The sequence below is a fragment of the Nelusetta ayraudi genome, unplaced genomic scaffold (genome assembly GCF_046127955.1).
Source record: "Nelusetta ayraudi isolate G7.1 ecotype Tasmania unplaced genomic scaffold, CSIRO-AGI_Nayr_v1 ptg000027l, whole genome shotgun sequence".
Taxonomy (NCBI): domain Eukaryota; kingdom Metazoa; phylum Chordata; class Actinopteri; order Tetraodontiformes; family Monacanthidae; genus Nelusetta; species Nelusetta ayraudi.
Genome location: NW_027466077.1, coordinates 3,285,029 through 3,537,500, shown reverse-complemented (window position 1 = coordinate 3,537,500; position 252,472 = coordinate 3,285,029). Strand labels below are relative to the sequence as shown.

Here is a 252,472-nt window from a genome sequence, read left to right as displayed (position 1 = left end):
GATGGATGGATGGATGGATGGCTCAGTCGTGTGTGAGCTCACTCTCGCTGGCTGTCTCTCTGTGTTGTGGCTCTGTAGGAGCCTCCACAGCAGGCTGAGGCTCAGCGGCAGCTCGTCCTCCAGTCTGAACGACCTCTCGCAGGCCAAGAGCCCCCCGGGAGCGGAGAAAGGCGGCCTGGAGGAGTGCGGCCGGGACAAAGGCACCCAGCAGAGAAGGGCGGGGGCCAACGCCACCTGGAACAGGTGAGACGCTCCCAACGGATCGTGCGATCTGGTTGCGTGCAGGCTGCCGACCGGTCACGAGCCTGTGAGTTCCCCCTTTACAAACGCACTGAATGCGAATCTTCCTTCGCTGGCATATGCAAGCGGACGTTGCCCCCGGGGCTCCATCACTGCCTTTTCATCCGCTCGCCTGCCCTCTCATCCCCCTCCTCCTCTCACTGATCCTTCTTCTTCCCGACTCTTTTATCTGGTTTATTTTTACGGTGACGGCTGTGAGGGGAGAGCAGGCGCTTTTGTCCGGCGGGCTCGTCAGGCGGCGGCTCTGCGTGAACGACAACTGAACTGAAGTGGATTTTCAAAAGGGAGCGCAGTTCACGCTCCTCTCCACCCACTGTGGTCCAGAGACACGGTGTAGGAGCATTAACATCCAGGTTTGACTGCAGCAGACCATCAAGACGTTCCTCCGACGTTTGTCCCTCTTGCCAAACTCCCACAGAAAGCGTTTTTTGCACTTGATCTCAAAGAGAACCAATGGGAAGAGCCCCTTTGCTGCCCGGTGCAAACTAGCGGCAGCGATTCCTTCTTGCCCAACAGGCCAAGTTAACGACATCAATCCATGGATTTTTTTGGTCTTTGCCTTGTCTCCAGCAGGGGAAAATGATTTATCATCGCTTTTAAATCACGTCTATTTTTTTCCGATTGGTGCTGCGCTCTGGAAAAATTCATTTGGATCAGAAAAACATGCGGAAAGCAGCGATTTTAACCCCTTCTATTCTTTTTTGCAGCTCTACGTAAAAAAAAAAGTTAAAAAAAACGTAAAAAAAACAACAAAACAACTGAGCAAGCAAAAGAAGTGAAGACAAGGTTTCTGTTTGTCAAAGTGGATTTTTTTGGAAAGACCTGAAGACCTTTTGCAACCACACACACATCTAGGTCACTCTTTCAGGGGTTATTGGGAAACAATTAAAGTGTAAAATAACTCAAACATGTTTTATATTGAAATTCTTCAAAATAGCCACCTTTCATAAACTGCGTATTTAGAGTTATTTAACATGTTTTTTCTCTGCGGCATGATTACATGTATCTTGCTCATATATTTGATGTCTTCAGCATCTATCTGCAGTGTAGAATGTTGGAAAGATTAAAAATAAATTGCATGAGAAGAAGGTGTGTCCAAACTTTTGACTGGTGGTGTACATCCTTGTCCATGTCATTGTCCCCCCCCACCCACCCCCCCAGCATCCACAACGCAGTGATCTCAGTGTTCCAGCGGAAGGTTCTTGGCGAAAATGAGCTCTTCATTCTGAACGAAGGCGTCAGGTCAGGCTCCTCCATGTCATCTCTCTGCGTTCTATTTCTTTGTGTTACCCCTGTATTCGCCCCCCCTCCCCTCCCCCCCTCCCCTCCCACGTCCCCGACACACACACGCCCTCCGGGTCTACATCTCGGGACGCTAATGTCCCACAATCCCCCACTGCTGCTTTCAGAGAGACAGCCCCTCGGTGCCACATAAACATTAATGGCAACCTCGCTAAATTTAGCGGCATCTGGAACACACACGCGCCTCAACGGTTGTGTTTGTGTCACTCGCACAACACATCCAGCACTGTTTCCTCCGTCCTCTCACGACTGAATCAGAAATATAATGGAGGTTTTCAAAAGGGGCGAAACCACAAACGCTACAGCGGGTGCAAAACAGAATCAACTCAGATCTTTCTGCGGAAACGCAGCAGTGGTGATGTTTCGTAGCTTGGGCAGTTCTTGTAACTGGTGACTTGTTAATGATTAATGATGTTGCGTCATAAATGCTCTGATTCATGCAATCATGAAGTCAGGCATGTACGTACATGTGAATTCATTGCCCTTGTGCTCTTCTTTTTTCATTTCCTGGTGACGCTGCTCTTTAAACACAGCAGCACAGCTAATAGGTTTTTTTCTTCTCCTTCAACTTGATTGTGTCACTCAAGGTGTGTGTATGTGTCGTACAGGCAGCTGCTGAAGACGGAGCTGGGCTCTTTCTTCACCGAATACCTGCAGAACCAGCTGCTGACCAAAGGCATGGTCATACTGAGGGACAAGATCCGCTTCTATGAAGGTGCTCCAAAGTCACAACGCACAAATACACCGCCTCCCTCCCAAGGAGTGTCTCATATTGTTGGTAGAACAGCGTTGCGAGTGGGAGTTTGAAAAATAAATGAATGTTTGACTTGATGCGTGAGCCAAACTGGCCCAGGGAAATAATTATTGACTGAAAGTCCAGATGCAAAATGAACCCTTGAACAATTAGAAGCTGCTCTTATCGCTGCACAATCACCTGCTGGCAGGAAGGACGTACGTTTGGTCCCACATAACTGCACACACACACGCACACACGCACACACACAGTCAAAGCAGTCAAAGTGAGAGCCGGCTGTTGATAATCACTGAGACTTTTTTTTTCTCATTGTTTTAGCCTTCTGATGTGGTGCATTTTGTGACGTCTGCCTGAAACCGCTCAGTTTCGGCGTTTTAACACAGCAGAGCTACACAGAAAGACTCTCACATCAGTCAGGCAGGAAGTGGTGCGTCAAAAGACATTTGCGGTCACGAAAGAAATTTCAACAAGAGAGAAAATACAGGACCTGTTTTGAGTTTGGATTGTGTGGACTCTTTATTTCCTGAACCCTGAACTCGGCTTTCGAGTGCCACTGTTGCTTTGAAACGTCTCTGTCGTGAGCGGCCAACTCCACTGTTGCTTTCTTCTCTCGCATCTGATGTGAACCAGGTCAGAAGCTGCTGGACTCGTTGGCCGACACGTGGGACTTCTTCTTCTGCGACGTTCTCTCCATGCTGCAGGCCATCTTCTACCCTGTGCAGGTGCACACACACACACAAACCCGTGCGCGTCCGCACACCCACACTTTTATCTAATCTTTCTACAACGCTGTATTACTTGTGTGCGTGTCCTCAGGGAAAGGAGCCTTCCGTGCGTCAGCTAGCTCTGCTCCACTTCCGCAACATCATCACCCTCAACCTGAAGCTGGACGAGGCTCTGTCCCGCCCCCGAGCCAGGGTCCCTCCGTCCATCATACAGATGCTTCTCATACTACAGGTACGCACGCGCACACACACACACACACACACACACACACACACACACACACACACACACAGATACTCACAGCTGTGAGACTGGGTGAAGGGGCCACAACGGGGGAGGAGAAAAGAGATGGCACAAGGCATGGTTGAGATCTTCTCTGGCTCAGAGGTCTCACAGGAAGTAATCTCAGCGTGAACACCGAGTGCAGTCATCTTCCCACGACCCCGTGCGTTTGCACGGCGTGTGTGCGTTTTTGTGTGTGTGTGTGTGTGTGTGTGTGTGTGTATGTGTGCGCCTGCTGACTGATTGCGCGCACTTGTGCCTCGAAAGTGGTTGTGCTCATCGCCGTCGATTGCGTTGTCGTTGCAAGGAATGTCCTTTAAATCCATCGGGGAGGATACAGGGACCTTCTTTTTTTATTTGGGACACCGGTTGGAAGGGTGTATCGCTGTCGAAGGAAGCACCCGATGAATGTGGCGAGGCTGATTACCTCGTCTTCCTGTGGGAGCAGGAAGCCACTTGTTTGCTCATAATTTGTACATGAGCCGAGAGTATCCCACATTTCTTCACCTGCTCCATGTTTTATTGTAATTATCACATGGAAAACGTCATGTTTTGGCTTTGTATGCGTTGGAAATGGTTCTGGTCCCGAGAGTTCCGCAGTCAGTTTGTCATATATTTTTGTGAAATGACCGCAATTGAGCATCAAACATCATTGTGGCACTTTTGAGGAAATGCTGCTTGTGGCTGAGCATGTAAAAAAAAAAAAAAACACTGTGTTTTATTTTTATGTTTTTTTATTGGCTAAAGCTGTAGACATGTGGACCATGTGACCAACCTTTGTCCCCTGAAGAAGCAGCGAGGCAGTTGAGCAATCAGTGACTCGGCCAACCTGCCCTCTGAAGTCACCAGTTTGCCATAAACCTTTATTGTGTTGATCGGTCAGAGGCAGGAATGTGGGTCACGGTGCAGCTGAAGACCCGGAGGTTGGACTTTAACACCGGCGAGTTTCTGAGGACGTCGGCATAGTGACTGGAGAGAGAGGAACAGAGGCAGGAGGACGCGTGGAGGAGTCAGTTTAAAAAGAATAAGACTTGAGAACAAGAGAACAAGAGGTTTGTGTTTGGCTACCATGATTTTGAAATCAGAGATAACGGAGGGAAAGCCCAAATGTAAAGAGCAGTTAACACAAAGAGATCTGTTTTTTTTTTCATCGTATGCATCTCATCACAGTTTCATCTGTTTGTCATTTCCTTTTTTTGTGTGTGCCGGGACTTTGGTTGTTTGACGGCTGGACGGTTTATGTGGTTTGGGGTTTGATGAGAAGCCTGAAGCCATATGTATAAATAACATCTGAGATTGTGAGATTGTGACCAGTTTTGGATGTTTACACTTTTTGTAACAATATTTCTAAATATAATATATAATAGTCATAATAATTGTAAGTAAGTAATCAAATAGCTGTATTTCGTAATGTTTTTCAGTAATTTAAGAGTCATTTCAATAAAGGTCTAAATACCGCGGGGCTTCAAAGGAAGACATCTTTTTTTGTTCATTTTCAACTGACATTAAAGCAACAGGTTTTCTACACTACCCGTGATGTTTTCCTCCTATGAGGTGGGCCACCAAAACACTCCATACATCTGTTGCTGCTCCGGCCCCCTCTGTCATATTTTAGAACCCACTGTGGACCATCAGTCAAAAGATTTGCCCACCCCTGTTCTGGATCAACAGCTGTGCTGCTCTCTCTCTCTCTCTCTCTCTCTCTCTCTCTCTCTCTCTCTCTCTCTCTCTCTCTCTCTCTACATATATATATATATATATATATATATATATATATATATATATATATATATATATATATATATATATATATATATATATACATATATGTGTGTGTGTGTGTGTGTGTGTGTGTGTGTGTGTGTGTGTGTGTGTGTGTGTTTTTCAATTTCTTTTTCAACTGCAGCACAACCAAATTGTCATCAGTAATAGCGCTGCGGTTGCGTCTGTGTGTGCGTGTCGCAGGGCGTCCACGAGTCCAACGGCGTGACTGGCGACTACCTGCGTCTGGAGGCCCTCATCCAGAAGGTGGTGTCCCCCTACCTCGGCACCCACGGCTTGTTCTCCCGGGACGGCTCTTCCGCCTCGCACTGCTCGTCATGCCTGCTCGGTGCGTTCAAGTCACACAGCGCTTGCGTCGCGTCACGCACCGCACAAAACAACGCTCACGCCCCCGACCCTCCGTCTTCTCACCTGGCAGAGACGCGTTTGCAGCGCTCCTGCTCCCCCGGCGCCAAGAACCCGGTGGTCCGCTCCAAGAGCTACAACGTCCCTCTGCTGACCCCGGTGGTGGAAAATGCAACGGACGGCGGCGGCGGCGGCGGCTGCGGTGTGTGCATCAGGCGGCACTCGGTGTGCGAGATGACGTCGTGTGTGGAGGAGAGCGCGGCGCTGGTCGAGGCCACGACAGGAAGCGGCAGCAGCAACCAGTCTTCAGCCTCCACCGGCTCGGCTCCTCATTCAGGTGGGCACTCACAGGGCTGCTATTCTGTCCGTAGGAACTGAGGAATTGACGTTTACTGTAGATGTGAGGATGTTCAATTTAAAGTGTTGAAGTTTTGTTTTAGTTTCTTTTTTTTTTTTGTCTCCGACAGATTTTTAAGCATTTTTGTTTCCGCCTGTGTCTTTATCGCAGGACAAATGTTACAGCAGATAGAGACCTGATTATGACCTGGGTTTAGGACACAAAGAGGGAAGGCTGTTTTGGAAAAACTTTTACATTTAAAAAATACTTGCTCAAGTTTTGTGCTGCGAGTCCTGCCAATTAAATTACGAGGGAGGCCTTTGAAAAAAATGTCGCCTGACTGCATTTTGTTATATTTTTTGTTTGTTGAGAGACATTTGATAACATTGCACAGTTTCCCAATTTGGGATCAATAAAATCTATCTATCTATCTATCTATCTATCTAACATGCTGAGTGTCTGGTTCTGCAGACTCCGCGTCAGGGTCCAGTCCGGAGCCTCGGCTCGGCAGCATGGGCAGCCCGGCTCGCCCCCGCCCCCTCCAGCCTCAGCGTCATCACTCCCCCAGCATCCTTCCAGAACCGTACCCGGGTGAGGACCCCCAAGGCTCGCTGGCGTCCCACTCCTCCACCTCCTCCAGAGCTCTGGCGGCAGACACCAGCTCCGGCCCCAGCCCCTCGTCCAGCCTGGACCTGGTCGTGACGGACCACATCCTGGAGTCCCTGGACTCTGAGCCGGAGCACGACGGCATCTTCCTGGAGTTTTCGCACCGTTGCTCAGGCGGGTCAGCGCACAGCATAGACAGCGGTAGGCAGAGCGTGGCGTGACGGGTCGCGACATTCCTCGCAGCCTCTGACTCTTCAAAGGACTTGTTATGGCTCTTCAAAGGACTTGTTCTGACTCTTTAAAGGACTTGTTATGGCTCTTTGAAGGACTTGTTATAACAGAAATGTTTTTCTAGGGCTGAAAAGAGGAAAGTGTTTCCACACGTTGATGCAGGTCTTTTTTTCAGGTGTTTAACACGGCTATGCCGTCGCAGGTTCGTTGTGTGTGTACCAACAGTGCCCTCTTGTGTCGGACGCGTAGAAAGAAAAGAAACAAGTTTGCCTCCTACCTCTGTGGTCTTACTCAAGGAAAAAAAAAAATGAACATTTGATTCAGCTTTGAGAACTGAACAACTGAACAAAAATGCAGTAATGTGTTGGATTCAATCTACTTTTGAGTATTTTCTTAAATGACTATGAATTTTTAAATTCAGCAGAGTGGTATGAGTGACAACCAAACTGAAAATCTCAGGAATGATGTAGTTCTCTGAGAACTGAGTTTTATATACAAGGAGTGAAATGGAATGGTCCTGTAAGTGCAACGGATGATTCTCTAAATGTTCTATGTTGCTGCTTCTGTTGACGATGAGTTGTTTATTTGTTTTGTTTGTTTTTTAATTAAAAAAAAATGCATAAGTTGGTAACTTTGATGTTGGAGACCAAGGTTCAGTTCAAGGGGCTGTGGTGACTCAATCAAGTTTCATTCGGGCTCCTGCAAGAGGTTTGTGACAATGAGGGGGAAACTGAGAAACACTTCTCTCTCTCCCTTCCTGCTTTTGCTTGTTTCTGATTCTGATGACCAGAGCTGAACTGGACACACCTGGTACCCAGAGCTGCCAACCTTTACAAAAATCTTGGAGTGAGATTTAGTGGTGGTTTATAGTGTCCCCTGCAGCAGGGGCCCTGCTGTGCGAGCCTGCGAGGCAGTCCCCTTACTGTACAGAAGCTCACCACCAGATGGCAGTATACCTATGTTCACCGCTTTCGACGGTACCATATGGCCAACGCAGCCCTTCGGCGCGAGAAATCGGAGGTGTGGCGTGAGAGCGTGAGGAACAAGTCGAACGCGTGAGTTGGCAGCTCTGTGTTGCCCAATAAAAAAAAATGTATTGTAAGATAAATAAATATCAATTTAAGAAAAAGAAAAAAATGCTCGTGTTGGTTGAACTCTAACAATTTCACGAATGTTACCGCGTCTGTATGTTTGCGTCTGTTTTTGATGTGGAACTGTTTTAGCACACCAACCAACAAAAACTAAGTGGGGGCTGTGCATGTGACCGTCATCAGCTTAATTAGATGCACCTGTTTCCTCAGTCATGTTGTCATTCAAAAACAACAGTGGCTTCGACCTTTATGTTTCATGAATGAGCAGAGTTGCTCGAGGGGACGGAGCGAAACAGCCGAGCGCCGAACTTCAACTTGGCGAGCACCTAGCAGCCGAGCTAGCTGGCTAACGAGTCGGGATGCAGAGATAAGACAATAAACTCTGGCATGCTTTTGCTTTATTATTTGATTGTGCCTCGGTGAAGGTTGCTGGTTGGAGTGATGTTAATGTTAGCCCAGTCTGAACCCTTCAGAAAGTTCGATGAAGGAGGGGTGCCGTAAGATTGAACAGTTGATGTGAAGTTTGACAGAAACTGTGCCGCTTGGCTAATGTAGATTCTGACTGGATGCTCAAGCGAGAGCTTCCGGATTATGTGTCTTTTGTCTCTGCCTGTTTTTCCTCAGCCTATTGTGACGGTGTCAGTGAGACTGGCTGCATACAAACTGGTCCCGGGTTCACAGGTGTTGGTGACGATGCGAATCAAGGGAACCTGGCGCTCCATCCGCAACTGAAGCTGAAACGCTGATGGCCGGACCTGTTAATGTGAGTCTTAATAAATATGGCGGCATTAATAATAAATAAATACCACAATATGCCCCCCACGTTGTTGTTTTTTTTCTAAATAAACTTACCAAAGTTCATTGCCACTTTTAAATAAGGTTTTTGAAACCCGTACTCCTTGCTGGTATTTTGCTGCCTTGAGTGTCAAGCAGGCCCCGTGGTCGAAATGAACAAAAAACAAATCCAGCACAACACTTGGTTGAAATATATGGGGCAACCAAACTGATGAGATGCCCCCCTTTCTAAGTCCACGATGATAGTGTTTACTGTGGACCGTGTGTGATCTTGTGTGCATTGTGGCGTGGTTACAGATACTCATGTGTTGGCGCTGAGAGAAGAATACGCTTTTTAGAAGAAAAATGTAGGTGTAATTACACAACATGGCCACCAGACGGCAGTCGTCTTAAATTTAAATTCTTAAGTCTTCCGACCGATTTCGCCCCGTCAGGTGTTGGCGCACCCAATGGACTGGAGAAGTGCTAGCAATACGCGCACGTAATGCGGCTGTGTCAGAAACCTGGGGTATATTTGTATTTAACGTACTGATAAAATGCAATGGATTTGATTGTGAAGCAATGGAAAGAACCTTTAACCACCTTAAACAAAAGGCTTTAGACAATTCAGGTGAACAGGTATCAAGGAAGATCACCTGAAGCGCCAACAGCATTTCCACTTTCAAACATAAATAAAATAGAAATGTTTTAACTGCCCAAATCAATGTTTATTTAAACATTTACATCAAGGATTAAGTCAATAGACAAAATGGTATATTCAGCCATTTGTGGGCACAAATTCACTGAACATTTAACCTTTTTGCACAAACTGGAACCATGCTTTAAATTGCAGTTGACAAAAAGTAACAAGGTACATTAATGGTTTCATTGAGCAGACAGGAACCAGGTGCAGTTCTATGCTACTAAATGCAATTATTCAGCCTACAGCATTTATGTCCAATGTTAAATAAAACCAATTAAACAGTTTGGCAGTCAAATCAGTCTGCAGACGCATCTGAAGATTTTTTTTAAATTTTATTTTATTAAAAGCAGACGATCAAAATTCAGAGGAAAGAGTGAGAAACATCCTTGTGCTTCACTGTATTTGCAGTACTTTTCTTCTGAGATCAACATCCTTACAGTTTCTATTCATATACATAAAAAACCAAGTTTCTACAATCTCTGTGGTATGCAATTCATTTGGCCAGAATACATTCATGCTTAAAACTCTCTAAGTCACTTTTGTAGTACAGCTGACAGGAAATCAACTAATTCCAACATTGAGCCACTGTTAAGAGTCAAACACAATCATGAGTCTTGGCTCCAGCAGGTGGAATTAACCACCATCAATAAAAGATGTAAACACTTTGTGACCATTCAAAGTAGTTTTTTTTTCTTCTTTTTTTTCTTTTCACAGCCGAGTCCACCTGTATGCGATGAGTGAATCATGTGACTTGTTTGGAGAAAGGATTCTGCGGAGGAAGGGAGTCACTCAAAGACGTCCTCCTGTGATGCCAGGAGGCGGGACTCGCCATGACTCAGGGTGAAGAAGGACTCGGGCTTCAGTCCTTTCAGCTGCAGGGCCTCTCTGAGACGGACCGGTGGTTCCAGGTAGTACTGCACCAAGAGGAGCCGAGCCAAAGATCCAGGGGGAAAAAAATGAAAGGTGAAGGCTTCAGACTTCACAGTTTATTAGTTGATTGATAGACTGAATTTCAGCCAGTAAACATCTAACTGGGTCAAATTGAATGTGAAGATTTTGAGAATTTTAAGTAAAAAAAAAAAAAAAAGTATATATATCACACACAAGTTTTAAATTTTACCTAAAATGGTTGAAAAAAAATGTGTGAAATATTCAGAGTTGCTCCAACCTCATAGGCGAGAGCGAAGGTTCCCCAGTGAATAGCCACAGACTCTTTGGCCTGAAGGTCCAGGTGGATCTGAACCGCCTCCTCTGGATCAACGTGTTGTCCCTGCATCATGTCTCTGAAACGCAAAAGGACATCGACTCAACAACTCCAGCATTTCAATACGTTATGACGAAGGATCTTTCTTTTGCTTGGAGATGTGCAACGTGCAAAGTCAAAACAAATACGTGTATTAGAGTGAGTGCAAGAGTCACAGAAGAAAAAAGTAATTTTTTTGCTTAAAAACAAACAACAAAACTAAAAAATAAAAGACATGAATGACAAGAGAGAGAGAGAGGGGGAACCTGGGATGGTACGCTCCAATGGGGATCGCCGCCAGATCGAACGGTCCGAAGCGCCGTCCGATCTCCTGGAAGGTGGGGCAGTAGCCCGTGTCACCGGCGAAGAAGAACCGGTGGTCCGGACCCAAAATGGACCAGCTGCCCCACAAAGACTGAGGAACGCAAGAACAATTTGAAGTCATCTTTGCAACTGAATACTTCCGAGCAGGCATTTGACGAGTCAATGGAGTGCGGGGAGCTTTCTTCAAGGAGCGACGTGCGGCTGTCACCTTGTTGTCGTCCAGCGCCGTGCGTTTGCTCCAGTGTTGCGACGGCGTGCAGACAAACGTGACGTCGTCGTGGCCCGGCACACAGTTCTCCTCCCACCAGTCCAGCTCGATCACGTTCTCACAGCCCATCTTAACCAGCCAGTCCATCAAGCCCAGAGGGACGAACCTGGACAAGGCACGAGGGAGAAGAAGAACCTCGGTCGATCTTCATCGGAAAAAGACAAGCAGGCTCTTGGCTGATCAAAGCTCCGGCAGACCCACCAGCGCAGTGACCCTCCGAAGCGCGCGTTGAGGCTGGCGACAGACCCGACGTCCAGGTGGTCGTAATGGGAGTGACTGATGACCACGGCGTCGACCCTCGGCAGCTGTTGGCAGTACCACATTAAAAGGGTTGGGGGGGTAATGAAACCCCCGGAGTTTCTGCCTCCTTAGAAGAAAGTTCCTCTACCTGTTCCACAGTGCAGGGGGGCCCACGGTACCTTCTGGGCCCCATGAACTGCACCGGCGAGGCCCTCTGGCTGAAAATGGGGTCGGTCAGAACGTTCAGCCCGTCTATTTCTACCAGCACGGTGGCGTGACCCAGCCAGGTGACCCTGAGACCAGGGCCCGACTCGGAGAGGTCTGGGTTCTGGATGAAGTACGGCTCCATCACCGGCAGCTCAGCATCCAGAACCTGTGGCGTGAAGAGGGCGACGCATGGATCCAGTTAGGCACAAGAGGTCTACCAGCAGGTGTGAAGGAATCTCGGACACCTCGGGCTGCTCGCCTCTTTACTCGTTGGCACGTTGCTGTGGTTTTTGTCCAGCAGCAGGAACCTGAGCAGGGTGGTGTAGGAGGGGAACCGCCACGTGGGCCAGGGGTTGGTCCAGCGGCCGTGCCTGTCCCGGCAGGACTTGGTCACTTCCTCCTTGAAAAAAAAAAAAGATACTAGGGCGGCAAGGATTCCTCGAGTAATTCAAATAACTTGATTACAAAAAATAACCGAGGAATTTCATCTGCCGTTGAGGCGTCGTTTCATTAAATTTAAAGCCCCCTTTTCGCACCGACTCTTTTTAGTGTGACACAACGTGCTTCCGTCACAGGCCATGCATGTGCCCAATGCAAATTGGGAGAAGAGGGAAGCAGTCTTTTGGCAACGGTACCGGCACACTTCTGAAACGCTTCTGAAACGCGCCACGTCTGGTGTGAACTTGCACACTGACGTAAATAGGCCGCGTTCTGCTGCAGAGCGGGCTTTAATTAAAGGTACGTTTCATCCGATTATTCAATGGAATATTCATTGTAATAATCCATTACCAAAATATTCAATAGCTGCTGCCATTAAAGACAACAATTGCCCAATTTTTTCTCTCTCTAAATATATATATATATATTTTATTTTTTGGGCAAGACAGTTGAGGGAAACCAAGGTGTGCGAGTCAATGGATGCTTTTTCATTCTGAGTCGCACCTCCAGTCGGTAGTCCAAGCGGAAGCTCTTGCGCGAGGAGCTGCTCTTCCTCGCCGGTCGCTCGCCGCCCTCGGCTCCTCTCAACACTGCGGCGTCCTGCAAAGGCAACGGCGGCATTGAAATGTACATTCCCGGGGGATTTAGTGCCGCACTTGCACACACGGATTAAAGAGCTGCAATTCCTGCAGCGACCAGAGCTGAAATATTGAACAAGATATTTAAAATGTTACTTGCGTCAACCCCCCCGGTTCCAAAGGCCTCCTACCTCAACCAGGCTCCTCCCCTCCTCCAGCGCCGCTCTGCCCGAGGACGACGGCTTCTCCATGGCTGCTCCGCTACACCTGGTAAAACACCACACAGTCACCATTACCATCGCACCCTCCACTCTCCCCTGAATCGTCCCGCTCAAGGCGTCAGCGCGGAGGAGCCACAGCTTCATTTTATCAGCTTGTGGCCGCTGTTGTGCTGAGTGACAGCGGAACAGCAGCAGTTTGCATACGAGGAAGGACGAACATTATCACCAGCCAGGGAAGACTGAGAGCAAAGCCAAAAAAAGGGCTCAGCAATACTTGTTAGTCTCTTTTTTGGATTTACTGGGAGACGTCGCACAGCATTCCTCTGCTTTCCTCTTCAGTGGGAATGTTTGAGCTGGAGTGTTTTTTTTTTCCTTTAAACTTTTTGTCATAAAACCTTGTTTTCAGAAATGAAAACAACAAACAAAGACCTGTGTTTGTATTTTTTATATAATCCTTGATGTCATGTAGTCTGATGATTCGTACTGGCTAAATCCTGGATAGAAAGTCACATGTTTTGTTTCTTTTCCCCCAAAAAAACAGAAAGGGGGGGGGGGGGGGACCACACACAAAAAGTGATTAGAGAGCCGCAACAGGTCTAGACAGCAACCACTCTGGCCCCCTGGCGAGCATCGACCTCACACATGGTTGTGCACTGACAAACTTGAGTGCTTGGGGTTGACTATGAGGACACTAAAAGACAGGAGGAAAGCAACAACAACAATAACATTGATAGTACAATAGAAGTCCTGAGCTCAAGCAATGTCAGAGAACCAGTCCTGTCATTGTCTGTCAGATAAAGACACGCTCTGCCGCCTTCGTGTTGGCGGCACAAAGCGACACACCTAAATCACAGGCCTTCCTCATACTGCCCATTATCTGCAGCAAATGCAAAAACCCAGCGCGGCCTCTCTCGCCCGACTCATAGGTGGTCGTTTTCCGCACTTAATGGCAATTACGCACGCCATGCCAAAGGATGGGACTCCCATGTCCCCCACGGAGACTGAAGAGTCGGAACAATGTGGCTTTGATGTTGTGGCGAAGAAACCGGAACGATCCACAATATGCTTTGATTTCTTTTTTTAAAGAATTAAAAAAAGAAAAAAAAAGAAAAACCCATGCACTGGAAGCCCCGGGGGAGTGCGTGCGTGCATTTAACGCCACAGCGTGCTGATGATGCACTTGGGCCTCATGAATGGACTGCGGCTGCACACTACACACAATCGCCAGCGCAACAATGGAGCTTTGTGGACAAGGCAACACAGATCAGTTGGAGTAAACATGTAAACATGCGCGCACCTAACACACACACACACACACACACACACACACACACACACACACACACACACACACACACACACACCTTATTTTCTCATTACATTAAATCATTCTATCTTCTTCACACGTTCTAAAGTTGTTGTTTTTTTAAACACACTGTTTTAAATGGCAGCACAAAAGTAAGAGAGCAAAAGCACGTGGATGAAGTTGATGAAAGGTATGCAACAAAAACATAGCTGCTGCTTCATCACAAAGATGTATGACATATTTCCAGTAAAGTTCCGCATCCCGCGTGAAGAAAAAAGTAGCGCCCTCACACAGCAGATTAGGCCACTGGAAGGAAGGAAGGCAGTTCACCAACACCGATTACCACCAGCGTCGCTGCAGCCACAGGCAAGCCCGAGGCTGAGCGTGAAGAAAAACAACGTCTTACCTGAGAACTAGAAGATGCCGTTAAGAGAAGACGCATCTCTGCCGCATGAAACCTCGTAGGGTCACCAGCCTCGCAGGTCGCCAGGCAAAGTTGACGTTTTAAACGTCGCAGAAAATCGATCCGCGACGCATGACGACTAGCGCTCTGCTAACAGCGTGACGTGTTTGTCTCGAAATGACAGCGCGTGCAAACGACTTGTTGCCGACAAAACGCTCCGAGGTCGCCTCGGCCCGTGTGGAGTTATGCAGCCGCAGCAGGAGGACGGCGCGGGTCATCAGTCTGCACCGGCAGTGGCAGAAAAGCTAAGCGTTTGTGACGTCAGCGATAAAACCCTCTGGTCACGTGACTCCCAGAGGGGAAGCGGGAGGGAATAATCTCAAATTTTCATCGTCATTCTTGGACGCCACCAAAAGTACGCAAATGACATATAAGAGAACGACTTCGAAACTGATTTAGAATTACTTTTAAAATATCTATATTTATCTATTAAAGTAACATTTCGTTCAAGCGTTAGTTTTATGTAATTATTTCTCAAACGACACTCACCGTGCGTGACATATCAAAGATTCATGCCCATTATATTTAAGATCGATTGATGAGTTGCGACCAAAATCACATTTAAAAGAAAACTGATGTCACTACTGCTTTTATTCTCTCTTAATAACCAGTGTCATGAATGCTCACTGTGGAAAAAATATTAAACTATTGATGCACATTTGTGCATTACTGGCAAAGTCGTTTAAAAAACATTAAAAAAAAAAATAATAATTAAAAAAAATACTACGTATAGACATACAATTATTTGCATTATTAATTAAATTATTTTTATTTATTTATTTATTTTAAAAGACGAAAGCTCTACCATGTGGAATTGCTTACCTCGAGTTTCTCCTGGTAAACAGCGACACCTGGAGGAGTTGGAGCGCCACTACACTACCTGGATTCAGTCGCCTCGTGTGCCGGCCAAACTTTTTTCCAAAGTCCGGAAACAAACACACCGTTTTGCACAGCGACGTATCCATTCGCACACTTTCTTTTCGACCATGTTTGCTTAACTGTTGCGTTCGAATAAAATCGGTGCGCTCGACGCCAAGGACACGGACTGAGCTGCTGACAAGTTGGTCGGCGCGCAAACGGCACGCACGACACCAAAAGTCGACTGAACTTCCCGTCGACTCGGGCGCATTCAGGTGCCGTTGGAAATCCTCAAACCGTGAAAAACAACATATTTACCTTTTCAATAGCAAAATATACAGCATATGGCACCGCGTCCATACAGATGTATGATTTTTTTTTTTTTTAACGAGCTTGGTGTTTTAAGAAGTACACTGAGTTACCACTACTGGTCATTCTCTGGAAAATCGCGTGTCCAAATACTGCAAAACGTATCACAACACAACCTGCTCATTTCAGAGTTTCCAAGAGAGTCAGGAGATCGTCTTAAGTTTGATATAAGCTTTGCTTGGGAGGAACACAGAACGTGTATTTGCTTTGTATACACTTAAATTAGTACAAAAGAGATATTTTTTATTTATTTAAAAAGAAACACAAAAAACTAAACATCTCGTTCAGTTGGACTAAAAAAAACAAACAGTTGATGCAGGAACACAGACAATATATGAAGAATTCATCCTCATAATCTAGTTTTTTGTTTTTTTGGTGGGGAAAAAAATACAAGTTTCAAAAAAATGTAATGGCATCATGTGTGTTGTCCACTTTTCAGTGATCCTTGTGGTCGCCATCCTCCTCAAGCTTTCTGATCTCTGCCTTCAGGTGGTTGATGTTCTCTCTGCTGGCTTTTAATTTGTCTTTCAGCTCTGTGATCTCCAGACTGGTTCTCTTCTTTGCTGCCTCCATTTTCTCCTTGGTCTTCTGCTCCAGCTCACCGACTGAACACACAAGAAGTGTAATGGCTCAAACAATTTTAAATGCAACAGAAAAACTACTTCTTCACTCATCAATCATGCTACGGTGGGTTTCTGTCTTTAATGTGTGTACATACACTCTGTCTCGTGTTTGTATGCTCCCAGTGTGAGTTGTCTGGATGTGGTCAGTAGCTGCTGCATCATGGCTGTGGGATCCTGGAAGATCTAGATTATGCAAAGAAAATAAAAATCAGGTGCATCCCTCTATCTCACACAACTTCCTTTGGCCACTACTGTTACAAAGACATACCATTTCATCATAGAATTCTGAGACAACAGTTTTCTTAGGCATCGCGCTGGAGTCGGACTGGAACAGCTTCAACAAATGGTACAGAGTCACCTGGGACACACACCCCAGGAAGGTTAAAAACGTACACATACAGAATAAAAAGGATTAAAGGTGATCAGACTCTTACAGGCCTCTCGTTGGGATCGATGAAGAAGATCTTGATGATTATCTCAAACTCTCCCCAGCCCGTCTCTGTGATCTCATAGGGAGGTTTTGTAACAACTAAAAAGGGGGAACAAAATAAATAAACGGTGAGCAGGACCAACTTTGGACAGATAGAAAACTTAATCCAGATAACAACAAGTGGGATATGTAAAACTCCTCTTACCTCTCAGGGGATTACCGTAGCTTTCATGTAACTTAAACTGGATTTTCTTCACATAAGCGGACATATCCTATAATTACATTATTTGAAGCATTAGAAAGACTGAACTACAGATAATTCCTTTAACGATTTAAAAATAAATGTATTCCAGTTATAGTCGTGCTATACATATCTCACCTCATTTCTGTAAGGCTTCACATAGACTGACCACTGGTGTGTGTGCCCATCTTCCTCTCTCTTTTTGCCAAAGTAGCGGGCAACGTTTCCAAACACAATGGGCTTCACAATAGTTACTCCCTGCAGTTTGCACAAAAAACAAACATAACGACACAGAGGTAAACATTATAATAAGTATTATTTTACAGGTGCTAAGTGGTTTTCCTTATATATCCTATGTGCCGAAGTCTTGTGTTACCTTCACTCGTCCCCCGGAATCTGGACCAAATTCAGTCATCTTTTTGAACATAGTACGGTAGAAAAGCAGTAAAGTTGGTCCCGTAGTGCACTCTAAAATCCTCTCCTTGTTCCACAGCGAGTGAAAAAACAAGACAACCCTGCCATCGAGTTATGTTTTCTATTCTACATTGTTTCCAAAAACCGCCGGAAGTAGTTGCGTCGGTCAAAGTTGGTCGACGTAGAGCAACTGACAAGATCATGGTTCCGTCAAAGCCGAGAAAGCTTGATTATCAATTAAATTTTGTGAAATTTCCCCCCGAATAGTTGACATGCCGTTAAAAACATTATCCTAGTTAAAGACGTTCTAATGTTGAAATATGCTAAACACCAGGATTGGCTACACAAAGTACCCACTTCATTTTCTTTGACGTTCAATGCAAGGTGCGCTAAATGTGTAACGCCCCTCTCCGTGGGTCAATTTCCCATGACATCTGAAAACTACTTTTATGTAGAAAAAAAAAATAGCCTTACAACCAAAATGACTTTATCCCCTTTATTTTCCAAAAAAAGACAAGACAATCAATGGCGTCTCCGTACCTGCAAAGAATAGCATTAAAAATCGCCTTTAGGCGAGGCAAGATGTACTCAGCATGTTTTTGTTCTATTACGTTTTTCTCTTTCCGCTTCACTGTTATGTAATACATTAGCCCCTGTTGGAACATGCCTTAAACCTCAATCCCACAGAGGTTACATACACTGCCGTTCTGACATGGAATGATCTGAGCTCGGCATTTTATCAGTAACATTTACAAAAGGCCGTTAGACACACTTGCACCAACTGTGGAGACCGGCGCCACAGAGAAGGTCAGCTGAGCACAATACTACTACTACTACTACTACTACTACTAATTAAAGATTATCATGATAATAATCAAATACAGCTATAATGTACAATTGAAAAGAGCAAACAAATCTAAAAAGCCAGATCCATGTTGGTTTTTAATGGTCAAAATAAACTAGTACTTTTGATAAAATTAAAATACTTTCAAACCACTTCAGCCATTACCATCCATCCCGAAGCAGCTGGTCAGGAATGTTTCCTCTGCATATGTTGACCTGTCAACACTTACCTGCAACCCTGTGGAGAAAAGTCACACAAGGGAGAAGAGAGAGAGAAAAAAAAAAAAAAATAGCTGCCTGCATTTCGACTGACAATCAGTCCAATAGTAAAGTTAGAAAAATATTGTCTCATTCAATATGCGAATTGTTAATAATCAATATGTTTTACATTCTTTCCAGGTCAGGCATACTGTAAAATGCATCAGCTTAATTTGACCTTTCGTTAACAATAAAATCCAGACAGATGAACAGATACATTTTTATCTTAAGTGTGCAATTATACTTACAAAAAAAATAAAATAAATAACAAAAAAAATTCATAGCTGCACATTGCTGCTGCTTAATCTAATAGTAGTCATAGTATGAAAATATATGTAATTATTTAAGTTAGGGTCCAGAATTTTTATCAATCATTTAATACCTTTGAGTAGGCAGTGTTTACTGGAACTGCCAGGGATTTCCAGCTTAATGACAGACTAAAAACAAGACAACCACATTGACATGTAAATCCACATTGAGAAAAACAAAATGAACACAAAAAAAAATGTGATTTTTTTTTTTGTTGAACAAATAAACAACGGAGGTCGGTAGTGTGTCCTAAATAAACAAGTCATCCTAAAACGTCACTTGTGCCTTTGACTCAGGTCATACAAGTCATCCTTTTTTGCTTTGTTTTTTTTTTTTTCAAAGTACAAAACAGTAGTAAGAGCCCTGAATACAAACTGTCCTTTCATGCTCCATTTTCAATCACATACATTAAATGTTAAAGCAAGACATTTACTTCGGGAGTTGGTTCAGAAAAAGAGCAGGACCCTACTTATCCTTACCTCTAAAGGTTTTTCCCACCTGAGGCCTTTAAGAAAGGCAGTAATGGAGAATAATATGTCATTACCAAATCTAAACCAATCTATAGACAGATTCAATATAAAAAAAACAGTGCAGTCCAAAATATACATTTAATATAAATGAGTGGAACAGTTAGAAACTGACCAAATGCATCAAGTAACATTTTTTATTACAACACCATCTAGATTTAATCAAAAGCAGACATTTACAAACATACTAGCCATGAAAAGAATACGGGAGAAGAGGGAGGGGTTTGGGAACGAAGGGAGGGGAGAGAGGGAAGAACGTGTATCCTATAAAAACAGCTCTCTAAACAGAATGTACATTGGAGGAGTGAACTGAAGGTAAAAAAAAAAAAAAAAAAAAAAAGAAAAAGAAAAGAATTAGCATGAATTCATTGTGATTCTGTGAAAACGTTTGACAATTTTATTCAGATTTTTTTTTTAAACTGCCAAATAAAGCATCACGCCTAGTCGTCAAATAAAAGGTCATAAAAATAAAAGAGCTGCGGGGATAGTTTTTCTTTCATCTTTTTTGTTACCGTGAGTATAGATGTTTAAGATTACATATTCTTACACAGGTTGTGGGCCATCTGCTGCTCGCTCAGGCAGACAGGATGAACGGACAGACGGGAGGAGACGGAGAGGACAGATGGAGGACGCGGCGGCGGTGGTTGTGATCCGAGTCAATCATGCAGGGTGGAGAGGTGGTGTCGCACTGAGTGTCCTCCTCCTTTTCCTTCCATGCCACCCTTGAGCCTCCTGAGCTGAAAAGGTGTCAAAACGAAGGGTGGAGTTTGGTTTCGGAGCAGCCCAACAGTGACCACGTTACCCTCCCCCTCCCTCAACACTAAGCTTCTAGACTAGACATACTGTACATACATCACGCCAGGGCTGGGTTCAAGTCACGTTCACTCTGAGGCGCAGGGTTGGTGAACGCTGTATTTTTTATCAAAAAAAAAAAAAAAAAAATTAAAAAAAAAAAAGGGGGAAAGAAAAAATAAATTCTTTGTGCTCGGTTGCCTGTGATTTGCCCTCAGCCCTGGTCAGGACACACAGAAACAGGTCATGCAAACTTGGACAGGAAATATATCTCTGTTGGGTATTCAAAAAAAAACAAAAATGTTTTAGCACTCTAGAATATTCAGCAATATAATCACGGTAATGCTGCACAGAATATGCATTTCATCACTGTTGGGTCACTGTCACGTCATTTTGGAATACGTCACATCTAACCCCATTGACAGACACAAATGAACATCAGATTAGAGACCATTATTTCCTCCTACATATATTTGGGGGAGGGCATTCTGCAAATTGTGGTAATCAAAACCCAACATTCCACATTCCCCTTAATGGCACTTGTAATTTAAAGATCAAACCCTGACACCTTGTACATGCCGTCCCTTAGCGCCAATGAAAAAGGGATGCAAATTTTGAATGCACTTCCCCTTTAAAGGTTAGGGTGCAAGAGTGAAAACACGTTGGACAAGTTCTATCAGGACGTATCCAACTAGTGTCCAGGAAAGAAACCGCTACAAGGGTCAATCACACAGACTGTGGATTAAAACAGAGCTTGGTGTATTCATGTGATTGTCTTAGAGAATTGGCCCCAAAAACAAGAGAAAGACCCGCTACCCAACTACTTTGTAATTCATTTAATAATTGATACTAACAGGACATCAGGTTCAGCAGGCATGCAGTAATACAACTGACAATGGAAGAGCACCTCATAGCAAAGATGCATTTATCAGGTTAAATTACATCATTGCTGACTGAGAAGGTCCTGATCAAATTTTGGCATCACTATGAATTGAATATCAAATGAATGAAGGATTAGTAAAGTTTCCAGAATTCCAGGGAGATCACAAAGTTACAGATGTTTTTTACATGGATGTCAGATTTGGAATGCCCTTAAAAAATGTAGAATTTCAAAATTGGCCGTAAGATTAAAAAACAAACAAACACTGAAGATGACAATTATGTACAAATGAGTCTACCTTCATTTTGGCGTCTGACACAATTAAAAAAAAGGGCATGGCTAAGACTAACTCTCCTCTGATGGTCAGATGACACAAAAACAAACAAATGGAAGAAAAAAATTCAGACCAACAAATAATTTATTTCTTGTAGACATGTTAGTCAAACCAGAGTCAAGCAGTCTAGAAAACGCCCCCAAATAACCCCTTTCCATTTGAACAGCAGAACTTATATTGCTAATATATAAATTAGCTTGAACTCTTTATCATGTTTATTTTTTTAAAGCATCTATGTTTTAGCAACACAACAGCCAAGTTCAAGTTGGATGTTAAGCATTATTATTGTATGACATGACAAGACTATAAATTGGTAGCTCTACCTACAGAAAATGGCAAGAATTATAGTAATGTCATAATACTTGAGATGGTACAAAAGGCCAACTTATGATGCAAAAGCCACTTTGCTGTCTAAAGGAAACTAGAAAGTACAAATCATCATCTGTAGATGTCATGGGGCAAAATGATAGAGAATGTTATTTATGTGTTCTGAACCTTTGCTACAGTCCATCTTCGGACCTTTGGGTTGTAATTGTGAACTCTGTTTGACCTTGGTTTAACAACAGGAAAAAAATTGCTTCAATGGAACACGAGGCTCGACTGAGGGGGCAGTTAGTTCTGATTCCAGACTTGACAGTGTTGAAAAAATAATTTTGACACAACAGACACTACCGTTAGGACTCGAGTACCTCTCCCTCCCCCATGATTGTCATCATGATGCCAAAATGACGATGGACAAAAGCTTTATTTTTGTAGTCAGCATTTTGGTAAATTCAACTTTTGTCTGACACCGAAGCAAAGACTATTAGGCCTTGTGTCAACTGAGAATCTCTTGTCTGACAGAGATCGTCTGTTCCACAGCTGTAATACTGCACTGTACTGCAAGTGCACAGTGCATGTGCATTTTGCATGAGAAAAAACAAAAAACAAAAAAATTGAATTAAACAGAGAATTTATTTTTAACTTTAGTCGGGAAATGTTTAAAGCATGCTGTAATGGTAAAAATAAAAAAATAAAATAAAAAAATGATAACTATCACCCAAGATGTAAAAGATGGTGTTATTTTTGTATTAATTTTTTACAAAGAGGTTCCCAGCAGACACAAAATCAGTCTAAAAAGTGTGTGAAGGTTGTGAAAGATGATATAGAGCAGCAACCTGACAGCAGAGGCCAAACTATGCTACAATCATATGATAAGACTTGACATTTTTTCTTTTTTCCATTATTATTCTTTGCCTGCTCAGCATCCCAGCACATCCCAGATCACCCCAGTTAGTATTTCTCACTCTGACTCAAACACATAGGAATTCCCTCAAGGGATTGTCCTGCTTATAGGGCAAAGGTTGCGGTGATCCTTTGACGGCAAACACCATTATAACACAAGCTGTGAACGGTAACAACTAAAGCTAGTCAGTAAAAGCTTTCAAATGAAGAGAAACATTAATAGAGGTGATGTGAAATGTCCAGGGATGCTGAGGATTCACCCTGTGATTCTTGTAGATTTACTCTGTTACACACGGGACCACAGACATCATAGTGCTTTGACAGAGAAAAACAATACACTAGATATTGCAGATATAATCCCAATCCTTTCTAAAAGGTCACGTTCCCTGCATCAAGACAAGTTGCCATGGACACCATTTACTTTTCATCATGATAGACAACACAATCCAATCACAATGTGGAAAAGGCGCTGCCAAGTAGTTTGAGACAAAATCGTCTTCGGCTCAAAGACAACAAGACGTAACAACTGAACAGCCAGGCCACTACAAATCACCAACGTGCACACTCAGAAATATTTTACAATAGTTTACTATGACTTACATTGGTCCGAGTTAAAATTGCTTTAAGGAAGTCACCCTGGTCATTTATCGATTTCTGATATTTTCACATATAATCACAGAGAAGAAAAGCTAAGCCAGAGTTAAGGAGGAGCAGAGTATAAAAACATACTCCAACAAATTTATGGGATGTGCAAAGAATAACTTCTGGATTTCATCCTGGTGTTTTGTTTCTGTTTTTTTTTTTGCAGGTATTAAAAAATATAATTTCCATTTGATCTCAGTATTTTTAACATGTAGGCTTCAAAACATTTCAGTTAGGAAACATTAAAATATTCAGTGGCCTGACATGAAAATACTTTACATCACACTGTCACATGTTTCCGACCAAATATTAGATATGCCCTTGCAGTTTCAAATATTTCCCTTCTCATAATCATTTTGACAAAAATGTATTGATTTAGCATTACTAAAAAATGTCAAATGAACATTTACACACATTCCTCAACTCTTAAATAGATTAACATTATTTCTTCCCCTGAATGTGCGTGTTGCCTCCAGATAGAAATCATACAACATGCTCAATCTTTAGCGACAAAAAAATGTTCAGCTGATGCTTTCTAATTGACAAAACTGCATTCAGTTTGGATGTCAATCCATCTGTGACCTCGGACGACAGGCACACGCACTGATAAACCACCTCAGCAATCTCAGTACACAGTCAGCGTAATACTCACACATACAGAATTGTATAATGAAAAAGTAAACAGTGATAAAAACGTGAGAGGGTCAACTCTTTTTGGTCCACTGGCCTTAGCTGCTGGTAAAGACAAAAGGTTTCACCGCAAGGTTAAAGTGAACCAAACTGTGTAGAATGGCAGGAGGGAAGCCAAACTGAGCCCATGTCTACTGCTTTCAGTAGTTGAATCTTCTCGGACAAAGAAGCTGGCCCTACTTTTGCAGATTTACCAGCCTCTGAGGCAAGTTGACCAAAGAGTAACAGTGCATCCACAAACCCATTTACAGATACTATGGGTGTTTTGTTTTTTTTCCGAATTCAGAGGGACCCATAACTCTCTGAAAAGTTTTAGCAAAGCAACAGGACCAACACATGGGACAAATACATTTGTTCCAAAACAAGACCAGAGACCAAGAACACAGTGCATTACTTTTACATTATTAAGAAAGCAAACTTACCTTAAACTTACCTGACAAGGAATCCGTTACAAAGACACATTTTTGCTCACTTCATCTCCCCTCATCCCTTGAATTTACCGCCACTTTAATTTTTTTTTTTAAAGAATTGCAGAGTTTGGAGTTGTAGATAAGGTGAGCAAAAAAAAAAAAAAAAAATTAAAAAATTAAAAAATTGACTTCATATCATTCTCTTCCTCCGACGTGTTGATTGGCTTATTGGTCGCTGGCTTTGCTGTGTACAGTGCTGAAACATGTGCATGTTTTGACCAATAAAATTGCTGTACTCACCTCCAGTGTCACCTAGCGGTGCCGGTACTCCCTCTCCCTCTCTCTTTCGCGGTCACGGTCGCGGTCCCTCTCACGATGGCGGTCCCGCTCCCGGCTGCGCTCCCGGTAGTAGTCCTCGTGCCGGTCCCGGCTGCGGGACTTGTGGCGCCGGCTCTTCTCTCTGGAGCGGCTGTGGTCGCGTTCTCTGGACCGCTCTCGCCTAAAAGGGAGGGAACACAGACGTGTTTTTCATGTTGCTGTCTCAGTGTTTCATTTTTTTTTTAATGCGGCTTATTTTTGAGGTCAACAGCGTCGTGATGAAAAGGAATCCAAACGGTACCTGGAAGCCGAGCCGTAGCTCTTGGACTCGATGCCGTGGAGGCAGTCCTGCAGGGAACTGATGAGCACCTTGCAGCGATCGTCTGCCGACACTTTGGACTGCTTTATCAAACTGATGGCCGTCACCAGGGTCTCAATGGCGCTGCCATAGTCGGCTGGGGGAGACATAACATCAGGGTAAATACTGGCACTGGCGACAAAAACGGCACAACTATAAGGTACTTGCACACGTAGATGTGAACGTTACCGGCACTGGCGTCAGACACGGCTCTGGATATGGCGCTGGAGGAGATGGCTCTGTTCCTGTTCATAATCTCCTCAAACTCCGCCTCGCTCAGCGGTGTCCGCGACGCCTCCATGTCCCTAATTTGCACACAAGGACGACAGGGACACGGCAGGTTTAGAGGAGACATCAGCGATTGATCAACCCGCTGTTTAGACGTAGAAAAGCGATTCTTACCGGCCTCCAGGACCATATTCCCCTCTCTCATATGGTGGCGGGCGTCCGTATGGGTCGTTTGGTCCAGGAGGCCCTCGGCTTTCGTTGGGTGGCATGTTGTTGTTGCCAGGAGGGGGGAAGAATGCAGGGTTGACATGGGGAGCAGGCGGCGGTCCACCTGGCGGAGGACCGGGCATGTGTGGGGGTGGAGCCAAAGCCAGAGGGGGCCCGATTGGGCCCGGGGGACGAGGAGGGAAGGGTCCCGGCGGCGGCGGGCCCTGCTGTGGGGGGGGTGGACCAGGGGGTGGGCCGTACCCAGGGGGAGGGGGGCCTGGCGGCAGGGGGCCCAGTGGAGGCTGGCCAAACTGACCAGGGAAGAGGACAGGAGGAGGAGGCCTGTCGCCACGGTTTGGAGGACCGCCGAGTGGAGGCGGGAGCCCCTGGCCGGGTGGGGGAGGACCTGGGGGGCCGGGTGGACCAGGAGGAGGGCGAGGGGGGGCCTGCATCCCACCTAAAAGGGAACACAAGGACACAATATTTTGAGGCTCAATCTCATTGGTATACATTATGTTGTTAAAAGATTAAATGCAGACAGAAAAGCCTTGTTGCCAGGCTACAAAACTAAACTCCAGTTAAGAGCATGTTATTCTTTCTTCAAACACACTCTCTGATGATAATTTAAACAGAGACAATGGCATTCACACAACAGAGCAAGTCCAAGCGGCAGCAAATGAAAGTCAAAGTACCCAAACAAGGCTGTAAATGAAAAAGGAACACAACAGACAGAGAGGGAGTGCCTCGTGCAGGTTTGAAATCGGAGGCACTGCGAAGACAGGGAGGGATGTGGCCTATTTCAGCTGCTTTGTCATGGCAGGATGTAGCTTTACATGTGGCAAATAGATTCATCAAGCATTCAGTTCCATTCGGTGAAATCACGTTGTGTCCTTGCAAATTTTTATGCACGCAAACTTAAAAACAGAAAAATAAAAAAAGATTCTGGTGGTTGCGACAGATCTTAGTACCACTAGGCATCGCTGCTTCACAGCATCAGCTGAAGCGCAGCTAGAATTCAGCCATTATTTCCCCTAAGAACTAATGGAACACTTTGAATTTTGTGCAAAGCTGGATTGACACACTACCACAGCAGCTACAACTATATTGTTTTTTAGGATGAGATTTTCATGAGTTAAAATGCTGATTTTTTTTTGTTGTATTATTTTACTAAACTAAGCATTTTAAATGGAATTAACACCAACATTAAAAACTAAAAGAACCAATTCGATTAGACCTGTCCATGAATGTCATTAAAAACAAAAAAAAAAACAAAAAAAAAACAAGATGGCTTTAATGACACAAATCATATCAATCAGGGGATTGGGACAAATGGGGGGAGTCTATTCAGTTGGATCAAACGAGGTATTTCACCTCTGTCATGCCAGCTCCCGTTCCTGCCCCCCGGCGGGAAGGGATTGAAACTCAAATCCATCATAGGGCCTTCATGGTGCCTAATCACATCTGGTCTCATCCCAGAGCCTAATGGAGGAAGAAAGCAAACCAATCACAACTCTCAACCCGTTGAAACTTCCCTTGGCTATCTGAAGGCCTATCACGGCCCAGCATGACGGGCCAACCAGCCATCAAGCAGTAGAGCAGAGATGTGAAGAAAGTGGAACAGAGAAAGTGCGACACAAAAATGTTAAAAGTGAAAGACCATAGGACTCAGTTGGCCAATCCAAGCTTTGCAAGAAGTTGAAGTTAAGAGTTGGTTGCTTGCCACATTATGCTTTGACTAACCTGCCCCTCAGGAAGGCATTTAGTGAGCAGAAGAACAGCAGCCACAAAGAGTACTTGTTAAACCAGACTGGGCAACAGACGAGGGAAGAGGGAAAAAAACAAAACAAAACACGAGGGAGTGTGGCATGCAAAACAAACTCTTGATACAACGGCCAGGATTGTTTTCCCCAAGCAGATGAAAAAAACCAGGCCCCACTCTTATCAGAATGGTATTAACGCAAAAACTAACCAGGGAAGTGTGGTGGTGGGCCCCCAGGCCCAACTGCACCAGGGAATCGGTCCGACCCAGGACCTGGTGGTCCGGGGAACCTGCTCCTGCCTCGACCCATCGGAAAACCTCCACGAAGGCCAGCGCCAGGCGGACCAGCCTTTCCCTCTCCAGACATCTGGCCCGACTGAGTGCCTATGAACAGTGAGAATGTGTGACTATGTTAAAAACTGGATCAGAATAAACTCCAAATATGCTTATTTGTCTTCGGTTTTGTGCAATTACGCTATTCCAGCGGACTGTCCTACATCTGTCAGTGATTGCACTCCTCTTACTTACTTTTGCGTGACTGCAACTCAAACTGGCTGAGCGACTGTTTGTTGCATGGTGTGACGATAGGATTCTGGCCATGCAGCTCCCTCTTTGACAGCAGCTCCATCAGTTTCCTGGATGATGCCTCTGAGCCGACACAAACCAGCGCAAACCTGTATAGATTAAAAATAAATAAAATAAAATGCAAAAAAATACAGACACTATGGAGGATTTACTTTCGCCTGTCACTTAAGACTGCGTTTAAACTTTAAGTCCAAAAGCTTTCAGAAGCTGACCACCAGGACAAACATACTTACATTTAGTCTATTCATTTGATGCAAAGACAAAAGAAAACCTTACCCCTTAGACTGTCCGTTGGCTCTGTTTTCAAAGAACTTAATCTCCAGCACATCTGTGATCCCAATTGATCGTATGGCCTCTGTCAGGTCCTCATCTGTTGTCCACTGTGTAGAGACAAAGCAACATTATTTTAAATTGTAAGCATGTTTTGAAAACAACACTTTTTTTTTGCATGGCATGAAATCCCACTGGTGTGCCTGTTACTTACCCATGTGAGGTTTCCTATGTATAGGGCAATCCTTTTGCCCGTGTAGGTGTACACCACATTAGATGGGGCACTCTTCCCTCCTTCTGTGCCACCTGGTGCAGGCAATGTGTCCAGGTAGTCACGGTCCTCCGGAGCGTCACCATTGTTGGCTGATGGGGATATTACATCATCATACAGGTCGATCTGCTCATGGACTGGATAGTCAGCCTCCTGTAAAATAAACAAATAAAAAAAAAAAAAAAAACGTTTTTTAACGTTTGAAAATATTACAAAAAACAACAACAATGCTATACATGCAACTAAGCACTATTTGGCACATTTTTGCTTTTAGTTTGCATTTTTAGTTATTTCAGTCTGCAATCAGTACGGCCAAAGCACAACATAACCTTATCGCAAAACACATTTTGAGCGTACAGGTTCGACCGCACATGAACCAGCGTTGCCACCATTCAATAAAGCATAATTGTCGTTAAGTCCAAGGTAAAAATATATATATTTTGGAAAAGCAACAACGGCTAAATATGGCAACCGTGAAACACGGACCTATCATTAATACAAAAAGCTAACAGGAAATAACACAAAGCTCCTTACACGGACCAAACGGGGAGCAGCAGCATTAATATTATAATGGTGGCCACCAACTATTGCTTGCACCATTTAGCAGTCGACTACCGAACATCAGGTACAAACTTTGACCAAGCCATTTCGGAAACACGCAAGAGCTAGTTAGCTCAAGCGGCTAATGGTTGTTGGTACGTTGAGCCCGCGCGCCATTGGCGCCTCGGTCGGGGCTTAGGAGATGGAAGCAAAATGCACTCGTTTTCGAATGGCAAGTGTTTGCAGCAATTCGAATGTTTAGCACACACCGAGCTAACGGTCGAACATATTCACCGTAAGTATCTCGAGCTTTAACTGGAAGCTACGGCTAAAGATGTCGGCTGGCAGCATGGTGAACGGGCTGGTAAGGCACGCAAAGGCCGTTGTCAATAGGTGCCATTTGGACGAGCTGAAATCTCAACAATTCTCTCCTAATGCAAAACAAACTAATGTACAAAACTGCAACGAACATACATTTTCATTGGTGGAAAGGAAAAGGTTCTACCTGACTAAATTCCTCCTCAACGTCGGCGTAGATATCGATGTGATCCACACCGTCCGCCATTTTCCTCCGGCTAGCTCTGGTGAGCCGCAAACAATGAGCCAGACAGGCAGAAGAATGACTGCCCCTACTGGTGCGCGTGAGTAATTACACCGCAGCTAAATTATTCACGTTTGACGTGAACGTCCCAGTTTACTACTGACCTGATTGGGAATTTAAGAAACGTTTGCAGACATTTGCCAAAGACTCAGCGTTATTATTATTATTATTATTATTATTATTATTATTATTATTATTATTATTATTATTAATAATAATAATAATAATAATTATATAAGATATAACAACACTTTTCCACACGGTTTGTTCTACTTACTTTACATTAGGCACAAATGCTGAGACAAATGAATTTACCACTCAACAACTTTGTGAGAAACAATAAGAGCTGAATGGGATTGAATGCCATTCTTTCCCAGGATATACACTGACACACAAAAGCATATGACAACAAATGTAGTGCAAAAATTGGGCATTTTATTTGAGATGATACAAATCAACTTCAGTCAAAGAAGACATTTGTTTTAGAACTACTGTGTTAAAAAAGCAGAATGATAAAAGGGGAGACAAATGAAAAATACATTCAAATCTTTAACAAACAAGATCAATGTCATGGTGCACAGCCAGACAGGATGAATGAAATGAACAGGCAAAAGCATCATCAGAAATCAACTTGTGTAAGGTGAAGGAAATGCCATACAAACAAGGAAAAGGGCACTCAACGCTCAACGAGATTATGCAGTTTGAAACATAGAATTTTAAAAAGTACCAGAATATTTTTTTTTACATTGTTTATTTACAGTGCACTTGTAAATTAGTTTTCAATAAAAAAAATGAAATGGAAAAAAAATTCAGACAAAATGACACAGCAGGAACAGAAAGGGAGATAACTTCACACATTTTTAAAATTCATGCCAAGCAACAAGTATCACTTGCATAATACTCAGCCAAAGTGTCTCTCAACAATGCACCATTTATTAAAAATAAATATCTGTTTTAGACCCAGAAAAAGAAATCTGCGGTATTTATCACATGCCATCTTAATGCATGTCTGAAATGTAAAAAGAAATGCAGAAACACCTCATGAATTTCCTCATAGTTTTGGGTCCACCTTGGTTGCAGATGCAGATCCTCCAGTTTAAGATGAAACAGACAGGTGTTATGCGAAGACACTGACACAGACATACAAAAAAGACACAACCGATAAAGACAGAAAGGCAAACTTTAAAATCAAATCAAAATATACATATATAATACCACTAGGCCGTATATGCAACCACTCCTTACAACGTCCCGATTGAGTTACACTTTCAGATTTGTCTGAAATCAATATCACTCTGTGTAACTGGCTGTGTTGGCACTGATCCTTTGAGAGTTTTCAGAAGATTCAAAGAAACTTGTGCTGCAAAGAATCACCTTTTGACATAATGCAACAATGTTCATTACATACAGCCTAACCATTGTAGTCCCGTTGCTCTGGGGGGTCGACTCTAAATAAAGCATTCAGGAGAAAAGTGCTTTTGAGGTGTGCACGCTTGCAGCTGCATGTAAAGTGCACGTCTGGACGTATGCAGTATTCACCAGAGTTTTGCAGGGGAGACACATTTTGCTATGGCAAAGTATAAGAATGAAAGACATGACTACCCTCCAGTGGCAGGAAAGAACAAAACAAAACAGCAAATAGCCTGTAGGATTTGCAGGGGCTAAGATGCGTCGTCGAGGTTTACTGTGAGCGAAATGCGCAGTGTCATGTTCATTTTTTATTTATTTAAATAAATCCACTTCAGGTGTCCGGTATCCAAACAAATCTGCTAATCCACTGCCTTTTCCGTCATTATGTGAGAATGGCTGGAGCAGCAGAGTTGTCCATCATCAGGAGACGAGTGTTGAAAAAGAGAGACAGGTGAGGAAGAGAGAGGCAGACAGAGAAACAACCGATGCTCCTCCACAGTCGTTGGCGTTCTCCTGTGGGGAGGGAATAAAATCCAGAAAGCCATTGGCAACTGATAATTTTGACAACAGAATAACTCATTGTAATCAAGTGGCAGCGAGGGCTGACCTGAGGGTGGTAGGCATGACAGGACTCGGGCCGTCTGCGAATCTTCTGCGACCTCATCCTGTCACACTTCACCGAGGCGTTATGTGCAACAGGGTCAAGGTGACTTTTCGACCAGTCTTTGCAAAACCTAAGACTAATGAACATAATTGTAAAGCATACTGGTGAGAAGCTGATGAATGGTCCTCACTCCTCAGAACAGCAGAGTCGAAGCTGCAGCTTTGAAGTGGCAGCAACATCAAAATCGATGGATATGCTATGAAAAAAGGTGTGCAGCTCGTACAAGTTTCGATTTCTTTTAAAGCACGACATCCTTCTCATCCAGACTGACAATTCTATCAAAGGATATATTTGACCTCCTTGGGCTCCATGGTGATGGGCGGGAACTGTTTGGAGCAGTCACAGTCTGCCTGCACCACCAGCATCAACAGGTTGCTCTCTGGAATCTGCTGCACCACAAACATCCTGAAACACAAAATGCACACAAAATTACCCACCGAGAAATGTGAAACCACTTGCTTTAGTAATATAGTTTACACAGAAAAAAAAACATTCCATGATGATGATTTTGGGACAAACTATAGTAGCATCTTGAGATCGATGAAGGATATTCCGCGCAGTTCTCCATGCAGGCCTCATGGGGGCGACCCTTCTCAATCCATCTTTATTTCTCTCACACACTCGCACACGCATCTCCCTGCCTTCTATGTTTTTTTTCCGCCTCAGTTTCCATCACTCAATCTCCCCCATTTCTGCTTTTTTCATTTACGTCGCTTAATAACTTCCACTCATCCAGTCACTCACTCTCTCTCCCTCTCTGTTTTCAAATGCTCCTCGGCCTTTGCGTAACCTTTGTCCGCGCCGTGATTAAATTCTGTTCCCTTCCCGCCGCTCTATATGCAGAGTGGGGCAAAGCTGTGGAAAATGGATTTTGGAAGGACAATTTAAGGGCTCAGGGAGGACTGCAATGCAGACTCGCGGCTTGACGGCCGTGCACTCACTTTTGGCAGCGTCCACACTTGATGATGCTGTTGGTCTCTTTGACTGATGGCTCATAGACGAAGCTCGGGTACTCGGTGTCGCACGGCTGCAGGATGTCCCCTTTCTTCTTGTGGGCGGAGGCTGACAGAGGAAAGAAATGACAGAGGAGGGGAAAGTGAAAATCCACATGGGACAATATGTTTGGTGACTGACAGGCCTAGAGTGTGCAGGCACCATTTCCATGCTGTGCACTCCAGGTATTTCTGACTCTTTCTAGTGGGGCCAAAGGTGCTCTAGCTGGCCGCGCATTCAGGGCAAAAATTGAATTTGCTGTCTGCGCACGGAGCGAATGATGAGGTTTTCCGAGGCGGAGGAGCTGTAATGGCAAGTCAGAACTTCACATCTGGACGCGAGCGACGCTTCCCGCCTTCTTGAAAATTACATTAGCCAGAGTGTAGCGCCGAAGAACATGCCAGTCATCCCTGAGAGCCTCTTACGTAATGAGACGCACAGCGTTCCGTCGGGTTACAAGTAGGCTGACGGGGGGGAGATGGAAACAAACATAAAACACACAAAAAAGATACTCACAGGTGGCGTAGGATGGCTTTGCTGAACAGATGAGAGGTGATGATGGTGTGGAGTCGGAGGAGGAGGGGATGATTGGCGGATGGCGTAATGAGGAGGGTGAAGGTGTGATTGATGTCGACGTGGCAGCAAATGAGGAGCGAGAGCATCACAGACAGAACACGGTGTGATTACTTTTGTGACGGCCTTCGCGAGGAGTCAACGGTGGACACAACTCACACGGGGAACAGGTGCCCCCACAGTGATTGCAAACCCAATGATGAAGATGATTAGTGTATTAATGTTGCATGAATGTCAGTAACAAACTCCACTGCGCCGCTTGAATGTGATGAAAGGAAAACTTTGTCCAATCAACTCCTAAAGTCTCGAGGACCTCTGCAGCCCTTCGTACTCACCTTCAGCAAAATAGTCCGCGTGCCAAAAGCTGCAGAAATTGAACTCCAGCAGAAACCTTGTGACAAGACCAGAGAACAGAGACAGAGAGAGAGGGAGAGAGAGAGAGAGAGGGGATGTGAAGATCGAAGCAGAGCAAAGTAGATTGCGAGCAGATTGACGCCGGTTTCACACGCCAGGCACGGGCCCAAAATTGTGTCATGGGAATTTTGAAATTGGGTCGTCAAGTTATTCGGCAGCGATCAGTGTCTTTAGTGAAAGCACAACTTAGATTAACTGATTCAATTAACTAAAAGGGCGTTTTTAATACTTGAGTTAAAAGTTGAAAACAGCAGCTTGATAGTTTAGTTTGAAATATGAAGCGGAGCAGCTCTTGAAGCTCGAGAAAATACTCCATCTGTTCAGTGCGAGTTGTTTTGTTGACTCTCTAATGAACCTGTCAAAATGTTGTAAGTGTAAAGTTGTGCATTTCATTCAGGTTTCACAACATGGTGGGATGATTATCAGGCACTCATGTCCTTTGCACAGTGGACGTCTTTGCCCTGCAGGCATGTTTTCATTGCGGGCTTGGCAAAGAGAGACATTTTCACGCACATCGCTTCGGGTCAGACAGTGAAAAGTCACTGCTGGAAGCTGTTGGGGAGGCTGATCCGCACGCTTTGCCAGCTTCAGGCTGATCCAGGGAGGCGGTTTCCTCAAACCGAATCAGTTTATGCAAAACAAATCGACAGCTGGCAGTTGCCTAATTACTGTAATTACGAATGATTTTTTTTTTTTGCCTCTTATTTAACGCTGGGGAAGGGAAAAAACATCAAAATATAGATCTTCAAATATTGAATCCGAGCGGTAAATCCAACAATTCCACATGTTTTTTTGTTAACACTCAACACCGTCGTTGCCTATGGCGAGACTTACAAAATGAAGTTGGACAGGAACCACTTCAGGGCTGAAGCCAAATTGTAGAAGGGCTGCAAAGAGTGAGAGACACATGGATTTCACATCCGTGCAGGGGAATGTGTGAAGAACATTGTGTGGTCAGAGAGCGAGGGCGGCGTACGTACGCTGAGGAGCGGCCGGGCGCTGCTGACAGAGTGCAAGTTCATCTTACACATGGCCTGGTAGTCGAACAAGGACACCCTGAGGAAAGGCACACACACACAGACGCGCACAGTTGGAGTAGCTCGCTGGCTCACATCGATTCTCGGCCCCATTACGCCGACAGCGGCGAGCAGCTCAGCTTAACCTTTGAATCTCGGCTCCCCGGCCGAACTCGGGGAAAAAGACGGCGTTTTTTTTGTCATCTCGTTAACGAGCACGAGTTCCAGGCCGGCATGTCATCTTGTTTTGTTATTTTCCCTTTCTCCTAAATACGGCTACAGGAGGAGCGCTCGCTAGAAATCTGCACGCGCAGAGAGCGCACATACGCATGGCGGGGCGACATGCATGCTTGAAAAGCAGTTACGTAATATCCTGTGTCAAATGAAGCGTGGCGAAATGTTTCAGCCGCATATAAATAGCACATCACTCATGAGACTTCAAACATAAAAGATGGGGTTGGGGGGGTGGAAGGGGGAGGGGACTGTAGTACAGTCAAAGGGAGTCCGGGGGGAGGAGGAAAAGTCTTGTAAACAAACACAAAGACGGATAAATAAGCGTCCGTGTGCAGAGCAAAAAATCTGCCTGTTATTTCGCTAAGGAATAATTCCCTAATCACAAGTCCCTACTTTACTTTTAAGGGACGGCAAGGACAATGGCAGCAAGTGGAGCACAGTGAAATGTGCGAGCGCCACGGGGCTGCACAGAGTGGCATTTAACCAGGCCATGAGGGGACACTGCAGCTCCAAGCCTTGGGGATTTTGAAAAGTTTACATGATTCTTATCTTGCATCAGCTCCTGCAGGCCCTGTCAGGTTAGCAGCAGCAGCAGCAGCAGCAGCAGCAGCAGCAGCAGCAGCACAGACTCACAACTGTGCTTTAAAACCAGGCCGGAGAACCGCAGCCGAGACGCTTTACCTTTTGAACATGCCCATTCGGATTAACGTGGTCATCACCGATCCATCAATTTCACCCAGGAATCTTCCCGCCTATCGGAAAAGAGAATGAAAAGAGCCGTTGACCTTTTTTTCCTCCCCAGAGAGTCTCGGGAGCTTTGAAGGCATCTGTTCAGCGTGCATATGTTTGTGATGGCTCACATCATTCTGCTGTTTGGAAATGAGGATGAAGCCGTTGTTGTCGATCACGTAGCAGTTGAAGTTCTGAGATGAGATGCAGATGCAAGGAATCAGAAATATACATGTCAATGAATAATGATGATATCGAACATCATAACCTCCAAGACTTTTATCGAAATATGTTTTTTTTTAAGCCTACCCCTCCTCCATCTTACGGCTCCCATTAATTCACTTCCAATTTAACACTTTTTATTTGTCATTTTTATGAAATTATCTTGTTTTGCACGCTCTCAATTCAAGTTAGCCATTTTCTTTTTAAGTTTTATGCAAAATCTCACGCCAATGCACCGAAGATATACTCACATAGCTGTCGCATCGAAGAGGACAAACCCCTTCTACATTGGAGCACTGGAGGATAAACAAGAAAAAGATGCTTCAGATGTGTGTGTGTGTGTGTGTGTGTGTGTGTGTGTGTGTGTGTGTGAAACTTTAACAAGCAAAAAGGTGGGAGGGTGACAAAGCCAGTATATTATCTGTGGGGCAAATGTGTTTGGATGGGGAGAGCTTTCACACGCGGAGGTGTCTGAAAAAGACAAGTGCATGTGTACCTGTGAGTGAGATGCAAAAAAAAAGAAGTTCAAAGTGTTGATTGAAAGGTGGTAATTATGGGCGATACGCCACCAAAGTGGCTTTAATTGCAAGTTTGGGCAGGTTTTGTGTCTGCTCCATCCCCACCCCCACTGAGTGAGATCTGGGGTGCGAAGCCAACTTGGCGGGGCGCTCAGCAGGTGCCGAGGTTGTTAAATGTGGCTCCATGCAGGAGATTAAGAAGAAGAGGAAGGGAGCGGGGAGTTGATTAGGCACACTTACGTCTGTGTCGTTTGGCTGAGAGGAGGCCAGAAAGAGGAGATCGTAAAAAGGAGAGAGGAGAAAAAGAGAGAAACATTATTCAGTTGTTGTTGTCGGTGCAGGAGCTGGGCCGCCATCTTGCCGGTGCAAGTATTTTCAGGTTTTTAACAGGATTCCACGAGGGGCTCAAGACAGGTAATAACTCAATGGGCGTTTCAATTGGAGAGGGTGAGACATGCATTTAAAAGCCAGGACTCCCCTTCATAAAGAGGATTCATTTTCGCTCTCTAATGAATAAACCCTTCTCCGTGGCTGAAGAGGTGATGGGTCCAGAAGTCAATAGTCATCCCTGCTCCTTTATGGTCTCATCTCATGTCGACAGTGTGTGTTGAATCGGTCTCTGTGGACGATGTGTCTTTGGGATCACGGTCGGGCTTTATAGAGCGTGTCCAAGTGTGAATGAGACCATCTATCACGCTTTTCCATCCTATTACGAGCGAGTGTCAGCCTCTCTCTTCCTCTGTTTCCCACCACTGCCTCCTGCAATAAACTACAATTTGGAGGAGTGACAGAGGAGATGATCCTTCCCTCCATAACAACGTGCTGATGTGTATGTGAAAAAAACAAATATCTTTTGCTGATAACAGTCTGACAAACTGAATCTCCTCCAGAGCCTGCGAGGACAAACTCAAACACTTCTTCCTCAAAAAAATACACGTCAGAATATTTACCAGGTTAACGCTCAGGGTGCTTCCTATTGGATGGCAGCTGGCGATTTATTCCTGTCCCTCCCATTATTAATTCATCTACTAATAACATGTTATTCTGAAGTCACGGAGGGTTTCCCCTCATGTATGCAACCCTGCCCCCTGAGAAACCAAGGACTGCTGCGTGATCGGCACACGAAGGCACAGTCCACTGAATTATAACGACTGGAAAAAAAATATATGAAAAAAGTCTGCAACTAGTTTCATCTAAATGATCGTGTAGTGCAGTGAAAATCAGCGCTGTGTGTGTGTGCATGTGTGTGTTGGGACAAACACTAACACACAGCAAACACATTTGTGCGCAGATGGTCGTGCATATGGTCTCTGCCAACGTGAGCTGCGCTACCACTGAAAGACACTCATGCGTCAACACCTATCTCCACACCTGGCACGTGCGCGGACCCAGTCTCCGGGAACAATCTCCGGTGTCCCGGTCGTTTGTCATTTTACGGGACAGCGGGCAGCCGAGACGCTGCAACAGCCACCTATTGTCGAGAGCCTGCTTTGTGTTTTCCCCTGTGTGTGCGCGTGTGTCTATGTGTGGCCCAGTAGGTATGGCAGTGGGCGGGGTTGACTGTGATTGGGGAGCACCTGGCCAGCCTCTCTCTCTGCAGCATCTCACGGACCTGCTCCTCCACATGCTTTAGTTAACATATTTCGTTTTGGCTTAGGCCTACTTATTTCCAGCTCACACTCTTCAACACTAACACATGCACAATAACATTTGCAGCCAACAGCAGACATACTGACAAAAAAATGTTTCACATCCCATTGTGTTGTTGTTCATTTCAATAAATCATTATCACTTGTTAAGCCAATGCGGATAGGTTGTGTTCCCTCCTGTCAAGGCTTTTTGAGAGCCGAGTCGTGACAACGCTCTTTCAACAGCCATCGTTTACATTCAAGGGAGCGGCGAGGCTGTCCGACACCTGGCAGGGGGAAGGTGTTCCAGGAACAAAATGACTGGAGGACATGAAAGACCTTCTATTAAAAGGCCCGCTGAGGATATTTCTCCGGTAGCAGAGTACATTTAATGGCGCAGGCATCAGGCCGCTTTAGTGAGATATTCCTGAGTGCAGGACGGTGCCATTGGTCTGAAAAACGTGGAGTGAGAAGCTGAACAGCTCCAGGAGGGGCCGGATGTTAAGTTGCAGCCAAACAAATGCAGATGTTGTGGTTACAACATCATCTTGTAATCGCTGCTGGCATCAGGCAAATGATACAGAACCCCACTGGCCCGGAAAAACATCTTCAAAAAATTATTCATCCCCTTTGCAATAGCTGTTCTGAACAGCATAAAATAGTCTGCACTCTTTTATCTGTGTGAATGTGCTTTAATGTATTTTTAATTTTTAAAGCTGTGTCAAAGACAAATTTCAGTTTGTTTTTTACTGACAAACAAAGTTTATATCTATCTATCATCTATCTATCTATCTATCTTCTATCTATCTATCTATCTATCTATCTATCTATCTATCTATCATCCATCCATCCATCCATCCATCCATCCATCCATCCATCCATCTATCTATCTATCTATCTATCTATCTATCTATCTATCTATCTATCCCTGGAGGTAATCATTCAATTTGATATTGATGCTAACATGTTAACAGTTGACCTACCTGCGCAGTGATGGCCCAGAATCGGGACTCCATTGCCTTGAGAGTCATCTGGACCCCAATGGCTGCAGAGAAAGGGAGAGGACTGAGTTGGTCTACAAAATAAAACACGGAAGCAACCATAAAAAAAAGAAACAGATAACAGGAGGTAATTGGATGCTGTTAAAGGCTAATTTATCAGACATTGTTGACAAATTGCTGGGAAACACATGTGGCAGCCAAATGACTGGGCTTCACTGGTACAGTTTTGAGCATTTCATTCATTTGTTTCCATTATCTGAGCTATTTTATCAAGAAAAAAACCAAACAAATTTACACTGAATATTATAGAGACACTGTTAAAGGGCTTTTTGCTATAAAACAACAAATAAGAAATCCAAAGAGAATCACTCAGGTTTTTTTTTTTTTAATTTATCAACATTCAAGAACTTTTTGCAATGTCTTCATTTTAGTTTCAGACTGAAAATTTTTATCCAAACCTTTGCTTTCCCTTTTTCTTCAACAATAACCAAAGATGGTGAAAGCATATCAAGACTGAAAAGTGGCACCCAGTAGGCAGCTAATGCTGGCAGATAGTAGTAACACTTGGCAGGACTAATGGTAACAATTAAAAAAATTAAAAAAAAAGGAAAAGAATTAATAACAGAACAGTTAGCAGAGCGGCGGCAGTGAGGACAGGCTCCGCTAAAGCAGTGAGTCCTGGGTCGTAGCCGCAGTCACGGGCAGGGTGAGGAGGAGGGAAACTTTAATTCCAGCCATTTAGATTAAGGAACATTAGCGAGGAGATTAATGTCCCTGGGTGCATGGGAGACCTTATCTCTCTGTTGGCTCTGAGGCCGGAGGAGCAGCCGGAGAGGACTCGCAGTACAGATCAGCTTCACAACTCAACTCATGAAAATCCTTTTTACGTTAAGTGGCCTTGTGAGCCTCTCAACCGGACTCTATTCTTGGGGCGCGTGCGTCCGTGCAATGGCTGCCCCCCTGCCTCTGTGTGTAACACTTGCAGTCACATAACATTAAGACAAGATTTAGAACGCCGCTGCACGTTTGTCCACGCAAAACAGGGGCGGCAGGATTGCTTGTGTCAGCTTAGTGCCGTTCGTCCATCAGCATTTTCAGTCCAGCGCGCTAACGCAAAGAAGGGTGGACAGTAATTGCACAAGTTCCCAGAACACGCATCCTGCATATGCCCACACACATAAACACACGCGCGCACGCTCTCACGCCACGAGGGCAGATATGACATTTCATTTTAGCATCAAAGACTCAGCAATTTTTTTTTTCCCTCCCCTGCCGGCGCGCTCGGCTTTGCGGCCGTGCAGGGAAAGCCTCGGCTCTGCTCACAATGCACAAAGCACAAATAAACACACCCACCTCCCCGCTCTCACATCTTCACATTCAGACTGGGGCTTGCACACGCATGCATGCATGCATGCACGCCATTATGACAGTCAGCATAATAATTATTTGCAGGGCAGTCCCAGAGGCAAGAAAAGCTTCATTAAACCGCTGATGGGTTTATTTATTGGTGATTCAGGTTGGACCTGACATGTTTCATCCAGTAGCGATGGATGCATTTCAACGCTTTTGCTTCACAATCTGGTGTTTTTGCATGGCAGCTATAAGCAAAGGGCTAAATCTGCTGTTTTGTGCGGAACCATGTCCAGCCCTTTTGCAGTGTGCGGCCATTAAAAGTAAAATCAGTGGAAACATTAAAACCAAATGTGCTCATGAGTTAGCGCTCTAATGGGGGGTACTGGGTCCCCATGGCTGCCCGAAGCAGAAAAACACAATTGAAATATATCAAAGTGCACAGCAGGCATTCTGAGGCAACAAAAGTGTAAAGCGCATTTAAATTTTAGCGAAGGGGTGAAAGAAAGCCAACGTGTGGCGCTATAGCGGAAAAGTTATACTTCATCCCCCGGCCACCAGACAGCTGCAGGCCGGAACACTCCGACACACACCTGCAACAAAGCTTGTAAAATGCTCTTTAGGGATGAATTATGGATCGTGGAGTGAGAATGAACCGGGAGGAAATGTGCTCACAGGCAGCGGCGGCAGCCTGTTTCCAGTCACGTCGACAGAAATGTTTGTTCAGCTGAACGCAGGAGGTGTTATTTCTGCTCGATAGGTCTCGCACATGTCCAGGAAAGAGACGCTCAGAATCTCTGCAAACAGAGACCAACTTACACGCGCAGTTGTCTTTTCTCTCATTTCCTTTTTTTCCCTGACACTATCACAATCTTCATGTGGAACTTTTTAAACCTGGTGATGATCCTTTTTTAAATACGCTTTTATTTGGTTTTGGTTTGGCAATACTTATCCCTAATCCTGATTTCTAGAAACTTCTGTGCTTCTCTCTGTGTACATGCCAACACGTTAGGACAGACGTGGGCAAACTACGGCCCAGGGGCCACATGCGACCCGCCGAATTTGAAAAAAATATATTAACAGTAAGTCATAAAAGAGATGTATTTGATCACTTGTTTCAGTCGTCATTTCAATAAAGAGCTAAACACTGTGCGGCTTCAAAGACACTGATTTTGTTGGAACTTTGCTATGGTTCATTTTCAATAGACATTAAAACAACATGTTTTCTTCATATCCCATAGATTTTTTCCCTCCCATGAGGTGGATCACATCTGCTGCTGCTCCAGCCCCCTCTGTCAAATTTTTGAACCCACTGTGGCCCAGCAGTTGAAAGATTAGCCCACCCCTGTGTTAGGATGAACATGACATAAACAAGGAAGGAGATTCGCACTCATGCAAACGCAGTCTGGCCACTCCAATTAGAAGCGGCAGATAAAAATGATTCAGCTTCTCCTTCTCCTGCATCAGATCAGTGAATTCTTTTGATCCGGCACTCGAGCGGCCTCTCCCACGCAGGCATTCTTGAGGAGAGGTCCTCCACGGTTGCCAGCGCTGACCTTGAATTCATTTCTCCCCACCGTAATCTCAGATAAAGTGTCGTGGAAGGCCGCCGCGGAAGGCAGCAGTAATCTGGCTCGGCTCGTTGTCGGAGACGAGGAGGCCAGAATCTAATTAAAACCATCACACAGAATCACAGGACGTGTGTGCGAGCATAACAATAGGGTTTTTTGTTTCCTTGAGATTTTGCATGAGCGGCGAGCGCTGCAACTCGTGCAAAGCCGTGTGAAGAGGCCGTATCGCACACTCTCACAGTGCTGGGACGCAATTAGTGTGAGCTGCCAATCACAGCGGAGAGCACTTTCAACAGGAAATGAACTAACAAGGAAATAAATAAAGAAATCCAAGGAAGCCGAGCGACGAATTTAATTGGTTGTTACGCTAACCAGATAGAAGGAGGGGAGACGCGGGGGGGACGAGGACCGGAAAGGAAAAATTAAACTGTGGGAAAGAAAAAAAAAAAGAAGAAAGGAATGAATAAACTGAGCAAAAAGATGATGGAAACAGATACAGAAGAGTTCAAAACACAGGGGAAATAAATAATCAATCTGAATAAAACTGAATAAAAACTGGTTTTGGTGACAAGGAACATTTATAATTAGGAAAAAACATGAGAAAGCAAGTTAATTTAACACATTAGTGTGCTAAATAGAGGTCATCAATGGAATGTTTTGATTGGATCAATGAGGTGAGGTGGCCAGAGAGGTAGGACAGGGCTGGCAGAGGGCCTTTCAAGCGTCACCCTTTAAAATTAGGCTCCGAATCCCAGAGATGCCCGATGCCTCTTTCGCATAATGACTTGATGTGAAACAAACACCCTGCACTAAACTCTCTCCTCGCTCATTTCTCCGAACGCACTCTTCAACATCGTCAAATCAAGAAGCGTGTCAGGCCACCTCGAGCAGAATCCACTGGCGCCCGAAGAGATGCCGAGCAAAACCGTCAATTATTCGCATAAAAGGGTAAACACATCCCGTCGGAGTCCTGCGTCAGAAACAGCGCCGTTTGAAAACAAGTCGAACGCGTCTGTCAGACTGAAGGGGACGGTTATTTGTTTGTTTTTTGTTTTTTTGCTGCTGTGGCTCTTCCTCCTTTCATTGACAATGACGCGCAGACGCGGCCCCAGTCACACGGAGAGATCACGGATGGCTCGACGCTCCGGCAGCCTTCCCTTTGTCTCCGCACAGATAATTAAAGACACCATTGCAGTTTAAAATAGAGAAACGTCAAGCACGCACCAGACAAGATGAGAAACTGTTTGCAGAACATTTTTCTGACAGATGATTCATTATTTATTAAGAGTTATTATTAAGTGTAACTAACTAAAAACACAATGAAAGCATCATATTCACAAAATGAACGGTGCATGAATATTCTGCCACGTGCAACTGCATTTTAAAACTGCAAATTGTGTTATTGCAGTCACCCAACAACATTTGGGATTACGCGGCGGTAATATCCTTGCACAATGCCTAAACTAGTTTCACTTTAATCCAAGAGGAGGAAAAAACATGCAGAATACTGCTTTGCACGGGCGAGAACAAAGCTTTTGCTGCAAAAACCCCAGGATTGCAAAACACCTGTTATGATCCACTTATGCTCAGCATAGAGCGGTGCAGAAAAACAATCGGCCCAGTGTGCTACATGATCTCACATCTTTTTAGGTAGATGGATAGAGAAGATACTTTATTCATGCCCAGGGCTGGGGGGATTCAAATAGTCCTCTTACAACAGCTGTGGTGTCAGGAAATCAAATAAATAAATTCCAGAACTCCAAGCACATCCTCGTTCAGTGGAGATGTCCCTTCTTTTGAAGCACAATGAGTGAAAAAGAAGGGAATACTTTTCTTTAAAGTCACTGCCACTTGTGTTGAACAAAGCCAACGAGATCCCGTGACTTTTTTTTTTTAGAAGAGTGTTTTAAATAAGCTGATGTTGCCAGGCAACAAACAATGATCTAGAAAAGAACAAAAAAATGAGAGAGAGGGAGGGAGGGAGAGAAATACAGCAATTCATTTTGGACAGCAGTCAATCATGATAACGGACTGAATAGAAATCCTTGACATCAGCAACTGAGCTGAAGCTGGCGTCCTTGTGTCGGTAAAGAGGCAACGCGGAACGGCGAGTGGCTCCGTGGACTCGAGGGGCTGCAGCAGAAACTTGAGGCCGAGCTGATGCTGGGGGTCACTCTGGCACTTTTGCACCCCTGAATCTCACAGAGTCTCCGGTTGAGACGTTCCACGTGACAACAACAACGACGCAACGGACACACGCCCGTGCAGTGCCGCGGGCTCGGCTCGGCTCACCTCGGAGGAGGCGGTGGCGGCGGCGGCGGCGGCCAGAGGCTCTGCTGACATCACGTTACCAAAGCAACAGGCAGAGGGCTGCGATTGGAGAAGGACGATGACTCAACTCTCCTCCCCCACCCTCCTCCTCCGCCTCCTCCACCTCCTCCTCAGCCTCTTCCTCTCCTCCGCTCGCTACGTCTCTCACTTCCCGGCGCACAACTTTTGAAACGTGCAGGATGCAGACAGGGGCGCTCGCGGGCAAAGCCGAGCGCGCACTCAAACGCTACCAGGTCTGTTTAATTTTTAAAACGCTGGGACCAAAAAACTAAGAAAAAAAATGCCCACCTTCCGCCATTTAGCAGCTGGATGGTAGCCAAAGAAAATGACGGACAGTTAAAGGGGCAAAATGCTGTATGGATGAGTGTGTGTGTGTGTCTGTGTGTGTTGTGTGTGTGGACTTCAGTCAGCAGAGCCTACCTTAAGTTAACCCAGTTTCCCAGCCTCTCGTTGCAGGCCCGTCGGAGGCAAGCTCACTAAATCATTCATGGAGGAGAGGCAGGCAGGAACGAGGTCCGGTGTTTGTGTTGTGTGTGTGTTGAGAGCGCGGCGCAGAATCAAGCGAACCGCTATTAAAAAAATAAAAAAAAAAAAAAACCCTGCTGCGGCCCTTCTTCCTGTGCCCAGTGTTAACACAGCAGTTTTTGCTCATGATAAAGCAACGGGATGAAGAGTGGCAACATCGCTAAGGTAGCGCGAACCGCAGAGCGCTTGCCGGGTAAGAAAATCTATGATCCACTCAACCGTCTTAATGACGGGCGATTGATTGTTCCAAGCATGTGTTTGTGTGCACACGTCACTCTTTCATAATCTCACTTTTATTGCGAGAGAATTTCTTTATTTATTTCTTCATCTAATTGTCCTTTTTAGCACCAACGCAGGCTGTGAGATAACTTGTTCTGGCAGCCAGGGATGGCACCATATGCAAAATTTACTCCCACTAAAATCCAAATCCCTTTCTGTTTTTTCATCACCTCGGGGCCTGTAGGGAAACAGTGCAGCAATCGTTACAGCGACGCAGCATTTCATCATAAAGTTCAAGAGGTAAACGCTGGTAGCTCTTTTTTCCCGTCCTCTGAACAAACCCCAAAGTAAAAATACTAAGAGGCTCTTTCTCAATGTCAAACAATATGTTCGCTAATCAATCAATTTGATTATTAATCAAGTACTGCAGAGGTGCTGTCTTCATTTGGTGTCTTTTTCTCAAATTACAGACAGTGCTGGCCAGCCCTCAGGCCAAACTCAGTGTCCTTGTTTCTCTGCACCTTCTGTGTCCTCCTTCTTTTATCTCTGTCCTCCCCTTCCTGCCGTCCACTCCCAGATGTTTTCCTTCCTCGTTCTCGCACCCCCCCCCCCCCCCCCCCCCGCTGCCCGGCCACGTCACTCTCCTCCCGTCTAGGAAATCCCTCTCCACCATCTGTCTGGCTGGCTGCGATGAATTCGGGGGCCTTGCAAAACAAATCAACTCGGTCAAATTAATGACTCTCTCTGTGGGGATAAACTTTGTGCGAGTGTGCCCGCCTGAAATGCTTCATAATCCGCAGCGCCACTTAATTTATCCCGTGGCTGAAGGACGGTGTGTCGGGAGGGGGCGGAGGGTGGGGGGGGGGACTCACTACAGACGAAGCCGGCCGCACACATTAACTTCCCTTAAAGCACAGCAGGTCAGAACCCCAGACGGATGTCGGCTCCTGTTTTATGTGCACTCTTCCAGCCATCTGTCTAAAAACGAGGTGGAAACCACCTCCAAACAAAGTGACCCACAGGATGCTTCAAATGCATCTTGCAAGTTGTCAAGAGAAAAGGAAAAAAAAAAACAGAAAATGCAGAAACCTGCAAACACAGAGCTGTGCGAAATAAAAAACCTTTGCGGACAAAAAGAGCATCGAGGAAATGGATTTCCACTGATTCTGAGTACCGCAAACCTCATTGGCCAAACTGTCTAAAGGGCCATAAAGGGGCCCGAGTCAATAAGAAGCTGATTCGTGGCCAACAGAAAACACTGATGTATGGGAACATGGACGCAGATAACTCTTCAATGGCGCCATAGACAATTACAATCTGGGTGCCCCTGCGGACGTGCGCCTGTGAAATGGATGGAGCCTTGGGTTTACCTGCTCCGTGAAGGAATTATGTTGCAGCAAACGTGCCGCGCCAGACTCAACGTTAATACAAAGAGCAGCGCAGATTCATCTCCGCTGACAGCCACCCAACGGCACAGTAAATTACGGAGCCAGGTCAGGGGGCCGAAGAGAGATAGAGATGAAGGACGAGGCGGAATTGGTTTAGAAGGAGAAGGGGAAGAAAGTGGGAAGCCGGAGCAATTTCGCGTGCGGCAACTTATGATGAATGCAGGGAGACCGCGTTTGAACTCATGTATCATCAATATCACGGGCAACAAATTGGAATTTCATCTTGCCTCCCAGATAACAAATAAAGCCATATTCTTAACTTGCAAGAGGATGACTTTATTAGAAAGGAGAGCCCAGGGTGAAACTGTAGAGAGAGAAAAAAATACTGACAGCCGTCATTTGTTCTCGAGGTGCCTTCCTGTAAAATTTAGAGATCCAAATCGACCATAAAAGTCACTTTGGCAAAAAGGCGCTGGCACGGGCGACACGCCCTAGAGCCAAAAGGCCTCTTTGTCCGAGACGTTGGCCACGAAGAGAAGCGGACGCGTCCCACAGAGGGCTAAAAATAATCGCCCTCACCTCTCTGTGCTCTCTGCCGTTGGAACCCTGAGCTCTTAAAGTTGCATGCTGGGCAAAAGCGAACGGCTCAGCGTGATGTCAACTATCGTTCATCTTGTCGACCTTCGACAGGCAGCATTACCATCAGGTCCTCGAATTTTATGTGGATATCCACCATCCACCACCAGTCAGCCTAATTTATTGATAGAGAGGCGGGGGGAGGAGGGTGACAAAGAAGAAGCTGCAATCAGAAGAACAGGTGTTTGGACAAGCAGCCTCTGATCTTTTCCCTGCAGACGGAGAAGTAAACAGTCAAAGGCGATGCAGTGGAATTGCCCGCCAGTCGGAAATCGTGGGCATCAGTCACTGCAGAAACATTCAGCAACAGGGACTGAAAACAATTAATCAGCAAAGTGCGAACTCCGCGGAGCAGCATTAGTAGAGTTTCTCTGGACAGTTTCGATGCAGACGTGCTTCACCTCGTTACGCCTGGGGGAATCTGCGGGTAATTTCTCAGTCACTGAAACATTTCCTCACTGCGGTGCTCCTGCTACCCTGACCTCCAGACACTGGGAAGGACTAATCAGAGGACTAATTGCCCCCTGGGGAAAACACAAAGGCACATACACACACATGCCAGGACTTTATGTATTACCGTTCTAAAAAACATAGCTCTCTAATGCAGAGCATCGCACCGCAGCATCGCAAAACCAGCAAATAAAGCTTTAATGGCGTGATGTGTTTTTTTTTTTTTAACTGCCACTCCTCCTGTCATTCAAGCCAATCATCATTTCATAACCAGTGATGAGCAGCGTGTCCTATATAGCCAGTACTGGCAGCTGCTACTGGCAGCCCAGACGCATTTCTGTTCCACAGGAAGCGCATTCAGGGCCGGCGAAGCCAGCAAAGCACCCACGTTTGAACGAGAAACCAGGAGGAGTCGTGTTCACGTTGTGCATCCGCATGTCCGTGTGTGTGTGTGTGTGTGTGTGTGTGTGAGTGTGTGTGGTTGGGCTTCTGACCAGTCTTTTATTATTTGGCCTGCGCTCCACTGTGGACCTGGCGACAGACAGTGATGTGTGCAAACGCAGAAAAGGTGCGCATGTAGGTTCTGCTGGCTAGTAAACAGCGAGCCAGATAGTCTGAAACACATCTCCACCGTCCAATGTTTTTTTGTTGTTTTTTTTAATATATTTTTGTCCTAGTATGACCAGCTTGAAAATGTAAGGTGTGGGCGGATGATTATTGTTGTCATCTGATTTGCACATCCCCTCAAAACTAAACATCGTCTTAGTGGGTTCAAATGCTCCTGTTGTTTGTTTTAGTTTTCAACACCGAGTGAATTCCTCTGTCTGTGTGTGTGTGTGTGGGGGAGGGAAGTGATTCACATGATGCCGCGCGTGAAACTAAAACACAAAACATCACTACTCCAAACAGGAGTTTCCTCCATCACAAATAATCCTTAGCTGGGAGCAGATTGCGGAGAAAAGAACTTGGAGCAGATAGCAGAAGAATTTGATTCTGGCCAGAAATTGAATTGAATTAATGTTACTCGCAGTGTGTTTGTTCGAGATGGATTGCTTAAGCCAAGCAGCAGATAGGCTGGGTGGTGGGAGGGGTGTGGGGGGCTGGGCTCGGAGGCTGTTATTGCTTTTATTAGTCTAATGTAATGAATTGTCTTCGACTCAAGTTAAATTGCCTTCACACGACTGCAAGTGCAGCACACCGTGTACTAGCGATGCAGTCCGGTATTATTCCATTAAGAGGCTATTAAAATCCTGCTGCACAAGCGTTTGTAAAATTAATACGGATACATATACATATCATAATCTGTAATTAAAGTGAAAAAAAAAAATGCATCATCTCTTTAGCGGCAGTAAAGCAGCAGCCATCGCTCACAAGCCCTGGTAGCTTCTACCTGGTCTCCTGTCATAAGCCTGAAGCTGATTGGACCAGGAAAACACCAACAACAGAAGGTGAAGAAAACCAAATCAAATAGGAACCTGTCGAGGGCTCCCATTGGCCGGATTTATACATTGAGTCCTATAGAACTGGAAGCAGCAGCTCCAAGATCGGCGCCGCTTACATGTCTTATGTAACTCAGGCAGGCAGATTCCTCCCAGCCACACGCCGTCATACGTGGGGCGGGGGGGCGTCGCGCCACGCAGCCAAATCACTCACATGCTCGTTAGCTGTACAATGCGTGTGTGTGACAGCGAGGATTCAAATCCATGTAATTACATGCCGAGTGCAAACAAACACATGGCGGAAACCACCAGTTCACGGCCAGACTGGTTCTGGAAAATATATCATATGATTGAAAAAACAAAACCAAAACAAAAAACAAAAAAAATCTAATTTACATTTTATTTTGCTATTGATTTGATGAAAAAAGTTAATCAAAAATGAAATTCTTGAATTCCTGAATCCAAAAAATTGTGACAGATGACAGTGAGACGCTCTCACACACCTTCTGACATGTGAGCGCCTCCATCCACGCGCTCCACACACACACACACACACACACACACACACACACACACACACGTGCGCGCGCGGACGCAGACAAAGCCAGCCGTTACAACGGGCCGCCACAGGGGGGAAGGAGGATGGCAATGAAAGCCGCCGAGCGGGGCGAGCAAGAAGCGAGAGCAGAGCGAGAGAGAGAGAGAGAGAGAGAGAGAGAGAGAGAGAGAGAGAGAGAGAGAGAGAGAGAGAGAGAGCAAGTGGGTGGGGTAAAAAGAGAGGGAGGAGAAAAGCCCATGTGGCGGAGGGAGATTCTCATCTTCGCTCGAATCAGCTGATCTCCCTCCTCCTCCTCCCCTCCCCCCCACCCCGCTGCCGCTATCGCTTCCTATCTCCCATCTCCCCCGCCGTCTGCCTCCACGCCAACCTGTCCTCTCTCTCCTTCTATGTCCTCCTCTTCCTCCTCCTCATCCTCCTACCTTTATCTTTCTTTCAACAAACATCCCTCCTCTCACCGTCCTCCCCCTCTTTTTTTTCCCTTCCTTCTCTTTCTCTCTCGCTTGGCTTCCACTCTGCCATATTAACACTCTCTCTGTATTCCACCTCCCTCATCCTCTCCCTGTCACAGTGGGAGAGCTGCAGGCAGACAGAGGCAGCACACACACACACACACACACACACACACACACACACTAATGTTACTATATTTGACAAGACACATACACACACACACACAGATATTCTCCTGCCACATGCACGACTGCACAAACATACGGAAAGAGGGAGGAACAGGAGGTGGGGGCACAAACACGCACGCACGCGTACACACACACACACACACACACACACACACAAACTCACTCGCATGGAGAGACACAGCATAGAGAGAAAGAGAGGGAGCCCTCAAGTGAACATGTGAATAGACGGCACACACACACACACACACACACACACACACACACACACACGCACTCCGACGCGTGCTGAGTGCAGGAATCACAAACATAGCGACACACAGGAGGGCGAGCACACGACGGCAGCAACCCAATGCCTCTCGCTCTTCTCTCTCTCTCCCTCTCTCCCTCCCGCACACACACACACACACACACACACACACACACACGCATTCTCTCCTTCGCTCTCAATTTCACACACACTCGCGCCTCTCGACACACACACACACAAACGCAGGGCAGCGCGCAAGCCAGCGGACAGGACATATCATTCATTTCGGGGATAGATCCGAAGGAAAGGATTAACCATCTCCATCCCTCCGTCGTCCACCGTACGGATCTGATCCTCTCATCCCCTCCTCACCCCCACCCCGGGCTTCTAAGCCTCTCTTCACCTCCTTTTTTTTTATATCTACAATCTCTCGTTCTTTCCCCTACACACAATCCCTCCTTTCTCTCAATTCATTGGCAGCTTGGAGGAGAAGAAGAGGCTGAGCGCCGCCGCGGAGAGAAGGATTATTCTTACATTGTTCGTCTGGATCTTCCAACCTATGGATTCCCTGCGTTTGTATTTCTCTTTTGTTTTGTTGTTCTTTTAAAGCATTTCTTTTAAAATTTTGGGGGATATATATATTTTATTTTTTTTTTTTTTTTTACTGAGGGTGGCTCTGGCCAGAGAGCTGTGAAGCTGTTGCTGCCTCAACACTTGGGTAAAAAAAATAAATAAAGGTAAGCCCTCTCTCTTCGTGCCGTCTTCACACGTACGTAACCCGTCTGAAAACTAACGACACCTCATTTTATTGTCCAACGTAATTTAAAGCGATAACCTTCCACTCAGAATAGACTCCTGAACCAGACGTTTGTATTTTTTTTGTTGCTTTTTTTCATACCACAAACCACTGGGCATTTTTCATGGTGCCAGAGGTGCACGCTCCGAGGTGCTGTTTGCTCAAACTGTCAGCACCCAAATTGTTTAATGGATGGGCACAAGTTGCACAGTGCACATTTACTGAATGTTTTTTTTTTTTTTTTCCTGTGGGGAGGAGGCTCTGCTTTTCTGGAGACAGAGCCTGCAGAGGTGGACAGAGGGCGCATCACCAGTGTATATTTACACACAAGTATGTATTGGAGTATTTTAGGGATAGAAGTGCGCATACAAGAGACGATGTATTCAAGCAACGCAAGCAAGATCAAGCCATAGACAATATAATGTACGACACATTCTAAACTCTGCAACTTAACATCAAGAGTTGCATTGCGCTTTCTTGTGTTTACCAAAACTAGTTCAAACTCAGCCTAACTGGTTAGCATGGCTAACACAGACGTCTCCGTTGTGCCATCACTAAATGTATTATAACTGCAGCGCCTGGTGACTTTAGACAAAGTTTCAGACTCTGCTTCCTGTTTCCAAATCAATGTAGTATTTTTTTTGTACAAAAAACAAATCAAATAGCTTTCATCAAAATGGAGGAATATTGGGGATCACTTGATTTGAACAGCCATAGAACAGGAGAACAATCATGTAACCTGTTTTTTCCCCCTCACAGTATAAATTATGGCAGCAGAATCAAGATAAGAACAGAGCTAGCCATGGCAATGTTTATGACACCAAAATAGTATTAAAGCAGAAGCTCGTGTGCCATCACATTATATTGTATATAATATTTTAATTAATCTTGACAGACAGGTCCAGTTACGTATTTACCCAGGTGCCGACATTGTTGTACTAAGTGTTGGGAGTTTGTTTTTTTTCTTCGCCACCTGCTGCAAAACAATACATGCGAGTTTGGAAAAGGGGCCAAATTAAAATGATTGACTTGCCAGAGCTGCACTGTGATTATACGACAATGTAATGGGTGTGAGGCATTCATTCCACTCTAATGTACGCAGCCTGGGCTCTTGTGCCTCTCTACATTCGACACCAATTAATTGGAAATTGTCTGAATGTCCTTGAAGTAACGCAAGAGCTGTCTCATGCACTTCAAACTGTCACTAGCTTCCTGCGTCGTTGGCTGCTGCTTGACAGCTGAAGACACTCAGCAAATTCCACCATTTTAAATACAGAAAAACCTTTCAATTTTGGGGATTTTTCGTCTTCACAACAGCGCAGTAAAACTTGCCGTGAAAAATAAAATGGCTGATTTGTGACACTAATGTTAAATTCTACTTTTTACAAATCAAGAAAAGGCCAATAGCTAAATTCTCATGTTGTTTTTTAATTTTATTCTGGCTATCCTCTCAAGTATTCAGTCTGTCCAGACCTCACATGTCTGTTTCAGGATCTGTGCACAGGCCGACAACGTGTGAGTGTGTGTGTTTATGTGCAGCATGCGTCTGCATGCCAGCACGGACGTGTAACTATAGATCAGGACATATTTTTGCACCATGCGCCTGTCAGCACATATGTGGCTCCACTTGTCAAGCTATTGGCATCCACTTTGGTGTTTGTGTTAAAGTCTCTCCTCTCCTCTGTGGCGAGGCCTTTAAAAATTCATTTCAGGGAAGCGAGGCTGCCTCCTTCTTCTGTCTGCACGCTGCGCAGACATCGTCCTTGATGCGGGAAAGCCGATCGCGACTGTACTTGTTATTCAAAATTGTACATTTTTTTTCACCCAGCTTTCAACTTAAGTTCAAATAACACAAACAGAGCAAGTGCGCACGAAGGTAGAGCTGGAGGCAGAGGACTGTACAGTGTGCTCATGGCTGCGCTGTCACTCTGCGCTCAGCAACCCCACGTGCACATGCAAATACACGTTCCTTCACACACGGCGAGCCATTCTCTCTTTGCGTGGAGGGAGATCAATTTGGCGGCAAATTGGACAAATTTTTCCATTGATTGGAAGCTCAGCCAATCAAGGATGTAAGGGGGATGATGAATTAAAAAGGTCACGAGTGGCCCAGTTGTGGGAAAAACACTTACAGACAGACAGATGTGCACAAGACAGATATATTTAAGCCGTTCCTTCAGAATCCAGCATAGGCAGGTAGGAAAACTTGTTTACTATCAACAGTATTAGACCATCTGAACCTCTCTTTGCTTGTCAATCATTACTGCCATCATTCTGACCATTCTGGGAGAAAACATGAGCAGCCTGAGCTGACCAACCACAGCTGGTGGTCTTTGCTTGTTATCCGAGTCCCCTAGGGCGAGTTGTTAAATTTGTGAGCCTGCGGAGTATAAATCCGGCTTAAGTGCGGACAGGAAGCAGTTAGCGGGATAAACAGGATGAAAAGAGAGGAGAGGAAGAGGAAGAGGAGATGGGTGAAGAGGAGAAGAGGAAGAAAGAAGAGGAGGTGTTACTTGATTCCGGAGCATGCAGTCTGCTTTGGTATTTACACGTGTGTTTGTGGATTTTGGCTTGCTCCAGTGTCCGGGTCAAACTGGTAAAAAAAGGCTTTCTGGAAATAGCTCGGCACCTATTTAGCATGCTGAGAACTGAGGGCTGAACGGGGAGCTGCGAACTGCAGGGGGAACATTTCCGACACCTGCACCGCTCCGTCTGAAGGCAGTCCCAGCAGCCGTGCACGCTGGGCAGGCAACACTTTTGGCATAGCAATGTGAAGTAACACCAGCCAAAGTTGCCTCGCCCGCGTTTCTGTATCGGCAGAGCAGAACAATAACAGCGGAGTGAGAGCTACAGCACATCCAGACACTGGAACTCAGGGGAAAGGACTTATTTAGACTTATTTTTAGGCCCAGTGTGGAAGATATAGCAGCATCTAGTGGTAAGAAAACAACGTGTTTTCTGATGTCTCATGTGGTGCAATTAAAAAAAAAAAAAAAAAGATTAATTAATGAAAAAAGTGAGTGACTTTTGCTAATTAAAAGCACTTATTATCTATTTTCCCTTGGAAACATTCCAAGTCAGGCCGTTAGGCCATCTTGGAAAGTTAAGCTAAAACATTTAATGGAATAAAATACCAAGAAAGGGTTTCAAATTCAAAGACGGCCTTCTTGCTCCGCTCATCTTCTAGATTTTTCTCCCCCTCCTAATGAAGCTGGCACGCTAACTTAAAAAGAACAACCGGAATTTCCCAGCAGAGCTCGACTAATGTGACTTTAATCACAAGCAGGGAAATCCATCTGCCTAATATCGCCGAAACGTGGCCGTGCTCCTCCATCAAGGAGTGAACGGCGAAGGCGACGGTGGCAGAGGGCAGAGAAGGGGGGGGAGGGGGAGTGGGGGAGAGGGGGACTGGGGGTGGGGGGCAGGCTGTGAGACGAGCTATAGATTTTGTGCAGCATCTGGCACGGCACTAATAGCAATCACGACAGCACAAACACACGAGGCAGCGCGCTCACGCAGCCGCCCGTGCACACAGACCCGCAGTCACGAGCTGCTGAGGGGCATTTAAATGTTCTCCACTTGTTTCTTACTCGGCTCCATATCAGTTTGTGCATGCAAAAGCCTTCATGAAAACCTGTGAAGAAAACGATTTTACGCTGAGAAGAAGAAAATGTTGTCGTACTGACAAAAAGGGAAATGTAGGTGCAACGGAAATGGGAAGTGAGGAAAAACAACATTTCAAATAATGTAAAAATTACTTTTGAATTAAATTTTTGAAAATAATCACCTTCACGTCGCTCAGTCTTCTTCTGCTAAAGCAGTGCACGCCACCTACTGCTCATATCCACCTGTGTGAACACCGAGCAGAATTTCTTTCCGCCTCCTTTTTACCAACTTTAAAACAATCTAAAAAATTCCTGTTAAAAGTTGCATCGTATTTTTAACTGTAAGCCGCTTACCGCTTGTTTTTCCATCTGCGCTCCTCCTGTTTCCCCGCCCCGCCCTCCCGTTCCCACTCACTCACATATAAGCGGTTGTAAATGACGTGCTGACACTCTGCAGATTAATGAGCGGCACTTTTGGAAGCGACTGCACTTCGGGCCCGCGTGAAAACGCGCACTCAAGGGTTGTCTGTCTTCATCTGTATCCATTTGTCACACATCCCTCTTTTCCAGGTTCCCTCCCTGCACACACGCAATCGTCAACCTGAGCCACAGGTGCTCATTTGCATAATCGCCACGCGTGGGTACGAAAAAGTGCTGTGCAATTTGCACGTCGGCAAAGATTGAACTTAACGGGCGAAATGAGCCATGCAGGGGAACAAGTTTTCTTCCTCCAAACAGCAAAACTATAAACAACAGTCTAATGTGATTAGTGGGACGTTTCACACATCGCTGATCAGGCTTTTAATGATGCTTCAGAAGCAGAAAAAATAATAAAAAGTTGGATATTGCGGAAGCCACGCAGCGATTCTTAAAAGTGCAGAGACGTCCCCAGGAGGTGCGAGTCAGTGGTGTGCATCAGTCAGGTGACAAAGCTTTCTGCTGCTGTAATTTGTGCTGAAAAACAACACTGTAACGACTCAGCAGCGACAAGAGGGCTCATCTTTTCATAGCATGGGAGCGATGCTTCATTTAGCCGCTGCACTTGGAGCAGGGCCGTTCCTTCAATACATCTTACAGAATTTACTCGGCGACACTTTCAGTGCGGGAAAGGAAACGATCAAAATCGCAAGCGTGAATAAATCAAGGTGACAAGCTGATCACGGCGGGTTTTCCTCAGGCCTGCCGATTATAGATGCTGCGTTTGAAGCGTTTATCGATTTCTTTTCTTTTCCATTTCTTTGTGAATTACTAGATCATTATTCCTCAAAAAAAAACAACCCTGTTTAACAGTAAATGATCTGCTCGCAACATGTCTGGGACGACTGCAGCGAGCAACATCCAGCGCCAAAAAGCTGACTCAATCTTTTTTTGGGCTTTCCTTCCTAAGCGCGTGCGCTTGTGATTCTCGCCCCCCTTGCTGTTTGTTTTCCCCGTCTACGCCGCTCCTCTTAACTCGTCGCTCTCCTCCTGTGCCATTTCTTTTTGTTTTTGCTTTGCGTCGCTCTCGGCTGTCAGTCTGCGGTGCCAGACAGTCGCAGCCGGTGGTCCGTCTGTGGGAAAAGGCAAACCGATTGTGTGAACTGCCAAAGACACGCATCCATTATTCATGCCTGCGAAATACCAGCCTGTGACGCACGTGCACGTACGCACAGGGGGAAGGGGTGGACGGTGATAACCGTTCTGATGAATGCACGAAGCCTTTTCTCACTTCCACAGCATCCAGCCGGTGTGTCGGCGACACCAAAACAGCCTGAAAATTCTCGTAAGCTACGGTCGGATTCCCTGTCAGTCTCGTCTCATCTGTTTTTTCTGTCTCCGTCTGCTTTTCTCTCCCATTAAGGTGCTCCGGCGCGGACCCTCGCAAACAGGCGCGGGCGGGCCCGATGCCAGCCTCGTAAGCCCCGCCCCCACTCCCTCTGACAGAGGCAGGCGAGGCTGTGTCATGCTCCCGCACGCCCACCCCCCCGGGGCCGCGGCCCTGCTCTCGGCCGGCTCTGCCACCCGCCGCCTGGCCAGACTGGGTGAGTTGGCAACAGGGCAAAAAAGAAGAAGAAGAAACGAAAGAAAAAAGAAAGAGCACAACAAATGGTAAAAAAAAAAAAGAAGGTGTCACTGAAAAGAAGGACGGCTCTGGCCTGCTCCCAGTCAACTCTGCTTCATCTGGCCATCGATCATGGCCGTCCCAACCAGACATGAAGGGATGAACACTGTCTGTTTTGACAGCTGCTAATGTCCTCTGCAAAGACACACACATACACACACGCTCACACACACACACACACACACACACACACACACACACACACACACACACAGTGGAGTGTGAATGCAGGCACTAAGCATGTCGTGGCCACGTGCCAAGTGCTCCCGCCCCAGTCAGATGCCACAGCGTGAGTACAGCCCGCAGTCTGTAGGAACAACAACAGTGGTGGGGGAAGGATGGAGTGAGAGCTGCAGGTTATTTGTGTGCTTTGCCTCCCTCCCCTTTCTTCTTCTTCTGCACATCCTTTTGTGTTCTTTCTCGCCGCAGTCATTCTCCTCTGGGTCTCTTGTTTGCGACTTATTTGTTCTGCTACTTCCTGTACCCCCCCCCCCCCCCCCCCCGCCCTTCCTCCTATTCCCCACCGCTGTCTCGGGGTCGAGAATGAAAAACCCAGCAGAATTCGGGCAGGCGGGGCAAAGTGACGCGTGTCTGTTTCTATGGGAGCGGCCAGATTCAGTTTTTTTTCCAGGAGAGAGATTCCAGACACCTCTTCAGTAAATGGGCGAAACGTGGAGGCTATTTTTCTTCACCCGCCCGACGGGACGCAGGCTTGCTGCGGCATAACGGCAGGAAATAAAACTTTGCAGGGAGTGAGCGAGCAGGGATGTTTGTGTTTCCTGCAGGAGAAGGCTTGGGTTTTTTTTGTTTTTTTTTCCAGAGGTGTCTGGCAACAACACCTCCACAACCCGCAGCAGAAACACGGGGGACACTAAATAACAGGCCAGCACTGTCAGAGCCGCGGCACGTCCTCCAAGTCGATGCGCCTTCCTCCCCGAAACTCTCGGCTCCTTTCGTCTCCCTTACATTCGCACCTTCTCTTTTGTCTTCCCGCCCCGCCCTCGGCCTTTTTCTTCACCCTCCTGTTTAACTGTGCAATAACTTCAGATCAATATAACTGCGTTATCGCGCCAGTCCCCCAACCCCCACATCCCTCCCTCGCTGCGCTTTTCATTTTGCCTTATCGCCATAAATATTACATTAGGGTTATTGCGAGGAACATGAATCAAAAGCATTCTCCCTCAGTCATCAAAATATTCCCTATCAGTCTCAGTGTCTCTCCAGCGCAATTATCTTTCTGGCAAAGGATGTAAGAAAATACTGCCAAAGTGCCCGCTGCCTGTTTTAAATATTCTTTTTTGACACGTAATTCAAATTGCTAAAAATTACTGGGCATTGTCACAACAGATGTTTCCTCAGTGTCTGTTTTTTTTTCTCTCTCTCACTCACAATCTGCGCTGTTATACTTCGAGCACGACGTGCATCGCATCATTTGAAAATGAACTCCGGAAGATCCAGCAAGTGTGGCACATCTTTTAAACTGCAAACTAACGACGGCACGACTGCGACGCTGCAGTCCAAATGAGACAAGAGAGCTATTTGAACTATTTCGTAAATTAGAGCTCTCGAAGCCAGCTTTGAGCCATCACCCATTAAAGTTTGTGCAGACTGCGCACCATGGATGTGCTCAATTGCAGTTCATTGGGAACATGGACTATTATCAATTTAGGTATTATGAGTTTAGCTATTATGCTGTCAAGATAGTGGAATAGATGTTGAACAAAATGGTTTGACAGTAGCTTAAACATACAGAGTATTAATAACCACTAATCAAGCCTTCAAAGCCTTAGAAGCACAAGTGAGGCTTCAAAAAACTGGACCACAAAATAAGATGCATGAAAGTGAAAAGCGGATAAAGTTCGTGCAAGACAAAAGGAAGAGGGTGTGCAAGCGAGAGGGGGTCGTCACGATGGGTAGACACAGTGGAGGGGGTGCTGGATCAAAGAGGATGCGGTGGAGCAGAAGAGCCGGCGAGGAAAAGAGAGATGAGAGATGAGGGGGGGAGAACGGAGTCGTCTACGAGACCATATGGCAGCTCCAGGGTTTCAAAGTCTCTGCAGACTGACTCATCCCACGCTGCGGCTTAGCTGCGTGTGCCGTGTGTGCGCACGCACGAGTGTTTACGCACCTTGCGGCGGTCCCCAAACAAAGCCGGCAGATTAACTGGCCACATCGCTTCTAATGAAAAGAGTGGTGGAGAAAATGACGGAGGGAGGAGAGGGCGAAAGGATTTGGCTTTGAAGGGGGCGCTAAGACGGCGGCCGAGGTTAAAACATTCGGCCTCGGTAACCGCCGCAACGCCGCGATTCTGGTTACGGCTGTAATGTACCGCGAGAGGCGGAGGGGAGGAGGAAGAGGAGGTCAGAACAGAGCTGCCGCCGTGAGCTGGAACCCACTGTTCCAGGCTGAACTTTGCAGTGCTGGAGAGACAAAAGCGTCTCACGAGTAGACATACGAGTGTTTGGAGTGTTTTTTCCTCAGGCAGCAGTGAGGCAAGGTGGTGAAGGGAAGAGGTGACTGCAGTTACTCCCATGACCATTTGGACACCCAGTATCCCTGGCACTGCACTCACTTAGAAAAATCCAGTAGCAGAGCCAAACACACCATACTTTTTTTTTTTTTTTTTTTTTTAATATTGCCACATCCATAATTATGTGCACTGCTTTTGTAGGGCTTTAAAAAAAAAAGAGCTAATATAAAATGCATTAACTGTAAGCGCAGCTCCGATTCAAGTGCATCTATGTATATCTACACTTCGCTAATGCGTGTGTGTGCCGTGCTTGGTTTGGAGTGGCGCCTGATCCCGTCACACGCTGCTACGTTAAAAATAGGAGTCAAATTAATACCCGAATGACAGCTTGTTGACAGCCCCACCAAAGCACTTTGGCAAAGTCAGGCATGTGACAAGTACTTGTTTTAATTATCGTAATAGTTGGAGAGGCGGGCCTCACATGTGCAAATTTAATTCACAAAGGACTTTCAAACGGCAAGGAATTAAAGTCTTATCCCTTTTTGACAGGCGGTGTGTGCCGCATTGATTTTTCCAGGAAACAGAGGCTGTCAGGGGGTGCTGACCCCTGACCTCTGGAGTGGCCTGTGATTGAGGAATTAAAAGTGTTGTTTGCTGCTGTCACTGTGCGGCGGAGGTGACCTCGAGTGCAAAGAGCCGACGGACACAATGCGAATAAACACGCGGTTGTAAACGCTGGCAAAGACGGTTAAAAACTGAAAAACTGTTTGGTATAAAACAGCATCCTGGATCAATACCAACTGCCTGTCTGTCCTTCCACCAGCACCCCGGCATGACTCTCTCCTATTCCGGTCATACGTATGTGGACCCGGCCTTGGAGGCCAAGCGTCTGACACTTTTCTCTGACAAATACTGGACACGCGCAGCCTTGGGAGATGCAATGAAGTGGCCAGGAGAAAACGATTGTAAATTCATCATTATGTGGAAGAATGATGCACGACCGTAAAAAGATGTGAAGGACGGCGTCTCAGTCGGTTAGCCGTGACTGCTCTCCGTCCCCCTCAATCGCCTCCTGGCCTCGCATTACCTGCCAGCCACGCTAATTAATAGATGATATCGGCATAACAATGTCATCAAGTGCGATGCGACGGCCGCAGGTGACGCGAGGCATTTAAGCGAAGGGGGTGAAACTAGGAGCCTCGTCACCGCCCATTTGCCGCTACCCATTTTTCCCCGTTTTTTTTTTTTTCTTTACCTTATCGCGACAGCATCCGCCGTGCGAGGTTTGGACAAGGGAGACAGAGGGAGAGAGCGGAGATAGGGAAGAAGTGGATGAGGGCACCGGAGTAAACAGAGGAGGGGGTAAGCGCAAAATAGAAAAAAATATTGGAAGTAATCCCTCAGGGCCTGAGGAAGTACTAAAAAAACACACTCTGCAGCCCTCCCCGACTCCACTGTCAGCAGGAGCGCAGGCTAAACCCTCCGTTTCCTCTCTTTCTTATCCTCACCTGCTCGCATCTCGGTGCATTTAAGCGCGCACGCGTGCTGTTGGCGTGCGTGTGTGTGAGTCAGCACGTTGTGTACATCTCTAAAAAAGGCAAACAGGGAGGCTGAGAGACAATGTGGGTTAAAGAGGATAATGCTCACTGGAAACCACAAAAACTTTCCTCCCAACGTGCCCGTCACAACCTTGTTTTTAATTTAAATGTCGTCGACGGAACCTGGTTGCTACGGTAACAAAGCATTACCTTGCCCTTGTTGTAATAACGCGGCGCCACTGCCGGGGCCTTGATATTACTTTGCGTAATCGTTTTTTTTTTTTGTTGCCTCTCATATGGAGTCTTAGAGAGAAAAAAAGACTGCATATAGAAAGATGTTGCAGCTCATTCAAATGCGCACACACACAAACACACACAAGCAGGCAGACTGGCTGGCTGTTTTCCATCTGCTGACTAAATGAGGTCTCGGGTAACAGCGGAGATCAAGCATTGTAATGACCCTCCTCCTCCTCCTGCTCCCCCTCAGACAAATTATGCACACACGGCAGCGCCGAACAGGTTTAGCAGCAAGCAGAGGTGGGAAAACACTTGACAGCCACGATGTTATGCATTTAAAAGCAGCTCTTTGTTTTTCACAAAAAGGTTAAGTGTCCCAAAGGAACCTGCTGATTTAGCCCTCTGTTTACAGCCTCCTACAGAAACACTCGGCTGGTATTTTCGTGCTAAAACAGATGTTTTTCTTGTATCTTGCACAAGTTTAAGATGGGAGAAAAAAACAAGAAGGCCGCTAGGAGGTCTTATATCCAAAAAGTGCTTTTTTGCACACATTTTCAGAAAAGTGGAGCAAAAACTTGAAGGGAATAGGAAGTGAAGGACCGGCTTCACTCTAATTACGGCATCATATGGGACTTTTAACTTTACCACAGCTAACACAGGGGTCCTTATGTTCAATGAGGTCTAATCACACGCTACACCAGTTAATGGACCCGATGTCAGAGGAGTCAAATCTTAAGTTCGGCTTCTCTGCAGCGGCAGGACTGATGTGGGTCAGACCCCCGCACGGAGGATCTCACTAAGCATTAAAGAGTTATTAAACAGAGGCGAGCGAGCGCACCACACAGAGGACAGCTGGTCCTTCTGGTAATAGGATCGCGGTGATTGTGTAGATCGCATGGAAAAAAAGCTTGCCACCCGCTGGTAACATGCAGCAGTGCTCAGTTAGCTCACGGGAACGCCGGCCATGACATCATTGCCGGGTTCTGGTGTCACCCAGAGGCCCCTGGATATAAGCTTACAGACAGCTGAAGCCACAGGGTTGTTGGGACGCCGTCGTCTAGGAGACGCTGTCAAACATCACCCACCGTGGTCACAGGTGCCAAATAAGTCAGATGTCACCGGAGAAGATATTGCTTGGAAAGAATTTTAAAAAACTGAAAAGTGTGAGAATCACGCAGGTGCAGTGGCAAAAACTGAAAGACAACCACATGTACCTGTTGTGTGTGTGACGATAGCTGATGATTATGTTCCATTTGAAAGTAGAAAGACCACAAGAGAATCGATTGATTCAACATTTTCTATCACAATCCTGCTTGTTCGCCAGCTGCTTTGACCATAAATCTTTTACAAACTGTCATATCTGACGAGTGGATGAGGGCGGGCGGTGCCTTATGGGCACTGCAGTGGTTCGACTTACTTCTGTAGTCTTGCCTCAATCAAGCAGGAACATGGTGTTGCATTTTAATGCCTGTCTCAGTTTGTTTCCCATCTCTGAGACCATTTGCCAGCATACATTTGCCAAAAATGTCAGCACTTTTTTTTTAACAGCAAGTGTTTGAGGGGAATTCTTATAAAAGATTTAGTCTGTTGGAGTCTGTTTGGACTGAATTAAACTGCAAAGAGCCACTCCAGCACATTTTGCGACTGGGCTTCCCTTTCTTCCCAGCACTGTGGCTGAATTACTTTTCCTTCTGGCTTTTTTTTTTTTTTTGCCAGGCAGGAAACTGCAGGGCTACTGTGGACCGGGTAGCGGCTAAAATAAGACGAAAAACACAGCGAGCACCTCCTCCGTAAGAGAGGCTAAAAAAGCCGCTCATAAATGTTGGACGATGGGCCTCAGCGCTGAGGGGATGGATGAGTGGGACTCGCACGTAGTTGTACAGTAAGAGAAAAGGACAGGAGAGGAGAGGACAAGGGGAGTGTGGGAATACCGCTGTTATGGTCTCCCACAGCACAAAATGTGAGACATGAATGGTGCACTGGGATGACTGCACTCTCCAACATGAAATCATTTGAGTGAGAGGAGCAGGGGGAAAAGAAAAAAAACCTGGGCTTGGCTCTCCTGCACGCTGCTGCAGTTGTGTAACCGTGCTTCCACCTCCGGGCCATTGTCCTCACAAATCTCCTTTTGTGAAGCAAAAGCACCTTTTTTTTTTTTTTTAACCGCTAATAAGAAATTTGCAGCCACGGCGCAGAGCGAGCATCCTTCCAGAATCCAAAAAATAAGCCGCTTCACTCAAAGATTGGCCCTCTCACTACAAAGTGAGGCTCAGCTCAGGACGCTTCAGGATACTCCAAAATCTCTTCTCCTCCTCCTGCTATTTTTGAAGTGCACTTCATTTTCCGAGAGATTAGGATTATGTGACGGGATGTGAACAGGGGAGACGTGGCACAGCATTGATCTTTTCTCCCGGCCGTGGGCTGCGCTCCACTTCGACATTTTTTACTTTCAGAATGCAAAATGAGGCGGTGGCGTGTTCTGAGGGAGGTCGTGTCCTGTCTGCCAGGTAAAAAGTTTCTATTTTTTGACTGCCATTTGTGCGTGTGCACCTAGAAGGGCACAACACACTTAATAGGGTTTTTACAAAAGTGCTGCATGGTGCAATTATTTCACGGTGTTGGCTTGGCAAGACATGTGAAAGATGACTGACTTATAAGTGCCTCATCTTCATTTCTTCAGGGGTTTTTTTCTTTCTTAACACAGACTCAGGTGGAGCAGACTTACACTAATGAACACACCAGAAACTCCAGAAAACATTAGGTTTTAAAGCCCAATGAAAAAATGCTGGTTTTTAGTTTACTGCTGAAACTCTATGGCACAAATACCTATTTCTTGTTATTGACAACCTAGAGACACATTATACTGATATCAAACATTGGCAAAGTGGATTTATTTATATATTTTTTGCAAAATCTCATTACAAGTTCTTATGTGAATTTAAAACAAAATGCCTGTTCTTTAATCTGGAACTATAACATATCCTCTGGATTATCCTTCAGCGGGCAGCGTTTCAAATCTCATATCAGCGATGAGGCACGGTGGCCTGCAGCGAAGGCCAGTTATTGTAGAAGGATGATATGACTCTCATTATGCAATCGCTCAAATGTGAAAGATATTCACAGCGTTTCTTTTTATCAATTTCTCTCGAATATCGCCCTGAGTTCTGGGCAGTAAAGGGTTGTTTCCCAGAGTTTCATCACGCTTTTGCACCAGACGGCCAATGTGCGCGGTGTAAAGGGAATTAATGCGATTGGGCAGGAAGGAGAGAGAAAACGAGAGCGAAAACACATCCGCAGCCAAACAGATGGACTTGCACAAAGAGCGAAGGCACAACAACCAGGGAGTGGGTGAGACGTGGCGTGACAAAAGGCAATCGCATGCTGAGAAATGGATGCTAATTATATGCAGATGATGCAAGAGATAAAATCTGCTGGTGAGGCAGGCAGCCTTGTCAGGGAGGTGAAAAGTGCTGCGTCTGTGTCTGGAGTAGAGACAGAGTAGTTTTCTTAATATCACGCTTTGGTGGTGCTTTACACACACACACACACACACACACACACACACACACACGCACAAAAAGTGCGTTCCCATAAACACACACATATGCACACAGAGATAAAGCGCAAGTCGCCTTGATAAGCCATTGGACGGAAACAAAGTCAGCCACTGTAACAAGACACTGAGGGAATACAGAGCAGCACTAAGAAAGGGAATGGGAAAGATAAAGAGCCTCAAGTGGGGGACAGAAAATTATAGAGTCAAGAGAATCACACGCAGACAAGAGCGGACGGAAAAACACATGCAGGAAAATATGAGGAGCGGCCACAGGAATGGACTTCAGAGAGCAGATTAGTTGGCACGAGATTTCGAAGCAAATAAAGTCTGAAAATATAATACCAAGAATAACGACAAAATAGGCAAATAAAAGATTAATATTGGAAAGTTGGAAGGCAGCTGCGGCCACAGGTTTGTTCGAAAAACAACAGTAGAGAAATCCCAAAAAGGGGTAAATGAGTGAAAATGATCAAATAACTGCAGTCAGCCAGAACAAAATGTGCTGATAGTAAAAGTAAAATGTGGGGATTTCCGTGTCACACACACAAACACACGCACATGCACACACACACACACACACACACACACACACACACACACACAGACACACACAGACACACACATAATTGTAAACACAAAACACTGAGATCCATTTTCTTCTATTTAAAAGAAGATTTGGTTTTTGTGACTCTGCAGAATCAGACCGCCGATGTGTTTCAGGCTCTGGAGGGATTTCTTTGCAGAGAATGTGACTAATCTTTTCCAAAATGCTTGAGCCAAGCAAAGATGATCACTTGTGATTGCACAGCCAATCGCTGCGTCTGACCTCCGTGTGGTTACTGGGAATGGGGCCCCAAATGGAAATATACAGTTTTTCCAGCTTTGAGACGTGGCCATAGGAAGGTCATTCTTCCAATCTAAGCTGCTAAGACTGTTGAAGCCAGTGAGGTCTTGTTCTGCTGCTTAAGAAATTAAATTAATTGATAAAATTACCCATTAGTCAATAAAAAAAATTCTGTCATCTTGATTATTCTGATTCCTCCCTCTCTTTCGCCCTGCAGCGTTTCTCTGCGTCCTCTGCCTCACGCCGGCGCTGCTGCCGGCTGCCCTCTCCTGCCCGCCCCCCTGCCTCTGTTACTTGGACGGCCTGGTGGACTGCGGGGGCCGGGGTCTCTCCTCCCTGCCTCCCCTTCACCTCCTGCCTCCGGGGAGCCACTCCCTGGTGATGGCCAACAACAAGCTGGCCTCGCTGGGAGCCTCGGCCTTCTCCAACTTCTCCACCTTGGAGGTACGTCTGCAGACGCAAAACTCTTTAGAGTTTTCACTGTCTTGTACTCGTCGCAGTGTTGTTGTTGTTTGTACAGCTGTGCCTCGCTGACCTTCCACACTGCATGTCAGCTCTGCAACTGTGAGAGGCGATACTTTGTGGTAAACCTCATATTGAGTAAACCAGCTACCTCTGTTCTAAGTCTGGAAAGTTTGGAAAGGTTCATGTTTTCTTTTTCAAGCTTGAGGGCGAAAAACACATGAATGCTGGCAGCTAAAATGACCCAATAGGTTTATTATATAAACTTCCATCACTTACAGCCAGTGGCTGCTATTTCATGACAGTCAGCGTTTAAATCACAGTTCCTGCACACCAGGGAAAATGGATCAGGTCAATTTACTGTGTAGCTGATGTGAGCTGATCATTTTCTCTGTCACTGTACACGTTTCAAGGCCTAATTTATCTCAACTTCCCTGATTGGCTACTTTCTGGAACACTGCAGAGCGTCTATTTCACATCCAACCTGTAACACACTCAACAATGAGTTACTCGACTAGAGTAAGAAAAAGGGAGTAAAATCGGCCCTGATTCATCCACTCTCCTTTATAAAATCTTTTGTTTCTACATTTGTTTTATTTAATTCACTTATAAGTTTCTGTCGAACTGAAATCCCCATTAAAGAGGGCTGGATTAGTAGTTACAGTGTAAATAATTGCACAAGAACATGAGGGGGTATATGTCATTTTTGCGTGTGTGTGTGTGTGTGTGTGTTCAAGGCTCTGGACCTCTCGAACAACTATCTGGATAATTTACCAGCGGGATTATTCAGAGACTTGTCCAACCTGACCAGACTGACTCTGCACAACAATTCACTGACAGTCATGGACAGAGAACTCTTCCAGGTAGGGCCACACGGCAGCAAAACAGACTACACGGCACAGTCGCTTTCAATGCTCAATATATTTCAATATAGCCGTCTCTGCCGTGCCTCTTGACTTATCAGCACGGCAGGAAGTTAAATCCTCAGGAGTAGCTTGTCTCGTGGCGCCCAATAAAGCCGCATCAGTCCGACGAGTTTGCTTTGACATTTCCACAGGGTTTAGGGGGCCTTCAGAGTCTAGATCTGTCCCTCAACGGTCTGTCCTCAGTTCCTCTGGGCCTCCTGGATGAGCTACAAAATCTCAGGTACATGTCGAGGAATACTCATGTTTTTCTTTCTCAAGAAAAACAGTCGGTGAATGGTTTTAATAACAGAGAGCAAGAATCTTGAAAACCTATTTCAGTGTTTACCACAGAGCTGACAAAAGGGTTTGCAGGGACTTCATTCCTTAGAAATAACATTCTGCAAAATTAATAAACATTGCAACAGTACCCTATACAACAACATAAAATTCCATTCCATTATTTCGTAATGGAATTTTACAATACGAGATTGAGCATATCACATCAACACAATTAGAAAGAATTTGACTGGCCATAACATTGGCCTCTTTGCCCAATCCATCATAATCACGGCCCCTCAAGGGTAAGGCCACGTCCCCTCCCCGTGATAAATGACTTCCATTCCGCCCGCTTCATAGGTGGCTGTCTCTAGCGGGGAACAGGCTGCACGGCTTGGAAAGGGCAGCGTTCGAGCCGCTTGCCAACCTACAGCACCTGGAACTGGGACACAACCCCTGGGAGTGCGACTGCAACCTCCGCGATTTCAAGCACTGGATGGAGTGGCTGCTGTACCGAGGTGAGCGTCCGCTTTGGGCAGACGTCGGCGTCTCGGCGACGCGTCGGGACAAGAGGGCGGGAGGATGTGGGGACAGCTGGGGGGCATTCCCCCTTGGAGAGAGCTCATTTGTGTCTGTTTTTCGATGCGCATTACCATGTCTGACATGCTTGTTAGATCAGCGGCTACGGTTGCTAAATTATCAGATAAGCACAGCTGTTCCCCGCTATCCCTTCAAGTGTAAAATTCTACATTCACCTCGGCGCCCCGGGGCCCCGAATGCTCCACAAATGGAACGTCTCTCCGTTTTTTTTTTCTGCTTTGCAACTAACTCCCTTCTTTGCCACATCCTGTTACAGCCTGCTGAGCTCCACTTTGTGAACGTAACGCCAAGGCCAACAACAACATCACAAATCAATACCTTGGTCCAAGCACAGTACCTTGTGTGTGGCGCATACTAACACCTTAGCAGTGTTGTCCCAAATTGGGCATGAACATTTTTAAAATGTTAGAGTAATGTTTTTACCGTCATGTCTTCATTCAGTGTTTAACAGCCAATAGAAAATCGGAGGTGACAACAATAAAGATGGCAAAGATAATATTTTATCAGACACAAAGTCAAGATACAACGTGATTCTGGTGGTACCATAAGCGACAAGTACATTGGTGAGCTTCAAATATCCCAATAAAATTCCACTACATCTCAACTCTGGTGTTTGTTGGAGGTGTGAAGACTCTACCATAGTCTTCACACCATCAAAACTGCAGAGACTTTTTTTTTTCTAGTTTAACAGCAAAGGGTCAGTGCAGCACAAAGTGGAGATGATGTGCAATGCAGAGTTGTTGTTGGGTTCCGTCTCCTGCAAACCACTTCAAACGCGCACAGCTGAGACGTTCACTCGTTCGGGCGCGTGAGCTCAGTTTGAGGTGGAGTCTTTTGTCACATGTAAAGGGCTTAATTCCATGGGTTATTTTTTTTCTCCCATCTGATAGGACTTCTCAATTCTTCTCCTCCATTATCTTATTGATTCCGTTGGCAAAGGCGCAGATCAATGGCTTTGTAAGACACAATATTGAGAGGGAATGACAGCAGCAAAGGGACGCTAACAAAGTACAGAGCCCGAACCTCCGCCTACCCCCACTCTTCCACCGTCGCGCCGCCTGTGGGAATTAGTGACTCAGATATTACCCTCTCTTCCACACACACGCACGCACGCACACACACACACACACACACACACTCTCTCTCTGCTCAAGCTTGGCATGTCATCTAATGAATTATAGAAAGGCTTAGTTGAGGCTATCTCCAACTTAGCGTTGAGGGCACGACAAACTCTGTGTGAGCGTTAAGTGATGTATGACTCATCCGAGTGTTGGTTCAACCGCCTCCCCCTCTCCCACTTCTCTGTCTTCTTCCCTCTCACATTTTACAGGCAATTTTTTTTTTGTTCCACAAATGGCCTCCTCGCGTCCTCCTGTCAATTTACATCTTCTCCCCCTCTCTCGCCGCCAGGGGGTAAGGTCGACGCCGTGGAGTGCACGCTACCCAAGGACCTGCGTGGGCGGGACATCCGCGGCGTGCCAGTGGAAATGTTCAACTACTGCCTCCAACTAGAGGACGAGAACGGGGGAGGCGAGGCCTCGCGATCCGGACAGGGGGGCGGGGCTCCCTGCAGCAGGAACGCTCTCGGCCCCGGCGGGGCCACGCCGGCGTCCGACAAGAGCGGCGGCGGGGACGACACGGGAGTAGCAGGAGGAGGAGGGGGCGGGGATGCTCCGACTGATTGCGTCCGTGCCCGCTATCGACCGGTGAGCGTGCGCCGAGCCATCGGCACGGTGGTGATTGCCGGCGTGGTGTGCGGCATCGTGTGCATCATGATGGTGGCGGCGGCGGCTTACGGCTGCATCTACGCCTCGCTGATGGCCAAGTACCAGAGGGAGCTGAAGAAGAGGCAGCCGCTGATGGGAGACGGGGAGGCCGATGGAGAGGACAGGGAGGACAAACAGATCTCCTCTGTGGCCTAGAAGAGCGTCGGTACAGGGCAGGGCAGGGCAGGGCAGGGTCGCCACGTCGACGGGCGAAGGTCTGCGGAACGTTTAAAGGGCTCAAGGAGGAGAGCGGAGGAGCTCGTCTTATGCACGCCGTCGCCGTCATACATCTCCCTCTGCCTCTTAAAGTGACACCTTCTTCTCCCACTTTTTGTCTTCCTTTTCTAGGTCCGACATCTATTTTTAGCCGTCTTTCTCTCTCTGTCCCACTCTCCAACACACAAAATACACACATATCGTACTTTATCTGTTCCCTGGCTTCTCTCTCCCCTCCATCCTGAGGCGCTCTGCACTGCAGCATTCCTCCAACGCGCCTACCGGCCACCTACTGTTGCTCTTGGCTGCGGATGGATTTAGCCATTAGAACGGCAAAGAGGGAAGCGCCGCAGTGCTCTCTAATGTGAAACATATCACCGGAGCTTTTACAGGACTCTCTTGGAAAAGGCTCTGACAGTGTTCCTGGACTGCATCTTCATGGCTTCACAGTATATATGTTGACAACGGTGACAAAATGTTGGGTGTAAGACTTTGGTTTGTTCGCGTCTGTCTCCATCTATCCAAAGACAATAGCTCCTCTCAACAGGACCCTAGCCCAGATCCCTGCACCCTCCTCTGACCAAAAGCTCCACTGAGACATGGACACCTCGGAACTAAAAGCCTCCCAAGCACTTTCTAAAAAGAATAATAACAACAGTAATAAAATACGTATTTGTGATGCATAACATTCAGAGTTAAAGGAACAAAATGCACACAGTCTGACCTATGCTGGTACTAAAAAGGGGACGCTTACGACAGAAAAGGAACCCGTTTTTCTCTCGCTCTCTGGACTGGGTCTTTGTTTCCCTGGACTTTCACGGGAACAACAACATGCTTGTCGCAGCAGATGAAATCTTATCAATTTTAATAGGAATCAACCTATTACAACTGGAATTATTGTATCTGTCACTTTTTCAAGAGTCCCAGACATCATATTAGTCTGATGCTTGTTTAAAGGTGATGTCTGGAATGAAAGGTCAAGCTATTTATTTATTTTTTTAATAATGTGTTGGAATATTTGCCTGCACGGCTGGTTCAGAATTGTATTCCTGAGGGTTTTAATGAACATGGACTCACTTCAAAGAAAACACTCTTCATTCAAAGCCTATTTTCAGACTGATATCACCTCTCAGAGGTGACTGTTTGCTACTATGGCATGGAAAAGTATTATCTCAGAGAACCCTGTCTCCTCGCAAGGACTGCCAAATCTCATCCAAGGACTAAAACTTTAGACTCCTGCACTTTATCTCCTTAATCAGATCGGATCCCCTCTGGCTTTCCTTTCTCTTGTGCCCCCTCCTTTTTCTTTCTAAAATGGACGGTTTGCCCCGAAGGGATTATAACGAACAAGGGATTAAACAAAAAAGACGCTGCTATTTTTCGCCCCTCCTCCCCGTTGTCACTTAATCTCTGCATCCGTCTCTCCAGCCAGTGCTATTTAGGGAAAGTTTTTCACGCTCGCTCCCATCGCCCTTGAAGGTCAGCAATATGCAATGGAATATGCACCAGCAGGGCATAATCATTTTAACACTACCCTTTGTTTCCCGAAACTTAATAACTCCATCATTGTTTGAGCAGGTTTGGTTTTGATTGGCACTCTTGGTGCAATCATGACAAAGTCACAACTTGGTTTCCGTGGCAGTTACCCCAACCTAACTGACATTTGAGTTAGCTGTCACATTTCACAACGATTGCAAAAACATGGCATTCATTGCATATTGCTTCCCTCCACTTTTGCTCCCCTTCAGTGTTTCAAATGGCCTGAATAAAACATATTAAATGTATATCTTATATCTGGTTATGGTGCAGATGAGTATAAGTCTCAAATACGGTGTGATGGCCCAGCGATCATGTACGTTTGTTTAGTTTTTTTAGTTTTTTTTTTCATGTATGCAGTTATAGTTTTCTGTATCTGGTCAATAATGTCCGTCTCGTTGTGTTAATGAGTCAGTGTTTTGTCTCGTTTTAGGTTTTAAATTCCTCTGCGGTGTTTGTTTTATTCGTCGTGTTCATTGACTTGTGTTCTGTAGTTAAGTGGAGTTCCGACAAGAAGCAAAGACAGAGTTTGGCCATTAAGTGTAAAAAGGGCTGTGTTTTCATGTTTGTCCCCTTTCGAAAAAGGGAAATATTGCCACAGTTAGTTCCTCTAAAAAGTTCTCATTGTGAAGTTTATCGAAAAGTAAAAAAGGGCATTAACATTTATAGAGTGCCTAACAGGAGAGAAGATCACATAGAGGTTGTCTAATTATTTGGTGTCAAATAATCCAAAGTATCAGTGTCATAAAATGAACCAATCAGAAACATTAACTCAAGTGGAAACATTAGACAGAGAAATGTATGCTTTTCTAACCTTAATTTCTCAGATTTTGGTGCATACCCACAGTTTATTTTTGACCTCTCACATCTGAACATAGGCATATGCATATTTTTTTAAAGTTTCAAGAATTTAAAGCCATGAAACTAAAACATGGAAATTAAAGTAGTTGCAAAGGCGAAAATGGCTAAACTCTGTCTGTAAGTGTAGAAATGTTGTCCTTTCACTTCCTGGTCTGCAGCTCTTGTGTTGGTGGTAGCTAAGTATCTTAGCTTGCTGAAACCTGTTCCTATAGCCTGTGCGTGTGTGTGTGTGTGTGTGTGTGTGTGTGTGTGTGTGTGTGTGTGTAAAAAACAATAAATTCTAGTTTGCTATGTAAATCTACAGGAGCCGTGATGACTGAGGCACTCAAAAGAGAACAACACCACCCAGAATCCAGCGGTGTGTGGTAGCATTTCTATGGGGTTGAGGCTACATGACAACATGATAAACGAAGGATGTTCTCATCCAATACGCATTGTTATGAATAATTAAAAAAAACAACCAACAACCAAAAATATCCCATTTGAACCATTGGCAGGCTTTGAAAGACTATACAAAACCATGATGAATTTAAAAAAAAAAATGCAGGAAACTGGGTGGAAAATACCTGCCTAGACATTCAAACAAAACAAAGCCTGACATAATTTATGCATACAAGTTGAGTAGAAATTCCATTTTTGGAGACACATACACGCAAAAATATGCAAGAGATGCACTAAAGGCAGACAAGTGGAGTGGGGCTGAAGCGGAGGATCAAATGAAATGAAAACAACGGTGTCTCTACATTCCATGTATTTTCCTTTTTTCCCTCTTCTATGACATCCGTCTCCTTTAACCTTTCTCTGTTTCTCATCTCCTTTCCCCTTCATCTCATATTGTCTCCTTTTATCTTCCCCTTTTCCCGTGTCTCTATCGCCGCCTCCCCTCCTATCATATTTTTAATCTTTCCACCTTCCTCTGTCTCCTTTTTGTTCCGTCACTCCTGTGCCTTCTCACCTCCTGCTCTGCTCTCGTGTTTTGGTCTCTATTCCCTGCTGCCTCGCCTCTTCTTTTATGCCTGACATCCTCTCCCTATGCTTTATTCCTCAGCCACACTGACTCAGTGTTTTATTTATTTACCTTTTTATCTCCCCCTCTTCCACTCTGCCTCTCTGTTAGCAGACGTATTAGGTTTATTTACATACAGCCTGTCACTTCTGCCATGGAGATATACTAATCCGCCGCTGAGCCTTGTAACAGTATAAACACAGTCACTGCTGACTGACTGTGGATCTGCCCCTTAAAAACCAAATCCGTGGGTCTCGTCACCGGAGAAGAAAATGCATCTGCCACCACATCAGCATTCAAGCTGAGCACAAATGCAAAAAGGCCACTGAGGAGAAAACTGACTAGCTTTTCATCAGGGCAAATACTGACACTCAGTGGTCAAAAACACAATTACAACCTTCTGACGTTCATTTTTTGCATTTAACAAAAAGACATACAAAGCAAGTGCAAGGCTTTCGTTGCATTATTTTTGCAATTTTCCAGACACCGTGAGGATTTTATTCATTGATTTGCAAAGTGGGCCCTTGAAAAGAGGAAGAGGGTCCCTGGGATAAGAAGAGTACTATGGGACTGACAAAATTTCTTGTTGTTGAAGAATTATTTCAAAAAAACAAAACATCCCTGATGCTTTGACATTCATTTTTGGAATGCATGAAAATGTTTAAATAATTTCCTTGTTATTTTTCAATTCAACGACATTCAGACCCTAAAATGCAGAGAATTTATGGTCATTTTCCTGTTTCCGACTTATTTCCCACCTACCTTCCTACTTATTTTACCAAATAAAAGTTGATCCTCACACAGACATAAAACGTAAGAGTGTGTAACAAAAGGTAATATGTGAGTGTGCGTGTTTCACAAAATGGAAAAGAGCCACGGGGGGAAAAGGCAACGGGGAGGAAAGTCAGGTCTGACAGCTCCGGGGGAGAGGAGGGAGGAAAAGAGCTGCGATGGCGAAGGTTTAACAGGGTAAGGAAGGGTGTCAAAGGGTAAAACACGATGAGTAGTGTGCAGCAGGGTGTGTGCATGTGGTTGTGCCAGAGTGTGCTAGAGCAAGACGGAGAGAGCAAGTCTATGAAACATTGATTGTGCTTTCTCCCATAGATTTTGGTTGCAGTGAATCAGCCGGTGCGGAAGCTGTTTCGCCGTGATGAATAACAACTTCAATCCCAGTTGTCAAGTCACCTCTATCAGCATTGTTGGAAATGTTGTTTCCTTTCATTACCCCAATTTCACTTCCATGCATTTAATACTGTTTGCAGATGCAAAGCCATTTTTAGGTCAAAGGGAATTTAGAGCTTCGATTTAAACCTGCTGTGACACTGATGTTTTTAAGCAAGCAGGGAGGGAGGAGATTAAGTTAAAAAAAAAAAGAGGGGGGAAAAGGAAAGGAAATTTAAGAGGTAGTGAGATTAAAGGAGACCCAAAAAACACTTTCTCACTTCTCCCTGCTTTCCATTTCCAAATATAACGTGATTTTCACACCTTAGAGCAGCTTGGCCAAATCTGCGTAGTGCAGATGGGCCTGTTTGTTTGTGCGTGCTAAGTCTGCTTCCCCCCTAGTTTTAGCATAATGAAGATGCCAAACACACAAAGGTCAGTCGCACACAAGCGCTCTGAATCCAAATGGCCTCAGCTTGCCCATGTAATTCTGAATGATGAGCGCGTCCGTCACAGATGGGCTTACCATCCCTGAGCACGCACATTTGAAAGAAACCTTTAAAATACCACACAATCATCAAAAGCAGTGGCTTGTCAGGGTGCATCAAAAGAAAAAAAAAAAATTGTCCCTTACCTCCAGCGATGGCAGTTTTCTTGCCCACAGTGACGGTGACAGCAGTGGTGGAAATCACGATCCTCCCTGCTGGTAGAGCAACAGGGACTTAGACAACAAATCGCAGCGCTCTGTGAGTTCAAGCATGCATGAGGGGCAAGCCAGCATTTCCTGACAAAGAAACACATGCACGGGCATCTGCATGCACGGTAAAGAAGCCGACAGACATCAGGTAAGAGTCTGTTAACACGGGCAGTAATAGTGACAGCTACGTGTTGGAAAATATGTGGGTGACAGATGTCTTGGAGTCAGAAGGTAATATTTATCACAGTTATGCATTTTATGTGTGTGTGTGTGTGCGTGTCCGTGTTTGTGTGTGCGAGAGTGCGTGTGTTGTCGATTCGCAGTTTGCATGCCAACTGATGCCAACCGTCGCCAAGCCACAGACTGATTCACAGTTTGAGGCACTTACGTAACACAGAGTGGATGAGCTCATCATTTACTGCTCCCATAACATTTACACATTTGTACTCCTACTGTTGATTTCTTGAATACACAATGAAAGTAAGGCGTCAGAGGAATTTTGGCATTTCGATAATATCATATTTTATGCTGTAGCATAGAATGACAGACTACAGATCTAATCAAATTTCCATATAAGGGCAGAGGTAACAGTCTGAATTGAAGAACAATAAAAACGAACAGACACCTAACCATCCACCTAAGAGAGGCGGGGAGCTTTGCATGCTTTAATGGCATGCCTGTGCAGTTTAAGGACAGAAGAAAGAGGAAATAAATGAGGGATAAGACAGAAAATGTCGGAACCGAGCTTAGGGCACATAGAGGAGCAGCAGAATGAGGATAGGTAAAGGGAGAAGCCATGCCAAGAACCAGTAAAAGTGTTCCTCTACCCTCCTCCTCCTCCTCCTCATCTGCCTCCTCCTCCTCAGCCTCCCTCCACCTCCTTCCACCCTCCTGCGCCTGGAGCTCCGCCTCCTCCGTGCTCAAGGTGGCGCTATAGTCAGCCTCATAGTCCCTGAATATGTCTGAACACAATACACTAAATCTGGCATCAGCCTAAAACACTTTCCCACATCAGCTTCAGTGTTTTTCTTGTTTTGTTTTTTTATTGCTGCAGTGCAAAAGTGTTAAATACAAGTCAACGTGGTGAAATATTGCATTTAACACCACACAAACCCAGTACTGGGATTCTTAATAACACATACTTACGGTGAGTAAGTGAAGAAATCTAGTACACATCTAGCAGTTTGACATGTAGAAAGGCAACACTGTTTTTCTCATGTTTTCTGAACAAAATTTTGTTTTGTTTTGTTTTTTGATTACCTATTTGACTGTTTAAATGTGTATTCAAAGGTTTAATTAAGTCAGTCAGTCTGTCAATCTGGATTCTATCATTCAAATAGCATGTGATTTTAAGTTGAAGGTTAGGAGTTAGTGTGATGTGATGAAAAAGAGAATGATTGTTAACTTTGTTACTCTGCTGATCCTCATTGCAGCCAACTACGTGGAACATGACCACAGTAAAGTATAAGCTAAAATAAGCTATTATTATTATTATTATTATTATTATTATTATTATTATTATTATTATTATTATTATTATTATCATCAATAATAATAATAATAATAATAATGAATTTAATTTATACTGCACTTTACATCAAACAAATGATCTCAAAGTGCTATTAAGATTGGATTGTTGCAAATAAGCTTGTTTCTATTTTTTGCTCAGTAAATGTACGTTCTTTACCTCTAGTGTCCTGTCTGGGCAGGTAGTAGAGAAACTGGCCAGGCGGATTCTCAGCAGCTCTGCGGTACCACACAGGGAAATGATCTAATGTGAACATGTTCTCCTTGTCTGTGGAGGTCAGGAAAGACCTGGGAAGGAACAAAAATAAGCATCAACCTCTGTCTAACAAATGCTCCAGAACTCCAGAAAAAGTCTGAGTGAACCAGAGAAGGATTCAGTTGAGCATAAAAAACTAAAAAACAATGTCGGAAAAAAAATGAATAGTAAATGTTTAATGGCCAAGGGGTTACTTCGAGAAAACATGTCCCTTAGTGACCACTAGAGAGCGCCATTCCATCTTATTTTCTATTAAAAATCCTTCTGCTATTCAGGCATCATTGACTAATAGATTACAGCTCTGAAATTAAACAATGCTGAAGTTTTCTTTCTTTCTTTCTTTACTAGAAAAATAGTTCCTTTTTTAATTGTCTACCTACTTGGCAATCCGTTTCTCAATTCCAGTGTATCTCTGGAATCTCAGCAGACCTGAACGAGTGCCAAGGAATGCCGTTTCAACTTCCTCATCCATACTACAGAGGGAAAAGAGGCAATTTGTCAAAGTAACAAAGAGCATTTATGTAAAAAAACAAAACAAAAAACAACTCAATAGTCTCGTTGAAAATCTGTTAAATCGAGCCAGTGTGTTAATATTCACCCAGATGTGTTGAGCATGAGGGCAGTCCAGTAAGCTTCCATAGGAGCTGTGACCACAGCATCAAACAGCGTTTGTTGCAACAACAGCACATCACCTGTCAAGACACCACCAGAGAGAAAAAAAAGTGTTTTGCGCTTCTCCTTGGACACTGCAGCCAAGTGTGTTTTAGTAAAAATGAAGGATGATGACATTTATGTGCCCACTTACACTCCAGATCTGGTTCTTTGCCAGTGAGGTATCGCACCACAGCCTGCAGCTGAGTCAGCTTGCGATGGGCTGGGTCAATGTCTGTCTCACAGTAGGTCCTGCAAACACAAATGAAGATTTTTTTTCCTAGAGCTATCTTATCAAGACTGAAGCCCATATGTGCCTCTATTTGCTGTTTTCTTAATGAGCTCAGTACCCACCATTCACTTGCTATTGTCAGATCTGGGGCCAGTAAGTCATGCAGACCTGGGGGGCGAGGATAGCAAAGATTAAAGTGGAAAGATGTAATAAAGACAAATTAAGACAGAAAGACTCACCCTCTTCCACAGAGACATTTCCGATGAAAATATACTGCCCATATCCCCTAGTCAACACAATACCAAGGCTGTCGACAGAGAGAAAAAAAACTTATTGATGACTATCACCAGTTGAGGACAGATTCAGTCATACTCGTTCTGTAATGTTCTCATTTTAACAAAACTTGTCTAAAAGACACATTTCTTCAAGAGTTGTGTGTGTTATTGCTATGATAGGAAAAGTGCTGCTTTCATTACTATGGTCGCTCTGACACTTAAAGGTAAAGCAGATACCTGAATGGCGTCTCGTTGATGACAGTGTAGAAATAATCATTCCTTAGGAACATTACTCTCCTCTGAGGAGACAGGCAGAATACAGAGAGACATACAGATTATGCATTCTCATATAAAACACAGATTAGAGAGTTAAAAAGAAAAATAAGTCGCACCAAAGAAAAAAACAGAAAAAAAAAAATATATATATATTTAATTTATTTTTTATTTTTTATTTTTTACAAAGGAGCGATGTCTCCTTGTTGTATTGACAGCTAAAACAAGTACACACCCCTTTATCCACTGAAGTTCTCCCATCCAGAGACATCCTCCCTGTTTCTCCTTTCACCATGGCTGTCCGCAGCTAAAACACAAAATACCACATACCCAACACAACATGATTTCCCCCCTAGTTCATGGAAAATATTGTCAACAATACAATCTAAAGATGCCAGACAGTTTATTTCTGTCCCAGTGCATGGCACTCACTTTCTCCTCTGTGTCCTCCCACTCCACCTCTGACAAATCAACGCTGTTATAGTTGGGTTTTGGTTTGAGTTTCTTCCCCTCTTTATACTGTAAACACACACATACAGCATATTTAAAACACATCTCAAGAAGTTAATCCTATTTGTTATTCTTAATTCACAGTGTTATAAAATATTTGTGAGTACCAGAGGTCGCAAGTCAGGATGAGACAGAATGTAGCCGTTGTTTGTGACAAGGTAGGCGTATCCATGGACACCCAGCTGAGAGGAAAAGCAAAATTACTTTATTAACTGAACACAATGAATAAATCCATATTGTTGCTTTGATACACATTAAATATCATGGATGCTTACCTTGTATCTTGGAGCTAATCTCATTAGTTCCCTCAAAGCCACATCGGTTCCCACCACTCCCAGCAGAATCCCGTGGGACAACTGTACACCAAGTTTAAGACGTTTTCACGGTGAAGTAATGCTATTTGTAGAGGGCAACGGTAATACTTACAGTCTCTTTCTTCTTACTGAATACAGGCATGGCTACAGAGGTCATCAGGAGCAGGCTCTGGGCCTGAGTGTTGAAAAGCTACAATACAGGGGCATAAAATACACAAAATTTTTAACAAGCAGTATCAGTGTTGGTAAGAACAAACATTGCAAATCTAAATGACCACAGATTGACCGTTGTCAAGTATGGGAGTAGGAGTGTTACGTCACCATTACTTGCAATTTAACTACGGCAGCCTACATGTAGCGATGAATAAAGAGATTTGGATAAATATTTGGCTAGAAAGAGTAATTTTTCAAAATATTTGGAAGACAGAATAAAACCAACAAAATATTTGACCGGCTGCAGGAACCACGGAACGTTGGTTAAGCTAGGCTAACGTCCCAAAGTGAAAAAGAATAACAAAACTAAAGAAACAAAGAAATAAATGCTATATGTGCATTCACATATTAAATATGCTTATGAGTTAAGGAACATGCAAGTTTATGAAATTTGTGACTAAAATGTAAATGTGAATATTCAATGCTATGCGAGCGAAAATGCCGGGAGAAGAAACAACTCACTGGGGAAGCTAACGGGAAGCTAATGCTAAGCTAAGCATAGCATTTAACTGATTAAGAAACAATTAAAAGTAAAGGAACTGCTCAAGAGCATGTATAAACGAAGATATTTTATACTACTAATATTCATTTAAATTAGTTGGCACGCTGCTGTTCGTTGACATTACCTGTTGTGTGTTAGGAAACTGATGACGGGTGAGAAGGGGAGGACAGACAGTGAGCATGAAACGGCAGGTGAAATACATGACACACGTGAGTGAGAGAGAGATGGAAACCGATAACGAAATGAAGGAGAGATAAAACAGTGAAGAAAACAGGTGGTGAAAAGATGACGGGTACAAATGAGAATGGAAAGATCACAGGACGTAGGTGAGTTGCCTGATCTTAAACTCCTATGTAGTCTAGGAACACACACCGCAGTTCCATTATGAATTTACTGGAGAGCGTTGTTATAATTTAACCAGATGGCATTGTCCAGCTTGTTGCAGCGGCTGGTTGCTGACTTATATGGTAAGAAAAAAAGAAAAATCAAAACAAGTCTATTGTGCTGGTGCTGTTGTCTGGACCAAATGGACGAGACGGTGTAAAACGTTTCAGAACCATGGAGAGAGGCAAACGTCAACGGATAAATTTATTTGCAGAGAGTTAATTGTATGTTGCCCTCCATCGAAAAGACAACAGCAGATATAAGATGTACCATCAGTTACATTTCCAGCCTCACTAATCTGTCTGACATTTTCATTATCATGCACTAATGACAAATGACAAGTAGCAGTGAGGATGTGTTGCCAGGCAAGCATCTAGATAACAAACGAGGCACACTGACCACGCTATCCATGTAGGCCTCAGTCCAGATGATATCATGATCATGGTTTATGACCATTGGTCGGCTCAGGACGTGGAGGTACTCCATAACGTTTTCCTGGACGTCTGCCAGCGTGGAGACATGGGTGTAGTAACCTGCAGCACAAGCAAATGCCCATATTTTGCGCATTACATATTTACAGATAGCATTTACAGCATCCTGGCTCCTAGCTGCAAAGTATTTAATGGGACCTAGAAAAAGCTGCATTTCCAAAAACAGCTAATCTGTTTTTAATGAAATAAAACAGCTCCAATGTGCCATCTTTGAAGCTTGGCTTTGTTGAAGGTCCATGGCATTGCTACAAATGGGGTATGGTGACGTCAATGGAATACCTGTGGTGAAGCCACTTTGTTACAACAAACTACGGTTGCACTGCCAGTTTAAAAAAATATGTGAACATGTACCACTGATGCCTGTTATGCAAATATGCCTATTTAGGTAATACTAAAACTGTGAGGCTTTTATGTATTGCTGTTGTTGGGTTCTTTTTTTTATTGTTTTTTCCAAAATTGAGCATTGGTCCACTCATGGCAGATAGGTTTTTTTTTTTTTCTTTGTTGGCTTAAGAAACCTCCAGTGAATTCAACAGAAGGGACTGCACCTGTTACCCTTAACAGACACACACGCACGCGTGCGCGCATGAATCATTTTTGGCCATGGCTGTGTTTACAGTGTATCCGTTCTGATAATCAGGTATTTAGTCAGAGGGTTTTTTTTATGCGCTTAGAGCATTACAAAGTGATTATTTTCCGGTCTGAGCTGCTGCATGACCCTGTGTAATTCACAAGAGGGCACCACCTGACACCCAGTTTCAAAAAGCATCAAACAGGAAAACATCAGAGAGCTGGCATACACAGTGTGCCTCACTTTTATTTCCCATTTAAGTTTCCAAAAGTCAAAGCAGTTTTCATGTCGGCCACGCGAATTGCATTTTGAGTGCATGAATGATTCCCACCTTTGTTGTTGCAGGCAATCCATTTAACGTTCTCTGCAAACGTCATCTCTCTTCCAATCAGATAAGTGAACACCCGGACCTGGAGAGACAATGATAGTTGCGGAGTGGCGAAAACGCTGCCGTTTGATTTGTGCTTGCTAATGGTACATCTGTGAGTGCGTTTGTGCGCCGTACCCGTCGTTCTGGCCAATTAAACTCTTCAAAAACGTCCTGGAAGTCCTCCATGGCTCCGTCTGTTATCAGCATGATGGCCTGGTTGCACAGGCTGCCTTGGCCCAGCGCTGCAGCCTGAGAAGCAAAAAGCAATTTCATTTTTAAAGCAGGATATCCTGTTAAGACCCAGCAGGTGTCGCGGCTGTTTTTAAGAGGGACGAACCTCATTCAGGATCTTGAACGATTCCTTCATTGCATTCTTTACTTTGCCTTCTCCTTTTACATGAAGCTCGTCAACCAAGAGCTTAAAGTGCTGCAAAGAGATGCACAACAGACAAAAACTTAGGCATTAGATGATCAGCACAATCATCCTTCAGCCAAGTGAACAGACAAAAAAATACTCGAAAGACAGGAAGGCAGAAAGTGAATGTGAGAGAATAAAGGAGTGAGAAGGGGGCGGGGGGAATTATCCCTGGCTCCCTGGCACACTGACAAATGACAGCAATGTCACTACAACATTGAAAGGTAATCAGGATTAATCGAAATGCGCACGCAGACACCCACACACACACACTGCGACATGTGGCAGTATTGTTGCTTGGACCTACAATAATGTCAGCTTCATGAGACTCTTAGGAGTATTGAATGTCCACAACAAATGAAGGGAAACAACAAATTATAAGGTGATATGAAGCATAAATAACAAATAACAAATGTTTTCAAAAAATCTACCCAGCAAAAGAATGGTTGATTAAAAGACCATTCTATGCCACAGGCATTTTACAATTTAATTTGACTTGTTGTCAAGAAAGACTCCAGAATTTCCTCCAGCCAGTGCGTCTCCTTCCCATCGTGACTTTGTGCCAGGCAACATCTGCATGCTCGCTGTGTTTTCAGCGGTACCCTTTTGAAATCCAGCCAATCATATTCCCTAGTGACATGGTCATGTGGTCCAGTCCAAATTGTCAGTGGCCAGAGACCTCACCTGATGTGTGCTGATGTGAAAGGGAGTGAAAGTAGGACACGCATTCGACACGCAAACACACACAGAGGCACGCACACAAACCGAGCAGATTGAGTGTGTGTGTGTGTGAGAGAGAGAGTGAGTGAGAGAGAGAGAGAGAGAGAGAGAGAGAGAGAGAGAGAGAGAGAGTGAAAGAGTGTGGGAAAAGAAAACAGCAGGGCAGATGAAATCCGCGCTAGAACAATGAGATTAGCAGAGTTGTACTTGTCATACTTACAAATAAAAAAGGGCAAAAGGGGGAAATATGCATTGTGAGTTTTGGATGAGATATGAATCAGTAGATAAAGCCTTAGTTTTGAGGAATCAGTGAGACATAATTTTATCATCAATTAGTTGGAAGATATTGAATTACCTCTCAGCTCTGTGTGCATGCTTGTGTGCATATGATGTGTATATGCGTGGAAGTAAGTGTGAGTGTGTGAGCATTACCTCTCTGTTATCCAGATCAGCTTGAACTAGCATGCCCTTAAAGCAGGGTTCAATGTAGCGGACATAGTCGCTGTACTGTAAAGAAACAAAATATTTTGAATTTACAACTTCAGTGCTAAAAATGATTGCAACTGTTTCTTTTCTCCACGGTCACTGCATGAAGGAAGGGTAGCTTTAACTCTTGTGCAAAAAAGGGGGGCTTAAGGACAGAGGATTTGTAGCTGGACTATGATTACACGCATAGTAATTCCCAGATAAACCATGCTTATTATACAGGCATGCACACGGCCCAAAACCAAGCTGAAAACGAAACCAAATCTGCAAATGACTTGAACGTCTTCAGTGTACAAGACTGTGGTTGAACCAGTGCGTGCGTGGGGGCTTATCAGTTTGATTGCATTATACAGTGTCCATGATTATGTTCTCACAGCAATGATGTTAACAAAGTCATTTTCTCCCAGCGTGTCCAGGATGGTGTTGATGGTGTGCTTGGCTATGGTCAGCCTGAGCCCCTTCATGCTCCCACTGACATCCACCACGATCACCACGTCTTTAGGAGACGTGGCCGCCTGGATGTACCTAAAAACAAGAACTGAATTCAGGGCAGGAAATGACATTACTGCAGCCCTACGAGACATTAGTTACCAGCAGTCTAGCAGACCAGACCAGACCAGACCAGACCAGAGTTCAATCCTTTTATTTGTTCCTCTGTTCTTCCTTCCATGCCTCTGCTCATCTACTTATTATCATCCTGTGACTTTTCAAGCTCATTAGCATCAATGAGATTTCCTGTGCGGCAGCTGCGAGCGGCACAGGCCGTCTTTCTCCTCGACTGACTCCTTCCAGGAAATGCCATTACATGTGTGCTTTTAATCTGATACTTCTCTTTAAATGTATTTTGAATTAAACTAGAATATGATTAAATTGATTTACATTAAAAAAAAAAAAGGTAAGGGCTATATTTAAAAATGGCCCAGTTGCTGATCTAGGAATCCAAGGGCATCAATTATGCTAATAAAATAATAATAATCACGTTGGTAAAAATGAATGTGGGTCCTACCAGTTTCTGTTTCTGCAATCAAACGTGACCACTCCATTATCGTCTGGAATCCACTGGATTCCTGCATTGTGGGTGCAAAACAACAACGTTTAGCCAACGCTGGCAAATGCACGGTTCCTCGCTGATGGACGGGCGGACAAATTGGTGCGAGGATGGAGGGTGACAGCTTGTCAAATGAGGGAGGGATGGATGAGGTTGCAGATGAGTAAAATAAGCTGTCTCACAAATCCCCCGCTAATTACTTCTCTCTCTCACACACACACACACACACACACACACACACACACACACAGCTGAGACTGACTTGTCTAGCCGGACAGACACTTTCATGCACCGTCAGTTGCTGTGTAAGTATATTGATTGGCTGGTGTGGCGGAACGTTCGGCCGCTTCTCCCGATCACGTCGTTCCAACACTGCTGACGCTGCAAGGAGGAATCTAAAACAGGAGGCGGAGCTGCACATACCCGGGTAGAGCCTGAAGAAGCCCGTAGAGCTGCCAAAATACTGCCAAGTGAGCGTTGGGTCTTTCTGGAAGTTATCAATAAAGACTTCGTTCAGGGCCTCAGACATGTAGGCTCCGTTCAGAATATCTGGATCTACAGAAAAAGACAATAATGTTTTTAAAACGTATTAGATTCCTCTCATGAGCCACGTCTCACAGTAGATATAAAAGGAAGGTCCCAAATTATTGTCATGTATGGAATTCTGCTTTTCAATCCAAATTCCACAGAAATAAAAACAGAATTGTGTGTTCGCACACATATGAGGGTTCAGTTCTTTTCGTTTCTGATCGCGTACCTCTGTTGTAGACATTGGTTGGCACCTGTATGTTGCTCATTTGCGTGCTGACTGGCAGCTTATTGAAGTGTTCGTTTTCTTCCAGGGGGAACTCTCCCCCCAGCGGCAATGGATTCCCGGCTGAGTCCACCTTGTTGATCAGCATGGAATTAAAGTAATCGAACTGAGAAGTGACAAGAGAGGATGGTTAAGGGAAAGGATCATAATAAGCTTGCAGACACTAAGGAGTGATGGCAAATTTTAGTAGTCACATACCTCCAGCGTCTCATTGTAGTCATGATAAAGGTCAGCGTCTTCCGCTGCCTCTGCCAGCCTCTGCAGTCAAACACAGTCATTTAAAAAAAACTTGGCTTATGTCAAACAGATTTAATAAAAAATACATGGGAATGTGTCTAATTTAGCTTTGGGAAGGACAAATGAGCCACCTTCACGGACTTCATCTTCCTCCCGAGCATCTCCTCCATCTCCTCGGCGAACCTTTTCACCAGCTCCTCCCCGTTCACCTCCTCTATCTTCACCACGCCCTCGATATCCTTGTATTTCTTTTTTTTTTTTTTTTTAAAAGTCACACACAGAGCATGTTAGCTGTTATATATTTGTCCCTGCGCCTGGATCACTAGCTGTATTGTGTGAAAGGATACAGTAAAAGTTCCCAATTCTAACAAATACAGCATTTGCTGTTTAAAGTAAACTGTGCCCTGTTTTCACTTTCACAGACTCTCCTTTTCCTCTCTGAAGGTGTTTGAATTTGGCAGATGAATAAGGCCGCGTGAAAGGAGAAAAGGGATGATAAAAATCTCATTACAGCCTTTTACACATAGCCATAAAAGCCCCATCTAGCTCCAGCAATATTTTTTATTATTACTGTGAGACGCTCAATATCTGTCTCCATGTACTCAGGCAGGAAGAAGCAGTCAGTGAACAGTTCCACTGAAAACGAGGAAGCCATTGATCAGCGTGACCCTGGCAGATTAGTGGCTTTTCGCTGAAAAGATTAAAGGCTTGTACTCGGTACTGTGCGCACAACCTTTGGCTATGTTAAAAAGCAGAAAAAGCAGGTACATGCATGTAACTTGAAGACATGTGCGTGCGCTTTAGTGCGGGTGACTGACATTTCTAGAATCCCCTCAGTTCTACAGCAACGTTCAGAATGTGCTTTGTGTCAGACGGCTATGTGAGGTTAATCTGAAAAACAGCAAAACTGCATAGTGTCTGTCTCTGCTTTGAATTTGGTGGGAAGAAATCCCGCACTTTGGTTAATGCTTTAGATGGGGAGATTCACTAGGCGCATGACTTGGTGAGGATAGCACTGAATAGAGCACGGTGTGTGTGTGTGCTTATGTGTGCGCGTGTGTACGTGTGTGGCAGATGGTGAATGGGCCTGCTAGGGATTTTACAGGGTGGCATGCAGAGAAGGAACACACTTCCTAATAATTAGAAGAAAACACACACACACACACACACACACACACAGACGCATGCATGCGTTCTCTCTTGCTTAGGCACACCTGATATTTAAAATTGATGAAAGTTAATCAATCAAGTTCCCAAAAGAAAAATACATTTTGGTATGCTTATGAACGCACATGCATATATACACATATGTGTGTGCGCGCCTTGTGCGTTTCCAATAAGTGTGCCACAGTGTTGGTCTCTGGGCCATGTGCAGATGTTGTACAGCAAAGCGTATGCCGGCGAGTCCTGCTCCTATTGGTTGACGCCGCAGATGGGAGGGGAGGGGCGACCCCCAGCCTGTCCGCGTCACATGCAATGATGTCATGTATCCCATTTGACAGCCACCTCCATCTACTGTCAAGGAAATGCGCACAGGATCATCGGTATTTGTACAAGCTATTTGTACAAGCTTCTTTTTCCACTGAGGATTTCCCAAAACCGAGTCACAGAGATCAGGAAACCCATCCGAGGTCATCGTTTGCCTTTTCTCCCCCATGTACGGCCTTCATGTTCAGTGTGCTAGCATTACTGCACGCATTTGTTAGGGATCATGTAGAAGAAGGGGATTACATTCCAGCCACCACAACCATCACCATCACCTCCCCCATCAAGCTCATCTTCAACGTCCGTCTGATAGTCAAACAAAACACAATCAGCAATAAAATGATGTGTGAATGCTGTGTCTGCAGCTGTTTGTAGGCAAAGTTGCATCTATAATGTTTCTAAGTGCGCACACGTGTCCATGTTTGTTAGTGCTTTGCCTTTTGCATCCATGCGTGATCTCTTACCTTCTGCAGCAGTTTAGCTCCAGAGTATGTGGCCGACAGGGCAGCCATCTCCTTTCCAAAGGAAACGGCCCACTGCTGCACCCTGAATACACAAGAAAGCTATTTTAAAGCCTCAAAGAATATTTTTACTTTTTAACCCTGTGTCCACATTAGTAGTCGTTGCAGGTCATCCACCTCTGAGCTTTCAAAGTGCTGTGTTTTTACCTCGGTAGCTTTCAGCTTCACCTTGATCTTGCACAAAGCAGCCTTACGGGACTGTTCATTCGAAGGAATTTAAAGATCTCCAGAAACCTGTATATTCAGTCATCTGTTTACAGCCTCCTGCATAAACAATCTCAGCTCTCTTTTTTTTTTTTTGATTGTTACTTGTCTTGATAAACTGGCCTTTTTAGGAAGCATTTAGTGAGTCAGCAGTCTCACAGTTCAAGTTCACTTCCAGAAATAGCAAGAATTAGAGCCAGAACTTTAAAAGCAAACCAGATTTTTCTTTCTTTAAAGAAAAAGATTAAGGGTCTGAATCGTCCTTTCTACAGATGATTTTCAAATAAATCTTGCCTGAGATTGTCTTGAGCAAAGGTGACCATGAGGGGAGGGCGGCCAATCATATTAAGAGGTTATCCTGCATTCACCAATGACAGATTAAGAGAGATTATGGCTGAGGTGATGGTAAAAGCTGACAGTCAGGCAGGTCAAGGGGTCATTTTGGTCTCGATAACATGCGGTAATTCGACAAATCCTCCGCGTGCGCAGCCAAGGTGAGGCAACTGAGGTTGGAGAGTAGACAGCTTGTGACAGATGGCTCGTCCCCCGGCTCGGTGCCTGTTCGCAGGCAGGGCTGTCATGGGATGGCATGCCTGCCTCGGCACTGCGGACCAGCAGATTATCGGGTGACTTGTTGATGCAGTTGTCCAAAAGATTAAGGTGGACCTCATCTAAAACGTGGGCATCATCTGAAGGCTGGTAGAGCCTCTTCTGAGGGGCAGAATGACATCCCTTCTGTGAAAAGACCCTGCATTCCATAACCAATCAGTTATTTTACTGATAAAGAGGCAGGAGTTAAGAGAGGAACAGTCACCAGGGCTACAAAGTTATTACAAGTTGGAATGATTGAGCGCAGTTAGCTAGGAATGCTACTGTAGCATTTTATCAGAACTGCAGGTCATTTTTCCCTCAAAGATGAATATAAAAGACAGAAAAAGACAAAAAGCCTCTGGAACAAGTGTGAAAAAATAAAATGCCATCGCTGCTGCTGTCCCGCCGCCGACTAGTTATCTGTTGTGGCAGTAAAGCAAACGTTCCATGTGACACTGGAGGTTTGACCCTGCTGGCCTAAGTTGTTCAGGTCACGTCACACTTGCTTCAGAGTCACCGGGCGCCCCGCTGCTAATTCCTCCCTGCAGACGGACGGAGCGAAGCACTGACGGCCTCATGGCCCGTGTTGGCCTGCTGAACTCTCCTCCCTGGCAGAGGTTTAATCTCCCTCAGTCACACCAGTGTGCCCCGTAGACAGCAGACAACTCCCGCAGCAAAAGTCACCCGCACACAGACACACACACCGACACATGCAGACACATACAGACACACGCACTGCCAGAGTGAGGCTCGCTTTTATGGTTTTAACAGACACATAAAATAGATTAAACCCAGCAATTAGAGCGCATACAGCCGCTGACACATGACGTTAACAACGTCCAGTCAGTCTGAGGGCTTTCCACTTCAGCTCGCACACAAACTGGGGCTATTGAGGAACGACGGCACAGTATCGATTTGCCAGCGTTTCCAAGTCAGCAGGAGGTTTAAAAGCTATTTGTGGAAAAAGCTTCACTGGGCTTCTGGACAGCAAACAAACAAACGCACCTCTTTACTCCTGGTGGGAGTTTAGAGTTAGAAAACATTAGGCAGCTGAAGCAATTGTCAGTCCCCTGTGTGAAAGCCTTATTTCTTTTAGCTTTTAATTGCTCACTGACTGAATGCACTTGAGTGCATTACCACTTATTGCATAAAAGTTAGAATATTGCATGATCGCATGTGTTATCAAATCGCTTTGGCTTTGGCATAAAGCCATTAAAGTCCACCAGTGTAAACACTCTCTGGAGGTCCTGAATGGGATTTAAACCTTTAGGAGAAAAGCCGCATTAAATGTCCAATTTATATGTGAAATTGAACAACGCATTGAAAGTTTTTCACATTATTTCCCTCCTGCATTGAAACATAAATAAATTGCCAAAATTTTTGATTGGATAGAAAATTGTGCGTGCACTGTTGCATTAGAGAGGAGGCTGTGGGACAGGTTGGCAGGAGGCTTGTGTCTCCACAGGTTCCCGTACGGCCTTATGTCTCTACGAGAGGGATGCGGCCAAAATAGAAAGAACGCTGTTGGCTCAGCCCGACGTGTCTTCAGGAAGGACACCGCTGCTCGTGGACCAGCCAGGCCGTCCCAGGTGCACAAATGTTGATGTAATGTCTTAATAAAGTGCTAAGTTCGCCAATTCAACCTGTAATCCCAGTGTGTTGAGCATTAGTGTGCTCATTCCTTTAGGATGCCTGTGTAATAGGGTCGAACAAAGGCATCGGTTTTGCAGGAGGCAGCAAACAGATTAAACTTCTCCATCAGATGATACATCAAGACTTGAAAATAGGTAAAATATTGGATCCACACCTCATTCGATGTGAGACCATTTAAAGGGATGTTGAGCAAATTTATTAAATTTGGTAAATTAATTGACATTCATTGCACTTTTTCCACATACTTTCACATTATATTATAAGAGTTGATTTGTCTCTCCTTGGGCCTGCGTCTAAAACACATTTGTTTTTATTGCCATCTTCATCTTTGTGTTCATGTTTCTTTTTTTTTCTTTGCTGACTTTTAAAAAGATTCAAAGAAAATTGTTCAGTTTATTTAGCGACAACGTATTAGAGGTCAAAGTTTAGTTTTTTGGTTGTTATTTTTGCTGCTGCCGCTGTTGGTTTTGTGGGACTCACGTTTCTGGTGCGATCTTCATCTGGCCATCCACCATCAGGCTCAGCGAGCTGGAGAGGATTATCCACAGCAGCATCATCTGCCTCCCTCCTTGCAGCCCACTTCTGTCCCATTTACTGGCATTCCCTGCGCTTCCGCAGCCCCGGCACTTCATCCCCGCAGCCGCTGCCGTCTGCATCGGTCCAACTGTTGCACACTGGCTCCAAGAGAGGGAGATGGAAAAAGAAAGAAAAAATGTAAAGATGAAAATTTGGACAGTGGGCGAGAGAGAGTGCAGCTGAACCAGTGCAATCACTGAAAGAGGAAGGTGGTAAAGGTGCATTACAAATATTAGATAATCAAATAAGTTATTGAACATGACTCCCAACTGTACAAACATCATGTGGCTTCAGTTCAAAGGTCCAATTTTTGTAACAAATAAAACAGTAAAATGTGTCACCAGCCAGCGAAAGAAACATAGAACTTTGGAATATGTGAACTAAAATGGCCATCTCGCAAATTTAGCCCTTTGTGATGTCACAAAAGGCACTGATTCCTCATCGATCCCTCTCTCAGGTCATTGACAGCCCCGCCTGCCCCTTCAAGACCACCTCACACCAACTTTCTCTGACAGTCAAACCAAACTATCACTTTCATGGAAAAGTATTCTTGCGGAACGCTGTAAACAGAGGGCTAAATAATGTTGGTGTGTGGACTTATTTTGTTTAATCATGTGGAGCTTCTCTGAGTCTGGAAATGTTATGGCACCTTTAAAACAACACGAGCGAGTTTCAGTTGGACTGACATTCGTTCAGTCTGGCCGGAGACGGATCAGTGTGCAAGATTCACTTACAGTGTCATGTGGGCAGCGCTTTAAAAGAATTCCATCGATGCTCTCGAAAAAAGAACGTAAAAAGAAATAACGCAATGGATGACAAATCCGTCCGTCAGCCCAGCTGGTTGCCCCGGTACACGACAGAGACTAGAAAGCCGGCGGCTCCGGTGTCAAAGGTCAATGCTGCACACCGGGAGTGCTGCCATTGTCCTGCGCCTCCTGATCCAAGCTCCTCACCGCCCATCGTCCGCCTCTCTCATCCTTTGCCTCCTTTCTTTGAATGTGTGGGAGGAAAAAAGTGGTCAAAGTCTCCGTTTGGAAAAACTTCAGCCAGCGCCCCACTGTCAGCTGCAGCGTGCCCGGGCAGGACACAGACTTCACTTCTTTCTTGCCATTGCTTCACTTCAAGAAAAAAGAAAATCCTCAGCGATTTTGCTCCGCTGACATCCAAGACAAAACCATGTGGCTCCTGGTCACAGATGCACCTCCGGATGGAGGCAGAGTTGGAAGGATGACGGGACTTCCTCCCTCTCTTCCTGCTCCCCGGCACCAGTTTGTCCCGTAATCCAGGCAGGATTAAACCCCTCCTCCCTCCCTCCATCCATCCTTTCCTCTCTCCATCCCTCCCACTCTCTCTCTCTCTCTCTCTTGCTCACACACACACACACACTGGTGCACACACACACTCTCTCTCTCTTGCCCTCATCTTTCCGCTACTGCTCTCTGACCTACTGTCTTTCCAGCCTGATTCTCTCTCTAGTTGTCTCTCTCCCTCTGTTGTCGCCTTAATCTTTCTGCCTTGGTCGCTCTTACCTGCTGTTCCATGACTCCTTTCCCTCGTTTGCCCCCCCTCAATCCTCTGCTTCTGTCTCACATGCCTTCCTCTCTTTAACAAGTGGGAGATGATATGCCTTAAGTTACACGAAAAGCAATGCAAAAGAGTGCCGAAAGTGTAAAAGAGGGGGGGAAAAAGGCTTCAAAATTGTACAAATGAAATGATGAGTTGCAAAAATGGAGAAGATGGACAGGATGGTTGTGGTGAAGGGGGTAATGTATGAGTGTTGCTGATGACTTACGACGTTCGACTGATTCAAGCTTTTAATATGCACACATACAGAGACATCTAGTGGACAAATAGAGTGTGACAGGGACTTGGAATAAAACAAAAAACAAAATCAGCTTTCATAGTTAATTTTTGTAACTATGTATATGTAAAGCCTTCTTGGAAATAAGACTGAGTTTTCCAACTTTTTAAATGGCCAAAGTTAGTTTTTACTACACGTGTTGTCGCACTTTCATACACTTTAAACAAGTATTTTGGAATTATTTCATTCGGATTATGCAATTATTTTAAGACAAGTTGGACAATAATAAAGAAAATTCTTCCTGTCTGTTTATCAACCAACATGAAGACAATTCATTATTCAAAGAATTTGAATAGTAAAGCTGAAAAGTGGCCAATCATTGCAAGGGCATCTGAACCTCAAATAGTCGCACTGCTGCAGGGACCACAATACAACTTAATGTCAGACCGCAAACACACACTATTCTGCGTTAATGCACACGCGCGCGTGCACACACACAAACACACACCAAACATCTGTTCATCCTGTAATGGATATTAACGCACGGTAAAACAATTCTCTGCCCACGTGCACTGTGACGACGCACGGGGTCCTCGTTAAAAAGAGAGAGAGAGAGAGAGAGAAAGAAAAAAAAGAGAGGGAGGGAGAGAGAGAGAGAGACGCTGGGATTTAGAAGCAGCCGCACACGGGCGCACACACTAACCAGCGGCGTGTAACAGCTGGCTCCTCCTCCCCCACTGACCCAGATCACTGATGATGATGATGATGATGGTGGTGGTGGTGATGGTGGTGGCGATGGTGATGAGCTCTCAGCCCCGCCTTACATAGGAAGAAAACTGCATTTTTTTTATTTTTTTTTTTTAAATGCACAATTGACTGTATAGATTCTAATGAAGCATTAAAAAAGGGCCGTCTGGGTAAAATACTAGGTTTGTTTCAAGTTACGCGTTCTTCAAAGCCTCAGAGAATGAAGTTGGTATTTTTTTTTATTTTTATTATTTTATTACCAGAATCACAATCTGCATCAAGAATTGGCGACAATTGTAATTTAGTTGATGCAGGAAGGATGCAGCACACAACTATTTTTTTTTTTTTTGTTGTTGCACAAATCAAACCACACAATGAACACACAAAATATGAAAAGCCACAAAAAATACATACTGTGGTGAATGAATAAGTAAATAAGGCAGAAATGCAACATATGAAACCAATACTGCACCAAGTAAAAACGTTAATAGACCAAGTACACAAGTCAACATTACTGCATTTATACATACATTTGTACTACATATACTACAACTATGCGCCACATAGCAACAAAAGGTTTCTAATGCACAGTGCTGGAAGTGACATTTTTTGCAATAATGCAAAGTGCGTGCAATTAAAAACAATATAAGCCACATTCACTTAATTTGGTCTTTGATCTCTCATACATAAACATCTGATCACAGTAAGTATATAATGATAGTACTTACCTGTGGCTCGATTTAATTTGATTGACTGGCAAAGTGAGGAAAATAAGTTTTTGTTTCGAACAACAGAGTCTTGTGCACAAGACACATTTGAAAATTAAAAAATAAAAAAATAAATCCAAAAACCAAAAACATTCATTTAAAGTTTCATAGTAGGTTCAGATCAGAAAAATTGCCTGTGATGTTCCTCTCTTCGGTGTGGAAACAGAAAATAAATGTTCTCGAGTAGCAGACAAAAAACCCTGCCTCCCAGGGTGCTGAACACACACAGAAATCATTGATTAGCAGGCTAATGCCAGAGCTAATAGTCAGCCCCTTATATTTAGCTCCATCAGCTAAACTAATGTTCTGTATCCTCCCACAGTCTCAGAGGGAAGATTTGTGTGTGTGTGTGTGTGTGTGTGTGTGTGTGTGTGTGTGTGCGTGTGCGCGTGTGGCACAGGCAAACAACTGTACATTCTAAACAACCTGACGTTTTTCAGAGATTTGCAGGAAGGAAGTGCAGGAAAAGGAAGAAGGCAAATTCCAACAGATAACATGCAAAGGATGACAAATTAGACCAACCAAGTTTCCGAGCTTTGTTTGGCTCCCGACTGTAAAGCAACACCAATTAGTGCAACAGACTGACTGATGGATGACTTTGACAGGTATGAGAGGCCAAAGACAAGGAACTCTGAAATGACAAATAGCAATTGCACAGGAATCACTGCAACCTCAGCAAGTTAAAAAAAAAAAAGGAGGAAACCCAGTATGAATACATTCCAGTTTTTTTTTTATTGTATTTTTTGACAGATGAAAACACACGCAGGTGCAAACAGATGGAAGAGTCTGACAGTGTTTAAAATGACAACATACATTCTTAGGGAAAACACAAAGTCTGACATGTTACTGCAGAAATGCTTGCGGTGAAAATACTGCTTTTCGTCATCTCAAATACAAAAATAGGTGAGAGAAAAATATTTTTCTTTATATTTTGCTGCTGGGCACTGGCTGGTAGCTGCTGCAGTGCACGGCCATCTCAGTTTTAGCGTGGAGGCGGATAATTGTCAAACCCTGACCTCAATCAAATTCAACGTTTCTTTCTAATTAAATGACCTCTAACTTTAACTGACCTGGGAAAGTTAGTTTGGCCACCTGATACAATAATAATAAAAAAAACACCCATTTTCCATTTAAAAGAACTGTAAACTTCAATGATGATCGTATACCTTTAAAAAACAAAAACAGAAAAACCCCAAAACAAATCCTATGATAAAAGCTTTAAAACTATTATTCTGCTCATTTTACAGTTTATTTTTTGTGACAGAAAGAATTTGAAAAATAAACCGGAAACTAGAATTCTAGATGCAATATCGAAATGACAAAGCCGTGACTGGGTAAAAACACAGGAAAACTCCTGCGTAAGAGCTCTGGTTGAGGTAGTGCAGACTGACGGTCCCCTGGACTTCCCTTCTACTTCAAGTAACATGGATGCCATGTCAGCTTTTCCTAAACCATATCTGGGAAAAATTTATTTAAAATCTTAGCTCCTGTCGTTTAGCATCTCTTCCCGCAAGTAAAGACTAAAACACATCGATCACAAAAAGTCAACAACCACGGTGACGACACGTCGACAGAACTTCAAATGAAACGCGAGGAGTACGGATATGTTTCTTTTCAAGGAGGCAAACTCAGTCCAAATATGCTAGAACTTCGTTTAAAAGAATTACAAAAAGCAATAAAACAACACTGCTAAATATTCAAACACATTCTTCCAGATGGGGTAAAAGCCATCAGCAAAAGTCAGCTTCAGTGGGGTTTGCAAATGATGTGACAGCTCCGAGAGCGGGAAGACTTGTGTGCCGAAGGGCCGGGAGGCCTGCTGGTGTTGCACAGCTGAGACCGGCAGGAGATAAATATGTCTGCTACGACTGGGCAAATAAAACCCTGTCTTCACCCAGAAAGATGGAGCACGAGATGCAAGCTGCGTGGGACCAAACTACTGGTGGCACCAAAACTCTGTCTTTGCGATTGTGAAGGGTTAGTTACCGGAATATAAACGTTTAAAATTTTAATTGGACGCGCCAGGCGTGGAAGGTCAGGCCGTGAGGATTGAAGTCAGGGTCCGGAGGAAGCACTGAAGCCCTGCAGCTGGAGCCGTCAGTACTTGCTGCTGGCGTTGTCGGCAAAGCGGCCGGCGTAGGCTTTGTAAATGGCGTCCAGGAAGTGGCTGTCGGTCTGCGCAAACAAAAAAAATAAATAAATAAATAAACACATTGTCATGAAGTCGGAAGTGCCGACTGTCGACTGGAAGTACAGAAAGAGGAGGGGAGGAGCTCCACCTGGATCAGGTTCAGCAGCGTGGCTTGGAGCTGGCTTTTGGAAAGAACTGGGATCCCGTCCTGCTGCTGCTGCTGCGGTGGTGGTTGTGGTCGGGTTAGGGTCAAGTGGGCAGGGCTACCCTCCTGCGGGAATCCCAGCAAGGCGGAGCTGGACTTGGCCTGAGTGAACATGTTGGGCGACAGGAGCAGCTCAGGGGCCACGGTGGCCGGGATTCGCTGGGGGGAGATGACCTGGATGGTAACAGGGAAACTTGTTACTTCTGAGAGATGGTGAGAGATTACAGAAGCAATATTGCAATCAATTGGGAAAAAAAAGCTCTGTTTGTCGGGATAATTTATTTTATGGTTGGTTTTTCAGAGTATTTTTTTTCTGATTTTCCGAGTGTTTGTTTCCAATGTTTTTTTCAGAATAATTTTCTTTTCTGTTTTTCTGACTATTCCTTTTCCCCTGAGTTTAGAGAGCATCTGAAACAATCGCATCCATTCCTTTATTGAGAACTGGATTTAATGGAAGCAAACATGGCCAGCCTGTTTAGTTTAATCAAGTTTTACTTTGACCTGGGTTTAAGACACTGGGAGATAGTCCTGTCTTTAAGTCACATAGACGGTATTACCATTAGTTTGTCGACTTTACGCAGGCACCTGAGGACTTTGCTCCAGAAGGAAAGCTCAGTCAGATCTCCTCGACATAGTGATGCTTCTCCAGGATCATATGGACATATATGGCATTAGCAGTAGCATGAATCAACATTGATCCACTGGAGTGGAACTTGCAGGTTGACAGTTTTCTCGCAGGATTTTGAAGTACCACGATAATTCAGGAAAAAAAACAAAAAAACAAGAAAAACAGGGAAAAATCTGTCATAAAAACAGAAAAAAGAAATCACTCCAAAAAACGGGAAAAAAATAATTACCCCGGAAAACGGCGCTTTCCCCCCCCCAAGTGAATGCAACACGCTTCCGTGAGAGATGATTCATGTGAACACACTTTTACTCTTCCTATTGTCACCTGAAACTGCAGCGCAGCTTTTTGACCCGTCGTCGCTGCCGCGCTCATGTTTGGAGATGAGCCCGGGGCCTGAGCTTGAGAAGGGCCCAGGAACCGAGGGGCGAGTCCCGGACTGGGCCGAGGGGGATTGTGGGTAGCCAGGCTCTGCTCCTGCTGGACCAGCTGCAGCTTCTGCAGGAGCTCGTGAGGGGAGACCACACCTGGCATGTGAGGGGACTCTCCAACTGGCAAAAAAAAAAAAAAAAAATCATTAGAACAGAAGTCTTTCATCAGTTCACTTCTATACTTGCACACCTGCATGTCGCTATTATCTAATTGTAGGTCTGTAACCTGAAGTGGTACTACCTGCTGGCTGGCTGCCTTGCTGAGCCTCTGGCTGAGCTTTGGCCAGGCTGTAGCACAGATGCTGGCTTTGTTGCGCTTGAAGGTGAGGACACGGCGCTGGATCCACCATCACGTGCCCCATGGGGACCCGGGGGTCCTGCTGGAGGGGTGGGATGGGGCAACATGGGGTCACGGCAGCGGCAGAGGAGGAGGACGGAGGAAGAGGCTGAATTTGGAACAGTCTCTTGATTGGATCCGTCTGGAGCTCATGTTGTTGTTGTTGTTGATGATGATGATGATGATGCTGCTGCTGCTGAGGGTGGTGATGATGATGATGGTGGTGATGATGGAAGGGGAGATGTTGCGGCTGCTGCTGATGCTGCTGCTGATGCTGCTGCTGATTATGATGGAAGAGATGGTGGTGGTGGTGATGCTCCAGCGGCACCCCGTTGTCACACAGCCTGTTCTCGGGGGACTCGGACACGGTCTGCAGCACTCCCACCCCGCTCCTCTGTCCCTGCATCAGCTTCTGGATGGCCGGGCAGTGCTGCGGCTGGGCCGCTGCCGCTACACTGCCGCCATCTTTCCCCTTCTCGCCCTCTCTATGCGAGCACCCAAGCGCTGCGGCGGTGACGTCGCCAGAGCTGACAGCGCCCTCGTACGTCAGCGTGCGGGCGACGGGCGGACGGCCGGCTCTGCCCGCCGCCTCCTCCAGCGGCACAGCCAGAGGGGACGCGGGGTCAGGTTTTAATGGCGAGCGCTGGTGTTGTGTCTGGGAGGCGAACAGGGTGGCCAGGGAGAGAGGCTTGCGCTGAGCACCGTCAACGTCCTGGGAGAAATAACATGGTGAAGCAGAGAAGAAGCAGCAGAGTGATTAGGAGAGCATGTCCAGAATATAGGGCCTTTAATGGTTTAGAGTAAAGGTCCTTACACACCGGGAGCAAACTTTTTTTTTTTTTAACCCACTTGAAGTCAATGCGACCTTCCACTCCAGCAGCGGATTTCCACAGAGTGTAAAAAGCACCTGTTATTTTTTCGCTCTTGTGTCGAATTTCGCGGAGGCGAAAAAGGCGAACGGCTGGACCTCTGACCAATCGAAATGATGCTGGCATGTCGATGACGTGCTGACCTGACCTCAGACATGTAGCTAGCCGCCGTTCCGGATCAATTGGCTCTCGGTAATTTGTTCTCTCTCTGCAAACGTGGAGCCAGTTTGACAGAGCGTTCCTACAAATTGTCCAATGGACATTCTAAAGTACTGGCGAAATTTCACTGGTTAAAATACCAGCCCCTGGATCATTGTGTTGAACTCACCCATTTCCTCTCTCAAGAACAATATTGGGAGTCCCCAAAGACTAAAATTGTGCATTTTTGCGTTGCTTAATTGTGTCACTTCTCCTATTGCCCGGTGTGTAAGGACCTCTAGAGTATTGACTGAGGATATGTGTGTGTGTGTGTGCGTGCTTGTTATACCTGAGCATTGGGTTTTACAGGTATTGGTTTGATCAGGTTGGGGTTTCCACTTAGAATGCTGCCTCCGATCTGCTTGGGCTCTGAGGTTGACTGGCCACGAGGGGAACAGATGGAGAAATTATATAAAGAAGGGGAAAAAAACTGAGTCCAGTTTGTCTTTGACAGCGACGCCTAGTGGTCGGCAACTTCCATATCGATCGATACCTTGTCGTACTCCGTGCGCGCTTTGGTCAACATCTGAATGATGTCCACTGCCTTGGCTTCACCCCTTCCTCCACCTCCTCCTCCTCCTCGTCCTCCTCCTTCTCCTCCTCCTCCTCCTCCGCTGCCTCCTCGTCCTCCTCTTCCTCCTTCTCCTCCTCCGCTGCCTCTTCCTGCTCCTCCTCCTCTGCCTCTTCCTCCTCCTCTTCCTCCACCACCACTTCCTCCACCTCCTGGGGACAACCACCCTCCCTGAGACTGGGCCACGGTCTGCTCCTGCTGGGTCAGACTGCACACACACGCATGGAAAGGAGAGTCCATGTGTGAATAGGCAGAGCCACAAGAAACAGGAATTAAACTGCACAAACGACAAGTAAAGATGAGGACTACATTTACCTTGCATGCTTAATCAGATTTAAGCAAAAATAAATATTGACTTTTTTTTTTTTTTCAAATTGCTCTTTCATTCATTAGTAATTTGCTGGCTTTAGGCCACTGATCCATTACTACAATCCATCACAAATTACTTTTGTCTTGTTTTTTATAAAGATCTTAAAACAATTTCTCAGCAAGAGCAGCTCACAACTTTACAAACCAGATTAGGAAAAAAAAAAAAAAAAAAAATCTCATTTTGGTTTGTTTTGCTTAAACGACTTTGACACAGACTCTGTGGCTGCGAGAGCACTTACGTCTTCATTCTCTGGGCAATGCGTTGACAGTCGCCCTTATCGTAGAACCAGATCCCATGGATAACCACTAAAGAATGGAGAAAGACCAGGGAGGTGAACTTTGGAAAATGTTTTGAGGAACATTAATGGAGTAAAAGGTCTTACGCCAGACAAATGCTGAACTAATCAAATTAGTGGCTGAAATGTAGAAATTGCCTGTTGATATTTCAAATGCAGCGGCCACTAAGGTCAGCAGACAGAACGACGAGCGCTCAGACCTGCCGCGACCGCAAAATCAAATAAATTCAGATGCGCCACCATCCACCTCTGCTGCTGTGACGTCAAGGCAGGCCCTGACGGGAAGGTTCTATTATTAGCCCCGACTGGTTCTTAATCCTGAGGTTTACACTGACTCATTTCCCCGCGGGGACCCAAGCCAACGGTGCCATTATGGGCCCCAGGAGGCTTTGGAACTACATAAACACTGTGTTCAAGGGGGAGGGAAGAAAGAAAAAAAAAAGAGAGAGAGAGAGAGAGACAACACCGATAGACATTTGTCACATGATCACGCTGTAGGAATTACGCTGTGATATCTTGCGATAGCTTGTTAAATTTAGACTTTGTTCCTCCTCACTGGTTGGCAGTGGCCCGAAATTTGTTACCGGGAAAAATATAAATGGAAAAAAATTAAAAATAAAGGAATAGTTGGACCTCTATTATCCCCTCAAGTAATCCAAAAAATGTGAGTAACATTTTTTGGATTAAATCCACTGACATTGATGGATGGATGGATGGATGGATGGATGGATGGATGGATGGATGGACAAGTACTTTATTCATCCCCTTCCGGGGATTTCCTGAATCGCGAAGGTTTGGTACTAAAACAACACTCACTTTGGGAAGGGGATGAAAAACCTTTTTTATCCAAACTCCTCAGTTCAAAGGATGACTCACTGGATTAACACTGGATTAAATGTTTTCCTGAATAAAAACACTCTCAAACTCTCTCAAAAAATGACAAGTTAGGGATGAAAACAGGCAAAATATTAAGTTAGTTTGAAAACTTTAACAGAAACAAATGCCGGTCAGAGTGGGCTCTGCCACCGCTCTTATCTAATACGTACACATTCCCACACAGACAGACGCGCACATAAATACACACACTTGGCTACGAGGCTGGACGAGCCACTCTGGGGTCAGTGTGGACGGGGAGGAGGGGGACGGACGGACACGCAGAGTCCCTCTGAGCCTGGGAAAGTCTGCCGCGTACTAAATAAGTCACTGCGGTGGGAGCCTGTCTGGTGGAGCCGCTCAGTCACAAAGGCGGCGGGGAGTCAGGCTGCTTGACAGGGACGAAGAGGCGGCAGAGTCGGGGAGGTGGAAAACAGGCTGAAAAATACGAGTGAGACGGATGAAAAACTCGAGAGGAGTGCGAGAAGTGCGCTCGAGTCGAGAGGGGGGGGGGGGATTACTGACTGAGTCGGTCCGTCATGAGCTCGGCTCTGTCAGGAAACGCACGGAGCTTTGTCACTGGCTGAGATTGATGGCGAGCACAAAATAGCAAGGCGAGAAACTGATTTTACAACAAAATCCCCGTCATCCAGGGACAGAAGAGAAAGGAAGGGGAAAAACGAAGACACCGTGCCAGAGGAAAGACTAAAGACGAGCTGCTCCGGCCATCAGCGGGAGAGAGACCAAGTGAGCAAGAGAGAGGAACCACCAGCCACTGGCACCGACAAGAGGTGGCCACTAGGTTGAAGTTTTAAGGGTGACGCACGGACCGACGTCGCCAAGGGAGAAACATCTCGGCCGGCTTCCGAGGAGCAAAGGAGCCTGTTGAATGCGCACACGAGCGGACAGAATGACCAAATAGACCACAAAGTGGGACCAAAGAGAAGATTTTTCTCTGAAAAGGATCTGAAATCTTTTGCAAACTGGAGTTGGACTTCTGGCTGAACATGTTTCAATCCAAGTCCTGCACTTTTTCTTGGAGCTTTCCATTTTTTAATCTGTCGTCACAGAACTTTCATAGTTGTTTCATGGACCTATTTATAGAGCCGTTCATGATTAAGTATATTTTCACAGCAGTTGCGGGAAGGTGTTGCTATTCCTGAAGTCTGTATTTAGATTCCAGACAGCCTGCCAGAGGCGCTGTTACAGTAACTCGCAATCATCATCGTCTGACAAAGACCCTCCTCGGTTCCTTTGTATGTATGAGTGAGGAGTAATTATATAAATATAAAAATTCTTTACAGTTACTGAGGACACCGAAGAATGTGGTGACTTACTTATGATGCACATGTCACCAAATACTTTTTGTGCTTATGCTGGACCCATCCAGGGGCCCAATGACAGCCAGAACGTCTGCACATCTTTGTTGCTTCTGAAGAGGAAAAAACATTTTCACGGAGGAAAAAGTCACAGGGCCTAAAGCATCACTTCCTTTTAATCCCTTTGAATTTCTAGAGGTGAGAGCCGAACATCGATTGAGAAACTCGGAATCGACGCAAAGACTAAACGAGGAGCTCCAGTACAAAGGAACCATGCTGAGGCGCTTGTTTCAGAGAAAGCCCAAGCATGAGAGACTGGAGGAGGAACCTGAGGTCAGATTTAAAGGCTTGCTGGTGTCGGAAAAAGACCTTGGATACACATACATCCGGCCTGGAGGTAAGACTTAACGTGGAAGCAGGGAATAAATCATCCATGGTAACACCAAATTCTAAGGAAATTTAACAAGGCCAAAAAAACAACAACTTTGAATCGCAAGTAATGATTTAATTTTATGATTACCAGTCTGCTGCTAATTAATGGATGAATCAGAGCTATTATAAGGTTCTATTACACAGTAATGGACTTTTCTCATGACTCACAAGACTTAAAAGCAGCAAATCATTAGAGACACAGAGACACACCTCACAGGAATTAAGAAGGTTTCAATAACAATAATTTCTCTTTGGGAGTTTCACCAATGCAATCTTCAATGTCAAGGACACAACTACTTCATATACGTTTCCCCCCCCCCCCTGTAAAATATGTTACATAACACTTATAGCGATCCAAACCGGCAAACACATTGAATAAAGGTGCTCACTGGGCCGAGCTTGCAGATGTTTCAGCGAGTGGTAAACAAAACGTTGTGTGTCTGAAGCAGAAAAGGAACTACGCTCTCAGAGTGAAATTCTCTTCTCTGCGTCTGGCCCCCGTTCTGCCACGTATCTCTGCAGTATATTTTTGGCCCCGGGTGCCACTTTGTGCCAACTGCCATTCCAGGAAGTAACGGCAGCACTGAGAGCTAAATGTTTGTCTAATGATAAGATTCCACGGCTCTTGCACACAAGGGTCATGACACGGTGGGACTGGCAGCAGTACCGACAGCCTGGGGGCCGGGCAAGTTTTACAGATCAGATATTTGGCAGTGAGAGGAACAAGAAGGAAGAGGGGAAAAAAACTTCCTCAACTCGTTCCCATTTGTAAGACGGGTTCTCAGGAAGAGATTCATGTGGGCCACACATGCTGCCATCTGGTAAATGTTGCTCATTGTTGACTCTCTCATTCCATCTTTGGACAGCTCAACATTCTGGTGTTTCTTAGATGGAATCATAATTTGGCCAAAACTGATATAAAATCATTAACCTGAGAATGCCATTTGATACGTTGTTTGGTAAAACAGTTTTCCTGAGGGGTGTCATTAGAGAACTCATCACATCACAGAAGGGATGATTTCCAGAGCACAATACGGGTGATTCAATGTCCTGGGTGTGGTTGAATTTGCAATCACTGCTGTTAATATTACAAGTCTTATGTCACTGAGCCCTCGAGATGTTTCGTTTTGTTTTCAAAGTGTCGGTAAGACGGCTAAGGCGCTGCAGTAAGAGGACCGGAGAAGGCACAAGAACGCCACACTATCTAAATACAGACATTCCACCTGAGCCTGTTCAAGAGCATAGGACAGGAAGTAGGATGAGGGAGGCAGGGAGGGGGAGGCGTGTGGGACAGTGTGTGTCATTGATTCCTGAGTGAGTGTGTGTACGGTATCAGTGGCTGCTGGGCTGTATCTAATCTCAGCTCCCTGAGTTTGTTGAGCTGTCAGGCCCTTCTCCCACAGGCACATTCTTTGTCGTGCAAGGCAGATGTTGGTCTCCCGAAGGAGACGCGCTGACAGAAGCCCAGCCGCCACAATACCTCTGCTCCTTATAAGGACCAAACGTTTCCCGCTCAAGCAAACTTGAGCAGCGGTGCACAGCAAACGTTCCTGACCCTATCACATTGCTCATCTTTAATCTCGCGTTCTTCCTGTGCCTATAAATGCACCTGTCTTTTTTTTTTCTTGTCTTTTTTTTAATGTGCTTACGCTGCTGGCAGGACTTCCAGGCGCTGAAAGTGAAAACTAGCCAGCACACTTCACCGGAAGGTTTACAGAAACGTTAACTGATGTGCAGAGCGTCTGCAACTCCCAAATAAACACTGCACTGAAGCCAAGATACTTGAATTAATCCGGCAGTTGTTTAATTGCTGTGGTTGATGAGTTTAAAGATATACTGAAAAATGTTTGCATGCCGTAATTGACAACTGGTAAAAACAAAATGTATGAAAACTATAAAAGCAATATGAGCACCAGTAACTAATGGTAATGCAAAACAGGAGTATCAATTTCTTACATTTGGCATTGAGGTAAAGCAGGAACGGATGCTGCAGCTGGAAATCCAGGTCTTTGGTAATTGGCTCTGTCAAGTTCTCCATATTGAGCCTGTTCATGATGGTGAAACCATGTCTTGGAGATGCCAGTCTAGAGAGAAGGGAGCAGAACACGGAAAAAAATTAAATAAAAAAAAAAAAACCCACAAAGGGTGATTAATACAGAGTCAATCCCATGTACTATGTAACATGTATGTATGGTTTGGCCATACAAGTAAACTCTGAAATACCAGCTCCATTTATATTTACCTGGTATAGATAAAAAGGGTCCCCTCCACCTCAGTCTTCTCCTAGAGAGATGAAACAGGACACGAGTGTGATATTACATAAAAAGTACAGTTAATGTTCAAACCGACTTCATCACGTTTACATGCCTGTATGTATTGAGTTGCTGCCATGTGATTGGCTGATTGGCAACTAGTGTAAACAAGCAATTGCACGTATTTACCTAATCAAGCAGCCGGTGTGAAACACACGTGACTTCCTGAAAACTACATTAGACGTTTAAAAAGTTATGGACCGATGCGACGGCTTTATAGAAAAAAAAAAAAAAAAAAAAAAAAAGTTTTCCTCGAGGAGATCTTTCGATCGAAGCGCGCCTCCGGTGAGCTGTGACGAAGCTAAGCTAAATTAGCATAAGATTACCTTTCGGTTCAGGCTTACCCATTCATTTGTCCTGTTGTTATAAGTGTACAGCGCGACTTGACTGGCCACGTCAACGATGTTATTAATGTAAGGGTCCTGTCGTTGCAGAGCAGCTAGACTTATGTCGAGTCCCTTAGCGGGCGGGCAGTTACTGCTGCCCGCAGAAGTAGCTGTCATTGTTCCTTATGGACAAGTTAGCGGATTAGCCCGCCGCCGCGACACAGGATCAGGAAGGCGAAGATGGGATGAAAAGCAAACACGCAGAAAGGAAAATATAAAAACCACAGCGGTCTTCAAATAGCAACAGAGTTCTGTACTGCTTGGAAACTATGTGCTTTCAAAATACCGGGGGTTGCCCACTTCTAACTGCCATGAGAGAGTTCATTAGCAGCCATGTTTAGCTAGGAGAGTGTAAACAACCAGACATGAGTAGTGGCAGCCGACCTCCTGATGACAGCCCTGTCAGTCAACCTTGCAAAATCGTTCGAAAATGATATACTGTACGTATCACTGAGCCAGGCTCTCAGTTTAATTATGATACTTAAATAATTAATACTTGGGAGGGGAATATGACGTATCTCGTCTTTATATGTGTCACATGTGGGAATAGTATGGTCTTTACTTGCACTACCTGCGGCTTGCATTGCGTGCTTACTAGTACCGTAGGACGAACAAATTAAAATGATGGAGTAATTTGATAGTCTCTTCTCCATTTGACTGAAAAGGAAAAGGAAAAAACCCGCATATTTGTTCTTACATCAAACATTCAATCACGCTGATTTGAGTCTGGCTTGACTTTTTTTTTTTTTTTTGCAAAGCTGTATTTCCAATGTTTACCACAAGAGGACAATGTAGGGGCGTTTTACAAAGGAGTCTGGTTGTCTGTCAGACGTCTGCTTCAGGCATAACTCTCTGTGATTTAACAGTCCAATGAAGTTCGATTCTAAAAAGTGAAAACTTTTTGAGCCACTTCATAAATATCGTATGTGTAATATCTTTATAGAAAGTTATACTTAATCAAGCAAGGGTGTGTGTAAAAGAGAGATTTTTTGTTTTTTTTAGTTTGATATCTGTTGGGTGAAAGGCTGAAATCTGTTGTTTCCCCATCTGTTGTGATTGTTTCTCCCTAATTGCAAGAAGTCACATTAACTTTTTAAATCAAGGCAACTTCGTAAGTTTTGTTATTATTATGTCATAATAATTCCTTCAGATGTATTTTGTGTCAGACAACTTTTTTTTTCATTTTCATCTTTAATGCAACAATAGCTGCAAGAATATAATATATAATTAATATATGTAATCAGTTTATTACCTGCTGTGGAGAATATCCTCTGGATATTGATTTCTGCTATTGAGTGCGGGTTACATGTGTCAAATGACTTTGTAACAATGTCCAATCTCTGGCGCTCTTGTATCCCCCAATGCACCATATTTTACATTATGTATGGCATAATCACCCCCCCCCCCCCGCCCCCCTCCCCGCAGTATAATAGCTGCTCCAGTCATCAGATATATGCCACTGTAGAGATACAACAGCTGGTGTGCACCCATCAACAGTCGTTGGACCCGAGTGTCCTTGAGTGAAGCGGTGACCACTCAGCTGCTCACTGAGTGTGAAAAACATCTGCTTTAAACATTTGTAACAACTTCTCCTCTGAAACGTGAGTGATGCTCCTTCAGGAATTCACAGCACTAACGTGGAAGTAGCTGCTTTGTTATTCAGCCACGGGCCCCTCGTGGAAGCGTGTCTATTACTTTGTCTGAGTGGTGGCTGCTGTATGTGTAACAATGTGTTTTAATGCATCTGTATCTATTTGTTTGGCCGGTTTGTATCTGTTTGCCAATGGGCAGGCTAATGAGTTGTCCATCAGCGGGTCAATACTGTCAATAACCGTTCAGTGGGGATTGAGTAGTTCACTCTGATTGGTGGGGACAAGGGCGAGAGATGTTTGTGATTGGCTAGCAGATGGGATGGCTAACGGCACGGGGCCAGTGGACAGCTTGGTGAAACTGTTACCAATTTCGGGTCAATATGAAAATAAATGTCAGCCTGCAAGCACCTGAAAGAAAATTAACAACCGTGTGCTCGTAAATGGTAGAAGATGAAATAAATTAAATTGTTTAATTGTTAATTGTTATTCTAAAATTGATTTTACACCTATTTGACACGTACTAAAATAGTTAAAACAAGATATTTCAAGATGAATTATTACATTTAAAAAAGTGTTGCGTAAAAAAATTGGGCAGGGCTGTTTAAATTATTCAAACCAGCTGTTTAAATTAGGTGTATGACTTTAGTTGGTCTTTTAAACTCAAGTGGACCAATTGATTTTTGCCTTCTGGTACGGTAGACGCCTAAAGGGCGATAGATGACCTGTCTGGGTTGTTCAGTTGAGATCCATTCATTTCTCCAGGTGGATACACCATGTTCTGCAAGCCTGTTATTTTATGTCGAATTCTGTGGGGGAATTTTTCAGTGAATTATTCTTGAAATACTAGTACTCAGTAATTACATAAAAATTTTCATAAAATGAGAAACTGTTGCTGGCCTTCCAGTTCAGATGAGAAAGCCTTTTTGCTGTACTGAATGTGTGAATGTAGTTATTTATATGTCGATGTAAAGCCTCCGCAGTGCTGACTGAAGTTAGTTCCACTGTTAGGATGGGGATTTCCCCCTTTGACCGACACGCAGATTGCCTGTTTCCCACGTGGTATGGAGTCAGGACGTGTTTGTCTGGACAGACATTCCCAGAGACCCACCGAGCTTTGGAGTCATGGACACGTACAAAGGGGTCGGGAACTACAAATATAGAGCGCTCATAAATAGAAGAGAGGGTCCGTGCGCAGCCTGGATTACGGAGGACATTTGTGAATCTGTGCGTTGTTGCGTTGCATCCCCTGGGCACGAGTGTCTGTTCCCATGACCTGCTTGGCATCCTTACTGCCTGCTGCGCTTCACCAGGTTTAACCCAACAAAAGTGGTTCTGTTAAGCCTCAGTAGAAGGCTGCAGCTTCAGCAGTTGCGTGCTGCCCTACTGACTTTTTAATTTTTTTTTCACGTCATTCATTTTTTTTAACACCACCGTTTACCAGCTACGTATTGGATAGTTGATGGTAAATGTTCTCAATTTCTGATATTTCATAAATCAGTGGACAGCCTTATGCCTCCAACAGCTTTGACAGTAGACCTATGTATGTGGCAGTATTATTCATGTAAAATACTACTTAATGTCTTTGTTCCCATAAGCTTTTTCCAACAGATCATGTTTTTATTCCAATCGATGATGGAATGCTTTTGTCTGAGAATAAAAAAAAAATCTGCCTGCTTACTAAGAAACCAAAATTTCTTTCTGTTTTAAACAATACTTCTATTCCCTCCAAGCATACATTTTACCCACAAAGCATCGGCGTCACATATTGTCCTGAAAGAGACAATTTACCGTCAGATGTCAGCGACAGACTCAGTTTTCTGTCCGTCTCCCCGTCTTTACTATGTCTGCAGTGACACCCGCAGACAAAAAGGCTTTATTCTATTACAGTGTGGTGGGTGGTGACACGGGGCTACGGCACTGAGCTACTGTATTAAACGCAGGCGGGGCTGAGTCATCAAATTCACCCCCTGATTACAGCCTGCGGTCAGATTGACATGAGGCCTGCTCGTTGTGAAGTTCATTTTCAGAGTCAAATATGATAATACTGGATGGTCAGTGCCATAATTAGAACACAAATATGCTTCCCGCTGCCTCGAATAGCATAGTTCTGCGCTTCAAGGCAGAAACAGACACATATTTATTTTAAGGTCTCATTAAAGGCTTTTTTTTTGTTTAGATCTTTATTTTTTATCTCAGCCTTGCACAATTATTTTCTCAGAAATAACGTTAGAGCTCCAGAATACAGCGTACTTGGCTGTCTGTCCTCTGCAGTCTTCTGCTCACCTGATCACCTTTGTTTTCACTTCCGGCTACAGTATGACGAAAACAAACAACCAGCTCTTTGCATTATGAGGAGTTATTGTCCTTTGTCCTTTGTGATATCACAAAGGGGCAAAAATCCTCAAAACTTGTAAAACCTATAAATGAACTGCTCATCAGTCACACACATATCGCTTACTGCTAATGACAATGGTAAAGGACATTATGTCTATTATGGGACTTTAAGAAAATGTACATAAAAAAATGTTTGCATATCCAAAAAAAGAGAGGAGCTGATTTTCAAAATAAGGTCACGCAGCTTCGGAGGAAAGAGTGGATGATGGGTAGGGAAGTGATCTGATGACTCCAATTTTTTTTTTTGGTTTGTGTGACGCAAGTCTTTTTAGGGAGAATGAACAGAGTAAGAATTTCATTGCATAGTACAAGTACCTGTTACACTGTGCATATGTCAGTAAACTTTTTGAACTTTGAACTTTAGGGAAATGATCTGATGACTCCTGTCATCTGATCATTGTCGGCCTTCCTTGCCTTTCCCTTTCAGAGCCTTTCAGAAAAGAACGTGACATGTTATTTTGCCACAGCAGCTCCGTCCAAGAACTAATTGAAGCCGGAGAGCCAAGCGGTCTAGAGCTGTTTAGTTAAGAGCCGAAGTCAACTTTGTTTGGCTTTTCGCTCCCCGAACGAGCTTCATTTTGTTGTTGCGTTGCCTCAGAAAAAAGAAAAAAAGACACCATGTCTCCCGAAAATTACTTTCTTTGCTGTATAGGAGTCAGGAGAAATTCAGCGCTGCGTTGCAACACACTTCAGTCTCCTGAGGCCGAAAAAAAAGTGGGTAACGTAATTGAATTCTGTAAAGGCCTTTTGTTTGTTGTCGCTAGATAGAATAAGGGGTCAAACTCTGTCGGCGAGCATCAACCTTCATCCCGTCTGAAGTTCAGGGCCTCTGCTGATGCGGTACTTTCACACATTTTTAATAACACATTTATTTTTTTCCCCTGCGAAAACGTTTGATGCGCACCTCTAACTGTCCAGTCAGGAGGTGACGATGCAAGTGTAATTGAATGTTGACCAATCAGAAGCCCGAAGAACCAGTCGTGCAGCATGGGAAGGGGTCACATCAGCAGCCGCACTCTCAAGTGGAGCTACTTCGGGATGTTACGTCTTCAACATAGCCGCAGAGTAGATGTACATCAACAAAAAGTCCCGCTAGAAAGGTTAAAACTAGCTATTTTGGTCCTGCCTGCCACTTATCAGCAGTTGCCAAGGAGATAAAACTGCGCAAACAATAGTTGGAACCAAAAGAAGAAAGTAGGCAAGCCAAAAAAAAGAGAAAAAAAAGTCCTGGTATTCCACACACAAACAGTAAAGCTGAGTTTATAGAAGATCTTTACCCTGGAAGTCGTTTCTGAAAATTCTCCTGCGTTGAGTGACCTGAAAATCTGTTGTTTTTTTTCTATGCATGTAGATGAAAGGCCCAAACCGCACAGAGACGGCTACGTTTGTCAGCGCAAATAAATAAATAGTAACACAACATGTGCGCGCAAGGCCTTCAGAGTTTTTTTGCGGGCGAAGATCAGAGACGGAGTCGCGGAGGCATCGATAAACCAGATCTCAGGCGCGTGTAAACACAGACTTGGCCAAAGAAAAGAGTGGCGCTGAGGGAGTCCAGATGTGGAGGCACTCAGACGTGGGCACAACATCTCCGATCTCCTGCTGTCGCTCGCTTTCTTCCCTTGACTGACTGACTGACTGACTGACTGACTGACCGACGGCCTCGTTATTCTCTTCCTCGCTTGCGCACACACTCTTTCTGTTTCAGCCACCTTTTGATTTTTCTGATTTTTAAAGCCCCTCGCATGTCCAACTGACCCTGCTGTGCTCCTTCCAAGATATTGTCACCCCTCGCTCTCCCCTCCCGCACACACATTTACCCATCATCATCATCATCATCATCATCATCACTGTCATCTGGTTACCAGTTGCCGATTCTCCACCATTGCGCCTTTACAGTTTTTCTTCACACACACACACACACACACACACACACACACACATCTGGAAACAGTCAAAGCGTCTACATGTACAGGAAGGGAGAGGAGGGAGATGGGGGGGCTCCCTCCTCCTCCTTTGCTCTCTCTCTCTCTCTCTCTCTGTATCACTGCAGAGCTGAGCTGCAGGGGCAGCAGAGGCAGAGAGAAGCGAAGAGCTCCAACTCTACCCGACCAGTGAGACACAGGCAGGCAGGCAGACGGACAGACAGACAGACAGACAGGCTCACACACTGACTGACTGACAGACACCGTCGGACTATAATGGACTGAATCGGGACACAGCAAGCCGTCTCCGGATGAGACAGGACGGTCTGGCTTATTCGGGGAGGCTCTATTTTCTCCTTTTCCTCTCGGCGCCGTGGAAAGCGGGGACTCTGCTGCAGGAATAACCGACAACCCGTTGGGAGATTTAACGCCGCGCAACCCGCTATGGAATATTTACACCCCGCTCCGCTCCGTTTCCTAAAATTTCTCCTCTCCCCTTCCTCCTTCTCCTCCTCCTCCTCTACCTCCACCTCTGCTACCTCCTCTTCATCCTCCCGCGTTTTGACACGCTGCTGAAGATGCGCACGAATGCGTCTTTTGCGCACATCCATTGCGACCGACACTGACAGCGCCCGTGCTTTCTAACACATTTTTTGTAAAAAAAAAAAAAAAAAAAAAAAAAAAAAAAAAGATAATCTCCTTTCGTTTTTTAAAGAACCTACCTGGAAGAAGGGGAGACGGGAGGAGGGAGAGAGCGAGAGAGAGACGGGGAGAGAGAGCGAGTGAGCGAGGTGTGAATTGAATTGAACGCGGCGCTGGTCTCATGTTTCTCGCCTAGGGCCCGGATGTACCGAGAGATGCACCGGTGCGTTTTCCCAACCGGTTCCGCCGAAAGCTCACTCTTTTTCCCGGCCTTCACCTCCATCATGGGGATTAGGTAATATTCACTCCATCAGGAAGAGACCCTCTCCACACAATTAAGAAGAACGGAATACTCCCCCACCAAAAAAACTGTCCGTGTCAGACAGTTCTTCATCTCCCCCTCCCTCCCTCCACCACATTTTTTTTTTCTTATTTGGAGGGTGCTTTTCCCCCTGTTCCTCCAGCTTCCTCCCCCTCTCATTCATCCGTTGGGATAACGCAGGACTACATATATGGTAAATGAAAGCAAAAACATGTACATCCCGGAGGACACCCTTGAGAACCATCAAGGTATGTTGCCTCTCGCTATTTTTCTTCTTTATTTGTTTAGCGGCAAACATCTTGTAACTGTGCATGGGAGAGTAGGGCAGGGGAGGGGTGCGGAGGGAGGGGGAGATGATCTGGAAATGGGGATGGGATGGGGAAAGGAGAGGTGGCGGGAGTAGGAGGAGGAGGAGGGGAGAGAGGGAGAGGAAAGGAAGGGGGTGTTAGCTCGTGCTCCTCAACAGATGGACAAATGTCTCTGTTTCGCTCTCCGGCACTTTCTTCTCCTTCTGCGTGCAGTTTTTGTTTATTTGATACCCCCACCTCCCTCTGCTCTGCACCCCAGTCAACTTGTGCTGTAAATCGGCGCAACAATTCTCACAGGTACCCAGAATCTGGTCGAGGCCTTGCTTGCTTGCTTGCTTGCTTGCTTCCTTCCCTTTCATACCGTCCCCCCGGTTCACGCTTGTGGTGGACAGGCCGCTCAAGTGCTCAAGTGAGGCGCAACGGGTTCGGGTGGGCAGCGGTCATGTTTAACCAACAGGCGGTTGTGGGCGGTGGGCGGTAGAGGTGGGGGGGCAGGATCGTGGGAGACGCATTCCCAACTGGAAATAGCAGAAAAGGCGCGCAACATTATTGTTTTTGTTTTGCCAGCGCGGGTGGCTTTTGGGAATGGAACATAGAAAAGAAAAACACATCATGTTTAGTCACACGAGAAGCACAAACCCAAAAGAAAAAAAACACACCCCGTCCTCACATTTGCAACGTTTTCACCCAAGTTCTCACGCCCGCAAGACGCTCCTTCCTTGTGGAAACGCGTCGAGATGACAGGTGTCTGTGGGAGGGCCTGCAGGAGCCGCTCGCCTGCCGAGGGACGGGGTTGACGGCGAGCTATTTCGGAGGGGTGGCGTGTCGCGCAAGACACGAGCCCCAAGTTGATCGTGACGACTTTTATTTTATATTTTCCTCCTCTTTCAAAGCGTTCTATTGGAGGCAGAAGAAGGCGTCTCTCTCGGCGCGCGTGCGTGTTGGTGTGTGCGTGCGTGTGTGGGCTGCGGTTTGTTTTACGGTGAGGAAAGGGTCTGTTTGCATTGCGCAGTATTACGCGTCGCTCCTTTTTCCACCCACGTTGCAGAGAGCGGAGCCCCAGTTGCGATGCGATTTCTGACTTGACGGCAGGCCCGCATCCTGGAAGCGTTTCGTATCCCGTCGCCGTCCGCTTCCTCGTGGACACGATCGCCCTCTCCCTCTCCCTCCTCCTCCTCCTCCTCCTCCTCATCGTCACCATGATCGTGGCCGTCGCCCTCGTCCATCACTTCCATCACAAGCACCACATACCTCTCTGCCTTGGCGACAGGTTCCATAGCAACAGGGTATGAGACGAGGGAAGGCTGTTTGCGTGTGTGTTTGTGTGTGTGTGTTTGTGTGTGTGTGCGCGCGCGCCTGTGTCGCAGCGAGATACATTCACCGACAGTTTGTTCCGAGAAGCAACTAATCACCATCGGGCAGCAGCAGCAACAAGACAGACCATTACGTCCATGCGGCTATCACCGCTCCTCCGCTAGCAACTTTGCAACACAGTGGCATCACCCTCGAGTGTAGGCTGGAGTGTGTGCGTTTACACACCAAACATGATGTCACGTGACACGAAAAAAATAGCTTTTCATTGATCTTGTCCAAATAAAGTATTGATGATCATCGTCAATCGTTGCAGAGAGCGGACAAGGGGCTGCAGAAAGAGGGCAGACCTTTGAAATCCTTTTTTTTTTTTTTTTTTTTTTTTAATTTATAATACCCTCTGGGCACTTTGAAAATATTGGCGTGGTTAGGTTAAGGCGTTAAGGTCAAACAAATAAAATAACACCTGTCCTTAGAATTTATTTTGGCTTCGGCCTTAATTAAGAGCTCGTATTAAACACATTTTAGAACTTTATTTTCCATTTGAAAGGCTAGAGCTGTGCACATTATTTACCCCCCCTCAACGAATCCCCATGAAACCACACGTTTAGCCTTCCGTTTACCGTACAGCCCCCAAAATACACATCAGTTCCCTGATTAAACAAAGATCGGGCAGAGGTGGAATGAACAGGTGGAGCCGTGGTTGTGGTCGGATGAAGGACTTCTCTCCCAAACAGTGTTTCTTAGGGATACACTTTCTAAAAGATGCAGCGAGCTAAAGAGGTATAAGAATAGGCTTTCATATTCCCAGTGCTTTGGTGACAGGCGAGAGACAGTATTGTTTGGAAAACATTAGCACAGTGAATTTTTGCACATTGTGGTGCCTTTGAAGAATCATCTGTGACGGACGGAGACGGTGCATGTAGTTTCTGTGAAACCTGACGTGGTTAAAAATGCCAAATGCCCATCGGTGTCTCCAAACATCAGTAAAAGCGTGTGTTACATAATGTGAGACTTGTGAGTCAGCTGCTCCAGGTGGTGGAACTCTCCCCTGCAGGTGAGCGAACCTGAGTTGGACGGATTAGAAAAAAAAAAAAAAAATTCTCAAGTCAGACAAGCGTCCCTCAGTGCGGCTGTACAGACGTTTGTGTCAAAGACCTCGTTTGATCAGGTCACTCGGGTGGGGGTTTCAGTACCATGGACAGCTCATTTTTCATTGGCGCATTGACACCTACGTGACAGCTATTGAGGGGTACTAAACACTGTTTAACTGCTGTCGTCATTCCAGCTCTATTAGTTCTCATAAGCCCCGAGATGTGTAAACACTCATCAGGGCTTCAAAGCTGTAGACATTTGCAACTGTATAAGTATTAATACGACTAAATGAGCCCCATTTATTTTTCTTGTGGACATCGTTTTATCTTTCGAAGACGACGGCGTTCTTGTGTAAACACAAAGAGACGCCAGTTCACCAAAAACTTCAGCACAACTTGATCCCTGACCCGGCTGCTTTTGCCGAGGCATCGAAGGTTCCGGAACTCTTTAGATCCAGTCTTGCAGCTGACCCTGACCATGCCTCTCGGGAGGGTTTCTCCATGTGGGACTGAAATGGGAAAAAAATAAAGAAAGTAAATAAGTTCTTCTCGCACGTACAAAAAAGGACAGACGATACTCACTTCCCAAATATTGGGCAGTGGCTCAGCAATGCACATTAAGCCGCTATGTAATGTAGAGCGGTTTTATGTCCCACGTGATTGCGCCAAATGCTAATGTCCATTGATTGACTCCGCAAAGTCATTTTCTTAAATAACAGACACTTTTATAAAAGGAATAGTTGTGTCTCTCAAATCTGCCAACAGGAACAAAGACAGATGACCGAAAGTTACAAATTTGTTATCATATTGTACAGTGACACACACACTCACACATGCACACATGCATGCATGCATGCACAGACACACACACACACACACACACACACACACACAAACACACACGCTCATTACGGCTACAGTTTTCAGCAGTGTAATCAGTGCACTGATTTCCCCCTGTGGCCATTGTACCAGAGGCATGATTCCTCTGTTAAGGATATTAATTGGTTTCTGATGGTTACACTGGGGCACCTCAGCGTCGGGCCACCTGCCAAATCGCCTCGCCGTAATGACTTGGTGCGCTCATTGATTCCATTGATGTCACCTCAGAAGACACGATGCGGCAACCACGCTCGCCTCTCCATGCAAATGCCACAACACAAGGGTCTTTTCTTTCTTCACCAAACGGCTTTGGTTTGATAAGCAGCTTTTCAAGGAAAAACCTGTTGTTGTATATAATTAGGTGGATCAGGTACTCTAGAGTGACTTTGTTTTGTTCCACACAGTTGCTGACGATATAGAACAGGTTTTTGTGGCAACAGGTGGAAAACCACAGCCTGCAATTTGTTGTCGTCACCCGTAGTCACATTGCACCCTCTAACATATCCTTACTTTTCATCCTGGACTGGATTAGTCTCAACTCTGAGTGTGAGAATGGTCATTCTACCTGTAATGGCACTGGAGCTCACTGTTCAGTATTCCACTGCAATGGCCTGATTGTGCAAATATTGATCTAAAGGTCCCACATTTCACCAATTTTCTCTATCTTTCATGCCAGACCCCAGTTAAGCAGCTTTGTATGACTAATCACCCAAAGAAATGTCTTTGGATCTTCAGAAGTTTAGCCCTCTGTTTATGACCTCCAATAGAAAAAACTGTGTCTCAGTTTCATGTTGTGCTCTTGTTGTTTGACACCACAAAAGGCGATCTCCAGTTTGGTTAGACACTTTATAAAAAGTGGAGCCAGAATTATTTTTCTTTTCTGGCAAGTTCACTGGCAGAGACACATATCACTGTTGTAAAAAGAAAATCAAGTGAATTTTGCATCATATGGGCCTGTTAATTCCAAATGTTTCATGAAATATTACCTAAACCGCAGCAGCAGTGAAATGTCAGGTAGACCAAGATCATCCATCAAAGTGCCACACCATAAATCCGGGCAGTCAAGCACCAGTCTTAAAAAAAATAGAGAAAGAGGAAAAAAAAATCAGATTTGTTACTCAATCGATACTCGGTGTCAGATTGGATCTTAATCCTAAAATAAGAGGAGCTTTTTCCAGGCTGTGTAGCTCAATATGGCTTCTCCTTGAAAAAAAAGTGTGTTACATTTACAAAACCATGAATGACAATTATGATACATAAATATTTAGATGATATCATGTTGTGCTTGTTTTTAGATTGCGTGGTATAAAGGGATTTTTTTACTTCCTTTTTTTTTTTTTGCTGTGTTACGCAACGATGAGGATGACGAGCACTTGACTCTGAAAAGGGCCGTGTCAGACGCGACCCTGCCGTGTTTACACATGCGTTTCATCTGTTGCGGCCACAGTTTGTGATTCCAGAGCGTCGTTAGTCACAGAGAGCTGCTGCAGTGCAGGTAGAAAGTGCTGACAAGTTTAGGCGACTTCAGCTCGAGGTTATGACTCAACGACGGGCCGCTCTCTAACGTAAAAATAAAAAAAACCCATCTGGGTGGGGGGTGGACAAGGAGGAAAATTTGGGAGGATGGAGCATAGGGAGGAGTTAGTTTTTAAGAGGGGTGAGACAAGGGGGAGGAAGGAGGACGGAGAGGCGCAAATGGAGGCAGCGGGAGACGGGAACCTGCGTGAGAGGAAGAAAGGGATGAATTAGTGAGAGAGCAGTGGCAGAGGAAGGGCCGGTGGGACTGGGAAAGGAGAGCGGGGGGCAGGGGGGTTGTGGAGGAGAGAGAGGGGGAGGAGAAAGGGGGAGGATTAACGGTGCCTCCGTCTTGCTTAAGCTGCTGGATGTGCATTGAAAATCTATCCAGAGGCCGTCCCGAGCTCTCGGTGCCGCCGGGGGCCGCGCTCTTCATTTGTGGCGGGACAATACGGCAACACCGGCAGCAATGTGTGTGTGTGTGTGTGTGTGTGTGTGTGTGTGTGTGTGTGTGTGTGTGTGTGTGTGTGTGTGTGTGTGTGTGTGTGTGCAGTAGCAACTGGCCATCTGCCATATGCATTGTACCTGCTTGGCCGCCTCCGCCGCCTTTGAGCGCGCCCCCAATCTCCCCTCAGCTCAGACACGTGCTTATGTGTCCCACCTCTCTTTCTGTCTTGCTCTCTCCCTCTCTCTCTCTCTCGCTCTCTCTCCCTCACACACACACGGCTCTATCGATCCGTCTGAAGCCACCAGTGGTAATGATGACTCCACACCTGTAGCATCCACTCTTACGGTCCCTCTCCTCCTCCTCTTCCTACTTTGTCCTTGTCTTTCTCTCTCTGCGCCCCTCCTCACCTATTAAGTTCTTAATTTCAACATGCTTTGTTACTCTATGCTGCTTCCTAAGCTATTGCGAAAGAACAGACAGAATTAAAAAAAAACAACATTCTAGTCGTCTCCCAAATAATCACGCAAATGTTTTTTTAATAGACGTAAACTGCCAGGCCTTTGCTGTAAACATATTTACTGCAGCTATTTGTTGGATTACTTGTGCACATTATTTAAAATTGTAAGCAGTACTGCTTTTAGAAACCTATATTTATCACTACCCACTAGCTCAAAAACCAAAAAGTCAGTCAATCAGTCATAATTTATTTTCACATATTTTTTTTTATTTTCGTTGGTGCTACTTTATGGGATTTTTTAAAATTTTTTTTTTAAGTTTCAATCACGAACATTGTCTGTATCCAAAAGACATGTTCAATGTCCCTGTTCTTCTGACATCAGAATTATCCACGTCGGCCGTGGCTGTCCTAAAAAAAACCCCCCAAAAAACGCTGCTTTATTCCTCATTTGTAAAATATTCTAAATATATTGGTCTCATGCACCTTTTGAATCTACCTTTCTGGACCCAAAGTGGGGCCTCAGCGTGGACTTGTAAACACTCTTTAAATATTGTAATGGGTCCATGCAGACCCCCTGCTGGGCTGCCATTGCTACATGTATGGCCTGGGAGTGGCCAGGGGGTTGCCGTGCCTCCGTCTCAGCTCTGCTCGGCGTGTTTATACCTTCCCCCAAGTTGCGAGACGAGGGGGAACGCAGGCAGACACGAGCAGGAAGCCGTCTCTATTATTCATGCCCGGCCATGCGTCCCTCCCTGGTCTCCACTGCCGCCGCCGTCTCTGCTGCGCTTCCCCTTCTGCCTTTTGTCGTCTCGAACCAACAGTCGGTCCTCGTCTCGCCCCCATCGCTTGCCGAGCCGCAAAGTGCCGGTCAATTCGAGCGGTTATCGATCGGTGAGATTGCGTTTCCTCCTCTCTATGAATTAAGCACTCCGCCCGCCTGCGCTCGAAAAGTCTGCGGCGTTCGGAGTGGATTTGCCTGCAAAAGAGGAGACAAGGGGAGGGATGACACGGAACAGCGAGTGAGAATTGGCAATGCGGGCCTCCGTACATGGAAGGATCGCACGCCGCAAATTGTGTCCGTGCTGCGCAGAGAGTTCGGCCTGGAAGGCCTCCGTCACACCGGTTACGTAAGAGCGAGTCTTCTGGCTCGAGCCTGAATAAGCACACCGGGAGGATAGAGGAGGTCGCAGGGTGATGGAGGTGCACCGCCGCTGGGGTAACACAAAGTCCACCGTCTGCCTGAGACCTCAGGCTTCAACAGGTTCCGCTTGCGCTAATCGGTGCTATGTGTCTCCAGTCTTGATGCTTGTTTGAACTCATTGCATTAAAAGTTGTTCAGAAGAATCTTTTCCTCCTCTGAAGCTCTGCCCTCTTTAAACCAGTGTGGCCTGTTTCAGAAAGGGAAAAAAATGTGTGACACAGGGTCGCTCCCACTCGGAAGGCCGACTGCCCGTGAGGGCCTCGGATTTCTAAACTCGGCCCTTTGGTTTCGCAGCCGGGTCGAAGCGCACTAAACGGCAAAGCCGCTCTCCTCGTTCCTTCACGAGCAGATAGAGCAGATGTGAGACGCACACATGCACACGCGTGCGTGCGCATGTGCGTTGTCATCGTCTTCATTTTTTTATCAAACTAATTTCAGAGAGGGAGGCAGAGAGACAGAGGGATGAAAGAGAAAAACGTTTGTCACCCCGAGGACAGACGCATGGGCAGACGCACTCAGAAATTTTGAATCACAAGAAATGTGTGTGTGTGTGTGTGTGTGTGTGTGTGTGTGTGTGTGTGTGTGTGTGTGTGTGTGTGTGTGTGTGTGTGTGTGTGTGTGTGTGTGTGTGTGTGTGTGTGTGCGTGCTCGACTGTAGTCAACACCAACCCGTCTGTTTAAGAGGAAAACGGCGGCAGCGTCGCCGTGCACAGTCGTGTCCAGTCGACTAGAGCTCTGATCCTGAGAGTCCTGAGAGACAGAGAGTGAGAGAGTCTTCTCTCCAAATGAAGCACCATGAATTATTTTATGAGCGCCGCCGCATTGTACAGTACCATGAGTGTGGATATTTTTAGCCCAGTTGGCCGAGCAGGCGCCGTGAGATTTTCTTTTTAAACTGAAGGAAAAGGTTCCTGCTTTCAGGTTTCTGCTCCCCAACCCGCTGCCATCGACTCCTTGCAACGTTTTACAGGGTTTTTACAACTCTGCAGCTTGTTGTTGTTGCGGTTGTTTTCTTTTTTTATTAGTCTTTATAGAAATGTTCCTTTTTTTCCTCGGAGAACATGCAGCTGTACGCGAGAGCTTCCTGCCCCCCGCCTCCTTATCCCGTTACGCCGTCTTACGGCAGCCGTTCTCGTCTTTGTCCCATTGAGATCTCAGGTCTGGCCGTCTTGCGGGGCCTCTGCTGGGCCTCTGGTGGGCCTGTCACGGATGGATGCCTGCACTACAGAGGAGTCCGACTGTCACCGCACACTCTCCCTCCACAGTGAGCGTCAACCCGCTGGGTGACAGCACCCAGAAAAGATAGATTAAACTGCCGCGCATGGGAATGTGTGTGTGTGTTTTCCCCCAATGCCTCCGGGGTGTGTATGTGTGCGTGTGGATGTGCATTTATTTGGGCACTTCCCTCTGTGAGCGCGTCTCAGGCCGAGAGCTGTCAAGTCATTCCTGGCAGCTGAGAATCATGGGTACCAAAAGCCTGTTGTGTAGCCCGAGGCGCCGGGCTCCTTCTGTGAGTTTTGCCCGCACCAGCGTTCAGGCAGACAGGAGGGAGGTAAATGCCTGAGCAGAAGCTCTGGAGGGGCCGGGCGAGCCAAAAATACAACTTTCTTGTCTCTTTTTTTCTAAACCGCATCACAACAAGGGAATCTGCAATAAAGCTCTGATTTCATTCTGAGGAATGTTGCTTTGATTTGTGTCGAATTTTGATGACACAGTTTAGCTTGTTCGTCTTGTTAACAGCCATTTCCTGGGTTACGTATTATTTCCTTTCAGGGATGCAAAGGTTGAACGCATCACCGAAGTTGCAGTAAAGTCAAGAATCAACTAAAGTGTCGTGAAAAGCTCCATTTTAAATGGCCTCGTCAATGGTTTTCAATCATGGCGCTCTTTGGCAGATGGATAAAGTCAGAAGATTTAGAAAATGTGCCATCTGCTGCGCTGGGTTAGTCTCAGTTAAGGGAACCACTGTGAACCTTCAAGGATATAATTTCTCATCCAGAGCCACTAAGTCTCACCATCCGATTTATAAAGGTGACAACAAACGCGGATATCGACTGGAAAATTGATGGAGCAGCTTCGGCCGAGATGGGAATAATTCCCAGGGATGCAGGACCGCCCCCCCTGCCGCGATCCGCTCCGTTCATATCAGAAATAGACAGTTTTTTTTTCATGTACAGCAAGGCTCTGCCTCCATATAAGACATTGAAGAGGAAGTAATGATTCCCAGGGGGACTCCGTAATGCGTTTGTTTGATGTTGAATCGTTGTGTTAATCTTGCAGCTCCACATATCTTGAGCTGCTGAATGTGCAGCAGCACCACACGCCAGGTTGCAAACCGGGGGGGAAAACATCCTGAGATTTAGTCCTCGGCTCTTTTCAAGTCGAGCAGCAGCAGCAGCAGCAGCAGCAACAGCAGCAGCAGCAGCAGCAGCAACAGCAAAGCAAGCAAGCACACCCTTGGCTGTGTGCCGCCATGTGTAGGGCTTTATACAATCTATTTTATTTTTAGCTGAATTCTGTTGCTTTGCTTGTATGAAATTATTGCAGTTCTGTCCCCCTCCCCCTGCCCCTTGCTAATTTGAGATTGTGTGCAGCACTGTGTTTCCTTTTTTTTAATTTTTTTTTTTACATGGGCTGCAAACAGCGGACAATGTTTACACACATCCACATGTTTCCGGTCCAAATTATATTGACTATTTGAAAAAAAAAAAAAGAGGACAAAAGCATAACACCTGTCCAGAAACGGGTCCAACTCTCCTTCTCATTCAGTCAGGAGCAGCATTTTAGTCAAACAATGGCTGTAATGTGATTAACAATGAGTTCTGTTTTTATTGGCCAAGTTGCAATTGGGTCCATTGCTTCCAGGCTCCCTGGTAAACCTGATAATTACCTGGACATGCAGAAAACTGACCTTAAAAGTATCTGCAACAGCTGTTTTCTTTTTTCTTTTTTTTTTTTTTAATCATTCGGGGTTGTTGTGGTTGCTTCAGTCAGCTTCTATTCCTTCATTCTTCTGACTGGCAGTTATTGGAGTGTCTCGGGCTTGCATCAAGAATATTAAAATCAGATATCATTCTGGAATTAAGTCTTGTACCTCCATTTCATTCCCCTCTGTTGTCCCTCCTTGAGTTTTACTTCCGCATTTTATTCATATTTGCCGTCTCTTCCGGTTTCCTACTCTCGTTCCTTGAAATTCAAATGGTTTCTGTTTATGTGTGTGTGTCTGTACCCTCGCTTCCCTTTCTTCTCCTCTTCATCCCTCCTTCCTCTCTGTCTTAAGACAAGGGGAAGGTGTTCCAGGAGGGAGTGGATCAACTATATAGGCCATGTGGATGTCCTTGACTGTCTGTGTGTAGAAGAGGAGGAACTACCGTGTGTGCGTGCGTGTGTGTGTCCTACCATCCCGTCTATCTATCTAGGCCAGTCTTGATGCGTGTGCTCCATGGACCACTTCCCAGCAGGCTACAGTGTGTGTGTGTGTGTGTGTGTGTGTGTGTGTGTGTGTGTGTGTGTGTGTGTGTGTGTGTGTGTGTGTGTGTGTGTGTGTGTGTGTGTGTGTGTGTGTGTGTGTCATAGAGGGAGTAAGTGTATGGCTGTATGGAGCAGTCCACCTCCCAGAAGACCAGACTCACTTTCACAATCTGGAATCAAAATGGCTAAAACAGGCCTGTTACGGAACTCCTTCCACACTGTGTGTGTGTGTGTGTGTGCGTGTGCGTGTGTGCGGATGTGTGTGTGTCACTGTACTGAGCAAACTCTATAGACCTCCAGAAACCAGCCTGTTTAGCACTCTGGATACAGCTTCCAGCAAAAAAAAACAACAACACAATTTTAGCTTCCTGCTAAAAGTGTGGTTGGACCAATCACATGTTTAGAAAGTAACAAAAACTGTGTGCATCCCAACAGGGATGAGGGACACCTGGCTTGGCTTGGTCTTCACGTGAGCGTCACAAATCTGCTCGCGGTACCGCAGACAGAAGTTTTCATACATCCGAGGTCATCGTCACTCACCGCTCGCACCGTGAAGTGAGAGTTTTCTCAGCCTCTCTGGCTGCATTCACACACACACACACACACACACACACGCAGACACACAGACACACACACACACACACACACACACGCAGACACACAGACACACACAGTGTCTTCCTGTCAGCTCGCCCCTCCTTGCACAAAATCGATTCTGCACGTCCCTCTGTGGTTTATACCAAAGTCACCCAGTATGGAAATGAGAGTGAAGAAGCTCTCCATGCCAGCCGAGTGGAGGGAGAAAGTGGGCGGGGCCATAGTAACCAGCTCTTCTCCTTCCTCTCTGTGTCTTTTCCTCCTCTGCGCTATGTTCTCATCTTATTTTCCCCTGTCTCCACCCATTTGGCCGGGCTGGTCTTTTCTTTGAAATCTCTTAGTTTGTATTCCAGATCAATAGGGGGGGGGGAGGGAGGGAGGGAGAGAGGGAGAGAAAGAGAGAGACTGGGTTGTACAGAGGGAGAGGATATGATCGTTTTGTTTTTTTCTTTTTCTTTTTGGAAGTGGGCCTGGCGCCTGTAGTGATGTCATCAGAGCAGGAGGCGCGACATTGTCTGTTGTCATGTCAACCGGGAGCGAGTCAACGTGCTCGCCAGGGAAAGAGATGCGACGATTAAAGTGAGGGATGGAGAGAGAAAGAGAGAGAGAGCGAGCGGTGGAAGTCGGCCGTTTGGCACGTGAGGGAGCGAGGGCCCGCTTTAGTGTCGCCGTACGGCTAATTCTCTTTAAATTGCCTCACGGATTATATTACACCCTATAACAAGTGCATAAAACGGACGTACGCAGGAGGAAGTCGATGCATAAAGTGCGGCGGTGCAGTGAGGCCGTCGTCCGCACAGGGAGTGCTGTGACTCTGTCAAGAGGCATCATAGTATCTACGCTATCACTCTGCTCAAAGATCATTCTCTGGTGATGTTACCATTAATATGTAAATTGCCCTGAATGCAACAAGTCAGAAGCTGCGTTTCCATTGAAAAAAAGGTAATGGAAACACCTAAACTTCAATAAACCTCTCAAATATGGCTAAAAAGTTTTGACGCCCTCATGAGGAGGTTTTTCCAGACGTATCGATATTGAGGTATATCGTAAAAGTGTCATGGAAACACTTTTTTTTCCGCATTTACGTGTCAGCGGACGTGACGTACGAGGTCACGTGACCAGCTCCCTTCGAGTGAAACTGGCGTGTCATGTTTGGACGGAGGAGGAGACGGAATATTTTTTTTTTACAGCTATTCAAAGAGAAAAATATCACAAACCATTATTGACAGAAAACAAACGTAAACAAAAGCATACATAATTCTCGTAAAATCCTGCGGGACGAGATTTCACGAGAGTTACGGCTTATGCGCTTCACACCATTCATGGAGACACCTGCAAATCGCAATTGTAATGTAATGAAATTCAATGGAAGGAAATTTGAGAAATATCGTTTTTAGTTTGCAAAAAACTGTAAGGGAAACGCAGCCAGAGACAGAGAGAGAGAAATGAATGAACAATTCCTGATTATTTTTTTAAAAATGTTTATCTTCATGTATTTTTGGCTTATAGTAGTAATAAATATTGTGTTTTTTGTCAGTGCTCCGGCTGCTTCTGGCAGCTGCCAATTAATATCACCTGTGATAAAAAATAAAATAAAACAGATGTTGCTTGATTCTGTTCTGAACACTCTGGGTGTTTAAAGTAGACACAGCGACCTGTTGAAAACCACAGAGTCGTCCCTCTTCTCTCCCCGTTGTCTTCCCAGCTTGCGGACTTGTCTGCTGCCACGTTGATTTCTTTTTTCTTCCCCCCGCCCTCCATCCGTGCCTCCCTCCTTGCATGCGTGCATCTAAAGGTTGTGGCGTGATAAAGTTGATGATTAACGACAACGCGTGGACGTGGCAGCGGGGTAACCATGACGACGCCGGCCTTTAGCAAACAGCTGCGAGAGTAGGTGGGGAGGGGTGAGAGGAGGAGGGGGGGCGGCGAAAATTCTTTTTTTTCATTTTTTTTTTGTTCACCCGTGGTGTGAAAGCCGGGGGTCCCGGCCTCAGTCTGGGCCTCTAAAAGGTTCAACCTCACTCAATAAACTTAATTGCGAGCAGGTTGGGTAGAAGTGATTGGGTCCTGCAATTTGCAGGGTCACCTACAAATTGGTTCGGTATCCTTTTCTAGGTTTTGTGAAAGGAGCCTTCGGCCCGCACGCCTTTTCTGCCTTTTCTGGCTTTTCCTAAAACCACCTGGCTGCCATTCCCGCTTTGTGCCCCCCCTCGCTCCGGCCTCTCACCTCACCATACATCCTTGGTCAGCCGCCTGCTCCCCCGCCCCTCCCATTCACCACCCCTCGCCTTCTCTGAATGCTGTGAACAGTCCTGCTTCCCCGCCCCTTCTCTCCCCCCCCCCCACCGATGGCCTCTGCTAATGAAGCTAAGATCTGCTCGGGGCCATTTCTCTCTCTATCAATATTCTATGCCAATTACCAGGGTTAGGTTATTAACACTGACGCAGGGAACCATGTCGCACCGCTTGGCCCCTTGCGTTATTGCGCTCACGCACGCACGCACGCACGCATGCACACACATACACACACAAATGTGCAGCCATCGCAGGCGCGCAGCTTGTTTAATTTACACACTGTGACTTGTGTTGGAGCTGCAGATGATTCATCAGCAAAAACACATGTTTTAAACTTCTTCTTGATGGGCTATTTAGCCAGAAACGCTTAGGCTAACGGCAGTTACACTTTGTGCTGAATAAACACCTGCTCATAAAAGTGAAGTGACTGTTTTGGTTTTTAAAAGAGCGCCCGAGAATGGTGTTTGCTTTGTTGTCTCTATCTTTTACCTGCCACACCCAGAGAGATCAACCGCACAGAACCTGTGCTGAAGCTAATTAGCGCGAGTGCTAATGACCCATTTTGATGGCTGCAGGGGTGTTGATTAGGAAGGCAGTCGTGTTGCCGACTCCGTGCACGGCCTCGTCTTCCTTTGAGCAGCGTCTTCTGAGTCAATTGAAATTGGGATCCGACGCTCGACCAATCATCAAGCTCGACGTTGAGCACCCGGTCTGGTAGACCCAAAATTCACGTGCACAGCATCCCACCATGTCATTTTTGCATAATGTTGGTCGCTAATCTACTTAAAACACATACACTTTAGAATCATTATTATTATTATTGTTCTGTGTTTCCTCCTGCTAGCACACGTGTTCCCGGAGAGTGAACGACATCTGAGGAATCCGGCCAATTGCAGCTTTGATCTGAGGCTACATCAAAGCCATCCGGGGGCACGTGACGCTCCGTTTGCGTTGTTTGTTTGTCAGAAAACGAGGGACACTTTGTACCTCTTTGAACCCGTGCGGTACACACGGCACCATTCACGTACAGGAAACACGGCGGCAATGGTGTGCACGCCGGCCGGGCGGCTGCTTCTCCTCCGCTGTCTCCTTGATGTGTCATTCCCTCTTCCGGCCCTCTTTTGCTTCCGCTCAGCCGCTGCCGTCACTCACCTTGTCTCTGCTCTGCTCAGCTCTGCGCTGCTCTGCTGTCTGTTTCATTCGCTGTGTGTGTGTGTGTGTGTGTGTGTGTGTGTGTGTGTGTGTGTGTGTGTGTGTGTGTGTGTGTGTGTGTGTGTGTGTGTGTGTGTGACTGTACCTCAAAGTCAGACATCTGGTGGCGATCAGAGTTAATCACCCAGGCTTCCTACGACTGCCCGTGACACACAAGCTCACGCAAGAGCCCCACCCACCCACACACACACACACACACACACACACACACACACTTACGTAGCAAAGTGTCAGGAGGGAGAAATGGAGGGCAGCGAGAGGCCAGCAGGGAAAAGGGAAGACTGACAGATGAGAGGAGGTGGAGGGAGATTAAGGTGAGCGGGAGGCTGCGGAAGGTGGCAAGAGACGTGAAGCGGCTGTCAGGCAGGTCTGGGCGTCCAAGGACTCGATAATGACGATGCCACCGTCGTCGGTCTTCCGCTTAAATACATGTGAATAGGAGGCGCGAAATGGAGCGGAGAGCGAAAAGTGGCGTTCGTTTTGGTGTGAGTGGTGGGGGCGAGGGGGGGCAGAGTGAGTCACAACAGAAACAAATAAAAACAAGCGCATGCCGGCCCGGTCGACCGCAGCAGAGTCAACATTCTGGCGGATTAATTCACACAACCCCGGCACGCCAAAGAGATGTGTTTTCCACGAAAGAGCCCCAGAGAAAGAGGTGGAGCTTGAGGGGAAACTGTCTGCCACTTTTAAGCGGACCAATCAGATGTCGTTATGTGTTGTTGTTGTATTATGGTAAGACAATCTGCTAGCGTTACTGAGCAGGGCGTCCTCACTAGCCTCAGCTTCTTCTTCTGTGGTTTTCTGCTGCGCACAGCAAAAGTTGATTCTTCACTCTCTCCGCCGCCGCCTCTTTTTTCAGTTACTGTTTGTACATGCAAATAAAACCGACGGAACTTTCTATTGAGGGTTGGCAACATCAAATGCACCAACATCTCAGAATTGAAATCTGAGTCATCCTGCTGTCTTGCAGGGTTGAAGTGAATGACTGATGAGGGTTTTCTTCCTGTCTTTCTTTTGTATTAGAGCAGGTTTAGCGTCTCCTCACAGGGTCTGTGATTGGTGGGAAGGCTTCTCATGGTCAGGGCTGGCAGTAATTTGTTGGCTGAGTCGAGTCACAGACGTCCTGTCGGGGAGGAGGACAGGTCAGGGCCTGGAAATAATAAATCCATTTATGAAAGTGAGACAGGGGGAGAGGGAGACGGGGAGCGCTGCTCTGTTCTTTTCCACTGTCCCTCGGCAGGACGATCGCAACGTGGCGATCGTTACGGGGATGGTGCAGCTCTGTCCGGCAGCAAAGGTCAAAACATTTCAACATGCAACTCATCGAATTTATTTTTCTATTTTTTTAGGGGGGAAACATACTGTAGAATTTTTAATGAATGAATGAAAAGATGAAAGCATCTGTCTTGGAGGTAAAGTAAAATTGAAAGCTGCACACTGATGGAACAGCTCTTTCAATGCTGTTTCTATGTCCTTTTAACGTTGTGGTGTATCTTTTTTTACGAGCAGTTCGCGAGAGGCTGAAGAGTGAGTGAGTGAGAGACAGAAGCAAAGGTCACGCAGGGGGCAGAGAAACGCTGTGTTGCACCGTTCTGATGCAGCTTGGTCATTTTTGAAGAGGGATTACCGTCTGTTATCGTGATCCATTTTTTGGATCAACAGCCGGCTTCACATTTCATTGTGAAACCGGGATACAAGTCGCTTCTTTATCACCCACCCTTTCTTTTTCTGTTTGACGATCAGCATGAAAGAGAAAAAAAATCTTAAGTGTGAGTGTTTACCTGTGGAACTCCAACATTGTGTGACCTCACAGAGCAAAAGCTTTAGACCAGTGACTCGTATGCACTCGAACTGAAAGGAGCATAGTAAAAAATCAAGCGGCTTTCCCTTTTTTTTTCCCTCCCCAAATCAATATTCAGCGCTCAAAACAGTGTGATTGTATCGAGCCGGTTTTGATTCTAAAGCGGCAGAAGATGTTGTGTTGAAGATGGAGAGGAAGGCTCCGACATCAACACAGTGGCACTGAGGGAGGAATAACCTGTATTCTATTTCTGCACACACACACACACACACGCACGCACGCACACACACACGCGCGCTTGGTTCCCCTGACCATGTTGCACTCTCCTGGGACCGGTGAGAGCAGCTGCACTAGCAGTGTTGTTATGGTAAACCTGCCTTTTCTCCTAATTGACCTGCCTGCTTAAACAAATGGAAAGAAAATGGAAAAAAAATAAATAAATAAAAAAAAGGCAAAGCCATTTTTGCAAAGCAAAGTATATCGAAAGTGTATTGATAAAGGCCCGATATTATGAGGAAATGCAATTCTTTGCGGATTGATTTATACATTTCGCGTGGATTCATTCCAATTCACTTGAGTAGACTCACTTTAATTGAGTTTTCGCCCGTGTGTGATTTATAAACGCGGCTCACGTGTGGTGATTTGTTATAAAAGTGCAATCCAATTTCGGGAATCTGTTCACAGTGCACGGTTAACAGCGTTTCCTTTTTCCGCTCGCCATCAAGTTAATGTTTGGCTTTTTCCCAACTGTTTTTGCCGTTGTTGTTGTTGTCGTTGTAGTTTTTTTTTTTTTTTTTTTTAAGAACTGCCACTTCCTGCAGCCTCTCGCCCTTCGTATCAAAGGCTGCGGTTGAAGTTGTTACATGATTGTCCTCTCAGAGCGTAGCTTCCCCCGCTTCGCCTTTGATTGGGCGGAGAGAGGGAACGCCATGGCAACAAGCAGCTGATGGATTAAAGCCGTAATTGGAAAGAGAAAGACGCCGTGATTACACTCCCTCACACACGCACACACACACACGCACGCACTCGCACGCATGCACCCGTATATGCGCACACACATTTAATTAAAAGGGAACACAAGCCAGAGGACAACTTACTTTCCTCCCCGACACCGTCGCCGGCCGGGCAGCCCCTTTGCACGAGCTCCCACTCGGCTTCCACTGGGGGTCTCAAACACGGACGTCACCGCCCCCCCGACGCTCCTCCATCATTGACGTTAATCAGCGCCGTGCGGAGCCGCTCCGCGCTCATTACGTCTTGATTAATCCATTAATTATGGAGAAAAAAACGCGCTTCGATTGTGGCGGAACAATGTGCATGCAAGTGCGTCGCAGTTATTTATTTTTTTTTTATGTGTATGTGAAGCTGCTCGGGGGTTTGAGTGTCCGGACAATAAAAACTTATTAAAGGCACATAAGTGGATATAGTGGGAGCTTAGCACTTTATGCTCTCGCTCAAGTGTGTGTGTGTGTGTGTGTGTGTGTGTGTGTGTGTGTGTGTGTGTGTGTGTGTGTGTGTGTGTGTGTGTGTGTGTGTGCGTGCGCGCGCGCTGAATACATTATTAGTGGGGAGTGAATGCAATTTGGAGTGGCCTAATAGAAAGTGGTCATGCAGGCAGACAGAGCTGCGCATTACAAATCACGACAGCTGTCTCCTCCCTCAAGGTGACATTCAGGTCTACCTGGCAAGGTGTGTGCAAGTGTGTGTGAAGTTTACGCAGAGATCATTCCTGTTTTGCAACAAGGTTTTACAAGTTCACCACACTGCACCTGTTTTCACGTTAGTTTTTTTTTTTTAATTTATCATAAACTCCGGTGAAGCAGCTCAGCAAACCCGGGTTATTTGCTTCGTTGTACCATCCACATATAAAAATTGGGAAAAGTGGGAAGTTCACCAACAGGCCAGAGGTCAATAATATTGTTAGGAAACATTACTTTTGCATAAATATGGGACCTTTTACCACTTCCTCCAATCGCAGATGTCTTATTTTTAAATGCTGCGCTGCGCTTCCTGTCCCTCTATCTCGGGCTGCGCCTCCCTCCCTCCGCTAGTGGCATCCAGTATCCGAACCCCCTCTCCACACAGACACATACACACGCACACACCACACCACACACACACACACACACCGGCAGATCTTCCTCTCCCTTTCTTAATCTTCTTGGTGTCACAAGGTCCTCGCCCCGGGGTGGCTCAGACACCACGAGAGAAAAAAGGGGAAAAAAAGAAACTCATTCCAGCCGCTTGTGTCACAAATCAAAAGTGTCGAGCGCGGGGGGGTCTGCCGCACAAACGTCACGTGGCGCTGATCTCCTCGACTTCTGGCAGCGGCAGCGGCGGGCTGTAATCTGTGAAAGCTGACCACCTTTCGAGCAGAGCGCTGTTGCCTCGGAAAATGAAGACTTTGTCCCTGTCAGTATTGAATACTCCACTACTTCCTGTGTGTGCGTTTGTCAGCAAGTGGAAACGGGAATGCTGCTGAAGGACCGCCTCTGTCACTGCAGCATCATTCTAACCGCGTCCACACACTTGCTCTGTATTCGCCCTTTAATCCCCCCCCCCCCCCCCCCTCCGCCATCCTTCGTTTTTGCGTCGATTTCTTTTTAACACCCTTCCTCCCTCCCTTCCTCCCTTCTGTCCTCCCTTCCTTCCTCCCTTCCTTCCTCCCATCCCTGTCCTTCACTCTCTCTCTCTCTCTCTCTTGCGGTGGATTATTTTTGGTCTGCTTGGTTAATTTCAGTCGGAAGTCAAGCTGAGTGCCAGCGAAAGTGGAGCGCGTGTAAAAAAGAGGGTGGGCGGGGGGGACCCAGAAGACAAGAGAGACATCAAATTTTTTTCCCCCTTTTAAAAAAAAAAAAAAAAGGAAGCATCCTCCAAAATCTGTGGTGAAATAGATTACACACATGTTTATGAAACCGGAGGTTTTTCTGTCTTTTTTTTTTTTTTTTTTTTCAAATTACCATTTGATCAACTTCACGTCTCAGAACAGAAACAAGCGTCTCTGATTATTTGAGCGTGAAGTCCATCAGCTGCTAAAACCCAACGCGTTGCAGTGTCTTTGGAGAAAGATTCCGCCGCTTTAATCGCTTCCAGTTGGACAGCAGCGTGGGCCAACTGCTCAGAATGAACTCCAACACTGTTTGACCGCTCGCCAGAATTGATTTTTTTTTCTTTTTTAAAATCTCCCCCGCCAGCGCCCCCCCCGTTGTCACTCACCGCCACCGAAATTCGGGATGCGCTGTTTTTTTTGTTTTTTTTAATAACTCAGGGGGCGACGCCGCGGCCCGATGCTAATGAGTGCCGCGCGATCCAGTCAACAGTTGGAGTGGAGACGGCAGATTACGGCGTATTACACGGCGAGAGGATCACGGCAGCTATTAATTTAATAGCGGCTAATGGAAAGAAGATGGCGAGCGGCGCTTTGTGGCGGCAGCGCGTCTGTTTGTCATGCGTGGCACGACCTTTTCCGCACGCCGGTGTGCATTCTAGGCATGTGCTCGTGTGTGTGTGTGTGTGTGTGTGTGAGTGTGTGTGTGTGTCTGTGTGTGTGTGTGTGTATTCCCTGCTGGTTAAGACCAGCCCTGCTTAAGGCTGCGGCACAGCGTGAGTAAGATTTAGTGCTGCGCTGACCCAGCTTATTAGCCTGTCTGCGAGCGTGTGAGACTGACAGCCACAGGTTACACTTTGGATGGTCTCCATATGTAGGCAGCACATGATCAGCTTAGGGGACAATACGCTGCAGGATGGAGACACACACACACACACACACACACACACACACACACACATGCGCACACACACCCATGCTCACTCACAGGTGTTAATATCTTCTCAGGCAGGTCTGAGTCTCTCGCTCTCTCTCTCTCTCTCTCCCTCTCCCTCTCTCTCTCTCTCCGTTGCTTTAACTGGTGACTCACAGAGAGGCCGATTGCCCTCAGGTGTCAGGGCGTAAGATGAATAATTCACCCCAAGGACCCCTCAACCCCCCTCCCCGCTTCCCGCCTCCTCCCCCTTTCCCTCCCTGCCCTTCCTCTCAACCTCTCTCCCTGTCTCGTTGTGTTTCCCCTCTTTTCCTTTCTTTTCCCTCGACCCAATTAGTCCTTCTGGTGTGTGTGTGTGTGCGCGAAGGGAAGGAAGGAAGTGGCTTCTGGTGTTGCGTCGATTGGGATGGCGGGAGGAGGAAAAGAGAGCTTGAAAGGGAAGTAGAAAAAAAGGAGAAGGCGACGATTTGGAGAAATAATAAGAGTGAGTGGCGAGGTGGGATTCGGGTGACGCGACGTGTCGAGGTTTGAAGGTTTCGCCTTTGAACAAGGTGAACCTGGCCGACGGGAGGGAGAAAGACAGAATTGGATAAAGCTCAGTCTGTGCCGCTGAAGAGCCCGTGTGCCACATTCCCAGGGACACTGGTGCAAAGCGAAAAACAGCGGAACATGTCGATGAAGACGAAACCATGAAATCCACCGAAGCGCTGTGGCGCTCTTGGTGTGTAGCGGTGGGCAGTGGTTGGTGGGCGTGGCTCACGTTGACCGTCATTAGCAATAGCTGCCCTCCGGGTCCAAGGTCAGACTTCTTTCCGATTGTAGTTGCTGCCCCTTTCTGAATGATCCCGGATTCATCGATCCATCAGCTGCGTCGGGTCACCAAATAAAAATGATCCAGAATCTGCTTTATTTCTTTACTGCTGCCGTCCGTCCTTTATCGACGGCCGAAGATTCTGCTTGTCGATGGGATTTGAATGTGTGCTGACGCACAGCCGGGTTTGACGGCAGCAGCACGGAGAGCAAACAGAAGGAACAACAGGCTCCGTGACCTCATTGCAAAGAGGTCACCCGCCACGTGACAAGCAGGTTGTTTGGACGCCCCGGCGTGACGCCGTCGTGTCACACGTCGTGGTCAGAAGTGACACGTATGAGAGATGAGAGGGTTTTTTTTTTTTCTGACGCACCTTTTGTGTTGCCGACCGAATAACGTTGTCCCAATTTGCTACCGCTTTGCGATAGGTAAAGCGGCCTAAATCGGCCGATCTCCTTCGCTGCCGCCCCAATTTCCTTTATCCTTAATGCGTCAATAATATGTCAAATATGAAAGAACACGCGAGACAAAAATATCTCTCGGGATGACATGGAGGAGCTATTTTAGTCGGGCCTCGCGTTGCACGTTCTGCTTTCAAGTCAAGCGACATGACCGATTTTTTTTCTTTCTTTCTTTGTGATGTTGGATGGGTTTTTTTTGTTGTTTTTTTTTAATACCAAACGATCTCAAATCTCAACCTGTATTTTTCAGATGCTTTTGCCGCAAGCCGTAACTAAGAAACTGGTTGATCTCAGTCTCTTCTTAGGAAGGAAGTTCTTGAAAGCACCTCCTGCTCCATGAGGTCGAATCCTCCTTGCTGTGATAAGACTCGGTGAACTATCATCCTCCCCATCGCACACACACACACACACATACACACACACACACACACACACACACTCTTTTCTCTCGGTTCACCCTTTTTTTTTACCCCACTCCACCAGTGTCCAAAAATACCTTTAAAACCAATTAGTGGAATTAATTTCACTTATAGCAAGTTAATTATTTTGTGATGGATTGAAGAAAGGAGGAGGTGAGGAAGAAATGGAGAGCAGGAGGACGACGAGAAGAGCAGAGGAACCTGAATGGAGTCCTAAGGGGAGAGCTAAACTTAGGCTCCCTTTTCAGTCTTTCTGTCTCTCCAGCGCCTTCTTGCTTGCTCCACCTCCTCCTCGGGCCCGTCTCCGCCTGTCTGTATCCACCTGCTTGTCTCTGTCTTTTGTCCCTCCGTCTGTCTGTCTGTCTGTCTGCTGTCGGTCCGTTTTGGCGCTAAAACGTGTGCGAATTAAAGTAACTTTGCAGCTACAAATTCAGTAGTTTGTCTCAAAGGCAATTATTTTCAATCTTTTTTTTTGTTTTAACAAGATTTCTAGCCAGTTTGGTCATGACAGAAAAGGGTCGTATCAAAGTCCTGACTATAAACAATTTTACACTTGAGTGTGCACAGCGTCCCCGGTAAAACATAGGAAAAAGGTCATGAAAGCTCAGATTCGGCCTCATGAGCTTCCAGTTTTGTCCCTGTCTGAACCAAAAATCCCCAGTGTGAGTTTTCTGCTAACTTTCTGCTAATCAGCCCACAAGAGCCGACGTGATCTCCCACATTTCCCCTCTCCTCCACCCGTACGGAGAACCCCCTCTCAGCCCTCCTCCAAGTCCCAGCTGGAACCGGGTTTCCCAGTATTCCACACTTGTCCAACTGGAAATGTTGAATTCCTTTTTTTTTTCTCGCCAGGGCCGACTTTATTCATACAGACGCCGCTCCAGCCAGGCAATGCCTGGGGGACAAATGCCTCAGCCCGAGCGTGTGTTTTATCAATCTTCCCCAATTACATAAACAGGACAAACAGACGACAGCCAGAGAGAGAGGGGGAAAAAAAAGGAGAAACAAAAGAGCAGAGAGTCCTGAACTTTAAACAGACCCGCAGGCCTCCATACCAAGTGTGGACGGCGTCCGTGTGTGTGTCTGTGTGATGGCTGAGCTGATGGCACTTCATTCTAAATGTTTACAATGGGACTCTTTGGCTATGAAAGGAGGAATGCAGGACGGAGAAAAAGGTCTGTTCGTGGCCAGCGGTCTAATAGCTTAATGACTCAGAAGTACTGGCACTGATGAGGCACAATTGCTGTGTGTGTGTGTGTGTGTGTGTGTGTGTGTGTGTGTGTGTGTGTGTGTGTGTGTGTGTGTGTGTGTGTGTGCGCGCGCACTACAATCAAGACTTGCACAAGAGCAGTAAATGAGAAGCTACATGCAAACTGAGTAAGCTCACCTCCTAAAGGGGCCAATCACAGCGGGCGGCTGTGTGCATGTCTTCCTGGAATAAAGCTGTGCTTGCTTTTGGTGGCTTTTGAGTTTGGCAATTTAACTTTTTTTGGGGGGTGGGTGGCTGAGGAGTCGGGGAAGGGGTGTCCAAATTCTGAGGTTGGAACCTCATCCCCCAAAAGAAAACAAAAAACAAAAAAACGATCAAACATTGAATTCCACGTGCAGCTGCATGGCTTCTGGCAAGAAAAGTAGACGCGTCTCAACCAATGAGAGGTCGGAAAATGTTGGTAGATATTCACTTCATGGTAACCGGCCTGACTTTTGAGTTCTGCTTCAGTTTCTCTGAGCCTCGCCCGTGTACGTCTCACACCTCTGAGGCTGGCAGCGTTTCACTCTCCCGGCTCCTCCGGCTCGCTGTGTTTTGAAAACACTCCAACAAGTTCATGTTCATACCAGGATGATCAGCTCACCCCCGTCGCTAGACTGGAAGATTGCTCAATTCCCCTTCACGCGGAGACCCCTCTGGTCTAAGCATGTGTGTGTGTGTGTGTGTGTGTGTGTGTGTGTGTGTGTGTGTGTGTGTGTGTGTGTGTGTGTGTTTCTGAGACTGTCTTATATGGTCCAAAAAAGTGACTAACCACTTCTCGCTTGTGGCATTTTTTTTTATCTCATTCTTTTCGGTATTTGTTTGGCCTTTCACAGCCCGACACGGCGTCACTTGCAGGACCAGACGGCCTCATGTGGAAGAGCAAAAAAAACTGCAGCACTGCAACCGGCCCGTTTAACCGTCAGGCCCCGCAGCTGCCAACCGGTCCGGCGTGTTTCTGCCGTTGCACCCCGGTGTTAAATCCCATTTTACAGTGACCGACTACACAGTTTTTCTGTCTGGCAATCAGCCGTTCTGCTGAGAGGATCCCTCGTGGTCTGCTTTCGACGCCCCTGATCCCCCACGGTGCCGCACACATGGTCAATTTGGCTTCTTGAAAGTAAAGATATAGACAGGAAACTCACTTTTGTGCGTGTGCGTGTGCGTGTGCGTGTGCGTGTGCGTGCGCGTGTGCGTGCGCGTGCGCTGGTGTGGTTCTCAAAGTACAGCTTGTAGCTCCGGGCAAGGTTAGTACCCATGTAAAATGCAAATTAAAGCGAACTCAGACACATGCGCGCGCGTGCACATAATCTCAGCCGAAGCCTTTGATGACGCAGTAGGAGCGGGCCGGTTTGGTCGCAGCGCTCTTACACAAAAAACTACATAAACATAAATACAGCACGAGGACAACAACGGCTTTAAACATGAGAGGGCTGCAAGAGGCAAAGTTAAACACGCGACGCAGGGAAGACAGCGATGCCACGGGAGAACCTGAGGATGACTCATCGATAAGCTAGTGAGGCGACGCCGACGTGTCCACAGAAGAGAAAAAAAAAAACCTGTGAATTCACACGCACAAATATTTAGTCATACGCCCGAGCACATACGCAAACACACATTTGTACACACACACACACATGCTAGTACACCAGTCTGATTCTGATTCACGGAGACACGCGTGTTGGTTCAGCAGCTTGTTCCTAACGAGCCAAAATGGCCGCCGCCCGCCGCCGCAGTTTCCAGGCCAGAGCAGCGAGCGGCCCCTGGGGCACAGAAACTGGGCGAGAGGAAGGATCAGAGGGGGCTGGATTTAAATGGAGCTCATTAGCTCACGGTAGCCATGAGAGGTCCCTGCACACTGAGGAGAAACGCACACGCACACACACGCACACAGACTCAGGCAATGCATGCAAATACAGACGGGCCGCCGTGTGTACAGTACTGGTGCATGTGAATGCTATTTTTATTTATTCTAACCGGAGATAAGAAGTGAAAGAGGCGGGGAGAGTGAGTTTGCCTGGGTTGAATGCAAAAAAAAAAATATATATATATATATATTTATATATATATATATAAAATCATGCAGAATATTAGAAAATGGGGAAATATGATGGTGGGATACGGTTGGACTGGGCGGCTGACGCTGCAGATGGCGGAGCGACATGTACGTGCATCTTTGTTAGATTGTGACTGTGTGTATGTGTGTGTGTATGTGTGTTGGTGTGATTTTTGCCAGTCGTACCCCCTACCCTGCCTGCCCTGCTCGTCCACCCACTCAACATATGTCCTCCCCTCCCTCACCCTCCTCCCCTCTCTTCTCTCTCTTCTCTTCCCTTCTCCTCCCGCCTCATCTCCTCTCCACTAATCTCCTTAGTCATCATACATTGTGTTGTGTCATTTCTATCAGCTCTCTGAGTGGGCGGTGTTCATGTTTGTGCCCTTTGTGCTCCATTTCTGATGTATTTATATCCGTAAACGTACACGTGCAAGGACACACACACACACACACACACACACACACACACACACACACACACACACACACACGTAGGCCTTTTTTTTTTTTTTTTTTTCGCTCGGCAGCCAAACTCTCATCAAAGCCGTGTTTGATTTCCTCTTCTTCTGTTGCCCAGGCCCCACATGCCTCAGCGGGGTGGGGGTATGAAGCGTGGGGGAGGGGCCAAGTTGATACCTGGTGCCCACTGAGCCTCAGAACTGTAAATCTGCCGGGGGAGGTGGGGGGGGGGAAAGAAAAATCTATTAGCTGTTTCGTGTTTGTCAAGCAAATTGTTCATCTTTGTTGAGAAATTGCGTGTCTGTGAGGATTTGTGCAAACAGGCGTCGACCCGCTTTTGGAATAAGACAAAACAAACAAAAGGAAAAACTGCCAAAAGAACAAACTGCCAAAAAAGAAAAGAAAAAACGTAAGTTTGCTTGAGGTGGGTTTTCGGCCGGCGTGATGAAGAGCGAACGTGCACGTTGCGAAACGACTAACAATTCATGTTGTGTTACTTGCACTGATGTTGTGATGTTCTGTGCACTGTTGTTCATTTTGGTCTACAACAACATGGAGATGAGTGCAGCCAGATGAAGCCGATGGCGAGTTCTCCAAACTCTCCAACGTTATTCGTTCTGTGTATAAAGGTTTGTCGCTTCTCTTGATGAGTTCACGGTGGGCCAGAATGACGACGTTAATATTTGGTTTATTTTTCACCATGATGTGTTGAAGTTCTGCAAAATGTCACATCAACATGGCAGAAAGTGATTATTTTTTCGAAATTAGACATGAACAACGGAATGTTATGCTCTGTTGTCGGTCTGCCGGTTCTCTAGCGTTAGCACTTGTCGTACATTTCTCACATCTTGACTGTCTGTCTGTGTGATTTTTGATTTTCTTTTTTCCGGGGGGTCTCAGGACAGTGGGCAGCCCCCCCCCCCCCCTCCCCTCCCCTGGTCGTCAAGCTGACGGTCCCTGCGAGACTGCCGTGATGCCACGCTGTCGAGCGAAACCAGGAGAGCACATTCATTAGCCTTTTATTGCTCTGTAGTCTCGTCACTTAATCACTGGCGCACACACGCGCGCGCACACTCTTTTCAACGGCTTGAAGGCACAAAAGGAGAGAAACAAAAAGACGTGTATTTGTTCCAGAGGTGCAAAGAAGTGCATGCACGCGATTTGCTTGACAGCTCCCCTGTGTGTTGTAACGCCAGGTTACAACTCCTCTCTGGGTTACACACACACACACACACACACACACACACACACACACACACACACACACGAATATAATGTCTCTGTGTCTCCTGCGAAGACGCTTATTGACTGGACAGTAAAACAGCGCCGCCTCTCCCCCGTCGATGACTCTTCTAGTGAAGGAATCTTAATCGTGGTTATTGTGGTTTTAAATAAAGTTGTTGTTTTTTTTTTTGGGGGGGGGGGATCTGCTGTTAATGATTCTTTCTTGGGGAGCTTTATGGCTGCTGCTCTATGTGATGTCAGCAGGATTTTTTTTTTCAGAGCTTACAGGCCAATTATTGTTGTTATTGGCATTTGCCAAAACACAAATCCCTCTTGAAATCTTGATATGTGATCCTGGTCCTGGCGCTACCCGCTCATATCTGTGGTCTGATCAGATGAGTGTCTCACCAACGTTGACTCTTGTTACGGGGTGGAGGGGTTCTGTAAGCGCACACTGTCACCCTGTTGTTTGAAGGAGTCATGTGGATGAATTAGGTCTTGGGTCAATAAAGCAGCTTTTGAATTTGAATGTTGGCTTTTTGGGTATAAGGGGAGAGGGTGCAAACTACATTGTTTGAAAGGCCCAGTGTGTAAGACCTAGCTATCTTAGGTCGCATATATAATAATTGAAAAGCAAAGCGGTATTTTAATCCGACTGGATGCAGTTGGTGGCTGCCCAGTCCTCCATAAGCTGTGGGGCCTGCTTGGATGAGTGTGGCCCTTTCAGAAAGAAATGGAGCCATGGACACAATTGTCCGTTTGTCTTGAAGACAGCATTGGCTACGGCTGATATTAAAACTGCTCTGTTGAGAATTGTTTATGAACGGCGGCGTCTGTCTGAAGTCAAGACTCTCAACAAAGACACTCTGGTATTCGACGACCTTTTGCATCGGTGCTCTTCATCTCTGCAATGTTTGCCTGTAAAGTATTTATGTAATAAGTCAGGAAGAAAAACTAAAAATAGCTTTGTCTGTGTGTGTGTGTGTGTGTGTGTGTGTGTGTGTGTGTGTGTGTGTGTGTGTGTGTGTGTGTGTGTGTGTGTGTGTGTGTGTGTGTGTGTGTGTGTGTGAAGGGTAATTTGCTGCTCCTTAGATAAACAGAGAATATTGATTCAACCGGCCCTGGTAACAAAAAGCTTTTCCCATAGGGAGCTATTAAAAATGGATTTGTTTATCAATGTGATAGGATCTTTGAATCAAGTCTTATGTTTGAGGTAACTCTATAAATATTATCTGGTAGCAGTTAAAGGGCTAGTTCAACTCTTTTGCTACTCACCACAATGTCGGCCGAAGCTCTGCTGACATTTTCTCAGCCACGCAGCTGTTCTGGAGTTTGACAGAAAGAAAAAGAGCCTTCCTCGCACTGCTTTCATTGCCATTAAATTGACAGACTATGGCCAGAAGGAGCACAGCGGCTGAAATACATTTTTCAAGCCTCAAGTTTGTCTCAAGTGACATTTCAGTGACATCAACATGTTTGTCGCTATAATTTCCATCCACTGCTGCCTCCTATATGAGCCACCACCATGTTGGTCTCGCTGCTCTTTCCAGCGAGTTTCAGGAGCGAGTCATGAAACTCATCACACTGGAAGTCACACCGGCACTGACATGAAATTCCTGACGTTGCCGGAAAATGTCAAACGGGTCAATTCGCTAAACTGTGGGGGGAAAAACTATTCCTTTAAGTCGGCAACAACTGAAGCTCACTTGTTTTTTTTGCATTTGCGTCAGAGGGGGACGAGCTTCCCAGTTGTTGTGTCACGACCACCTTCGCCGGGGGCAGCGTGCGACGCGCACACACAGCCTCTTTTCATCATCACCGGCGTGCGGCCCCCAGCTGATAGTTCAGCGCGGATCAGAACGCGGGCGTGGCGGGGGATCCTTCCGTAAACACGGCACCGTCACGAAAAACCGACAAAAGCAGCCGCCGCCACCTCTGTCCGTGTCCCCCTTTCTTTTTTTCCTTTTGCTGACCTGCTGCATTCACGTTTTCACCACCGCTCTGCTTCGCATTAGCGAGGCTCCGCCTACTCCTCTCTGGCAGGTTCCCAGGTTGCAACCACAGTCTCCTAACGGCTGGCTGGCTGCTGGACGGTCCCAGCGGAGCAGAAATGGGGGCTGCATTCCTCACTGCAGGGCCGGGAGGTAGGAGAGGAGAGGAGTGGAGAGGAGAGGAGAGGAGAGGAGAGGAGAGGAAAGGAAAAGAAAAGAAAGAGAGTGTCGGCCGATACCTTCTGTCCACCGTGCAGATCTTTCCTTCACAATTGTTGTTTTTTACCTCCCCTTTTTTTCCCAGCAGGCGTTGCGCTGCACTTTAACCTCCCGTCGACCTGGCAGCAGATGTAGCGCTCGGCCGAAAAACATGCTCTGCTCATTTTTGCCCGGTGTTTCTCTCCCAGAGGGCGAGGTCGAGGAGTCCTGCTGGCACACTTGGCTGCAGACGGAGCTGTAGAGCATTAAAAAAAAAAAAAAAAAAAAAAAAAAAAAGGCATTATACAGCCATTTCTGTCGTTGTCCGCCAAATCAAGCCGTTTTGCATTGCAGCGCTTCTGTATGAAAGCTATGCAGTGGCACGCCATCTGGGATAATTACTTTGTTTTGCTGAAAAACTTTTCATCACGGTCAAAAGTCGCACTTTCCTATGAAAAATGGCCTTACGGCACTCTCGCGTCTGCTTTACATTTAACGGAAAACATCTCGGCGGAGGGTTGATTTCTTCCGCAGCGGCGCTTGGTTTTTCTCCCGTCGACTGGGGCGGAGCGGAGCTCGGCCATTAGTTCAAAGTCAGTCAAAATAGGCCAGGATGTTCAGCCAAGTGCCTTCGCCATGGTAACCCATCCACTGCGAAGGTTTACTCAGAGTGTTTCTGGAGCGCCTTCACTTTTCGGCACGCAATGCCAGGGTCGCCCCTCGCAAGTCTCAGACATTTTTGTTTTCCATTTCATTTCACTGGGGTAGCGTGTGTTTTCAACAAGACGCCATGGGAAAGCGAGAGCGACGGAACGCCGGAGTGACGGTTTTGGTTTTGCTGCCAAAGTGGCTGAGCAGCCAGAGCTGCAAACCGCCCTTGTTTGGATTCTGGCTGGTGATAGTTTGAAAGCCTGCAACCTAAAAATGTAAAACAATGAAAACTGGCAATATTGTTTTCTCTTTGCGGCTTGAAGGTGGTGCGTTCTCACAGAACAGGCAACCGAGGCAAAAACTCTTTCCTACGAATTTATTTATTTATTTCTGTGCACTGACTGGTGTTTACTGGCTTTGCACGGCAGCTGGATCGAAATCGGCTCGTCATCCTCGGCTTGCCCTGGAATCTGTTCAGGTGTGACACAACCAGGAGTAACTGCTGCTCGTTGCCTCATGAAAGGCCCCAGAGGAAAAACAGGAAGTGGCTGAAGGCCTAGCTAGCTTGCGGCTCAGGTTTGTGGTGTCGCTGTAGCAGCTGTCTTATTAAAATTAAATGGATATTAATATTATTATTTATACATTAAAAAAAACCCAACATTTTAATACATTTAAATAGAAAAAAAGCAAAAACATAAGTGGCACAGAAGGTTTTTTTCTTGGTGAGCAGCAGATTTCCCAACAGCCGCGAGCCCAGCTTAGTAAAACGCTGCACAGTAAGCAGGAAACTTCAAGCTCTACTTCCTGTCCAAACTAGCCAGAACAAATCTGACTGGCTGGTTGACAAACATGTCCTGTAGGCTTTTATAGCTCAGGTGAGTGCAGTTATTTGGCATTTCAGGTTAAGATATACTGAATATGTTAGCGCGGACTGTTACAATCTTGTCAATTTTGCACATTGTCCCTTCATACGAACACACTTGCACTGTACGCCGAAACGCTCCTCATAAGTATTCAGCACGCCACGGCCGGAACTTGCGGGCGTGTCATGTGACACCCGGGCCGCCTCTGCGCCGTGATGACCTTCTCCAAGGCCCATTCAGCGGGACGGCGTGGCGCCTATGCAAGTCATTCACCGGAAGCCACTTGAGATGAAAGCACCGTCTGGCGGCATTATCCAAGGAGCGTGGAGCGGAATAGAGAGAAAGGGAGCGGGTGAGCGACGCAAAGAGACGAGACGGGCCGGTCCGCGGCGCCGCGGGAAGGAAAGTGGCTGACGGCTGACGGACGGCGGTCATGACGTTCGTCGCCGAGTTAAAAAATGAATCCCATGTTAAGATTCACACTTGTCAAGTCGGCTCGATTTAGCCGCCCGGTTCTCAAAAAGATGAAGGAAAAACAACAAACAAACCCCTTGATCGCTGGAATGAAATGTGACGGAGCGGTGCGCAGAGAGAGAGAGAGAGAGAGAGAGAGAGAGAGAGAGAGAGAGAGAGAGAGAGAGAGAGAGAGAGAGAGAGAGAGAGAGAGAGAGAGAGAGAGAGAGAGAGAGAGAGAGAGAGAGAGACTTGGTATTTGGGTTACACCGGCCTCACATCTCTCCACTGCAGATGAATATTAATAGGGGAGTTATTAATATCTGCTGCCTGCGCTCTGCCTGAACGCGAGTGTGTGCATGCAAGGGTCGGCGCAGAGGCGCACCGTGTGAACAAGCCTGCCTCCTCCTCCTCCTCCTCCTCTTCCTCTTCTTCCTCCTCCACCTCTTCCTCTTCTTCCTCCCCCTACTTCTCTTCCTCCTTCCTCCTCTTCTTCCTCCTCCACCTCTTCCTCCTCTTTCTCCCCCTACTTCTCTTCCTCCTCCTCTTCCTCCTTCCTCCTCTGCCTCCTCCTGCCTTCCAACTCCCTATCCTCCTCTCCTTCTTCCGCACAGCAACCAACTATCTCTTCCCTCCTCTCCGCCACCTCCCCTGTCGTTTTTCCTTCCCAGAACTTCTTTTTTGTCTTTGTCATTCAAAGGGTCGGCGGTGAAGGTGGCGCAGTTTTCCTTTTTTAATTTAAAGCGGCGTGACAGATTGTCTTGGCAGCCGCTTTGCCCGTCAGACGCTCGTCATGCGGGAAAAAACAAAGCACGCTCTTGTGTCGGTGTTACACAACACCGACCTGTAGTGACCTTGTGGAAGTCTCACTTATCAGCGACAGCGGCTGATTGAAGGTCTCGCACAGTGCCTGTTTTTCCTGATCGGTGTGTTTTTTTTTTATTTGTCCTGGTTGTCAGGATTAGCAGTTCTAAGGAAGCAAAAATATTAAAGGATAGACTTTTCTCATTTCCACATCATTCGTGTTGTGTGTGTGTTGACCTTTGCCCTTTAAATTAGGATCCTCAAACTGATGTGGAATGGTGATCTGTGACCGGCCGACCATGCCGAGTCTTTTCATTCAGAAGGCTGTAAAACACATATCTTTATTTTATTTGGTTTAAATGATTCACATCTTGTCTGCTTGCACCATATCACAGCCTGTGATGTCCAGACGCTTTTTGAGCTGCGTTTCAAATTGAATTGAAGGAGAAGCGACGAAAGGATGTGCCAAAATCTTTTGGAGGAATTTCCTGCTCCTGATCAAGAAAATTGTGCAGCTCATGTCGTCCAGGCCAGCCCCATTTCCTGTTATAAAAACAGACACGGTATCAATCTTCCCATCCAGCCAATGAGGGGAGGAGAACGGCCTGTTCTGGAAAATGTCAGCCTGGCGCTGTAACATAACTGCAGGAGTTTCGGATGGTGCTTGATGAAGCGTGCTTTTATTTTTCACAACATTCGAGTGAAAGTCTTTTTTTAATTCTAATTGAGCGGCGTAAGGAAACGTAGGGCTCGATTAGAAGTACAGAGGCTGAAGGTTTGAGGACACGAGGGCAGGAAACTATGAAACCCGTGGCACCGCTGTAAATTTCCACTGCTGCGGATGGAGGATTTCAAAATCAGTTGACATCAGTGGCTCAAGTCATCAAGTGCAGCATGCTTTTAATTCTTTTTTATCGTACATATAATCAGGCCTCGAAATCACATTCAGATGTTGCGCTTTCGGGTTCTGGGCTGCACAGGAATGAAGACTAATCTGAGGGAACATGTCTGAGGAAAGGAGAGCCGCACTGGATTTGGCTCCGACCAGTCGAGTCGCCTGCCAAAGGGGTGTTTTGACTTTACTTCCAAAGTATCAAACAGCGCAAAGCCGCGCACCCTTATCTCCGGGCTCAAGTTAATTTGCTCAGCATTAGGACTGGCTGAAGACAGAAGCTGCAGACAGCAGCCTCTCTCCATACTTTTGTTGCTGCACATCCTCAAAACAAAGTCTTTCACTTAATCTTTTTTTTTTTTTAATTTTATTTCAACATCATCCACTTTGAGGGAAATAAGTCTTTTTTTTATCATTTTTTTTTTTTTTGCCTTGACCTCCCAGGAGTAGCAAAACAACAACCAATCAGCTCGTCGGCTCCCATGATTCATAGCTCAAACGCTGCGCCGGGCTTTAATAAACTAGAAAGTCCAGATGACAGTGAGCAATGTGCTGCTGAATACAGAGTGTGAATGTGAATAATTTATATGCACGAATTCCCTCGGCGCGCACACTGTCATATCCACCTCATGTGCGAATGGCGTGCACATGCTTTCTCATATGGGCCCGCTCCGCTTCCCCACTTTTGCGTCGCGTGTTACAGTTTAATGAATAAATCCATACACAATGGGGGTTTTATGGACAGCGTTCAATCCATTGAATGGTTTAATAGCTCAGAGGGTCGAGGTGCGACATAGCCTCGAGTGTCTAGCTACACAAATAATCCGCCGAAATTTGTCCCCCCCCCAAAAAAAAACAAAATCAACAATGTGTAAATGCTTTTCAATGTCTTTTTTTTTGGCGCTTCCGTGAAAGTCCATTCAGCTCACATCATGCCTGTATTGTCACAGCAAGAGGTTCCGGCCTCCCGTTGATGTGTAATAGGAGGAAGTGGCAGCCCAGTCATTGACACAGGACCTTGGAACTAGTTCTCCCAAGTGGGTGCCGGGCAGACGGCCAAAGTGTTGCTTGATTAACCAAAAGGCCCATTGCCATCCTGTACCTGCGCAGGTCGGTGAAAGGTAAAAGTGGGCAGAAGCGAAGCAGATTTTGGCTTTTCAGAGAACTCCTTGTCCCTCTTTGTTTGACGTCATCTTTTGTCCGCGTAACTTTATTATCCAGTCGGACGAGAGACAATTGTGATTAATAATGAATAAGCTCGTTGTTTTTTTACATAATCTTTTTTTTTTATACCCCCATATGTGTAGAGCCATATTATGCAAAAGCACAAGTGTAGCCTATAAAACACACACTCCTACCAACAAGTAAAATCTCCCCCAGATTCGTGGCATCAGGGGAGGAACCAACGCCTGGTGTCTGTGTCGTTTTGTCTCCTTCCAAACGTGTGGAAGGTCTGACAAAGCATAATGATGTTTTCCTTGGAGATTTTTGGGGGGGTAATTAATCATGTGAAGCTCAAGGCTAAAATTGGCTCGAAAAACTCGAAGACCTTTTACACACCACACACATGACCTGCTCGCGGATGTGCAAGTGTTTTGTGTGCACCAGCATCGACACAAATCCGTGTCAGCTCTGTACTGTAAACATCTGTCGGCAGGGTCGTAGATCAAGGAGAAGTTGTGTGTGTGTGTGTGTGTGTGTGTGTGTGTGTGTGTGTGTGTGTGTGTGTGTGTTTGTGTGTGTGTGTGTGTGTTAGCGCTTCTGAGTTTGCCCAAGTGTGTCTGGTCTTGTGGGGGGTGGGGTGGAAGCAGGTGTCTGTAAGTGTACACGTGTGTACGTGCCTGCCCCTGTGTGTGTGTGTGTGTGTGTGTGTGTGTGTGCACATGCAGGCAGCGTGCAGGGTGAGCAGGTGTGTCTGTACGTTGTGTTCACTCAGCCAGATAATGGGCACATATGAGAAAAAAAAAAGCAAGGAGACACACACGCACATGCATATACACATGCACATGCACATGCACAAACACATACGCTGTTTTCAGGTTTATACAGGCGCCTGCTTTGCCATGTTTGTATTGGAATACATAGCTGATGGTGCAAAAACGGGTAAGAAATAATATAACCCAAGCGCTTATTTTGTGATCACACAGTCAACACACAGGGGGAAAAAAAAGACCAGGAAGCATCGGCAAGTCGATGTTTCATACTTTTACAGCTCTCATACGTCTTCTCTGCCTTTATCATGGTCGGTAAACACCATCCCGAGCCGGGACGGACGGCTCATCGATCGACCTTTTCGCTTGCCTTCCCGCTGAAGTAGCATTTGACACGCGAGGATCTGTGAGGTAAGGTGTCCGTGGAGTCACCAGTGCAGGTTGATGTTTTCTGGAAATTGCATGCAGACGTGAGGTCTTATGTTCTGAAAAAACAACAGAATCCAAAGTTCAGGGGATTACACTGTCAGGAAGAAGGGGTCGAAACTGTCCTCACGTCTGCGCTCTCCCATGTTTTATAAGCTGACTAAGACCTGATGATCATCTAGTGCCTCCACGGATGGAGGGAGTCTGCGTCAGCGTTTTGCAGGCGACGGGGGGAGCGGGAGGGGGGGTGATGGAAGGAGGTGGGGGTGGGTGTGGGGGCAGTGGAGCAGGAGATATGGAGAGAAATGAAGGGAGGCGGCAGTGGATTGATGGGGGGAAGGAGGAAGGGCCGTGCTGCCGAAAATGAACTTGTCCATCGCCGGAGAGCCAATGGAGGGAGTGACAGCTGTATAGATTAGAGGGAGGGGGGGGCGGGGGGGGAGCGGTGGTGTTGAAGGTGGATGAGCGCTAATAGGTGAAAGGGAGCAGCAGCAGAAGGAGGAGGAAATGGACAGGAAGATGATCTATCTGTGTGTGTGTGTGTGTGTGTGTGTGTGTGTTTGTGTTAATGTAAGAGCCCCTCCCACTTTAATTTGTGTGTCATCATCACTCTGTTGTTGCATCATCGCTGTGCAACCACACAAATAGATCCATGCTGTACGGGGAAAATGGAAAAAAACAAAAACGAATCCAGGAATAAACAACATGCAACATTACTACACAAGTTCGGAAAAGTCCATTAAAGCCTGAAAAGTGCTCCAGGCTGCTGACATCTGGATGGAAGCTGGTGTTTTGTATTATTTTTTGTTTTGTTTTTGATGTCAAACAGAAGTATTTTGCGACGGCGGCGGCGATGCGACGCGGCAGAGTGCGCAGAACGGCAGCGATAGATAGCATCGCCCTCCGCTCTTTATCATTTAGGGGGAGATAACGGCTCCGCCAACTTGAGGTCCGTATCGCGCCTCATTACGCGTCGCACTTCACTTCGCACTTTGGGGTTCGGCGCAGTCGAGTTCACTTCCAGTTCACTCCCAGCAGCTCAGTCACTCCTCAGCTGCCTGTCACACTTTCAATCCTGCGTGGAACAGCATGTAAAAATAAATAAAAGAAAGATAAATCCATACATAAATAAAAACAAAAAAGGAAAAATGCAAAGCTGGAAAAAGAACGAGGGGCATGCAGTGAGCAGCAGCGACGTTGAGAGTAAAACCCAATAAATTGAGTTTACTGCTACAATTTTATTTCGCTGCATTGAACGTAAACACGGATTAAAGTGGTGCTCGAAGGCCCAAGTGCTGCAGTGCATGCTGGGAAACGTATTTCCTGGTTTGTCTACACCAGAATCCGTACGGTGCAAACCGCACACAACGGTATGAAATATTTTCATTCTGTGAAGTCAAATGATGGATGATGGATGAATTGCAACATCAAATCTGTCACTCATCATCAAGTGGACCCACCTTCTGTCTGTTTTCCTTCCCTTTTTTCCTTCTTTCAGATTTTAATCTGTTCCTCTTGCCCCTCAAACTCTCACCCCCTTTAGTTCCTTCCTTTAGAATTGAAGTTTCTTCTCTCACGATCCCGTCTTCTTCCTCGTCCCTCATCCTTCATCCTTCATCCCTTTATCCTCTCATGTCAGGATCAAGTTCCCACAACGCTCCGTTTGATTTCTCTCTTGACACTGCCGCTAATGGAATTACGGTCACTAATATCAGCTCACAGCTCATCATGTAATACACACGCACGCACACATGCGCACATGCACACAGAGGCGAACATGAGAGTCCATATGCAGCGATGCAGGAACACAGACAGACATGCGATCCAGACAGATTAATGAGTTTTTCCTCTTGCCTTAATCCTCACACCCCGCGCTCGTGCAGCCCTGCATTTTCACATTCTCCCATCCAAAAACACACACACACACACACACACACACAGGCACGCGCAAAAACACAGTCAGTGAGAGCGGCATGCACAGAGAGTTAAACCGATCACGCCACAATCGACGACAATATGGTGAGAGGTTTAAAGCGCGCAGCGTTCGTTAGTGTGCGAGAGACCCCATAATCCCTTGCCGTGCTGCACTGTTGTGTTACAAAGTGCGAGAGGTGTCCCAGGGCACGGGGGGCCCTGTCTGCACAAACTGCCTTGCCTTTAAAAAAAAACAACAACAAAAAATTGCAGGAACCCTTTTAAACTTGAGAGAGAGAAAAAAGAAATAGGAAAATTTCATCTCCATCCAAATGGCGTCATGCTCCAGTTCTGAAGCCGCAAAGTTCTTTTTTTTCTCCCCATAAGGCACAGCTGCTTCTCATAGGTGACTTCACTGCTGTTGAATGTAAAGAAAAGCTCCTTGGCCACCGTGCGGCGCACAACTCTAGAGACACATCTATTCATTTGTTCTGAGGCTAAAGTCAGGATTATAATGACTTTCTATCCTAGTTAAAAACCAAAGCATTTTTTTGTCTTTTTGTGGGAGTCATAGGTGCAGAATCAGATTTCGTACGTCACTGGTGCTGAAATCCTGATGCCACTCCTGTATGGAACTTATTTTGGCAGTTACATCTTAGGGTTTAACTCCAGCAATAAGGGAAATGTGAAGGTTTCACCTCTGTTGATTATTGTGGCATCGCTTAGCTGAACAGGGCTTGATCTGGCCTGCTGTACTTTAATAACCCAGGTGTGTGACTGTGTGTGTGTGTGTGTGTGTGTGTGTGTGTGTGTGTGTGTGTGTGTGTCTGATGCTGCTTCAACTTCCAGCGATCTGATTTAATTTTCCTCCCGGGCCGTCTTCCCCTGCCACTCCAGACGTGGAGATGCGACACTCCGGAGGGAGGGGGGAGGGATGGGATTTAGGCGGATATTGTAACCAGTCTGTAATCGTACTAAGCACACAGGATAAGTCTATCTCCCTCCGCCTCCTCTCCCTCTAACCCCAGCACACTCCCATTTTTCCCTTTTCTCTCCCTTTCAGCCGCCTTATCTCGGTTGTAACGCAGGCGCAGGTTGGATTAACTTAAGTGGGTTTTTAAAGGTTTTATTCCCACCTTCCCCTGCCCCCTGAAAGTAACTTCACGTTTGGAGGATTTTTGAAACTGACATACTAATAGTGCTTGGTTTAATGTGATAAAGGACCAGAATATTTTGAGGATCATTTCAGATGCAGATATGACAGGTCTGACTTTCAGTGAGCTGCAAAACTGCATCCTAATGCTTTTCATAGCAACGGGCACAACTTACTTTTTACTTCAAGGTTCTATATTGAGCACAATCCACTTTGTCAGTGTTGTAATAAGATAAGTATATGCATAATACACTGCATGCGTTGTTTTTTTGCCCGTCTCAAAATGAGTCTAAAAGTCATTAAGAAATGCCATTTGTGACATCGGAAGGGATTTTGGTACCATTGGCTCCTTTCTCTCCCCTTCCAAACAAGTACAAGGTCCAACAAACAAGGCATCGGGATTAACAGGAAGTTAAAGTTTAATGTTCTTTTTTGCAGGAGGCTGTAAACAAAGGGCTAAATATGCAATTTTCTGGGGTTTTATGAACTTAATTGGAGAATGAATACATGTTGCTTTCAAAACACACCTGCAGTAGTTTTGAAGCATTCCTACTCTGCTCATTTCTATCCAGCTATTTAGTTCCAGAAACACACTGTCCATTAAGAGAGACGCATGGAGCAGAGAAGAAAAGAGGAGAGGAAGGAGGGCGATTATGAAATCTGAGTTGAGACGTGAGCGGGACATGGGAGGTTGTGGCTGCTGGACCTTCCTCTAATCACGCTAAGAAGGCAGCGTGTGTTACACTCTCTGTTACACCACTTTTAGTCATTTAGTCTCCATCCTGCAATTTGTCTGGCTGACACAGATGTTGTAATCTTTTCCTGAGATTATTATAATTCGCTTGCTATTCTTTTTCTCCTTTTTTATGGATTTCTGTGGAAATACAGCTCAGGAAAATGTACCGCGTCAAAACCTCAACCTCCACTATTGAATTGAAAGCATATCTGGCCACATTTTGAATGAAGCGATCCTTTGAGAGATGTTTTATTGCTGAATAATACATTTTTCTTTGCTTGTACGTTTATGGCTTGTGTTCAGTAGTTTGTCCCATTACGGGCCTTGTTTGTGTTGACACAAACTAAGCGGACTGCACGGCGCGCTCAATATGCTGAGACACTAAACGACGCACACACGGCTCCATTGCACTTGACTGACAGATGGGTCGGCGTTAGTCATCGCCGTGGTCCCACCGGGGAGATTCGTCAGCGTCTGAAAACGTGCAGCGCTCGCCCGCCGATACGTCGACAGCGTAAAACCGCCCGGAAGCCTCTGAAGTGATCTTTCTGTGTGAAAGCCACAGAGCAGAGAGGCATCGTGTCCTCTTAAGTCGGCCGATGATTCACTCGCCGGCGTCGGGAGGTGATTTGAGAGCTTGTTGACGGTCAATTTATTTTTCTTTTAGAGCTGATTTCCTTCTCTCTCTCTCTCTCCAGGCTCCGACTACTCCCCCCCTCCGCCCCTCCCTAGGCCTCCTCCTCCTCCCCCCGGCCTGACCAATGAGCACGGCGGCGGTGGCGGCAGTGGCGATGGAGGAGGGGGCGGGGTCAACCACGGGGTGGTGGGCGTGGTGGGCCTGGCTCCGGAGCACATCCCCACAGCCGGGGCGGCCCTGAGCTGGCAGGCGGCCATCGACGCGGCGCGGCAGGCCAAGATTATGGGCAACGCCGGGGCGAGCGCAGGGGCGGGGCACGGCTCAGGAGGGGGCGGGCCCATCTCCACGGCCAGCTCCACGCAGCGGAAGAGGCAGCACTACACGTCCAAGCCCAAGAAGCAGACGACGACGACGGCCACGCGGCCGCCGCGGGCGCTGCTGTGCCTCACGCTGAAGAACCCCATTCGCCGGGCCTGCATCAGCATCGTGGAGTGGAAGTATCCTTCGTCCTGGTTTTTCTGCACGCTCATATGTCCCACCCTTAAAGGGCCAGTGCGTAAAATTTGACTTCATTTTTATATAAAATTAATTTTTATATGGGTAAAAGCCCAACAAACTGGCCAAAAATACATAAATTAAAGTGTGTACTCGCAGTACAATGAAAGTTTGGTTTTCCTACCCTTACAATGGTTCTCATGTATATGAGAATATACAGAGCAAGGATCTTGCTCCTAGTTAGCTGCCATCTTGCACCGCCATTTTTGAAGTCAGCCTGCCTGACAGTGCCCTTAATACGAAATGCGCTGTCAGGCGGGCACACCCAGACAGACACTACGCCAGGATCTGCTCTCATCACGCACTCAGATTCCAACTCTGAGATCTTCTTCCTTCCTTCCCTCCTCCTCCTCCTCTTCCATCCTTCCAGCCGTCTCAGTCATCTTAAAACTGTATCAGATTTCAGGAACTAATCCTCTTTCCATTAGTTGCGACAAGAGCAGGAGAGAGCTGCTGCCTCCTCGCCCCTAGCTGGAACGCAGGGGGGAAAGAAAGATGATGGAGATAAACGGGAAGCCTCCGAGGTGTTTTTATCAAAAAAAAAAGATGTAATTTGGCGTTCAAATGGGGAGGAAGGACGGCAGTTAAAGTTCAACAGGTTTTCCGCTTGAATGTGATCGACCAAACGTTTTTATTTAACCACATACAAATCTTAGCTCCTCTTTTCATTGTCTCTGGGCTGGATGGATGTACAGTGTCTGGCATCTTATAGAATAAAAGGCAGAGACCCTAATATACAGTCGTCTCACGGCCAAAATGGCTGTTATTGAAACGTTAGAAACTACAATGTGCCATCAAAAACTCTCAGAGAACTCTGAGATGCATTAATACTGAGCGGGCGAAAACACAACAACAATGTGCAGATTTTTTTTCTGGGCGTCCCGTGCAGGACGGCTGTTCTGTTGCTCTCCATGCTTCCACTGCAACTGCCATGACACTGATGCAAGTAGCAAACAAATGGAATTACGGCAGCGAGGAGAGAGAGGAGGGGCGTAAACAGCTTAGGAGCACATCGCACTTCCTCCCTCCGTTCACGCTCCTCGCTTTGTCCTTCTCCTCTGCCGTTCTTTCATCAGCCTTCCCTTTTCTCGCAGGGGGGAGAGACGAAACAAATTGTGTAATTTTCATCCCTCCTTCACACCTCTCTCTCTCCGGCCGCGGCGCTCATCCTCGCTCCCGCGGGTCCATGGGGCCTCGGATCCTCCTCCTCCTCCTCCTTCTCCTCCTCCTTCCCTCGACCATTTGTCATTTGCCTCGCCCTCTCTCTGTCCATCCAAATCCCTTTATTCCTGGTCTGACACCCCCTCGTTCTTTTCTCCTTTACCACCCCCCCTCTCTCACTCTCTCTTTTGGAAGAGACAGGGAGCCTAACGTAATGACTTTGCTTTTCCCTCAGGGTGAGGTTGACAGGACAGGAGTTATCAGAGTCACGGTGGGGGAAAAGAAATCCATAATAGGGGAATCGTGCACAGGGGTGTGAGCTGGGCAAGAGCATCATCACACATGGTCCTGAGTGGGAGGAGGTGGGGGCGGGGAGGTGGGGTGAGGAGGAGGCGTGAATGTCAGCAGGGGGGGATGATGGAGCTGAGGAGAGGGTGAGGATGGAGGGGCGGGATTGAGCAGCAAGTAAACAAGAAAAATGATGGAGCAGCCGCAAAGGGGAGGACAAGTAATGAACATGGGTAGGGAGGGGGAGGAGGCAGGGGAAGGGGTCAGCAGCGAGCAGTGAGGAGGAGGAGGGGCAGGAGGGGAGGGGGAGGAGAGGGAGTGCAACGGCGTGTGTATTTAAAATAGAATTACATGAAGGGGAAAATTCACTAAGAATTTAATTCGCAATAAATATTCCCTCTTTGGAGGCAACAGGATAAAAGACAAATTCCCCCTCAGTGTCACAACAGCAAAATGTAATATTTCACAAGAGAACTACCGAGTTATTCCAGTTTGTTGCCGTCCCGTCCGTATTTGTCATGTTCCAGCAAAAACACGAAAAAAAAGAAGTTGTGCGAGACACACCGCAAAACCGCTGTTTGCTTTTATTTCTCTCTACAAATGACCAACCGCAATGTTATTGTTAATATTTAGCCAAAGCTGGACTTTTTTTTCATGTTATTAAAACTATTTTTCAGGTGGCTTTTCAGCTGTGACTTTGGCACATGGTGTAATTTTTCCACTGTGCCGAACATCCGAGGGTTGCAAACAAATCTCCTCGCCGCTGTGTTAAAAGCAATTACCACAGATCAAATTGTCCGCCGCAGACCCCGGGACCCCCCCCTCCCCCACCCTCCGGGCACCTCCCTTTACTCCTCTTGCTTGCTATTAGAAAACCTAAGAGAAAAACTAATGGAAGAAGAGGGCCAGCAGAATCCCTCGAGGTCTCCGGGACGGCCTGGTCCAATGACGGATCAGCGCTCAGATCGTTACCCACAATTCCTGGCATCTTTCAGAAGCCATGGAGCAAGGGTGGCGAGAGAGAGGAGGGCGAGAGGGGGGGGGGGGGGGGCTCGGACAGATAGAAGGAAAGACTTCACAGAGGGGGAGATTTTGGACGGCAGGGAACTCGGAGAGGGAGGAGGAAGTTGATGAAGGGATGAAGACAGAAAAAGTGAAGCGCTGCAGTTTTTTTTCCTCCCCCAAAAAAAGACCCTCTCAGTGGCTCCGTCCTTCATTTCTGCAGTGACTTCCTGTTCCAGTGGGTGACTTTGCACCTCAGATGAGATGCTCCGATTACGAAAAATCTCCCTCTATTTTGCCCTCCCCTCCTCTGTTGCCATGGCAACAGCTGTTGCCGCCGCTCGCCTGCTCGCTCGCGACTCAACAGGTCAGCGGGACCCATCTGCACGCTAACACACGCTCTCGAAACGCCGCGTAATTACAGCGCTCAGGCATTACCTGGGCACCACGAGGTCGGAGACGGGGGGAGACGAGGGAAGAGTGGCGGTGGGCCCCCCCCCCCCCCTCATATATGCCTAACTGCTGGGCTCGCCACGTGAAATCACGCTAAGTGGCACATTTGAAAAGGTGTCGCTCAGTTCTCGTACCCGGGAAAAAAAAAACCCTGTTTAAATGCTGAAAGCTTATATATTACATTGGGTCCCCGGGGAGGTTTTGCAAATTTGCATGTTTTCTCACCTCCTACTCTCCCAGATAACAACGGCAGGGATGATGCACGTCCCTGTTTTCTTGCTGCGACATTAACATTTAGTGTGAGGCAGTTTGCGTCAGTCCCTGGAGAATAGTGGCGTCCCGGTGCACAGTCAGCAATGCGTTCAATGAGCTGTATAGACGTGAGTCTGTGGGTTTGAATCTTTGCCCAACAACAACAAAAAGCACTTCAGATCACCTTTTTTCTGGCAAAGATTTTCATGCCTTCGCTGTTCAAAATGGAATCATTTGCTCTTGTTACGGCCGATTACTGTACAGCAGGAGCACTAATTTAATTGGCTGTTTGAATTTAACCCAGGCAAATATCATCCCAGCGTTGTTTTTTCTCTCTGCAGCTCAGCGAGCAGTGGCTTTATAATCATGTTGACGTTGGCAGACCTTTGGGGTTATATACATATATATATATATATATATATATATTTAAATATATATATAAATAAATATATATATTTTTAATAAATTATAGACGAGGGACCTGAAATGAGCCACAGGCTCCCTTGTTTTTTCTTTTCTTTTTTTTCTGCGGGTCGTCGCACGTCTGGAGAGTGTTTTAATGAGTCCCCTGTACAGGGGTGAGTGATTAGCTTTGATGCATTACGGTCCCAGGATGACGGAGCTAAAGGGTCTTGCGGTTATCGATGTGGAAGGGTCAGCCCTTAATACAAACACAAACAAATCACAAATCTGACCATAAAACGACTTATCCCCCCCCCCCCTTTCCGCCTTTTGCACTCCGCCAAGGGCTTTTTGTTTTTCTTTTCTCTTTTTTTCCCTCTGGACCATTCCGGCTCCGCAGTGGATTGCAGACCCGCAGCGCGATTGCCACAGTGGCTGCAGGCTCTAAACGGCTACGGAAGTTGGGGTTTTTGCATCTCATTCAAATTGCGGCTTGATCACTCATTTGTCGAGACAATTTTAACGGCGTCCCCACACGCAAACCTTCCATTTCTCCCCCGCAAAGCTCGGAGTGCACTTTATTTTGGCACAGTTAACACTTTAAAAGCACCAGACTGTACTGTACTGTACTGAACTTCAGGCTGTGAAAATGGAGAAATACTTAAAAAAAAAACAAAAAAACATTGGATCCAACAAGAGGCATTGCTCCTGTCTGAAAGTTGAGCAGCCTGGAATGATGAAGAGTTCAAAAAATGAAAGAAATAAGGTTATCCTCTGTTAACATCATAAACCTGATGCTTTGTTTGAACTTCTACTTCTCTGGAAGGAGAACAAAACAATTTCATTGTATCTTCTGCTACACTGACAATAAAGGCTATTCTATTCTGATTCTGAGAAAACAACATGTTTCAACCGTGCCAACCAACAAATCGTGGGTCAGATGAGGTTCAGATGCCTTTTGTGACATCACAAAGGGTTGATATCGAGGAGCTGCGTGCACTTGCGCCCTCTGAAAAGGGAAAAGAGATCAAACTCGCCCCGCCCGACTCGAACTTTTGCGTTTTGTTCACTCTGGCCGAATCTCCGCTGCTGTCTGCGCTGAGGTGGGACCTGCTGTTTGACAACAGGGCGAGGAGAGAGGGAAGAGCGGAGGAGTGGCGGAGAGACGAGGACGGAGCCAAACGGGGGGTGGAGGGAGGTGACAGCGGCGGCACTTAGCAATTGTGTTGATAAAAAGCAGACCTCCTTTATCTCTCCTTCGCATTCTCCCCTCCCTCTCTCTCCTCCAGTTCTCCATCTGTGTCTCTCTCTCCCTCCCTCCATCTCTCTCTCACTCTCTCTCTCTCTCTCTCTCTCTCTCTCTCTGTCACCGAGGCCAAAAATAATGAGGTCACTCCCCTCTCAAGGACCGTTCCATACAAAAAAAACTCTCCCGTCCTCCCCTCCCAAACGCTGGCTCCTTCTCCGCCCGCGTCCTGTCCTCCACGCGACGGGCCCGCTCATTGCCACCACTCACACCCATATTTGGACATGTGCTGTGTCTCTCGAAAGCAGGCCCCGCCCCCTACCCCCCCGACCGGCATGCTCAAAGAGGTTCCCGAGTGACCCACGAGATCTCATTGTCCAACGAAAAGGCAAAGTGGGGCTCTTTCATCTCTGCTGCCGCACGGTTTAAGCACCTCTGCCCATGTGACGGCGTGTTCACTGACCCTTTTTTTTCCGTTCAAAGGACCTGCAAAACAGGCAGACGTTCTGTAGTCATCTGAGTCCACAAGTTAGCTTGCGCGGCCTAGTTGGCGTCTTTCTGTTGTGTCATCATAGAAGGCTGCGAAGAAAAAACCCCAAAGAACAAAAACACCGTCTGCTAACACTTGATCATTCTGCACAAGAATGCGGAAGCGCCACCTGAACATTAGCGCGCTAGTAAAGAGAGGGCTAAGCGGGACGCCCAAAAGGGGATCGAGCCTCGAGCTGAAACTCATGTTTTGCCCTCTCATCAAAACGGGCCCCGAATCGTCAGAAAAAGGTGCAAATCAATAATACCCCGACTCGTCCTGCCCTGTCAGCCCGAGTCCAAGTCCTGCTCTGCCGTGTCTGTTTCAAGTTTGTTCCTCAACGCTCCTGTCAGACCGTTCGAGATCATCATCCTGATGACCATCTTCGCCAACTGCGTGGCCTTAGCCGTCTACATCCCCTTCCCCGAGGACGACTCCAACGCCACCAACTCCAACCTGGTGAGTAGATCGGCGGATGCAGGTTGTTCAAGCGGGTGATGGTTCCAACGCCTTGGCTCATGGGCTGTCTGCCGTGTTTTGTTCCCCCTCCAGTGCCCCCTGCCGGTGTTGTACAACCGTGTTTGGTGTTTGTTAAGAAAGGGAAATGAGGCTAGCTGAAGCTCTAAGAGGTTTCTAGTTTTGCTGCAGTGAGTTTCTCATGCTGCACTGAGTCAAAAAAAGTCTTCAGTTAGTTTGACCAAAGAGTTTGAATCAAAATAAAAGCACTTGGTTTTATATATTAAGGTTATATATGTGCGGGACGAGGACAAAAACAGTTTTTCCTCAAGACGATTGCATCACTCGAGGAAGTCAAAGCCTCTTTGCTTGCTGGTCAACTTGAATCCTAAACTAGGTAGAAACTAATTATCCAAATGGTGCAACATTTTGCCAGATTCCAAATATCTGGCCATTCGTCCCGAGGGCTTGCGGCCAGCCTGGTGGGGATGCGTCAAAGTTGCCGTACTGTGTTAACACAAATCCCCCGTCCGTGTGTCCTCACTACGGCCTCATCTCATGGCGCTGGAGTAGGGAGGAGGAGGAGGAGGAGGAGGAGGATGAGGAGGAGGTGGCGGCCAATCCCGGCGGACATTTGGTGCGAGAGGGTCAATCGCAGGGCCGTAAATCAACGTGATTGCATTCAGTACGGATGTGTGCCAGTGAATTAGTGTGAGGGGGTCGCTAATCCCTCCGCGAGGCGGCTGCGACATCTGTCACTCTGTCATCCCTCCGTCCCGTCTCTCGAGGAAACGGCCCTCATCAGCGGGGAGCTTTCACTGCACGACGGCCTTCAGATATGTGTGTGTGTGTGTGTGTGACGTTCTCAGTCCGTGTTTCTTTTCCGCTGCCTGACTACCGCACACACACTCACACACGCACGCGCAGTGATTTCCCAGCGATGATAGTGTCGGCGCAGGTACATGAGTCAGAGGGAGAGTAAACAGGGCTGCAGGGAGACAGCTGTTTTCATCTTAATCTGTCCGTCACCCACTCACTCACTTTCGCTGCCGCCGCCGTGCCGAGCGGAGTTCTGTCGGGAGGCTGCGATCCCGTTTCCAGGGAGCGACGCCACTCAGGCTCCACACGGGAGGCCTTTCATGATAAAGGACGCAGGCACCGGATGAAAAAGGGGGTAAACATAATCTCCAGGAATCTTCCAGCTATGCGAAGAAGATTTATGATTTTTTTTTTTTTTTTTAATTGAACCAAAATATCGAACACTTGTTTGATGGTGATTTGCTGGTATTCACCTTTGAGGACTTGTGTCAATTTAGTCTGCAGGTCCTGGAAGGGAAAGTCAGACGACAGATTTCCACTGCTGCTCTGTTGTTGTTGTGTGAGATACAATTTTTTACGTACTCTCATGTTGAACTAATCCCTCGCATTGTATTTATTCCCACACTGCCTGACAGTGTACATACTGCACTCCGGCTGTGGCCCTTGGTATCAGTAGTCTCTTTCCATCTGCACACTCAGTCCTGACTGACCCTTGGCGCTTTCAAGGCCCAAACGCTTTGGTTCAATGCGAAAATTCAAAAATATCTGGACCCAAAGTCGCCCCGGGGAACCGGTTTCTGCTGACATCTGATAAGCGGGGGAATGAGAGCCCGTGCAGAAGTCCTTAAACGCATCCTTAGATCACTGTCATTCATCGTCTGTCAGCACTGGGGGCCAAATATCGCTGCTATTCGCTGTTGATGTGAAACAGCACACCGCACGTCGTCTTGGCACACACACGCCGATAGACGCCGCTGCAGCTGTGGCGACTTAGTTTTACGGCGCTGTGACAGGCAGAATGCAGGGAGGCAAAAATACACACAGATTCAGCATGTGCGTTATTTGTCACGGTGCTTGTGATGTGCTGAAAACTGTGGAAGATAAAACAAACCGACCAATGAGGAAGGAGAAGGAAACCGCCTGCAGACCCTCGCGCTGTCTCCGATGTACACGTGGCCGGTCACAGTAAAGAATAACGTTCAATAATCTTCAGGGAAGAAAAATAAGATACAATGAATGTATAATACAGGACTTTTATAGGACATTATTACATTTTTTCCCATTTTACTGCGTCTTAATAGAGTGACAGGTAAATATATTTTTTTCCCTTTTCGGGGAAGAATTCTACTATGTTCCCGACGTCGTGTTGTCTTGCCGTAAGAAACATTTACTTTGACGCTATTAAAAGTAATGCGTTCCGGTGTCACCTTTCCGTTCTGGCGCTACAATCCCCTCATTAAGTATAATGTGAGCCGGAGCCACAGGAGGGTTTTAAATAGCTGCTCTAATGTGGCCCATCCTAAACCCCCTGAGCTAAGTCTCAAATATGTGTCACCTTGCTGCCTTTACGGCTGCTGCGGCTATTTGTTATTCTGTTCCTTCACTATGTGCAGTCGCTTTTGATTTTAGACAGATTTGTATTTATATCTACCTTTCTTTTTTTTTTTTTTTTTTTAATCTTCCCCTTTTGCAGAGATTTATCATTTACAGGAAAAAAAACAAAAGTTTGCACAAAGTTTTTTTTTTTCTTGCACGGTCTCTGCGGATCGCTGCACTGTCGTTTACCTTACCTTTACCTTTACCTCCGACCTCTGACCCGAGTTTCGCAATCGACACGGTAGGGAGCCCCTCCCCCATCCCTCCAAAAAACACCCTCCCGCTGGATTTTGCAGGAGTCTTTTCTTATGTAATAGCAGATGATGCGTCGTATCGCTTTCGGTACACGGCTGCTATTTCGGTCCCGCATCCCATAATGCGCCGCTCCGTCTCCTTGACGACAAGCCCAATAATAGCAGCGGGGAGAGGGTTGTCATGGTTATGGTAACCGTAGCGATGCTCCTCATCCGTCCTTGGTTCCAGGAGAAAGGAGGAGGCGCAGGAACCAAAAGTGCGACCAAGTCAAAGGAGGAGAAATTTGTTGCGCCGCTGTAGCAAAACTTTATTGGAGCTTTTTAAGAGACGCTTGTTTTTTTTTTTTCTCCTAAATTCAACTTCTGTGCTCTCCTCCTCATTCCCCGTTTTTTAATCTCCCTGATTCAGCTCTTCCCTCCGACCGCCATCCGATCTGATCAATACGGACGCTCTGGCATTGACAGAGTAATGATGTCATAATCAAGCGATTACTTGATCAATGCGCCTGATTAGTCACTGACTGATGGAGAGGCGAGAGCGCCGCGCACTTCCGCCCGCCCTCCCGCCGCCGACCACGACCGAGGCCGCCCGGGCCTGTTGGCCGTGACTGCCATTTTTCCCGCCCCCCTGCCGCCACCGCGCACCCATTATCACAGGCAGCTGACGGGGTTGGTGAGTGTCAAATGAAGTGGCGCAGATGAAGTAAGCATGTTAGAGCAGCAGCTGCGGTCGATAAATCACCTTTCAGAGGTTAATGGAGCCAATCACAAGCCGCAAGCCCACTCTGGCTCCTTCCTGTGTTACCGTCAGGAAGGAGGTTTTTTCTTTCTTTATTTTTGTCTTGTACTCGTCTTTGTGTTTTTGAGTACGACAAAGTGGATCGATGCGGGACGGGTTTGGGATGCGATGCGCTGAAAGAGGCGTGTGGGCGCCGGCAATGTTCAGAGTCAGGTGTTAGATTTCAAACTATCGTTTCCTGTAACGTGTCCTCATATTAAGAGCTCTCGCGCTCTCCAGCCGAGGGTTTTAATCAGATGTTGGTGGAGTGCTTTAAAGGGTCGCTGTGTCACCGGGATGCTTCCTCGCCTCGGTTCCCCTCAGACACTGATCAACTCCACTTAATAGACTGCAGTCAATTTAAAATTACTACGATCCTTTGTATTGCTCATTTTCAGATCTTCTTTTTCAACATAGTTCTTATCCAATAAAAACAAACAAAAATGCAAAACCCTTCAAATGAAGGATACTTAGCCCTCTGTTTACAGCCTCCTGCAGAAACGCCAGGTTTTTAGCTTGCTGATGAAGCTGAAGGATGGTTGAAGGCCCGGCTCGTTACTGAGCTGGAAAGGACGTTACCAGGCATCAGCGCCCCCTGTGACATCGCAAAGGGCCGCAACCTTCTGAAAAGCGAAGCAACCAAAGGAACTAACGGACGGACTTTTTTAGTGGGCTGTTCACCAGCTGGCTTGAAAACATTTATGAAGTTCATTTTACACAGTACGGCACCTTTAATATGTAATGCGCTGAATTTTAGAGCCGTCATAAAGGTTCACGTCTCAAGCGTCCCTGTGTTGTTGACCTTTCTCTTTTCCCCCCCAGACACTGAGGAACGCACGCCAGCCATCAATTAATTCCCCTTTGAACAAACACGCTTGATTTCCTGTGAACATATTTAACCTTCCCTCCTGAATACATAATCCTCCTGGTGCCAAAATCCTCCTCCAGCCAGTCTTTCGGATCTTTATTTGTCGCCAAGCGTGACCACCGGTGGCACCTTATTAATGCCTAATTAATAGCGCGTGCCTCTAAATCTTCTTGGATATCTGTTCCTTAGTCTTTGACGCGCCTCCGGACCTTTTTTTTTTTTTTTCTCCCCCGCCAGCACTAGCAACGTCTCTGCTGTGGAGAATCAAGTTAACACGCTGTTCCTTTGGGTGCTACTCCGCCGGTTGCTAGGAGTGTCTATTTATAGGCGGACGGCAGCGATCAGCATCCATCTACGTTTACTTATCTAAACAATGTCGCTCCGTGTTTTCTTGCGCGCCGTGTGACGCTTTTGAGCGCGCCGTGTGACGCTTTTGCGCGCGCGCGTGCTCCGGATTGTGCGCGGTGGAACGCAGCGGCTGCGCATCTGGATAAGGTTGCACATCTGCACGTCTGTGCTTTGCTGTTTTTTTTTTTTGTTTGTTTTTTTTAAGTGCAAATATCAACTGAGTAATGTGACTGAGCTATTTATACTTGCAGTCAACAGCAGCTTGAACGAGTGTGTTGCACATTTGAACGGAGGAGTTGTTTGATCTACTCGAAGCCTAAAATCTCTTGCAAGGGTTCTGCAGCAGCAGCAGCAGCAGCAGCAGCGGCAGTGGCTCCAAGCCGGCTCGAGTCTGGGGAGTCATTATGTCGAAAATTATAATTGCTGTTCCCCTTTTTAATCTCCCAGAGGAAAGCAAGGAAACCCCCCAGAGACCATTTTTTGTCGGAGACATGGGTGCTTTCCAAATCCAAAGTTCCAACTTCACAAGGCTGTTTGTGTGCGTGTGTGTTTGCTCCATTGGTTCCATATTTTGGAGCCAACTCCTGCTCAGCCCCGCAGCGCTTTGGTGCTTCAGTCTAGCACAAATCCCCCCCCACCCAACTAAAAAAAAAAAAAAATAGTCAACTAAACAAACAGGACTTACACCGAGGGCTGTTTTGGCCAGAGAGAATTCTGTTGGTGCTCTGCTCCTCTTGTTCTTCTTCTCTTTCCAGTCCTGCACATTTTCTTATATCAATAATAAATTTGCGGATTCAATCAATTTGCCTTGGATTGATTTGTGGCGCTGTTGTTTTTCTGCTCTGATGTTTTCTATCATCTCAAAGCCGCGGCAGATAATGGACTGTGGCTTTTACAGGAAGCATAAAGCTTCTTTCTGAGTCACTGGACAATAAAAAAAAAACGAATTAGTGCATTGTGGCTTTTGATTGTTACTTCAAAAATATGCCACACTCACTATTTTCATTGCTGCCACGGCTATTAAAATAGGGGAGAAACGACTGCTTTGGTGCCTAATTGATTCGGACTTGGCAGGAAAAAGAAGATAACAAGCGGCGAGCGCGGCTCCTGGCCTGCGTCAGTCCCCTTCCCCTCTGTCCTCCACTCTCTTGCTCTTGTCCACCGTCTAATAAAAGTGAAAGACTCGAAATGAGAGCAGCTGTGGCACCACATTCATTACAACGCCATTTCCTCTGGCCTCTCTCCGCCCCTCTTTCTTTCTAATGGTCCCGTATTGGCGATGAAGACAGGAAGATTTCCAAAGAAACCCTGTGACCTTTTTTTAATTGCACTTTTTTTTCAAAGCACCCTCTTCACGTATCAGAAAGAGAATTTGTATGAGGAAGTGTATTTTGTTCAAGAATCCCAAAATCCCAATCCCAAAAGCAAATCCCTGGAGATTGTCGCTTTCTTTTTTCACAGTCTCCTCTCTGTGCCAAACCTATACATCAAACCACTTATTTTTGAGACTATACTTGCATATTGACTCATGGAAGTACTTATGTAAGATCTTGGCATTGGGCCCTTAAAGGCATAGTTCACCCAGAATTAAAATCTCACCCGTTATTCACTCGTCGATGGAGGCTCTGCTGACTATTTATGCCGTCCTGGAGTTTCAGAGGGGAAGAATTACAGCCTACATGTTTGAATTTTTAGCCTCCTTCAAAAAAAGCTTAAGACCAGGTCCTGTTGCTATTGGACCATTTTGTTCACCCCTCTGAAAGTCCAGAACAAGTTATGATTTGATTGTTTGGGTGAAATTACAATTTTACAATTTATATAGTTTAGTGATACATGGCATGTCAAATCACATCAACTCAAGGCTTATACAACAACAGTGAAGTTTCTCTCATTGCGTCCCTGGAATCGATCACATTTTCCACCTAAAAGAGTCCCAAAACGTTCTTTAGCTGTTTTTCTCTTGATCGCTTCAATGACAAGGTGTTCCGCGGTAAAGGTAAGTGAGACACAGGCAGCGATTGAGTGAGAGTTGAAGAAAGGGATATTTTTACCCAGCTAAAAGCGTCCAGATCGGCCTCACATCGACCCACATTACAGCTCCCACGGAGCGTGCAGCCAGTGAGAGAGACGGAAAAATCCATCCGTCCATCCATCCGTCCATCCTGGACACATATAGTCCACCTAAGCATCCAAGTGTTCGAGTGTCACTCGTTAAACTCACTCAGCCTCATTCTGCATTTATTCTATTTTCTATCTTGTTATGGATTTAAAGTACACATAAGTCAAACTATTTTATTCGAGAGCACCTCATTTTGAGTATTTCTCAGTTCACTCCAAAACACCTGTGACCGTATTCTTTTGGCATAGTTTGGAAATGCAGACCTACTATGATTTATTCCTGTTATTAATAGTTGTTCTTTATTTGGTGGCAGCATCATCACGGAGTTTGGCTGCTCGCAGTCTGTGTTGAAGTGATCAGCGGGAGTGAGTGGCATCTCTGCCATGTGCTCTTCAAATTAGCAACAACAGATCCTCAACACATGTACACTGACAGTGTGAAGAAAAATCTGTTGTTTTTTTTTGTGTTGTCGGTTCGTTGTGAATTATGATGCAAAACTAAGCCTGCTTGTGAAATATTTCCTACATTTTAGTTTATTCAGCGTGTGTGTGTGTGTGTGTGTGTGTGTGTGTGTGTGTGTGTGTGTGTGCGTGCGTGCGCGCACGCACCTGTGTGTGTTTGTGTCATTGTTCAGTGCAGCTACAGTAATCTTGCTGACACCACCAATAACAGTGCAACTTCATCTCCCTTTTGCTTTTGTCGTTTGTGTTGTCATATCATGATGAGCCCTCCGACCATTAACGTTAAAATGGCAAACCAGAACCGACATGCAGCCATGTGTCGTAACGTTTGCTGTTCTCAGAGCTGTTTGCACGAGCGTGCACACCCACACATGCACACACACACATGCAGATGTATGCTTGCGAGCGCGTGAGCGTACGCATATCGCAGGCAAACATCAAATCCATGGCAACAAAGCCAAACGAAAGTGCGTGGAAGACGTCCGGGGGCAAATTAGGTTTGACAAACAGGGTGTAATGTGTACCCGCCGTGTGTTCCGACCAATATTTAAACATCCATAAAAGCCTGCTGTGACGTCACCAGGAAGTAAAGCAAAGCGCACTCACCGGCTAAAAGGCCTCACGTCATCGAGGTCGGAGACCCTGCTTCCCTCAGAGGGTTTTAAACAGGACGCAGAGGCTCCAGGTGGACGTCTGAGGACTCTTACTTTCATGCAAGTGCTTTTATTTTGAAATCAATCCACCAAATATTGGCAGATTGTTTGAAATCGGATTGCTTGGTTGAAATTTGGCAGCTCATCAAAGCTTCCGACGCACCTCTGCACGTCGGAGTCGATGGCCCCTCGTTCCTGCCCCTCCCCCCCGCGACCGCAGGATCAGGACCGCTTCCCAGCCAGCGGCTCCGGCCTGAATTGGTTGATGCCGCTGTTGCCGTGTGTGTGTGTGTGCGTGTGTGTGTTGCGGTTGTGTTTTGGGAGAGCGAGCAGTCGTGTCAGTGTGGTATTCACTGACATTTAGCCATCTGGTGCGGGATCTGGGAGTCTCTCTCACTTTCTCCCTCTTTCGCACACACGCGCGCGGGCGCGCAAACACACATACATGCACACACGCAGACACGCACAAAGGGAGCTGGTTGGCGCAGACAAACACATTCTTTGAAACTCTAGCTGTTGACAAGCCACTATGATGCAGAGCATTGTAGAGCACTGCAGTGTGTGTGTGTGTGTGTGTGTGTGTGTATGTGTGTGTGTGTGCTTGTGTGTGCGTGTGTGTGCACAGATTACACGCTGGCATCACATCAAAAGGTCCTGGTCCCCACAGAAACAGACGTTTACATTTTCTCCCCTTGTTGCATGTGAATGCTCGCGTGTGGTGTGCGTTTTGCTGTTCTAGCTTTTATTTGTTTCCAGATTTCTTAAAATGCCCCCAAACTTTTATAACCCCTGCGCTCAAAACAAGCCACAGTGAGAGCCACTGTCTTTTTTTCTCCTCTTAAATGTATCATTTGCCCACGCATGACTTATCCCGAACCTGATTCGATGATCTCCAGAGCGCATCGAGGCAATTTTCTCCTAATTTGGCCGAAATTGTTCACATTGGCCCCTGAAGACGAGTCCGTCAGATTGCAGGGGTCAGAGGTCAAAGTCACAGCGACATCATAGAATCATCTCTTAACCTCAACCTGCGCCAAGGAGCTGGTTCCTATGCAGCGTCCGAGGGAGGAACCATTGCTCTGCTGTGCTGGGAGGGGTGGTACAATTGCCCTTTGTGATGTCACACAGGGCTGTGTTCCAGAATTGTGTTATTTAGCTCGTTTCTGAAAGGTGAAGCAAGCAAATAGGAAAAGGTTTATTTTTTATTTTTTAAGCGACACGTTATTGTTATTCTAAATCATTCTAACTAGACTTTTAAAGTGCCAGTTAATCACTTCAAATGCACTCAGTTCTCAAACCACTCTCTGCGGTGATGACCATAGTACCCAGTCAATCTCCACAAAAAGTTCCTAAATGGATGTGAACTCTAACCGGCGACTGCCCGCCGGTGACTCTGGCGTCACTTTGCCACAATTGAAATGTGGCTTTTTGAAAATGGAGCTGCGGATCAATAAGGGAAAGCAGCTCGCTGTGCCCCTTGCGTTTGTCACTTGCGGCCGCCTGGCACACAGTTTGCCGCGCCGCGGTTTGCTCGCGCCCTGCCGATGAGTTTGTTCCTATTGAAGTTACGTCAGAAAGCGATTTGCTGTTGCTTGTGGGTTTCATTTATTGCAAGCAGAGGGGCGGGTGGGAGGAAGACTGGTGCTGATCGCTGGAGTGGCCTTGTTAATGCTCTGTCTTGCGGTTTTCACCTTTTATTCCTGTTCGCTCAATTCTGTTCATTGCAATTAAAGAAAAGACCATTATACTGTTTGTCACCAGAGTCTGAGTTGAGGAGCTCACAGATGAAAAATAAAAAGATCCAAATGTGTGTGCTTTACTCTCCAAAGTCTGAGCAATAGAAGTAGGTTTCAACATTTTTTAATTTTAATGTGATGAAATTTTTACTTCTCGGTAACAAATTCTTTATTCGGTTGCTTATTTTATATATTTATTTTCATCAAATTTGAAAACACCCAGATAATCATCTTCTTCTCAGTTACTCTTATCTGCTGCTTAAATCTGATTGGCAAAAACCCTGTCTTCATTTATTCCCCCAATGATTTTAAGATGAATTTCAAGGCAAAAATTCAACGTCATCAAGTTTCCGCAGACTTCCGAACTGCCGAGCTCCTGGATCGCAATTAGCGTGAGTGGGATCTGGAGGAGGGGGCACCGAGGGAAGGGGGTAAAATGTCTACGATGTGATGCATCATGTACACAAAAAATGAATTATGCATGCACGATAAGTGTAGGATGGGAAAACTACACAGCGTAGCAGGGCCGACGGTCTCGTTTACTCGTGTTTTGAAGTTGTCCAGCTGCGGTGACTCGATGCTTCGTGACTAACGTGGCAGCTGGATGTACAGAGCGACTTGTACTCGATCCAGGAGCGGGGTGGGTGGGTGGGTGGGCGGTTGTCGGTGCTGTATGGCACATATGTTTTTTTCATGCCGCTAACTATCAGTGACCAGCCTTATTATGTCTCCGGCTGTTACCTCTTATTCTCTCATCTCCCCATTGTCTTACTTTGCAGGACGGTTATCAAGTGTATGTGTGTATACATAAATGCATGTGTGTGTGTGTGTGTGCGTATGTGACAGCGGCCTCCCTCTCCGCTGCCCCCCCGCATTCCCCCTCCCCTCCTGCTCCTGCTCCTGGGAGGTGACCCAGTTTCCCGTGATCCAACGCGGCTGCCTCCGCCGCCTTGCTGCCGTAGCCGTGCTGCACGCGCCTCTAATTCCGACTGTGACTGCGCCATGAATAATGGATCGAGAGAGAGTGACAGTAGTAGACAGAGGGATGGAGAGAGAGAGAGAGCGAGGACGGAATGAGGAGGCAAAACATTCCGGGAGCCTTTTTTCTTGTAACATTTTGGGTGTGGGTTGATTCTTCCCTACCTTTCAGTGAAGGTTCCACGTGATGGTTCCGGCTTCTTATTGTTTTCTAACGTCAGAATGTGCTTCTTAACCCCGTCAGCGGACTCTCGCGTGGTTATTCAGCAGGCTAAATAGGCTATTTTCTGGAGGTCCAGATATTTTTTCTATTTTTCAGTCCAGGGTGAAAGATGAAGATGAGGAAACGGGGCAGAATACAGGGCCTCTTAAAGAGGAAACTCCTCTTTCTTTGATGAATGAGCATCTTCATTTGTCTTTCCTGTGAGCGTGTTGCAATGAATGTGGCTCAACTCACTTGAAAGCAAAGGGGGTCGGACTTAAAGGTGAAAGGTCTCAGCATAACAGCGGGCAAGGCTACAAACACGCAGGGAGTCAGTCGTGGTTGATTGTGTGTGTGTGTGGAGTCAATGTGTGTGTGTGTGTGTGTGTGTGTGTGTGTGTGTGTGTGTGTGTGTGTGTGTGTGTGTGTGTGTGTGTTCGTGCGTGCGTGTGTGTGTGAGACTGTGCTTTTGAAGCCATTTCTGCAGGTTGTGTTTAATCTCTGCCAGTGCTGACTGCAGCACACACCTGTTGCGTGGCACTTTAACTGTCACACAATGCGCACTCAAACTCACACACACACACTCACTCACACACACACACACACACACACACACACACACACACACACACACACACAAGTGGCGATTCTCCTGAGCAGCAACTCTCACACAGGGCACCCAGAAGTGGCCACCCACTTCCTCTCTGCCCAGGCTGTCACTCTGTCCCTGCACTGAGTTGTGCAGACACACCAAACACAAACACACGCACACCACACTCTGCAGGAAAGCTATGCACACGGCTCCCTGTGAATAACATATCAACTTCATTCCCCGGTTGCTTCAAAGAGCCGGCGCGGCGTTGTGGCTTCAGAGCAGGAAGTAAACCAAGCCGTGCATGTGTTTGCTCAATAAAGGAAGCGAGAGAAGGAGCTACAGCGTGTAAAGCAACGAGCCGTGCTTGCTCGACGGATGTTGCGGGTGCCGGAACGCTTGTCCTAGCCCCTCCGTTTTCCTGTAGTAAACGTTCCACTTAGTTAATTGCCCATGCCAGATCCTAAAGAGCCAGCTGTTGGGTTTGTAATGACTCTCAAACTGCTGGGCCCGGGCCGGCCAGGAGCGGCGCTGTTAGACAGGATTGATCACAGGAGCAGCCGCATATTTGTGTTTTTTTTTTTTTTTTTCACTTTTTGCAAGTCTTTGCTTTGTTGCTTTGTCCGCCCTGTTTGAAAGCGATGTAAAAAATTTAATCTGAAAAGAAACTAAATTTGTCTGTCTGGCCTGACAAAACAGCTGCTAAGCTGCACTGATTTTTGTGCATTGATCTAATGTTCCTCCTTTTGAAGAAAAACAAAACTAAACAGAACAAAAAAAAGGAGGTAGCTGGGCTGGGCTGGGCTGGGCTCGGCTGGGCTGGGCTGGGGCGGGGATGGGGGTGCACATGTGTCGCCGTCATCGTTGCTTTTCAACTGCTAAATGAGCAAAACGCCACATATTCAACCTCCCACACCAGCGTTTTAGAATTTTTAAATGTTTGCTTTGATGAATCCTTAAAACCCACAGAATTGGCAACATCTTCTTCCTTCCTGTGAACTTGTCTGTAAAAAAAAAACCTGCATTGCATGTGTGTAGCCCTCCCCTCCCCCCAAACACACACAGACAGACGCAGCCCATCTGATTCCAAACGTTCGGCAGCGTACGGCTCCACGTGTTAGCCATTAGCTTTTTACTGTTTCTTCGTCTCACCGAGTCGGCTTTGATGTTTGTGGGGGATAAAGAGGAGAAACGGGGCTCAAGTCGAGCGAGTTTTGTAGCCAAATGGTGGGAAGTCGGGACTTCTGAGGGGAGGATGTGGTGCAGACGGGGCCAATGAGAGGAGGAGATAATGAGCAGGGGGTGGGACTAGTATGAAACTAGATTTGGAGAAGATATGGTTCCCCGGATCCTATAAAGGTCCAGTGTCTGAGATTTACTGACATCTAATGGTAAGGAATCATATTGCAACCAGTGTTTAATGATTGCGCTGGAATATCTTGTTTGTGATTTGTGATTTGAGGTTACAATCATAGAACCAAAAGCAGACTTGCTCATTCTGGGCCACCATGGATAAATGTTTGGGCCCCACCTCATTACAAGTGCACTTGCTCTTCACGGAAATATAGAAATACTTATTATTATTAATGAGAAAAAACACTAGAGATGTATCAGTTTAGTGACTGAGTTATGCATCAAAAAAACATGGTTATGCATTTTGTACTCTTGCATTTTACACACTGGGCCTTTAAATTAAATTAAAAAGCAATTCAAGGCTCTTTTTTGCACGCAGCCTGGCTAACAGCCAGTAAATGTCGGACTTCCACGTCCAACAGAAAGTCGAACTGTGCAAACATTTGCCCTGTCTGTGGTCCGGCCCTAATGAGCCGCCGCCTCCCCGTCCTTTGAGGCCGGCGAGCCGCTGCGTGGCCGCTCGTCTCTTCTCCTCTCGCAGTCGTCGCCGCGGTTATAAAAGCGGGGATACAGATTGTTCCGCAGCAATAATGACCTGGGGCTGGGGAGATCTGTAGCCAAACTTTGAGGTTGCCAAGGCAACTCGGACGACGCCGGCGAAAGCCACGGAGGGACAACTCTGGAGTTCTCTTTACACTCTTCATGTAACCGGCATTTATTGTTGTTGTAGTTTTTTTTTTTCTCATTTTATCCATGGCTTCACCTTTTGGGCTTCGAGGAGGGTGTCGATGCAGCGGGTGAATAGAATAGAATAGGCTTTAAAGGGCGGCGTTGTGCAATGAGACGGGGTCGCGGTGTGAGAGACAGCAGAATGTTCAGCTCATTGCACGCCTCATGCCGCTGACTATTTGGACAGAGTTGAGTTGGGCAGTGCTGCCCGGCAACCCTCCACTCTGCCTTCCTGTCGCCAGATAAAGACACTATAGAAACAGAACAGCTGCAACGGCTTTATTCATTCCATTTATCAGCTCTGACCTTTTCATGGTCTCTACAGTGAATTGGCCATTTTTGCCTTGAAATGCCCTCGTCGCCCAGTCGGCTAAAATGAACTTTTTTTTATGTTTACTTATCCCATTTGAAGTTGCGCACACGGGGTTAACTGAGACATCGCAAGTCGCTCACTTCATTGGTTTAACTCAAAGGGAAGCGTGCAGCCGCCGCCTGCTCCGCCGGCTGCTCCCACAGCCAGTAAGATGCAGCCGCCCCGTTCGGCTTTCAAGACATCAGCGCGAGTGATTATCACCGGCGTGGATGAGAGAAGAGATGTTTTTCCTGCTAATTATACGGCCAAGGGGTACCAGGGTGAGATGCACATGAAAGCATCCCCCCAGCCTCCTCGCTCGCTCGTTCCCCCCCCCCAGCGCTTCTTATCTCGTCACTTCTCCTCTTCCATCCTCCTTCCTCGCCGTGTCTGCTCCCTCATCTAATTAAAATGCCATCTTCAGTTCGCTGGCGAGGCCTCCCTCCTCCTCCTACTCCTCTTCCTCCTCCTCCTCCCATCTTCTGGTGCTTCTCCTTTATGTCCTGTGCGACAGTCTAAACATACTGTGTGACATCAAAAAAAAAGTCTGATTCCGCTGTGTCATGATTCTGATCCGCCATGTCTGACAGTGCGATCGAGTTCACTCCTTATGAGGCCACTTCCGGACCACTTTTCGTGTTCTTCCAAGCAAGGAAGGTCCAACATTTTTGCAGTGCGCTGTAAACAAAGGGGTAAACATCACGTTTTCTGAACGTCTTTTTTTTTTTTTTAACCAGTCTGCCCTCATGGGGTCTGAGATAAAAATGAGAAGCTAAACAATCAGTGGCATGGCAGCTTAAAATCATTTTACCCGTAACACAATAAGAATAGAATAGAATAGAATAGAATAGAATAGAATAGAATATGCTGTATTGTCATTGTACTCCAGGTTACATTGAAATTGGATAGGATGCCCTTACCACAAGTGCAAAAGGTAGCAATAGATAAAAGCCATGTAAAATAAATATATAATCACTAATAATAGCCAAAAAATGTGATGGCATCTGGTCTAACTGACTTCAGTGACACTTATGGGATTTCTACAGGCTTTGTTAAGCTTCACCCACCACCCGAGAGAGCAGATCTGAAGGAAACGCTCACAGTCAAGCTCAAGTAGGTGGTGCCAGATTAACAGACCCACCAGACCCTCCCCTCTGATGAGCCGCCGCCCCCTCAGCCCGTAATGAAGGCCGACAGACTGACGGCGCGCGCCGATGTTCCGGCCGGTCCGGACCTGTGATGTAACCTCGTCCATGTGTCAAACGCATTGTTGAACGAACGTTCAACTCTAATCTAATACTAATCCTCGGCGACCTCCGAGTCGCTTTCAATTACCAGCTCACGCGCGGAGATGCGGACAGATTGAAATGTGCGCCTGCCCACGCACAGCGAAGCAACACGCAGTGTGAAAACCAGCTGCTTTTTAAGGAGACCTGGTCGGATTCTGGCTGGAAGTTCCCCCTTCAGGCGTTTTACAACTGAATCTTTCCTCTAACTGCAACTCAAACAACAGCCATGCCTCATCTATCCATTTTCCAATTTGTTGTTCTTGTAATTAAGAGTTAGAATTCGAGTTTGATCTAAATTTATCTGTCTCCAACGGCGAGGCACCCTCCGAGTGGGATTTTGGCCAAATAAAGACAAATAAACAACCGTTCAACTCTAAAATCTCTTTCTTGTCGGCCTTCAACAGAAAACATTTTGTCTGTTTTAACTCTAAAATTGCCCATCAGCTCACTAAACTAGCTGTAATCAATTTGATTGGCCAATAAGGTTCTTATAGACAGAATGTTGATCCAATCACCTTCCTGCCTCCATTACAAATTATTTCTGTGCTCTTTCAGCTGAGTGGATGCATAAGGCAGAATATCAGTCATCTGTACAATACATGCAACTTTTATTTTTATTTTTATTATTTAAATCAGTTTCAGATAAAAGGGCACAAAGACATTGACATGGAACTTTGTAATATCCTTTCTGTCTACGCTCCTATTAATAAACGACTGCTGCATCACATTGAAACCTGCTGCCTGGAAGTCTGATCTGAGTTTCAGAGATCTGGCAACCTTTGTTTGCAAAGGGGGTTTGTGAAATTCACTCTCATCAGTCCTGCTGATTAGCGGGGCTCGGCAGGTGAGCTTGCTGCTCTGCAGGAAACACCGATACGCACAGTCGGGCCTGTATGGAAGAAATCATTCTCATAGCCTCGCAGTCCTGGCAGGAATTTAACCAAATTACCCTGATATCAGTTCAGGAATTAACAGCCATAAATCAGGCCCTTAATCTTTGACATATACTTCGATAGCCAATCAGCACCAGCTGATTGAGTCCTCCGCTGAACAAGCTGATTTCGGTAAACAAGGCTAAGGCTAAGGGAGCGCGATGCCTTTTGTAAATCATTCGGTATTTATTTAATAATCACGCAGGCAGGAGGAGAATAATAACTGGCACTCTGCAATGACGGCGGCTTTAAATAAAAACGCTCACACCGTCTCACACCTCCTGCCGGATCCTATTTTTTCCCCCTCTCCCTCATCCTTCCTCGCATCCTTCGCTCCTTCCTGCCTTCTCTCCCTTCTTTCTCTCTCGCCATGTTGCTACCTGGCAACAAGCTGGTTTCCTTGGTGATAGTAGCCTTTCATTTGCACAGACAGGGGTGCGTGTGTGTGTGACAACGAGTCCACACAGGGAGCATGCGCTAATCGAACACACACACACACACACACACACACACACACACACACACACACACATACACACTGGTACTTGATCCTGTGCACAGATGCAGAGGACATGCACACACCCACATCCACTGCAAAAAATGAAAAGAAAGAAAGAAGGTTGGGTTGAAAGAAGCATGTACTTCACACGCAGTGTCTCCACCCTGTCAATGGACTTCTGGACAGAAATGAGAAAAGTCGCTCCCTCTCTTCTTTCACTGGCTCCAACTTTCAGAAAGTGTGTGCTAATGAAAGAGCTCTGGAAATCATCCCTTTGTGATGTCACACAGCGGACTGATTCCTCTCCCAGGCAGAACCAACACCCATATCGGTAGGGTGTTGGTTCTGCTCACATTGTTTTGCTTCCTTTCAGACCTGTGGAAGGTCCAACAAAGATAAGCATTGTTTTTGTTGTTTTTGCAGTAGACCATAAACAGAGGGTTAAATATACTGTTGGATGGACAGTTAAGGCTGTTTTAAGGGTTGTTTGAGACAGAACAGAGAGTACAGAGGAGAATGGGTATGAAGATGATGATCAGCTGAGCTTATTGTTGCGTAAGGTGTCTATTTTGACTGTAAATAAAGTGATGCAGTAAACATTTTAGATTAGAAGACGCCCTTGTCGCAAATAAAGCGATTGCAAAAAATAAAACGTCAGAATACCATATTTAGAATAAATATGTGCAGTACAAGACGCATTGAAGACTTGGTGCTGCTCTTTGACGTCACTTTGGGTAAATCTCTGTAAAGAGTAGCTAAAAGCACAGTGTGCTTCCAACTTCCTAGCAACAATCTCCCCTCGCGCATTCTAATCATTTCCCCCCATCCGCATAGCTTTCCGAGTTTGGTGTGAAATTAGCACAATGGCCTTCACCGAGCTGTGACCTCATCCTGAGCCAACACATCGGTAGCCAGTCTCACGGCTGCACTGCCGTGGCTGGATGTCAACACACTTTATTCGCATACTTGTAGTCTGGCTCCATGTTATTTTTTTTTATTTTTTTTTTCACCTGTGACACAAATGCAAACCATGACTATACTACACGACTTTGGAATTTTACTGGCTGCTCTGCTTTATACCAACTCTGACTTGCAGGCTCATACAGTCCCTAAACTGGGCTCCACCGGCGATAAACAACCAACTCACTTTGGAATCCTCTGAGGACACGTTCTATTTTGGGCCTTTATTGTGAAACCGAACCTGAAGTGTGCTTCCTTTTGGCCCCCGACATTCTTCCCGACAGATCAGGATTTGGGATCTTAGTTTATTTACGAGGATGTTTTCTGCAAATTTGAGAAACTAGTGATGGAATGCAGCTGGAACATTTGTGTTACTGTGGTGCCCAAAGACAGGACGTGACGGCTTAAACTACATTTACCGTCAACCCATGCCTACCCATCATCCTTTGCGCTGCTGCTTGCTTATACAGATAGAGCAGAAGGACATTTGAGTGGCAATATTTGTGCGCTCACAAGATGCTCCTGTGAGTTTTCAGTCTGATTCACAGGGGGTATCTTTGTTTCTGGAAGGAGAAAAAAAGTTATGGTTCTGAAGAAATTTAGCGCTATTATAAATTCTTAGCAAGTATAAGGGCCACAAGGAGCGATTCTCCGCTCTTGCGAGTTTCACACTTGAGTTTTGGGCTACCGTCACGGGGAGGGAGGGGGCGGCGGGGAGGGGGAGACAGATGGGCTGTGAAGTCGGGCCTGGATGCGCCGGCGTCCAAGAGCGAGGGAGATGTTTATCAGCCACTCAGCGGCCACATAAACCAGCCGTGGCAGCGCAGCCTCGCTCTGTTTACCATGTTTGGTGAAAGAAGGTGACCTGGGTGACACTGAGGCTCCGGGAGGAGGCGAGGAAAAAGGGAGCGCCCCTCGGTGTTAAAACCGCATTTTATGGAGTCAAAAAAGGGCAAGTCTGTTTCCTCCGCGGAACCTGCAAGTGTTTTGATGCGGAACTGAACTGCATTTAGTCGGGTTTCTGCAGTTAATCATTTATTTTCTTAACCCCCCCCCCCAAAACAAACGTGACGGGGGAAAGTCGTCCGCTCGGGATGAGGCGACGCCGCGGCTCCTGAGTGGCCCAGTCATTCGCCGCCCTGCTCCTCGACTGGCCCTCGTATCACCGAGAGGCTAATTGGAGAGGAATTACCCTCAACAAGTCCTAATGACGTGCTCCCTCTCCTCCTCGACTCCCTCTCTGCCAGATGGGGGTGGTGGAGGGGTGGGGTGGGGGGGGTGGGGAGGTGCTATTCATTGGCTGGAGAGGAGAAACAGCGGGGGGTGAGGGTGGTGGGGGGGTGCAGCTGCTGTTCCACTTGGGAAGTCACGGAAATGATCAAAAAACTGAGCGAGGCGCTTTAATGTTCAGGTTTTGCTGGTAGCAGCCTTGTGATGTGCAGTTTAAAGGTCCCGCATTCGGCCCCGATTCCCCTGCTTCATTTTTTTTGTTTTCACACCAGGGCCGCCGCCGCACCATCAATCCCAAAAACTCACAAAGCAGCATGTTTAGCCTTCTGTTTGCAGCACCCTGCAAAAAAAAAAAAAACATTCGATAACTCTCCTTTGTTGAAAAGACTTTTGTGTGGTTCCAAGGGACAGAGACAAGACAGACAGACAGACAGACAGCAGGACGCACGTCTGAGAGAATAACTGCATTGGCAAATTTCATTCGGTGTCATCTAAGCGTTTCAAGCGCGAGATCAGACGGACGGATGCACCGTGACGCCCAGCGTGTAGCCTCGGTCGGGCCTCTCAGGGTGGGGGGGGGGGGGGGGGGGGGGGGGAAGGCGGGCGACCTTGGCGGGGCGGCTGCTCCTTGTGTGTGTGTTTGTGTGTGTGTGTGTTCAGCCCGTCGCTCCCTCAGGCCGTGTTGTTGCCCCCGCCTGGTGTTACGGTCCATCTGTCCAGGCCGTCGGCCAAAGCCACTCTCTCTCTCTCTCTCTCTTCCTCTCTCTCTCCTCTCTCTCTCACTCTCCTGTGATTCCACCCTGACGGCTGGTTGTTGTGGTTGGAGGTGACGCGGCCCCCTCGGGTGGAAACCCACACCAGCCACCGGCCCCCCTAATTGAAACGCACGCACCCCTATTGTGTGTGCGTGTGTTTGCTTTTTTTTTTTCGGACCAGAGGAACGAGGGGTTTTCTCTCTCGGGTGTGTTTTGCGACCTCCCGCTCGTGCGAAAAACGAAGGTTCGCCGGGGCGGAGCGCGTCAATTTCACGCTTGGCTCTCGTCCCCGCGGCCGCTGACGCTCCGACAGTCGGCTGTTAAGTGCCTTGCTCAAGGGCCTCTCGACGGCGGCGGGCAGCCGCTGCTGCTGCGGGAGCGGAGGGCTTTCGCTCGTTCGCTTCGACTTCACGTTAGCAACTAACCAGACCCTGGCGAGATGGATGACGGGGCAGAAACACTTTCTCGGATGAAGAACGTGAAACTTTGTTTGCCCGCTGATCGGATGGCGTCTAACCTCTCGGTCGGCTGGCGAGGAGCAGTGATCTGATGCATTATTCATCTCAGCGTTTTCGCCGTAGTGTCCGTGTCAGTGGTGCGTCTCTCAAGTCGACACAGGAACACACGCGCGCACGTGTAAAGGCTCGACGACACGTTTCCCGCCTTTAGCTTGCCAAAATGAACGAGAACCACTTCATGGAAAAATGTTTCCGTGCCATTTAATTTTTTACCCCCCATTTTCCCTTTGGTGAAAACTGTGCTTTTACCGGATTTAAAGTGTGTTGTGTGTAAAAAATAAAGAGCTCTATGGTCTGAGAGCTGGAAAACATGTCGCTGTTACTTTTTGCAATCTAAATTTTTGTTGATCTTTCCAGTAGACTTTGTGCAAGTCTCCACTGGCAGAATGTTTCACCTCGGTGAAACTCCCAAAAATTTTCCGTCGGTCACAAAAATGTCGCCATTGACAGGGAACCAAGTCGGAAACAAAGTGAATTTTCAGTTTTGGACGAACTGTTCCTTTTCAAACAACCCCTCAACTGTCTTTGTCAACCGCAAGACACACTAAAACCGTGACCTGGAGACAGCTGCCGACCGGCGTGCACGTGAACCCGCTGTACGTGCGCTGACCCAAGCACGTGCACGGCTGGGTCGTTCCATCCGCTTCCATTTTGCTGTCACTCCATGTTACTTCCTGTTGCTTTGCCCTCGGGGGCCATAAAAAAACAAAAACTAGTCGGTCGGAGAAGACGTCGCCTCCTATTTCACGTCCCATCGAATAAATGTTTCCTCGCACCTCCTTTCTGTCAACGAGTCCTTCCGTCGACATCGTCCGCAAAAAAAAATGCAGCCAGGCTCCTCGGTGAGTCATTTTCACCACCAGTAATTACATATTTGCGACGAGAGGCCTTAAGATCGCGTCTTGTCTCGTCCTGGCGACGAGCGACCTCAGGCTTGGAAAAAAAACAAAAACAAAACACGGCGCTCAGAGCCAAACTGTGACAAACACGGGACGGCTGTTGACTCAACGGGCCGCTGAAACCCACGGTGCCATTTCATTCGTCGTCCCGTAACGATTTGCTTTTTCTTCATTTTCATAGCGTAGGTGGGAATTTGTCATCTTGTTTTGCAGTGAAAAAAAAAAATAGCGAAAAAAAAAAACCCAACCTCACGGTGCTGCAGCCGTGGACAGATTGTGCTGGCGATCAACAGGGCCCAATACTTTTCAAATGTTTCCAGCAAACTCCTCAGGTGTCTGCAGCCGAGCCCTTTAATGTGATTTGCAGCCACGCGAGTGTTTACGCGAAGTTGTTCTGCTTCTCCTGAAAAATGTATCCTCAGCCACTCCCCCCACCCCCACCCCCCCTTGGCTGCAGGATAAATGGAAGCTCTCTCTTCTCGCCGGTCGCTTGCTCGCTCGCTCGTTCAGCGCTCTCAGCCACCCGTCTGTCCTTCTCCCGCTCCAGAAAAACAAATGAAATAAAATAGCGGCCCGAGAAGAGGGAGAGGAGGCGAAGGAGAAGCGGTTTGAGGGGATGGAGGTGGGGAAAGAGGGAGGAAGTGCGACGCTGAGGTGTGCGGGCGCGTGCGCGAGGCTGACCCAGATAGAGGCAGAGGATTGGACACACTCTGTCTCGGGGGGGCGTGGCCGTCGCAGCTGCGGCGCGGGACGTGCAGGCAGGCCACACGTCCTGCACGTCGACGCCCCGGCTCAGCCAATGTGTAGCTGCTACCTCCCGATCCCCACCCCCACCCTCACTCCTCACCATCCCTCCCTCACCACCCTCCCTCCATCCTTTACCTCCCCATGATATGAAAATCCTTTGAAACTGGTGAATGTTTGTCTGTGTGTCTGTGTGTGTATGTTTGTTGTACATGTGTGCGTGTGCCTGTGCGTGTTTGGGGAGGAAGGGAGTGAGACGGAGGGATGAAGTGACTGAGTCAAAGAGAGAGAGAGAGAGAGAGAGAGAGAGAGAGAGCTGAAGGAAGGAGAATAGTGAAGATCTCCATGTGATGATTCGGTTGAATTCTCAATCACACAAACTTCTTTCTGCATCTTAATTAATGCAGTATATATACATATGTATGTATACATACATATGTATATATATATATATATATATATACATACATATATGTATGTATACATATATATGTGTGTGTGTGTGTATGCATGTATGTATGCATTTATGTATGTACGTATGTATGTATATACATATATATTTACACACACACACACAAACCAGGGTTATATACATATATATATATATATATACATACATATACATATATACATCCAAAAGTATTTGTCTCGCAGCAGGCATTGGAAATCTATACTCCACCAAAGCAATGTAGCACCATCACGGGATTAGATGGAGGACCATCGCGGCGTCCAATCAGAGGCCCGAGAGCCGTATTGGCTCAGGGACTTGCATCTTTTAGTGGACAGGAGCGTGCATGTGTGGTTTGCGCTAGTGCGTAGCAGCAAATGGTGCGAGTCAGTGGTTTTCTTCAAAAACAAAAAAACCTAATTGCAGTCGCAAACAAAACAACTTTTTTTTTTTTTCCTTTCAAAATAAAGTCACGCAGTGTTTCGTTTTCCCGAGCAAAAGAAAATAAATGTTTTCAGGCCAGCTGGGCTCCCACTGCCCCATTATTCTGAGCCGCTGCCTGGTTGTCACCGGGGTTAGAAAGGCGTGATGAGACGCAGAATTAGTGCCTCGGTTGGTCGGGGGGGTGGGGGCGATTACCGCTGCGGCTGTCCGCAGCGCGCGCTCAACAACTTACACGTGTTTCCTGTCTGGCCTTTATCTGTCAGCCGTGCCGGGCGACAGGTCTCCCTCTCCTCCAGCCGCACGTTCCCCAGCCGACCGGAACCTCTGAATGTTTTATGTGCCGAGTTCAAGGTTTGAGGGGGAGGCGGGCGGGAGTGGGTGGGAGCGAGGGAGCATCGGTGGCCGCGACAACACTTCTTCTTCAGCCCTGCGACTGTTTCCTCACCTCGCCCCCTTGACGACGCCTGTCTTCACCTTCGCCTTGAAGACGAGCTGCCCTTTTAATTTCTGTCGCCTTATAGCGCCTCTGAAAATAGCAGCTCATTTTCGGATTCATGAAATAATAAATCGGGCCTCGCCTCACTCGGCGGTAATTTGCCGGCGGGCTAAAATACAGATTATTTTTGGTCTCCGCGTCCTTCGGGATGAACCGGCGGAGCGAAAAAGGAAATAAAACAAATTTGTTGTGAACGCAGTTATCGTCAAACTGCAAAGTAAGCTTGCAGTCCCCCACCTTCCATGCCCCTAAATAATTAAGTGGGCGTGAGTCAGGAGAGTGCGGCGACAGGCAGGAAGTTCAGTCTGGTCAAACATGGTTGCAGGCTGCCGGGTTACCCCCCCCTCTCCCTTCCCTCCCCCAGCAGAGGCTTCTGGGTAGGAAAGGCCACAGACTGTCGTCTCTCACTGCCCACCGTCGCGTGACGCTACTGTATCTGCATCCGCAGGGCCAGGGCGACACACGGCGCCGCTCAGACCTGAATATTTCAGCAGGAAGCGTTAGTTCCTCTTTCATCATTTTTTCACCCCCTTTGGTTTCATCCCCCGCCCCCACTTCCCCTCCTCCCACCGCTCACCCCCACCCTCCCACTCCTCCAGCAGCTCTGGTTCCTGGGTCTTTAGTTCCTCTCCGTTGGTAGACGGTGTTGTGCTGTTTGTTTGTCGTTCAGAGGCGCACGCACACACACACACACACACACACACATACACACACAACACATGCATCTCCGCTGCTGTAATCCCCTCATAATCAGCGCGCGCACGTGCACACACACGCGCATGTCCTTGCGTTAGCTGTTGCGCACCCTGCCTGCTGTCAAGTGTTTGAATTCTGCATGCAACAATTGTACGTGTGTGTGTGTGTGTGTGTGTGTGTGTGTGTGTGTGTGTGTGCGTTGTCAGCATGGATAAACTGCAGAGACCAAAAGTATTTCAGCCCCGGTTCTCCAACGTGCCCTCTTGTCTTTTCATATGTTTTGAATATTGTACTTTGAGGGGGGTGGAAGAGAGAGGGAGAGAGCGAGAGAGAGAGAGAGCGAGAGAGAGAAAATCTTCACACACACACACACACACACACACACACACACACCACACACTCACACAGAAACGTTGCACAATGCCGCTAAATTTACAAACTTGTTGCCTTGGAAACGACGAGGCAAGGCTCCCCGCCAGCTAGTTAACACAATGGCAATCGCAGACACGTGTGTGCGCGTGTATGTGCGTCGGACGTGAGGCCTCGACGCAGAACGCAGGATCTCATCTCTCCACGTGCTGCTGCCGCCACCTTCGCTACTGCCTCTCGGCCGGTTGTCCCGCTGCCAAGACGCTGATCGCTTCAAGATGTACAAGAGAGACGAACAGAGAGGGAGAGGGTCTGGAGTGTGTGTGTGTGTGTGTGTGTGTGTGTGTGTGTGTGTGTGTGTCAGGGGCGAGGTGGGGTTGACACAATAGTGAACCAAATGTGGTGGTCTCGCTACTACTTGCCTGTTGGTGCCCCTGCAACGGGAAATCGCAGGAGACTCGCAAATCACCAGGGTTGGTTTTTAGAAAGGCGAAGTCAAAGCCCCTGTGAGGAGGCAGAATGAGCTCAGTGCCGCTACACCACTTTATTACACGGGCAACATTTTCTTGAAATAAATGAATTATTTTCTCTTTGCATTTTCTTTTTGAACTTGATCAGACAGGAGGGAATTAAAGGTCCTGCACTGCCAGTGTTGGAGATCGGTGATACATTGTTATCATTATTATTATTATCATTATTATTATTATTAGTCTATATTCTATATATTCTTCTATATATTGGTTTTGTTCTTTGGTCCGGCCCCTTTTCATCCAAACAAGAAGCAGATTATGAGGTCACTGGAAAACAGAGCCGGTGGGTGAGGTGTGTGAGCCAGTTTCTGGGCTCGTCTCTCTTGTTTGACATCATCTCTTCTCGCTGCTCAAACAAATATTCACCTCCCAGATCAGGAGCAAATCAACGCCAGATGCATCCAAAATAGCCACACGTCCACATTGGGAAACAAAAAAGAAGGCAGAAATCTGTTTTGTTGTTGAGACATTTTTCTGTCATGCACCAATTCCACTTTTCTTCATGCTTCTGATTATCTCACCAACCTCTTGGTTTACTTACACAGGGGGTTTGGAGTTGTGTGAGTGTGTGCACACAGGGAGTTTTGCCATTTAAAGTCTGGAAGAAAGAGAAAATGGACATTTTGCTTCAGACATTTGCTCCTGCGGAAGTCAAACGACAGCGAGTGTCAGCGCGCCGTGTCACGTGACGCACGCACCCCCTACTGCTGTGCGATGGAAATCTTGTTTGTATTCCAGCACTTTTCTTTTTTCCAAAGGCTCATCTCCCACTTCGCCCAGCCAAAACCCACAGACAAAAAAATGGAAATAAATAATTTCCCCCCTCCCACCCTCCACCCTCCTTTTTTTAAACAAATAAAAAGTGGCAAGATCATGCAGCTAATCCTGCTAAGCTTTGAACAACAGCCCAGAATGTGTCCCTGCCCACAGGGGGAAAAGGGGAAAGAGACACGAGCGAGGAGGAGAGGGAGCGAGGGAGCGAGGGAGGCCGAGTGTGTTTTTGTGAGCGTCCCACAAGTCTCGCTTCCCATTGTTAATCCAGGCCGCTAGTCTGAAACTGATCCCAGCCCCGTTCCTCACTTGTAATTGTGTCCATGAGGTTGTTTGTGCCCGTGTTTGTGCATGTGTGTGTGTGCGCGTATGTGTGTGTGTATCGCTGCGTGACTCATCAATGCAGAAGCTTCACTTCTTTGCCTTTTTATTTTTTTTGCAGGAAAGCGGCACACAATCGAGGAACAGTGATTGGTTTAATTTTAGCAACGGTCCCATCAGGAATCGCCTGCCGAGCAAATTTGGGGGAAAATAATGATATAGCAGCGTTTGGATCGGCCTTTGTCTGTGGAGGTTTTCCTCTAATCTTGGTTCAGGCGGTTTTAATAGAGCGTCACACACACGCGCTCACAGTGGGCGCGTGTACTCGCGCAAGAAAGCTAAATAGGACACAGTCGAAGGAAGAAATGTCAAAATATGGCTGAGCCGAGGACGCAGAGAGGAGCGGGAGCGGAGGGGTTTTTTCGCTTCTTCCTGGCTCCGCACAAGTGTGGCTAAGTGGCCCTTGAGCAAGGCACTTAACCTCGGCGGGTCCAGTCCAACCTGCAGGCTACTACTTTTTGTCGGGGGGTGAGTGCGGTTAACAAGGAGGTATGTTTGAGTTGGGTTTTTTTCCCCCTTAATGTTTAGCCAATGCTTCAATTGTTTGTCAGTTGCTTGGTTCATGGCCTGGGTGGGTCAACTGGGAAAAGGGTCCAGTATTAACTTTTGCCGGTGACTCCTGGATTCTTTCAAACCTGGACATGAACGATAGAGTCAACAATGAGCCTGGAGCCAGTTGAGTCACTGCACTTCAACTGTTTGCCCTCATTAGTTGGTGTTTTTTTTTTTTTTAATTGTTTTACTGTACCAAGTAAAACAGAAAAACAAATGACATTTCCAACAGGCCTGTTGGAGTGATCGCTTTTTCTGGCTACTAATGGATGAATTAAAAAGAAGAAAAAGAAGCTTGTGCCTGAAGGATGGAGACAGAGAGGCTGGAAGGAAAAGAAAAACACCAGACGCTGCTCCTGTCTTTGCCCATAACGAAGGGTGGGATTACATGCAGCCTCTTAAATCTGTTTCTGCTGAACGCTTATTAACCCCCTTTGACCTTTTTTTCCCCTAACTGTGCTTTTAGTTGCATCCGCTCAATACCGTGAAATCTCCTGCTGCTACCTCCGTGGACGCTTCTCTCTCTCCGAGAGGAAGAAGAGGAGCGATGGCCACGCGATAACCCAGTGCTGCTGGAAGGGGGTGTATTAGTTGTCAGGGTGTATTAGTGTGCGCGTGCACACTAACACACGCACACACACACTGTCTTTTTACCCCCCACCTCTCCCGGTTGACTGCAGGCCTGCGTCCTGAAGGGACAGCGCCCCCTGCATGAGTTTCCTGCCAGCAGTGGGCAGGTTGATGAGTTGGAGGGTCTCCGAGGGGGCCGGCGTTGGCGTGGGGAGGGGAAGGGAGGGAACAGGCTCCATCAAACACCAAGCAAGCAGAACTAATGGGAGTACTCAGGAGGCAAAGAGGGGAAGGACAGAGCGCCCGTTTACCTGGGTGAACGTGTGAGGAGGACGGACTGAGCACACAGAGAAGAAAAGAAAAAAAATAGAAAAGAAAATCAGGAGCGGAATGAAAATGTTTAAAAGAGCATCGGCTTGAATGTGAGAGGACAACAGGATGAAGTTTAGGTGCAAACTGGGGGCGTCTGGATATAGAAAATACCAGAGGAGAGAGATTGCAATTGGATTTAAAGGGATATTTCAGCCAAAAATGATATTTTACCCATTGGGGATTGAGAGACTCCTCTCTCCTACTGGATGAGTAGAGGATACATGATGTGCTCGTGTCAGTCACATGTTGATCCCAGAAATGAATGCGACTATTGAAGGAGTTGAAATTTGTTTTACTATTTTTTGTCAAGATACAATCATTGTTTATAATGAGACCTTGTTTTTCCCCTTATTTAATCTTCCTCTTATTTCTGCCCTGCACGCTGGTGTTCTCTGTTGCTCCCGTTCACTGTTGTGTGTCTTTGACATTGTCCCGCCCTCGCTCTGAGACGCAGCCAGCGGCACGAATCGGTCCTGCCATAGCAGCTCCGTCTATCTGTAGGACAGCGCGTCCTCTCCTGGGACCCGTTTCACTGTGTTTCATCAACCCCAGTGACACCAAGTCCTTTGACTCTGTCTCCTATAGAAAGATAAAGGTCGCTGTGTCTGCGGTGACCTCAAGGTGTTTTTTTTTTTTTTGGAGGCGTTTTGGCATTCAGTGAGCTCATCAGAGTGACAAGTGAGAGTGTTGAAACTAAATGCATGAAAAAATCTGGTCTGATTCATCCAGTTTGAGAATAATGAACATTTTACTGTGCAAAAATAAAGGCATAACTTTGGCCTATTCTAAGTTTCAACCAGTTGTTTTTTTTTTTTTCTATGACTGATCAAATGCCCTCATTAGCAATAACCTCAGCTAGTCCGGGGTGAGGAACTGAATTATTTTGAAAGGATTTTTGCAAAAAAAAAAAAAAATGCTAATAAATGGTAGAATCTGCAAGAAATCAGACTCCAAATCACCACGACTGATCTCCCTTCTGAAGGAAATCCTCTTTGCAGAGTTCACTTCCCAGAGTACAGCTACCGCAGCACAACCGCAGGAAAATTCAATGCCAGTGGCTCAGTTTGGGGCGAAGAGGAAACAAATGTGGGAGGCAATATAATCAGAGGAAACGTGCAGCTGGTGGAGGGCGGCGGGGAAAAGTGGAGCGGAGGAGAGGAGGCCGGATAATGACGAAGAGCCGGTGGACACGGCGGGCTCAGCAGGGAGTTCACATCACAACGCTGGTCAGCGGCGAGCTAATGAGTGTAGGCCGACACAGACAGACACATGCACGCTCGCCCACACGCACGCACACACAGTGATGTTTTGCGCACTCACGAGGGGTCCGGAGTTTAGTCAGTCTAAAGGATTCCATCAAAAACGTGGTCTCGGTGTACAGACGGGAGGGAAAAAATGTCTTTGAACGGAGCCTGAAACAATGGTAAAAGCTTAAGACACGTGGGCACACACACACACAAAGTTTGCAATAAAGACAGACGCTTTAAAATACAAGTAAAGTTTTTACGTGTGGGCGTGTCCAGAAAGATGAACAGGCTGTGAAAAGGAGATGGTGGGCGAAGGAGGTGTCGGTTTGTTTTTTACTTGATTTACAGTTTGCGAATTTGTCTTTATTTTTTTTCAGGATTTTGTTCCTTCACGTGTACGTGGATGAATTCAAAGGGTCCCATTTAAGCTCTAATTGCTTCAGGGGCCGTTTGCCTACACAAGGTCATTTTCCTCTCCGGGTTCCGTCTGTGTTTCCCTTGGCGATCCTCTCGCTCATCGCACCTGAAAGTGAGGTTATTCAAGAGGTGAAGACGTTGGCGGAGCAACAAAGCTGTTTTTCCTTCAGCGGCTCTCGTCGTCGTCGTCGTCGTTGTTTTGTAAAAGGAAAGATTCTGGGCAGAGTTCCGTTGCTCCGGACTTCTGAGTGAAGCGGAAAGCTCTGATTGGGACTCGAAGACGCGAGAAATCCAGGTTTTTGCCACACGATGAGGAAGTGTTCAAACTCACACACTCACTCGTTCAAACACACTCACACACACACACGCACACACGGCCACTGTCAGGCGACTCTGCTGAAAGCTGATTCGTTCTTCTTTCGAAAGACGTGGGTCAGCGGTAAAGTCTGCCTGTGACCACCGCGACGTCCAAAAAAATCCCATCAAAGCTTCGTGGATCAGGTCACCTGCAGGACGACGGCCCACTTTTTTTCATACTTGCAGCATATGCAGCCCTCTGTTTGCAGCAGAGATATGAATCCCCCTAAAATGCCAGATGTGTTGTTGCATTTATCCCTGTTTTTTTTTCCCCCGTTGCGTTGACGCTTTGCGCGCACTTTTAGTTAGAATGTTACAGGTCGAGGGCAGAAATTGTGAAAAGTTGAATCTTATTTCATACCTGACCTTTAAATCCTGACGCATGCAACTTTCCCTGCATTCCAGCCATCAACGGCTCCCGCAACGCCATTTGTTTCGCAATTAACTTTTTTTTTTCTTGGCCAACATTCCGAGGTCGCGGGGTCAGCGGGCGCCGCCGTCGCCGACACGGCCCCGCCCCCTGCCCCCGGCGTGCCTGAACCTGTGCCGGCTGTGAAACACACATCGGGGCGACGACGCATAATGAGCCTGTAATGTGGAGCGTGTTGTGTTTACTGCCCGGAATTGTTATCGATTCCAGCCGCCGTCGGGAATAATTGATATATCTGCTGTGGTGGCGGCGCCGCTGCTCCTGATGCCGCGGATCCTCGCCTTCCCATTATTTTCTGCGCCTTCTAACAAATCGTCTCAAACACACACACACACACACACACACACACACACACACACACACACACACGCAAGTGTTTGCCCCGTGTATCTCTCTGTTTCTCCCTTTTCATTGGGCTGTTCTCTGGTCTCGCTCCGCTGGACATTAACCAGGAAGGAATGATGGAGCAATTCGGTACACGCCTGCAAACACACACACACACACACACACACACACACACACACACACACACACACACACACACACACACACACGCTCATTCACAGCCGGGGCTTTTCCATCCCTCGGCTGTGAGATAGAGCGGTGTGTTTGGGTCTGATAGGAGCCATGCAACATGGACACACGCACGCACACACACACACACACACACACACATTGAGACTTGGAGAGCTTTAAGAAGTGGGAGCAACAGGATATTACACTGCTTCTTCTGTTTTTGCATTAGAATCAACCGATTAAAGCATCCGCCAGTGCAAGTCGGCACAGCTGGAGTGTGAACGGCCGGGTTTAATGCACCGTTTTTTTCCCGTCGACCATCGTTGCAGCCACAGTCGTCAGCCTGCCAGCAAGCCTGTCCCGATGGCGGCAGCGGCGGCCCTCTCGCTCACCGTATTGGCTCCGCTCGTCCTGCTCTCGCTGCATCTACCCGTCGCGGAAGGCAGGATAATTGATTGGGTACACGGAGAGCAGGAATGGGAGACGGCCCGCGAGACACGGCCAGGGCCGGGGAGTCGCAGAGGAAAACACAACGTGGACAAAAAAGGAGACGCAGAGGAAGGAAGAGCAAGGACAGGAAAGGAGGAGGGAGGAGCAGGAAGAGGAGGAGGAGGGAGGAGAAGAATGTGCCTGTGACGGTGAGGAGGCTGGAGCTGATGGAGGCGGTTGATTTACTGTATCATTACAGTTTTTCTAGTCATTGAGTCGAATATGGATGAGAAGCTCGGAAGGAAGCGACTGGAAGTGTTTGCCGTCCAGGACGAGTGATTTCATTGGCTGATGTTTAAATTGTCCAGGAAAGCAGCTCTCTTTCTTCACATTAGCAGCTCCACAGAAAACAATGAAACTGGATGGAAAAGGATGAACTGCGGGAATCGCATCTTTGTGATGTCACAAGGGGCGCTGATACCGCAGCCGCGTCCCGCTGCTTCAGCCTCAAAAAGACGCACTGAAAAGTTTTTTGCAGGAGCCATTGAACAGTTTCAACAGTTTCTCTTCGTCCTTCTTACTATGTTGTCGCCCTGCTCCTGAAAGGCTCAACTGCTCTGACACACACACACACACGCACACACACTCCATACCATGAGTCACCCCTTGAGTTATAGCCATTTATCCTTGGCCATTGCTTTAGCAGCTTCTCTGTGTGTGACTCACTTCTCTTTGTCTTCATTTGGCTCATTTTCGCCCGTCTGACTGCAAATCAGTGTGTGTGTGTGTTTTGTGTTGTGGTGTGTTGTGTGTGTGTGTGTCCGTGAGTGTTTGGGGTCTTGTCTCGCTGTCTGTGCTACACAAACCTCATCATAAAACTTTAAGGCTTGAGTCGAGGTTCAGTCGGGAAGAAAGACCAACACGTGTGTGTTTGTGTGTGCGTGTGTGTGTGTGTGTGTGTGTGTGCGTGTGCGTGTGTGGTGGCCTCATCTGTCTTGCTGCGCGGTGAAGCAGGAGGCAGCAGAAGTCGTGATAAGTCAGCACACACGCACACACACACACACACACACACACACACACACACACACACACACACACACACACAGCAGTGGCGGCACTTTATACTGGAGCTGGTGAAAGAGACAAAGAGGGAGGGAGCGTGATTATCAGGGATGGCAGGATGATATGAAAACAGAGGAAGAGGAAGAGAGATACTTTCTCCACCCAGTCACCTTGGCTGTTCCTCCCTATCTCAGACTCCCTCCCTCCATCCTCTCCTCCTCCTCCTCCTCCTCCTCCTCCTCCCCCTCTTTTTCTCTCAAGGATGCGCTGCCAACCCCTCTCAAACCAGCACGCACGCGCGCGCACACACACACACACACACACACACACACATGCCTCTGTGTTTTTAACATTTTTGAACAAATGACTGTGTTCTGTAGCCCCGCCCCTTCTCTCCTCTCCTTACGTCTCTCTCTCTCTCTCTCTCCCTCTGTGTTGTCCTGCACGTCTGAATTCTGCACATATCTTAGAAACGAGGGAGCGCTGACGCTCAAACAGTGATGCGACAAAGTTAAAAAACGGAACTTTACATTTCTCCGCCTTGGTCTCCGTTGCAGGTGGAGTGCGTTCTGGTTTATGTGTGTAATTCTACAACTACACAAAAAGGGCTTTTAAGGGCTTGTGTCATCGAGTAAGTGAGCATTAATCCCTAATCCACTGTTTAAAGTAATCCATCTTTTTTCTTTTTCTCTTTCTCTGTTTCTCCTCGAATCTCGCTGCAGCCGCCCTGAGGTGCTGGGTTTTTTTTTTTTCTTTTGCGCACAACGAGAAGACGGTTAGCGCTTTAATACGGCTCGGAGACGGCAGCAACGCTAATGAGATGATTGTTTCACACGATTGGTTTACTCCCCTGACCTTCCCTCCAGCAGTTCGCCTTCCTTGGCCCAGGTTTTCCTCTCGCTCGCCCGCTTTTGCCTCCATCTCCCCGAAAACAGGATGCCAGAAACGTCAATGTGGCAGCACCTGGTCGGCAGGAAAACAGAGAACGTGACCTTTGTCACTTAATCTCGGCCCCGAGGCTTTCACGTTAGACCTGCAGGTGGGCCGAGGGAAAACATGAAAACGCGCTAAAAGCCGGAATCCTTTGAATGGTTCCCACTCGGTGAGGTCCTTGAGAGCACAGCGTCGCAGTGTTCAGCGCTGCCTCGGCCTGCTGTGTCGTTCACGAATCAGATTCTCTGTTTGCAGTGCATTTGATGTTTTGTGTTTGGCCCTTGTCGGCCGCCGCACCATCAAAATGGTCCTTTAAGAACGGGTGGAAATGTGACATTCAAGACCGAACATTAAAATTAGAACATTAAAAAAGAAATTTGCTCTTATTCTTTTGTAAATTACAGACACACTGCATATTTTACAACAGAACTAGATGAAAATATCAAACTGCATCATTAATCCTCGGCTGCTCTTTTTGTGATTCACCTCCATGTGGCAGCGATTACAAACAACAGGTGGAGGAGGAAGACTCAGTGACCCAAAACTTAACCCCAGAGTCGGAGGCGCCGCTGTGAACGCAATTAAGGCTCCATAATCGTCTCAGAATTACCATTATTGGCTAACTAAGATGAGTTGTTTGCCCCCCTCCAGCTTTTTTTTTTTTTTTTTACATCTTCATCAGATATCTGCTTTAAACCCAAGATGCTCAAAATTGAGGAAAGTTATCATGTATAAAAAAAAAAGAAGAGATAACACACACACACACACACACACACACAAATATCAATCAACATGCTTGTATGCTCACGCAGACCCACAATAGGAGGCCGGGATGCTGACAGGAGGGCAGTAATTAGGACTTGTGCTGTGGATATTCTTGGTACAATACTGATCAGTGTCATCCATTAGTGTGTCTGTGTGTGTGTGTGTGTGTGTGTGTGTGTGTGTGTGTGTGTGTGCGTGTGTATCTGCCACCGCCGCCACTGCTGCAGCCCACAGTTTCCATGGTAACGCCGGTCTCTATGGTAACGTCTTGGTTGGCACCCACGGAGAAGGAGGGAGATTGGAGGGGAGGAGAGAGAGGGAGGGAGGAGGTGAAGGATGGGCGAGCGAGGGGAGAGGGAGAAAGGGGGGAGTCGCGGGGAGGTTGGAGGTCAGAGTCGAGAGTTTAAGGACAGCCAGTCGCGACCGTGACGTCGCAGCGTCACTCGAACAGGTGGAATCTGGATGAGAAGCTCGGAAGAGAGCGGCCGGAAGTCTTTGACAACCAGGACGAGTGATTTTATTGGCCGATGTTTAAATTGTCCAGGAAAGCAACTCTCATGCTTTTTCGTCACATTAGCAAGCCTCTGTAGCAGCAGCAGCAGCAGCAGCAGTGAGGTCACTTCCTGTCTTTCCCCGGTGCTTCAGACAGCAGCTCCCAGCAGCCACTGCTGAGATGAAGCTGATTGGAAAAAGCAAATTCTAAGATCTGTTTAAAAAATGAGTTCTTTTGGAAGTTTAATTTTCCATGATCAACAATCTCTTCATAAGCCGAGTACATTTTTTTTTTTAGTTTTGATCTTACTTTCTTTGACAGTTTCATGCTTAGCGTGCTAAAAAAAAAACAAAAAAAAAAACTTTTGCCTCGTCGCCACTTCCAATGTGCACACACACCTCCCAGACCTGTGAACTCTGCCTCAGCGCTGCTGCCACATCTGACAAAATCACCGTCGACAGAGTCTGTGGCGGCGCCGCTCGGCAGTGCAGCGCCGCGCAGGCATCGTCTCCGCATCAGCGGCAGCAGCAGCAGCAGCAGCGGCAGCAGCAGCGGCAGCAGCGGCAGCGGCAGCGGCAGCGGCTCGTCTGACTGTTGCCTTCCTTTTGATCGTTTTATTTATTTTTTTTGTTAGTGATGCATCAGGTTCGCATGTTTCCAAGTGCAAAAAAACGTAAAGGAGCAGGAATTTGTTGCAATACCACTGAGGACTGGGGAAGAAACGGAATGCACACACGCACACACGCACGCTCACGTGCACATGTGCGACGTGCTGGTGGGTTTGTTTCAAAAACAGCTTGATGGCTAATCCCATTTTGCAGGACATGGATGACGCGCACGCATACACACACACACACACACACACACACACACACACACACACACACACACACACACACACACACACACACAGAGAAGGTCATGGTGAATGGAAACACTGTCCGCCACCATATGGTAGAATGTCGATACGGTAATCTCATTGGCCGATCTGATGGATCGGCGGTTTGGTTGACCTATCACAGCTAACTGAATTATTGCTCCCACATACTCACCTCTCCGTCATTCTGCCTGCCTTGCGTCTCTCTCTGACTCGCTCTCTTTAGTCTTTGCTCCATCACACACACAGACACACGTGCACGCACACGCACACGCACACGCACACACATGCACATGCTCTCAATTTCTTTCCAGTCTCTAACCAGATCAGTCGTGCCCCTTATGGATTTTGCCCTTTATGGGTCTGTATGAACGGAAGTAACAGAGGTAGATGAGTGCGCCTGTTTCTCTGTGTGTGTGTGTGTGTGTGTGTGTGTGTGTGTGTGTGTGTGTGTGTGTGTGTGTGTGTGTGTGTGTGTGTGTGTACGTCAGGCAGAGCTGTTCGAACCAGATGTTTCCCTCTGTTTTATTCCACCGAGCGCCTCGCTGTCTGCTTGTCATCGGCAGACGCAGTCTGAGAGATGGAGAGACGGGTCGCTGAGGAGCTTTTGTGTATCTTTAAAAGGAAGGAGGTGTGTGTGTGTGTGTGTGCATTTTTGTGTGTGTGTGTGCGTTCGTGACGTCAAGGCCCGGCGAAAACGGAGCTAGAAATGTGCAAATGTTTTCAAAATCATTTGGCATTGGTGTAGTGGGCTGTTTTTTTGTTGTTGCAAAATGTCTGCTGTAGCATCATGGACATAAATTCAAGTGAGTGCCAGCAAAATGAGTGACATCACAAAGGGCTGGTTTCCAGACCAGACAAATCTGGAAGCATGCAAGCATTGGTAAAGGGTTGTTTGCATCATCTGGGGCCTTTTTTAATCGTGATGCTTGCCATGATTGTGTTTTTGCTAAGACTTTACATCATAGTGTCATTTCTAAGAACCATTTAAAGGCTGCAGGCGCCGAGTCTCACTGTGGTCCTGCAGAAAGGCCAAAAAAAGCCAGAAGCAGGCCTGCTGGTTTTATAACTCTTGATGTACTTTTTAATGTATCTGCAGGGACGCCAGCACCATCAGAAGGGCATCTTTCGCTGCTGTTTTCTTTCTTTTTTTTTGTGCGCATCGTAAAAGCTGCGATTCCCTGCGGCCGCAGGTTGAGCTGCTTCTTCGGGGACGGGATTTGAAGCCCGCGGGGACATTCTGTCCTGAACCTCGGGGCCCTTTGTGTGCGAGCGGCCATGGGAAAAGCAGCAGGGAAACACGAGGAGGAGAAGAAGGAGGAGGAGGAGGAGGAGGAGGAGGAGGATGAGATGGACAGACTGATTGGAGGAGTTAAATTAATATTTTGAAGCCAAAGAAAAAATAAATACGTATCTATAAATACGAGGGGGCAGGAAAAAGTTGATGCGGCGCAAACTCGATCTAATTTCAGATATCTATTTGATAAATAAAAAAAATATATATTTATATCAGAAAAGCAGCCATGAATGATGATGAGGAGGGAGATGGATTGTTTGGTCAGAGATGTTCTGTCCTCGCCCTCTCCGGGCCACTTCAGGACATTTCCCAGGACCTCCCTTGGGGCCGTGGGGGTCACGGAGGAGCTCAGTAGCCCGAGGAGGAGTGACACGCAACAGTTTATGTTGGAGCGCTTCCTCTTTTCAGAGCACAGGAAGAGAGTCTCTCTGATTAGATAATCACAGCAGGGTTTTTGGTTTGTTTGTTTGTTTGTGTTTAAGCTGTGAAGATGCACAATGTTCTGCCGCGGCTGTTGCAGCCTTTCTAACAGGAAATGTTGTGTCTAACGTGTGCAGATCTTCCCTCTCTGTTGTGATTTATTTTCATCATTCTTCTCTGGCCCTGGTCCCCTAATAGACACAGTCACTTATTGTCGTCCTTCCCTCCCCGTGTGTCTCCAGGAGCGTGTGGAGTATCTCTTCCTCATCATCTTCACGGTGGAGGCGTTCCTCAAGGTGATAGCCTACGGCCTGCTCTTCCACCCCAACGCCTACCTGAGGAACGGCTGGAATCTGCTGGACTTCATCATCGTGGTCGTGGGGTGAGTGCGCCGCTATACTTCACGCGTCTCAACAACAACCAGCACCTCAGCATCGATTGCGGCACCTTTGTGCGATTGCTGCAAGCGAATTAAAGCTAAGGCCAAGACGGCGGCGAATGCCAAAGACTCATCACGAAATAAAGACCACCGCATCCACAGTCTCCCTTCCAAAATGAGTGATGGTTGTGCCTTGTATTTTTTTGAATAAGGTCCCCATTCATTTTTAATATGTAGCAACAATTCATCATCCGTCTGAAAACAGGGGCTGCTTCACAAATATCACCAACGCACGGACACAAAAAGCCGTCACCGCTACCTTCCTGCGTGTCGCGTCTGAACAAAAGCTGCGCTAAACTCCGGCCTGCCCGCCGAAGCCTAAACTGATTAGCTCGTTGGAGCGCTGATAGCAAAGCTGCGCTTCTGTGTTTCTTTATCTGCAACTCGCCAACAGAGCCCATCCGCTAAAACCCTCTGCGCCCGTGCGTTTTCTCTGTTTTTGCGAGTGTGCCCGCCCGTTTTTTTTTTTTTTTCCTTCTGTTTCATTTCAAGTTCAGCAGTGCAACAGCCAGTAAACCCGACAGTGACATTAACGGGAAAAACAACAGTCTAATTGAGCGTGTGTGTGTGTGTGTGTGTGTGTGTGTCTGCGTAGAAGGGAGAGCGATAGCTAGGAAGCAGCTCTCAGCCCCGGGGGCGGAGCTTGTGTGAATGCGCCAGTTAAGTGTTCGCTCACATTAAGCATCACTAGCTGAACATCGTGGCTTACACACACGCACACATACACTCACAAACACACAAACGTCAGCTGGCATAGTGACAATGCCCCTGGCATAAACACAACCTTTACCACTCTTAGCTGTTATCTGCTCTCCCTGTCTGCCTGTGTCTGTCTCCTCCGTCCCAGAACTGAGTCGCTTCTTTTTTCTTTCTTTCTTTTTTTTTTTTTTTGATGCGGAGGGCCACTCTTTTATTTGTAATGGCCAGGAGTGCAGTGCTGATCAGATGCCCAGACGTAATCGACACGACGCCTTTAACTGCGGCAGGGTGGGCTGATGTCTTTTTGAATAAACACGGCGAAAGGAAAAAAACGGCATAAAAAATACAAAATTCACAAGGCAAATTATTTTTCACATTATTGTGGACATGACAGAGCAGCAAAAGATATCACACACACACACACACAGACCACCCTGTGCCAACAGTAGATGTGTAGGTGTAGGAAGACGGTCAGCTGTCAGAGGGCTCTGGCGCTGTGAGCTGTCCCGCTGGCCTGCACCGCCGCCGCCACTGCCGTGTGCATGTGCGTGCACGTGCACGTGCGCACGCGCGCGTGCCCGCTTGCGTCTGCAGATAAGAAGTGACAGAGTCCTCTCCCTCTGGAATGTTCACCATATGGCTGAGAGAGCTTGTACCTGGTGGCTGGCAGCCTCAGAGGCACTCGCTCCGACACTCACACTAAAGAAGCACACACGCAAGCACACACACACGCATCAAGATGTTCTCTGGGTGACATGTGCTTGAGAAGCAGGAAAGTGATTTTAGGGACATCATCATAACGTATGCGTTTATTTAGGTACTTTAAAAAGTCTTTCTGATGTCAGAATTGTCTTTTTGCATCGATTGGAGAGTTTCGAGCCTGCAGCACGCTGCTGTCACATCACAGTTGTGAGGTCCCGGCTTCGATGTCAAGCGTCTCTTATGCAGCGTTGAATGCAAAACTCGGCCCGCGGCCATGGATGCGCACAAGACGCCGCGCTCAAAGGGCGCTAATTATTATTTAACGCGCCGGACGGAAAGACGATGATGCAAAACTGCTGCTCCTCGAAACGCATTTCATCCTCTCTATATTTATTTATTCCCCCCCCCCAGTTTTTTCAAATAGGCACGCGAGAGAGAGAGAGAGAGAGAGAGAGAGAGAGGAAATCAAATGGAGAGGAAGGCGGCGCGGCGGAGAGCGAGCGAGTGAGAGGCGGGAGAGAGAGGGTAGCGGCAAGAGCGGCTCGATGTGTTTTGAGAGGTCTTTCAAGTAGCCATTTCATCTGCGCTAATTGATAATTCCCCGTGACTAACGTGCCGCCCGACCAGGCCTTTGAGCCGCGCGAGCTGGAAAATGGCATTGTATGGTGATTTCCAAAGGATCCCAGCGAGGGCCGAGCGGGGAGGAGAGGGGGGGGGGGGGGGGGGGGGGACGATAAGCCCGGCCAGCTGGACGGACGCAGGCGCACGCCACAGCAATGGCGCGAAGAGATGGCCGCAGATAATTTAATAAGGCCGAAGGAGACGACGAACCCCCGAAAACAAAATGAGTGTGATTGTCAAATCTAGCAAGGACCTTGGCGGAAATACTGAAACTGCGCGTGAGGGGACAACAAAGGGGGCGACAAAAAACATCGTAAAATTCTTTAGGTCTCTGCGTGTGCGATGATGATTAACGTGCCCTGCTTGCCGTGTGCAGCGTGTTGATGGTCAGGGGCTGGGAAGGGTGATAAACAGGAAGTGAGTGCCCGGGGTGAAGCCTCTGGACCTGCCACCGAGGCCCCTGGTTGTCGCTGGTGGAGTCGAGGTTTGATTAATTTCCCCTGCGGCCTGCAGCCTTGCAGTTTTCACTTGTTTACACCCTGGTGTTGCAGTGGGGGGGAAAAAAGTGCTTTCCAGGAAAATGGAGAAGCTAGACTGAAGTCGTTCAGACGTTCAACAGTCACCTGTAAAATGATTGTTTACTACCACAGCCTCAGTGAGCTAAAAAAAAAATAATTGCAACAGTGGCGGAGTGAAAATTTCTCTTCTCCCCTGCATCCCAGCAGGTGCATTAGAATGAATCATTGCACCACCCCCCACACGCACACACACACACACACACACGCACACACACACACACACACACACAGAGCACAGCAGCAACTGGACTCTCTGCTTCCTGTCTTGCAGGTTGTTCAGCGCCATCCTGGAGCAGGCCACCAAGGGGGACGGTGACACAGCGATCGGGGGCAAGGCAGCCGGCTTCGATGTCAAGGCTCTGAGGGCTTTCAGAGTTCTCCGGCCCCTCAGACTGGTTTCTGGAGTACCAAGTAAGTGGAAGGGAAAGAGGGAAGGAGGGAAGGATGGGAGGATGGGAGGAAAGGAGGAAGGCTGTCAGGCTCAGGTGTGAAAGGCGATTGAGTGAGGAGAGCGAGAAATGAACTGCAGGCTGGAGCTAATATCGATGTTTGATCTCTTTCTCTCGCACTCACACACACACACACACACTAAGAGAGACGCAGACATACACACACGTGCAGTGGTGAACACTCGCACAGCTCCATTGTCCCTTTGTCTGACACTCAGACAGCACGAGAAGCCATCAAGTTGTCTGTCAGCCCGTCCGTCTTGGTGGCTGAAGAAATCGATTTTTTTTCTGCTCCGTGTGTGTGCGTGTGTGTGTGTGTGTGTGTGTGTGTGTGTGTGTGCCTGCACTCTTGCGATTAGGTCTAGAAGCATTCCAGATACCCTGGCTGCCGATTCTCAAAACATTAGAATCGTTGTGTGCAACAGAGAGAGAAAAAAAAAGAGAATTTTGTCTCCAAAACGAAGCTCTGCAATCACAGTCTAGGACAGTTTCTGCACCGCACGGGGACTGATTTCAGCTTCTCCCTTTGCGTCCCCCCTTCACACCCTGCAGGTTTACAGGTGGTGCTGAACTCCATCATCAAAGCCATGGTCCCCCTACTTCACATCGCCCTGCTGGTCCTCTTCGTCATCATCATCTATGCCATCATCGGCCTGGAGCTCTTCATGGGCAAGATGCACAAGACCTGCGTTCACGAGCACTCGGGTATGCGGCTGCGAGTGCTGTTGCGGTGATACAGCGAGGATCCCACGGGAGGAAGCACTTTGCTTCGGCTAAGTGCTGGTGGAAAGCTGTCTGTTTACCTTTACATCAGCCCCCCAGGAGGATGTTTTGTATAATTAATCCGAGGTTTTTAACATTGATTTTTCCAACGGCTGCTCCGTTACAAGCCCCCTTTAACCACCAGCTCGCTGTAGTTCTTCCTCTTCTTTTTTCTCTTTTCAATTACAAAATAGATCTATCACAAGTTTTCTCACTGCTAGGATTCTGAGGTTAATCAATATCGAGATTCATCTCAAGAACGCAGTCGCGTCTCGGCGACAGGACAAAACCTGAAAATACAAAAGAAGATTTCTGCAGGAGTGACTGCTGCTGTTGCTGCAATTTATTATATATGTTTTTTTGTTGTTGAGAAAATTGCACCAGCTGACAGTGTCCCGTTCTCTTGTGTCGCCCGCCGCAGAGGCCATCACGGAGGAGAAGCCGGCGCCGTGCGCCCCTCACGGGGCCTACGGCCGCCACTGTTTTCACAACGGCACCATTTGCAAAATGGTGTGGGAGGGGCCCAACGACGGCATCACCAACTTTGACAACTTTGCCTTCGCCATGCTGACTGTGTTCCAGTGCATCACCATGGAGGGCTGGACCGACGTGCTTTACTGGGTGAGCCGGACACCACAACCGCGGCGTGTCGTGTCGTGTTTGCTTGTTGTCGGGATCGTAGCCGCTGCATTGTGTATCAACGGGCTCCGGCGCAGCAAAACAATAAATAAATAAATAAAATGCCTCCCGCCAGAAAGGCAGGTGTGTGGATGTGTGTGTGTCCATGTCTTGTGTGTGTGTGTGTGTGTGTGTGTGTGTCTGTGTGTGTGTGTGTGTGTGTGTGTGTACGTGTGTCCACTCATATCTCAGCCTGAATCGATGCGGACAATACACTGTGTTATTGAAGGCGCCGCTTCATTCGGAACGTGCAGCAAATCCTGATGCTCGGCTCAAGTGCCAGTGGAGGGGGGAGGGAGGGGCGTGTGGTCGTGGAGGGGGGCGGCGAAACACACAAACAGGCGGTGGCTGACACAGAGGCACATGAACGCACCGCAGCAGGGCTCCTCCCACAGCGGCCGGCCTGTTGAATAACCCCATAGATTGGTCTGCGGCATTCAATCAATGTGGGAAAGCGCTCGAACAACGGAAAAAAAATAGAAGAGGAAGAATTGCAATCAAATGTTGAGGCCTGCCCTGTCTTGATGAAGTGGTAGGGCCTTGCGTTGTCCACTCAAAGGTTGTATCTAATACAACATAGGCCTACATTTGAACATTCAGTGTGTAAAAGTCCAATATATCCATTGAAAGTGCATGTGGATTTACAAGGGAGGGGGGCTGGTGGGGGGCGGGGGGGCGGTGGAGGCTGAGTTAGTGAAACACTTGTTTTAGTGACATTTTCTAATCCACACAACCAACCAACACAATTCCACCCGACGTCGCGACACTGGAGGTCTGCTGCGGCCAAAGACTCCGGTGGGGTGACGTGGATTAGACAAAATGTCACAGCAGCCTCCGTCGGACAATGGGCGAAGTTTCAGTTTTCGGCTGAGTCATCGGCTCGAGCAGGAATAGGGCAGCGGCGGTGAAAACTGCAGCCGGTGGAGGCGGAAATTAAAAACGTGGCTTCCAACTCTTCAAAGACGATTTTAGTTCTGCCTTGTGCAGGTGTGTAAATTTCAGATGGGTTTTTTCAAATACCAGGGAATCTCAGTTAGCGACCAGATACCCTACTAGTTTATTTCTTTGTTGATGTGATTTTTTTTTTAATGCCATATTAAGAGAAGCATCGCGCTGGTGCGTGCAATCCATGGGGACAACAGTGACGTGTTTGCTTCCGTTAGGACGTGGAAGCGGCTTCTAGAGAATATTGACTTTTTTTTCAACGTAAGGACAACAGCTGGAGTATTAGTGCGCGCGTAAGTGTAAACACAGCCAGTGCGTGGCGGTGTCGAGTGTGTGTGTGCGCGCGTGTGTGAGTGTGTGTGTAATTGCACTTACTCTATGCGTGCATGCTGAGCAGAGAGCTTACTCGCTTCACACACCTGACTGCGTCATCCCTTTCTGCTGCATCCTTCTGCAAACACACACACACACACACACACGCTAGCGTGAGAGTGCTTGTTTCGCCAGTTCGCTCTATAATTAATCTTAAAATTTGCAATGAGAATGCATTTTAGCCGACTGCAAAACTTAGATTTAATTTGGCTATTTATTGCATTTGAATTGTTTTCATCGCTTTACATTTTGGACCAATCAAGATTAATGGCAGTCAAGAGCTGCTGCTGCTGCTGCTGCTGCTGCTGCTGCTGCTGCTGCAGCTGAAACATATCCTCCGTTTTCTTGTTTTCCATCCTTCCTTTTGTTCACTGACTAGTCTGCACTTGCGCTAAACATGTATTATTATCTGCTTCTGAGAAGGCCCGTTCACAGAGATTGAAAATTAGACTTTGGAGAGATTTCTTCAAGAGTTTCCTTTGCTGCTCTTTTTAACAGACTTCTTGTTTCCTGCCACAACCCCCCCCCCACACACACACACCCACACTCACTCACACACACACACACACACACACACACACACACACACACACACACACACACACACAAACACCGTTTGCCCTTTTGTTTCCCCTCACTTGCTCCTGGCGTCCTCATGTGTCCTCTCGTGTTAACCCTCCTATCTTCTCTCCTCTCTCTCCTCTCATCTCCTCTCCTCTCTCCTCTCCTCCTCTTTCTCTTGACTCTCTCAGATGCAGGATGCTATGGGCTATGAGCTGCCGTGGGTCTATTTTGTCTCTCTCGTCATCTTCGGCTCCTTTTTCGTTCTCAATCTCGTTCTGGGTGTGTTGAGCGGGTAAGAAGTTGTTCACTTTGTGCCTGTGCATGCATGTGTGTGTGCGTGTGTGTGTGTGTGACATCACTGTCCAACACATGACAAGAAAAAGAGGGTAAATTGAATTGGTTTGATATTTTTTTTTTTTTACAGATAGCCTCAAGGGATGTTTTTATCCTAATTCTGTCAATTCTGCTAGTTTAATTTCAACTGAAAGTTATGTAGTAATGTCGTTGAAAAGAAACAGTCTGATTGGAGCTGCCATGCGCCGCAGTTTCCTGCCGCTTACCCGCTAACTCAGTGCCAAAAGGTGCTTAAAAGTTAATCAATGAGGCAGACCAGTGCCAGTTTTTGAAAATCAGTGAAATTGCACATTGCAGAAGCAACAGGCAGCGGGACCGACCTCATTCCACAGTAGATGTCCTGACCAGTCGCGGGGTAAAAAGACTGGCGGGGGTCTGACGTCCTCTACAGTTCACAGTCTCTCCGCAGTCGAGGAAAGACGAACCGACGATCAGTGAACTGAGCAAAAATCTCCTGCTCGCTCCTTTCGGTTCCGCTCGATCAGCTCCTCGGTCTCGGGGCCCGGGAGAGGCACAAACACACGGGGGCGCCGTCGCTGCCCCCCCCACTGCCTGTTGTGCTCACATCAGTGCTGCCCCCCGAGGGCCCGGTCCCGTCACAACCTGTCTCTGATGGACAGATGGACACACACACACACACACACACACACACACACACACACACACACACACACACACACTTCAGTCGAGTCTTGACTTTTAAAGGACACCATGTACATGCGCTGTTTGTTTTTGCATTTGCGCCCCTCTCACATGCTAATCAGCTCCTGCTCACTTCATGTCTGTTTTCTGCCCGGCAGCGCACGCTGGTCTGTGTTTTTCAAGTGCGTGTGTTTGCGTGTTTGCGTGTGTGTGCTCCAATGAATGTGGCCCCCTGCTGCAGCGCCTTCCGATACCACAGACTCACGCTGTTTTGTTTTGTTTTTTTCTCATAAGAGCACCAGGGCAGACAGGGGTATTAATAATTCACACCCTGGAGGTCAGCCGCCATCAAGGTGGAGCGCTAAAAAAGAGAGAGGGAGAGAGAGAGAGAGAGAGAGAGAGAGAGAGAGAGGGAGAGAGAGAGAGAGAGAGAGAGAGAGAGAGAGAGAGAGAGAGAAGGTGAAAGTGGTGTCCGGGAGGTTTGAACTCTTACCAAGTGTAGCGTGAGCCGGATAGAACGTGAAAAGTAAAGTGCAGTCAGGTCGGCGGGAGGAGAGGCAGCAGAAGTGTTTTCATCGTACAGCAGTCCAGTGGGAGGAAGAGGCGAATCCGGTCTGTCTGTTCAGACTGACGCAGGTTCAGACCTGATTCGGCACCAATTTGCGACCGAAAACGCACCTTTCCTTCAGAGACGCAGCAACTTCCTGTGAAACCAGAAGGCTTCTATCCCATATCTAACGCCCCTACCCCCCATCTCCTCCCTTTCCTTCCTGAACTCGCCCCTCACTCACCCCTTGCCCACCACCCAACTCCCCCTCCCCTCCGTCTCTCCAACCCCAGGTGAACGATGCAGTAGGTTACACGTGGCCCTGGGTGTATTTTGTCACCTTAATCATCATCGGATCCTTCTTTGTGCTAAACTTGGTTCTGGGGGTGTTGAGCGGGTAAGGGTAAGGTCAAAGGTCAACTGAGACTAACTTGACTCTCTTTCGCTCCGCCTGTCTCACTCTCTCGTTTGTGCCTTTCGCCTTTTTCCGCGCATGCATTGGTGCCGAAGAAGCTTTGCTTGGTTTCCTGCTGGCCGAGGGGAACTCTGTTTACTTCCTGCTTCTGCCTGTGGACGATCTTCCCGGATCCGCAGCTGGGAATATAAATGATCCTGTCAAACTAAAGCCTCCAGCTGAGAAGACGCTGCTGACATTGAAACCTTTTGGGTTCTTGCCCGTCGCGTCGAGTACATCCAAAAAAGTGTCGCCCCTTCCAACTCCGCTCGAGTCGCAATTACTCTTTTTCTTGAAACGCACCACCGTCTACTGCAGCTGGGAAAGACTTCTGAGTCTTGAATTTTAACAGAGAGAAAGACGAGGCGGCGGCAGGATAAATCCAGGCTCCCGGTGGACTCAGCCCTAATATTACACCAAATAAAGGATGTGTTTGTCAAAGACTGAAGGGATATTGACATATATTTTACACTTACAGCATTCGGGGTAAACACTTCCTGGATGGATGCAATTCAATCATACGTCCCGTATCATTTTCACATCTCTCTTGGGAATTGGATTTTTTTTTTTTTTTTTTTTTATGTGAAAACGTGCCACAAAAATCCATTATTGGAGCCTGATTTGTCATCCCTAAAAGGCCATAAATCTGCAGAAGACAATTTAGTTTACTCTGTTCGCAGCCTTCCCCAAGAACTGTCTCACTTCTCACAAAGGGGAGTAAGTGAGTAAGCAACAGTGTTGCTACTGATTACAGATTAATCCTTAAAAAGTAATCTAATTACTTCTTTAACTACTGTGTTTCATAAGTAATCAATTACTAATTACTAATTACTTTAGTTAAAAAAGGTAAAGTAACAGTTGAGAATGTCTTGTTTCCTGCACGTAACGTACAACGAACCACAATATTCTTTGATATAGTCGAGATGAACTCAAAATAATGTTTGTATTTATAGCTATCAGACACAATCGCTGTTTTTTCTTTTTGCCGCCGCTATGCTTGTTTTGGTGCATCGTCGCGTACCCATAGCAATGATGTTGCAAGCACATCTGCATCATCAATCTGCAACATTGTTTTCAGTTGTTTTTGTGGATAATAAGACATTTTTAGCTCGCAAAATATTTCAGAAAAGTAATGGAATGGTCACTTGATAAAGTAATTATGATCTAATTACCAGTTTTTCCAGAGTAATCCCATTACATTACTGTTACTAAAACAAATATTTTCATTACAGTAGTGGATTACTTAGTAATGGATTACTGGTAAGCAAACGTCACTTACGGTATCTCAGTGGACTTCATCACTGGTTTTATTAGTTCTAAAACATGAAATCAAATTCAAAAGGACACTTTCATGAACATCCTCAAGCTAGTTGGCTGGCGTGGAGCTTTCACTCCTTTCTGGAGGGTGAAGCGACTCGGGGCCGACTGAGTGACCCCGAATCTGACCCGCCGTGCCCACCACGTCAAGTGACAAAAGGCATCGTGGGGGAAAGGGAAAAAAAAATAATAGAGATCTATCTGGTCCAAACAGCTTGGAGGGGTTCGGCTGTCTGACTCGTTGTCTGACTTTTGAGTAATGATGCTGTCAGCACACTGCATCAGCCTGACCTTTTAGCGACTGCTTAGTGCGCGGGGTGTGTGTCGGCCTCACAGAGTAACTAATAGAAAAAGAAGGAGGGGGCGGGGGGGGTGAGGGAGGGATCGAAGGAGGTGAGGGAGGGCAGAGGGGGGAGAGGAGGAGGGAGGGAGGAGGGGGAAGGACGGAGAGACAGCAAACACACGGTGTGACGGCGTCTGGATTTGATGAAATATGCACCTGCGGAGGGACAGAGAGGGACGGCAGGGGTGAGACACGGAGCGCGACAGCCTTTTCTGTGACAGAGCCTCTGAGTTTTGTACACGCACACGCACAGAGGCACAGACACACAGACACGGTCGCACTGTGTGACGGTGGCGCACAGCAGATCGATGGAGCCGCCGCCCTGACCAGCGACGCCGTGCGAGTTTTCTCTCATGCTGCTCATTGATCTGCCTGCGTCGCTGCCGCATGCAGGTGTGACATGAGGCTCCATCATCCCCAAGAACACAACACACACACACACAATATACACACATAGACTGACTCAGCACATGATGTATTTTATTCCACTTCCTGGTTTGACTTTCCAGGGAGAGAGGACAAAACCAAACTTCACAAAGTTCCGCCGTACACCAGATCTTTACTCTCCTATTGTTTCCGCTCTCACAGCATCAACAAGGCATGACAACGGCACGTTTAGCCCTCTGTTTACACCCGCTCACAATTTTTTTTTTCTACGCTTACCACTGCGTTTCCCACTCAAATGTTCCCACTTGGAAAAGAGAACGAAGGCAATGGTGGCTGTGAAACTGTGAAAGAGAGCAACCAGGGATGGCGGAAAAGGCATCCGTGCCCTTTGTGACATCACAACAGAACTGTGCGTGTTCAATCAGAGGCTTCCTGAGTAGCGGCTAAAGTGAAAGGAGAGATTAAAATGCACCGTGTTGCATTGAAAATACTCACGCGACTAAACCTTACACCCCTAGTGAGGCATAATCAGGATATAAAGGCAAGCAGCAAACTGCACACTCGACTTAAAATATTAACAATTCATATTAACAACTCAGGCTTGAAAAAATAATGGACTTTTAAATGCAGATTTGTCCGCCTTATCACAACGACTTCTATTCACAAAGTCCACCTGGGGACCTCCAGACCGACTTTGACCTTCGCCGAAGTGCAGCGTTAAATTAAAAAGGCAACCTTAATTCTCTCCGCCGTCCCGACACCCGGGCACGATTTCAGCCAATTACATCACGGTGTTTTACTGTTCCTCGGCCTCGCCGGGCTTCGGAAATAATTGCGCTCGACGTTCTCTCGAGCATCTGTGTCTCAACCCCCTCCCCCACCCAACCCTCCTTCGCCAAAGATGAGTTTGTTGCTGAAAAATTGTGTTTAAGTGACTGTTATGGACTTTTGTGTTTTATATATCTACAAAAAGAAAAAAAAATGTGTCGGCCAAACTCGGCGGCCCCGACTCCTCGACACTCACTGGCGTCAAATTTATCACCGGGATCCCAGAAGTTCCTCAAACGAATGGCTTTTCCGCCGCGGCTCTAATTCTCGTGAGTGCTCCTGCCGTGACTTCATTCATCACGGCTCCGACCGAACGCGCTGCCTTTGCGTCCTGAGATCTGTCTGTAGTGGAACGTCCACCGTTAATTGGACAGGAGCTGCGGAGCGAGCGGCCCGGTGACACTTTCATCTCCTCCCGCACACTAACACCTCCTCTCCTCGCCAGCACTCTCTCTCTCTCTCTCTCTCTCTCTCTCTCTCTCGCTCTAATTCCCATCCCTCTCCTCAGCAGGTTCGCCCTCCTTCCCCGTTTATAACATTCATCACCATTTTTTTCCGAAAGACGGCAGCGTCGTCACGTGAGTCTCTCAAGAAAAGCTGCAGCCCAGATTTTCAGGTTTTCTTCTCCCCCCTTCTCTCTCTCTCTCTCTCTCTCTCTCTCTCTCTCTCTCTCTCCCTCTCTCTACCTGTGCCACCACTCTACCACCCAACCCCCGTTCCTCTGTCCCGCTCACCCTAACCCCCGCAGAGAGTTCTCCAAGGAGAGGGAAAAGGCCAAGGCGCGGGGCGACTTCCAGAAACTCAGAGAAAAACAGCAGCTGGAGGAGGACCTCAAGGTAGGCTGCAGGCACCCCTCAGTCCCCCACTGGCCCCTCACAAACTAGATCAAGGACCTTTTTTTTGACTTGCCCTGTGCATGTTGAATGAGTTGGATCAAAGGGGTTAAAAAATGAAATGCCCTGTGTGTAAAAATGTTTAAAACCAAGAATCTCTCGCCATGAAAGAACGCAATGACACATGACCTGAAAATGTTCCGAAAATCAAATAAAGAGTTGATATGAACATAAATAGCTCGTCCACTTCTAAGTAGGCAGTCGGACTCGCACATCTACAGCAGGACTCCAACTTAGCATTTCTTACCAACGTCCAACGTTCCAAAGGATTACTTCTAGGCATTTCGATTACTTTTACATTACTTTAATGACCGTGTGTCTTCCTGTGTGCAACCAATCAGGGCTACTTAGACTGGATCACTCAGGCTGAAGACATCGACCCAGAGAATGAAGAGGAGGGCCTCGACGATGACAAGCCCAGAAACCGTGAGTGTCGCTGTCATTCCCTGTGTGTGTCTGTTTGTTTGTGTGTGTGTGTGTGTGTGTGTGTGTGTGTGTGTGTGTGTGTGTGTGTGTGTGTGTGTGTGTGTGTGTGTGTGTGTGTGTGGTCGTGGTCGTGGCTGTGGATGCAGGAGCTTCCTGGGACTAGAAGGTTTGAGCTTAGCGAGGGCGGACGTTCCCTCAGAAGAGTCACGGTGAGACATAAGCGGCAGGATGTGCGAGAAGAAGTGATGCTGTGCTTTCAGGTGCGCGATGGGGAGAATTTACTGCTGGATCGCTGACATTACAAGTCTGAGTTATTGCACAGCCTCGCCGAAGAGCTCCCGTCTGGGTCGTTCCCGGCTGAAAGCGGCGTTTCCGCAGCGAGTCGGTGCTTTCAGAGGGTGAGAGGTGGTGACTCTGGCGGTGTGTCAGAAGTCGGAATGCTGCGGCGGTTTGTTGCAAACGCTCGACAGCAGGAAGAAGAATTAAGAGAAGAGGAGCATTTTAGGAACCAAGTTTGTGACTTGAGTTTCTGAGATCCGAGATTTCCGCTTTTCCAAACCTGCCGTCCAGCCTGTTTAATAAGAAATAATAGATGAACGATAAATCCCACAGGTTTGTGAACCTTTACACCAGGATGAGGGTCGGCTTTTAAAAGGCGTGAACCCTCTGCCTGCTCACATTCATAAATGAAAATAGAAGGTATGCGGTCTTATTATGCAGAGACAGAGCACGCAGACCGCCATAGTTCGTTCTGTTTATATCCTGTTCCGAGAAACGCAGATGACTTCCAGCAAGAGGAAAAACGATGGTCTAATCTTTAAAGGAATCTCGAGAAATTAACATGGCAGGAATTGGTAAAAAAAACAAAAAAAAAAAACGAACAAACAAAAAAAAAACCTATTTCCATGAAAATGAGGCCCAACACCCCCTATGGGTAATCTGTAATTTGTCACCACCTCTTTCACAGTCTTCCGCTGTGCATCGCAGGGGCCAATCAGCGCGGTGGAACCGTGGCGGCATATGACACAGGCCAAACTGATTTGTAAAGTCAGCACTTTTTTTCCTTAAATGTCAAACCGCAGCGTTGACGCGCGCGGCTGCTCCACAATTACAGAGGAAAACGGAGAGCTGTCCTTGGGAATAAAAACAAAAACGACTTCCAGGTCAAATGAGTTCCGAAAATGAGCGCGTACACGTGCAGTAAATCAAACCTATTTACCCCAGAAACAACTCATTTGCGAGTAATAAAAACCACGTCGCTGCCGGATGCGACATTCATTCCGCTGCTTTTGCGCCCCCCCTAAACGGTCTAACTAATGCCATTAGACTCCGACGATCTGACAAAGTGATGAATACGTGTGATGCGGAGTTGTCCGTCCCAGAGATAAATCATCATCCTCTTGCGTTTTTGTTTTTTTTGTGGAGGTGGAAAAATCGGCGCAAGCGAGGCGACCCGATCTTGGCTCCGCCTCCTTCGCCTCCTCGATGGATGGGTCCTCCTCGGGGGAAGATGAATGAGGGCAGTTTGTCCCTGCTGCCCGGGACATTTTGCATAGACCAGATCGCCCGCATGCACACGCACACACACACACACATGCACTTATAGAGGCATGTCCTAAGATGGGATAAGAGAACCAGAGAAGATAGCACAGAGAGGGAGAGAGAGGGATTGCAGGGAAAGTAGATGTTGAGATAGGAAAGAGGGAAGTGTGTGTATGTGTGTGTGTGTGTGTGTGTGTGTGTGTGTGTGTGTGTGTGTGTGTGTGTGTGTGTGTGTGTGTGAGAGAGAGAGAGAGATAAATAAAGACGTAGAATGTAACTGGGACAGAGAACAGATGGGACTGCACATCATGAACAAGTCGCACCAGTGACCACACACTCACAAGGAGACCACACACACACACACACACACACACACACACACACACACACACACACACACACACACACACACACACACTTTTCCTCTCTCGATAAGAAGACCTGCAGGACCGTGATATCGACATACAGTGTCAATAGTGTTTGAATGAAGACAGATATTAATAGGGCACACAGGGTGTGTGTGTGTGTGTGTGTGTGTGTGTGTGTGTGTTTGTTTTGTGCTGCAGATGCCAGCATGTACCGTGCACTTTATTAATCCGTCCTCCTGCACAAACAGCCAAGAGATTATTTTTTCAGATGTAAATGTCTCATATATTTATAAATACAGTCGTGTTTCCTCTTCTCTTATGTGCACGTTTCATGTCTGGGGCGCTCTGTTGTGTACCTGCGTTTGCCTGTTATGAGCTCGTGCGCGTCCTGCATGCTCTCACACTCTGTCCATCTTGTCCTCCTGCATGCTGTCGTCTCGTTTTGTCGCCGTCCTGCCATTCGCCGTTCCGTGGCAGGCGTGTCTCCGGCCCACCTGGGTAAGAAGACCAGTAAGCTTGCCTGGTTCAGTCACTCCGCTGACTCTCAGGACGGTATGTGTGCGACCCCCTCCGGCCGTCTTGTGCGTGTCTGTGACATGTGTCTGTGCGTGTCTGTGACATGTGTCTGTGTGTGTCTGTGTGTGTGTGTGTGTGTGTGTGTGTGTGTGTGTGTGTGTGTGTGTGTGTGTGTGTGTGCTCAGCCGTGGTCGGACATGTGTTAGTGCTGAAAATTTAATGGCGCGGCGGCTCGGTTTAGAGATAATCTCAGTGGGTCTGAACTAGCGGGCTTGTGGTCAAGATGCATCTCCACCTCACGGCCCTCAGCAGTGTTGTGTTTTCCATAGATGACTCAATTTTGAAAATTACCTTTACATGCCAGATGGATTTCTTCCTAAATGATTTTTTCTTTATGAAAAATATGTAAAGCGTTGTGTAAATTTATTGGAAGTAGCTTTTGTCTGTCCCTATTCCAATCAGATTTGTCACTCCTCCGTTTAGCCCGCTTAGCTAGCTAGAGCTCGTGGCTGGAGATGGGAGGCGGGTATTGAGCAGAATTCCACAATGGAGAAGCCAGTGCCTTGGAGGAGAATAGCTGCAGATCCTCCAGCTCGCACAATGACACGAGGGGGGCGAGGAGACGGGTGAAGTGGCCGGGAAACAAAAGCAGACACTCCGGCGTAGAGGAAGAATAGAAAACACACAAATGTATTGTGTCGCAAAGTGTTTACCGAAAACAACCCTGAGAGCTTTTTTTTTTTTTTAAATCCACAGTCTATGAACAGCATTGCTCAGAAAACGTCTTCTTTTGACAGCTGGTGTAAAGTGTAAATTGTATTGTGATACACACACAACACTTACTTGCTCCCATACGTGTTTCTTCCCTTCTCTGATCAGTTAGCCTTCTTCTGCCAAATACTTCATTTCCTTCATCCAGTAAAATTTTTAACATTCTTAAGATTTGAGGGGGAAAATGTATTGTACACCCTCCCTGTAGTACAGCACATTTATTAATGCATTTATTAATTCACTCCCAGTAGAAAAATAAAAAATATCTCATTTAGTTTCTCTTGCACAGATAGAAAGTGGAGATAATATTTGGAAATTAAGGAAATAAAGATGTGCAACAAGCTGCTGCTGCTGCTGCTGGGAAACTTTTCATCCCCTCCTGCATCAACTGAAGATTTTCCTGTTAGACAAACCACTTGGAGCAAAGTCACATGATCACATGATGGCTTTCAGTTGCATCAATAGATGCGCTGTTCTTAATTTCGGATCCGTGACAATTAAAAGTGCGTGACTCACGACTCACTGCGTGAAGTTCCCACTGACTTTCCTCCAGGGGTCACGTGACTCCCCACCTGTCGTCCCTCCGAGTTCCGTCCTTCTTCCTCGTCTTCCTGCCGCTGCCTGGAAGGCTGAGCAGGGCTTCACTCTAACAATAGGTGTTAAACTAGTTCAGTGCTCCGCCGAGAGGGGAGGCAGGCGGCGGGCCGCTGTTATATTTGATACGGCGTTTGCCTCGGGAGAGGCTCCAAGGGCCCTCGGGTGCTTTCGACGAAGTGGCTCCGGAGCAAACGGGCGGGGGGGCGGGCAGGCGCAAGTGGGGCCGAGGTGAGAGGAACCAACAGAATCCCCAGACCTGCAGCTCACGGAGACGCTGTCAAAGTTCTGAGCTGGTCAGACTAGGACGCTGTGCGCAATCTCATCCGCGGCCTAAACCCCGACCCCAGGGACTGCTCGGCATGCACGAATTTGCTGATTATTTTCTCCTGTTTTGTTTTGTTTCATCGAGCATGACCTTGCTCGACCCAGACTCTTCCGTCTCGCTCGCCGCTAATTGGTGAGCAATTTCAGATGGCCTTGGAAAATTACAAATAACTCCATCAGCAGCTTCCTTTTTAGTTTAGCGACCGTGACAGACACCGGAAAAACAGGAAGTGACTGCCAGATAACAAAAATTGATTTAATTAGAATGAATTGATTGAGTCGATTGGTTCAATTCAAACAGGCCTGTTTATGATAAGAACAACGGTTAATTTCACAGCGGTCACGTTCTCTTATTTTATCTTATTTGTTTTTATCTTCTGACAGTCGCAGGGCGATTTTGCCCTCGGTCGGTGGGGTGGCGTTCCAATAAGTGTGTGAGGTGACAGTGAGGGGAACGCGGCCGGCTCCCTCCCGCTGGCGGCCTGCAAGATGACAGAAGCAATAAAAAGCATCACTTCATATCAGTCTTCCCACACTCTCCTCCCTCAACACCTCCGTCAGTCTCTCACCTCTCCGCCACCCAACCCCAACCCCCCCCACCATCCCTCCCTTACCCTCTCACCCCCCCCCGCCCCCCGCCCCCCACCCCCACGCACTCCCCCGGCAATCCCCTTGCTGTGCGGAGCTCCGTGGTCACACGTCATTACATTACATTAATGTCGCTCTTTGTCTCCATCCACAAAGAGCGCTCGGCCTCATTGGTCGCCTGCCTTTTTTGTCAGAGAACAAAACACGCGGGAGTGAATCCACCACAGGCGTTTTGCATTGATCGGAATCCCGCAGATTCGTCCACACGGGAAATGAAACGATCGATCTGCAAACATCCTCGACGACATCAACGCAGGATTTGCTAAACTGTGGCCAAAGGTTTTCAACTCGCGCTGTGCGTTTAGCTTCGCTTTTGCTAAACTGCAGATTGACTAATGCAGTGCCCCCTGGAGGCCGGGTGTCAGAATTTCAGTGGTAGCTTCCACTGGTCGTGGTAGTAAATCCAACAAACGCTGTTGTTTCCGGTAGCAGTAAAACAGACGCACACAATCCATGTTGACTAGAGTGCGCCACACGACACATCTTGTTGCGGTAAAGTGCGCTCCAAACGTATGATTTATTCACCCCCCCCTCTCCCGTCTGGGGGGCAAACAAATTTCATATGTAAGAAGCTAAAATCCGTCCTAACAGCCGCTGCGACGGCTCCCCCGCCAGTAAACACTGTTGATAGAAGTAACTCGGTGTGTAATTATGCGTCGCATTAAGTGTTTCAGCACCGTTTCTGAGGGACCGAATGCACTTTTGTGTGCGGGTGGATGACGCAAGATCCCTCCACTCTTGATTCATCCCTCTCTTCCTCTTCCTCTTCCTCTTCCTCTCTCCCCGTCCGGCTCTGCCCGCCGCCCCGCCGCCCGCCTCCCAGTGAGCATGCCAGCCAGCGAGAACGAGTCGGTCAACACAGACAACGCCCCCGGGGGAGACGTGGAGGGGGAGACCTGCTGCACCCGCCTGGCGTAAGTACTGGACACCCCCCTCACCACTGGTCTCACCCTTCCCAAGTCCCGGGGATGAACTCGGCGCCGCAGTTTTAGACATCAGCCAGCAGGGGCTCAGCGGGCCTGTGTGCCCGGCTGATGTCACTAAGCCGCACTTCTGTCTCACTGAGCACACACACACACACAGGGGTTGGATGGAGAAGAGGAGGGGGGGGCACATCGACAACATTTGATTTAGATCCAAGATAATGTAGAAATAGATGACATAGAAATAGGTGAATAGATTTAGATTTTTTTTTTCTAAATAAATGATGAATCAATTTCCCAGATAAACTGGCCGGGCAGAGTGCATGTGGGGTTTTTCTTCTCAAGCTCTCACTATTCTTGAACTGGGAGTGTGGAAAGTGTGGTTTTAAATGCCACTTTGAAAAGATAAATAAATAAAAAGCCAGGGATTGTCAGCCGCAGTGGGATTGTTATACAGCGCCATTAAACTTCCAATTGATACCAGTTGAAACGTATTGATTTTCAGTCTAAGTAGAGATCATTTCTGTCAGAGGGTGTTTAGCTTTACAGAATTTAGCCTCTCGTGTGAACTCTGGAAATGTTGCTTTTTTAAAAGCAGGATATTTTACTCCTGCCCCGCCCCCACCCTCTCCACTTCCCTCTCTCTCTCCTCCTCCTCCCTCGACAAGATCACCAACAGCCGACTCACTCTTCTACTTTGGTTTCTCTTTTCTTTTACACATAACAACCTCCTTTTTCCCCTCTTGAACGCATCTTTGTAATCATCTGATAAACAGGCACGGAGAATCAAAACAGCCACAACAAGAAAAAAAAAAACACAGCCTGTGATGTGAACTCCGATCAGTGAAAGCTGGCTCGCCATTGTTCCGCAGCGCTCTCCCTGTCCGTCTGTCACATCTCACGTCTTTGTGATGTTGTTTGTCTTCACTCGTCCACCGTCGCACCAGGAACAGAGCCCCGACCTGCAGCCCCTCCTTCAGCGCAGTGACCCGCGAATGCCAAACTCACTGCGCGGACCTGCTTATTTCTCATGGGATAATGAATATATCAAGTTGAATTGTAAATTGAATATCACAATAAAGACCAAATTTATAGTTTTGAATTTATACAAAAGTATAACCCTTTATGAAGTTTCCATGAGTTTTCGTGAGATTGATATTAATTCTCATCGACAATTTTTACTTACAATAGTCAACATTTCATTCTGTGAATATTTTATGATGCAGGCATGAAGGATATTAAACAGGTGCATCAGATAATGTTAATTCTGCAGCCGTGCAGTTTAAAATGTATGTCTGTATGTGTTTTCCTTCCTGCAAACCAGTTGCAGGAATCAAACAGGTTGCGTGAATTGCCGACAGCCCATAAAAAAGAATTATGCAGGACCGTAACTTCATTCTTTATGGGCCCAAACGGGTTGCCATAGTTTACAGCCTCACTTCTGATTTTCACTCAGAACAGAGGGAGAAAAAAAAAAAAACCTGCAGCAGTTTTAGCCTGCGACTGTTATTACACAGATCAAGCTTGAGAGTTTTTCCAGCGTTTTGTCAGTTTCACCGGTGTAGCCGAGACGGTCGACCTGAGGGCGGACGCCGCCGCTCTCGTAATGGAGACGGACACGTGGCGCCGGGCCTGTCGGGCCCCATATCTAGCCAGCCACTCATTTTATTCCCTCACTCAGTCAGTCAGCCAGTCGTTTCATTGCTTTCGTCAGTACACCGCTCGGCCAGTCGGCCAGTCGGTCAGCCTGCCAGTCAGTCAGTCAGTCAGTCAGTCAGTGTTTCAGTCAATTTTATCTGCTTCACACACAAAAACAAAACACAAATCAGGACAGACGGCAGTAGCTGTGCCAAAATCAAACTTGCAGTATGTGATGTGCGGACGGTTCCTGCTATTTTGCATAAGAATAAAGATGAAATATTAGCGATCAATTAATAAATAAAAGCAGCTTTACAGACACCAGTTGATCACAGTTGATGCATCACAGCTGACAGATGATGAGATGTGAATGGATGAATCCTCGGTAGCTACATCCAACTCGTGCTCTCATAATTCATCCCGGAGTGAAATTGTTCCTTCAGATTTCTGATCAGACTTTCTTTTTTTCTTGCTTATTTTCTCCCATTCCAAAGTCTTCCATAAATCCTCCGTCCTCAGTTTTTAAACGTTTGTTTCTTTGCCTGTTGCAGTGCAGTGGCGTCCAGTTGCTGATGTTCTGACTGGACGCCACTGACACGTGTGTTTATGTGCAGGGGTGATTTGTTCAAAAAAGAAAAAAAGAAAGAAAAGTGATGCAAGCGCCTTGGCTCCAGAATATATGATACCCAGCGCAATTTACAGCGACTGGGTCAAATTGGCGGCATCGCAAATCACCCCGTTCATAGCGTGCGCCTGTCTCTATGTGTCCTCTGTGTGTGTGTATAATCCATTCTGTTCTCTGTGTTCCAGAAATAGGATCTCCAAATCCAAGTTCAGGTTAGTACATGTTGTTTCACAGAGCCTGTTTCATTCACCTGCTGTGGTTTTGTTTTTTTTTACAGTGTGTGTGTGTGTTGTTGTTTTGTTTGAAGATGTCCACTTGAACCAGCACCACAGTCACTATTTTTTACCGGCCCCTTTTAAAATAGAACAAAAGTGCGATTTGAGTGCATCTTTCAAAGGTGAAAAAAAACTTCTGAATTGTGCAATTATGCAGCGTTTTTAAATCGACTTCCATGCATCAATATTCTAGTCCAACTTATTTCAAGACTGTTGCGCAATATTTTCCCATATTTAAGCGGAAAAAAAAGTATGTTCTGGAGAGTGCGCATGTCCGCTTGTGCCGTGGTGTGAGTTGTTTGTCGTGTTGCGTTTTCAGTGTGCGTACATGTATGTGTGTGAGTCATTGCCGAGGGCGCTGTGTGCCAGCTCTCACACACACGTTAGCCAAAGACACTCCTGACAACACCAGTAGAAATGTTTTCAAACCAGAAAGAGTCCCCCTAAAAAAAGTAGCTGCCAGCAGCCAAATACGAGGTGAAAATCTGCAGGTCTCACTCTTTGGAAAATCAAGGCTAGTTGTGTTTGCAGCGACACGTTAGGGCAGGAGTCCTCTCGCTGACTCCCGAGGGGCCGTTCCAGCCATAAAGCAGCGGCAGACTTCCTGTCGCCAAAACTGCGCCACCGAGACGTTGGTCACGTCTTCTAACGGGCTTTTTCTCCACTCCCGACTCGTAATATCGCATTAATCATCCCGCTTTTCAGCACTCTGGGCGATGACCTCATCGCGAGCGCCGCTCTTTTTCTCTCAAAAACGGGCCTGAAATGTTTCCTGCCGAGACGGCGGAGCTGCAGGAGCTGCAGCAGCAGCAGCTCTGCGGGCAGGCTGCCATTAACAAATTATTTGTTCCTCATTAACCTTTAAGGTAATTTAGAGCAAATGACTCTAATTAGGCTTTTTCTCTTGTTTTTTGGTACCTACCCATGACTTCACACCCATTAAAGTGTTTGGGATGCCTTTCTTTGGAGGTATTGGTAGACGATGTGCAGCTTACCTCTCGTATGCGTATATTTTGCATAGAAGGTCAGCAGCCCAACAGCAAAAATACAAAAACAACAATATAATCGGGTCAAAGTGTCCAAACAGGAAGGAGAACGTTGGTGCGTCTTCTGCAGAAGTAAGCAGCGTATGAGAATGCCTTCTGATGTCAAATCCCAGTGAAGTGTTGATGGTCATTAATGTTTTTCTCCCGCACTGAGGTTCTCAGAAACTCAATCGCAGGACGTCTAACCTCTGCTCTCCGACAGCCGCTGACCGTCGCCGCAAAGGACGAAGTCACTAAAACGGCAACTGATGGCACTCAACTCAACTCTCTCCTTCCCCCTCTCCTCCCTCCCTTCCTCCTTCCCCTTCCAGCCGGTACTCGCGCAGGTGGAACAGGCTGTTCCGGCGGAAGTGCCGGGCAGGGGTCAAGTCGCAGGTCTTCTACTGGCTGGTCATCTTCCTGGTTTTCCTCAACACCCTGACCATCGCCTCCGAGCATCACCAGCAGCCCCAGTGGCTGACCGACGTGCAGGGTACGCCATCGCTGTCTACCCGTTCTTTCCTAACTCTTTTCCACCGACACCCCTCTCTTTAACTCATTATCAGTGCTTCACACCCAGGCAGGTACAAGGAAAGCCAACCTCATCACACATGACCCCACCCACCCCTTGCAAAAGTCCTTCCAACTCCTGTCATCAGGCTGCTGATACAAAGTCCCCCTGTCCCGGGAAAAACTTCCACAAGAATTCATTCATACCCATTGTCATGAACATTTTAAACATGACAGTTTGAGCTATTTATCTTTTTATTCTTTTTGAGTCTTCAAATTCCAATGTGAGTCTTACACTTGTGGGTTTTTTTTTTCACCGAAATCGATGTCTCTCTGATTTTATGTGGGTCACGTCAAAGGCGATTTTCTGTCATGACAGATAATAAAGTTTTTTCTGATTCTGATTCTCTCTTGTTTCCTCTCCTGCAGACATAGCGAACAAGGTGCTGCTGGCGCTCTTCACCGGCGAGATGCTGCTGAAGATGTACAGCCTGGGCCTGCAGGTGAGGTCTCGTCACCTCCCGCTAGTACCGCTACCGCCCCCCGGAGGTCGCTCTAACCCTTGCGCTCCCCGCAGGCCTACTTTGTTTCGCTGTTCAACCGCTTCGACAGCTTCGTGGTGTGCGGAGGGATCCTGGAGACCATCCTGGTGGAGACCAAGATCATGTCGCCGCTCGGCATCTCCGTGCTGCGCTGCGTGCGCCTGCTGCGCATCTTCAAGATCACCAGGTGGACGCCAGCATCTTTTTTTTTTTTCGCAGTCGCAGATGAGCGAGAAAATTAAACCAGGGTCGCGGAGAACGACGGAGTTGTTTTGTCTTTTTTTACCTCCCAGATACTGGAACTCGCTGTCCAACCTGGTGGCGTCGCTGCTCAACTCGGTCCGCTCCATCGCCTCCCTGCTGCTGCTGCTCTTCCTCTTCATCATCATCTTCTCGCTGCTCGGCATGCAGCTCTTCGGCGGGAAGTTCAACTTTGACGAGACGCGCCGCAGCACCTTCGACAACTTCCCCCAGTCCCTGCTCACCGTCTTCCAGGTCAGTGTTGCTGAAATCTCCCTCAAAAAACGTTTTCAACCCGAGCGCACTTTTGTCAGGTTTGGCTACATTTTCACATACTTTGCCTCCAGATCCTGACTGGAGAGGACTGGAACTCCGTGATGTACGACGGCATCATGGCCTACGGTGGGCCGTCATTCCCCGGCATGCTGGTCTGCATCTACTTCATCATCCTCTTCATCTGCGGAAACTGTATCCTTCCACAAACCCCTGCGCCTTGTTAGCTTGTCATCCGTCCGAGCAAGAGTCGACTGCCTCCCTTGACTCCGCCCCTTTTGAACAGACATCCTTCTGAATGTCTTCTTGGCCATCGCTGTGGACAACCTGGCCGATGCGGAGAGCCTGACGTCTGCCCAGAAGGAGGAGGAAGAGGAGAAGGAGAGGAAGAAACTAGCCAGGTGGGGAGCCGATTTAGCCCTCTGTTTACAACCTCCCGCCAAACAGTGTTTGGCTGATTGCCGTTTTTCCACCTTTCTTTTAGGTTATCCAGCCCTGAGAAACGCCACAACAACGAGAAGCCGCCCATCGAGGAGGAGAAGAAGGAGAAGATCGAGCTGAAGTCCATCACCTCTGACGGGGAGACCAACACTGCCACTAAGGTACTGCCGGCGGACACGCTCCGAAGAAGGAGAAGGAATCTGGATGGTTGAATGGTTACACGTGACGCCTTCCCTCCGCAGATCAACATGGACGAGTACTGCGGAGACGAGACCGAGGAGAAGAACCCTTATCCTGCTAATGATTACATAGGTAACCAGAGTTAAATCCAGAGTTGGATGGTCCCAACAGGCCGCCAGGTGTCTCATTCATCTCCTTCTTCTCGCCGTCCACCAGGCGACGAGGACGACGACCAGCCAGAGATGCCCGTGGGCCCGAGGCCGCGGCCGCTCTCCGACATCCAGCTGAAGGAGAAGGCCGTGCCCATACCCGAGGCCCGCGCGTTTTTCATCTTCAGCAACACCAACAAGTGAGAGGAAGACTCTCCCGACTCTACACCTGAAAAAGCCTTCAAAGCTCGACTGACCCCCTCCCCTCCCTCCTCCTCACTCCTCCTGTCTATCCCCCTTTCTCTTCCTCAGGTTCAGGGTCATGTGCCACAAGATCGTCAACCACAACATCTTCACCAACCTCATCCTCTTCTTCATCCTGCTCAGCAGCATCAGCCTGGCGGCGGAGGACCCCGTCAAGAATTTCTCCTTCAGGAACCAGGTGACACATTTCAAGGCAGAGCAGCAAAAACGTCCCGTCGCCGAGCCATTAGCTGTTCCAATGCTGTATATACATATATATATTGATATATTCATGTCGCATTAAATGGATTAAAGCTGACAGCAACATATAGAGGGACGGAAGCTTATTGTGACTGGCCGCTGCGCTTAATGAGATTTCCTCCCAAGTGATTAACTTTATGTAAAGTGGATGAAAAAAAAAACCCGCCTTGTAGCCTTTTGTGTTTCTGAATGTAAGTCGTTTAATGCCCACTGCATCACAATGCAAACATCTGAAATTCCTTTTTTTTTTGTCTGGATCTTGGCGAAACACAGAGGAGCCGCAGTGTTTTACACTTGGCAACAAGGACACGCGTTCCTTTGTCAGTGGCATTAAAATGACTTCTTCTGTCACTCTCTGGAATTGACAAGCGTGTCTTTGTTTCCAAAAACCTTTATTTTTATAAACGTTATTTTTGTATTTTAACGAAGAAATATTTAAAACATAAAATAAAAATCCATGCTGGATTGTCTGTTTTTGCAGATCCTCGGCTATGCAGACCACGTCTTCACCGGGCTCTTCACCATCGAGATCATCCTCAAGGTAGTTTCGAGGTTTAGCCCTGGAAGCTAAAACTGGTGCAGCGAAAAGCCAAAGCTGGCTGAGAACACAGGGCTAAATGGGCTGAAGTGAGTGGGCGGTGGGCTTTAATGTGAGACGTGACTGTGACTGTCAACACGTGATCTGCTCCTCACAGATGACGGCGTACGGGGCCTTCCTCCATAAAGGCTCCTTCTGCAGGAACTACTTCAACATCCTGGACCTGGTGGTGGTCAGCGTGTCGCTCATCTCTTCCGGGATCCAGTGAGTGCAGCCCCGACGGTTTCCAGTTGCAAGTGCACGCCGTTTTTTTGTTTGTTTGCTTGTTTGTTTCTTTTGTGTTTTTTAATGGGAACTGCGCCTGTTTTCTGCGTCACAATACGAAGTGCCAGGATTCACAGCACGACTGAGCTTTAGCAAGGCTTACTATACTGTCAAACATACATTTTGTAATGATACATGAATGATTATAATGATGATAATATGCGAGCAGTCATGCAGATAATGACTCGTGAGCGAGACAACCGGTCCGGCCTGGAAACACAAACATAAATCCAGTTCGGAATGCAGGTTTATTTGTGCTCTACCTCGCCGCCTCTCTCTCTCTTTCTCTCTCTGTCTGTTGCTTAATAATGTTACGCCTCATTACCCACAATCCCCCTCTCCCTCCCTCTCTTCCCCGTGATGCTTATTAAGAATGCTCTCTGCCTCTAATAGCAAATAACGACTTGAACTGCCATATTTCCTGATGTTTAATACGCTATACTGCACTCTCTGTCTCTAACGCTCAATAGACTAGACTTCTCAACGTAAGTCCTTGTCAGCCCACACAGTAACCACCACCTCCCTCACCACCACCAACACCACCCCTCCTCCCTGTAACAGACCTCCACCTCAACTGTGTCAAGCTGTCACCTCTTGATTTGGTGTTTTTATAGTCCGGGAGAGTTCAGTTGGGAGAACGGTGCCCTCTGTGCGTATTTTGAGTGGATTGTGCTTTTTGTACGCGATGTGCTATATAATCTAGTGCTCCAGTGCCTTGGAAATCTCAATAAAAGGTTTTATGGAGCCTTAATTCACCTGTTTACGTCCAACGGACATACAGTATATCCGTTTGCATTAAGACTGTGTTTTTAAACGGGAAAAGTGGACCGTGGTCGACGTTGCTATTGTCAGCGTGAGGACTGAACTCTCCTCGGCTATAGAAACGCCTGAATGCCACAAATCAGTGTTTTTTTTCCTGTTAAAAGTAGTTCCGGTGTGGGATCTCAGTCAAAATGGTTGCATGGATCATTATACATCATCCCTTTAAATTCAATGGTGGTAATTGATTCACTTCTGTGTTCGCCTGGAATGGGCAGTCTAACAGATTTAAAAAAAAAAAAAGACTCGCTGTGTGCAGCAAACCGCAGCGACCCGAAAACATCGTGGAAGCCCGACGGCAGCCGTTTTGACTGGTTGACACACTGCAAACAGACCTCGTCCCCTCCGCGAACGACCTTTAACTGCCTTTAAACTCCTACTCCCCCCTGTGCAAAACGTCCGATGACCAGTCACCTCCCCTCTCCCGTGTTTCAAGCACCAGCACAGTAGAGTGTCACTTTTGCCCTTTAATCACTGCTTTCACCACTGATAGAAGAAAAATGTTCCAACAAAGAAACTCACCTCCTCACACGGATACACCGACATTTTGAATGTTCCTCCTCCTTCCCTCCCTCCTTCCTCCTCCTCCGACCGTTGAGACGCTGTGGGGGATGCGGCGGTGGTGGGGGGTTGGGTTGGGGGTGGGTGGGGGGGTGGTTGTCCAGCCTTGAGCCTCAGCAACCCGACCTACACAAAGAGGGACGCATTTGGTGGCAGTGGAGCAGGCTCACGAGCCGCGCTGAAAGCGCGACATAACGAGTCAAGCAACCCGGCAAGCGACCTGGGTAATGCACCGATCGGCTTGCGATGGAATTGGGACACCCGCGACATCACCACATTTTTTACCTGCTGCACGGGATGACGTTGAGCGTTACGTGCGCTAAGTCGTGATATCGCGCCAACAAAACAAATTTGCAATTCGCAGTTGCACACCGAGGCGTGTTCAGGTTGCTGGGACCAGCGCTCGGGTGTCCCCTCCCCCAACCCTCAACCCCCTCCAACCCCCCCATCAGCTGTGAAATTCAAAATGTCAAGGTATTCACCTGCTTCCTTCCGGTTGAAATGTTGTTTTTGGGGAGTCACACTATCTGACCTCCGGCTCGTACTGACACTCTCTTCCAGCGTGACACCTGATTGCCTGTTGTCGCTCCTCTGTGTCTGTGTGTCTGTGTGTCTGTGTCGGTTGCGTCTGGTGCTGTGCTCTGTCTGTCTTGGAGTAACGGATTTTGCGTGTCGGTTTGAGATAAATTTGCAGGGAGAAAAATTCTTATTTTCTTATATACGAAAAGAAAATAAGAGATTGTAGGATGTAGGATAGGATGTAGAATATTTTGGATTCATTCAGATTGTTCACGAGGTAAGTGTATAACAGGATTTACATTGTATTTTTATTGTTCTACACGATAAAGCAAGTTTTTGTTTATTACTTTTTATTTTTTTTTATTCTTTAGTGTACAAAATTTTATTTATCAAATCTGACAAACATATCTACAAAGTTATTTTTATCGATATTTATTTTAAAAGTATTCATCTATGACATTCCAGGTTTTCATTATTTTTTCCATCATGATTTATGAAGAATGATTGAGGCGCATTTCTTTGTTACTTCATCCTTAGACATGAATCAGCTTCAGACTTGGAGACTCTCTCGATATACTTTTGATTGATCCAAGTCTCGTCATCCCCGCTGGCAGTTATAGACTCACGTTCAGAATCTTCGACGTTGATGCCTTTATAACTGTGTCCTGTGTGTGCTGTTCCTCTGTGTCTTTACCCCCCGACTCCACCACACTGCCCTCACCCCACCCCCACTTTTGAAAAGACGTGCTCTCTATTTGATTGACGGCTGAGCTCTCTGATCCCGCCTCCGCTGCAGGTCCAGTGCGATCAACGTGGTGAAAATCCTGCGAGTCCTCAGAGTGCTCCGGCCGCTGAGGGCCATCAACCGAGCCAAGGGGCTGAAGGTGAGCTTGCACGCCACGTCACGTCTCACACACACACAAACAAACAACATCAAAGTGCGGGAGACTCAGCGTCCAACTCCTCCTCCTCCCTGCAGCACGTGGTCCAGTGCGTGTTCGTGGCCATCCGCACCATCGGCAACATCGTCATCGTCACCACGCTGCTGCAGTTCATGTTCGCCTGCATTGGCGTGCAGCTCTTCAAGGTGAGCGCCGCACACACAAACACACACACACACACTCACACACACTCACAAAAAAGTCATGTTTCCTTGAACTGAACACCGAACTCATTGATTCATCTCCTCTCCCTCCCAATTAGGGCAAATTCTTTTTCTGCACCGACAGCTCCAAACAGACCGAGCCCGAGTGCAGGTGAGACCTCGCTGCGAGCTCTTCGGCTCTGTTGTGTCATCACGGCTGGATAAAACCTGTGTGTGTGTGTCTGGGTTTACAGGGGATTCTACATAATGTACAAGGACGGCGACGTCGGGAAGCCTGAAAGGGCCCAGAGAAAGTGGGACAACAGTGAATTCAACTTTGACAACGTCCTGCAAGGCATGATGGCACTGTTTGCTGTGTCCACCTTCGAGGGCTGGCCAGGGTGTGTCTCCGTGGCGCCATCCGCTTTTTCTCTTTCTTTGGTTTTTTCGACTGTCTCTCTGTTAAAGCGGCCTCTGTTTGCCTGTTTCTGAGACTCTCTCCCTCCTGCCGCTTCCCCCTCCCTCCTCAAGGCTGCTGTACAAGGCCATCGACTCCCACGCCGAGGACGTCGGGCCTGTCTACAACTACCGCGTGGTCATCTCCATCTTCTTCATCATCTACATCATCATCATCGCCTTCTTCATGATGAACATCTTTGTGGGTTTCGTCATCGTCACCTTCCAGGAACAAGGAGAGCAGGAGTACAAGAACTGCGAGCTGGACAAGAACCAGGTAAGCCTTGTTTTTGGTTTTGGTTTTGTTTGTTTTTTTATGTGTCTCTCTTCATGTTTGTAGAAATTCTGCAAAAATTCTGTAAATGCCGCAAGCTCTGTGAAATGACCACGAAAAAAGCATGCAAAAACAGTGCTGGATGGCAGTTTTTCTCCTCATTTTTGCTGGAAAATTGTAACACTTCCTGCTTCCACTTCCTGGAATACTTTCTAGCTGTGGAAACTCACAATAACAAAAGCAGGATGATGTCTGAAGTCTCACGTCTACTCACGTTCTGGTCCATGTGTGTGTGTTTGTGCGACAGCGTCAGTGCGTAGAATACGCTTTGAAGGCGCGCCCGTTGCGTCGCTACATCCCCAAGAACCCCTACCAGTACAAGGTGTGGTACGTGGTCAACTCCACCTACTTCGAGTATCTGATGTTCACCCTCATCCTTCTCAACACCATCTGCCTGGCCATGCAGGTGAGTCCCGACGGGGAAAAAACATTGAAAAAATGTAAAACAAACCAGAGGGCATGGATTAAGTCTCTGCCTTGTCCTTCGCAGCATCACGGTCAGACCAAAAATTTCAACGACGCCATGAACATCCTCAACATGCTCTTCACCGGCCTCTTCACCGTGGAGATGATCCTCAAGCTGATTGCCTTCAAACCCAGGGTAGGTTTCGTTCCGTCGGCGCTGGAGAGCAGCGTGAATAACAAGAGTCCCAGCTGATTGGGATATATTTGTTTATTAAACATCCCTCATATTAGCCTCTTGTTACTGATTCGTTGTCACTGATCTCTGGCCCGATGTGAAAAACAAAACTCGCTGTCAGCTTTTCAATTGATGAAAATCCAGTTTAAATCTGTACATTTTCATATCATACTTGTTCTATCAAGTCAAAATATGGTCATTGCAGCAGGTATGTGCAAGTGCTTTTCCACAGTCGTCTTGATTCAATTATTGTGATATAATGAGAAGAATTTGCTTAGGTAAAAGATTTCCAGGATTTTTTTTTCCAAATGCACACGGTTAATTATCAGAACCGGGAGTTAATGTCCACCACGAAAATATCAGCACGGCGGAAGCAAAGTTTTCTAACTGGTAATTAAATCTCAACTCTGCCGTTCTTCCAGTGAACTATCCAAATCCAGCTCCACAAAATGTGTCTGACCAATTTAGGATTTGCCCCTTTGCTTAATTGCACACATTACTCTTCATCCGTGGCCTTGTCCCCAGTCAAACGATCCAGATGATTAATCTGATTAATTAATAGATTAATTTTAATGTTTAAAACTATTTCTGCAACCAGGTCCTGATTTTTTTCGGCACTGTGTCTTTAGACATGCACGCTTGACTGACCATATTTAGGTTTGATTTTATTTTATGAACTCCTGTAAAAAAAAAATAAAAAAAAAAGAAAAGAAATTCCTTTCAGTGGAGCAAAGCTTTTTCTCCAGCAGGTCTTTGAGCTGCCAGTTCACTCGTGGCGTCGCTTCCGGAACCATCAGCTCTCTGAATAACCTGTATGCAAACGTTTTGAAAAGTTTTGTGCAGGCGTCGCCCACCGACGGATCAGCCCTCGCCAGATGACCAGATTCTTACTTCCTTTATTGTTTTGACTTGATGTACTGAACAGTTTGGCTTTAAATTTAAAGGATATATAACAACAACAAAAAATAGTGTCATCATTCCATACTTCAGCATTGAGACACTAATGTGATGTCTGTACTAAAAGTCCTTAACAAAGTTTTAATCTTCCACCCAATAACAAGGCCATTCAACTGTGATTTAATACCTACTGTGGCCAGCGTCTGAGTCACGGTTGCAAGGTGACTTTTAGCGACAAGAGCTGTAGATGATGAAGGTAGAATGCGTAAAAAAGGAGAAATAAGTTGCATAGAAGTCATTGTGTATCAATAGTTTTCCAGTCTAGAGTGTGAAAACCGTGAAAGAATCCAAACGAAGATGCTGGAAGTTATTCCTTTATTCTCACGACTCCAGTTGATAACTGACCACCAGGCAAAATCTTCTATCTGCTGCCGAGCAGGAAATTTGATTGCGCTCGATGAGGCGAGATAGCGAGAGGGGGGATGGAAGCGGCCAGGTTACATTCATTACACCCGAATCCTTCGGCTCGTCGGGGTCAACGGCTAATAACCCCCCCTCCCGCTCCCCCTGCCTCCCCGGCCGTATCTCCTCACCGTACCCGACCTCGCGCCACCTCGACCATGGGCCTGCAGCAGATGTTGTTGTTGTTCTCCTTCTAACCCTCCTCCTCCTCCCCATCCACCTCCTCCTCCACTCCCTCCACCCGCCTTGTGCAGGGCTACTTTAGTGATCCCTGGAATGTCTTTGATTTCCTCATCGTAATTGGCAGCATAATAGACGTCATTCTCAGTGAGATCAACGTAAGTACGACGCCCACTCTCATCCTCCTCCTCCTCCTCCTCCTCCCCCTGTCTCGTATTCTTCTTCCCCCCCTCTTTCACTTCCTCCTGCCCTCTCTCTCTCTCCCTCTCTCTCTCTCTCTCCCTCTCTCTCTCTCTCTCTCTCTTTCTTTCTCTCCCTCTATGATTTTTTTTCTTCGATCCTTCTTATCTTCCCCCTCCATATTTAACTCCAAGGTGGCCGCTGCGTCTTGTGGGAGGGTTGGGTGGGCTGATTTGGAACAGGAAGTGAACCTCCTCCGCTGGTTCCCGGGCCCGATGCAGGGTTTAGATCGGCGCTCCAGCTTCCCTCGGCTCACGTTCTCCTCTCTGCTTTTTAACGTTTTTGTTTTTCCCCACCTTTCACCTCTTTTCAGAGGGTGACGTGTCCTCAGGCTTTAACTCGGCTCGACTAACCCAACTAACTCACTGACCAATCGCAAAAAGACTTACTCACCTTTTTGAGCAGCATACCACTTTTGTTGTTGTTGTCGTCGTTATTGTTGTGAATTTTTTACAGTTTGCTGTTGTTAATATTTTTATGGACAAGCATGACCGACCGCCGCTGTTCTTCCTCCGCTGTCCACCTCTTCTGATTTGTTCTTTTCTTTTTCCTTCCCACGTTCCGCTTCTTATGTACATAATGTTTCTCAATTCTTTTTTTCTCTTCTCTCTGTTGGTTTTTGTTCAATCCATTCTTTTTAAATGTCTTATGTTCTCTTCTTTTTCTTCTGTTTCGTCTGTTTTTTTTTCCTTTCCTTTCTCTTCATTCCATCCTCCCTCAACGCAGCATTATTTTGTTGATGCATGGAACACATTTGATGCCTTGATAGTTGTGGGTAGCATTGTTGACATAGCGATCACTGAGGTTAACGTAAGTAGTCCAAACTCCCGCGCACCCTTCCTGCCTGCCCGCCCGCCCGCTCTGCCATCCCCACACACACATACACACACGCACAGACTGAGAGTTGATACCCATCTCGCGTGCTTTCAAATGATTAGAAGGCTTCTGCTCAAACTTCCAGTGAACTCCAGAAAGCAGCCAGAAACTTGTGCCAACATGTTAAAACTCATTTTGTTTAGCCTATCTTACTACTTTGACTATTTTAATTCTTAAAAAATGTTCAGATCATTTGTTTTGTTTGTTCTTAAGAGGAAAGATGTAATCACGTTTACTCCTCCTGTTATATTTTAGGGCAAAATACACTCTCGATGATCAAGGCACAGGCTAGATTGTTTTTCCTTCAGCAGCTCAAGGCTGAAAATAAAATTTTAGTTTGAGTTGTTTTGTATAGATTTTCTAATATTCGAAAGCGTGTCATATGGGTACTCACGCCTCGGTCTGCTGAGCATCAGAGCATCAAAAAAAAAAAAAAGATTGCATTTTTCCCAACAGAACCTTTTGCATTTTTCCCAGCATTTGGTTTGTTTCACATTGTTTTCCTTTGACCTGTGGTCGGTGCTGCAGTAGCATGACAGACGTGAGGGTGGATATTCAGGCCTGGCAGCAAAAATCTGCATTCAAGGTGTTTGTGGAGAGGAGACACAAATACAAACTCTTTTTTTTTTTCCAAAATAATTGAGCTTTGACTTGAGGCTCCAAGGATTTTGGATTCATAAATCTCAGAGTTTGCAGTCAAAAGTGTGAGTTTAAAAAAAAAAAAATTAAATAAATTTGTCGAACAATAGCAACGTGTAGTGGCGGGGGGAACAATTTGATCCATAAATGGATTTAGTCAGGACCCGTGAAATTTATGTAAATGTATGTATGAATTCATTTGTTGTGGACACGGAGGCCCTATGGTCAACAGTGGGCCTGCATGAGAATGACGATCCCAAATACAAGTCAGATGTTGAGGGTGTATTGTATTTACACTCCAGGGATAATTGCCGCCTCATTCACAGGAGATTGAAAGCGTTCTCTGGCAGCAGGAGCGTCTGACAGGCATCAGGACAGAACCCGGCTGCATTTTAGCCTTCGATGGGAGCAAGTTTGGCTGAAAACAAATGGATAGGCGTTGATGTTGCAACAAATCACTAACATTAGGATCAAATCTTATTTCTCCTTGAGATTTATTTTCTCCTAACAGTTTAAATGCGGAATAATTCCAATTATTCACAGACCAGGAAGTAAAATTAATCAACACTTTTTGAGGCGCTTTACAAATGCCGTTTTCCGTTCTCGACGAATGAAAACACAAGAGCAATTTTATATTTATAATGTGTCCTTTTGAAGCTAAAATTGACATTTCATGCCGATTGATCCCTTTAAACAAAACACAGTGAGGCCTTTAATTCTTAAATTTGCAGAGTGCCAGTTGTTTACACGCCCTTAGGAAGCGAATGCATTTGTCCCTTTGAGAGCGAGAGGATGACAAAACTTCCACCAATCCGACGTCAGCTTCGCTTCGATGTGTTACGCTTTATTCAGCTCTTTTGTCTCGTTACATGGGAATAAACACGCATATATACAATGCAGGCTAATGTCACGGGGTGGGGAGGGGGATCGGTTCCTCTCAGGAGCCGACAGTATTTAAGCAGCTGTTGATTGGCCAGTTGAATACAGAGGATTTGCCGGGCCTGACATATCTGTCTCTGTCATCTACACAAATCACCCCTGTTGCACCCTAACATGTTGACCCGGAGTCTGCTTTTGATTTGATTTGAATGATTATTTTCCCCTCACACACACACACACACACACGTAACCTAAAGGCATGCCCCAGGTCAAATCATGCAAATTCTTCTTTCGGTTTTATTTTTTTCCTTTTATCCTTCTGTGACTTGCGTGATGAGATGCCCCAGCTCGCGTTTTGTCAGATTTTTATTTTTATTTTTTTCTAACCACTTTTAAGAAGGCCTGCGCAAACCCTGAGTCCCCCGAGAACCATTTTTGCCGGTTTCAAACTGGGACCCCGCCACTTAGGCAATTTCAGATCTCCACGCGGCAGCAGCCACTGAAGCACGAGTCGACGCTCTTTAGTGTTCTGAGCAATTACAATCCAATAGCAGCGGCGGCGACTTGCCAACAAGCAGGCAACCGCTTGTTTATTCCTAAGCACACAGCGAAGTGCAGCCACGGCCGGCTTTTAAAGCCTTCTGTAAATATTACATGGAAAGAAGAAGAAAGGGGGGGAAATTAGAAAGGGGCCGTCTGGAGTGCTCCCAGTTTGTAGCTTGTTGACTTGGATTATTTTGTGCTTCTCCTCCTGCAGTCCGACTCCTTTTGTCAAGGCCGGCTCTGTAATTGTCCCCGTCAACTAGCGGGCGCTTCTTAAATCTTAAACGGTTTCCTTTTTGGTTGCATCTCTGGTCTGGAGCTGGAAGGAGCGTGAGCTTTGTTTGCTCGGAGCGGTGCCAGTACGGACTGCATCTCTGCATTATTATAGGCCGGAATGCCTCCTCTTCTTCTCTTCCATCTCTCCGTCTCTCCCCTACTTCTTCTTCTTCCCCTCCTCCTTTTTTCCTGTTTACTTCTCTCACTCTCTCTTTTCCTGCTGTCCTTTCTGTCAATGGTTCTGCGGTGATGCTTGCACACGTGAAATGCAGGCTGGGTAACATGGGTCTCTGGGGGGGGGGGGGGGGGGGCACTGAATATCTTCCAAACAGATTGTTTTTTAGCAAGCTAAAAAGCCACTGCCTCTTCAAAAGAGAAGGCAGTGGGTGTGCGAGCAGAGACCCATGTTGCCTCTTGAGATGACTGAGCTGAAGTGAATGCCTGAGAAAATGCGACATAAGAAAATACAGCTGTGAAAAAAAAGAAGAGCAGCGACTTCATGCTATCGTTCAGCTTGAAAGTGCTGTTTTGTTGTGCATTGATTCACATGTTGAGTGTTTATACTGTCCACACTGATGTCTGGTTGACAGTACACGACATACACAACATCCTTCAGCGCCTCAGACACACTGTATTCAGTTTGTTTTGTGCGGTTTACCACAGAGGCAACTTGCCCCCTGCTCTGCGATTAGTTAGCTCTAGTTGACTCTCCTTCTACTCCTCCTTTTATCTTCCCCCTGCTCCTCATCCTCTCTACATCTTGACCCCCCTTCACACAAGAATTGTACAATGCTCTGTGTTTACATTGCTGCTTTGTGTGATCATAGAGGTGCGTGTCTGGCTCTGTTAGAATTCCTTCAGATACATCATCCTTTTGCTTTTTACCTCCTTAATTCTTCTCTTGATGGCTTCTCTCTTTCCCTGGCATTGTCCTTTTAAAGTTATTTCTTCTTTATTTGTGCTTCGTTGCTTATCTCCTACATTTAGTTTTCTTTCCCATTCTGTTTCTAAGTTAACTAAGGGGGCGTGGAAAGGAAAGTTATGATGCCCTTGTTTGTGACAGGACATTTTAACAGAGCCAACACAAGAGTAGAGGAAACTGTTTCTGACTCATAAATCAACCTGCATCACTCTCAGCATCACAGTGTTGCAGTACCTGGCATGGCCAGTGGGTGCCCCCCTCAAAATGTCATGTCTGTGTCACTCAGCCTTATTTTGAGTTTCCAAATGCATCTGAAGTCACTCCTGTTTTTCAAACATGTAATAAAACATTAATTAGAACATTCAGATTCTGACCCTAAGTTAAAAAAAAACAACAACAATTGCAGTCTATAAATGATTATTACAAGGCCATAATGACTCAAGGCATGTGTATAATGCAGGTTCTAGCCCTAACCCTAACAATTCTGGGGTTGAGATTAAAATTAAAGTAAAAGTAGGCATTTTTCTTTGAAAAGAGTTCACCTTGAAATCGCTAGAAAATGTGAGTTCACAGGTGTCACGTTTTGAATGAATTAGTATTTGTTTCCCAATTATCATAACTTGGTTATCTATGATAATGCCACAGTGTGTCGTGCCAAGCCTTATGGTGCTCTGTGCATGTGAACACTTATCTCCTGCTCTATAAAACATGTGTCTTTAATTATTCAATCGCACCCTTTGATGTTGCATAAGAGAGTCAAATCCAGAGCCTTGACAGACACCATAGGCACTGCTGGTGGGAGGTCTGGCGCCATGATGCATTTGGTAAACCAACTTGAGCTTCAGCTTGTTGCAGCTTTGGCCGGCAGAAAGAAGAACAGATAGCTGCAGAGGCGCCCACTTACCTGCCATAACACACACACACACCTACACACACCGGCAGGCTCACACAGTTAGAGTTAGCCCCTCCTTTATCTTACACGTCTTTAATGTTTCACTGTTGCTCCCCTTGTAATGAGACACGTCTCAGCCTGATGTGGCCAGATGTATAATGCAGCAGCACCTCACAGGAGGCTCTCTGGTGGCCCAAAATAAAATTATTTCCACCATGTTACGATTGACCAGAGACTGAACCCTCGCCGGCAGCTGGTTTGGTTCAGTCTGTGTCCGGGCCAATGCACAGCTCTTCAGACACTCCATACACTTGAACACAGTTTACATTGACCGTCTCTCTCTCTCACACACACACACACACACACACACACACACACACACACACACACACACAGCAGGCGCTGCTCTGGTGCTGATCTTTGTTGCCTTTCCTTAAAGCCAGCTGACTCCTCCGCGTCCTCGTCCTCCTCCTCTTCGCCCTCCTCCTCCTCCTCCTCCTCTTCCTCCTCTCACCCCCCTGTGGTAAGGCCAACGGTATGCTCCGACGGTAACCTCGCCCGCCTCCCCACCTTCACCACCACCACCACACCTCCATCCTTCCATACCTCCAGCCCCGCGCCCATGGTATGGCCCAAAGGACGCTCTCCGCTGTCGCTGTCGCCTCCTTGCAGCATGTCTGAAATCCGTCTGAGTATAGCTGTTGTCTGTATTTTCTACATGTTGGTGTGGGTGTATACATTTATATTTTTATATCTTTATATACTGTATATATAGTTTCTTGTATGTATGTACATAGTGTGTGTGTGGCGAGGGATTCTGAAGGCCCTTTGGTGCAAGTGGAGTGTTGTGACTCTTCTATGGCGGCTCCGCCCGCTTTCTCCCCACCATGGCTTGGCTCTGCCCCCAACCCCCCCCCCCCCCCCCCCATCACCACCTCATGAGCGTGGCATCTTCCCGGTGCCTCATCATCGGCACTTACTTCTCTCCACCTCTCCATACGTCCTCTGTACCTGCGGTATTTCCCTCCCTGTGTGCGAGTTGCGTCTCTCCGGCTGCATCTCGCTTCATTGGTCCCGATGTGTCTGAATAATTCAAGTCATTCTCCGCACACGTTCCCTCCACTCTCACCCTCACTGTCACTGTACCACCGCCGCCGCCGCTCGCCTGCCTCAACTGCCTCTCTGTCTCTCTCTCTCTTTCTCTCCTTCTCTCTCAGTGGTGCGATGGTCCCCACTGTGGTCCACTTGTGGTATTACATGAAGTGCTGATTTTTGTCTCGACTCCTCGGAAGGGTCTCTCGTTTTTACGCACGTCAGTCGGTCGAGTTTGGTCGCACCTCCAGGGTTAGTCGTCAGTCAAAGAAACCAGAAGTAATATCTAATCTCAGGGGTAGAATAATAATGTTAATAATAATGATGGTACTTAAGGATGGAAAATTCTATATCTTTGGTCCCAAACTGCTGGAAGACGTGCGGAGAGCGGCAGATCCTTCTTTGGAGCAAGCTGTGGTTTGTTTCTTTGTGGATGTCACACAAAAATAATACTAAAAGAGAATGAAAAGTTAAGGCTTCCTGGGAAAAGAAAAAAAACACAAATGGCATGCGTGACTGTGACAGCAAGGGACGCTGCAGTGGTTAGTGCGCTTCACCTTTTACGTATCGGTTCAGACATGAGAGTTTAATTTGCTTTTAAGAAGTTTTGAAAGTCTAACGGACTGCGGTGGCTATGATGTTTCACCTGCATGTTCCTGCCATTTATTTTATACTGTTAAACATTGAAGGACCACTCTGTGACTTTTTTCTATTGACATTAAAATGAAAGGCTAACCAGATACATTATGTCGTTTTTCTTTTCTGTTATCAAGCATTTTTTTTTTAAATAGTTAATTCAACCCAGACATCAGAGCTGCTATAAGATAAGTTTGAGCACCCCAGGGCCTTTGACTGATGTTTTGGTTCTTGCCTCCTTGCCATTTCTTTTTTGTCTCGAAGAACGAGCAGCAGTAGCAGCAGCAGCAACAGCAGAAGCAGCATAAATAAGTAAATCTGTATTAGAATAGCACTCAGCTAGAGCCGGCTGAATATTTCATCATGGAGCTACTTCCTGCAGATGAGGACGAGGACAATAGACAGTCTAGAGCCACGGTGTCTCTCAGGGCTCGTGCACGAAGCTTTGCCACGGCATCATTCGAAGGAAACCTGTACAGAAGTCTTTTTTGGTTGTGTTGTGTTGTGGACAATCACAGTAAACAAACAGACAGGCTAAAATGATTCGCCACCCATGAAATTTTTATCTTAATGTCAGGCCGGGACTCGAGGCAGGACTCAGACGCAGAGGATTGGGGCCAAAAGTACATTTATTACATTTGCAACTGAAACTCAGATCAAAATGATCAAACAATTAGGTTATGAAACTCCTAGGATTTCTAAGCTATCGGGGAGAGATAATTAAGAGAACAGAAAATCTAGAAAGTCTAGTCTAACAAGTTACAAAATCAAAATCACTCACAAGGAGGAAAAGGCAAAAGGCTAAACTACTCTACAGAAGAGGAAGGAACTCAGAACATAAATCAACAGACAATATCTATCAGCTAATAACAAAACTTATCGTTAACAAAAAAATCACTCGATCTCGCGGAACAACTGGCTTACAGTGTAATCTTTGGGCTGTGGCTGTGAGCGGGTACAAGGCTAGACATGACAAACAAAGACACTCTGGCACAAGACGAGGGAAACGCAGACTTTTTAAACACACAGGGTTAGGGTTAGGGATAGGCACAGGTGGAAACAATGGGTAATTGGGTGAGACGCACAGGTGGCACATGAGGAGGGGGGCGTGATCTGAAACGAGAGGAAGCTGAGTTACAGTGTGACACTTTCCCCCCTCTGCAGCGGTAATGTCTGTATGCACCTGGATGTCGTGGCAGGATTGTTTTCATGGTGGCCACTTCCTGGCTGCCAGACAAACAATTGACCCGTCTGCATGATTTATCGCAACACAAATGTGCCCATAGGGCTGGGATTTTCATTTTTCATTGACTTATTTCTTATTCCTTCCTTTGGTGCTCGTCTCGTCTGTGTTGAGGTATCGTTACGGGTGATTTATGACACGGCTCACCTCTGTCGATGGAATCCTCCCTGGCCCGGTTTCAGCTACCGGACATCCGGTCCGCAGGATAGCCAGATTGTTTCAGCATAGCGGCGTGATTTACCTGCCTAGTGCTGCATCTCTGTTTAGACACTAGGACACCAGGCACATTTATCATGCGCCTCTTTCGCTGCCAAGTGATTTTTTTTTATTTTATTTTTTTCCCAAGAAGCCTGACGATACACGTGCATGACCCTCCGACTCTTTCCCAGATCTCGGATGAATTTGATGGGATTTTGCCGGATGCAGATTTCCAGTTATTAACTCTCTGCACGTGTGCGTGCGTGCATGCGTGCGTGTGTGTGTGTGTTTCTCAACCACTGCGTCCGCTGTGTTCCCATTGGTCCTGTTTTTTTTTTCCCATTTCCTCACCAAATGGCCTGAAGGGGCTGCAGAACTCGGAGGAAAGCGCCAGGATCTCCATCACCTTCTTCCGACTGTTTCGCGTGATGAGGCTGGTGAAGCTGCTGTCACGCGGGGAAGGGATCCGGACCCTGCTGTGGACTTTCATCAAATCCTTCCAAGTGAGGAGAGAACCGGAGCGTTTGATCCATCTGGGCCAATCATCCCGTTTATCTGGAATAGGAAGCACATGTTGATATAGTTTCTGCTGTCATTTAGCACACAAAGTTATGGAAGTTCAATAAAAAAAAAAAATATTTACAGTGAATTTAATGTTTTAAATTCATTATCTTGTTATTAGTTTTGTCTAAATGCAGCTCAGCACTGCAGAGGTGCATTTTTAGCTTCACTTTAGGTCGTTCAGGTTACACTCAGGTTACAAAGTGTTTTTCATTATGTCTTTGATCATTAGATATAAAATCAAAACGTTACCTTTTCCTAATTGTAAACCTAAGTAAACGTAAGTAAAGTGACTGATAAGTATCTCTCTCTCTCTCCCTCCCTCAGGCACTGCCCTATGTAGCCCTGCTTATAGTGATGCTGTTCTTTATATATGCCGTCATCGGCATGCAGGTAAGCTGACTTTTAGCCCCGTTCAGTTTTCTTCCCCATCGTCCCCGACTCCTTCCTGTTCCTGCTACTTTACTCTTCCGCTCACTATGTCCAGCCCCGTCCTTCATCTGCTTTCTGTCCTATGTCCTCCTTCTCTTGTTTATTCTTTTCACCCTTCAGTGTGGGCAGCGAGCCAATTTTAATTTTATTGCAAATGGAAATATTTCCCTCTCCTCTTCGCAGATGTTTGGTAAAATAGCGTTGCGGGACAACACGCAGATCAACAGGAACAACAACTTCCAGACATTCCCTCAGGCAGTGCTGCTGCTCTTCAGGTAAAATGACGGCACTACTCATTTTCATTCCATGTTTGATTTCTCCTTCCGACCGGCCCTCTGAATATCTATACTCCAAGTCCAGAGTTCTTCATTGTCATTCTGCTCTTCTTCCCCTCCTGCCAGTAGTATTTCTAACATCAATATCAATTACTTTTCCTGATCTTTCATTTAAAATGTTTTCCTGAAATATAACTTCAAATATGCATATTTGCTTCTGACCCTTGTGCACCTTTCTTCCATCCCCCAGATGTGCAACAGGTGAGGCCTGGCAGGAGATCATGCTGGCGTGCAAGTTCAGCCAGCCGTGCGAGAAAGGCTCCACCAATGAGACCAACTCTCCCAGCGAGGCCTGCGGCAGCCAGTTTGCCATCATCTACTTTGTCAGCTTCTACATGCTCTGTGCCTTCCTGGTAAGAACTGAGGCTGGATGCTGAGGTTTCTTGTTTGAATTAATTTGTGATTATTACTTTTTTAACTTTGACATCACAGCTGGTGCGGTAAGAGATAGTCGAGAGAAGGTACACCAGATAACTGGGATTAGTCTAAACATTGTTTGCCAGATGATTTCTTACTGCTGGATGCCGCTAAATCTCACACACTTTTTTTTAAAATATTTTATTGATTTTCCATTGACAGACATACAAACAGAGAACCAAAGAACTACACATCAGTTTTGTCAAGGGATGAGATCTAATTTTTCTCACTCACTGTGTGACTGAGGGGGGTCTTCTCCTGAATCCACTGGAAGAGGGCACATCGCCTTGCCGAGAGTAGGAGTGTAACACTGGGCCTTTTAATAGACCATTTTCAGGTGCGGTAACAGTTTCCACTGAGCTGCACCGCCTGTCTGCGTCGGTCTCCGCGTGATTGACAGACCATAATCGGAAACGGGCGAGCCGTATAATCCTCCGAGTTCTGTTTTGTTGTCCGGGCTCCCTTCAGATCATCAACCTGTTTGTGGCTGTCATCATGGACAACTTTGACTACCTGACGCGCGACTGGTCCATCCTGGGGCCGCATCACCTGGATGAGTTCAAAAGGATATGGGCGGAGTACGACCCCGAGGCCAAGTACGTCCCGACAGGCCTCAGCCGGCTCGTCCACTCACCCGGGAGAGGAGAGTAACGCCTGCGTCTGTGTGCTTTTCCAGGGGGAGGATAAAGCACCTGGACGTGGTGACTCTGCTGCGGAGGATACAGCCGCCCCTTGGCTTTGGAAAGCTCTGTCCACACAGGGTGGCCTGCAAGGTAACGCAAGCACAGACACACGCCAGTTGCTCTGATCCTTCCAAAGCTGTAGGACGATCAGAACGGTGGGGAAAATAAATAAATAAATGAATACAAAAACCTTCTTGTCTTGTCCCCTGCAGCGTCTGGTGTCGATGAACATGCCGCTGAACAGCGACGGCACGGTGATGTTCAACGCCACGCTGTTCGCCCTGGTCAGAACCGCCCTCAGGATCAAGACCGAAGGTGACAGCAAGACACGCACACCATGAGCACAAAGCTCCCCATTCGAGTGCAGTGATTAAACCTGTTGAGCGTATTTGAATGCAGCATGTGTGGATGTGCTAAAATGATTTGCCCCTGGGCAGGTTTTTCAAGGAGGGAACTGTGCGAGCCGACACTCACTAGTACCACTGTTTTGTGTTCCAGGGAACCTGGAGCAGGCCAATGAGGAGCTGAGAGCGATTGTCAAGAAGATCTGGAAGAGAACCAGCATGAAGCTCTTGGATCAAGTGGTGCCCCCTGCTGGCGGTTAGTACTCTCTTCACACCAGTAGAACTCTTGTGTGCCTTGTTTATTACTTTATTTAATCATAATGTTGTTCAGCCATCTGCCTCCTGCTGGACTCTCCAGTAGAAGGGACATGGATTTCCGTGAACTAAACTGATGAAAAGGGTTTTAAAAAAAAATGATGTGAAATGAAAATATCACTGATTTGCAGTCAGTCACAGCTTTTGTTTTGAACTCTTGCATGTCTTCACAATTTCATCACCTTTTTGCAGACGACGAGGTGACGGTGGGGAAGTTCTACGCCACCTTCCTCATCCAGGAGTATTTCCGCAAGTTCAAGAAGAGGAAAGAACAGGGGCTGGTGGCCAAGGTGCCCCCCAAAACTGCCCTCTCTCTGCAGGTACGCACATGCACACTCAGAACTTGGGGGCATTTTTCCGGGATCCCACGCCGGCAGCAACTGCACACTGTCTCTGCTGTGCACAGGCGGGCCTGCGGACTCTGCATGACATCGGCCCCGAGATCCGGAGGGCCATCTCCGGGGACCTGACAGTGGAGGAGGAGCTGGACAAAGGCATGAAGGAGCCCGTGTCGGCCGCGTCCGAGGACGACATCTTCAGGGTAAAGGTCGGATACACACGCCCTCACTCACTCTCCGACAGAAGGGAGAGAAGGACGAGCGCCGCGTCCTCGCAGCTTTGAGCCGCCGGCCGCCTGCTCCATGGACGTGCCACTTACACGCTGTCATGCATTCGCTCAGATGTTTACAACAAAAAAACAACCAGAAAAAAAAGCCTCATTCTCCACCACATGGCTTTTGCTCCCAAATCACTGCGTGGCCTGTAATGTTTAGTGTAGAAAAATGTGAAAAATTAATAAATCCACCTTCATTCAGAACACAGAACACCCTGTTAAATGTGCAACACTGGCACCTCGAGGCTCCTCGTGGTGAGTTGTGCTTCTTAAAACCTCCATTTGCGACGTCGTTGATATTTTCATGTGCTTCAATTACCATAAGCGGCTGTGAAGAAGCTGTTTTATTGAATGCTTTTATAAAACCTGGCACGCTTCCCAACTCATGTCACGAGGTGCATCTGGTGAAGAATCCCGGATCCTTCACAGCTGCCATGCGAACTGCGCCCCTTTATAAGAGACTTGGAAAGAGCATTTTATGCCTGTATTTTAAAAAACGTTATTTTAATGTGCATTTAAGAAGAATTTGCTTCCACTGTTGGAGCTGATTTCTTCTGCATCCCCATCTTGGCTGATTGAGCTTTGCTGCTGCTGCTGCTGCCAGCGACGATTTTGACCTTATGATCATTTGTAAGATCTAAAGATGTGGAGGGTGCACTGAATCCTCTGCTTCTTACTCCCGTGGGTTATTTCCTCCCCCTTCTCTCATCTTCCTCCCTCTCACCCCGCCTCCGACAGCGAACGGGCGGCCTGTTCAGCAACCACGTCAACTACTACAACCAGAGCGACGGCCGCGGCTCCTTCCCGCAGTCCTTCACCACCCAGCGGCCGCTGCACATCAGCCAGAAGGGGTCGCCGTGCGAGGCCGAGAGCCCGTCCCACGAGAAGCTCATGGACTCCACCACCTTCACGCCGTCCTCCTACTCCTCGTCGGGCTCCAACGCCAACATCAACAACGCCAATAACACCGGCATGGCCGGCGTGGTCACCCAGGGCGTCAGCCGCTTCCCCAGCCCGTCAATAAGTACCGTGGACGGCCACACTGGGCAGCCGCTCACCCCGATCCTGCTGCCCAGGTCTGCCTGGTGCTTCCCTCCAAAGAGGTCAGTGCCACCACTACAACCGCCGCCGCTGCCTTTTCCCTCTTGGTCTGACTGCGTTTCTCTCTGACCTGAGGCCACATATGAATCTCTAGCTTGAACCGAAACACACATGATATCACGTCTTTGGATATAAACACTGTCTTCTATCCTCCTCACTTTCTCTTTCCTTCCTCCTCCTCTGTGGTTTTTTCGGGTGGCGAGCAGGACGTGTTTTTATGACAGCCTCATGCGGTATGTTGCCAGGGGACTAAAAAGCAGTGCGTGCGTGCGTGTGTGCGTGCGTGTCTGTGCATTACTCCCCTGAATCTAAGCATTGAGCATTCATAATAAGAGTAATAATGTCAAATATTGCTGCTGTGCACATTACGCTTTGGTTGCTCAACCACACATAAAGCCTCGGATAGACTGTTTGGTTCTGCGAGACCAAACTTCTTCTATCACAGGCTGCTGCTCTTTTTTGCTCTGCTTTAATATATATATATATATTTATCTTTTTTTTTGGCAGCTCTAAGTACAACGCAGTGTCTCGCTACTTTTCCACTATTTTATTTCTGTCATTGTCATGGCAGAGATCCAAGGTTAATGCGCTTAAGTCGGCCATTCTAATCACTCAAAAAGCTAGATTGTCATGAGGTTTATTCCATTGTTTTTTTTTTAAATAATATTCTATAAGGAGAATGACTCTGTATTTCATGCAAAACTCTTGGCACGCTTTTATTCCCAACATGCACGTCCACGCTTCCTGAGTTTTTGCACCCCCTGCTGTGACTCCTTTAACCCCTCCACCCAACACCCAACCCTAGCCACATTTATATAGCGTTGGCCTTCTCATGCTCAACGCAGCCAATATACTGTATATGGAAGCCTTCAGATTGATTGAGTCAGGATCTAATCTTGAGTTTGCCTCAAAGCCTTGAAACCTTGCTTCAGATTAAAGATGCATCTTGACATTTGGAGGTGTGTTTTTCTTACTTTTAAGGATAGTTTTTAGGAGAAGCTACTCATATCGTGCCTTAGAGGTTTTTCCGTCTAAATCCATGTGTTTTTCTTGCCCAGTGTGCAGTAGACCAAGCCAGACTCCACGCATCCCTTTGTAATTCTTTCTCAGATGCATCCTTCCACTGATGTATGATACAATCTGTCGGAATAACCTGACAAAGACGAAAACACACTTTCACTGTCAAGATATGTCCTTAAAGCGCCTCAGGAAGTCTGGAGTATGACAGAAATGCCTTTGGAATACAAGAAGAAGCACTTTATGTCTGGATTAAGTTTTGAAAAAGAAAAGAAACATTTACCAACGTGAAGATTCTGGTTCTGGAGAAGGAACACGTGAAGGACATTCCATTTAGTTAATTCACCACGTTAATGACGACAGTCCTCTGTCGAAAAACCTCTCTGACTATCTGCCTTTTTCTAATCAGAAACCAAAACTAATCCAAACTAAAAGTTTTAACCTCCTAAAGTTTTACATCAAACCACTGCGAAGGCTTATCCTGTCCATCCTGATTAGTTAGTTCTGTTTTCTAAAGACGTTTGCAGCACACCAGCGCCACCAGTTGGTCATATTCCAGACGCTTCCGCACCACTTTGCCTTTGAAACAAACGCTTTCCCTCCTCCAGTCTTCTGTCTGGTCTCTCTTTCTCTCTCTCTATCTCTCTCTCACCCCCCCAGAACACATCCCTTGTCGCTAATCAGCTGCTATTTTCTGTGTTTTCTGTGTTTTGTGTGTGTGTGTGTGTGCGTGTGTTTTGATTGTGCGTCTGCTTGTTCGTCTCCATGATGTATCTGTGTGCGTCCTATGTTAACGTCCACTCTGCCTGTCTGTCCTTGTGCTGGTGCGTGCGTGGCGGGGGCGGGGGGTGCAGCTCGGACTCGACCGACAGCCGCCTGCCCATCATCCGGCGCGGCGAGGGCTCCACGGAGGAGACTTACGACGAGAGCTACGCCGACGAAAGGGAGTACCACCGCGAGGACGCCCGCTCGCTCTCCTCTGACATGTACTGGTCTCAGCATAGACGCTTTGCCTTTTTATTTTGCCCCCCCGCCCCGGCCCCTCCCCTTCCTCCGTGCTTGACCGATGCCCCTCTCGTCCCCCCACTTCCTCTCTGTGACCCGCCCAGGTTGGTGTACCACGACGAGACGTGCAAGCAGCTGACTCCCATGGAGCAAGGAGAGGAGGTGGAAGACAGGCGAGGAGGTGGGGGAGGGTGGCAGTCGCCGAGAAGAGTCTTCCTCTGCCCCTCGTCCCTGGGTGAGAGGAAACGCCAAGCTTTGTTTTCAAAAAATACATTTTTTGCAGCGACTTGAATATTTTCTTTCTTCTTCTTTGTCCTCATTCAAGCGCGGAGGTCGTCCTTCCACCTGGAATGCCTCAGGAGACAGTCGAGGCCGGACATCAGCCAGAAGACGGCGGTGCCCTTGCACCTCGTGCACCATCAGGTTGGAAAGCAAATGCAAAATGCGCGCTGTGACACTCGCCGCCCCGCGTCTCCCTGCCTGATTCTCCTGCTTCCTCTCCGCAGGCTCTGGCGGTGGCAGGGTTGAGTCCTCTGCTCCGGAGGAGTCATTCGCCCACGCTCTTCAGCCGGCTGTGCTCCACGCCTCCGGCCAGTCCCACAGGTGCACAGCCGAGAATCTGATGGAAACGTGCGACGTATTGACCTGCTTCCTCTGAAGTGCCTGACACAACAGCAGCCCTTTTTACTGTGATTTTAACTGTGAAATCTGGTCTCATCCATTGTGCTGGAAGTGCAAGAGGCCTTCACCTCTGTTTTCAAATCAAGTCAAGATCTTTTTTGTCATTATACAAGCATAAAAACATTTTGAGGAGTGTTTACACAGACAAAATAGAATAGAAATATACATGCAATAGAAATATAGCACACATTGATAAGTTAAAAAATCAGATATAGAATATAAAATATATAGAGTACCTTTATATTTACAGGAATGAAATGAAATAATTACATAATGTAATAATTACGTTATTCTTTTTATATGAACGTGACATTCACATCCAAAAAAAAGCTGGGCTAATTTATTTAGCAGCAGCTATTGTTTATTTATAGTCTAATAGCCTCCACTGTAGCTTCAAGCTGGTTGAACTAGCAATGAAAAAACACGTGTGGATAATGATAATAAAAGTAATAATATGGATAATAATTATAATAAGGACAGGTGAGATGAATTCCAAGAACGTTCCAGGGCAGGTTAGCTCAAGCCCAGGCTGGATCCAGTATTCTTCTTTTGATTTCTTCTCCCCCCCAAGATGAATCAATGTCATTGATTGTTTTCTCCTCCCCCGTGTTGCCGCAGCTCACGGCAGCGATGCCTCCTACCAGCGAGTGCCCTCCGTACGGTTAGAGGGCTCCAACTCCCACGAAAAGCTCAACACCAGCCTGCCCTCGGTCAACTGCGGGCCCTGGTGAGACCCGACTCTCCACACACTTCTCGTTACACAACCGCAGCCACGGCTGAGAGAGTGAACGGGAAACCTGTCTGTCTGTTTGTCTGTCTCCCAGGTACAGCGACAGCAACGGGAACAGCAGAGGGAACAGCCCCAGCCCCGGCGTGTCCAATCAGAGGCCGCGACCGGTCTCCCTCACGGTGCCGTCGCTGCTGGGCAAAGACTCCAGCTCGCTGTCCCACGGCAGCGCAGGCAGTCTGGTGGAAGCGGTGAGATGAGAATTGTGTCGATGTCCCAATATTTATGGACCTGACTGTATTTTCCATTTAAAGATAAAAACCACATCATTTTGATCTCCTTGCCATGTTGTGTGTCCCGTTCTCACCCCCAAGGTGTTAATTTCAGAGGGTTTGGGCCATTTCGCCCAGGATCCATCGTTCATTGAGGTGACCAAAGCCGAGTTGGCCGATGCCTGCGACATGACCATCGAGGAGATGGAGCACGCCGCCAACAACATCCTCAACGGCAACGCCGCCGCAAACGCCGCGCCTGGCACCTCCTCCGCCCCCCAGCACAGCCCCAACGGCAACCTCGTCCCCTTCCACGCAGCGGCGGCGGCGCTGCACAGGGACCAAGCGGTCGGCGAGGGCGGGGAGGAGGCCGGAGGTAGCAGAGGCTCCATCCACGGGCCTTCCTCGGTGGAGGAGCGACAAGTGCTGCTGGCAGGGGGGAGGGGTCAGGACGAGGAGGAGGAGGAGGAGAGGGAGGATGAGGAGGAGGAGGAAGAGGAGAGGCAGCGGGGGGAGGCTGAGGCGGACGAGGAGGGGCGCGGCCACAGAGGCTCGGCGGCGGTGGTGGTGGTGGGCGGAGCCCGGCAGCGGAACAGCGGGCTGCTGGAGGACGAGGACATGGAGTGCGTGACCAGTTTGTAGGAGTTGTGTTGGCCCCGCCCACTCCACCCCATCCCCTTCTGACATCATCAGAGACTGACGCTGGTCAGCGCGCGAGTGCAACCGCCGCCACAGCTGGACTCAACTGTCTGTCCCCACCCCTCCCCTCTCTCACACACACACACACACACACACACACACACACACACACAGTCGGCCGTTCACGCAACTTTAAACACCTGGTTACGGCTTTGTCGGTTTCTATGAGTTTTTATGTGTGAATATTTGTAGTAAAATATGCCACAATATACTCTATACTATCTGAGTGTGCGCCTGTGTGCGAGTGTGCGCGGGCACACGAGAGAGAGAGAGCGAGAGAGAGAGAGATCTACGATTTTTTTTTTTTTTTTTATCTCCGTGCGACCGCGTGTGTCTGAGTGTGTCTCTAAAGTGCCTCACAGTTTTTTCATGTCCTCAAAATGTGCGCAGAGCGGGACGGGTAGGAGGGAAAGAATGAGGGACGGAAAGAAGACAAGAAACAAAATGGAGAGGGGAGAAACGCGGAGCAGGAAGTGGTCTCTCGGGTTTCCTGTCGTCGCCATGGAGTGTCGGTGGTTTTCATTTCTTCTCCCTCCTTTTTTCCTTGTGTTTGTCTCGTCGTGACACGTACGGGTGGGGGAGGAGGGGGCGCCGTGAAGCCAGGCAGGGGGACAGCAGACAGGCGAGTGGGACAGGAGAGGGTGGGGGTGGGTTTCCGCTGGCCTCGAGTTTAAAAAAAAAAGAAAAAGAAAAAAAAAGCCAGGGGTGAGGAAAACCCTGTTTGGAATCTCGCAGGTGTTTTTTTTTTTTTTTCATTTATTTTATTCCCTCCTCTTCCAAAGCTTACGGAACCTTGGAGCACTGCCCTGCCAGCCGGGGGTATCGGGACAGGGGGGGGGGGGGTGTTAGTGAGGGACGGACCGACTGGGCCTGCGTGGAGCCCCTCCGCCTGCTGCACCTGCCCCAGCGAAAGAGACAAGAACACCTTGACCTGGCTCCACCCCCTTCCCCCACCTCCCCCAACCACTTCCTGCTTCCAACAGGAAACGGAAGGGAGGCTTTTCGGGGCAGCAGTAGCGAGCCCTCCCCACCACCACCACCACCACCACCCTCTTTTTCTGCCTCACACCTCGCCGCTCCTCCCTCCTCCCTCCTCTTCAATTCCATCACCTTTTTTTTGTTTGTTTGTTTGATTGTTTTTGTTTGTTTTTTTTTTTTTTTTTTATCTTTTCCAGCCCTGGGGAGGCGTCTGACAGGGTGGGAGCAACGGACCCCTCCCACCCACCCCCCCAAAAAAAGAAAATACATGGCAAACGGACTTTTCCAAGACCCTCGTCTCTTCCTCTCAGCGTGGGAAATTCTTTTGGATTTTTGCTGCCACACACACACACACACACACACACACACACATACACACTCTCCACAGACCACACCCACTATGTACTCAACAGTTTGATATTGTGCAAAACTGGCTAGCCATGACTAATTTTGTGTTTTCTTTTCATGATATGTTATGGGTTTTAATTTATCCTTGATTTGTTTTACACAAACGGGGTGCTGGTCTTATAAATGTGTTTTTGGGCTCAGTTTTATTTTAGGAGAACTCTTAAGAGGTTTTAAGTATCGAAGCAGGGCGTCATGTCTGCGTGCGAGTGTATAAAGGAAAAAAAGGGGGTGGGAAATTCTATATTTGTGCGTGCGGGTGTGTGCGCGCCTGCGTTTTAGTACAGGATGTGTGCAAAAAAAACCAACGTGTGCGATAGCGTGTATCTAAAAGAGAGGGTCTTTCTGTCTATCAGTATGCACCTTTTACAGATTGTATCTATTTATTTATTTATTTTTCCCAGAAGAGAAAAAAAAATGTGTGCGAGGATGTGGGCGCGTGAGAATGTGTGCGTTTACTTATGTATTCTAAAAAGCTGATTTTAAGCCTAGACAGTAAATTAAGGTAGCATTAAATTTATGGTATTGTGTGCGTGTGCGTGAGAGAGGGCTTGTGTGTGTGTGTGTGTGTGTGTGTGTGTGTGTGTGTGTGTGTGTGTGTGTGTGGAAATGGGCCTCCTTAACACAGGGTCACCATGGACAGGCATGCTTCCAAAGCTTTGCTTTTTCTTTAGCACGGTTTTTTACTTTTTAGCCAAGCTGCAGAGTCAGAAGTCGCCACATCTATGAAAAATTTAGTCTTTGCATAACTTTTCCTTTCTTTTTTTGATTTGTTTTTTTTCCTGTTTTTGGAGGTATTAAGGTTAAGTTTACAGCAGCGATTATTTCCGGCATTGTAGCTTGGCCAGGAAGTTTGAAAGCCTTTGGGGCATCTTCTGCTGCTTTCTTCCTCTTCTTCTTCTCCTTCTCCTTCTTCTTCTTCTGTTTATTTCCCTCTTCTTCACGGTGGACGACCTGCTCTGAGCGACAGAAGCAACCAAATCCGCACTGCCAACATTGGCGCCTCGTAAATTTGAACTGCGGGGATGAGGCCCTCATAGTTTAGGCTGCAAGGCACCACCATCAGACACACACACACACTACACACACACACACACACACACACACACACACACACGGCGATGCATCATTTAATCATAGTTTTGAATCTCCAGATGTAAGACCACTACTACTAGGGCTGGTGTACAGATGCTGCAAGACCTCTGAAATCACATCTCTTTGTCCGGGGTCTGCTCATGTCACTAAATAAATGTTACCATCATCATTATTATTATTATTATTATTATTATAATTATTATTATTATTATTATTATTACTACTATATTTTTGACATTGTTTGAATTAAAATCTGTGATTAGTTAAACAAAATGCTGAAAAAGGGAATTCGCTGGGAATTTCATCAGATGACATTTTGCAAAAATGTGGATTGCCATCAGAAAATCATCTTAGAGTGAAGTTCTGTCCTGGTCGTTGCCCTGGCGTGTTTTCTCTCTATTCCACAGGCAATTTGATTTCCTCGTAATGTATTTAAGGTAGCATGCTGACGTTGACTTTTCTCTACTACGGCACAGGTTTGAACCTCAGGCCTCAGTACTTAACGCAGGGCGCACATCTCTTTTCTCTTCTGTCCTCAGAGAACACCCCTCCACCCCTCACTCGTGTCCCCGTCTTATCTTTACTGTGTCATCTTCATCGTGTGGGGCTTTTTGTTTCTTTCCAGTATTCCGGTTGACACGTCCTCAAAGAACATGGGGTAAAAAAAAAAACCCAGAGTGACGCCACCGAAACAATCCCAAAAACGATCTCAAACTTGCTTACGCAAGCTACCAAGTCAACTGCTACGTTTGATCAGGCTAGTCTGCGGGCGCGGTCAACACTGTATCTGCAACTCGACGGGAAGTACCTCAAAAACGTCACTTTAAAAACACTGAAGTCCCTCCCAGAGGCACCATTAGCTGTCCAGGACTTCCAGCTGAGTTCTCGTTAGCGGCCTCCCTATAGCAGGTGTGTCTAGGGGAGGGGGGCTGATGTAGGAACACACTGCCACACAGTGAATCCTGTGCCAGGAACACTTCTGACATTATTATGCAATGCTCAACGTGGATGTTGCGTGTGGCAGCGCTCGTGATTGTTCTGTGACCCCACTTGCGAAAACCCTGAAGAAGTTTGTACCGTCACAGGATAGACTCTCCCTGACGCAAAGTATGTCCCTCTTTATTTATCTGTTTTTTGTCTTTGCTCGGACCTTTGCTGAAACCACCCAGACGATCAGTTTATCGTTTAAGCGACTCAGTGCCATTAGCTTATTCGCTTTTTTTAAAGTCATTATTTTTATTATTTAGAAGTGCAGTACAGGTTCAGAAAGCAGTATAGTTTGTGTGTGTGCAGGGAAGCGTCAGTGTTGACTCTTTAAAGCAGGAAGCTGTCTCGCTCAAGTTTTCACACGATGAATTGTCTCTGGAAAAAAGTCCATGCAGTCTAAATGACATTGAAATCTGCTTGACCACAGCGGCAGTGTCCAAACTCCAAGCTATCAGCGCTAAAATTTACAGAGAAACATGAATTGTTAAGTATATTTGGCAACATTTTTACTGATGATAGTAAATAATGCCAAACTTGATGATAAATAATGAAAAATTCAAGCTTTGCTGAGTTATCAGTTAACATTGTGACATCACAAGGGGCAGATTTTTCTGTGTTATTTTAAATAATAAGGGACCTTTTAACGATCAGCTATGAATGTCACAGTAAAATGGAAGAAAAGTTACAACTCGTATTTTTACATTTCTTTAAATTAGAGAGAGAGCATTTTGTTTCTTATTATCACAGCCTTAAAAACCGTCAGAAATATTCATTGTCACCTCAAACACGGCTAGAATGCAGAACGCCTACATGCAGTCAACACATAAAACCTTTTATTCGCTGTGTTTTCCATCCTACAGAGACTTGTGGACCTGAAGAGCTCACGTGCATATCAAAAGTGCCAAACTAGGCTGTGTTGTGTGTTTAAAAACAAAAAAGAGCCCATGAGAGAGATTCAGAGGCTTGTGTCGCCCCCTTGTGTAATGGAGAAAGTGTTATTATTATAATTATTTATTTTTGCTGTCCATACAGGTTAAGCATGGACTCTGAGATGTTGTGTTGCAGTATTTGGTATGAGTGGGTGCTGCATCCCGCATCCCACAAGATATGCAAAAACAATGCAATAACTTTGACTGTATACAAGGTTCCCAGAGTAAATGTACTTGTGAGTTTAAAAAAAAAAAAAAAAGGAAAAAAAAAGGGGTCAGCCGATATGATTTATTTTTTACTCTTTGTTGCATTTTAAAGTATTCGTAGTGGTTCTCCTGCCAGAGAAACCAAGCATACTTGAAATCAGGTACATGACAGTGCAGTATAGGTATGGATGTGTTTGTCTGTCGTTCTCGTACCGAGTGTTGGATTAGTGCCGATGCTTGTGCTTCAACATGCAGCCAGTAAAATACCCAAAATGAACATATTTGTCCCATTCATCATCCTGTTGGCTTCTGCATAGACTGAGGTGGTTGTGCTGCTGCTGGTAGTGGGTGGTCCATTCTTTTCTCTGCTGCGCAGCATCCGTGCTGACACATTGTGTGCAAGGCACTGCTGTTTTAAATCAGGTTCATCCTCACTGCATCCCACAGTAACGTAGCTCTCCTTTATCAAGCGTCAGCCCAAAACACAACGCAAGTCACTATTTCTGCATTGGCATGGAAGCAGTAGGGGTAGAGGTGCTTTTGCATATCTTGTGTCTTTTGAGGCTCTTTGGGTTCAGTGCTGTTTTTTTTTTTTTTAAAGGCGTGGTCAAGTCATAACAATGGTCAGCAGTTGAGCAATGAAACAATCTTGAGCATTTTATTCCCCAGCTATCTACAACGGTCTTATTATCTTTTCCTTTTCCTCTTACACACTTTGGAATAATGATGAGACGGATTCAAGAGTGGTCTCAGAGTAGGTAGCAGACACCACTGCAGATTTACAGACTGGGCTGTACATCAAGTACAACATGTTCAAGGGCATAGGACTAAATGTTTTAATATGAAGTATCTCCCCCTCCTTCCACCCCCAAATTTGTAAGCAGGAGTGAGAGGATGAAGGTTTATAGACAATCTTATTAAAATTGATGGTCTTGTTTTTTTTTTGTTTTTTTGTGGGACGACTAATGGAAATTCCAGCAGGTTTTATACATACAAGTGCATGGGGTTTCTCCCTCTCCCTGGCTGGGGATGTAAAGTTGTGACACCTTTTGGCCCCACCACTAGCCAATGATTGTATATTTTTATATATCACACTATAGCAAGACATATATGGATATATAAAATGGATATTTATTCACCAGAATGTTTAAGGAGAGAGAAAAAAAACACTTATTTAGGGGATGTATTTATTTAAATTGTCTTTCCTTGATAATGTCACATTGGCCTGCTGAGTGAGGGTCACTGCGGATTTATTGAAGAACCTCCCCTTCAGAGGCAGAAGAACGTATTGTATTTATATATACTGAATAGGGAACATAGTATGTTTAAGCTGATGGCATGTTACCAAATGAAATTTTAGGCGGTTTCTCTACAGGCTCTGATAGATTAGCTGCCAGACTTCTAGTTTCTTTTTTTTTAATTTTCCTTATCCATAAAAGTAAGAAGAAGCAGAAAGGCCGCACTTTGGATTATGAGGAAAAAAAATTCTAGCAGTTCTGCTACAATTTTGAAAAATAATAATCTTTCTAATGCATTTGTGTGTCTGTTTCTAGTCGTGTGTAGTGTCCTGGAACCTACCAGCAGCCTGCCGGTGCCAGTCTGGACGTTACTGTAGCACTGAGAGACCGGTCCCTCTTTCACTGGTCCGGCATCACAAGCGCACTGTACACATTTCTTGAGGGAAAAAATGCATTATTCTTGCTGTTGAAGACAACAAACCAAAACCAAAAAAATAAAAAAAAAATAAAAAAATCCAGCTGTCAAGGACTAGATCGTGCTATGCTTCGAGCCATGAACGTCATGTAGCTTCAGGGTTTTTTTTGTTGTATTTTTTAGTATTATTAGTTCCTCGACAAGAGGACTGAGAGGATTTGAAAAACGTTCAGCTGCCAAACATATCAAGGCAGCGATGAACAAACAACTTGTATTTAGTCTGGAGTGGGAAAAAATCCCTTAAAAAAAATATTATTTATACCATTTTAGAGTTGCTGACTTCATCCCAACAGCTCAGACGTTTCTTTCTGAAGAGCTGATTTCCAAGCACCTGAAAGAATCTCAAGCTGCTCAGCGTCGAGAGAGAAAAGATGGTATCCAACAGGTTTTAACAAATATTGTATTTTAAACGTGCCATTTAATGAGTGTCATAGCGTACGTGTTCGCACAGTGTGTTGGCCACCAGAGGGAGCTGTGGGCGTCCCTCAGTGGATTTGCCATTTCTGCGGCGGAGAGATTGTTTTTAAACAAAGTGTGTTGCTCAATATTTGATCCTGACTAAAGTATTTTAAGAGGAATATTTTGAATACATTTTTTTTTTAATTTGCCTTCGTGTGTCGAGGCAGAGAGCTGCATCGCCTGTTCTTCAATTTAAAATTTTGAATTCTAACAATAATAATCTATAACCCCATCTGGAGAGTTTAGAGATGATGGACAGGCCTTTTTGTCTTGAAGATGTACAGATATTTTATTGGGAGCCAAGGTCAAAGAAGGAATATATTATGAATGGTCTTCTGCTTTAAGTGCGTAAATATGAATATATATCTATAGAGAGAGGTCGAGAAAGAAAGATTGATGGCTTTGCAGATCTTAAGATGTTGCAATTTTTTTTCTGAATCACAGTTGTGTGGCTGTGGGATTCCAGAGATCCACCGCCTGATCTAGTTGTAGTTGTTCGCAACACCACTGAGGTTTGAAGGAAACCAGTGAGTGTATTTGCTGCTTTGGCCCATCTGACTTTCCAAACAATAGGCAAAATTGTAGTTTAAATTTGAAGGTGGTTGTTTCAATCTGTAGTTTGGGGAAGATTTCTTGGTAGGCCAGTCGTATCCGCCTCACCCACTGTGACGCAGCGCCCCCTACTTGAAGATGCAGGCTGAGGGTCTCATGCACCCGCTGCTTCTCCCTGATTTCACCGATTGCTGCACCTCAAACGACACAAACTCCGCCCCTTGAATGTAGGAGGCAGCCGCTGGGAAATCGTATGCCTTTTTGTAGCCCTTTGTGCAAGAAAATGGGGAATTCTATCAATTATCTTTCGTACGAAATATCTAGTTTGACTGCCATCACCCAATTCACGCCCCTCTGCTCCTCACCGACCAGGCGTCTCTGTCCTCCACCGTCCTGTAGTGTCTCGCCACCGCGTCCACAGTCTCAGCTCGCCGCTCTAACAGGGGATCCGATTCCTCCTTCCTCCCCCGCAGGAGGGCGGGCCTCCCCCGCAGGAGGGCGGGAAAGAGGTCCGTCGTTAATCCTGGAGTTTATTTCGCCGGAGCTGTTCACACAGAGACCAGTTTGTTGTAATATTATAAGTGATGCTACTGTTAAGTGTAGTAATTAATAACAGCACTATATATGGTCAAAAAAAAAAAAAACAATGAACTAGAGTGTGTTATTGTTCTTGCGGTAGCTTTGGAGGCAGGTGGCCACTTTGTAACTTGAGTTCCTTGACATAAGCCGCTCTCCCCTCCACTGTGAGGGATGTCATTGGGTTTTTCTGTTGTCGTTTTTGGTTGTTGTTTTTTCTAGGTTGCTAAGCGACAAACGGCCCAACATTATTTGGTTCCCTCAGTGACAACTGCATGGTCTCACGGTTGACACGCCCTTTCATTTCGTTTTCTTCTACTCCGCCACCTACTTCTTCTTTTTCTTCTTCTGCGTATTTCTTTTTTTTCCAAAAGGAGAGTTCTTCATTTCCTTTTTAATTTTCATTCATTTCATTTTAGATTTTAGAAGAGGAAAGAATACAAATCAAATAAATCAGAATATTAATTCAATCACCTTTTCTACTCCTATTTTCAATAAAAAGTAAAATGGACAAAAAAAAAAAAGTTAATTTGTAAATAAGTTATGTACAGTTTGTATCTGTAACTTGTCAGTCTGTCATTGGTGACAGAGTCTGTCTTGCCTATAACGCACGCTACCAGTAAATAAAAAAAAAAAGGAAAAAGTATATTTAGACTGTATGGTCCCTTGAAAGCAAGTTTTAAATTAATATCTGATGTATATTCCTGTAACATTGCATTT

The 252,472-nt window shown here is 46.6% G+C and overlaps 8 protein-coding genes across 16 annotated transcripts in view; 3 read left to right on the top strand and 5 right to left on the bottom strand.

Annotated features, from left to right (window-relative positions):
- The window catches only part of LOC142890864 (proline-rich protein 5-like), an 11,195-nt gene extending 4,278 nt beyond the window's left edge, over nucleotides 1-6,917 (top strand). For 5 of the 6 annotated variants that reach the window (XM_076030151.1, XM_076030155.1, XM_076030154.1 and 2 more), the window contains 8 exons: nucleotides 79-243; nucleotides 1,462-1,542; nucleotides 2,211-2,317; nucleotides 2,987-3,078; nucleotides 3,173-3,313; nucleotides 5,330-5,474; nucleotides 5,565-5,828; nucleotides 6,285-6,917. In XM_076030151.1, coding sequence (XP_075886266.1) covers nucleotides 79-243; nucleotides 1,462-1,542; nucleotides 2,211-2,317; nucleotides 2,987-3,078; nucleotides 3,173-3,313; nucleotides 5,330-5,474; nucleotides 5,565-5,828; nucleotides 6,285-6,655 — 1,366 coding nt within the window. In that variant the 3' untranslated portion in view covers nucleotides 6,656-6,917. The remainder of the gene's footprint in view (nucleotides 1-78; nucleotides 244-1,461; nucleotides 1,543-2,210; nucleotides 2,318-2,986; nucleotides 3,079-3,172; nucleotides 3,314-5,329; nucleotides 5,475-5,564; nucleotides 5,829-6,284) is intronic. The other variant, XM_076030156.1, reaches the window with a different exon arrangement.
- A 2,395-nt stretch (nucleotides 6,918-9,312) lies between these two features.
- napepld (N-acyl phosphatidylethanolamine phospholipase D) lies at nucleotides 9,313-15,627 on the bottom strand. Its single transcript, XM_076030147.1, has 10 exons — nucleotides 15,344-15,627; nucleotides 12,723-12,798; nucleotides 12,458-12,553; nucleotides 11,775-11,915; nucleotides 11,457-11,681; nucleotides 11,270-11,373; nucleotides 11,009-11,174; nucleotides 10,743-10,891; nucleotides 10,402-10,516; nucleotides 9,313-10,147 (listed from the first exon to the last, which is right to left on the bottom strand). Exons 1-10 carry the CDS (start codon nucleotides 15,484-15,486, stop codon nucleotides 10,019-10,021), a joined length of 1,344 nt encoding a protein of 447 aa, XP_075886262.1. The 5' UTR covers nucleotides 15,487-15,627; the 3' UTR covers nucleotides 9,313-10,018.
- A 115-nt stretch (nucleotides 15,628-15,742) lies between these two features.
- yeats4 (YEATS domain containing 4) lies at nucleotides 15,743-17,663 on the bottom strand. Its single transcript, XM_076030146.1, has 7 exons — nucleotides 17,419-17,663; nucleotides 17,181-17,300; nucleotides 17,007-17,073; nucleotides 16,806-16,900; nucleotides 16,640-16,729; nucleotides 16,467-16,554; nucleotides 15,743-16,353 (listed from the first exon to the last, which is right to left on the bottom strand). The coding sequence occupies exons 1-7, from the start codon at nucleotides 17,467-17,469 to the stop codon at nucleotides 16,184-16,186; spliced, it is 681 nt and encodes a 226-aa protein (XP_075886261.1). The 5' UTR covers nucleotides 17,470-17,663; the 3' UTR covers nucleotides 15,743-16,183.
- A 1,853-nt stretch (nucleotides 17,664-19,516) lies between these two features.
- On the bottom strand, nucleotides 19,517-29,541 carry cpsf6 (cleavage and polyadenylation specific factor 6). 2 transcript variants are annotated; one of them, XM_076030144.1, is made up of 11 exons: nucleotides 29,407-29,541; nucleotides 28,305-28,514; nucleotides 28,097-28,200; nucleotides 27,764-27,909; nucleotides 27,446-27,619; nucleotides 26,848-26,955; nucleotides 25,444-25,933; nucleotides 25,231-25,346; nucleotides 24,985-25,138; nucleotides 24,666-24,864; nucleotides 19,517-20,130 (listed from the first exon to the last, which is right to left on the bottom strand). In XM_076030144.1, the coding sequence occupies exons 1-10, from the start codon at nucleotides 29,464-29,466 to the stop codon at nucleotides 24,678-24,680; spliced, it is 1,749 nt and encodes a 582-aa protein (XP_075886259.1). In that variant the 5' UTR covers nucleotides 29,467-29,541; the 3' UTR covers nucleotides 19,517-20,130; nucleotides 24,666-24,677. The 2 variants fall into 2 exon arrangements, with proteins under 2 accessions (XP_075886259.1, XP_075886260.1); XM_076030145.1 differs by lacking the exon at nucleotides 26,848-26,955.
- A 374-nt stretch (nucleotides 29,542-29,915) lies between these two features.
- On the bottom strand, nucleotides 29,916-93,533 carry cacna2d4a (calcium channel, voltage-dependent, alpha 2/delta subunit 4a). Of its 3 annotated transcripts, XM_076030150.1 has the most exons (42): nucleotides 93,486-93,527; nucleotides 92,714-92,829; nucleotides 90,114-90,307; nucleotides 87,129-87,210; nucleotides 85,311-85,427; nucleotides 85,141-85,200; nucleotides 84,886-85,048; nucleotides 84,552-84,683; nucleotides 84,087-84,147; nucleotides 83,455-83,605; nucleotides 83,027-83,101; nucleotides 81,797-81,886; nucleotides 81,595-81,708; nucleotides 81,421-81,499; nucleotides 80,427-80,560; nucleotides 79,041-79,118; nucleotides 78,890-78,970; nucleotides 78,722-78,796; nucleotides 78,537-78,623; nucleotides 78,340-78,411; nucleotides 78,069-78,130; nucleotides 77,796-77,863; nucleotides 77,679-77,724; nucleotides 77,479-77,576; nucleotides 77,272-77,365; nucleotides 77,054-77,146; nucleotides 76,578-76,705; nucleotides 75,718-75,852; nucleotides 74,828-74,893; nucleotides 38,887-38,948; nucleotides 36,516-36,530; nucleotides 36,009-36,053; nucleotides 35,667-35,729; nucleotides 35,488-35,558; nucleotides 34,537-34,612; nucleotides 34,391-34,443; nucleotides 33,478-33,533; nucleotides 33,086-33,106; nucleotides 32,518-32,638; nucleotides 31,866-31,981; nucleotides 31,520-31,602; nucleotides 29,916-31,425 (listed from the first exon to the last, which is right to left on the bottom strand). In XM_076030150.1, the coding sequence occupies exons 3-42, from the start codon at nucleotides 90,287-90,289 to the stop codon at nucleotides 31,333-31,335; spliced, it is 3,492 nt and encodes a 1,163-aa protein (XP_075886265.1). In that variant the 5' UTR covers nucleotides 90,290-90,307; nucleotides 92,714-92,829; nucleotides 93,486-93,527; the 3' UTR covers nucleotides 29,916-31,332. The 3 variants fall into 3 exon arrangements, with proteins under 3 accessions (XP_075886265.1, XP_075886264.1, XP_075886263.1); XM_076030149.1 differs by lacking the exons at nucleotides 29,916-31,425; nucleotides 31,520-31,602; nucleotides 31,866-31,981; ... (10 more) ...; nucleotides 74,828-74,893; nucleotides 92,714-92,829 and having other exon boundaries at nucleotides 74,906-75,852; nucleotides 93,486-93,533; XM_076030148.1 differs by lacking the exons at nucleotides 29,916-31,425; nucleotides 31,520-31,602; nucleotides 31,866-31,981; ... (11 more) ...; nucleotides 92,714-92,829; nucleotides 93,486-93,527 and adding an exon at nucleotides 90,944-91,464 and having other exon boundaries at nucleotides 74,906-75,852.
- On the top strand, nucleotides 53,001-71,413 carry lrtm2a (leucine rich repeat transmembrane protein 2a). Its single transcript, XM_076030157.1, has 7 exons — nucleotides 53,001-53,991; nucleotides 56,499-56,679; nucleotides 65,622-65,848; nucleotides 66,604-66,729; nucleotides 66,924-67,012; nucleotides 67,408-67,565; nucleotides 69,058-71,413. Exons 2-7 carry the CDS (start codon nucleotides 56,601-56,603, stop codon nucleotides 69,567-69,569), a joined length of 1,191 nt encoding a protein of 396 aa, XP_075886272.1. The 5' UTR covers nucleotides 53,001-53,991; nucleotides 56,499-56,600; the 3' UTR covers nucleotides 69,570-71,413.
- A 716-nt stretch (nucleotides 93,534-94,249) lies between the features above and the next one.
- On the bottom strand, nucleotides 94,250-105,245 carry dcp1b (decapping mRNA 1B). Its single transcript, XM_076030143.1, has 10 exons — nucleotides 104,837-105,245; nucleotides 104,423-104,463; nucleotides 104,137-104,264; nucleotides 99,500-99,566; nucleotides 98,814-99,099; nucleotides 98,610-98,699; nucleotides 97,158-97,965; nucleotides 96,813-97,036; nucleotides 95,804-96,034; nucleotides 94,250-95,699 (listed from the first exon to the last, which is right to left on the bottom strand). Exons 1-10 carry the CDS (start codon nucleotides 104,993-104,995, stop codon nucleotides 95,622-95,624), a joined length of 2,112 nt encoding a protein of 703 aa, XP_075886258.1. The 5' UTR covers nucleotides 104,996-105,245; the 3' UTR covers nucleotides 94,250-95,621.
- On the top strand, nucleotides 101,793-244,060 carry cacna1c (calcium channel, voltage-dependent, L type, alpha 1C subunit). The gene is made up of 53 exons (XM_076030142.1): nucleotides 101,793-102,145; nucleotides 151,490-151,925; nucleotides 157,670-157,775; nucleotides 194,551-194,690; nucleotides 197,619-197,758; nucleotides 198,349-198,501; nucleotides 198,980-199,179; nucleotides 201,306-201,409; nucleotides 206,738-206,825; nucleotides 207,224-207,308; nucleotides 209,696-209,770; nucleotides 212,898-212,988; nucleotides 215,446-215,472; nucleotides 216,893-217,053; nucleotides 217,500-217,573; nucleotides 217,648-217,799; nucleotides 217,906-218,107; nucleotides 218,200-218,320; nucleotides 218,412-218,526; nucleotides 218,610-218,727; nucleotides 218,809-218,878; nucleotides 218,963-219,095; nucleotides 219,208-219,337; nucleotides 219,881-219,940; nucleotides 220,095-220,201; nucleotides 222,957-223,044; nucleotides 223,140-223,247; nucleotides 223,364-223,416; nucleotides 223,499-223,645; nucleotides 223,776-223,977; nucleotides 224,282-224,440; nucleotides 224,525-224,635; nucleotides 226,288-226,371; nucleotides 231,920-232,105; nucleotides 235,015-235,152; nucleotides 235,538-235,603; nucleotides 235,826-235,917; nucleotides 236,168-236,330; nucleotides 236,863-236,990; nucleotides 237,071-237,167; nucleotides 237,290-237,392; nucleotides 237,576-237,677; nucleotides 237,929-238,056; nucleotides 238,143-238,277; nucleotides 239,088-239,452; nucleotides 239,657-239,683; nucleotides 241,322-241,453; nucleotides 241,577-241,707; nucleotides 241,798-241,895; nucleotides 241,979-242,075; nucleotides 242,772-242,880; nucleotides 242,978-243,131; nucleotides 243,255-244,060. Exons 1-53 carry the CDS (start codon nucleotides 102,022-102,024, stop codon nucleotides 243,792-243,794), a joined length of 7,155 nt encoding a protein of 2,384 aa, XP_075886257.1. The 5' UTR covers nucleotides 101,793-102,021; the 3' UTR covers nucleotides 243,795-244,060.
- Nucleotides 244,061-252,472: the final 8,412 nt, after the last annotated feature.

Excerpts from the sequence above, each read along its gene's own strand:
- napepld (XM_076030147.1), bottom strand. The coding sequence starts at position 15,486 with ATGGATACGTCGCTGTGCAAAACGGTGTGTTTGTTTCCGGACTTTGGA. Across the intron at positions 11,374-11,456 it reads CCCCCTGCACTGTGGAACAG|CTGCCGAGGGTCGACGCCGT; the intron begins GTAGAGGAACTT and ends TACTGCCAACAG. Across the intron at positions 10,148-10,401 it reads CCTTCGCTCTCGCCTATGAG|TACTACCTGGAACCACCGGT; the intron begins GTTGGAGCAACT and ends CTCTTGGTGCAG.
- dcp1b (XM_076030143.1), bottom strand. The coding sequence starts at position 104,995 with ATGACAGCTACTTCTGCGGGCAGCAGTAACTGCCCGCCCGCTAAGGGA. Across the intron at positions 104,265-104,422 it reads ACCCTTTTTATCTATACCAG|ACTGGCATCTCCAAGACATG; the intron begins GTAAATATAAAT and ends CCTTCTCTCTAG. Across the intron at positions 96,035-96,812 it reads AAGCTGCGCTGCAGTTTCAG|GTCATCTCCCCCCAGCGAAT; the intron begins GTGACAATAGGA and ends GTTACCATCCAG.
- cpsf6 (XM_076030144.1), bottom strand. The coding sequence starts at position 29,466 with ATGGCGGACGGTGTGGATCACATCGATATCTACGCCGACGTTGAGGAG. Across the intron at positions 28,515-29,406 it reads TTGAGGAGGAATTTAGTCAG|GAGGCTGACTATCCAGTCCA; the intron begins GTAGAACCTTTT and ends TTTATTTTACAG. Across the intron at positions 25,934-26,847 it reads CGGGAGCTGGCATGACAGAG|GTGGGATGCAGGCCCCCCCT; the intron begins GTGAAATACCTC and ends GTTCCCTTTTAG.
- lrtm2a (XM_076030157.1), top strand. The coding sequence starts at position 56,601 with ATGCTCCCGCACGCCCACCCCCCCGGGGCCGCGGCCCTGCTCTCGGCC. Across the intron at positions 65,849-66,603 it reads CCAACTTCTCCACCTTGGAG|GCTCTGGACCTCTCGAACAA; the intron begins GTACGTCTGCAG and ends TGTGTGTTCAAG. Across the intron at positions 67,566-69,057 it reads GGAGTGGCTGCTGTACCGAG|GGGGTAAGGTCGACGCCGTG; the intron begins GTGAGCGTCCGC and ends TCTCGCCGCCAG.
- cacna1c (XM_076030142.1), top strand. The coding sequence starts at position 102,022 with ATGCTGAGGCGCTTGTTTCAGAGAAAGCCCAAGCATGAGAGACTGGAG. Across the intron at positions 238,057-238,142 it reads AAACTGCCCTCTCTCTGCAG|GCGGGCCTGCGGACTCTGCA; the intron begins GTACGCACATGC and ends TGCTGTGCACAG. Across the intron at positions 243,132-243,254 it reads CAGGCAGTCTGGTGGAAGCG|GTGTTAATTTCAGAGGGTTT; the intron begins GTGAGATGAGAA and ends CTCACCCCCAAG.
- yeats4 (XM_076030146.1), bottom strand. The coding sequence starts at position 17,469 with ATGTTCAAAAAGATGACTGAATTTGGTCCAGATTCCGGGGGACGAGTG. Across the intron at positions 17,301-17,418 it reads ATTCCGGGGGACGAGTGAAG|GGAGTAACTATTGTGAAGCC; the intron begins GTAACACAAGAC and ends TGCAAACTGCAG. Across the intron at positions 16,901-17,006 it reads CTACGGTAATCCCCTGAGAG|TTGTTACAAAACCTCCCTAT; the intron begins GTAAGAGGAGTT and ends CCCCCTTTTTAG.
- cacna2d4a (XM_076030150.1), bottom strand. The coding sequence starts at position 90,289 with ATGCAGACGGCAGCGGCTGCGGGGATGAAGTGCCGGGGCTGCGGAAGC. Across the intron at positions 78,971-79,040 it reads TCAGTAAGAAGAAAGAGACT|TTGTCCCACGGGATTCTGCT; the intron begins GTAAGTATTACC and ends CTTGGTGTACAG. Across the intron at positions 77,864-78,068 it reads ATCAACGAGACGCCATTCAG|CCTTGGTATTGTGTTGACTA; the intron begins GTATCTGCTTTA and ends CTCTGTCGACAG.